The sequence below is a fragment of the Haliotis rubra genome, unplaced genomic scaffold (assembly GCF_003918875.1).
Source record: "Haliotis rubra isolate DU_JTF1 unplaced genomic scaffold, ASM391887v1 Scf33, whole genome shotgun sequence".
Lineage (NCBI taxonomy): Eukaryota > Metazoa > Mollusca > Gastropoda > Lepetellida > Haliotidae > Haliotis > Haliotis rubra.
Window position 1 is genome coordinate 1,192,846 of NW_025767002.1, and position 288,358 is coordinate 1,481,203.

The following is a 288,358-nucleotide window of genomic DNA, read 5'->3' on the forward strand; positions in this document are numbered from 1 at the left end:
CTAAAAACAGTTATAAACAGTTCGCATAATTTTTACAAGTCATATCCAGAGTTGACTGAACATGAAAATAAACACGTTTTCCACAAGCTTACCACTTGCCAAAGAGCTCATGACAGCATACTGCATTATCAAAGGAAAAACAGACAAATATTGATGAACAAACCACAAATCCACCTTACATAACAATAGTTAAAGACAAAAATCTACAGCAGTTCACCAAAACCATAACTATTCTTTCAAATTTTAAAAGTTGCTTTAATTTCAAGTTGGTATAATCTGTGTAAAAGAATGCAGGCATCCCATCTAACTCCAGTATATGTAAGTTAACTTGGCAATATATTTTAAAATGTAAAATAAAAACATATGCAGTTCAGTGACAAAAAGGTTTACATTCAAAAGATTCAAAATCAACACATTTCAAAAGAAAATGAAATAAATTAAATTGTCTGTCAAACTAATTCTCATGCAAAAATCCCAAAAATATTTCTTTTCTGAACAAGTACAATTGATAGAACAAAACTATCAAAACAGTACATATTCCTTGCAAAACAAAGTGAGAAATTAAGTGACATTTCTTGAAATTTTCAGCCAGAATACATCGATGGCGGGACCCAAACTTTTTCATTACAACAAACACATCTTGCCCTGGAATTGGGATATTAACAGGCCAGTACAGTGAAATCCTATGATTTTGTCATATCTTATTAACTCTGCTGATAAAATGTTTTAATAAAAATGTACAGGAATTTTGAAATGCTTGTTTTTTCTCAGGGGTGATTAAACGTGGCTGAGCTGACAGTGAGAAGCCTTGCCTTGTCTGATACAGTATGAAAGACTATGGTGAGTTTAGCAACTGAGGAGCAGACACAACGTAACAGAAACTGGCAGTGGGCGGTGAGCATATTCACCTGGTGTTGCCTGATGTTCAACAGTAGATCATGGATTAAACAGGGTTAAACACTGAAGAGTACATATCACACTAAATGCCTGCTCATTAGCCCTCCAACAGGGAGCAACCTTTCACAAAAATGCAGTTAAGTGCCATGTTTTAAAATCTGACTCAAACTTGAGTACAAAATTTCAAGAGCATGCCACACAATCAACATTTTGCCTTTTCTTTTCTGCATCATCTAGGTCAAAACAGATCCTGACATTGTACTGTTTCTGTTCATGGTCTGCAACATGCATGTTTGAGACGTGAGTTGTCTCCCTTGGTACAGCACTCTTAACCTCGAGTTCATATAAACCTGGCCCATGCTCGAGTACACATGGACCTGTATGAATGCTTATATTCATGGTAACTATTCCTCAAGCCACAACTAATCAATACCTTTGTACTGACCCAGGAAAGAAGAGGAAAAGTGGGGAAAGACAACCAGAAGCATGATCTGAATGCTGTGTTCAGGTATGCAAAAAACAAGGTCACAGTTCAAGAAATTGAGTTTGGTTACATTTCCATGGATCATCTACCCAGGCAGGCTAGCCATGAGAATCATGTTGATTTGAACTTTGAGACCAATATATTCATGTATATATGGAACCAGAAAGGACTCCATGGGACTTCACAGAAACTTAATGTCCAGAAGTACTTGATCGTCTTCAAAACAAACCTGTTACATATACTTTCAAATCAAAATAAGAAGTTTAAGATTTGATTGGTTGTGGCCATTCTCTCAAATTACAAAAGTCCTTTATAATGATGATTATTTTACAGAAAATATAATCATAGTTATCATACAAATCTATTAATGTCATTTTCGCTGATCTTTCAGATCCTTTCATTCTGTTTATAATACAAAACGTGCTGCCAAAACAAATATTGTCTGAGAATCTCAGTAATGCCATAAGCTGCATAGCCAGACAGAATCTCCAAAACAAAAGACAACATTCACAAGAACTGAACTGGATGATTCAAGACAAACATCACCTGTCTGTGCAAAAACTAGTTTTATGTGGTGCTGAAAGATCGGAACGTAGTGAAAGGACTATACAATATTCCTGGTTAACATAACACCTACGATACCAACCAAACATACAGTCATAAATAAATAGAGAAGCACTATTTCTACATGCTGTAGTCTGAAAATGGTAATTCTTATTCCACATTTAGCCCCTTCGTTCAGCCAGATAGTGTTACGGATGGATAGCCGAGAAAAAAGTCCTGAGATGAGCGAAATACAAGGACTAGATGTTTCCTCTCACGGGACAGTCCAACCCAGAGACTCTCCTGAAATGACTATGCAGCTGTTCATTTGAATTACACATCAACTCCTAGTGTAATAACCATCACACAGTTTATGAATACACATATAGACGAAACTGAATAAATAGCATGCTCAACATCTGCAAGAAGATGAAGAAGATAAGGCCTCTGTCTTGTGCAATAACAGCCAACGTGTTTGGACAACAGCTCCATGCAATTACTCGACACAAGACATAATGCCAGGCAAGCTGTCAATATTGCTTCATGCAACATCAGGGAATCCCAGCCATTCAAGCAGAACCAGGATCAATACTGACTTAACACATATTGCTGTCAATCCATGCTTACATATCATACTCAAGCACATAAGCATACTGACCTGTACTAGTTAAATTTTGTAGCATGTTACCAATATATTTGGTCAAAACTTAATTCGAACATAAGATGCAGTTCTTGTGTATTTGAAATCGCTTCTGATTATATTTACCCCTTATACTTAGACATATTTTCAACGCGCCTTCTCGTGTGTAAATTGGATGACAATTATTAAATGCAACTACAAAAATAATCATGGTAATCTTACGAAACAACTGTTACATCCCTTTGGCTAATACATATTGATTGTACGCACCACAGCGATGCTGTTCTTATAGATTATCTGCAGCAAATTGTATCAGTACCACCTACAAAAATATTCTTATAGAACATCCAGCTCTTACTCTACCACATAGGCGAAAGCTAGGCATTCCCTTGAAAGACCGTATTGTTACATAGTTGTACAATACACATACACCTTGCCTTGGTATTTGTGACCAAATCAAACTTGGTTTCCATCAGTAACCTGATTCATTCATTCACTCACTCACCCACTCACTCATTCTTCACTCATCCCAGTACAATGAAAGCTGTCAGGTATATCAAACAAATCTGTTCTCTTCATTCACTGATAGACATTGAGTAACACTCCTGTATTTTTTCTAATACCCCGGTACTAATTTTGATATGAAATATCTACATATTGTAGACGATGCATCAAACATGGTCATGGTTATAGGGTTCCTTGAATGCAGACTGTAACAAATATATAGAACATTAGTGATTATCGCATGCTTGATAGAACAACCGATTCTGTTCTTATGCTATTATTAACGTAAATAGTATTGCCATAACACAGGTGTATGGTGTAAGCAATAACTTCGACAAGCATTTCCTCTTACAAAATATTCAAATGAAAATTATATATAGCAAGTCTGAAAAGACAAACTGTGCACAACTTAATGAAGTGAAATTTGCATACACAATATACATAAATATCAAAAGAGCGGTCAGTATGGGGGATTAAGAACAATGAAGGGATTATTGTTGATTTTATGATGTATTTTTTACACTTAAACTGCAGAGTTGTTTTCACACAAAAGCAAACTGCCTGTAGAAACAAGGGCGACGAATGAAGCTGAGGGTCAAACTAACTAGTACAGAATACAGTCAATGCTATCCTAATATCACTGGTATAAATTATAGACGAAGAAATTGGAGGGGTGAAGTTTTTCCTGTGTATTGTTTCGAGATCTTCATGCAGCAAGTCTGCTAGGTCTACCCAACACAGGCATATCTCCCCGGTTATATTGATAAATGTTAGACACTGATCAGACACAGGGGTCACACCTTATATACCTTAAAACATAAATGTACAATTTTTTGTTCAAGAAATATACATTCAGATCTGCCGAGCTCCAGACCTCTTGAATACTGGAGCAACACGTAACTTTGATATCTTAGCCTCCCATCCGCTGAGAGTGGACCGTTCCTCATAAGAAGGGGTTGTAACTTTGTTGTTGTGGCTGCATGGGCTGGTGGGCTGTGTTCACTGGAATGAGAGGGGAGGGCAGGAGTCCAGAATTAACAGGCTGTGTGAAACCAGGTGCCGTGTTCTGTAGTTGGTTCATGGGTACTCGTGTGACGGGCTGTTCAAATGGGTTACTGGCTGATGGTGCAGCAAATGGGTTATTACCTGTAAGGGAAAGCAAGGGAGTTTCGTCATCACACCGTCTTTACATCATCCACTCAGTTCTTCAAACTTCAAAGTTAACCCATGTATTTTCAAACCAAAATAATTACGTATGTAAAATAGTAAGAAAAGAACAAAATGTTTTTACAGAAACAAATTAATCTCACAAGGAACCATCTTATTTTTATGAATTCATGTTTTCATCCAATAAATACTGAATTCCTCTATAGGTATTCCTTATCATTTAATTATTGATTGTGAATTTGTCAATCTTGTCATATTATACAAATCAAATGTAAACTGAGATAGTTAATACAGACTGGAAGTGGATCTCCGCACTGTGAATGATAAAAGACATTAACCTTTGGGTGCAGGCTTCGATACAAGTTCATCTAAATTAACTAGCCCAGTATGCTGGCCAAGAAAATCATGAGCAGATTTTTTCTTTTCTTGTGGTAGATTCTGGTTAAGGATTCCCATGTTCCATGCACCATCGCTTGCACTGGAGTCCACTGTGAGCAAGAGAAACATGACCAGCATGTAGCAAACATACCCTCACTAAGGCTGTAACGATTCACTCGCATATTCGGTGAATCGAACCGTAGCCCTTCATGAATTCAATTCGTTATTCGTGGTCACCATACCGAATATTCATAAATATTTACAATTTTTAAGGGTGTGTGTTTCACTTGAACCCATATGTCCTTTTTCAAAATGAAATATGCAAGAATGCATTATGTACTAGCCTTGTAGTAGCGCAAGTCATGTTAGTTTGTCAAGGCCACGCATGGTACTGTCAACTTAACTATTACATACCGAATTTGAGTGTCATGAGATGACTGGTTATTGCTGTGACAAATTAACACTGTCAACATGGGCATTCAATATTGTGCATCAGTCACTTAACTGCAATATTGTATTCGTGAATAATTATTCGTATTCGTTACCAAATATTCGTGATACGTATCATATTCGCAACATAGTGTATTCGTTACAGCCCTAATCCTCACACACTTCCACACGTGGGATTGCAGTGATACATTGGCAGTGAAAGAGAGGTAGGAAGAGGAGGGAGAGTGCACAAAACATTTGACAAATGCATACAACTGAACATTCATATTGCAGATCATATACATACTGTACAGTTTTTGCTAAGAGACTTCCTAACATCCAATCACATGGAACTTTACATATAATGTAAGGTGGTACTGGCTTTCTATGTCTCACTTTCCCTATCATAAATTGAGTGAGTGAGTGAGTGAGTGAGTGAGTTGGGTTTTATGCCGCTTTTAGCAATATTCCAGCAATATCATGGCAGGGGACACCAGAAATGGGCTTCACACATTGTACCCATGTGGGGAATCGAACCCGGGTCTTCGACGAGACGAGCGAACGTCTTAGCCACTAGGCTACCCCACCGCCCCATCATAAATTGAGTAGTATATGCCTAACATCATTGTCTAAGGATCAGACCAACCAGTGGTTCACTGAAATCCAAGAAGCTGACAATGACAGATTTCAGGCACTGTGACATGCTATCAACACAGTCACAGTCTCTTTCGTCAGCTCTGATGACAATCATACACCATGGACATGGAAGGCCAAGAACACCATAGGTTGATAAGCATCTATACATGCCAATGTAGTACTACAATAATCCACAAAGCCATTCAATAAAATCTTCAACTATCCCATCTACTCTTTCCCCCTCTCCTGTCTTTCTCTCCCTACTTCCATACTTTCACTTCTAGCACTTATCCTATATTTGCCCTAATTTTTCAATATAGTATGTAAAGCAAATGCTGTACATTTCCGAGGATGTTACTTTCACATCCGTGGATAATATCTTCATCTCTATGTGAAATGGATATATTTGTATTCACATAGTAGCAGTGTAACATCTTGCTATATATATGTACTTATGCATCGGATATGTAACATCTGTCCCTATGCTAATCAAAAAAAAAAAAAAAAAAAAAAAAAAAAATAAAAATATTCAACTTGGTAATTATGACTAGCATTGGCTATGTGGCGCCAGTTCTGTCTTGGAATCCACTTGTGAAAAAAGTTGTGGAGGAATAACATTTAAGTCATCATTGCTACTGCATGTACCCATTTCTGTCCATCCCTTTTTGACTCTATCCCTTATTTTTTTTACTCTGTCCCTTATCAAATAAGGAGTCAATTGTACATAAGTGTGGTAGACAACTGATCTCATCCATCACAGCTCACAGCTCATTCTAAAAAGAGAGGTATATCTAAGATAATTGGTGAAATACAACTGTGGATATTCACTTGTCTCAAACTAACAGCCTCGTGGTCTAACCCTGCAATGTTACAAAGATCACCAACCTAATGGGTCAAAGGCCTGAGCTGCAGAAGAACCAGCTGATTTGGCCGGTGATCCTTCGGTGCTCCGAGAGCTCAGCAGGTCAAATGCTTCATCGATATTGTTGGTGCCATTAGTGGTGGTTATTGGTGCTGCTGGAGACCCAAAGGGATCCATACTAGCGGTTTGCTGGGGTGGGGCTGGGGACCCCCAGGGCGAGCTCTGTGGGCCAGGGCTTACTCCCCAGGCATCTGGTTGAGATCCTGAAATCAAGGATTCACATTTCACTAAAGAAATCACTTGCAACAGTCCTGTCTTAATCTGCAAGAATCAGCAATTATGACAATCCATTTCCGTAGTTAGCATGGTTAGTACAAAAGATCTATTTTGTTCCTTTTGATCTTTGTGCCTGTAATAGCATACTCTAGAAATACTGCTGCAATGTTTTTAACTGATAATATCCAAATATTGCTTATATTTGATGTTTTGCTTCCACCTTCCAACCATAGACCTACAATAGGACCATCTACAGTGCTTGAAATTAAACAGGAAGGCAGTGTTAATGCAAGTTGACAAAAATACATGTAATGCGGACCTTTTGTGACCACTAGAAAAGCCACAAACTACTGAGTATAATTTAAACAGTGGTAAATAAAGCACATTGAAGAATAAAAATTTCATAAGATGTTTGAAATTCCCATGAATAAGGTAAGGTGCCATATTCTAAAATCAACACACATGAAGGTAACTGGTTCCTTGGCATAGCCCTACTCACAACTCCTCATTGATTATGTCACTAAAAGAACAGATGCAGTGCCATATCCAACTCAGGGTTCCTTGAAATCAATAACATTCTGAACAATGTTGAATTTGACAAACACTTTGACTCAAAACAATGAAATATCAACCAGACTTCATATGTCCACAATGTCATCTTATAGCTAACTGATAATCATTCCTGTACTTGAAGGCTACTTCAATAAAAGCAGTCTACAATTGTCTTGTGAAGCCCGTTTATGGAATATTGCTAAAAGCGGTGTAAATCCAGACTAAGTAAGGAAGTAACTAACTAAGCAAGCAACTAAGTAACTAAGTTACTCACTCACTCACTCACTCACTCGGAATAAATACCTTAATCTAAACTCAGCAATAAATACCTTAATCTAAACAATCCAGCAACCCAGAATATAAATACCTTAATCTAAACAATCCATCTAAACAATCCACCCAGAATATAAATACCTTAATCTAAACAATCCAGCAACCCAGAATATAAATACCTTAATCTAAACAATCCAGCAACCCAGAATATAAATACCTTAATCTAAACAATCCAGCAACCCAGAATATAAATACCTTAATCTAAACAATCCAGCAACCCAGAATATAAATACCTTAATCTAAACAATCCAGCTACCCAGAATATAAATACCTTTAATCTACCCAAACAATCCTTAATCTAAAACAATCCAGCTACCCAGAATATAAATCTAAACAATCCAGCTACCCAGAATATAAATACCTTAATCTAAACAATCCAGCTACCCAGAATATAAATACCTTAATCTAAACAATCCAGCAACCCAGAATATAAATACCTTAATCTAAACAATCCAGCAACCCAGAATATAAATACCTTAATCTAAACAATCCAGCAACCCAGAATATAAATACAACCCTTAATCTAAACAATCCAGCAACCCAGAATATAAATACCTTAATCTAAACAATCCAGCAACCCAGAATATAAATACCAATTAATCTAAACAATCCAGCAACCCAGAATATAAATACCTTAATCTAAACAATCCAGCAACCCAGAATATAAATACCTTAATCTAAACAATCCAGCAACCCAGAATATAAATACCTTAATCTAAACAATCCAGCAACCCAGAATATAAATACCTTAATCTAAACAATCCAGCATCCACCCAGAATATAAATACCTTAATCTAAACAATCCAGCTACCCAGAATATAAATACCTTAATCTAAACAATCCAGCAACCCAGAATATAAATACCTTAATCTAAACAATCCAGCAACCCAGAATATAAATACCTTAATCTAAACAATCCAGCAACCCAGAATATAAATACCTTAATCTAAACAATCCAGCAACCCAGAATATAATCTAAACAAATACCTATAATCTAAACAATCCAGCAACCCAGAATATAAATACCTTAATCTAAACAATCCAGCTACCCAGAATATAAATACCTTAATCTAAACAATCCAGCAACCCAGAATATAAATACCTTAATCTAAACAATCCAGCTACCCAGAATATAAATACCTTAATCTAAACAATCCAGCTACCCAGAATATAAATACCTTAATCTAAACAATCCAGCTACCCAGAATATAAATACCTTAATCTAAACAATCCAGCAACCCAGAATATAAATACCTTAATCTAAACAATCCAGCTACCCAGAATATAAATACCTTAATCTAAACAATCCAGCAACCCAGAATATAAATACCTTAATCTAAACAATCCAGCAACCCAGAATATAAATACCTTAATCTAAACAATCCAGCAACCCAGATATAAATACCTTAATCTAAACAATCCAGCTACCCAGAGTATAAATACCTTAATCTAAACAATCCAGCAACCCAGAATATAAATCACACACAATACCTAAGACTGCAACGACAGGCAGGTTACACATGGCATACACAGTGAACGGAAGGGTGACATTGTCCTCATCCAGATCCTCCTCTGGTTCCTCCTCAAACGCCAACAGGCATGACTTCTCACCATACAAACTCAACATCGTCCTCCTCACAATACAACTACACAACTGTGTACAAACACACTTCAGAAATAATCAAGAAAATTTTCAAAAATAATTATGACCATCAATATGTATTCCTCTGAAAGTACTTATCAGGATGACAAGGAAATATCCAGACTGCTGAGTCATCAGTAAGCAGAATCTCAGTCTCCAAACTGTCAGCAGGCCTGCTGTCCTATAGTCAATACAGATGGATTAACCAGTGGGTGTTCCCATCTGGATTAGCTCAGTGATGATACCTAATGTTATTAGTGCAGCAATAAAGACAGGAATAGTCTGAGTGAGTGAGTGAGTGAGTGAGTGAGTGAGTGAGTGAGTGAGTGAGTGAGTGAGTGAGTGAGTGAGTGAGTGAGTGAGTGAGTGAGTGAGTGAGTGAGTTTAGTTTTACGCTTCACTCAGCAATATTCCAGCTTTATGGCGGCAATCTGTAAATAATTGAGTCTGGACCAGACAATCCAGTGATCAACAGCATGAGCATCAATCTGCGTAATTGGGAACCGATGACATGTGTCAACCAAGTCAGCGAGCCTGACCACCTGATCCCGTTAGTCGCCTCTCACGACAAGCATGGGTTACTGAAGGCTCATTCTAACCAGGACCTTCATGGGTTGTATAGTCTGTGAAGTAGCTGAGATCTGATCCCAATAAATGATTTCAATATTGACTTGTTGCTGCACAGAGCTATGGTCTGTTCAGGAAATTGTAATGAAATTGTCAATCGTAATAGTTGCAATCTAATATATTCAATATTAAATAGGAACAAAAAGACTTGGAATCTACAGTTTGCCTGTTCTACACAGCGAGCAATCTTGCTCTGATCAAACAGTGGAACAAGAGTTAGTGAGTGGGTTTAGTTTTATGCCACTTTTAGCAATATTCCAGCAATTTCACGGAAATGGGCCACATAAGAAATGGGACAGTGGAACACAACCTGGTATTGGTTAAGTAACAGTTGATGGGGATTAAAATTTTCAGCAAGAGTGACCAACAGGTCTATACAAGGTCAGCCTTATGTGAAAGTGAAAAGGAGGCAGGTCGTGGGTATTTAATGACTTGATGTGAACATTATCTGAAGAATAATGGTGTTGGCAGGCAAGGAATCTGTTGTTGCTATGATACCACTGGAACCATTTGCATTGTAAATCAGCCCTGTCTGTTCATGAGAGATGGAAGAAAGTGGTGTAGTACTGACAAAGGTATGACTAAACAAGCAGTTACATTGAGTGAGTGAGTTGGGTTTTACGTTGCTTTTAGCAATATTCATGCAATGGCATAGCAAAGGACACCAGAAATAGGCTTCACACTATGTACCCGGTACCCATGTGGAGAATCAAATCCAGGACTTCGGTATGATGAGCAAACACTTCAACCACTATGCTACCCCAACGTCACCACTATGCTACCCCAACGTCACCACAAGCAGTAACAGTGTTCACGAATAGCGCCTGACCCTCTGACAAATCCGGCAGATTCGCCGGTGGTCCGGTGGAAGTCTACCACCAGCCGGCCCCAGTGTCCGACTGTATATTTCACAATGACTTTGACTGAAGTTGTCGTATGTGATACATCACACTTGTTTGTTGTTTACAAATTTTACGTTTGTTAATAATTTCAATGCCACTTATAAGAAGTGTTAAATCTGAAATGTGTGTTCAATTTTTATTCTATGGGTCCTGTGAATTTTCAGTGGGTCAGACAGACCTCTGAAACTTACAGGACGCAATGTCCTGTTACTTTGAAACACCATTTGAACACTGCAGTAAGAGTAGTTTCAGCCAAGGTGATGCCTGTGCTAATGTTGTGTATGCTGCTGCCAATAATCCTAACCACACACACTTCCACCTACCAGGAGTGGACCCTGACTGAGGTGTAGATCTGGCTGGGCTCACGGTTGGTGCTCCCCAGGGGTCAATATTGTGAATGGGAGGAGTCGGTTGAGATGGCCGGGACCCTGCAGGTGATGCCCATTGGTCAGCTGGTACGGGTGAGGCAGCGTGTATTTTGGGTGCCCCTGGGCCAGGCAGTGGGCCTCCCCAGGGATCCGTTGGCTCCTGTTTCTGATGTAGAGGCACCCCCCAGGGATCGGCTGTTGCTTTCCGCCCCCCATCCGATAAGTTCAGCAAGCCTGGGTTGTGAGTCTGGAAAACAGAAACAGCAAGTTTAAGTGTCATCCAAAACGAAAACAGGTGCTAGTATGAGATGAAGTGCTGGGTTAATTCGGGCTAAAGAATGCAATCACTTTGCTTGCTTAGTGGCATTTCTACAGAGGTTCAGCCATGAAATATTAAAACACAACTACATGACAGAAGTGTTTGAATGAAACCCCACTTTATAGTAAAGTAGCCTTCACGTAAGCACCCCTTTCCAAACATGTGTGTTTCCAGTTTCCTACCAACCATTATTCCAGCACCCACAATCTAAACTTTTCTCTCATTTTCCTTGAGTTGCTCCTGAACATTTATCACATTATAACATTGTGCATACTTTATGCCATTAATATATTTATGTTGCATTTCACTGTTGATGAGAGTAGCAGTTGGATGGTCTGAAATAGAACCCACACACATTTTTCAGGGGGTGAGAAGATAAATAAACCTGAGTTGACATTACTTCTTATGTTGCCTTCAGAAATACCATCTGCACATTCAGTTACATGACAAGGCAACTGAGCCAATATTACTGCAGATGAATTTAAACTTACAAAAATGATATTCATGTTCTATAAGCTCTAATGCAGAAGCGGAGAAAATGGTATGCAACTGTCAGGTCTACCAAGGATTATTGCTATGCCGGGTCTGTACGATCAGATCATGTGAGTAAGCAATGACTGTATTGAAATATTTGTACTAATCTCATGCATAAGCTTAAAATATGTATTTTCAGGTGGCAAGAAACACTATGTTAAGTTTCAAAGGCAAGTATTTGAGAAATTTTATCATTCTCAATGATCTTGTGTACAAATCCATTCTATTATGGTAAAGTATGCTAAAACCATTCACCACCATAGCTCCTTTTGGACCAAATTCAAATGACACAGTGTTAAATCAGTTAAAATATTGCTCAATATTTTTGATTTAGTTAAAAAGTTTTAAGTTGGTGATAAGCTGGAGCGAGATGGTGATGTCAAATTCAAAACAACTGCAACCGATGGTCCAGGGCCTAGATTTTCGAAGCTCTCGTAGCTCTAAGATAGTAGTAAGTCCCATACATTAACATTAACTTACAACTGTCTTAGGGCTAAGAGAGCTTTGAAAATCTAGGCCCAGGATATTTACCAAAATAGAATTCGGGATATGTAACGCTAGATCATTGAGAATGAAACTTAAGAGCCAAATATAAATACAATACATGAACAAACCAAATTTAAGAAAAATGGGATCTGAACAGAGCTTAATTTAACAACCCAAAAAGAAAAGAAAACAGAATACAAATTCAAAAAAGAAACATAGATCTGATGGGTCTCATTCGAATTATTATTTAAAAAGAATACAATACAAAATATAAAAAACAGTAACAGAAACACCAGCTTCCTTCTTAAATGAACGGGATCAACTGTTTTTGATATCACACAATCTCTACAAGAATATTAAAACTACAAATGACTGGGAAGAGGTGTGTTAGTTGCAGTTAGGTGTGTTCATAGTTCATGGAACAAATCATCTACCTTCTTTCCTCCAGCAGGTGGTTTAATGATTACCTATGTTTGAATGAAAGGAAAAAACAACATCGTCATTTTCAAAGAAAACTCTTTGTGCTCGTTAGACTGTACATGTTCACAAAAAAATGACATTGCTCGAAAGTATCAAACAGAAAATGAAAAATCAAAATTAAAAACATGAGCAAATATTAGACATTACCCAAATCAGTCAACGGCCCTACATCAGCAAATATTAGACATTACCCAAATCAGTCAACGGCCCTACATCAGCAAATATTAGACATTACCCAAATCAGTCAACGGCCCTACATCAGCAAATATTAGACATTACCCAAATCAGTCAACGGCCCTGCATAACAGACTTATATTCCTGAGTCGGAAATCTTCATAGAAACACTTTTTCACATTCCAGGAAAGAACATATGCAAATGGCATGCATACATTCTTAAAAAGCCACTGTAAATAATTAAATTTGATTTGATTTCAGGGAGGTCACACGCAAAGCAGTTGAAGTGAAGACTGATGATATTCACTTGAAATACTATAATAACATTTATAAGGCCACTTCTAAGGTGCTAAACCCAGGCCTTCTCTAATGAAACAGCTGGGAGTTTTGTTACAGATATCCAGGAAAGCACCTCATTTCATTGTGGAGAGTTATTACAAGGCCACTTATATGGTGCTGAACTCCACGCCACACGGGCATGTGTGTGTGTGTGTGTGTGTGTGTGTGTGTGTGTGTGTGTGTGTGTGTGTGTGTGTGTGTGTGTGTGTGTGTGTGTGTGTGTGAGTGAGTGAGTGAGTGAGTGAGTGAGTGAGTGAGTGAGTGAGTGAGTGAGTGTGAGTGAGTTTAGTTTGATGCCGCTTTTAGCAATATTCCAGCAATATCACGGCGCGGGACACCAGAAATGGGCTTCACACAATGTGCCCATGTGGGGAATCGAACCTGGGTCTTTGGGGTGATGAGCGAACACCTTAACCACTCGACTACCCCACGCCCCATGTGTATGTGAGATAATGTTGGGGTCAAAGATGCTTTCAACAGTATTTCAGTTAACACAAATGTCACAGAGCGTCAGCTTAATGTGGGAAGTGTGGGATTCATATTTAGGATCGGTGGATCCTGGTGTGACAAAGGGATGCAACTCCGCAGAGCACAATCTCTGCCTAAATCCACATGGCTACCCTGTCCAAACATTCAGCCTTACGCCAAAGAACAACTGTAGATAACGTACATGCTGAGTCTAAATATTGAAGTTGTTCACATTCATTCAGGCAAAGCTTCACTCTGTAATGACAAGATCTCATTTCTATTAATGTTACAGTGGTGTTAACTGGTTAGCAAGAAACCATCATGAAATGTTCTCATGTGCTAACTACTTTTAACACAACCATGCATCTTGTTTGGAAGGTGAAGTATAAAACGTTCAAAACTGTCATTTCCAAGAGACCTTGGTCAAGATCCTTCTGCTCTTAATTAACCATTCAAAGATTATGGCTTTTCAACTGGTCTGAGGTCTTTTGAAACAGACCTGTGACTTTTTATCCATTTTACATTTCCCTTGCAAGAGCAGGCCTTGCTGTAGCATAACTTGTCTTACGATACTGTCATTAGGTCGTGTCATTGTAATGTTTTGCCTTTTTGCTTTACAAAGAATATATAAATGATTAAGCCTGAGCAATTACATGACATGTTTGATATATAATTCCTTGATAGCATACAGACAATTTTCATGAATAATATTATAAATTGTTCACTCGTAGCTCGGGGCCCATGGGTTGATGTACCCTCTATGTTCAGGGCTCCAGATAATTTTTCAACATCAGGAGTACGTACTCCTTATTTGTTCAATATAGGAGTATTGGAAAACCTTATGTATACATTTAGAGTACTGAATGGAAATTAATGGAATATCAGTAATCTTGTGTTTCGTTTCATATATGCACCACAATAATGCTACTCTTGTGTAAACAGGTCAATAAACAATAAAACAATACTTTTTTCAGATAAATACGCCTGTAAATGATTCTAAGACCGTACACCATTGATGTGGTACGTATCTGCTACGCTCTCTAAATTATTTCCTACCGTATCGTGCATATGTTTTATCCGTACATACGTCCTTTATCTGGAGCCCTGATGTTTGTTTACGATCCCTTCGCCTGAAGCATCCTATTTATCTTACCGAACACCCTAATGTTAATTTTGAACTGTTTGAAGCACGGGCATCGGATCATAATACGGAGTACCAGAGTTAGGCAATTAGCCATACCAGACGACAAGAAAAACAATTTAGAGTTACCTCCCTTCCACTGATTTGCATTTGCAAAACATCAGTAATTTCTGTACATCGTACATGACTCAATCATTTGAGATAAAGAATTACTAACACGAAGAACCAAATGAATTCCCACAGTTCGGCATTCCCAGCGGGTAACATAGAAAATGTTACTCGCTTGTAAGCGGGGTACATTGAAAATAATAGAAGAGTGCTCAGCCAATCAGAAAACGACATTCATGTGTGAGGTAAGATAATAATAATTGTTCCCATAAACTCATGAAACATCCCATTTGCCTCATAGTAGATTTGTCACAATCTTAATGTTCATCTCACTAATAAGGTTTTGTTTTGTGGGCACACCTGGATGGTAATGGTTTAGTCTAGACGAGAGTGGGCATGGCATGGGGTAGAAAGTGGGCATGGCATGGGGTAGAAAGTGGGCATGGCATGGGGTAGAAAGTGGGCATGGCATGGGGTAGAAAGTGGGCATGGCATGGGGTAGAAAGTGGGTGTGGTCTGAGAGGAGAGTGGGTGTGGTCTAGAGGAGAGTGGGTGTGATCTGAGAGGAGAGTGGGTGTGGTCTAGAGGAGAGTAGGTGTGGTCTGTGAGGAGAGTGGGTGTGGTCTAGAGGAGAGTGGCTGTGGCTCAGAGGAGAATGGGTGTGATTTAGAGGAGAGGGTGTGATCTGGAAGGAGAGTGGGTGTGGTCTAGAGGAGAGGGTGTGATCTGGAAGGAGAGTGGGTGTGGTCTAGAGGGTGGGTCTAGAGGAGAGGGTGTGATCTGGAAGGAGAGTAGGGTGTGGTCTAGAGGAGAGGGTGTGGTCTGGAAGGGAGTAGGGTGTGGTCTAGGAGGAGAGTGGGTGTGGTCTAGAGGAGAGGGTGTGATCTGGAAGGAGAGTGGGTGGTCTAGAGAGGAGAGAGGGTGTGATCTGGAGGAGAGTGGGTGTGATCTGGGAGGAGAGTGGGTGTGGTCTAGAGGAGAGAGGGTGTGATCTGGAAGGAGAGTGGGTGTGATCTGGGAGGAGAGTGGGTGTGATCTAGAGGAGAGTGGGTGTGATCTAGAGGAGAGTGGGTGTGGATCTGGGAGGAGAGTGGGTGAGGTCTAGAGGAGAGTGGGTGGCTGGAAGAGAATGGGTGTGATTTACAGGAGAGGGTGTGATCTGGAAGGAGAGTGGGTGTGGTCTAGAGGAGAGTGGGTGATCTGGAAGGAGAGTGGGTGTGGTCTAGAGGAGAGGGTGTGATCTGGAAGGAGAGTAGGTGTGGTCTAGAGGAGAGTGGGTGTGGTCTAGAGGAGAGGGTGTGATCTGGAAGGAGAGTGGGTGTGGTCTAGAGGAGAGCGGGAGTGGTCTAGAGGAGAGTGGGTGTGGTCTAGAGGAGAGCGGGAGTGGTCTAGAGGAGAGTGGGTGTGGTCTAGAGGAGAGGGTGTGATCTGGAAGGAGAGTAGGTGTGGTCTAGAGGAGAGTTGGTGTGATCTAGAGGAGAGTGGGTGTGATCTGGAAGGAGAGTGGGCATGGTCTAGAGGAGAGGGTGTGATCTGGAAGGAGAGTGGGTGTGATCTGGGAGGAGAGTGGGTGTGATCTAGAGGAGACTGGGTGTGATCTAGAGGAGAGTGGGTGTTATCTGGGAGGAGAGTGGGTGTGATCTGGGAGGAGAGTGGGTGTGGTCTAGAGGAGAGTGGGAGTGATCTGGGAGGAGAGTGGGAGTGATCTGGGAGGAGAGTGAGTGTGGTCTAGAGGAGAGTGGGTGTGATATGGGAGGAGAGTGGGTGATACTGATGTCAGGACTGCACCGTCATACACATACACCAGCCCTGTTTATGTCGTGCATTCAGTGAAGGACAGATGTCAGGACATGGATGCCACGGCACACACCATGCTTAAGTAACAAACCTGAGTTAGAGAGGTTTCAGACCATTGTATTAGTAACGTCAGATCTTGACACATCATCAATAGAATCAAAGTCATGCTGTCAGAATTGTGAAACATTCATAATCTATTATCCTGTTCTTCTCAACTACATTATTAAGTCAAACAGTGGAACACTTCAGTAAAACTTGAAATGAAGTCACTGGAATTGTAGAACCTACATTTGAAGCTAATGCAATGGAGAACTTAAACCTCTGATGTCAGTTTGCTTTGTTTACATGTCATTTGACTTTGGACCAGAAAATCCACTGACTGACCTCATGAGTGCTGATCTCAGCAGTAGGGATACAATGACTTGCATCAACCAAGTCGGTGAGTTTAACAAGATGCTGTTAGGTACCTCTTCTGATAAGCATTGGACGCTGCAGATCAATCGTAAAATAGATGTTCTGTGGTACTTTGTAACAGGGATTATATTGTCCATCCAACCTTATTGAAATAACTAACAGCTTACATTACCTATAAGTTTTGGAGTTCCATAAAGGGACTCATCTTGTAGTCCTATGTAAGTACCCTTGGCAGGTATATCAGAAAAGAATTCAAATTTGTTCAGATTTGGTATTTAAAAAAAGTTCTTACTTTCTCAAACTAAAAAAAATCAAAAAATTCATAAAACATTCAAACCTGATGCAATATTCATAAATATTTCCATAATATTACAGGAATATTAAGGAAATATTCATAAACAGTCTCCAACAAAAGCCAATGTCCGAAAAACAAAATATTCAATTCAGGTCAATTTGCAAAAACGAAATATCCCCCAGATGCAAACTTTAACTTAACAATTAATCAAGACTAAATGATCTTATTCAGTTTTAATGACATAATAGTGAAACTTCTGAAAAATAAACCAATGCTCTCCCCCCTCAAAACAACAGATTTTTTAAAAAAAGAGTAAGATTATAAATTATTAATAACATGTCAAATGTTTAATTCATTATGCATCTACTAAAGAGTTCACACATGACAAAGAAATGTGAAACTGAAACTGAAATTCAAATCTTTTCATCACTTCAATTACCATTGCAAACGTACATGAACAAAGACCTATCAATGTTGGTGTAGTCATGCCACAATCAAGGACAAACACACAACCTACTGAGGTAGTTAGTTAGCCTCAAACTGTCTCCATTAATAAAGATCATATACAAGTCAGCAATGCAGCATTCTGTAAACATTATCAACATACAGTCAACACGTGGAGGAGTGTATTAAGATGCCTTGTGTACAGAAATGCATTGAACAAAGGCACAGATTGTTACAGTTACAAAACGGATCGACAATGAGCATCAAGGGCAACAGCGTTTACCACATGCAAAGTGGAAACAAAACTAGGCTTACTCTATTGTTACTCTTCTTTTGTTCCTATAATCGTAACAAAATAAACAAAATGAATAAATAACTGCTTGTAAATCGGTCTTAAACTTTGAACAAAAAATGAAAATGATTTGAGTGGCATTACAGAAGTTGGTGGCATAGGGATGACAAGACTTTATGGATGATCAACTTCTTCATTTTGACAATGGCGACGTTTCGGTATAGATTCTTATATCGTCCATATGTTTGAAAACGGAATAAGAATCTATCCGAAACGTCGCCATTGTCAAAATAAAGAAGTTGATCATCCATAAAGTCTTGTCATCCCTAAGTTGAAAATGATATGTGCCAATAGTAATGTGAGGTAAGTGTTGACAAAATGTGTGCACAAGCATGTGTATGTATTCAATTTATGCCACTTGGCTTCTCTAGAGTGAAATGTTGAAACCCCTGTGAATTACAAAATATTCCAGTTTAGTCATTGTGGCCTTTAAATATTGAAAGCTGGGCTAGGATAGACACTGGTTGACTGCAGGAGCAATAATCCATGTAGTCAGGATACCGTTACAATCAGTCATGTAACACACTGTAACTAACAAAGGGGATTAGGGGCATTGCCTGTTCGAAATCCTTTGGGTGACTCTGTCAGATTATTCACCCTAAGTAATATTTTATGAACAAGTATGAACAGAACAGGCTTTTCTATAAATAATAAAAACAAAATAAAACAAATAAATAAATTAAACAATCAAAACAATGATCTTATGATCACATATTCATAAAGCAGATGGGTGCTGTTGTACAAAGCTATCTTAGTGCTAAGGTGACCGTAACTCCCATACCTTAACACAGACTTACGACGTAGTGCTAAGGTTGTTTTGTACAATGGCCCCGGGATTCCTAAAGAAATTGTCATCTCGACAGACCAGAGACTCATTCAACAAAGCAATCTTAATGCTAAGATGACGGTTATACCCAGGGATTTACCTTGAGTCCTGTATCTGAGGGTCCCTGGGACTCATACTCTTAATTTTCAGGGGTCCAGGGCCTAGATTCGAAGCTCTCTTAGCACAAAGATAGTCGTAAGAAACATACATTAACTAACGACTATCTTAGCGCTAATAGAGCTTCAAAAATCTAGGCCCTGGACTACAAAATGGGGGTCCCAGACACTTAAATATTATTATTAATACTGTTATTGTATTGGGTATCATGATCATCACAGTGTTACAGTAATTAAATTGCAAATGATACCAAACCCAGCTAGTAGCAAAAGCAGTGATAACTTATTGTTAGTTGATTGGAATGTTTCCAAAAAGTATTTGGACTTTTACTGGTCCCTGTGGATGCGCTAATAAACTTTGTTGTGTCCATTGTCAATTTTTATGCGGATACGACACAGGAATTCGCGTCCTGTAAATCCCTGATACCTATACTTTAACATTGACTAACGCTAGTTGTAGCACCTAGGTACCTTGGAGGGACAGGGCTTCAACTTCTGTAAGCCTATTTCTACGTATTTGGAGTTACGTTTGTCGCAGTAAAAAGATGCGCTTGTTGAATGGAGACCTGGTCAAGTGCATGGAAATTATGCAATGGGATGTCACACAAGGATTAAGCATGGGACACTAGTTCTGAACGAACTTCAGTTGCAAATGTAACGCAGTGGGTTGAATAATGTGGGTCATTACACATGAAATACCTGATAGTAATACGCCTGCATCAGGTAAAAGCCTGTACGAAGCTAAAAGAATTCTAGATGACAGCAAGTCCCAGATGACACAATGAATATCACTCACTGATGTAATACTGTGTTATAGAACAAAATAAATTCAAACTGATTCTTCCACAAGAAAACACACAATCTCACAGAAGAAAAAGTGGGGCATTATATAACTTAGAAAAAATGAAGACATGAGCAGTATGCTTGTAAAGACAGTAACTAATTGTAGACATGAGTTCACACAAAAGAAATATAGAATATCTATGGTTTTAGATATCGTCTGTATCTATGGTTTTAGATACTAACAGCAACCTATAGCAGGTGACACCTGGAATGCTCTAATCAGTAGGCAACCTAACCACCCAGATATAAGTTACTGAACTTCACACATTCACAGGATAACTGTTGACCATGTATACTGAGGCTGTGGAAATGCAAATGTTGTGGCTCATGTGACCAAACATTGAGGGATGGCTATCAATACAGATCATACATATTGGTAATCAATAACCTAAAATTATACAATTACCGATAAATATCAGAGTATCTTCAATGCCAAAAATAAATCAACTCATTTCACTGTAGCCATTCTTGTGAACCGCAGCCAGTAATTCGAACAGATATGGATACATCACCAGACTGAATACATAATACTTAAGTCACCATATTAGAATGACAATGTGTATAGCAACATTTTCTGTACAATGTTTGAAAAAGGGTATACTGTCCACCTGAATCTAGGGATCCTCTTACATACTAGTCTTCGTCTACTACCAAGAGCGTTTCTTTTTATATACTTTAAGAAGAGTTAACATTTCCAGTGTGAACTAATATTTCTTAAGCTGACAAGACCAACAAGTTTTTCAGACAAGTGGCTGAAGCACATCACTGTCACTACAATTAATTTTTACACTATTTTTTTTTAATGGAAATAAGAAATTATAAATAAGTTACAAAAATTACAAAACCATTTTTGAGCCTTGCATTTTCATGCTTCAGAATACACACTCAACCATAATCCTTTGTATCTACTGAACGTCAGAGATCAAAACAGACAATTTTCTCAGAATACAAACAGCTTTCACATACCTCATCAGCATGCTTGCGACTCTCATCAAGGGCCATTTGCAGTTTAATATCGTCCGACTTCTGCTTGCGTAGTTCCTCGTCGTGTTCCTCCTTGCTCATGGCGAGAGCCAGCTGCAGCTGGAGTTCCTCTTCCCCGACGGACGCTGGTCGAGCGTGGTCAAGCTCAACAGACATACGCCGGCTCCCACTCCCGCCACTGGTCGGCGACACTGAAACAGCTAAAAGGGACACGAGTAAATGGGTGCAATGTCGAAGTTCATGGGATGCATGCATCACTTAATCACTTAGAGGAATTTCTTTCTTCAGTAGTTGACTTTTTGTTACTAAAGCCCACTGTTACTCTTTGCACAATGCGACACATGGTGATGATCACCTGTGAATCTGACACCCTGTGAATGGATCAGCTAATGTAAAAGTTGGAATCAGGCTAAAGCAAAACCTGGCCCCAAAAGAAAACAACAGAGTCAAATAATTGATGAGAAACAAAAAAATCTCTTCTTAGCAAACATTAGCGTCAATTAGCTCTTAGCCTTATGACAAAACGACATCCCCCATGTTTCATGTTAGGGCTGGGACGATACACCATGTCATGATACATATCGCGATACATACACCTTGAAAGAATGACACAGTATTAAGATTTAAAATGATTTATTTCAAGGTATTTGTGTATAACAACAACACTATTGTAATAAACAAACAAGTAACACTATCATACTTGCGTATTTTTCGAAATATGTACTTGATCATGTTTAAGATAATACTGTTTTTTAAAAAAGTCGTGTATCGTTGTGTATCGAAACACCAGTCGACTATACAATAGCTGTATCAAATTTTAATGTATCGTGATGTATCAGTGCATTGGTGAATCGTCCCAGCCCTATTTCATGTCGGGGGAGTTCAAACATGACAAGAATATCAGGCGTACCATCATCATATCCTGAGCCTGTTGCACCACCATAAGGGTCAGCATAACCATGGAGGGTTGGACTGCCTGCTTCAAATCTAGTCTAAAATGAAAACAAGAAATGATCATAAAAATACACATCAATATGAATGTCTTAAATGAAGGGCATAACAGTAAAGATTGAAGATTCTTTTCTGTATGTACAATAAGTGAAACAAAAAATCACACACTTCTCTTATGTGTCCTGTCTGTGATACAGAAACTAGGGATGTCATGATACATAAGTGTCATGTATCGATACATATCACGATACCCATGTCATGATGCGATAAATATGATACCTATTTTTGCGGCATTATTGTGTAAATTTAGTTACATTTTGAACATTAATATTTCATATTTTATAATTGTCTATGAAAAGATCAATATTTTTCTATTCTCAGAGATTAAAAAGTTCTATCTTTCCATCTTTGTGCATGAAAAATAATCATTTATTACTCTCATAACAAAACATAATACAATTGCAAAACGTAAACGATACATAAACATATTTAAACTGATACTTTCAAAACTAAATATCAATACACTACAGTTTAGAATGTATCGATAATTGTATCGTCTTAGAAAAGTATTGATGCATCGATGTATCGATGTATAGCGGCATCCCTAACAGAAACCTCATCCAGTGTCACAAATGGAAGGATTCAATGTAAGATTTCCTTCATACACTCCAAGGATATCTTGAAAATGTCACTAAAATGTGTAATAGTGTATGTTCTCTAAGGGCTGTGTATTGTCTGGAAAAGTGTGTGTTGCAATATGTTGCTACACTTAGGAATGTATTTCGATATGTACTGCAATATACTGGCATTAACACACTGCTGTTCTCTTCCACTTACAAACAGCTGTTTATTTTTCGACTAAAATAGCACCTCAGCTGTTACTCTGTTGTTGGGAACAATCTCTTCAGTCAAATACTCAACAGAAACTTGTAGCCAAAGCAACACTTACAGAAACATATTTTTAATAGTTCATATTAGGATCCAAATAATACTTAAATATTGAATATCAGGGTGGTTCTTAACTTTTTTTATTGAGTACATGAGTGACACTGTGTCAAACAGCATTTCATAATTGGAAGAATATTCATTTGAACTGCTGTCGGATGATGATTTTAATTTATTTTATTATAAATACAACTATTTTATTATAAATACAAAGAAATGTGAAAGTATTTTCTCAATATACTGACCACATTTTATCATAGTTAAACAATGAACTAAAAATATTATGCAATATTATGGAGTAGTCTGTTATCGGGACAATTAATTTATGTAAATACAAATCTGCTTGTTGGGTGCATTTGACAGCATTTTGCAAAAACAAAGCAAAAACCTATCCGTAATCTAAGAACTTGTTATTCAAATTTTTTGGACAATTTAATTTCAAATTCTCTAAACATGCTAAAGGGTTTTATAATCAGTACAATCAGGAAAATGCCCAAATACCACAAAACCTAAATGCATTAATGTTGGTATTCCATGTTTTAAAAACATTTCAATTGCAAAAAGATAAATATCAACATGTGCACATTTAACTCTGAAACTGATGAAACTGATGACACTGCATGTTTCACATAATGGTCCTAACTTCGAACTCTTGGGCAAGGGTCACTGTATCGTTCAAGTTCGTTCTAAGTGGTTTATTCATTTGTCAGGAAGTGGAACTTATTTCAATGAGGATAAGGAAGGAAACCAGTTTCGTGTACAATGGTGTGCATTCTGAACATGAATCTCATTTTAGCAGAACTCTATATTACTGGAGGCAAACTTAAGTCTAAACATATGATGTTAGCACATCTGAAATGTCGCTACAACAGTTACAGTGAGCGGGTTTTGGCATAATGAGCGAACACTTTAACCACTAGGCTACCCCACCGCCCCTACAACAGTTTTAGAGGCATTGAGAATATATACCATCATGCCAAATCTCATCAATGTTACCAAGCTACTACTAAAAACTGCACCAATTCTTTCATACTCCAAAGTTAATGTGTCATGGCATGATGGGCTAGGTCACTTAGATATTTGAAAGAGCATATGTTTTCCTTTGAGTGTTATATTTTGCATGTTTAACAAGTTTACTTAGTGGTAGTATTTTATCCAATTATACAAATACACACCAGGAATATGTGAATGCAAGCTCCACTGAGGAGGGAGTTGGGTTCAACCTGTCTTTGAACAGAAGTTCAGTTTTATAATGGTGTGTGTGCTTATGGTGAATATGGTAGAACGCCCAGGTCTAAAAACTACAGACAAGCTAAATGTACTTATAAAGGCCCAATGATATAGCAAGACCCGATCAAAGGCTAACATGCAGTACAATCTGCCGCAAATTTCAGTAAAAATTTCCACTTTTAAACAAAAATTCAAATTTTGTCTGAACATATAATAACACGTATATAATCGAAATGTTTGATAATTACACTATATTTTCCCAATTTGTCAGCTGAAGGCACTTACTGTGAAACCCAAGATATATCATTGCAGATCTGTCCGATCCATGGTAAAGGGAAGCAACTCAGTAAGTGTGTCGGTACCACTGGGATAGTCATGCCCTTCATTATTTCTGATCCATAGATACTGCGAAACCAGCATCAACAAGAAATGCAAAGACACTTCATTTTTGTTTATATAAAACAATAATTCACATAAAACATAACACACTTATGAAATGACAATCATGGCAGGACTTACCTTGTCCCCTCCTGTACTTCCTACACCCATAGCACTTTGTGCAAAACGTTCTTTGGCTTTAAGAGCCTTTGCACGTTCATTTTTTAAACGTTCATCATCAGAGAGAAGTGCCACGAGCTGCTTTGCCTTTTCTCTCACATTCATCCCTTGGTCCTTGTTTCCAGCATCAATGTATTGAAAACTGGTCAAAGTTTTCACAGCGTGAAAATTTTCCTTGCATTGCTGTGCTACTTTCTCACTACCAGTTTTAATAATGTAGTCTAGTACCATCAATGATTTATACACATGTCGCCAGTTCTTGCCATCATCGTTTAAACGCTTCCACACCATCTGCATAATTTCCGTGAAAGCCACCACATTGTATGTCAAGTCTGCAATTTCTGACATGAGAGTACTTGACGGACCCCATGGGTCATTGGAGGTGGCCTCCCGGACCTTAACTTGAGCGTCAGAGTAATTCTTAACCACATTTTTTAGTGTTCGGCGTATAGTTGGCATCTTGTTTCAGTCAGTTTTATATTAAAACAACAAACACTCCTGTGAAGTACTTTATAAGCTAAAACTTCATAACTTTATGGGATAATCTGAAACAAATAAGATACCATGTATAAATAAATGGGATTAAAATATATACAATAGGATACATGCAGACAACATTATGCCTATAAGATGTCTTTTATTAAAATAAAGACAAATAGTACCTCAGTGTTTCAAAGGTCGTCAGTAAGAACAACCTTAGGCCCACTGTAATTATTAATATAGAACAAAATTTGTTTACCCCCAAAAAGAATTCAGTGGCATAGATTCTGGTGAAATTTCAAATTCATGTTCAGATGTATTTATTTAATGTATTTTATTGTAGTTATGTATCTGCCACATTATTGCTATGTCTAGTGCATATAACACTTGGTAAATAGGCTTATAAATTGAGGTGATGATATATTACAACTGACATAGGTCCCCCTTTGCTATAGAGACAGGTAGAAAAACAAGACCATTGAGTGAAAATTGCATACACATATGGACAATATAACATGACTTTAGGTCTGTACAAACATTTGGAAAAAAGAGTGCACACTTTGACTTGTGTTTCTGAATAAACATGTTATTGATGCACAGTAAATGCTGTTGAAGGCAGCAATCTTAAATACTATTATCAAAGCAATTTGTGTAAAATAATCCAATCAGGACAGACAAAGTCAGACGGTCCAATTGTTCACAGTTTCAGCATTAGTCATCAGTGTCATGGTACAATGATCCAAAGTCACTGTTTAGCTTGGTCAAACATCTATAAAGTTTTACATATTTAAATAAATTCAATGGCATATGCTTGGGCATCGGTGAGGTGTTCTCACCCCAAATAGCATTTGAGTAAATCGCAAGTTAAAAAGAGATATACATCAAATTTTCTAGGAATATCAGGAGTTTCTACATGTCATTTATAACCTTTTTATGATAAACGAATTTTGGGGAAAATATATTTGAAGTTCAACATGTTCAAGAATCTGAAACCATCATGCCATATTCCTACATGTTTCAAACACACGGATAGACATTGAATTTACCAAGAAATGAAACTGCCAGGATGACCTAAAATGGCTAAGCTTAGACTAAGCACTTGTTTTTTTATAATGTTAAAGGTATTCTCCGAATGCTATAGGGATAGGCTTATTTCACAAGTAGAAAGTACTGTTCAAGGATGGTCTGTACATGGTTGTGACAGTATCGAACTTTCACTTGTACAAATTCTCTCTTTTAAGTATTACTTTTTCATATTGAAATATGTGATTTGACATGAAATGATTAGTTCCACGATGAAAGTCACGCTGCCCTACATATACAGACGGAAGTAACCTATAGTGTGAAATGCAGATGTTTCAGATAACTTCCGACGTCTTGTTTTTCTGCCTGACATGAACAAACAACGGTTCAGGGAAGTTTGTGCTGCTGTCTATTCCTGAAAACAAAAATACTATCATGTAATAACTTGAAAACTATTATGTGATAACTGAATCTTACCTACTACACATAAACTACGTAATTACCCTCAAATCTCAAAAGTATTTGTCTGAAGACACCGACTTCGTCCTTCCTGGAGTAGAAAAATGGCGAAATACCACTTCCTGTGACTAATCCTGCGGGGAGGTAAAGATAACAGCCACTTTCAATCAAGTTGTGTACGCCTATCTTTCAACACATTTTGGGAAAAATAGCATAATGAGCCACACATGACAGTAGCACGCCATGAAATAAACTGACAGTTTTATCTATATATAATAGTAAACAAATACAAGTTTAATTTTAGTAACAGTAAATCTGTTTACCAGAACGGCAATTATACTACTGCTTACAAGCCATGAATTACCGTTACCGAAATATAATAAATCTGGATCGCGTGTGACGAAAACATTTGTCATATTTCATGTGAAATAATTTTATTTAATTTTGATAAATATTTCTTAACTAATGAAAATGTATTAACATAAAATATAATGTTGAACAAAGTTGTGATTTTGCTTTTATATGAAATTGTCGTCACCCCGATCTTATTTGTTATTCGCGAGAACCTGTCTGAAAGTTCCCACTTCTCCAAGTGTGGTAAGGGGCACGGAAGAACGTGACACAAGTCTATATCGCTACTATTCTACAAAACGCTCAGGTTTGATTTGTTTAAGGAGCTTTAGATACTCCTGTCTGTATTTTCAGAGCCCTCAGTCTATTTCGGTTTAGAAAGGAATGTTAAATGTTAGGGAGACTTAGATGTTGCCCGGCAATGTTTACAAACGTATTCTGCCCCCTGTACAGGAAAAGATGCAGCTAACACAGAAGATTAATTCTAATTCCGCCTAAATTCGAAAGCGTTCATGCACAGGTTTAGACAAGATGTATATTCACTGGAGAAATTGTCACTGTTATCCTATTTATTGTGGGGAGATGACCTGCTTGTGTTTACTGTTGTCGTGTTGAGTCCTCAGGTCCATCAATAATTGATCAAATCACATGTGATCAAAATAATGATAAATAATTGTGAGTTTTTAATAATGCATTTAAATTCACTTATTTCCAATATGCAAACTTATAACTGACTTTTATTTACCTGTTTTCCTAAATCCGCAATATATGTGATATACTTACAGTACATCTAATAATATCATCAAGTCACACAAGTTCGATCGACATGTAACTTCGATCGCCCATTTTGAATGGTAATTGTCGCGATATGTAGTGATAACTTATGATATCTGCAGCTTTGATCTTCTGGTGACACCGCTTTCATTCGTTTGGACCGGAAAATGTTTCGTGTCAAGTTACCAAACGTAAGTTATAGCTCATATTCAGCAAACAACAACTTTTTAACCCTAGATAATATATTATTATATAACTTTATCAGCTCAAATAAAATGTAAACAGTATTTATTTCACACGTTGTAAATTGACAGCACACCTGTCTTCTGCTTGTTTACGTTGCTGGTCTAAATGTCGCATGACCAGACACTTGGATATCCTTGTCAAAATTTAAAACTTTGGAAACAAATAAGGGCCATTTCTTATAGAAAAGTTAATGCTTTTTGAGAATTTCCATCAATTTGTACCTGATGAGGTTCGAGCTAGTGCCTCATTGATAAATACAACCTGGGCACAATGTACCCACCCTACATGTCAGCACAGAACACATTTACGTTTTCTGCAAGCCAGCTCGTGGTGTTTGTCAACATTCTGAGGTTTGGTGCCCGTCACAATGAGCCTGAAGAATAACTCCCTGCATAATACTTGTATATAAGCTGAATATTTTTGACTTTTCATCGTTTTTGGAATTATTGAAACATAAAATGAACGTTTCATAGACATAAATGCCATAAAATTACTTGGGACTGCTCTAACTCTGAATTTGACACAAGAGATTGTCCATACAAGTCATCCTGTTTACGCGACAAGCCAGCCAATCATATGATCGAAGTTGTGTGACATAGCTTTCTGGGTCAATTGTGTCGACATTGAGAGGGTGGCCATGCCGCGATTGAGAAAAGTAGTAAAAATACCTGGATTTCGGAAATGTTTGACATAAATAAACAAGTTTTGAGGTAAGAGATTTGAAAATAAGATTATATGAATATAACTTTGAAAGTTCAGCGACAGTTCTTAAGTGATCAAACTTACATGACACAAGGGTACATTGTGAATTTGGAGGCTAAAATGGCTCATTGATTTCATTGTGCCAAAATGGCACCTAAAATATACAATAAGGAACAATTTATGCAGTAGAATATTCACTTTATTCGTGGTTTATTCATTGGTTTGAATTCCCAATAGTTCACTTTCACTGTCATCATGTATCATGATCCAGTATTTCAATAGTATTTATTAGGGCTGCGCAACATAACCGGTTTACCGGTATTTACCGGTTCAGACATGAAAATGATACGTATTGCGATATGCTGATCGAAAACCGGTATTTTGACTTGCATTCGGAAAACTTCGTAACACTCGGAAATCTTCGGATATTTCCTTTTTTCATTAGTGCCAAATATTATTCACATTTTTATTTTTAATCATGAATAAAAGTTGTTATTAAAGCTTAATCAAGCATACTGATTTTGCTGTGTATTTGCTCTATAAATCAAGCATTACCTCGATTATAAGTAGTTTTTTGTTTAAAAATACTTCATGCAATATATTGCAATACATATCGCAATACATGCTTTCGCATCGCAATATATCGCAATATGAAAATTCTCTGCAATACCCACCCCTAGTATTTATGGGACAAGATTGGGTTGTGATGCATTCACTATAGACTTTTATCAGTGTAAGTAATTTTAGGGGCAAATAGTTTGAAGTACATTAAACACAGTCATCAAGCATAGTTGATCATCTCAGCATAACATTTGTGTCAGAATGTTGGTCTCATGTGTCCTGTATTCTGCTATTGGTTACTTCAGATTAAAAACAGACATGTTCATGTTGCCAATCACCTGTTGTTTAACATGCCCTATGCATCAAACCCATGAAGATCCGGGTTAGAATTGGTCTGCAGCAACCCATGCTTGTCATAAGAGGAGACTAACTTGATCGGCTGGTCAGGCTTGCTGACTTGGTTGACACAAGTCATCTTATCCCAATTGTGAAGATCGATGTTTATGCTGTTGATCACAGGATTGTCTGGTGCAGACTTGATTATTTACAGACGCCGCCATATAGCTGGAATATTGCTGAGTGCAGCATTAAACAACAAACAAATAAACAAGCCTAATCATCACAGGGTTGGAAATAACTATAAAATTGCTAGTGTACTCCGCAACGGAAGGGGAAGAGTGCTTCTTTCTGATATGTTTTCGAAATGTTAATGCCAAAAGTCGATCTTTGCCACAAATACGATGTGTCGACCGGTCATATTTGCACATAGTAGTTTTGGGAATCGGAAACCCAGGGATTTACAGGACGCTAATTCCTGCGTCCTATACCCATGAAAATTGACAATGGACGCAACAAAATATATTAGCGCGTCCACAGGGACTCAGAAAAAGTCTAAATACTTTTCGTAAAAATTCAAATAAAGTGACAATAAGTTATCACTGAGTTTGCTACTAGCTGGGTTATAGTATTATTTGCAATTTAATTACTGTAACAATGTGATGATCATGATACACAATACAATAACAGTTTTAATGATAATATTTAAGAGTCTGGGACCCCCATTCTGTTGTCCAAGACCCTGAAAATTAAGAATATGAGTCCCAGGGACACTCAAATACAGGACTCCATGTAAATCCCTGGAAACCAAATCCGCTATCGATTATCGGAGGATTGTGGTGAAGGGTTATCGATTATAATCGATATATGTACATTTTTTTTAATGTAATCACCAATTTTAAGGGGTTTTCCCCAGTTATTTGCTAATTAATGTTATTTTTTTAACTAATGCTGTCATGCAATGAAATGCACGCATGCAAGAAAGACACTGGAATTGTAATTAATCAATGAAAGTGGTTAAAATTTTACAATGTGCATACCTTTACGCTGTTGAGCACATGTTTGTTCGTGAATATTCGTCAAATTTGATGGCTAGTTTACTTCATTCAAGGGTGTTATGCAAAAACAACAAAATTCTGATTAATCGAAAATATGTTTTTTACAATCGATAATCATTTTTAATCCTTTCGATCGATTTTCGATTATTTTCAATCATCAGAACATCACTAGCACATAGCATATTGATTCTTTCTGCCTGTTTTCATACAACCCATTGATGTGACTTTGAATTTACTTACCGGGTAGATTCCATTTTACCTATAATCAATCTGGTGTACAATACTCAACTGACAATAGTACTGTTAGATGCATGTCAAAATGACCCAGTGCCCTGTTAGATGCATGTCAAAATGACCCAGTGCCAACACAGTTAATCACCAGAACATGGCATTTAGTTCCTTGAAAATCTCAAGTAAATAATTAATCAAGTATGTATTGAACATTTCTCTGTAAATTGTACTGTAGTCTGAAATGTTCATTTTTGTTTATGACAGTATTACCAAATACTTGAACAGGTAAAAGCGTTATGATTTTTGATAACTAGGTCATGTATCAAAAACCTTTATTAGAATTGAATAGATATGAGAGAAAGATTAATTGTTTTTTCATGAAAATGCTACTATGTAAAACGCGTTGTGAAAGATTTAATATTTGGCTACGGGAAATGGGAATCTGGAATATGTACTGGAGTAAACAGTTGCAAGATTTGTTAAAGGTCACATGCAACCAAAAAATCAAACATAATTAAAACACAATTATCACTTCTTCATGACATATAATATGCATTGCTGATTATGAAAAAACAAATAAACAAAATTATAAGCGTATAATCGCAAATCAAAAGTGCAATATTTTGTACTTGGGTTAACCTCCCTCGAAACAAAGCAGCCGGGATACCGAACCCAGTCAGAGTGGGTGGGTGTGCACTCAAGTGTAGCGGCTGGTTCATTAGTAGATGCCGCCTTCACGGCTCATTGTGTGTGTATATATAGAGATGTTGGGTTTTGTAAATACATGCTCATTTTTTGTGTATAACATTTAGCAATCAACAGACATCATAACATGTCATGTGTTCAAGTATCACACCTGCCTGTCTGTGTAATTACATAATGTGACAGAGACCGAACTTGGGCCATAAATCAATGCGTTTTGTTTATGGTGTATAGCCTGATTGGTGTTAAGTTCAAATTGCATGTGGTCAGTGATCGCAGTTGTGTATTGAATATTGTCATTAGCAGACACACAGGTGTCAATAAAACAAGGCATTGAGTTTTGTCTGTGACAGAGACATATCTATATCACAGTTAGAAATTCTGTCAACGCTAAATAATGACATTGCTTTTAAGTATCGAACTGAGAAAGTTACTCGGTAAGAAGAACGTGTGGTGAAATAGACAAATGAAATTATATAAACAGTTTATTTACTGTCATATCATATAAAAAGCTCGCGCCTGTGAGATATCAACAAAACATTATGAAAATAGCTCACACCAAAGCCTTCACCGAGTATTCACCAGACAGCCCGCTTCCAAGTTGCGCGAACCTATTTCACTGCGCACGTGCTATGAGCGCAGCCCAGCTGTTGAAACCCGTATTCCCCAGAAAAGTCTGGGGAAAATTAGTGAAACGTTTGAACTCCGATTTCGCGTGGTTTTTTTCATCGCGTTATTTTTCAACTTTATAAGTTGAATTAGCATTTTTGACGCTTTGTTTCGGTAAGTCCATACCGAAAGGTATCAGAATCTGCAAAGTTATGTTTTACGTTGCATGTGACATTTAAGCATTAGAGAAAAAATTCAAATATGATATGTAAATTATGATGATCTTAATATTTGAAGCATGAAAGATCTAACCTGTGAATGATTCCTTCCATTTAGTTCCCAGATCACACTGTGCAGCATTCTGTACATTGTGTATATCGATGTACAGGATGTGTGTGTATAGTATTATGTACATGGGGCCTGATTCCAGCTCTGTTTGTGTGTTTGAGGGAACTAAAAGAAATGTCTGCAGATCACAGTATTACATATCACTGTTGTCATGGAGATCTCTAGTGAGTGAGTGTCAAGTCATGGCTACAAAAATGCGCAAAATGAAATGAATATGGTAATATTGTCCACTAAGCTTGGCAACTGATGAACAATCAGAATATATCACTGATGTATTTAGATGTAACAGAGAATGTGTATGTGTTTCGCTATTGAATTGGAATTGATTGTGGGGCTGACATTATTCTTAGTTTGCAGGATTTTTTGTGAAACATAGCCTGATTTGCATCTTTGTAGTTAGGTTTCGAAAATATATTCAAAAAGACCTTTTTTTACTGAATGTATTTTTCTGTGTATCATTGTCAAGCTGAACTTGTTTCTCCCGTACATATGCAGAGATGCCAACCCTTACGCTTTAGGCGTAATTATTACGATTTGGACCAGTAAATTACGCCATTACACTTAATCTGTGAAAATTACACTTTTCTACTCGTTTTTACGAAAATCAATAAAGTGGGTAAAATTTCACAGGGAAGTGTTTTGTAACACACAGGTGCAGGGGTGCAGAAATGGCCTTACATCGATAGGAATCGCTTACTCTTAGCATCGCACTCATTCCAATAAACTTGAAAGGAATTAAAGTATTTTGAGTCACATGACCAACAATTTTCAATGTATGGAGCTTCATAATGATCGGTCACATGTGTTTCTGTCTAGAATCTTCCTTTCGTGAAAACGTGTACCATGTTGAAGTGATCGGCAGACAAGTATAAAAACTTTTTATGTCCAAATTACACTTTTTTGACCTCTATTATTACACTTAGGCCCAAAATAGTGTTGGCATCTCTGCATATGCTCATTGTGTTTACAGTTTCATTTAGGTCAATAGACTCAATACATAAAGGTGTATAGGCATGTTTGATGGAATATTGAAAGTTAAGTGATTTTCAGATTTAATTTTTTCCACATCAGATGAGATATTTTTTTATCATCAGATAACATGAACTAAAAAAGAACCTGAACCTGAAAGAAGCACCTTAATTGCTTTGCTTGTTAGGTGTGGTCATGGCAGATATAAACATGTTTTGAAAAGAATTGGGTGTTCTTGACTTACTTTGACTAGTATACATGGTTTCATTATATCGCTATCATTTGATATCGTATTCGTCTCTTGAACTGAGGGTACAACTGTTATCGAGGTGAGGTGAAATTGGGTTTAACCTCTTGCTTGAGAATATTTCGCTCATATGACGACGTGCATGCGTGTGTATGTGTATTGCGGCTGCATGTACTAGGCCAGACTGAAGCTGGTTTTATAGTGCTAGCCCACTGAGATACCATGCCGCAGTGAAGCATGAATACCCCACTCAGACACATTATACTGACTCCGAGTCGACAAGTCCTTGTACCCATTAATGCCGAGCGCCAGGCAGGGACCAACAAACTGTTATTGAACTCATGTAAGTAAACAAAGATCAACAATAATCAAAGGGAGATAATTCACAATGGAATGCACCTTAATCTGTATCATTTACATGCCTGAAATATGATAACACAACAAGTATGATATTACATTCCCTAACCTTCAAAAGTCTGAGCAAAGTTTATACTGTTGATATTGTGCTTAGTTTATGAGAATACACACATGCTAATCATGTCTTTCGATGTTTTATCTTAAATTTTAAATATTTATTGACCAGTTTGTTGATATGTGTTCATTCATACCTGAGTTTGCTAAAGTGACATGACTAGAGGTGTGACGATGCTGAAATTTCACGATACGATACGTATCGTGATATCTTGGAACAATACGATTCAATTCGATACATATTACGATATGCTATCTTAAGTTATTTTCTTTGCAAAAGTGTATTTTGATAGCAAGTAACAGTGTAAATTTTACATAACCATTAATTTCTAGTGAAAATTAACAATTTTAAGGTCATCAATACATATCATGATATGAAAAAAAGAATCGACATTATACAATTATAGACTCTTGTAGAGGTCGATATCGGTTTTATTGACCTGAGTAAAACAATATCGACCGAGCTTTGCGAGGTCGATATTGTTTTTCTCAGGTCAATAAAACCGATATCGAATTCTACAAGAGTCTATAATTGTTTTATTATATAATGCAAGAGAAACAGGTTTTAACATAAACTTTTAATGCTCATATTGTGCCATCTATCCGAGTGATCTGATTGGCTGAAAAGCGGGGGAAGCCCCTTCCTACGGGATTCCTTGTCTATTTTTAGTAACCCAAGTCAATATCGTAATTTATCAGAAAACTCAAGTCAATATAGTGTTTTGTAGTCAATCATGTGACGGTATTTTGACCAATCATGGTACAGGAAAAATACTACCTATATAATAAATATTTATCATCAGATAGAGTATCATGATTGTCGATACTACGATATATGGTCACAGCTCTAGACATGAAACATAACTGGAAATTACTTTTTCCCAAATGCTGACCCTTCCAGAAGGGTGTGTGCACTATGCTTATATGTGTGCTGTACTGGAGAAAATATGACAAAGTGACAAGCGGGTACAAATGTGACAACAAGGGAGATAATCAACAATCAAGCACAAGATACCTTTGTTACACTCCTATTATCATTCTTTTCCCAAATTGCAAGAAGCCATAAGAATCATAAAATTTTCTGTTAAACCCCAACTGAAGTGTCATGTATATTTTTGTGTTTGTCTCTGGGAATGCCATTGAAGTTATTTAGGAAAAAGTTTATGTTTAATATTTCCAAGATTAAGTTCAGTTTGTTTTATTGTATTTATAGGAAAAACAACAAACTTTCCTTTACACTGTCCCAGTACCAATTACTCTGAAATGAAATGGAAGAGTAAATTCACCTTGGGAATATCATGCTTTCTTTCCCAATGGCAGTATGATGAGGAATAGAATGAAACATTCAACTTTATGGATGACAACTTCTTGTTTATTGCATAGAGGCGTTTTAGCTTGATAATGATGTAAGAATCTACATCGAAACGTTGCTCTATGCAATAAAGAAGAAGTTGTCATCCATAAAATTGAATGTTTCGTTCTTGACTCACCAAGTTCTAGAATGCCGATTAAACAATGATGATGAATGTATATTTTCCCCAGAGATGCTGAGCTGATGGGTTTGTTGTGAGCGAAGATGAAGAGTCACATAGCCTCGGTGGTGATAGTCAGCATCTTCAGTGTATCGGCCTCTCAAGTTGTTTCAGCTGCTGTCATTGGTATGTACTATGTACACCAGTACTAAACTTAAACCCGTGAAGATCCAAGTTAGATTGGTCTTCACAGGGTTTTATGCGATGTGCAAATGTGAGTCCAGTATGCAAAAATGAAGAGAATGGATGCAGAAAAAAATTCACTGCATCCAAAGGGATGCACAATATTATTCATTGTACCCGCAACACATCTATGACTTACCTAAGTGTTTAGTTGTTTCTTTCAGAGCAGTTACATGCATCATTTCATCCCTCAGTCCACATGATCAGATGATTCATTCCAGGCTCTAAAGAAATTATCAAAACATACAGTTACCGTATATGACCGACTATAAGTCGGATCTGACTATAAGTCGGGCCCCTTTCTCAACCCTCTAAATTCTTGCCAAAACCATGTAACTCAAATATAAGTCGTCCCCTTTCGCCGTATGTATCGGTATTGGGTAGATCAACGTTGTGACTGTTCAACACTGTAACATGACGAACGTAAACACGTTGGAATTCAATGGTAAGTGTTGAAGTTGTAAACAAATGTTTGTTTTGTTTTGATATTTACTGTTTCATACTAACGGAACACTTTGTATATGGCATAATAAAACATCCAATATTTCTTCACCAAACTTGGCACATAGATAGATCTGGTGGTCTACTGGTGCCTTTTGGTAGTTTGGATTTCTGAATAAAATATTTTTGGCGTTTCCATGGCAACAAGTTTCAGGTTGACTGAAATGGGTGGTAGTGCTCTTTTCCGGAACAGAACTTAAAAACTGTTCACTGTTTCAGCACCAAATTTCATACATAGGTGGTCTAGTGGTGAACTGGTGCCTTTTGCTAGTTTTGGATTGCTGAATAAAATGTTTTTTTTTGTGTTTCCATGTTAACAATTTTGGTTTCAACTGAAGTTGGTGGTAGTGCTCCTTTCTGGAGCAGAACTTTGAAACCCTTCAGTACTCTCCTTCCACTTAGCTATATACACACCAAAACATTTGACATAATCATAACTCGTAGACATATTCATGAAGAATATTTTGCCATTGCTGGGGATATTGATGACTTTGTCTTCTTGTTGAGACAGTAGAGATTGAATTGATGTATGGGGATTAATAACACTTCAGGTGAGTCCTCATTTATTTATGTGGGCGGCGGGGTAGCCTCGTGGTTAAAGCGTCCGCCTGTCACTCTGAAGACCCAGGTTCAATTCCCCACATGGGTACAATGTGTGAAGCCCTTTTCTGGTGTCCCCCGTTGTAATATTGCTGGATTATTGCTAAAAGTGGCTTTAAAACCATACTCACCCTGTCATTTATTTATGTGTTGGATTGTGGTACTCGGTTTATATATTTGTTTTATCACCATCAGTAACTGTATCTATTATTATATAAGACAATTTGTGTTGGTACATTCACAACAACTTCACGTTTTCAATGTTTATTGATCACATGACATAGCTGTCATCCGCCAAACTGCATTTTCATAGACTTAAATCTCCTTCACAGACCATCACAGATGATTTATTAAGGGGAGACAATCAAATAATCAGTTAATGCAAGCTGCCAACCAGAAAACCATTAGAAAGTTATTGTTACAAATTGTGGCATGGAAATCCGTTTTGACCATTCCAATGAATTTTGATTTGCCAGGAAAGAACTGCACGAAGGTTGCTGACTGTGGCTGGAAGGCTTTCTGTAACACAACCACCTCCCAGTGCTACTGTCCCAGCGGTTATGTCCTGCACAGCAATGGCAAAGATTGCTTGAATGGTGAGTAAAGGTTGTTGCCAGGCTCACTGAAGTCAGATGTTTCACTTCGAAGATTCCTCTTTGTGACAAAGGGCGATGGGGTAGTCTAGTGGTTAAAGCATTCACTCCTCACACCGAAGACCCGGGTTCAATTCCCCACATGGGTACAATGTGTGAAGCCCATTTGTGGTGTCCCCTGCCGTGATGTTGCTGGAATATTGCTGAAAGTGACGTAACACCATACTCAATCACTCATTCACTCAGGTGAGGTGAGGTGAGGTGAGGTGAGGTGAAATTGGGTTTAACGTCGTGCTTGAAAATATTTCGCTCATATGTCGACGTGCATGCATGTGTATGTGCGGCTGCTTGTTCTAGCCCAGACTGAAGCTGGTTTTATAGTGCTAGCCTACTGAGATGCCATGCTGCAGTGAAGCATGAATACCCCACTCAGACACATTATACTGACTCCGAGCCGACCAGTCCTTGTTGTACCCATTAATGCCGAGCGCGAGGCAGGGACCAACAAGTACCATATTTTAACGTCTTTTGGTATGACGTGGTCGGGGATCGAACCCGCGACCTTCCGCTCTCCGGACGGACGCTCTAACAACTACACCACAGAGGCGGTCTTCATTCACTCAGTCTCAGTGAGGATCTGACAGATCAGTTAGTCATCAGTTTCAAGGCTTCTTACTTTTCTGAGCTGCCAAAGCATTCCGAGTTACTAAAAGTTGAAGTTATCTTAAACCTTTGAGGAATACTGTGCAAGTATATTGTGTCTCTTTTTGTTTGCTAAAATTTACATTGTTTAATCAAGATGGGAAAGAAAATAAAGCTGACTTAAATATTTAGGGTGCTACACCAAACTCTCTCACTCATGGACTTGTAAATCTGACTGTATATTTGTTGTGTTCTTTGTTTCAGAAAGCTGCTCTGGTGCGAAAGACTGTCTGGAGTGCTTGTCAGCTGATGTCTGTATGAGGTAATAAGTTTACTCAGTGTTTATAATGAATATTCATCAATTTTTACAGTTTTGTAGATTGTTGCACCTATTAATAAACCTTAATCCAATATACCACAAGATCATTTGATGTAAACTCTTTGTTGATTCATTCCTTCTAAATTGTCTTGATGATGTCTTTGAAGTCCTCTTTCTGCATCCTTGCAGGGGTTCAAAAACCCCATCGCCCAATGCCCAGGGACAAGTCAGTTTTCATTTCGGGCAATCAAATAATGGTATCTTACTTGTCCGTGGGCTACTAGATAATTTCCACTTATGGTTTTAAACTGCAAATAAACTTGCATTTAACTTCATATCTGCTCAAAATGTAGCTATTATATTTTGCAATGATAATAAAGTAGAGTTATCTTTCTTTGCTATTTATCACTTTTCAATAAATAGTCCAGTAAACATTAACATCAAATACTATGTTGATTTATTCTTTCATAATTATATCATCATGATTATGTCATAAAATCGGGGCAAGTGGAAAATTAGTCAGGACAAGTTAATGTTAATGTTATCTTAGGTACTTAAACAGATCACAATGTCACAGGTACTGAATATTTTTCAGATGTGTGAGCTTCATCTTGAAGGATACTAGGCTCTGTGTGTCTGTGTGTAAAGGCAAGGCAGAAATTACAGAAGAGGGGCCTTTCCGTGGCAATGTCTGCACAGGTCAGTCGCATGGTGTTTGTCAGTGAAGTTCAGAAATATTGGAAAACAGTAACCATTGTATACAATAGGAAGCTAAATATTGATTTGGCTTATCAGTTGGTCATGATTTTAATAATGATTGACAAATAATGCCTCAGATATTGCCCAGTGGCAAAGTTCAGTATGAGATTGTTACATGGTGTTTTTAATCTAAAGCTAAATTATCTGCAGATGTGACAATGCTAAATTGAATGTGAATCAAATTGAGTAGCAGCAGCAATACTGTATTTCTTAACCTCTGATTTTATAAAACATTATTTCAAATTGTCTGTTAACAATCATTGAGAAAGAGGCATGTTTTATGTCTCGCAACAACTGTCAATATACTTTTGTGGTTGAATCTTTTCGTACTCAGTATAGTCAATGCTGACAATTCATGCTGTGAATGTATGAGCTGTAACAGTTTGATTGGCTTGTGCAGAAGGAAACATCCTGTTACAGGGTTTGTTGGTTTGTTGTTTTACGCCGCACTCATCAATATTCCATCTATATGGCGGCGGTCTGTAGATAATCAAGTCTGGACCAGACAATCTAGTGATCAACAGCATGAGCATCGTTCTACACAATTGGGATACGATGTCATGTGTCAACCAAGTCAGCAAACCTGATCAGCCAATCCTGTTAGTCGCCTCTTACGACAAGCATAGGTTGCTGAAGATCGATTCTGACCCGGATTTTCTCATGTTACAGAGACTAATGACAACACAGATATCATCCCCATCATTGCGGGGGTGGCGGCTGCTGTGTTGCTGTGTTTTATCATCACCTTGGCTGTGTGCTGCTACATGAGGAAGACCAGGTAAGTTCTGCTGGATGTCAGTGAGACTATGTCTAGTTTGGGAATTGGGCAGAGTCATTGTGATATGTTAACCCCAATTCTACCAGAGGAAAACTGGTTGTATTGAAAAAATTGTGGGGATACATTGTGTCAGGAGATTGTGTTCTGAGATACATTGTGTCAGAGGGGATTATTTGTGCTGGAATACATTGTCAGGAGATTATGTTCTGGGATACATTGTGTCAGAGGAGATTATTTGTGCTGGAATACATTTGTCAGGAGATTATGTTCTGGAGATACATTGTGTCAGAGGAGATTATTTGTGCTGAGATACATTGTTTCAGGAGATTATGTTCTGGGATACATTGTGTCTGGAGATTATGTTCTGAGATACATTGTGTATGAGGAGATTATTTGTGCTGGGATACATTGTCAGGAGATTATGTTCTGGGATACATTGTGTCAGAGGAGATTATTTGTGCTGGGATACATTGTTTCAGGAGATTATATTCTGGGATACATTGTGTCAGGAGATTATGTTCTGAGATACATTGTGTCAGGAGATTCTGTGTGCTTTGATACACTGTGTCAGGAGATTATGTTCTGGAATACATTGTGTCTGGAGATTATTTGTGCTGGGATACATTGTGTCAGGAGATTGTGTGTGCTGGGATACATTGTGTCAGGAGATTGTGTTCTGGGATACATTGTGTCAGTAGATTATTTGTGCTGTGATACATTGTGTCAAGAGATTATGTGTGCTTGGAAGGATAGCGTCAGAGAAGATTGTGTGTGCTGAGTTAGATTGTGTCTTAGGACAATATGTATTTTGGGATAAATTGTGTCATGACTTGGCAAGTGAGTAGCTCAGATGCACACATATGCAAAGAAGTAAAGAACTATTGGTTATCCAATTTGAGAGGACATTGACATTCCCTTAATTCTGTTTTCAGGAAGAATGTCAATCTTCAAGAAAAGAATTATGAATCCAGAGAACTTGAAATGGGCAAAGTGAAACAGGTGAGTGCATCATTAACAAAGCTGCGTGTGTATGGTTTTTCACCGTTTTAGGAATATTCCAGTAATATCAAGGTAGAGGACACCAGAAATGGTCTTCACACATTTTACTTATGTGTGGAATTGAACCCAGGGACCCATTTCACAAAGCTCTTGCAAGCCTTAGATCTTGTCACTTTCCTTGTAGCATTCCTACCTCCTATACTGTAACATTGACTTTCGATAGTCGTAGCGCTACGAGAGCTTTGTGAAACGGGCCCTTGTAAGCCTAAGATCTCGTAACTTTTCTCGAGGCAATCCTACCTCCTACACTGTAACATTGACTTACGATAGTCGTAGCACTACGAGAGCTTTGTGAAACAGGGCCCTGGTCTTTGGCATGACAAGTGAACATGTTAACCACTAGGCTACCCCCAACAAGGGTGGCATTGGTGATGAAGATGATGATGTAAAGGATGGTGATTATAATGCATTGTGTACACACCAGGACAGGTGCTCTGTTGTCCTTTGTGGTTATGTCTGGGAACTCACCTCAGTGACAAGGATCTCATTTTTGTAAAACATTGTCCATATTTTGAGTGAGTGAGTTTAGTTTTACGCCTCACTCAGCAATGTTCCAGCTATATGGCGGCGGTCTGTAAATAGTCCAGTCTGGACCAGACAATCCAGTGATCAACATCATGAGCATCATTCTACTCATTTGGGATACTATGACATGTGTCAACCAAGTCAGCCAGCCTGACCACCCGATCCAGTTAGTCGCCTCTTACAACAAGCATGGGTTACTGAAGACCAATTCTAACCCTGATCTTCACGATTATCCCCAATTTTTGAAGGTGATCTAATCTTCAATGCTGTCACAAGGTTCGGGACAACAGCATGTATTGTGTATTTTTGTGACAATGTGTCATTATTTGGCGATGTCATTTGCTGTTTATATGACAAAATGTCTAATCAGTGACATGCTGACATTGAGTTGGCATGGAAAATACCTCCAGGAAGTTGACTTCATAAGCTGCAGTAATACTTTGTGAAGCAAGTTTGTTGACTCACCCATTGTTGGCTGTCACCTGATTAAATCTGTTCTCACATCCTGATGGCTGACACCATTGTGTCACCATACACGTGATGCATCACATGTAAATCATGAATGTTGAAATACCAATATTTATTTTGGGGTAATTGTTATGCATAATGTTATAGCTGAATGTTTTAATTTTGTCAGCCTTGTGAAAACTATTTGTGCGGAGTTTGCTTTTGATATTTGTTTAAAAAAGAAATCATAAACACATTAAACAATGCGACTTTTCTCTATACAAATAACTTTCATGAACATGCATGCTTTTCCTTTTTCAGTTTCCTGTTTATGACAACAAAGGATTTGGTAAGAAATTCTGAAATGTCTTTTAGAGGATAAATTTTTTAATCACTTGAGGTCCTATCAAACTGTTCAAACATATAGATTTTAGATGCGGCAGACAGAAAGATTGCTAATATTGTATACACATGAAGAATGCTTGATTCCCTGGTGTGGTGGTGGTGAAATTGGGTTTAACGTCGTGCTTGAGAATATTTCGCTCATATGACGACGTGCATGCATGTGTATGTGTATGTGCGGCTGCTTGTATTAGCCCAGACTTAAGCTGGTTTTATAATGCTAGCCCACTGAGATATCATGCCGCAGTGAAGCATGAATACCCCACTCAGACACATTATACTGATTCCGAGCCGACCAGTCCTTGTTGTACCCATTAATGCCGAGCGCCAGGCAGGGACCAACAAGTACCATATTTTAACGTCTTTTTGGTATGACGCGGTCAGGGATTGAACCCGCGACCTTCCGCTCTCCGGGCTGACGCTCTAACCACTACACCACAGAGGCGGTCTGATTCCCTGGTGTAAAACATTAGCCAGTACTGAAATCGGGTTGTCCGCTACAGCTGATGATTTCTTCCTGGTATCTCAGTGGGCTAGCACTATAAAACCAGTTTAAGTCTGGGCTAGTACAAGCAGCCGCACATACACATACACACACATACATGTAGTCATATGAGCGAAATATTCTCAAGCACAACGTAAAACCCAATTTCACCTCACCTTACCTTATGCACATATGGAAATATGGTTGGTGAAGGGAGCTTGCTTGAATGGAATTTGGGTCTAAAAGTAGTAGAAATCTGAAATTACTAATGATCCAGGGCCTGCTTTCAGAAAGCACCAAGGTGATCATAAGTCACTTAGGTAACCTTAGTGCAATGTTACACAATGGGAGTTTAGGTTAACCTTAGTAAAGGTTGCTTCGTGAAAGGAGCCCCAGGTTCTTACTAGAGGAAACACAGTAAGTTTTGTTTATTCAAATTATCTAGAAAATACGATTATTTTATGTTTTTAGATGAGTTGCACTCAGAAACAACCACTGAAGCAGCAAATATATATGACTGTAGGAATTAATAGAGGAAATGTTTTATCTTTAGATTTAAAATGAGACCCAGTCGTCTAATTAGGGTGGAGACTTCCTGCACAGATAGGAATAGGAAACTGCTTTTAATGAAGGCAGGGTCTGACAGTAGAGGAAACCTGAAAATAATCAGCATACAGACTTATAGTTTCAGGGAAAACTGTCTATTAATTCATGTTTTGTATCATGTGACCTCTTGTTTATGTGAGAAATCAAGTTGGAGTTTATGTATAGAGGTAGAACCAATTGAGACGTGTTTGTGTTTTTGTACAGTGAGAGAGAAAACCGTATACATCGACTTTGTGTTTCTGCACTTAGAGAAAGAAAACCACCTTTGTTGTGTTTGTGCACAGAGAGAGAACCATTTAAGTCCTGGTATTTTATCTCCAGAGAGTGAGAGCCACCTGAGCCTGCGTCAGAATGTGATCAACTCTGACGTGTACCTACAGCAACTGGAGCAGTTGCGGCCACACACAGAAACGCTCATGATGGTGCTGAGTCAGATACGCCGCAAGCTGCGTGGCATGGATCAGTCGGACCCCAGAGTGCCGACATACAAGTAGGCTGGTTTATTGAGACTTGTTACAGTTCTCTTTTTGCCGTCATAAGTGACATGTAATTGTTGTGATTACTCTGCCTCTGTTACATCAGAGCAAAGAATTCATGTATTTTGGCTGTCATCCCTCTAAGTAATCTTCTGATTTTCAACAGAAGTCCTTCATTGTCAACTATCCATTATCAGTTGTGCTTATAATAGTATCAGAGCAAAAATTCCTGTATTTTGTAGGGGTGGGTATTGCAGAGAATTTTCATATTGCGATATATTGCGATGCGGAAGCATATGTTGCGATATGTATTGCAATATATTGGAAGAATTATTTTTTTAACAAAAACTATTTATAATTGAGTTAATGCTTGATTATAAAGCAAAAACACAACAAAAATACTATGATTGATTAACCTTTAATAAAAACTTTTGATCATGACAAGATAAAAATGTAAGTAACATTTGGCACTAATGAAACAGGGAAAAGAACAATTAAAATAACGGAAATATCCGAAGATTTCCGAGTGTTACGAAGTTTTCCGAATGCATGTCAAAATACCGGTTTTCGATCAGCGTATCGCAATACGTATCGTTTTCATGTCTGAACCGGTAAATACCAGTAAACTGGTTATATTGCGCAGCCCTAGTATTTTGGCTGTCGTCACTCAAAATAATCTTAGATTTTCAACAGAAGTCCTTCATTGTAAACTATCCAGTGGACTCTGTCAATACCGGCCTCTGTAAACACCGGCACTCTGTCTACATCGGCACAAAGTTTCAGTCCCGGCAGAAATGCACGTAATTATCATTTAGAAACATCTGTAAACATCGGCATCTGTCTATTCAGGATATCGGCATTGTTTTTCAGTCCCAACGAACAAGTTGTTATGAAAACGAATCTGTAAAAACCGGCACATGAAAGACGGCGTAACCCTTTGATGAGATTAGGTCCAAATGATGTAACAACACAATCCGCTGTGACTCCCGAGATTATTCAGAAACGGGAAGTGTTAATCAGCATCTAGTTAATCAGTGAGTGGTAATGAACACTTACCTAGAGTAATTAATACATGTAGTGGGCAGTGTGACTGTAAAAACAAGCAAGTGTTTACATTTTGTTGATTCGCGGGTATTGACTCCCGAGATTATTCAGAAACGGGAAGTGCCAATCAGTTTCTTGTTAATTAGTGAGTGGCACGTGTCACTTACATAGAGGCTAATCGCTTGATGGCGGTATCGCTCGAAAAGCTCCTGAACATCAACAATATCACTGTACTCTTGCCGAGTATTTTCACATTTGTAAGAAGCGATTTTATTGATAAAGATTGGTTTCTTCACGACGCGTTTCACTACAGTCTGCTTATAAGGGTCGTGATTGGTCAAAATCAGACACGTGACCTAAGCAGCCAATCATATTATGGAAATGGATACCGCCAACCAAAACTTTTAGGATCGAAGGTTTTGGGTAAAATAATTCTACATGTATTCTGAACATATTAAGCAAGACATCGCTACCTATCGTAAATTATAGAACTTATTGGGCATATCGTGCTAGGTTATGGCCTAAGACAAAAATGCTTCATGTATACATTTTGCATTAAGCATAGTGTCCGGGTCAAGACGGAGGCCGGCGAAAAGCCGAGATGTTACTAAGCTGCCGAAGCATAAACAAGAATCGTTGTTTTCAATAACATTGCGAAAAATAGTTTATAATATTAATTCTGGCCGATAATATATGATCAGTTGAAATTCATAGGCTTAACCTAGCTAAACCGGCACTCTGTCAAAACCGGCATTTTTATTTGGTCCCGACTGATGCCGGTATTGACAGAGTACACTGTATCCATCTTCAGTTGTGCTCGTAATAGTATCTTGATACCCACACCTAAACTACATGAGTCGTACATGTGTGTCAGGCTGCTTAGTATACATCAGTGTCACCCCAGAACCCCAGCACACAAGCGGAGTAGTTAAGAGAGTGATGTTTCAGTTTCCTGTTAGCAGTCATTAGGAGATGTGTTTCCATTGTTGGAAGTCAGGATTGAAATAGCCTGTATAATTTCATATCACATATTTGAACATTGCAATGATGCAGAATGAACAAGAGTTCATTTGACAAAATTAGGTTGCTTGTGAAAAGTCTGATTACATGAAGATGGTCCTTTCCCAGTTTCAAATTCTGTTCCTTTCTTTCCAGTGAGGATTCTAGGGTAGAACCTGTAGCATAAGAACCTGGGCCTAGATTTTCGAAGCTCTCTTAGCGCTAAGATAGTCGTAAGTGCCATACATTAACATTAACTTACGACTATCTTAGCGCTAAGAGAGCTTCGAAAATCTAGACCCAGGACCCCAATTCTCGAAACGTTCGTAGCCCTAAGAATTCTTAACTTTGATCATAGCCAATGTGCTAAGAATGGGCTTAAGAAGTTCGTAGGGCTACGAACGTTTCGAGAATAGCTAGCCTGTACTTTGTAAATTTTAGGTTGGGTAATTTGACTTGGATGAGTTATTAGTATACTTCAAGTCTGAATTTGCTCAATCCAGATTTGGTTATGTGCAGACTGTCTTCTACAGCTTATATATTACCAAATGCTGTTGAACTTCATTATATCACTTTTATTTTGTTTAAGAAATTTGAAAGGTGAAGATGGAAACCTCTTTCCGTCCATGAGGCATTGTTAACAGCATCATGATATTTCTTCTTTGTCAGGGGTGTGATTCATCAGCTGTGTCGGGTCCTGGTGTTGCTCCACAAGAAGGATCCTACTGTCAGTATTCCTTCAGACGCCCTTGGTCTCATAGAGTGGGCACAGCAGATGTTGGAGGACCACAGAGAGCAGGAGGATGTGAGTGGTAGCAGGGGCGGGCACGGGGTGGGGCATGAGGGTAGAGTGGGCACAGCAGATGTTGGGAGGACCACAGAGAGCAGGAGGATGTGAGTGGTGGCAGGAGGGGGCACGGGGTGGGGCATGAGTAGTGGGCACAGCAGATGTTGGAGGACCACAGAGAGCAGGAGGAGGAGGAGTGGTAGAGGGTGGTGGCAGGGGTGGGGCATGAGGGTAGAGTGGGCACAGCAGATGCTGGAGGACCACAGAGAGCAGGAGGATGTGAGTGGTGAGCAGGGGTGGGGCACGGGGTTAGTGTGGGCACAGCAGATGTTGGAGGACCACAGAGAGCAGGAGGATGGATGTTAGCAAGGGTGGGGGCATGGGGTGGGGCATGAGGGTAGAGTGGGCACAGCAGATGCTGGAGGACCACAGAGAGCAGGAGGGATGTGTGTGGTGGGGCATGAGGGTAGATTCACAGATGCTGGAGGACCACAGAGAACAGGAGCATGTGTGGTAAGAGTGGGGCATGCAGGTGCTAGGGCACAGGATGCCAGGACCACAGAGAACAGGAGGATGTGTGTGTAAGCAGGGGTGGGGCATGAGGGTAGAGTGGGCACAGCAGATGCTGGAGGACCACAGAGAACAGGAGGATGTGTGTGTAAGCAGGGGGTGGGGCATGAGGGTAGAGTGGGCACAGCAGATGCTGGAGGACCACAGAGAGCAGGAGGATATGATTGGTGGCAGGGGTGGGGCACGGGGTGGGGCATGAGGGGCAGACACAGCAGATGTTGGAGGACCACAGAGAGCAGGAGGATGTGTGTGGTAAGCGGGGGGTGTGGGGCATGAGGGTAGAGTGGGCACAACAGATGCTGGAAGACCACAGAGAGCAGGAGGATGTCAGTGGTGAAAGGGGGGGGGGTGGGGTGCGGGGGTCGGGTGTGGGCACGGGTAGATAGGGCACAACAGATGCTGGAAGACCACAGAGAACAGGCGGATGTGAATGATGTCAGGGGTAAAGAGGGCACAACAGATGAGGTGGTGGGGGAGACAGAGTGATTAGGATGAATAGGGGAAATTAGATGGAGAGACTATGCTTAAGAAATATTAGATGTAAGTAGTTGATTTTAGTCAAGTAACCAATATAGATAGATTAAGAAAGGTCATATGCATTTTTCATTGTAACATGTTCAAAATTTAGAACCATTAAATGTATGTACAAGTAGTGTGTCAACCTTCATTTCACTTCACAGGAAGAGCAGAACATATCAGAGGGTCCCATCAGTAGAATCTCGTACATCGATGTGGACTTGGAGCACAGGAACTCCCCCGTCTATGCTACCCCTGTGGGCAAGGGGCAGCCAGGCCATCCCCTTGGCTCCAGCAACACGTCCGGCTACTACAGCAGTGTCCCAGTGCCCTTGCCGGAGATGAACAATATGGGATACGCCACCATCAACCGAACACCCACCAATCCTACCTTATATAGCTCAAATAAGAATGTTCTTTCCAAGCCTGGATCTGTGCAGAAAGTGAACAATGTGAAATCTCGGTCCCGTGTTGTTACCAATGCTGGGTACTTTGCCAATGGTCGATACTATGACCCCAGCCCCCAGCCCGTTGTCTATGCCCCAGCAAGCTCCTATAGTGACAGAAGCGCTGGCCCTCTCTCAACATTCACTGGGGACCTGCACAGATCAAGATCATTTTCAGGAAGTGATAACTCTAATTCTGTGTAAGTACTTTTTGCATTCTAGACGGTCTCCGTAGTCTGTAAAATAAAGTATCTGTCCAGAAAACTGAAGGTCAGTGGTTTTAATCTCAGCTATGTCTTGGCAAAAGACTTTAAAAGATGGTAATTGTAAGGTGGCCCAGATGCTAGGTGCAACATGTTTCTGTACAGAGTTGTGTCCCTTTATGTCTGAAATCAGTACAGTGGAAGCTGTCTAAACAAGCACTCGTCTGGACTGAAGGAATAATCCGGTTTAGATGTGACGTGAAATTGGGTTTAACGTCGTGCTTGAGAATATTTCGCTCATATGACGACGTGCATGCGTGTATATGTGTGTGTGCGGCTGCTTGTACTAGCCCAGACTGAAGCTGGTTTTATAGTGCTAGCCCACTGAGATACCATGCTGCATTGAAGCAATGGAATACCCCACTCAGACACATTATACTGACTCCGAGCCGACCAGTCCTTGTTGTACCCATTAATGCCGAGCGCCAGGCAGGGACCAACAAGTACCATATTTTAACGTCGTTTTGGTATGACGCGGTTGGGGATTGAATCCGCGACCTTCCGCTCTCCGGGCGGAGGCTCTAACCACTACACCACGGAGCCGGTTTAGACAGTGTGCCAGATCGTAGAGCTAACACGTTTACCTATGACTAGGACTGAAACAGTTTTGTCACTCTCATATACAATGTACATTGTTGTATCACGTGGTTCTCTCAGCTACTGCACACATTGACAATAATAGCCAAAGATTTGAGCTCATATTCACTTTTATTCACTTAATAACATAAACATGATAAATCTACACATTTGATAAAAAATCAGACATTTTGGTTTGTTTATGCTCAATTGACGATTTGAGAGTGATTTTCTAATTTGTGACAATAAGATCCGGAATTGACAGCTGCCAGATTGCAGAGCTTTTAAATGATGATAAATGTACTAGCCACAGACGTGACTGAGATTTTATGCCGGTGTTGACAACTTGGTTGTGGTCATGGAAAGTGGTTCATCCTGATTTAGTGTCTTGGTTTCTCAGCACCTTATATGTGCTCATTGATTCCTAAAAGTGTTAAACATTTAAAACATGAACAACTTTGCTATATTCCCACATCAAGCTGACAGACCGTGATATGATTGAAATTCTGTTCGAAGACGCTTTTTACCCATTTCACTTTTTCAGTATATCAAATTTTCAATTCCAGCAGAGACAATGAAGATGATGATAAATTAAGTGAACTTGACCCCTTCCCATTTGACCCTCGAGATGCTACAGACCCTGTAGAAGTCTAACAAGGAGTTATCCCCCTGCTGAATATCTTGCTTGTGGATGGCTGACTGAAGATGACTACTGGCTCCAATGTGGAAATGGCAATACATACATTGTAGCACAATGCTGACTCGATAGTGTGATACAAAATGCTGACCATGCAAATTTTTCATTCAGTGGGATACAAAATGCTGATTGTACAAATTGTTCATTAAGTGACATACAAAACGCTGACTTTGCAAATGGCTCAGTGAGGTACCCAATGCTGATTGTTACAAATAATGCATGGTTTATGCAGTACAAGAGAATTATTTCAGTTCCTGTCCTTAGATTATCATGCATGGGTTCATTCCTCATATTTACATCGGAAACTTCAGCACATTCTACTCCTATGTTTACCAACATGTGTCTTTCTGTTATGTCCATATTATCATGTTCAGTGGCAGTGTTTAGCTGTTGTGATGAAGCCTCTGTGAATATGTTGTTCATCACACTCCAGGCTTAGGCTTGTCATGCTTTCTCATGTTGAGAAGATTTACTCAGCGCTAGGAATCTGTCTCCAAGTTCACATGTAGAACCAGTGCATCTAAAACCAGGGCATTTGACATGTTTAGATCCTTGTGAAGTCGAGAAGGATCTCTGCTTCTCCGGTCCTGATGTTGAGCTAAAACAGTCTACATGAAATTTAAAAAAGAAAATTTAATTTATGTAGCATACGTTTTTACCCTTTACACGGAAAATCACAAAGCTCACTATGGGTTTAAAACAATCACTGTCTTAAAATATGTAAATCCATATGTTGATATTTTTAATCCTTTTATGTACACTACAGTCAGATGGTGTTTGAATGTTAGATTGTAGTATTCTTGAGTATTTTACTTTTCTGTCGGACTTTTAGGGTCTGGCAAAGCTCACTGTTACATTTCAACTGAAACTACATTCCAAATTAACATTGTTTGATGCTCAGAATATTTTTATCATTAAGTTTTATATGCTAAAAGTGTACAAGTTCTAAATCGCTGTAAGATGAAGATGGCCAGGTAGATGGAACTGCAACTTGTTTCATGTGTCCTAACTCTTACTCCTGGAAGATTTTATGATCTATTTTATTTGCTGAGACTCAACTGCTATATTTCTGTGAAGTGCTATTGATAGGAAACAGTTTGCATTACTACACATCCTTAGATATCCAGGGTATAGGTGTTTTCCCATTTTGTACATATTTAGTTGAGTTTTGGGTTCTTTTTGCAATGGGGGCGCTGGGGTAGCCTAGTGGTTACAGCGTTCGCTCGTCACGCCGAAGACCCGGGTCCGTGTCCCCACATGGGTACAATGTGTGAAGCCCATTTCTGCTGTCCCCTGCTGTGATGTTGCTGGAATATTGCTAAAAGCGGCATAAAACCATACTCACTCACTCACTCTTTTTGGAATGGACTTGTGTTATTGCTTGAGATGTACAACTTAAAATTCAGAAAAAATGTTACACAATTACCTGGAAAGGCATCAAGTGAGTCTGATTACATAAAAGAAAGTCATTTTTCAGTTTCAAGCCACTTTAATATTATTAATGTTATTCTGTAATATTGTACACCATGACGTTACTGTTTTTAGTGGCAGTGGAGGCAGATTTTCATCTGGCAGGTTTATAAGTTTACCATTTTGTTTAGCCAAAATATTTGCCGTCTTCCCTCCAAATTAATAAGATTTGTCCTTCAAGGTTCTTAAGAAATTAAATCCTTCATGTGGATTTATTTTTACAAAATCTGCACGTTTATTTTTCCATACATAAGACCATAAACCCAGAGACATTTTGCAGACATTTCTTATGACTAAATACATCATCCATAACATTAAGGACAGCTATTTAGTCCTTAACATTCAAAATACAATGGACAAACATACAGAATCAGTGACATCGTTGAGCACAATAATGCACCACAAGCCAGCTCATCTGTTATCAGGAAGCACTAGTTTGTAAGTGGGCATGGCCTTTCTTTCAGTTTATGGAAGGATATGAAAAAAAATTTACTTCATTCGCAATAAAATGCCTCAGAAAGACTTGCAATTATTTATTTAACATTATACCCTGGATAAAGGTGTTTAAAATGAACTGCTGAATAATTAAACTCTATTGATTAACCAGTCTAGTGTTTTAGCTCCGTGAGCTTCTACTTTTGAATTGGTTTGTAACACTATGATGTTCACGTGTATTACCATTATAATGTGTTCACAGTGTAAGCAAAGTTTAGTTTTAGTTGTTTATTTTATCAGTAGTTAAGTATTATCTTGTTTTAGCCTTGTTATGAGTATCAGTATGTAACCTTATGTATTACCTGTCTGTCTGGTATTTAGTTGTAGAACAGGTACGTCAAGTATTTGTCACAAGAATATTAGCTGCCTTTCATTGTACACCGACACTTGAGAACTTTTATTTTGCCTTTTGATGTATGCATTCCGTTAATTCATTCGTATATATTTTTTACTAAAGTTGGCATCACATATCATGTATAATGACACATTCCGGATTATATGTACATAGTACTACATGCCAGTGTGCTGTTGTTCAAAACAACCTTGGCGCTAGGACTACCTTAAGTCTGTGTCAAGGTATGGGAGTTACGGTCACCTTAGAGCTAAGATAGCTTTGTACAGCAGCATATACCTGCATTCATTCCTCTTTCTGCTCAATCAGTGAAGGTGTCCTCCATGGCAGTGACAGTTCTCATAATAGATAATATCTACAGTAAAACCCCATCAGTTTGAACCCCTTGAACCGGATACATATCATTTAGAGGTCATCATGGAGCAGTACCCAAAGACTGGAAGACCTAAAATATCACGTGACCTAATAAGACATATCTCTGCCTCTAATTTATTGAGGGTACGATTGATCGGTCTCCGACTCCATCAGTTTTCATTTTTAGAACCAACCCACCACAATATTATGTAATATTTTCTTCATGCCACAAACCTTCTTTGGATGTGTCAGTATTTTGTTTTCATTACTGAGTTACTGTGGTTTTACTGAAAATACATCCTCGATAATCTCCAGGGTATACGTTCCGATAAATCTCCACTATACCCTGAATGCATCTACGGCTCAAGCCGATGATTTTATTACCTCCCTTGGTTGGCTTTTTATCCAGTCAGGTGTCTACGCTGGGAAGTTGAGCGTACAAATCACAACTCACTTATCTAACCGTTTAAACTTGGCAACACAATAATATATTGTTGCAGAGGTACTCTGAAAGAGATAGAAAGAGTTCTTGCATAGAATTTTTTAAGATTTCAGATCTGTCAATCTGTCTGTATGTTTTTCCCCAAAATCTGAGTCGCACTGCGAACAAACTTTCGCGGCTGCGACCGCTATCCTTGTTGACACTGGCAAGCTTATCTGATTGACTACTGCTAGAATGCGAAGCCAGCAAAGGGAGGTAATAAAATCATTGGCTCGAGTCGTAGATGCATCCAGGGTATTGTGGAGATTTATCGGAACGTATAGCCTGGAGATTATCGAGGATGCTGAAAATATTAACTCAGCAAGAAGTTGTAAATGACTCTTACCGACCTATCGTTGCTGAGTTTTGACTAAAGTCCCAGATTATACTCAGCCAATTAAGTTGTGATACAGGTACAGGAAAACCTATTATGTGATGCTGTTCAATGGTTGTGTGTAATTTATTGTCTGAGGCAATAACAGGCCTACTACCTGTGCTTTGTACACTGCTGCCAAATGGACATGCTTTGTCTTCCATGCATATGATTGTGTGATGTTGTAAATTAGGCAATGAAATGAGGGTTCCTGACTATATATTTAACATTATACATGCTTGCAATAGTGTGAGAGCTTGCAGTAGTATTTAAAAAGTGTGCCTAGCTGCTTAATGTGTGTTAAATATTGTAGTAATGTCTTACTGTTTTTGGATCTAGTCAAAATTGGTTGAATCAAATACACTTTTAAAGTTATTTTCTGCCTCAGTGGGTTTATACGGCCCAGATCCAAGCTGTACATGATGGCTACAAAGGGTATTGGTTGCCGCTTGACTAACGCTGTCAGTGTAATAATTAGCAATATTTTGTGAGACTAAAATCAAAATGTTCAAGTAAAGTAGAACAATTGTGCTTGTACAACTTGCTGTTTCTCCAGAATTTTTTAGTTTTGGCTGAGAACTAGTGAAGTAATCCAATATATGTCCGTCATTTTGTTTAGATACTATATGTATAACAACTGTCTATTTCTGAAATGTGTATGGTGTAGGTATTGGAGACGAAATTTTTCATTAATATTTTTCATTAATATGAAATATGGTTTATGCACAAAAAGCTTTGTGAATCTCACCAGAATATTTATTTCCAGTTTGTTGGGAAACACACAAAAGTGTTTTTTGTATTTTTCAGATAGAAGTGACAGATACCAGTCTATTCAACACTAAATTTGTAGCTTATCAGACTTGATTATATCAAATCAATTCTTTGAATCATGGTGTTGAGGTTGTTTCACAGTCTGCTTCTCTTTGTGCCTATTCAATGTTTCCAAACAAAGCACTTGTAAAAAACAATATTGGCTGCTATTGTTCAACTGATATTTTTTATGAAATGATAAGATTTCATTGTTTTATTGTGAAAATTGGGAATATATATATCTCATGCATTGTTTGCATATTAAAACTGAATTGTATTACAAAAGTTCAACATTTGAAAGGTTTTCGACAAATCATTCAATGGACGGATAATCTCAAAATATGACCAGACTAAATATGTTCTCATTTTATATGTGACTCTAATCTATTTTTCAAACAGTAGTGTTCAGATTAGAATTCTGTGTTTGAGTTTAAATTTATTTTCGACATGTTTCTGTTGATAACGGTAATTTTGGTTATATTTAAAGAACTTATCATCATATCAGTCCTAAAAACGTTCATGTTTTCCTCTTACTTCCTAGCTTACTGACCATGACAATCTGACACATTAAGTGGCAGTGGGGTAGCCTAGTGGTTAAAGTGTTCGCTCGTCATGTCGAAGTTTGATTCCCCATGTGGGTACAATATGTGAAGCCCATTTCTGGTGTCACCTGTCGTGATATTGCTGGAATATTGCTAAAAGGGCGTAAAAATCATACTCGCACTCCAACAAATAAAAGTTATTTTGTCAGTTTTTCTCAGTATCTTCTTTCCAATCTATTGTTGTGCAGTTATGTAATTCATGAGCTCCATTGAAAAATTGGGGCTGCTTTCATTAGTCTTTGTCAGTACATCAATAATTCAAAATGTTTTTCTGGATCACTCTGAAAACAGATTATTCTCAGATATTGTGTTGATGTCTTCTAACATTTTCTTTCAGTCAGAGATATACAGGAATAGTATCAACCTTGGACTTCTGACATTAGTTTAGGTTTAGACGTCGAGTTAATATTGTCTTGTCAGTTGTGTGGGAAGTAGTATGTGAACAATATAGTCCATGTTGCAGTCTGAGATCTCCTGTGATTTGCACTGATGCTAGTTTAGAGACAGGACACGTTCTGTGAGATCTCCTCCTCCCACCTCTACCCTTGCCCATTTCTAACTATTGTAGTTTAGTAACAGGACATGTTGTCAGTGAGATCTCCCCCATTTCTAACTGTTGCTAATCATATGACACAGGACATGATATAGTTTGAGAGATCTCAGAGGGTTTCTTACTTATCTCATGACACAGGAGACTAAACTGGACAAGATACATTGTAACCTGTCTGCGTGCTGCTTGTCTATATACAGATGGTAACTGGACGGGATTTTGACTTATTAAACTAGCCATTTTATCTCAATAATTATGTATTTTTGCAGAATGGTTAGTGGACTTGATTGTAAACAGAAGAGAAAAGGTCCCAACTGAATTATATTTGTGAAACTTAATGGTGTTGTACAGGCTGTGTCTGAACAGTGTTTTACAAGCTGCTTTGACACTTTACACGAGCGATTTGTAGCAAAGTTAGGGTCCAATGTTTTGAAAAGGTACTTTGATTCATTCAAATGTTTGTGGTAATTTTATTTGTAATTAACACAGGTGCCCAGAATGTTTTGAAGCATGTAGAAACAGGTGTTTTTGGGGAAGTGTTTTGTTTTTGTAGACCATAACATCCACGAGATGGACGTTTTGCCGACTTGCACAAAGTGATCTCACAACACATTCTGTTGTAAGTTCATAACATATACATCACAGTTGTAGTGCTGCGATCACTTGTACAAGTGGCTTCTTGGTATCCAGGAATGGAAATGGGTCTAAACTACTTTTGTTGAGATTAAACAAAAAATTATGTCAGAGAGGTTCACTCAAGATTCTTTTTTTGCCTTTGTGACTAATTCTGATAAGCCTATTGCTACCTCAAGCAGTAATGATATGTGATAAACCAGTGTTTATTTACATCTGACAACCCTACAACATAAAGGTAATGCTACATTTTAAGTATCGGTGAAATGTTACAACTCTTGTCCAACTTTCACGAAGTGCCTGAATGGAAGTGCCCCTCTCCATGATGCCTTGGTAATGTACGCTGTGTTAACATTGTGGTGAGGCAGTTTTCACCCTGTGATAGCTCTGCAAAGTCTACTTCTTTCCTATTTAATCTATATATGGTGTGTCATGCTGGTTGTTCATTCATGTGCCTTGGGGATCAAACCGTTTTGGTTACTATTTGTTTAACTTGTCGAATGTTAATGGACCCTCATGAAGTAGTTGTGTCTTGTGGATAACTTCCCTTTGAACCCAGTTTCTTGAATCCTACACTCACTAAATTAACATGATTCAAATCTGGGATTATCATTTTATTTAATCTGGTATGAAGGATAGGGCATCTGTGCTATTGCCCTAATCATTCCTTCAAAGACAAAACCTCCAACCCACCATTGCCATTAATCCTGTATTTATATAATATCTTCAGATTTTCAACGGGGCGGTGGGGTAGCCTAGTGGTTAAAGCGTTCGCTCGTCACGCCAAAGACCCGGGTTCGATTCCCCACATGGGTACAATGTGTGAAGCCCATTTCTTGTGCCCTGCCGTGATGTTGCTGGAATATTGCTAAAGCGGCGTAAAACTAAACTCACTCACTCACTCACTCATATTTTCAACAAATGTCCTTTTCATTGTCAACTATTTGTGACCCAGTGTGCAAGTTATGGTGTCTTGCTGCATGAGCCTCTTGTGTAAGGGCAAGGTAAGAAACATCAACCCTTCCCAACATCAACTATCCAGATACAGATAATTGGGGAGGTGGATGGGATTTCCCCTGATGTAATGGAGGTAGTATTCTTAGAATTATTAACAAATATGAGTATTGTTTGATTTGAAATTTAAATTTTTTTTTAAAAACCCCTTAATTCAATTATTACAGGAGCTATCCTCAAGGATCCCACAAAATTTTGAAAAAAATTCATGGAAACTTTTGTTGGTGACATGACATGAGTATTGCTTAAAGTTTTGTAAACCCAGTCCATCGCTTCATTCAAGTATAGTATCCACTGATGCTCCTGGAAACTGAGTAAACTTACGGTCATTCACTTTATATTAGTGGTTTGGTGAGATAGCCTTGTAGAGCAAGTGTTCATTCATCATGCCTGAGGTCAGGGTTTGATTCCCCCTGTATAATGTGTCAAGCCCTATTCTGGTGTCTCCTGCTGTAATGGGGGCGGTGGGGTAACCTAGTGGTTAAAAAGTTGGCTCGTCACGCCGAAGACCCGGGTTCGAATCCCCAAATGTGAAGCCCATTTCTGGTGTCCCCCGCCGTGATGTTGCTGGAATATTGCTAAAAGCAGCGTAAAACTAAACTCAGTCAGTCAGTCCTGCTGTAATATTGCTGTAAGCAATGCTATTTGCTCAATCACTTCATTGTGAATGGTCAGGCTCAAAACTTGAGAATTTATGATGCAAGAACTTTAATAGCCCTGATGTGGATTAGGCCTTATATTTGTATGAAGTTAGATCAATTCCATGTGCAAGAGAAGTAATAATGCCTCCACCTAATGTTGTGATCTGTTAGTTAATTCGATATGGCTGATAAATCTTGAATGCTCTGGACAAGCGTATAACTTACATTTTCTGTTGACATTAACTACGTTTATGTTGATGTTGAAAGTACAACTTACAAAACTTACAAGTTGAACTTACAAGTAAGTATTACCGATAAGGGTTAAAACATTGAAGCGTAATTGCGATATTTGCATATGTGCATCTTCTGTTTGTTTTGTTTTATTCATGGAACACATAGCAGTATTTCAGCTATACTATATCAGCTTGTATATAATCCACTCTGGACCAGACAATCCAGTGATTGATAATGTTACCATAACCCACACTGTCTGGGAACGAGGACATGCTGTCAACCACGTCAGAGAGTTGGACCACCCAATCCATTTGGTCGCCTCTTAGGACCAGCATACAGATTGCTTGGGAATTATTCTACACCACAATCCCCTACAGGGTCCCTTTTTGTGATTCTCAGTCCTGATTGGTCATTAAAAAGGACCAATTATGTGGTTTTCAAGACAGCAGTGCTAGAAGACTTTGTTCATCATGACTTAGTTTTAGTGCTCTCTTTTTTTTCAGAACAGTAGATTTGACATTTTGTAAGTTATCTTTCATTTATTTTCTTAGATATTAAAAAATGATGCATTAAGTAATCTTCAGAAAAATCTATCCCCTGTATTATAAATGAACTTTGGCGCCAAAGTCTTAATCATGAATTCATTCTGGAGAATGATTTTCTCTAAAAGCTGAGTTGTTGCCAAATGTTAAAAGTGTGTGTGAATAATTAGTCAAACTCTTTCTTTTATTTTTCACAAAAACAGAAACTAGCATTCTCCAGAAAGTAGTTTTTGGAGATGTTTTGTTTCTTAATTATTTAATTATAATGGAATTTGAAAGGGTTTATAAAAAAAATTAAGACTTTATTGTAAATCAAGAAAAATAAAAACTACAGGAAAACAATATGAGAAAGTCCCATAAATATAAATCCTTAATCTGTCTCTGATAATTTTCAACAGAGACAATGTCAAGGTGACATTAATTGTATGAGAGTGATTGACAGCCTTCATGTATGTTCATCTATGTATACAATAGTTCCTTGAGTGGCATCTTGAGTTGGGAAGTACTATATTGACGAACTTCATGGATAACAACTTCATTGATTTCGTGAGCGCGATGTTTTGATACAGATTCTCGTACCATTCCTGCTTGAGAATGATACAAGAATCTGTACTGTCGCACCCATGAAATCAATGAAGTTATTCTAGGATACAAGCATGGACAAATTTAGCATGGTTAAAAGCAAAGACTTGTTCAGGTGTGAACAGATATGTCCAGGTATTGAAGTTCATGCTTCAGGCCTAGAAGTTAACCTGTGTTCCTATATTTGTCAAGAAAACTAAAATACAAACAAGTGTTTGTCTGGAAATGCCGTCATTTATATTGTTATGCTATTGATATGATTTGTATGTTGTGAATCCTGTTTGATTTGAGGGAATTGTACCTAATTGACCATTTCCCTAACTGTTTCCTGTTGATGAAGATTTTACTGTGCTTATAAATATATTGTATCATCCTTGTGAAGTCAAAGTGTGTTAATATGTTAAATAGAGTGTGACCCAAATTTAACACAATTCTGTTAATTTTTTAATTCATTGAACATCAGTTTAACAAAAATCTCTTTGTTGTCAAGTTGTTGGTATGGGTGATAATATTCATGGAAGTTTTACATTGAGACATGTGATATATGTATTTTCAAACATGGTTGTGTGTAGTTGTCATATTAAAATTGTGTATTGATCCACTTCACCCTGATCTTCATCCTAAGTACAGACCGTCCTGACTGCTGAAACTGAAAGTAGTTGAACTTAGCAGCTGTTGTTAATTTTCTATGATGTCAGTCTATTTGAAACAGCAGCTTGAACATTCGTCCAATATTAGGAAACAAACGTGTGCAGTTCTGTTGCGATCGAATAGAATTCAAGGATTCTTGTATGAGGAATATGAGCTGTGTGCGGAATGATGTCATGTGATACTTTTTACCAATACTCTGCATGATTCATAGGACCTCGCAGTAGTCTTATATTTTTAATGAAAAAAACTTGGATCCAATTTTATTCAATATCTGTCCATCTGTGTGCGTGAATGGTTGTGAAAGCAGAAATATCGTGCCTATACAGAAGACTTTTGTCTTTCATGGTTTTGAAACATGTTTTATGGTTCTTTTTGTAAATATGTTGTATGAAATGGCACATTTACAACTGTGCGAAGCTATCTGTTTTAATGTGAGATATACATATATATCTATATTGTGAAGATTCTCTCCTGGAAGTTTTGATATACAAGTGCTTTTGTAACGTATGATGCCAAAAAACATCAGCTTTGCCTTACTTGTGGCATGAGGAACACCCTTCATCTGTAACAACCTCAGTCACATTAGACATACTCATATTAAAAATATATTGGTTAAAATACTCAATAAATGAAATTTAATGAGAAATATATTAATGAACTGGCCCAGCCCACAAAGCGATCTTAGCGTACTATGATCGTAATGCTATATTAACATATTGGAGTTTTGATTACCTTAGCGTACTATGATCGTAATGCTATATTAACTCATTGGAGTTTTGATTACCTTAGAGCTAAGGTCGCTTTGTGGGTCACATAAAATGAGGAAATTGTGCAGGCGTTGTTGCAGCTGTACAGCTTCAGATGGCAAAGGTTTGAGACAGGCTGAAGGGAGAGATTGTCATCATTACAATCAGGGTGTGGGGCTATATATTTGTGTTATATACATATACATACATATATACATAGTACAAGCTTGGTACATATATCATTACCAAAGTGTTCCATGTACAGCTACTTAAATCCTGATCGAATAAATGTCATGATGCTGTGTGATCGGCTTTGTTCTGTATATTGAGGTAGAAATCATCAGCAAGAACTCCTCATCAGCTTGAATGACTTGAGCTGAGGACTTTGTTGTGTAAAGCTGCCCTCAGACAAGCTACAAGGTGAATGTAGGCTGTTTATTATGGAGTTAGAGCCCAGATTAAATTGTGATTGATATTACATTTTGTTTGTTGCTTTTAGCCACATTCAACAATATTTCAGCTACATACTGGTGGTCTGTAAATATTCAGGGCCTAGATTTTCGAAGCTCTCTTAGCACTAAGATAGTCGTAAGTGCCATACATTAACATTAAGACTATCTTAGTGCTAAGAGAGCTTCGAAAATCTAGGCCCAGGTCTGGAGAAGGCGGTCCAATGATTGATGTCATGAACATCAGTCTGCACTTCTGGGTTACCAAATCTGATATCTGGGTTACGATGACATACGTCTGCCAAGTTAAGGTACCTGATCATATGATCTCCTTACTTGCCTCTTATGCCTCTTGCATGGGTTGCTGAGGACCAGTGCTAACCTGGATCTGACAGGTACACATTGTATACAATGTCCTCTCACTTCATGGAGTTAGGGAATTGCTGGACATCCAACTGGGATATAACTTGGAGTGAGTGAGTGGGAGGAGTGATTGAGTGAGTAGCCTAGGTGGAATGAAAAGAAGTTAGTTCGTCATTTCTGCGCCGAGGATTTCTCACCATAATTTTTGCAGGCTGAAATGTATTTTTTTACAGTGAAATTTTATTCCGAATAAAGTGGCCCACATGGGCACATTGAAGGTGTAAAGCCCATTTCTGGTGTCCACTATAGCCATTTATATTGATGATATTGCTGGAATATTGCTACGAAAGCGGCGTAAAACCATACTCACTCACTATTGCAAGCATCAAGTGTCAAGATGGCATGTCATTGGCGGTTATTGAAAGCATCGTTAAAACGTCACGTCACTTGGGAAGCCCATTCTGGTAAAACCATACTCCTCAATTTGAGGGCACTTTTCACTTTTCAGAGGTCAAGCTTCATTTATGAAACCAGATGATGTGTTATGAACTCTGCATTGCGAACCAGATGTTATACGCAGATAGAAAAACATACCAGGCAATAAATGGAAAATGTAAATAGTTGTTTTCAACTTGAGAGTCGTGAAATGTTAGGGGCTTCGATTCGTCATAATTCTAAAGTCTCTTCACTTACTGACGGGGGTCTCCATTCACCATCAATGCAAAGTTTCATTCTTTCTGTCAAGCCCTCCAAGTCACCATCAACCCATAGTTTTCAACATCTTGGCAGTGCCCACAGTCACCATCAGTGTAACGTTTCCTACTTCCTGTCAAGGCCTTCTAGTCACCACCTTCACGTCTTTTTGCGGCGGTGGGGTAGCCTAGTGGTTAAAGCGTTCTCTCGTCACGCCGAAGACCCGGGTTCGATTTCCCACATGAGTACAATGTATGAAACCCATTTCTGGTGTCCCCCGCAGTGATATGGCTGGGGCATTGCTAAAAGCAGCGTAAAACCCAACTCGCTCACTCACCATTATTTTCACTTCCAGGTAGGCCCTCCAGTGGTCATCAATTTCCAGTCTGTTCGCTTCCCGTCAGAAGCCTGCCTTCACGATCATTCTGAGATCTTGTCACTTCCTGTCAGGGACGCTCCAGTGACAGTCAAGATGAAGAAACATAATATACTAATATCTCCAAATACCCATTATTAACTTTTAATCTTTTTGCTTAAAGAGCTCTGGGAATCCAATGGCAATCAAGATGTTATCTCTGCATTCATTTGCAACGTTTTGTTTCATCTCACTGACTATAGGCTGTTCTCAGAGTTTCCTTGAAACAGCCTTTGAATGAACCTCTCTTTTTCATCTCACCTCATGACAGAAAACTCAGGTTATCAGGTTATCTATTCACCTACCAGCAGGTGCAATCTGGTTTCAATCACGTTGGCCTTCTCTTCATTGAACTGGCCTCTGGTGGCTGTCAAATTTGGTCTCTTTTCCGTTCTGTTTAGTACCCATGAAGTTGTTCAAGGCCATCCAACAGCTATCAGGTGATTATCCCTTTCACCCCTCTCATGGGACTAATCTGATAATCCAGTTGCCTCTTCACGTAACTTCATGGGCAACCCGACGCCTCATGTGCTGATATCCAGTTGTCATCCAGTTGTTCCTTTGCTTCCTGCCATGGGCATCCCGACGCCTCATGTCCTGTTATCCAGTTGTCATTCAGTTGTTCCTTTGCTTCCTGCCATGGGCATCCCGACACCTCATGTCCAGACTTCCAGTTGGCATCAAGTTGTCCCTTCGCTTCCTGCCATGGGCAACCCGACGCCTCATGTCCTGTTATCCAGTTGTCATCCAGTTGTTCCTTTGCTTCCTGCCATGGGCATCCCGACACCTCATGTCCAGACATCCAGTTGTCATCAAGTTGTCCCTTCGCTTCCTGCCATGGGCATCCTGACATCCAGTTGTCCTCGCTTCCTGTCATGGGCATCCTGATGTCCTGACATCCAGTTCCTTTGTCATCATCCCGAGTTGTTCCTTCGCTTCCTGTCATGGGCTTCCTTCCCTTCGCTTCCTGTCATGGGCATCCGACACCTCATGTCCTGACATCCAGTTTTCATCAAGGTGTTCCTTTGCTTCCTGCCATGGGCATCCTGACGCCTCATGTCCTGACATCCAGTTGTCATCAAGTTGTCCCTTCGCTTCCTGTCATGGGCTTCCAGTTGTGTCATGGGCATCCCGACACCTCATGTCCTGACATCCAGTTTTCATCAAGTTGTTCCTTTGCTTCCTGTCATGGGCATCCTGTTATTCATCAAGTTGGGCATCCAGTTGTCCCTTCGCTTCCTGTCATGGGCAACCCGACACCTCATGTCCCGACATCCAGTTTTCATTAAGGTGTTCCTTCGCTTCCTGTCATGGGCATCCCGACGCCTCATGTCCTGATATCCAGTTGTCATCAAGTTATCCCTCCGCCTCATCTCATGGACATCCAGTTGTCCCTTCGCTTCCTGTCATGGTTATCCCGACACCTCATGTCCTGACATCCAGTTTTCATGGACATCCAGTTGTCCTTTTCGCTTCCTGCCATGGGCAACCCGACGCCTCATGTCCTGATATCCAGTTGTCATCAAGTTATCCCTCCGCCTCATCTCATGGACATCCAGTTGTCCCTTCGCTTCCTGCCATGGGCAACCCGACGTCTCATGTCATGGATATCCAGTTGTCATCAGGTTATCCCTCCGCTTCATGGACATCTGTCATGGGTTTCCAATGAGCATCAAGATGTCTCTTCACACCCAGTTGAAAGCCTGAGGTGGAAATCAAATTCTTAGCGCTTCACTTTCTATATGCTGATTTCCAGAGGTTATCAATCTTTTTACTTGTCTCTAACCATAAACATTTAGACTTTTTCTATTCATTTGAAAAGAAACTTATTAGTACTCTTTAACCGTCATTATTATAAACGTACAAGTGTATATCATTCAGTTGTACCTACCACTGCGTGTGTAACTCGACGAAGACATTTAAACTCTGTGTTGTTGGTACTTATTGCTTACTTCCTGTCATGGGCACTATGATGATCTCCAGGACTGAGGTTGTCTTTTCACTTTCTCACCCTCTTGTGGCCAATCAATAAGTCATCACGTCTCGTCTGGCAGATGTGCGATGTGTCAGTGAGTGAATTTCGTTTTACGCAATATTCCAGCTATACGGCGGCGATCTGTAAATAATCAAGTCTGGACTAGACAATCCAGTGATCAACAGCATGAGCTTCGAGATCTAAGCAGTTACGATACGAGGACATGTGTCAACCGAGTCAGCGAGCCTGACCACCGATCCCGTTAGTCTCCTCTTACGACAAGCAAGGGTTACTGAAGATCAATTCTAATCCAGATCTTCACGGTCGCGATGTGCCAACCTACACAGTTGTGGAATACGGATGATTAGGAACATCCTCATTGATCTTTCAATCCCCCATGGCCCCAGGTATTAACTTAATACAGCTCGGTTCTCTTCTACTACTGACCCTGCTGGCTTGGCCCGCACAAGACTCTTGATCCCTTCATCCAGTAAATGATGACACTACAATCAGTCAACATTTCTTCCTGCCCAGGTGTTATCTGTCTCAGCCCACGCATATTTCAGTAAAATCATCTTATGGGGATACTCTGATGCCAGTCGGACCTTCCAGGTATTTATCACGGTTACATTAAATCTGAGATAAAGTTCTGTATGGTCTGTGATGGAGAGGGGGCGGTGGGGTAGCCTAATGGTTAAAGCGTTGGCTCGTCACGCCGAAGACCCGGGTTCGAATCCCCACATGGGCACAATGTGTGAAGCCCATTTCTGGTGTCCCCCGCCGTGATGTTGCTGGAATATTGCTAAAAGCGGCGTAAAACCAAAACTCAGTCAGTCAGTGTGATAGAGAGCCAATGCAACGTGGCCGTGCGTTGAGAAAATTATCAAATCGGTGTTTGTTTTCTTCACTCATGACAGCCGAAGTTTTATTCTAAGTAATTCCAATTACTAGGCCAGCTAACAGTCGGAACTACAATTAATCGATTTTCCTTGCGAGTCAGACTACACTTCCTAGTATGATTTACATGTTAGTCTTGGGGTCCATGCATCTAGTTGAGGTCAGTCGAAATGGTGTTTGGGACTATTTCACGGTCTTTGCTTTACTAGGCCTGACCAGCCGGCTACATAGCGCTATTTTATTAAAGCCAGGGGGCCATGCATGTACATGTAATTAATAGTTTTTACCATACGAATATTAGTTGCATCGCCCAATGCTGAGACACACTCAACATTAATTGATTTACAAATTCATACCCCTCTCGGACACATTCTAGAGACTGAGCTACTCCTTGTATGTCGAGCACCAGGTAAGGAAACAACAAGTACCATTTTAAAACCTTGTTCAATGAGTACTCGGGATGATACGTAGCATGGCGATCGAACCATGTAAATTCATGTTTTCAGACTAGTAGACTCCCCCAAAACGTAGATTGTGATCTTTCGATTATACAATAAAAGCTACTCTTTGAAAAAACGAGGTCCTTCTCAATATTAAACATACGCGAGGTTGCTGCATGATTAACAAAATATCGATAAGTAAGACAATGTGACATAGGTGTGGCCGACCACGCCCCCCTTTCATCCTTTTAAATGATAAACTATCCTGTAGGTGCCCGTTCAGTGATGGTCTACACAATTTTGTCATTGAGCACTTAATTCTGGTTCAACGGAATTTTATATATGCATATAATTGGATACCTTCTGGTAAATGTACGGAACGAGACTTTTGTCGAATTTGGCGAAAATACTTGCGTCGGCTGCTACTGACAAGATCTTTTTAGAAAATGTGATTTTACGACGCATCCCGTAAATTCATATTACTTTCCACACAACTTACACCAATATCGACTACATGTTTTGTCACATTCATATTTCTAGATACATACGACAATGGATTGTAACATTTATAAAAAAAATGCAAAGATTTATAAATTGTCTGATAAAACACATTGTTAAAGACACAAATATGGTAATTTGGTAACATATATTCTTACCTTATTTAGTTAGTTTTTAGGTAAGCAGTTTCAATTAATGTGACGTGGAGTGAAACCAATGGCGAGTGTTGTGGCAGTTCATTCGGATCTTACTGCCCCGACAAATGTAGTTCGAAGAGTGATGGCTAAACACCCGGAGTTGTTTCTGATTGTAATTGGATTGTCTCTAACCATCATTTCACGATATGGGAGCAGGTAGATTTTACACACGATCAATTTCCACTATGCCTGTCACGCATGATAAACTCACGTGTTTAATGTTTTGAAAGTTTATTCGAACTGAGTTCAGTTCTAAAATGTCGAGTGATTTTACACGTGTAGCATGAAGTATAAACCCTTGACAGCTGTTCAACATTATTCACATAATGCCACAGGTTTGCGATTTCCAGTTACACAAGATCTGAGATTAGAATTCATTAGGGGTGTTTTCAGCCATTTAGAGAGTGTAAACATTATATTTATTGAACTTAATATGACTGTTAGCATACTTTGACCTTACATTTAGGTCAGATAACATATAAGATTTTAAAGCTGTTTGTTTTTAGGCATTACAAACATGAAAACAGTTTAAAAATTCTTAGACTTTGAATGCTTCAACAGAAGACTTTGATATTTTTTTTAGGTTATTTATATATGTTGGATACAAACTTGCACTGGTAGATGTTCAGGCCTGAACAGGTGATTTTATCACAGTCTGTTATATGTGAGCCTTTGCCAGGTTATTGGTAAAGCTACCGCTGAGACATGGTTGTCCAATTACTGCGAAAGGCGATGTTGTTTGTCCTCCAAACAATCTCACGATTAGCAAAAATATTCACAAAAAAACACAATCAAAATGACATTGTTTTCGTTTTCAGTCTTGCAGATGAACTTGCAGATGATTTAAAATCTGAATGGTGTGGTCATCCGTCCTTTTTGTTTGACTATTCAATGCGTAATTGATATATGATATTATCAGATTCCATGTACGCATTATGCAGACCCAGATAGACTGGGATCTGATGTGAGCAGTTCATTTTTTTTCAGTTTGAAGCCAAAGCCGATTACTGTACCACCAAAACCACCAAAGAAATTTTTTCCAAACAACTCGCCAGTGTATGATTTTTTTAATGGAGAACTCGATCCGGTTGTCCGTCTTCTTGCCCAGGAGGAGCTTATATTCCTCATGTACTATGCTCCATGGTGTTCTCGGTCCATGGCCATTCGCTCTGAGTTCCACAAGGCAGCAAGACACCTGCAAGGACGGGTGAGTACCTTCTCCACTTCAGTCACGTCTCGTCACGCTGAAGACCCGGGTTCGATTCCCCACATGGGTACAATGTGTGAAGCCCATTTCTGGTGTCCCCCGCCATGATATTGCTGGAATATTGCTAAAAAGCGGCGTAAAACCTATCTCACTCACTCAGTCACGTCTTTCCCTTCGTTCTTTACTGGTGGGATGGGTAACCTAGTAGTTAAAGCGTTCGCTTGTCACACCAAATACCCAGGTTCGATTCCCCACATGGGTAGAATGTGTGAAGCCCATTTCTGGTATCCCCCCAGCCGTGATATTGCTGGAATATTGCTATCACTCGTTCAGATATACTATATATTATATGCTTCCAGTTTTGTTTAATTGAATATAACATTATTTAACAGAGAAAGGATTATCGAAATTTAAATCATTCCAACTGTAAACTAAAGACTGTTCACTTCATTGTTCAGGCTATCACTCGTTCAGATATACTATGTATTATATGCTTCCAGTTTTGTTTAATTGAATATAACATTATTTAACAGAGAAAGGATTATCGAAATTTAAATCATTCCAACTGTAAACTAAAGACTGTTCACTTCATTGTTCAGGCTATCACTCGTTCAGATATACTATATATTATATGCTTCCAGTTTTGTTTAATTGAATATAACATTATTTAACAGAGAAAGGATTATCGAAATTTAAATCATTCCAACTGTAAACTAAAGACTGTTCACTTCATTGTTCAGGCACACAAATAAGACAATATTTCGGTATTCAAAAACAAAATAAGCATTTAGACAATCCAATTGCTATTTATTACTTATTATCATTGTTGATAATATTACTATTTATTATTTATTATCATTGTTGAATAAGATCAGCACTTATAATAAAATCCATCAGACAATCCTTTTGGCCTTGTGTCATCGTCAAAACTCGGCGCTGCTGCATGAATACATAAGAATAACCAAAACAATATGGCGGCGAAACGAAAGAGCACTATTGAGAGAAAAAAAAATCAACTGTTTGTTGAGCCATAATATAGTTCCTGCAAAGTAAAACTTTCACTACAGTGAATATATCAAATTTCTGTCACAGCAGTGAAAATGTGACTTTTCTCAAACTTGGAAATCTCTGTCTTTCACACTTCAGTGTATAATAATGTCATTTCTTATTGAAAATAGAGAGAAAGGAAACTGTTTAAGATCTGATGCAATGTCAGATGTAATGTCAACATTTTTCATGGCAGGATGAAAAGGTTCATCAATTTTGTACAATCTGCATGCAATACATGCTTTTCTTCATGTACAAGGAGGTAAGAACCAGGGCATCAGAATCCTGAAAAACATGTATTTGTACATAAACAAATGTTTAAAATTATGCTTAGTCAATTTTATGGGAAGGGGGTGTCATTGATTTGTACATAAACAAATGTTTAAAATTATGCTTAGACATGAGGGGGGGTCACTTACTTATTTTGTACATAAATTTTAGGGGGGGGGGCATTCACATTGTACATGCTTCTCTATAAAAATCATTATCACCCCCCTTAGCCATAAATTATGAACGGTCCCTTAAAGTAAATCAGAGCAATACTAAAAAGCTCTGATCCAGTAGTTTTCCATTTGGGTCATGTGTAGAACAATTATATCCCAGTAATGTACTGCAACTTCAAAATTTATGTGTCAGTATCACTGTAACACATGTCATGTCATCTTATCCCAATTGCGTAAAGGACCGCCTCCATGGTGTAGTGGTTAGAGCATCTGCCCGGAGAGCAGAAGGTCGTGGGCTCGATCCCTGACCGCGTCATACCAAAGGACGTTAAAATATGGTACTTGTTGGTCCCTGCCTGGCTCGGCATTAATGGGTACAACAAGGACTGGTCGGCTCGGAGTCAGTATAATGTGTCTGAGTGGGGTATTCATGCTTCACTGCGGCATGGTATCTCAGTGGGCTAGTACTATAAAAGCAGCTTAAGTCTAGGCTAGTACAAGCTGCCTCACATACACATACACACGCATGTACGCCGTCATTTGAGCGAAATATTCTCAAGCAAGACGTTAAAACCAATTTCACCTCACCTCACCTATTGCGTAGATCGATGTTCATAATGTTGATCACTGGTCCAGACTCAATTATTTACTGACTACCGCCATATAGCTGGAATATTGCTGAATGAGGCATTAAATAATAAACAAGCAAGCAAACAAACAAACAGCATGTCCATCAAGACGTACATAGATGTCAGGGACGTAGGATCATGGGCCTTGAGTGTAAAGTGTTGTTTAAACAAGCTCTTCACTATATTTTGTATTTAGGTGGAAAATTTCCAAAAGCAATCATAGTTCTATGTATGATTGTTGTAATTTATTGATAAACATTACGCTAATCAAGGACTGCTTTATAGCTTTTGTACCCACGTGTCGTGGAAGTTCGATCACTTAAGAACTGTCTCTGAATTTTCAAAGTAATATTCATATAATCTTATTTTCAAATCTCTTACCTCTAAACTTGTTTATTTATGTCAAACATTTCCGAAATCCAGGTATTTTTACTGCTTTTCAATCGCGGCATGACCGCCTTCTCACTGTAAACACAAGTGACCCAGAAAGCTACTTCACACAACTTCGATCATATGATTGGCTTGCTTGTCGCGTAAACAGGATGACTTGTATGAACGATGTCTTGTGTCAAATTCAGAGTTAGAGCGGTCCCAAGTAATTTTATGGTAATTATGTCCATGAAACGTTCATTTTATGTTTTAATACTTCCAAAAATGATGAAAAGTCACAATTATTCAGCTTATATACAAGTATTATGCAGGGGAGTTATTCTTCAGGCTCATCGTGACAGGGGCACCAAACCTCAGAATGTCAACAAACACCACGGACTGGCTTGCAGAAACGTAAATGTGTTCTGTGCTGACATTTAGGGTGGGTACATTGTGCCCAGGTTGTATTTATCAATGAGGCACTAGCTCGAACCTCATCAGGTACAAATTGATGGAAATTCTCAAAAGCATTAAGATTTCTATAAGAAATGGCCCTTATTTGTTTCCAAAGTTTTAAATTTTGACAAGGATATCGTGTCTGGTCATTTGACATTTAGACCAGCAACGTAAACAAGCAGAAGACAGGTGTGCTGTCAATTTACAACGTGTGAAATAAATACTGTTTACATTTTATTTGAGCTAATAAAGTTACATTATTGATCTAGGGTTAAAAAGTAGTTGTTTGCTGAATATGAGCTATAACTTACGTTTGGTAACTTGACACGAAACATTTTCCGGTCCAAACGAATGAAAGCGGTGTCACCAGAAGATCAAAGCTGCAGATATCGGTAGTTATTGCTACGTCACACGACAATTGCCATTCAAAATGGGCAATCGAAGTTACATGTCGATCGAACTTGTGTGACTTGACGATATATGAGCATGATATATAAATTAATGCCACATTTTGTAAATCTTATTTATCAGGACCTTTTGGGAATTTGTATTGATTCTGGTATTTCCTCTTAGCCACAAATTGATTAGAGTATTAATCTTTCATTGTTTGAATAAACTTTTGGTGCACAGGTGTGACATTGTCATCTGGTACATGGTACACCTCATGGGAAGCAAGTCAGGTGAAGTTTTGGAGGAGAGGGGTGGATGGTGACAAGGTACAAGAACCCCTCACTGAAACCTGTCATTTGTGTTTTGTTTAGGCAAGAGAGTTTGTAATAGAGCTCAGTTCACTCAGTAGTAAATGGGTACCCGGTAGCCTGAGATGGAAAAGTGATTGTTATCCTTGTGTTGCTTTATGGGTGACTTGGGCTGGTTACTCCCAAGGGAGCTGAGAATAACATGTTAGAGCACAGTGATCCATTGGCTAAGGTAATATGAAGCATAGCAGCAGGCGTGGATTTTGGTACTATGTATATCTCAGTATTTCTGAAGTTCCCCTCCATGGTATTGCTGGAATATTGTTAAAAGCGGCGTATATTCATTCTCACTCTCATGCAACAGGACATATCATCAATCGTGTTGATCGTAGTATTAATCGGAGCCTCTTTCATTTGCGTAATGTTATGATTGTGTAATGTTATTGCCCACAGTCATGAGTGTTGTGGGGTTTACGATTACAATAGATTATTGATCGATTACTCAGCTCTGATTATCGATCTACAAATTGTGAGTGAGTGAGTGAGTTAATATTTAACGTCACATCGGCAATATTTCAGCCATATTGTGACGAGAACATTTTACATTGTAATGGAATATGTATATATTATAAAACCTGTCATCGAAGGACAGTAAAGCAACTAGAGTATCACAGATATATATATGTAAAACTAGTAATTGAATCTAAAACATTTTAACCATAGGGGACAACACAATCTAAAAATGGGCTATAGATCGCTAACAACTGAAGGTAGATCACCATACTAGGGACCATGGGGACTTACTGTACATTTGCTTCCTGCATGGGCCCTAGCTGGATTTATATCATCCCCTCAGCCGTTAGCAATTAAGACATATCTAGCCATACATTAAAATTACAAATATTCTACGATTAAAAAACGGAAAGTTGAAATTGACTTTGAATGTTTTGGGACTTACGTACCCTACAAATTGTGAACAATAACCAGCACTACTTATGCCCTCAACACGCAGACATCAAATGGGACTTTTTTTATACTTATAATATCAATAACAACAATATGACATTCCACGAAGCCTTGTTTCTACGACAATACTACAAGTGCTTGTGTTGGTCTGGGACAACTTGACAGCCCAAGCAATGACTGCTTCATAGAATGGGGTTCTCATGATTGATTCTCTTATCTGTTCTTGGAGTACCATGAATAACCTATCACTGAATGAATTATTTGTTATATCCATTTTGGTCGGATGTTATTTATACGGACATGAACAGCTTTCATTGATTTATTGACATGGAAGTATCAAGGTTATTAGAAGAGGTTTCAGTTTAACATCCATTATTCACCCCAATGTTACACCTGCATGTTTGATACAGTTGAGTTACGAACTTGCACCAGTGGTGACAAATCGTTTAGCTTGTTATAATTGTTATACTAACATTTGTATAGCACAATATAGTGTTTTAAATAACATAGAGACATATCTGCTGACATAAACAGTATTCATGGCAGAGCTAGACATTAATAAGATTCAGTGTGAGCGAGTTTGGTTTTACGTTGGTGTTAGCAATATTCGAGTAATATCATGGCAGGGAACACCAGAAATGGCCATCACACATTTTACCCATGTGGGGAATCGAACCCACGTCTTCGGCGTGATGAGCGAAAGCTTTAACCACTAGGCTTCCCCATCGCCCTAATAAGATTTAGGACAGGAATAAGAAAGAGGTGCAACTGACACATCTGCCAACCCGAGTTGTGATCATGGTTTTAGTATGTTTAAGGACACTCGCTAAAGCCAAAAGAGTGACATTTTTTATCGTTAACGTAATTTGACATCATAAGGGACTGTTCATAATTTATGGCTGTTTCTCCATAAAAATCATCATCTCCCCCCTAGCCAAAAATTATGAACTGTTCCTTAGACAAAATGACTTGGTCGGCATGCTGGTGCTGAATGGGAAATTACTGGTGCTGCCATGGAACACATGAAATAGGTTATGGCACACCTGAAGTTTTTGTGCAGGGACTTGTGGGCTCTGTGTTGTCATCAGAGCAGTTACGTCAATTCTTATTTTGTTCATGTCTCATGTTTGTGTCTTTCCGTATTTCAATGCAATTTCTCGAATGTTAAGTACCGGGTAGAACTTGTGTTTCAAACAGAACTTCGACAGTTGTGGAAAACCCAGCAGACGATTGCTTTCTGTCAAAATGGCATGGCCTGAATAGAAAAAAAACCACGGCAACTTTTTATTTGTTCAAGCCTACTGCTTCTAATAAAGTTACTGCAGACAAGTAGCAAGGAACTCAGCCTATTTTGACAAGTTCGAGTGCTAGTGATTATATTGAAATTGAAAAAAATCTCTCGAGATGCAAAAAATGAATGCAGACATGAGTGACCCCAGTGAAAGTCGATCTACAGCTGGCCCGGTGCCAAAATTATTTAGAGATAAATCAATGTTAGATGTTTGAAATAACTGGCCTTTTTCAAAATACTGGTACTTTCGTGGTATATATGTGGTACAGACAAAAAAAATGAATATTTTACAAAATTCACAAAGGATGTAGTATACCAGTTGCAAAGATGGAAACAGTACTTTTTTCTTCAGTTGTTCAAGGTGTTTTAGAACTTGAAACACATTTACAATCCAGTGATCATTTTGGTGCATATTAGGTTGGGTGAGTGAGTTTATTTTTACGCTGCACTCAGCAGTGTTACAGCCATATGTCGGTGGTGTGTAAATAATCAAGTCAAAAAATCGAGACCAGACAATCAAGTGAGCAACAGCATGAGCATCGATCTACACAGTTGGGATATGATGATACGTGTCAACCAAGTCAGCGAGCCTGACCACCCGATCGTGTTAGTCGCCTCTTACGACAAGCATGGTGTATTAGGTGTTCAATATGCAGGTTTGACAATACCCTTTTCCAACTGTGCCATGAAAGGATGATCATGTGACTTTTCAGTAATAACAGCATCGGCCATCATTATAGTGTCATTGTTGTCATAATCTGTTCATCTGTATTTATCATGAACATGATAAAATAACTTACCATACTAGTGATCACATGATAATCATCGTATAACAATTGAGTAGATCCATGCTCATGGTGTCGACCCGTGAAGATCCAGGTAAGAATTGATCTTCAGTAACCCATGCTTGTCGTAAAGGGCAACTAACACAATTGGGTGGTCAGACTCGCTGACTTGGTTGACATGTCATTGTATCCCAATTGCGTAGCTCGATGCTCATGCTGTTGGTCACTGGATTGTCTGGTCCAGACTCGATTATTTACAGACCGCCGCCATGTAGCTTGAATATTGCTGAGTGCAGCCTAAAACAACAAACAAACAAACCAAAACTGTCTTAAAATACGTTCATCTTGCATTCAAGAGATACAATACAGAATATGTGAAGGGACCATGATTGATTCTTTCACAGTCAGTGAGTGAGTATGGTTTTGTGTTAATTGTAACAATGTTCCAGAAATGTGGGTGTGGGTTGGTGGGTTGTGGGGACACAATGGGCTCTACACATTGTACAAATGTGGTTAATATTGAACCTTGTCGTGATGAGCCAGTGATTTAACCATAAGGCTACCTCACTGCTTCATAGTGATGTGAAGGAAACATAAGGTTCGCAACTTCTCTTAGGTCTATTACAAAATCTGTTCTTCAACTATGATGACCTCTTAGGACAGGGGGCGGTGGGGTAGCCTAGTGGCTAAGGCGTTCGCTCGTCACGCCGAAGACCTGGGTTCGATTCCCCACATGGGTACAATGTGTGAAGCCCATTTCGGGTGTCCCCTGCCGTAATATTGCTGGAATATTGCCAATAGCACTCACTCACTCTTAGGACAGCCCTCTTTGTTATCCCCCGCAACACCGTTCAATATTTCTTCACCAAACTTGGCACATAGATAGGTCTGGTGGTGTACTGTTGCCTTTTGGTAGTTTTGGATTTCTGAATAAAATATCTTTGCATTTCCATACCAACAAGTTTGACTTAGACTGAAACTGGTGGTAGTGCTCCTTTCTTTTAAAACCTTTCAATACTCTCCTTCCACTTTTCTATATACACACCAAAACATTTGACATAATCATAACTCGTAGACATATTCATGAAGAGTATTTTGCCATTGCGGGGGATATTGATGACTTTGTCTTCTTGTTATTATTATTATTATGCTAACATTTGTATTGAGCCAATATCCAGCTCAGCTGCTCAAAGGCGCTTTGTTTTTCCCTCGATCACTGGATGTCAATTATGTCGTATTATCAATCTCAACTCCCTGTGGATCATACAACTCTTGTATCCACTAGGCGCACCGAGTTAGTGTGGCTCTCCCATCCTTATGAGGTACCCATTCACAGCTGTGTGGACTGGGACACATAGTCACAGTGCTTTGTCCAAGTTCACTGCACGTTGCTGTACCCGCAACTAGGTGTTTGCACGTATTCATGTGGCCACCATCTGGTCATATACCAACAGATTCATGGGTTCTTTTAAGTGCACAGGGTTGTGTACTGTACACTAGGGGTTGTGACAACACTGAAAGAGTCTACACACAAAGTTGACTCCACGGTTTTTACACCCGGTCACAGGTGGGCTCGACCCCGTCACCTCAACCTCACTGGATCACGTGCCTGGCGCCTTAGCCAGCTCGCCCACTATACTCCATACTACTTGTTTGGGAAGTTGTAGTACTTCTGCTAATATTGTGTTGGTCTTTTTACAGGTGAAGTTTGTGGCTGTGAATTGCTGGTGGCCAGATGGGCAGTGTCGGAAACGTTACAAGTTCCTGATGTTCCCTGTGCTGTTTGTGTATCACACACATCTTGATGGCTTCAGATACCTAGGTTTGAAAACATACTGTTTTTGTGTAGTTGTTCCGACACATATAAATATCTTCCTGTTGCCTAAAGGCACACTTACTAGCAACAATAGTATTTTCTTAACCCAAACATTTGTTACATGAAGTCAGCAAAATATGTTCCCTCATGTAAAATTCACCAAATAGGTGTTGAGAAAATATGGTTTTAATCAACTGACTAACTTCAAAATGTTACCAGCCCAAAATGGATTTAACCAGACCAAAATGGTGACTTTACTCAGATGTATGGAACATCTAAAATTTTTACCAGACCATCAGGCTGGCTAGCTGTAAATTTAGACCGTCCATCAGAAATCTAGACCATCTTGGGCGGTCGGACGGGCCTGATTTCATACACTGGTATAAGTGTAACTGCATTCTTATGAGGAAGATAAACACTGCTCATTAGAAACCTGAACTTACTTAAAGTCTTGTATTAATAATAGGAATATGTCTTGTTTGATTTGCTTTTGTTTATGATGTCTATTTCTCTGTTTCAGGCGAGATGGCTGCCGAGCACATGGTGACGTTTGTGGAAGACATCACCTATCCTATTACAGCTTTCTACTCTCATGACCAGGTCAAGGACTTTGTGGCCAAGCATGATGTAAGTTAAATAACATGACATGATGTTCCAACCTTTGACTCATAAAATTGATCAGAACCAATTGGGCTTGGTGATTCTGGAATAGTTCTCTTGGAACCGATGCAAGATATTGCGTGATGTGATTTCATTTATGAAATGGTCAGCCACATTGACTGCATGTCACCATACCCTAATGATACAGCATTGTTCATTATGATAATGGGCAGTGGGGTAGCCAAGTGGTTAAAGGGTTCGATTCCCCACATGGGTACAATGTGTGTAGCGAATTTCTGGTCTACCCTACTGTCATATTGTTAAAAGCGGCGTAAAACTCACTCACTAATTGCATCTGGACCTCAGAGATAGGTCACTGACACTAGTGACAGCAAAAGCAGTGCAGTCAAGTCACTATGATACATCATTATCAAGGTCAGAGATCCTTACCAGCAGATGCATATATTGAGATACATGATTGGAAAGGTTTGAGGTATTGGGAACTTGTATCAGAGCCAGAATCTCCAGAATGTTGAGAAGCATGATGTTGTGAGGGTTTATTCTGGCCCTGTATTCCCACCTGGTGACCAGCATTGGACCCATTCTGAGCTGAATTCTGAAGTAGTTACTCTCTTCATATGAAAATCCACTTTATTGAAATTTGGTCATCAGTTTTATGTTTTATCTAACAATTTGTCACAAATACTGACTTGTTTCTTGTTTCAGGGTGCTGTGGTGGGCTACTTTGACCTCAACGCGTCCCCACAACCCCCGGGCTACCAACAGTTCTATTTTGCTTCCATGAGGATGCTGGAACAGGGTGGGCCTTCCTAGTGGCTGGAGTTGAAAATACACAATGATTTAATCAGTGATTTACTGACTGATAGCCTTGGCCTTCTTTGAGGCTCATAGTACACGTGTTTTACTTGCCGATAGCCTCATAGTACACAGTGTTTTACTGGCCGATAGCCTTGACCTTCTTTGAGGCTCATAGTACACAGTGTTTTACTGGCCGATAGCCTCATAGTACACAGTGTTTTACTGGCTGATAGCCTTGACCTTCCTTGAGGCTCATAGTACACAGTGCTTTACTGACTGATAGCCTTTGCCTTCTTTGAGGCGCATAGTACACAGTGTTTTACTGGCCGATAGCCTCATAGTACTCAGTGTTTTACTAGCCGATAACCTTGACCTTCCTTGAGAATCATAGTACACAGTGTTTTACTGGCCGATAGCCTCATAGTACACAGTGTTTTACTGGCTGATAGCCTTGACCTTCCTAGAGGCTCATAGTACACAGTGTTTTACTGGCTGATAGCCTCATAGTACACAGTGTTTTACTTGCCGATAGCCTCATAGTACACAGTGTTTTTCTGGCCGATAGCCTTGACCTTCCTTGAGGCTCATAGTACACAGTGTTTTACTGGCTGATAGCCTCATAGTACACAGTGTTTTACTGGCCGATAGCCTCATAGTACACAGTGTTTTACTGGCCGATAGCCTCATAGTACACAGTGTTTTACTGGCCGATAGCCTTGACCTTCCTTGAGGCTCATAGTACACAGTGTTTTACTGGCCGATAGCCTCATAGTACACAGTGTTTTACTGACTGATAGCCTTTGCCTTCTTTGAGGCTCATAGTACACAGTGCTTTACTGACTGATAGCCTCATAGTACACAGTGTTTTACTGGCTGATAGCCTCATAGTACACAGTGTTTTACTGGCCGATAGCCTTGACCTTCCTTGAGGCTCATAGTACACAGTGTTTTACTGGCCGATAGCCTCATAGTACACAGTGTTTTACTAGCTGAAGCCTTGACCTTCCTTGAGGCTCATAGTACACAGTGTTTTACTGGCCGATAGCCTCATAGTACACAGTGTTTTACTGGCTGATAGCCTTTGCCTTCTTTGAGGCTCATAGTACACAGTGCTTTACTGACTGATAGTCTCATAGTACACAGTGTTTTACTGGCTGATAGCCTCATAGTACACAGTGTTTTACTGACTGATAGCCTCATAGTACACAGTGTTTTACTGGCTGATAGCCTCATAGTACACAGTGTTTTACTGGCTGATAGCCTCATAGTACACAGTGTTTTACTGGCTGATAGCCTCATAGTACACAGTGTTTTTCTGGCCGATAGCCTTGACCTTCCTTGAGGCTCATAGTACACAGTGTTTTACTGGCTGATAGCCTCATAGTACACAGTGTTTTACTGGCTGATAGCCTTTGCCTTCTTTGAGGCTCATAGTACACAGTGTTTTACTGGCCGATAGCCTCATAGTACACAGTGTTTTACTGGCTGATAGCCTTTGCCTTCTTTGAGGCTCATAGTACACAGTGTTTTACTGGCTGATAGCCTCATAGTACACAGTGTTTTACTGGCTGATAGCCTTTGCCTTCTTTGAGGCTCATACTACACAGTGTTTTACTGGCTGATAGCCTCATAGTACACAGTGTTTTACTGACTGATAGCCTCATAGTACACAGCTTTTTCTGGCCGATAGCCTTGACCTTCCTTGAGGCTCCTAGTACACAGTGTTTTACTGGCTGATAGCCTCATAGTACACAGTGTTTTTCTGGCCGATAGCCTTGACCTTCCTTGAGGCTCATAGTACACAGTGTTTTACTGGCTGATAGCCTCATAGTACACAGTGTTTTACTGCCTGATAGCCTTTGCCTTCTTTGAGGCTCATAGTACACAGTGTTTTACTGGCTGATAGCCTCATAGTACACAGTGTTTTTCTGGCCGATAGCCTTGACCTTCCTTGAGGCTCATAGTACACCGTGTTTTACTGGCTGATAGCCTCATAGTACACAGTGTTTTACTGGCTGATAGCCTTTGCCTTCTTTGAGGCTCATAGTACACAGTGTTTTACTGGCCGATAGCCTCATAGTACACAGTGTTTTACTGGCTGATAGCCTTTGCCTTCTTTGAGGCTCATAGTACACAGTGTTTTACTGGCTGATAGCCTCATAGTACAGAGTGTTTTACTGGCTGATAGCCTTTGCCTTCTTTGAGGCTCATAGTACACAGTGTTTTACTGGCCGATAGCCTCATAGTACACAGTGTTTTACTGGCTGATAGCCTCATAGTACACAGTGTTTTTCTGGCCGATAGCCTTGACCTTCCTTGAGGCTCATAGTACACAGTGTTTTACTGGCTGATAGCCTCATAGTACACAGTGTTTTTCTGGCCGATAGCCTTGACCTTCCTTGAGGCTCATAGTACACAGTGTTTTACTGGCTGATAGCCTCATAGTACACAGTGTTTTACTGGCTGATAGCCTTTGCCTTCTTTGAGGCTCATAGTACACAGTGTTTTACTGGCTGATAGCCTCATAGTACACAGTGTTTTACTGGCTGATAGCCTTTGCCTTCTTTGAGGCTCATAGTACACAGTGTTTTACTGGCCAATATCCTCATAGTACACAGTGTTTTACTGGCTGATAGCCTTTGCCTTCTTTGAGGCTCATAGTACACAGTGTTTTACTGGCTGATAGCCTCATAGTACACAGTGTTTTACTGGCTGATAGCCTTTGCCTTCTTTGAGGCTCATAGTACACAGTGTTTTACTGGCTGATAGCCTCATAGTACACAGTGTTTTACTGGCTGATAGCCTCATAGTACACAGTGTTTTTCTGGCCGATAGCCTTGACCTTCCTTGAGGCTCATAGTACACAGTGTTTTACTGGCTGATAGCCTCATAGTACTCAGTGTTTTACTGGCTGATAGCCTTTGCCTTCTTTGAGGCTCATAGTACACAGTGTTTTACTGGCCGATAGCCTCATAGTACACAGTGTTTTACTGACTGATAGCCTTTGCCTTCTTTGAGGCTCATAGTACACAGTGTTTTACTGGCTGATAGCCTCATAGTACACAGTGTTTTACTGGCTGATAGCCTTTGCCTTCTTTGAGGCTCATAGTACACAGTGTTTTACTGGCTGATAGCCTCATAGTACACAGTGTTTTACTGGCTGATAGCCTCATAGTACACAGTGTTTTTCTGGCCGATAGCCTTGACCTTCCTTGAGGCTCATAGTACACAGTGTTTTACTGGCTGATAGCCTCATAGTACTCAGTGTTTTACTGGCTGATAGCCTTTGCCTTCTTTGAGGCTCATAGTACACAGTGTTTTACTGGCTGATAGCCTCATAGTACACAGTGTTTTACTGGCTGATAGCCTCATAGTACACAGTGTTTTCTGGCCGATAGGCTTGACCTTCCATGAGCCTCATAGTACACAGTGTTTGTTTGATAGCCTCATAGTACACAGTGTTTTACTGGCTGATAGCCTTTGCCTTCTTTGAGGCTCATAGTACACAGTGTTTTACTGGCTGATAGCTTTTGCCTCTTGGCTCATAGTACACAGTGTTTTACTGGCTGATAGCCTCATAGTACACAGTGTTTTACTGGCTGATAGCCTCATAGTACACAGTGTTTTACTGGCCGATAGCCTTGACCTTCCTTTGAGGCTCATAGATAGCCTCATAGTACACAGTGTTTTACTGGCTGATAGCCTTTGCCTTCTTTGAGGCTCATAGTACTCAGTGTTTTACTGACTGATATTTTTACTCTTCCAGGACTGGTAGCCACCTCTAACAATTTTGAACTGACTTCTAAATTTTGAACCGAGTCTGACAGAAAGTTTAGTTGCTGAGAGCTTGTGGGCAGACGTCCATTTTACACACTGCAACTATGGCAGGGGTGGAAATAACTTTAAAATTGCTAGTGTACTCTGGTACAGTGGCACATGTAAAATCACTTGCCCTGATCATTTTTCCGCTATACCGGCCGTTTTCTTGTTGATTTTTTAAATAAACAACATAATTAACATTGGAATATCAACTTGACACCGGTACAGTGTGATATACAAATTTGCTTGCCCGACAGAATAAAACACTGGACTCAGGCATCGGGCAATGGGTTATTTCCACCCCTGTATGGCATGGTGACAAGTTCAGTGATGCTGGCCACACACTCTCCAATGATCAATGATATGGTATAACCTCACTCTGGCTGTAACAATGCCTTTGTGTTCAGGACTGTATATTTCTGTTGTTAGATCCGTACAACCAGGTCAAGTTCTGCATCTTTCCGAGGAAGTCTCTGGCGGAGTCGTACAACTTGACACAAAGTAACGATGTTGCATTGCTGCGTGTAGCCAACTCCACCCTGGTGAGAACTGCTACATGCATGATATCTGACACGAACAAGTCAGTATCATATATACAACTCAAAACAACTTAAATAACACTCTGTTCTTTCTCACTTGTGTTAGAACCATGAAGATCCATGTTAGAATTGATCTTCAGTAACCCATGCTTGTCGTAAGAGGCAACTAATAGTATCAGGTGGTCAGGCTCTCTGTCTTAGCTGGCACATGTCACTGCATCCCAATTGGGTAGATCGATGCTCATGCTGTTGATCACTGGATTGCCTGATGCACACAAAACAATTTATACAGAAATATTTCATTTTCAGAAATATCCTCGAGACTTTAACTTGACCAGCTCTCAGCTTGTGACCTGGAGTCTTCAACATCGACAAAAAGTATGTTCCTGCAAACTCCTTATGACGGTTTGATCCCATTGTGTTGAATTTTAGATTATCATCCAATGTAACCTGTGAGCAAGGAGATGATATTTCTATTACTAATTTTAGGAAAGATAGGATGATGGAGATTGTGTATTTTTTCTATGCATGTAGAAGCCATGAGTATGTGCAAGAATTATATTCAATGTTCAGTTAGTATAAGTTTCTAGGACTTCAGTCCTGCCCCACAATGAAGCACATGTGATACACATGGTTTCACCTTAGGCAAGTGAGTTTGTTAAAAATTGCCTCTGTTAACCCAGCAGAAAATGGGTACACGGTGGGATAAGTCATGTGACTATTAACGTTCTAGCGCCTCACAGGCAGCTTGGGTTATCCGGGGTAATAATAATCAGATTATGTTTGTGTGCTTTGAGCAGGAGCTACTTCAAATGTAGACTAGTTTTACTTCTATAGTGAAGACAAAGACCCACTGTGATATTGCTGGAATGTTGCAAATTATTTTTATGTTAAATATATTAATTGTAACATCTATGTATGGATTCTGGGTGGAATGCCAGGAAACTGTGATTCTCCTTACAAGGTGGGTTGTGGGTCTGTGTGAGTTGGTTGAGTGTCCTTGTACCGCCTCCGTGGTGTAGTGGTTAGAGCGTCATACCAAAAGACGTTAAAATATGGTTCTTGTTGGTCCCTGCCTGGCGCTCGGCATTAATGGGTACAACAAGGACTGGTCGGCTCGGAGTCAGTATAATGTTTCTGAGTGGGGTATTCATGCTTCACTGCGGCATGGTATCTCAGTGGGCTAGCACTAAAACCAGCTTCAGTCTGGGCTAATACAAGCAGCTGCACATACACATACACACGCATGCACGTCGTCATATGAGCGAAATATTCTCAAGCACGACATTAAACCCAATTTCACCTCACCTCAGAAGGCTGCTGGGATAGAATTTCTCTCTAGAAAGCTGTACTTGTCATACAAGGCAGCACAACGGATCAAGTGGTCTGCTTGGTATCTTGGTTGATTGCAGTCTTTGTGACGATGCGGATCGTTGCTCAAAATATTGATTGCTGGATTGTCTGGTCCTGATTATTTACAAGCCTCTTTCATGTAACTAAGGTATACAAATAGACAAACCTGACATATCCTGACATGGGAATAATAACAAAACAAATATATAATTGATTTGTTTTCAGCCTATGGTAAGGGTCTATAGCACCTTTGGGAGTGAAGAGTTTGATATTGTCGAGGGAGATGGCTCAGGGACCAGCTGTCATTGCCTTCTATGCCCTCAACCCGTTGTTTGACACCAACCAACCATATCATGTGGTAAGTAAATTAGTAATGTTGATACTGTTGTGATTCCTTTGTAAACTTGTGCTGGTTGTGGGACAGCTGGGTAGCCTTGTGGTTGAATTGTTTATAATGCCAAAGACCTCGTTTTGATTACCCTGATGGATGCAATGTGTGAAACTGATTTCTGGTGTCCTGTGCCATTTTATTACTTTAATGTTGGGAAAAACAGGATAAAACCTTACTCACTCACTATTGAGGTTATTGTGTGTTTTGTGCCAGGCATGTAAAGAAAACAAGAAAGGTTCAAGTGAGTGGTGTTAATGTTCATACATTTCTATATTTCTCTTTTCTGGTACCAATGAAGATCCGGGTTAGAATTGGTCATGCTTGTTGTGAGAAGTGACTAACCGATTGGGTGATCAGGCTCGCTGACTTGGTTGACACATGTCATTGTATCCCAATGCGTAGATTGATGATCTTGCTGTTGATCACTGGATTGTCTGGTCCTGACTTGATTATTTACATACCGCCACCATATAGCTGGGAATATTGCTGAGGCAGCTTTAAACATCAATCAATCAATCAATCAATCAATCAATCAATCATTCATTCATTCATTCATTCATTCATTCATTCATTCATTCATTCATTCATTCATTCATTCATTCATTCATTCATTCATTCATTCATTCATTCATTCATTCAATCATTCAATCAATATTTTCTGACGATCATTTAATGTGCAAGTGGTAAATAGTGAGTGAGAGTGAGTGAGTTTAGTTTTATGACGCTTTTAGTAATATGCCAACAATATCACGGCAGGGGACACCAGAAATGACTTCACACATTGTGCCCATGTGGGGAATCAAAATGGGTCTTCAACATGACAAGCAAACTCTTTAACCACTAGGCAAGCCCACCACTCCTCAGTGGTAAATAAGCATACATGTAAATCTATGGGAAAGAGCTTTGTTAGTTGTGATAACTGTGCCCAACCCTTTTCACCATGAGAATATAATTGTTTGAAATTAAGGATACATAGATAAGCATATTGTTTTCACCAGAGTGCGTTACTTTGGGCATTCCTGTTCCACCTAGCCAACATGTTTTAATTGGAAGCAGCATCAACCACAGCTCACTTGGAATGATACACAACTTGTATAATAACTCAGATGATACCGAGAGAATGGCTGATTGCACTTACCGGCCATACATAACCCTGAAGCAACAGGTACATAGGTTGTGGACAGACATTGGTTGAAATACAGTAGAAATGCTGTGTATTATGTGGACAATATTTGGCTCTCTGGTTTTGCATAATTCATGAACAGAGCTATATGGTCTAGAACTTTAGAAATATGAAACTTGTCTGTTAGTTTGAATGACATCAAAACTTTGTTCATCTGACTACTAGCATGATTTGGTGCTATAAAAAACTTTGAAGTAAAATATCGTTTCAGCTACATACATGTATCCAAATTGCCCAGATCGATGCTAATGTGAATCACTGGATTGTCTGGTCCAGACTCTGTTATTTGTGACAGACAGATGGACGGATGGGTGGACAGACAGACAGACAATTAAGATACTGACCCAAGTAATGAGAGTTGTGTGTAACTAGTTGTGAGGAAACATGTATCTGTGGATTTGGTTCCAGATGAAGGACCTGGCCCTGCAGTACCACAACTGTGAGGAGATCCACAACCTGGAGGACGCCATCTCACACTGGAGAAGTCAGGTCAGGTCAGCCCAGGTCGAGTACCACCAGGTCGTCGAGTTCTGTGCAAACTACCGCAAACAACGCAACGTAGGACTCTACGACTTCAAATGCTGTGTTTCCCTTGCTTCCAAAACCCTAGCGGAGACGCCCAACCAGGCCCAGAATGTCTGCGAGTACTGCATCCACAGGCCGACACAGATGGGACCGGGGTGTTCCAGCATAGATATTGACCCTCAGTTAGAGGAGTGGACTATGGCGCAGACCAACTTCTGTAGGAACTCTATAGACAACTATAATGTTAATGAATACCATAGTCTGTGTTGTCAGTGGTGTCAAGATGCTGCTGCTTCCATAGTGCCTGTCTCCCAGTCAGACTTTTTACCCATGTCTTTCAGATTGGGGAAGCGAAGAGTGACTGATAGGTATATGTGGCAAGAAATTGAAGATAAACCAAAACGGTTGTGTAAAAAGTTGACTTTGCAGAAACTACAGGGCCACGTGCCTTATGAAAATAGTTATAATTTTGAAGAATCCCTTCCAGTGAATTTTACGGGTTTGGGTTGTCGTAGTAACCGGACAGTCAACTTCTATGCAATGGATGCTGTGCGGCATTCTGTGTTTGCTGAGAGGCTCGGTGTGGATGTGTCGACGTTGCCGCAGAATCCAGCTGTGGTTATTTTTGATAAGGAAGTAAGTATGAAACTGAGAATATTTTGTGCTGGACAAGTCGTGAGAATCTGTTAACTTTGGTGTTAGAATCAACAAGCCCTATCTACTTCCAGAATCATCAGATTGACGTTATTTCTCTGACTTGAACCGTGTTAATGTTATAGTTTCTCAGTGATTTTGCATAATGGCCTGTGTTTGCATAAAGTTTACTGCACAAATGTATGTTAAGCATGCCGGTGAATTCCTGGTTCCGAATCAACTGCAACAATAATGTGACATGATAACAATGCTTTAGCAAATGAGGATTTTCAACAGAAATAAGAATTTGGCAAAAATCCCAATATTGAGGAAAATAACCCTTTTCTTCAAAATTGCCTGATGAAGGTTCTCAGTTCTGAATCTTAGATAATCCATGTGTAGAATATGATGCAATTTTTTTTGGAGTTTTTCATCAGATAATCAGTCCAGTCAATTGGTCAGTTGTGGAGTCTGTATCTAAGGATATTTTACAGTTTTCTGCATCTTGGCCATTACTGCTAAGGCGTTCTAATCAGTTTCCAGGTTGTAATGGCGTAAAGGCAAATGTTCAGAAGTTAAGATGCATAAATTTGATTGAAAGTGAGCAAGGAAAAAAAACATTTCAGCAAATATAATGATTTTATTTAAGTGCAATTATATAGAGAATAGAATGTGAAATGTGTTTGAAGCAATGTTTGTCAATGTTTTACTTGTAGAATGAAGAACAGTACTTGCTCAAAGAAAATTTTACAGCCAAAAATGTTGGTGAGTTGTTGTCAAATACATTCTTCTCAGTCATGTTATTTTATAAAGTTAACAGAGCCTTGTCGTGAAGTGTCATCATGAGTTACTTCCCTTCAACCATAGCCTGAAAGTAAGCTCTAAGGAATTGAGCTTTGTCAGACTTTTGACAGGAGTTATTTCCCTTCAAGCCAAGCCTGCCCAGTTGAAGTGTGTTTTTTGAGGCTATGATCTGGGACAGTTTATTATTTGATATCAAGACAATATTTGGCCTTTTTATTTCTTAATTTCAATAAATGACTGCACAAAATGGATTACCAAAATGGAAATAATAATAAATGGTATGCAGGGACCTATTGTCACTGCTCTAAATCCAAGAGAGTTTTGACCAATGTATGATTTTGTAAGTTATATCTCCATAACAGTATGCATCATTCCTTCTAGCTCTGATCATACAACAGTGTACAACAACGTTGGACATTCACTCACTCACACTGTCCGACCACCTCCCAGGTCCTGCCAGCATGCTCCAATACCACTGATAATTTTTTTCATTGTTCCTGGATTGTCTGGTCCAGACTCAATTATTTACAGGCCACTCTCATATAGCTGGAATATTGCTGAGTGCGACGTATAACTAAACTCAATCACTTTCATAGTTGCATGTATTGGAAGGATGTCAGTGAGTGAGTAAGTTTAGTTTTACGCTGCACTCAGCAATATTCCAGTTGTGTGGCAGCGATCTGTAAATAATTAAGTTTGGACCAGACAATCCAGTGATCAACAGCATGAGCATCGATCTACGCAATTGGGATATGATGACATGTGTCAACCAAGTCAGCGAGTCTGACTACCCGATCCCATTAGTCGCCTCTTATGACAATCATGGGTTACTGAAGATCAATTCTAACCCGGATCTTCACGGGTCTGGACAGATGTAATTGTGCATGACTAACAATTTGGAATTGGACTTTATCTTTAGGGTTTGCTAATCTGTATTATTCCGTTTGGTAACATGTATTTATAGTCAGTAACCATATGTTTTAAGTAAATATGTATTGTGAATGTTTAAAATATTTTCTACGCTTTTATTGTAAACAAAGTAAGAATGAATATTGCATACTATGGTGGAAGAATAATTTTATTAAAAAGGGTTATTCTCTGATTCTCTATTTATTGGACATTTAAGGATGTCAAAGAATTAGATTTGCCCCGAGTATTTTCCCAAAGGTTATAGGAAATGTTTTATACCAGTTTATTTGATGAATTTCAAATTATATCTTAACTAGAATCACCTGTGAAGTTATTGACCTATTGATGAAAATAATTGTTTCATTAAAGTTCTTAAATATGAGAAAGTCCCCTCCATTAATGTTCATATATTAGCCATAACAAAACTGTTTTACAAGCTTTTCATAATCCCCATTGTGTGCAATTTTCATGTTATGAGACCCATGCTTGCTATAAAAGGTGGCCCATTGGATCGGGTTGTCAGGCTGAGTGACTTGGTTGATGAATATCATAGTATCCTAGTTATGTAGGTCAATGCTCATGATATCAATCACTGGATTGTCCAGACTCTATTATTTAAGGGATAAAGTCATATATGTGGAATATTGCTAAGTGTGGCACTATATAACAAACAAAGTATGATCACATCTTTGAACTTGACTTTCTCATTTTATGGTTAAGCATAGGTGCCTCAGCAAGGTAGTAGCATAGCATAAGGATATGTGCCACGTAATGGAATACAGGCCTTTCTCATGTTGACAATTTGATATTTTTATACCCCTGCTACGAAGTAACGGGGGTATATATTGTGCTTAGGTTTGAGTGCCCAAAGAATGTTCACTGAACATGCAGGGTGTTCAGAACACAATGTGTGTGGAATCAAAATGAAATTGTTTGGCCATAAATGGGTTGAAACAAAGACTAAGCCCCCCCCACCCCCATCCTTGGTAAAGTCCTTGGTATGATGTCTATTACATCATACAATGGTCAATAAATGACAGACAAGTTTATGTGGTTCAGCTGCTGTTTAATTTCTGTGCCATGTGGGGTTGATACAAAAGTTAGGAATTTAAAATTACGAAAGTGGACTTTAGGTGAAATAAAAATGAAGTGGAAACAGATTGTTAATTTTAAAATTATATTAGGTAGGTGATAAGGGCGATGACATGGAAGCCAGCACTGATAATTAAATCAGTAAGTTCCAAGTGCTAGGTAGGTATATTATCTAAAATGTTTGCCTTTATGTGTAGCACGTCTAATTGCCAATCAATGTGTTTGTGTTGCAGCCTCCTTTATCCTGAATTTCACCCGTGGTCATGCTAGCCGGAGTCTCCGGTCACTGACCTACGCCCCCTCCACCTGTGATAAAACTGAGACCAGTGTGTGCGTTGTCGAAGTCTCGTCTAATACATTCCACTCTGTTGTTATGGATCCTCATAAGGTGAGAAAAGAACATCTGTTGTATGATCCAGGTGTTGTATGATCCAGATGCCACTTGCACGAAGCAACGTTAGTGCTATAGCAATCATTACCCCTATACTTAAAACATTGACTTGCTTATAATAGTAAGTTCTAAGATGGTTTTATGCAAGTGGACCCTCGGCACTTGTTTCATCCAAGGCCTACACATACATTTTCAAAACTTTAAATTCCAGGGTTAGTGGTGTTCTGATGATCGAAAATAATCGAAAATCAGTCGAAATAATGATTAAGGATAATTATCGATTGTAAAACATATTTTCTGATTAATCGGAATTTTGTTTTAGTATAACACACTTGAATGAAGGAAACTAAGCATTAAATTTGATGAATATTCAGGATAATTGAATGATGGTATATATATTTAATGATATAGAATAGAATAATCAAGTAATGAGAAGATGACAGTAAGCATTGTAAAATTTAAACACTTTTATTGTTTAATCACTATTCCAGTGTCTTTCACTGCATTACAGTATTAGTTATAAAAACATTAATTGGAAAAAACTGGGGAAAACCCCTTAAAATTGGTGATTACATTAAAAATGTATATATTTCGATTTTAATCGATAATCGTTCACCACAAGTTCTCCGATAATCAATAGTGGATTTGGTTTCCGATTCCCAACACTATCCAGGATCAAACTGGCCACAGATGACATGTTGCTTAGAATTTAAGAATGTAACAGATGGCCTGGTTACATGTCTTGTTCTGTCAACTGAAGTTCTTTTGATATCACGGCAGCCTGAGACTAGAGTCTTCCAATCATGCATTAGTGACTGACATCATGACCAATTGTCTGGTTGTCGGCAAGATCACATACTGTCCACCATATCAACATTTTGACACTGGCTTGCCGAGGGAAGTGATGGGATCTGACAGTCAAGTCATGACAAAACGTTGCATCCGAGAACATGCAGAGTTCTAGTTATAGCATGCCTGTGTTATAATAGGGAAAGAGTATTTTAATATCCACTGTTCAGTCCACAACATGTTTTTTAAATCTCCAGAAAAATATGGGGTGGAGTGAGTTTAGTTTTACCCCACGCTCAGCAATATTCCAGCTATATGGCGGCGGTCTGTAAATAATCGAGTCTGGACCCGACAATCCAGTGATCAACAACATGAGCATCGATCTGCGCTATTGGGAACTGATGACATGTGTCAACCAAGTCAGCAAGCCTGACCACCCGATCCCGTTAGTCACCTCTTACAACAAGCATGGGTTACTGAAGATCAATATTCTAACCCGGACCTTCACAGGGCAGAAAAATATGGACTATAATAGGCCATCATAATATGGATAGGATTTATGAAGTTTTCAGCCATGATGTAGTGTCATGTCTTGACTGTGTGACCCAATCACAAACCTCGACCACATGCTTGAGCCCTGTTCTGCCCCTAATCCCCACCAAGGTCAAATGGTGTCAGGTGTAATGTGTGCCTACACAGTGGTCATAAAAGGTGATAAAAGTCTCGCGAAGAAATTCTAACCATGGACCTTCTGATCTGACCACATGAACAAACTTGTTAACCCCTTCAATAAGCTGACAAGGCTTCACCTACATTACAGTGTACAGTTTATGTGTTTTTCTGAGCAGATATTACCGTAGATAAGCTGAACTTTGAAGACCAAAAAAAGCAGCCTGTAGATAGGTGTCAGCTTGTCTACTGGTAACACTTTCATCAAACTATATTTGTTGTGACCAGTAAGAAAACAACATTGAACGAACAAGAGAAAACGACTTTGTCAGTGAAGATGTCAAATTTGCAGTTAAACATCACTAGACAAGATTATTTACCTTTTCAGTTCTAATTTGTTTTTGCTAGGCATTGTATTATATGCAGGAATTAAGATTACCATGTGTATTTGTCTCGTATACAGAGCTGGAAATAGCAATCAGCTGTGCACATGTTTCCTGACGATCTACCAGTGAAAACATGTTAAAACATACCCAATAATATAACTGGATGAATTCTGACGCAGTGATCGGTATAATATAATATCTAGTAAAACTATTATTTTACCAAGAGAAATATGTTCTAGCACTGTGTAATTGTAATTACAGATTTTGCTCCATGAATGTAAAATATGTATAATCATCACTAAGGCAATGCAGCAGCACTTTGGTGTAGTGCAGGATAGTTTCTGTGAATGGAACTATTTGACCAGTCACTGATGTGGTTTTGCACGATCTCGCTATTTCCACCGGGAAAACAGTGTGTTGACATGTGATCATCCAGTGTTTAAAACTCCCAAAATTCCAAGCCAGACAACCGGACTGGTAACTTTAAAAAATTACCAGTCCGGATACAAACTTGCCTGCCCGGTTTTCAACAATAAAAAACTGTGACTACCATTTCCAACTGTGACAAGCTCCATTCACTGTTTGTAGGCATCGCACTACAACTACATAGCACTAACAGGCAATGCTCCGTGTTTAGGTAAACTGAAAGTACATGTGATTGGTTATCGTAACATGAACTGTCTGATCGTAAATAGTTTAACATAATTTTCATAATACCTTAAACACCTCAAACTGACGACAAGAGAACCTGTCTGATATTATGAAATATTTACTCTTAGGGGTAAAAATATCTACCAGACCACCGGACAGGCTACTTTTGAAATTTGACCGTCCAAGATGAAAATAGACCATTCCGGACAGTCCGGCAGGAGGGAATTTTAAACGCTGGATCATCCATCTACAATAAATAGGACTTTTAGCGAAACAAAATATATACGTATCCATTTTCTGCCAACTACACTTCATTTTGAGGCATGAGTAGAAGCAATATGATTGTGATTGCTGTGAATAATTATCGGTAACTGCCAGTTGTCTTGTGGTCTGAGTTTGCCGCGATAAGGACCCATCAGGGGTATCGGCTTATGTACAAAACATACCATTTTGATACTGATTTTAAGGGTCAAATTAGGGGGTCTGCTTATCAATGATGAATGGCTTATTTACAGTAATATACGGTATGCTACTCAAAACAAGTAAAAGAATACTCACGATTTCAAGGCTGTCTGTTTCAGTACCCATCATGATAGATTAACTAATGATAGAAAGAGAGATCTATAACTCGTGCAGATCCAGGTTAGAATTGGTCTTCAGCAACCCATGCTTGTCGTTAGATTGTGGGTGGTCAGGCTAACTGACTTGGTTGAAACAAGTCATCATTTCCTACTTGTGTATGATGCTCATACTGTTGATTGTCTGGTCCAGATTTGATTATTTACTGCCACCATATAGCTGAAATACTGATGAGTGCGACGTTAAGCAACAAACAAAAAGTGATCTTTATATTCTTTTGAGCAGTATATAAGTATGACAATTTGGAAGTTTCATTCTCAATACAATATTTATCATTAAACTAAATAACAGTTTTATTTGAGAACTGGCATTGGAGATTTGGATCAGATTTGAATTGATATTTTGAACCAAGAAAAAAAATCAAGATAATAAATTTAGGTGATAAATATGAACTGGTGCGATTGTAGAGTGTGAGTGCAGGTATCACGGACAAACAAACGACTTGTGGTTGACGTGGGAGGATTGCTTTTCTAAAAGCTACTCACTCACTTTAAGTACATCTTCTTAAGGCCATTTGTTTGAAGTTTATTGATTACGGCATTGTCTCTCTTGAAGAAAAATTATGGACTTCAAATAGCAAAAACTTTGTGATCAGAAGTTGTGATTAAACAGTGTGAAATTGAATATTCCTTGCGATATATGACAGTAATGTTCTTATCAAAGGCTCAGCGTGATGGCATTAAGCAGGCATTAATTGCTATGTGATACTTCAAAATGAATTTAACTAAACACTTCTTTGGGAACATTCACTGTCAAAAGCAACTTCAAGTTCGGTTAGGATGCATTGAAATCATTTTATTACATTTGAAAAATAAAGTCAGAAGTGGAGATCATGATGTTATTGAGAGGTCCATTAGAGTGAGATTGTCCATGCAAGGGGTTTGTCTGACAATAAAAGAATGGCTCGGTGATGAATGGCAGGTTTATGGTTTGTTTATAGTTATCTCCCTTTGATTGGCTGTGGCGATTCCAGTTAGCGTCTTTATCCAAATGGATCTTATTCCACCTGACTTAAAGTGGAGTGAGTGAGTGGGTGGGTGGTTGAGTGGGTTGACTGGGACGGTGAGTGAGTGGGTGGGTGGATGGGAAGGGGTTGAGTGGGTGAGTCTGTGGGTGGATGTATTGGTTGAGGGATAAGTGAATGAGTGAGTGGATGGGTTGATGAGTGAGTGAGAGGGTTGGTTGAATGAATGAGTGAGTGGGTCTTGTGGGTTGGTTGGGTGAGTGGATGGGTTGATGGGTAAGTGATTGGGTGAGTGAGTGAGTGGTTGAGTTAGTGTGTGTGTTGATATGTAAATGAGTGGGCAAATAGTTAAGTGAGTGGACTAATGGGTAAGTGAGTGGGCTAATGGGTAAGTAAGTGGGAAAATGGGTGAGTGGGCTAATAGGTAAGTGAGTGGGCTAATGGGTAAGTGAGTGAGAAGATCGGTAAGTGAGTGGGACTAATGGGTAAGTGAGAGGGCAATGTGGACAAATGGGTAAGTGGGTTGGCTAATGGGTCAGTAAGTGGACAAATGGGTAAGTGAGTGGGCTAATGGGTAAGTTGAGTGGGAAGTGAATGGGCAAATGGGTAAGTGAGTGGGCAAATGGGTAAGTGAGTGGGCTAATGGGTAAGTGAGTGGGCTAGTGAGTGGGCTAATGGGTAAGTGAGTGGGCTATGTGGGAAAATGGGTATGTGAGTGGGCTAATGGGTAAGTGGGCTAATAGGTAAGTGAGTGGGCTAATGGGTAAGTGAGTGGGAAAATGGGTAAGTGGGCTAATGGGTGAGTGGGCTATGTGGACAAATGGGTAAGTGAATGGGCTAATGGGTAAGTGAGTGGGCTAATGGGTAAGTGAGTGGGCTAATGGGTAAGTGAGTGGGCTATGTGGGCAAATGGGTAAGTGAGTGGGCTAATGGGTAAGTGAGTCAGCCAAAGGGTAAGTGATTGGGCTAATGGGTAAGTGAGTAAGAGTTAATGAGTGGGTTTACAGGGTTAGTGTGAGTGTTAGGCTGGGTATGTGTGAAGTGAAGTGAGGAAAATGGGTGGCTGAATGGGCGGCAGGACGGGCGTGTTGGCGGTCTGCCGAGCAAGTGAATATGATATTTATCCTCTTCAGCAATATTCCCAAAATATTGCAGCAAGGATATCAGTATATACTTCATAAGCGACAAGTGAGAGTATATCACAGACTTCTTGTCAGCATTTTCTTTTCCTCGTCTCCAGTGAAATTCCTGACCCAATAAAGCTGACATTTCACGTGGTTGTTTCCACCAATCAGTCCACCTGAATTTGTTTAGTAGGTGTAAATATGTTTTTATATATAGCTTCCTTCTCACATTTTATTCAAATCTATAAAATTCAGACTGTTGCCTGTACGTCATGGATAAGCCAGAGTGGTCTAGTGCAGTTTTTCAGTTTGCATGCAACTTTGTTAGCTCATATTTTCCAAAATTTTTTTCTTTTGAACAGCAGCATCATTTAAAAACATATTTAAGTTTCATAATAATTTGAGTTGTAATTTTGTTTACATGTTTCTGAATCAACCTTATTAAATGCATCAACATTTCAAAATTAGATATGGAAGCCAAAATTGAATCAAAATTGTCTGAAATCTCTGTGCTAAAATACCCTGGAGTGATTGGATCTTAAATGGTCCATAATTCCTTTCATTTGGGACCTGTGAAGATCAGGGTTAGAATTGGTCTTCAACAACCCACGCTTGTCGAAAAAGGCGACTACCATGATTGGGTGCTCAGACTTGCTGACTTGGTTGACACATGTCATAATATTCCAGTTGTGTAGATCGATGTTGATCCTGTTCATCACTGGATTGTCTGGTCCAGACTTGATTATTTACAGACTGATGCCATATAGCTGGAATATTGCTGAGTGCACTCACTCACTCACTCACTCACTCACTCACTCACTCACTCACTCACTCACTCACTCACTCACTCACTCACTCACTCACTCACTCTCACTCACTCACTCACTCACTCACTCACTCACTCACTCACTCACTCACTCACTCACTCACTCACTCACTCACTCACTCCATAGGAATCTAACTGGATCAGGGCTTCAACTATTTAATGATGTTATCAGCTGACTTTACCTGTGTGTGGATTCCTTTGAAAATTTGTAAATATAAAGTACAGTTGTCACCTGTTTGGCAGGAATTCAGATGATTATGTTTGATCAACAGTTTTGAAATAGCTTTTGTATTTCAACTGTCAGTATTTGAATAGAAATTCATGTCAATGAAGTCGGCTGTCATTTGAATTTCACATTAGTGTTCTTCATGAAACCGGATGCATATTTGGAATGGTTAATATGTAGCAGACATGAGATTAATACCAAAGATCAAATGAGACATTTTATTATTTATCTAGAATGTTCCATAAATGACAATGAAAGGTCAGTTTCTGTTTTAAAGTAACATAAACAAAAATGTTAAAAAGAGGGACATGTATGGCATAGAACTGACTATGCCATATGTTACATTACCAAGTGTTGTTATATTCAGAGGCCCAGATAAGCTGCGTATCCGGGTAAAATACGCATAGAAAATTTACAATTACGCTTTGAAAAATAATTGTTGCGTACCAGTTACGCATTTAAAAGGTTAGATACGCCAAAAGTTTAAAACAAATGCGTACGGAATATATTTATAAAAATCGCTTGCGTAATGAAAAAGACATCGATTGCTATCAAGTTTTAATGTTAGTATAAGACAAGTGTTGTACTGTCAGTATAGGATGAGTGATTTTTTATGAAATCATTTCCGTTATATTTAAGTAGGTTTTGATTAGGTATGACATAAGGCAGAACATACCTGCTTAGAAAACCTACTCAATGACATAATACTTAGGTGAGTAAAATGACTGGAATACGCACATATTTGAAAGCAGTGGGTAACGGAAAATGAAATACCCACTCAACATTCATAATACCCACTCCAACAAAATACAGTGGGTACAGTACCCACATGAGCTAATTCTTATCTGGGGCTCTGTGTTATATTACCAAGTGTGTTATATTACCTTGTTTTCGTTTAGTTTCAGCAATAAACATAAGGATACTTTCCAGTAATTTGCAAAATCGATTGAAGTTCAGTTCTTGTGGAATAAGTTTCCATCGGAAACATTCCAAATGGCGGGAGGCAAATGGAAAAAGGGTTGTTGGAGTTGACTTTAGAAAAAAACATTTGAGCCAAAATATGTATAGAAACATATGCTTTGGAACTTCTTCTTTTGTTGTAGACCTGACTGTCAAGTTAGCTTATACTGTGGTCTCTTTGTCCAGGGTCCATCTTGCTTCATCTGTTGTCATAGCAATGAACCATTGAAGCTGAAATCATGAGATTAGAACTTAACATCTCTGCTTCTCTTTATGATGAGGGGCGTTGGGGTAGCCTAGTGGGAAAAGCGTTCGCTCGTCACGTCGAAGACCCGGGTTCGATTCCCCACATGGGTTCAATATGTAAAGCCCATTTCTGGTGTGCCCCGGTGATATTGCTGGAATATTGCTAAAAGCGGCGTAAAACCATACTCACTCACTCACTTCAAGATGAGGGACGGTGGGGTAGCCTAGTGGGAAAAGCGTTCGCTCGTCACGCTGAAGACCCGGGCTCGATTACCCACATGGGTTCAATGTGTGAAGCCCATTTCTGGTGTGCCCCGGTGATATTGCTGGAATATTGCTAAAATCAGCGTAAAACTAAACACACTCACTCACCTGATCAGGGTAGCCTAGTGGTTAAAGCACTTGTCATGCTGAAGACAGTACATGAAACCCATTTCTGATGTACTAAATCGTGAAATTGCTTGAATATTGTTAAAAACAGTGTAAAACCATACTCAATCAACTTATGATGGTTATTGCACACTATTTTGTACAGGTTTGTTAGTTTACCAATCAATATTGAATTTAAAATTTGAATAAACTTAATAAAAATGATTTAAGACATCAGTCAGGATATAATATGAGCACTTCTGGTCACAAGACAAGTTAATTACATGATAAAATTGGATATTCAGTTTAAGATTTTTTGGTTTAGTATTTCCGCTGCTACGTGCTAATGGTAATGGGGGGCGGTTGGGTAGCCTAATGGTTAAAGCGTTGGCTCGTCACGCCGAAGACCCGGGTTCGAATCCCCACATGGGCACAATGTGTGAAGCCCATTTCTGGTGTCCCCCGCCGTGATGTTGCTGGAATATTGCTAAAAGCGGCGTAAAACCAAACTCAGTCAGTCAGTCAGTAATGGTAATGGGGGTGTAAACATTAGAATGTACAAGATGTGTATAATATGCCCCCCCTCTATGCAGATGTATTTTACTGGAAAAAAGTGCAGACTATGCACAAACAAATATGGAAGTAATTGTGCAAGAAATATTTGAGCATCATCTTTTGTTTCATGTCTGGCCTTGTTGAGAACTTAAACCTCTGCCGACATATATAAGTGAACTATAGTGCTGTGGCTCTATTTGTGTTCAAGGTTTTGTGAAGTTAGATGAGGTGAAATTTGGTTTAACGTCGTGCTTGAGAATATTTCGCTCGTATGATGACGTGCATGCGTGTGTATGCGTATGTGCAGCTGCTTGTACTAGCCCAGACTGAAGCTGGTTTTATAGTGCTAGCCCACCATGCCGCAGTAAAGCATGAATACCCCACTCAGACACATTATACTGACTCCGAGCCGACCAGTCCTTGTTGTACCCATTAATGCCGAGCGCCAGGCAGGGACCAACAAGTACCATATTTCAACGTCTTTTGGTGTGACGCGGTCGGGGATCGAACCTACGACCTTCATCTCTCCGGGCGGATGCTCTAAAAACTACACCACAAAGGTGTTGTGGGGTGCTGGGGTAGCCCAGTGGTTAAAGTGTTGGCTTTGTCACACTGAAGACCTGGGTTTGATTCCCCACATGGTTACAATGAGGTGTAAAAACCATACTCACTCACTTACTCGCACACTCGTGTCACTCACTCTTGGTTTTCAAATGCTGTTTTTGCCAGAACATTTAAGTGGCTTATGGCAGGTTTCTTACTTGCATAATTATCAATGGAGCAAATGGTGCAATATAAAGACTTATCTTAAATAAGCTTAGTAGACAGGAAGACAGTTTATCAGATTTGGTCTTTGAACTAGTGACTGTAGAAATAGCTAATTGGTGCTTTTTAATATTGTTTTATGAATGGGCACACATTATTCATGATCTAGAAGGTGGAACGCATGATTACTTCCCATTAGTTTGACATTAAGACGAATGGAAACTGTCTAAAGGACAAGTTTCAAAAGAATAGAGTCCATATAAACACGATAAAACCGCCCTGTGTTCAGCCTTGAATTTAAGGTAGGTTATTTTGGGTGACGTCCCTCATTGCCAGGCATTCTTGCAGCAAGATGGATGTTCAGTTTTGAAATGAAAGCTGTCTTTGCAAGTTCTAAAGGAAAACTCATTTGATGTTGCTCGGAAAGTTGACGGCAAAAGTGTTATTTATTTAATTTGTTTTCTTCCTTGAATGTGCAGACTCCGAGTCTCTGTGTTTTTTTTAGTTTAATGCTGCAGATCTATGGTTAACAATTAAAAGAGAGGGACCCCTTATATGTCTAGGCGCCAGAAAAATGGTCTTCCTTCCACAATGACTTTTGAAAATGAACAGGGAGCATATGGGGTCCCACAATTTGTTGAGTTTAAAAGCAGAATTAATTATGTGATCATTTGATGTGTTATATAATTAAATACAGCAATGGAACAATAGAAGTAAGTCAACAAAGTTTAATGATTTCACTCTCTGTGTTTCTTTATGGTTTTCTGTTGAGAGTAGGTGTAAGGTAGTGATGTTATGTTGGTTTGTGTGGATGGGAGGTAGTGATGTTATGATGGTTTGTGTGGATGGGAGGTAGTGATGTTATGATGGTTTGAGTGGATGGGAGGTAGCAATGTTATGTTGGTTTGAGTGGATAGGAGGTAGCAATGTTATGTTGGTTTGAGTGGATGGGAGGTAGCAATGTTATGTTGGTTTGAGTGGATGGGGGGTAGCAATGTTATGTTGGTTTGACTGGATGGGGGGTAGCAATGTTATGTTGGTTTGAGTGGATAGGAGGTAGCAATGTTATGTTGGTTTGAGTGGATGGTTAGGTAGCAATGTTATGTTGGTTTGAGTGGATGGGAGGTAGCAATGTTATGTTGGTTTGAGTGGATGGGGGTAGCAATGTTATGTTGGTTTGAGTGGATGGGAGGTAGCAATGTTATGTGTGTTTGAGTGGATGGGAGGTAGCAATGTTATGTTGGTTTGAGTGGATGGGGGGTAGCAATGTTATGTTGGTTTGAGTGGATGGGAGGTAGCAATGTTATGTTGGTTTGAGTGGATGGGAGGTAGCAATGTTATGATGGTTTGAGTGGATGGGAGGTAGCAATGTTATGATGGTTTGAGTGGATGCGGGGTAGCAATGTTATGATGGTTTGAGTGGATGGGAGGTAGCAATGTTATGTTGGTTTGAGTGGATGGGAGGTAGCAATGTTATGTTGGTTTGAGTGGATGGGAGGTAGCAATGTTAAGTTGGTTTGAGTGGATGGGAGGTAGCAATGTTATGTTGGTTTGAGTGGATGGGAGGTAGCAATGTTATGTTGGTTTGAGTAGATGGTGGGTAGCAATGTTATGATGGTTTGAGTGGATGGGAGGTAGCAATGTTAAGTTGGTTTGAATGGATGGGAGGTAGCAATGTTAAGTTGGTTTGAGTGGATGGGAGGTAGCAATGTTATGTTGGTTTGAGTGGATGGGAGGTAGCAATGTTATGTTGGTTTGAGTGGATGGGAGGTAGCAATGTTATGATGGTTTGAGTGGATGGGGGTAGCAATGTTATGTTGGTTTGAGTGGATGGGAGGTAGCAATGTTATGTTGGTTTGAGTGGATGGGAGGTAGCGATGTTATGATGGTTTTTGAGTGGATGGGAGGTAGCTAGTGATGTTATGATGGTTTGAGTGGATGGGAGGATGGTAGGCAATGTTATGTTGGTTTGAGTGGATGGGAGGTAGCAATGTTATGATGGTTTGAGTGGATGTGGTGACTGGTTTGAGGAGGTAGGGGTGGTGCAATGTTATGATGGTTTGAGTGGATGGGAGGTAGCAATGTTATGTTGGTTTGAGTGGATGGGGGAGGTAGCAATGTTATGTTGGTCTTAGTTGATGGGGTAGGAGTGGATGGCTCTGAGGGGGTAGCAATATTATGATGGTGTAGCGGACTCCATGATGGTTTGAGTGGATGGGAGGTATCAATGTTATGTTGGTTTGAGAGTGGAGGGTGGTGTAGCAATTCATGATGTTTTGGTTTGAGGAGGTAGGATAGTGTGTGGGTGACTTCCATGATGGTTTTGAGGAGGTAGGATGTGGTGACTTCATGATGGTTTGAGGAGGTAGTAGGGTGTGGTGACTTCATGATGGTTTGAGGAGGTAGGATGTGGTGACTTCATGATGGTTTGATGGAGGAGGAGGTGTGGTGACTTCATGATGGTTTTTGAGGATGGTTTAGCAGATGTGGTGACTTCATGATGGTTTGAGGAGGTAGGGTGTGGTGACTTCATGATGGTTTGAGGAGGTAGGGTGGTGTGACTTCATGATGGTTTGAGGAGGTAGGATGTGGTGACTTCATGATGGTTTGAGGAGGTAGGATGTGGTGACTTCATGATGGTTTGAGGAGGTAGGATGTGGTGACTTCATGATGGTTTGAGGAGGTAGGAGTGTGGTGACTTCATGATGGTTTGAGGAGGTAGGGTGTGGTGACTTCATGATGGTTTGAGGAGGTAGGGTGTGGTGACTTCATGATGGTTTGTAGGATGTGGTGACTTCATGATGGTTTGAGAGGAGAGTAGGATGTGGGTGACTTCATGATGGTTTGAGGAGGTAAGGTGGTGGTGACTTCATGATGGTTTGAGGAGGTAGGATGTGGTGACTTCATGATGGTTTGAGGAGGTAAGGTGGTGTGACTTCATGATGGTTTGAGGAGGTAGGTGGTGTGACTTCATGATGATGGTTTGAGGAGGTAGGAGGAGGTAGGGTGTGACTTCATGATGGTTTGAGGAGGTAGGATGTGGTGACTTCATGATGGTTTGAGGAGGTAGGATGGTTTGTGGTGACTTCATGATGGTTTGAGGAGGTAGGGTGTGTGTGACTTCATGATGGTTTGAGGAGGTAGGATGTGTGTGACTTCATGATGGTTTGAGGAGGTAGGATGTGGTGACTTCATGATGGTTTGAGGAGGTAGGGTGTGGTGACTTCATGATGGTTTGATAAAGTAGGATGTGGTGACTTCATGATGGTTTGAGGAGGTAGATGTGGTGACTTCATGATGGTTTGAGGAGGTAGGAGGAGGTGTGGTGACTTCATGATGGTTTGAGGAGGTAGGGTGTGGTGACTTCATGATGGTTTGAGGAGGTAGAGTGGTGTGACTTCATGATGGTTTGAGGAGGTAGGATGTGGTGACTTCATGATGGTTTGAGGAGGTAGGATGTGGTGACTTCATGATGGTTTGAGGAGGTAGGGTGGTGTGACTTCATGATGGTTTGATGAGGTAGGATGTGGTGACTTCATGATGGTTTGAGGAGGTAGAGTGTGGTGACGTCATGATGGTTTGAGGAGGTTGGGTGTGGTGACTTCATGTTGGTTTGAGGAGGTAGGATGTGGTGACTTCATGATGGTTTGAGGAGGCAGAAAGTAGGGACTTCATGCTGGTTTGGTGGGAGGTAGGGTGTGGTGACTTCAAGCTGGTTTGGCGGGAGGTAGTTGTATCATGCTGGTTTGAGGGGGTTGTGAGATAGAGATGGTAATGTGTTGTGCAGGAGTGTGCTGAGCGAAAAGCCTTGACATATAACCTTCATCCATAGTTGTTGTTGAAGTTTGCAGTCTGGCGATGAAATTATTGATTTTGTTTTGTCCATATTTTATTTCGCTGACTGTAAATATCTCTCTCAGTTTCCGTCAAGACTATAATGTGTGATTTTCATAAAATCAATACATAATGTTTCAGTTATTTGAACATTTGACAGTGTATTAAGAAAATTTAAAAAATGCAAAATCTTTTTCAGCTTAGCTCCTTGAATCTGATCATCAAACATAGTAACAACAATCCTGATGCCTCCGATTTTGCATTGTGACAATTCAAGGAACAATTATGCAGGAATACAACGCATCTTACTGTACACGAAAAATTTAAAATACCTCCAAGACCATCTGTGAAGTGTCAAGTTGACAATAATGACAGATTCCTCTCAAAACAACGGAAGAAACCCGTCTTAGATATTGGTGTGAGCCTTTGGCAAATTTTACCGAAAAACAGCGCCAGAAAAAGCACCAATGTAATCTCAGTATTGATTAGTTTACAGTAAAGTTATTGCACAATTTTCTCACTAAATTAAATAGGAAGACATTTTCAATTATTGCTCAAGTTTCTTAATTACAATGCGGCTCCTGGAGCTGTTTGAGGACAGCTTCTCCACCATAAGGGTATAATTGTAATATTGTTCATTTATGAGATTTCCGCTAAAAAGTTATAATTTGCTGCATAAAACGTTTAGCTTAACACAGAGCTTAAGGCCCAGTTGCTCGTGTTACAACATAACTACCAGTCTCACGCTGAGGCAGTGATGGGTCTCTCTCTGTAATCAATAGTGTTGATTGTGTGGTGGTAGAATCTGTCAGCCATGAGAAGAACTGACTGAAGAGGTGACCAACTTGTGTCTTTCACTTTGGCTTTTTGTTTGTTGTTTTACACAAGAGTCAGCAATATCTTAGCTCTCAGGGTTCCTGAAAATTCTTTCAGCAGTTGAATATTTCCTTACATATATCTTTCATATTGGGTATTGGCTTATTTGATCGTCAATATATTTTTACTCCCATGTGTGCTGTCTGTTAGGTATTTTCACACCTTTGATTAGAGATTGAAATGTTTAAAAGGCATTTCTTAGAAGATAACAGCTAACAAGTAGATAGTGTCTGGATAACAACTTCATTAAACTGTTAAGGAATAAGTTTGGTGTATTTGTGGTATATCCTTATTCTGCTTCACAACACTAAAAGGTTTCTTTCCAAAATATTGCTTTGATAGTGTAGTCATGGAGCTGTTATCTATAAATTGTGTCTTAATTGATTAGATATTGTTTTTCAAATAGTTCTGCTTAAAATGCTTTTCAAGTCACTTTTAATTTGCTTGCCTGACAGTGCAACATGTTGCATAAAGTCACAGCAGAGATATATACCATTAAAAAAAAGTAGGGGATATTGGATTTACAAGATTGATAAAATACAAATGATGAAGCCAAGGAGGAAACAGATGATGAAGAGAAATGAAGGGAAAATGTGACAATTTATTGCATTCCTTTGGAAATGTTTCATCTGTATGGATATGTATTACTTTTTCTCATATGCATTGGCATTGGCTAGTGGTATGCTTGAGAAATGGAATATCCCCTACTTTTTTATATGTCTAACTATGAATAGTGTTGGGGGTAGTCTAGTGGTTACAGCATTCGTCAGCCACCCCAGAGACACAGACTTGACTCCCCACATGGGTACAATGTGTGCAATGCCCTCTAAATCTGCCCTCGATCCTGTATGTACTAAAATGCTTTTAATAAATTTGCATGCTAATCTGACAGGTGTTGAGAGTATGTAATACAGCTCTTCGTCCTTAATGGTACTGCAGACATTCCTTGAATAACGCAACAAGATATTTCATAATCTTCAGGACTTTCTGACCATGACTGAGAAACAAGTGCTCCTGTAGTAGTGAACAACACACCTTCAGCAACTTTACAGACTCCTGATGTCATGCGGTTGTTAAGTTCATTTGTTTCTATCAGAAGTTGTTATTGTCATTTGAAACCTGACCAGTCAGAATTGAAGATTTCCCAAACTCATGGTAGAATGTTGTTTAGTGTGCAATACTTTACCCCTGATAATCTGGAACCTGTGGATTGGAATGTTAACCTGTGAAAGATATGTGACTGGCCCCTTAGTCCCAAACTTGTTAATATCCAGAGAGACTGGTTGTTTTCGGCACATTATTCGGTTCTTGTAGTTTCATCACAAGTCTGAAATGAGCATCGGAATAGTTAGATTTGATCAATGGTGTCTACTCCTATTAATGATGAGAAGCTACGTGCAGAGACATCAAACTGCTTTCCCTCACCAGACAATTGTATCAAGAATGTGTCCGCCAGATGAATGGTCCATCCAGTCAAAGGTCTGTTCTCTGTTTATTGGGGATTCATTTTCTGACCCTTGTCAGAACATCAGTTGTCATTAATTAATGACACTGCTTGATGGTTGGGGCAATTATTTTCATAGTTGTGATGTTAAAGATGACGTGGTCTGCAGTTCATCACAAATCTCATTTGTAAAACCTTTTCGGGGATGAATTCAGTAAAGATTGAATGGATATTCAAGAAGTGAGTGAGTGAGTATGGTTTTACTGCTGCTGTTAGCAATATTCCACTATATAATTCCAGCAACATCATGGTGGGGGACATCAGAAATGGGCGTTACAAAATTGTACCTGTGGGGAGGAATTGAACGTGTGATGAGCGAACACTTTAACCACTGGACTAACTCACTGCCCCTCATTGTATGTACATGATAGGTTTCGAAACCTGCTGCATCAGCTAGTTATGGCATCATATTTAATTGCCTTTTGATTTACCATTACAATGTTGTCTTTTATTTTAGCTTAGCTCTTAATATAATGTACCTAGCCCTACCCTGTCCAGTATTTGTTCAGGTAGTGGGGTCACCTTTAAATTTCAAATCATTCAGAAACCAGGTGAGACTGAAAGAGCTTTGAGTGATTGAACTATGGTCTTGTGGCTGAAGTCTGTGTAATCCAGGAGACATATGTTTCTACCTTGTCAGTATTGCAGATACCACCTAGTAACATGAGGTACTTGTTTTCATTGTGATTCCAGGTCATGTTCATGATAACAGGTTCTCCTTCCCTTGGTGAGTGAGTGAGTTTAGTTTTACGCCGCACTCAGTAATATTCCAGCTATATGCCGGCGGTCTGTAAATAATCGAGTCTGGACCAGACAATCCAGGGATCAACAGCATGAACATCGATCTACGCAATTGGGAACCGATGACATGGGTCAACCCAGTCAGCCCGATCACCCGATCCCGTTAGTCGCCTCTTACGACAAGCATGGGTTACTGAAGATCAATTCTAACAGGGACCCTTACGGGTCTCCTTTCTTTGGTTTGTCTTCCTTTTGGGATTCTGGGTCTGGATAACCCACCAGCACTCAAAAATTGTCTTCCTGTTGATATTCTGGGTCTGAATAACCTACTTGTACTCAAAGCTTGTCTACTTGTGGAGGTTCAGGGTGAGAACACCCCACCAGCACCCAAAGGTTGCTGTGTTGGGATTCAAGGTCACAATCACCCACTAGCACCCAAAGGTTGCTGTGTTGGGATTCAAGGTCACAATCACCCACTAGCACCCAAAGGTGCTGTGTTGGGATTCAAGGTCACAATCACCCACCAGCACCCAAAGGTTGCTGTGTTGGGATTCAAGGTCACAATCACCCACCAGAACCCAAAGATTGTTTGTGTTGGGATTCAAGGTCACAATCACCCACTAGAGCCCAAAGCTTGTCCACCCATTATGACCTGGCCAGTGCCCAAAACGTGTTGCAAGAACTAACAAACTTGAGACTGGGTGAAACATCCTGACCTGACTGATTGTATGTCATTATATAACAGTGGAGTGGATCCTCACTCTTGTTCTGGAACACTTGTTCCCTGACCTGCACATTTGTTCTCATGCTGATTGCTGATAGTGGAAGCACTGAACCAGGGTGCCAGTTATATTCTACCTGCATCACGCTGCCATAAATCGCTGAAATGTTTCTCTCCTGGAGTATCAGGTTCACAAACATCAAGAGTTTGTAAAACCCCTCAGGCCCGTTTCACCATTAGCTTCCTTGGATCAGTGGGTAGACTTTCATTTCTGCTCTGATAAGGGGGAAAAAGGTTTATAACTCTCTAGGTTTATGGCCTGGTGTTGGTTGCACCATTTTTCTGTGCGGTAAATCTCAGGTTTCTAGCAAAAATGAAAAAAAAACCCAACTCCCTGAGGCTGACTGAGTGATATATTGTACACAGTTGCAAAACATCTCCTTCTAATATTCCTCACATGCATCAACTGGGTTTAGATATGACTGAGGGGATGTGATTTTTGTAATTCTGGATTTCTTTTGTCTATAATTTTCTCAGTGGAGCATGTTTGTTTCAACACCGATATGATAAGAATATCACTTTTGATGAAGCCAAATACACGCAAGCTTGACTGAATGTTAGTTTATAGTGATGAAATTAATTTGGTTGGGAATGATTTTGTTGGTGATATGACCCACGCTAGTTTTTGTCAGAATCCCACTTTGGATGCTGGTCAGTGTTGCATGACTGTTATCAACAGTCCAGTGTCTCATGCTTCAGAGTCTATGTGGGAATGTTTCATTTTTACTGCCATCATAAAACTTGATGAAAACAAAAACCTTATTATTGCTTCTTCTTGTCATTGCAATGAAACTATTTATGGCCATTGCAAATGCTATGTTTCATTGTTTTGTTCCATTAAACGTTTAAAAAAAGGTGTTAGTTTCAACTTGGCATGTTCATGTTCCAAAAATTTGTTTTAGTTTTTTTGTGTGTGTGTGAGGTGAGGTGAGGTGAGGTGAGGTGAGGTGGGGTGGGGTGGGATTAATGTTGTGCTGAAGATTATTGTACATGCATGTGTGTGTTTTACCATTCGTAGTTATAATGCAACCAGCATTTTGAGATACCAGCCTTCTGAGATACCATGCTGCAGTTTAACATTGATACCCCTCTCAGACATACTTTATTCACTCTGAATTGACCAGGTACGGGTGAAACATTGTCTTCAACAACTCATGCTTGTAGTAGTGTAAATATATTTTATTCAAAATATATTGAACTAGGATTGGTAAACAAGCCGTAATGGCTTATTTGAATACCTCTCCATTTCATTGATACATGAATAAAACAAACATCAAATAATATGCAGCATGATAGGAAAGCAAGCAACCTGCTATTGAACATCATTAATCATTTATCAAACCTATGCGAATTTATTATAAAAGTATGGACAGATTTTAGTATAAAAGAATTTGTGAGTTTATTTTTGTTTGGATTGCCATTTAGGACAGAATTTAAATTATATCCATGTTCGTAAAAAATACATGTGATATCTGATGTTGGAATAATTAGGACAAGTAAAGAAGTAATGTAAAGTATCCTCATAGGGGCGACCACAGGAGCAGAATGGATCAACTGTAGTAAGAGACAACTAATGGGATTGGATGGTCAAGCTCTCTTGACGCAAGTCATCATTTATCATCAAAAACTGTGTTCCCCAGGAGATATTGCTTGTGTGAGATCAAACGATATCTCCTAGGAGGAGATATCGTTTTGACAATAGATTTTCTGCAATGCCCTGACAGTGCTATGACATCATGAACTTGATGATGTCACAATGCTATGACATCGCTGCACTGCAAGTATAATGACAGTACCGTGTTGGGAGATGTACATGTTTCATTGAAAATGAACGAAGAGTGATTTTTGTTGATAGATATAATCTCACCCTTGTGTCTCCTGATATCAAATATATCAAGACTCGACAAGCCTCGAATATATGTAACTTTATCATATGATAATTTATATCAAAAGACACTTGGGTGAGATTCTCTACATCCCTGTTGCACTGATCAATGCTCTGATGTCAATCACTGGATTGTCTGGTCACGATTATTAGAGGCTGTTGTCATATGAATAGAACATTGCTGAGTGTGACGTTATCTTATATCAAAAGACACTTGGGTGAGATTCTCTATATCCCTGTTGCGCTTATCAATGCTCTGATGTCAATCACTGGATTGTCTGGTCACGATTATTAGAGGCTGCTGTCATATGAATAGAAAATTGCTGAGTGCGACGTTAAACAAACAAACAAACAAACCATGCTTTTGTCTTATCCCCAACTGTTGAGCACAGGGCAAGGTAACAACAAGTACTGTATTTTATCGTCTTTGGTATGGGATTTTCTGCCCTCAGATTCTTTCTCCACTACACCATAGAGTTGGTCTTTGTTTCGAAGACAAGGCCTTTGCAGCATACAATAGTATACATTGCGGTGTTTAATGAAAAGGGTTATCTATATTTGTGTACATTCTTCTGTGTTGCTTACAGAATTCAGTTGTACCCATAGTCAAATTCTTTGCACATGTTCATTGTTTAATGCTGAACAGTGAAAGATATAACATGATCAAGATAGAGAGATGGACAATCCTTGGATGAACAGAGCTTAGTGGATACATTCCTACCTTGAACTGGAAAATGCTTGATTCACAGACATTTTTTCAGAGTAGGTGTATTGACATATCTGACATTGTTAAACTTTATGAATGAGGATGGGAATCTCAAGGCAAATCACGTTCATTTACTGTTAAAGTATCATGTGACTACTTTGTAGATGGACCGCCTCCGTTGTGTAGTGGTTAGAGCGTCCGCCCGGAGTGCGGAAGGTCGCGGGTTCGATCCCCGACCGCGTCATACCAAAAGACGTTAAAATATAGTACTTGTTGGTCCCTGCCTGGCGCTCTTCGGTATTAATGGGTACAACAAGGACTGGTTGGCTCGGAGTCAGTATACTGTGTCTGAGTGGGGTATTCATGCTTCACTGCGGCATGGTATCTCAGTGAGCTAGCACTATAAAACCAGCTTAAGTCTGGGCTAGTACAAGCAGCCGCACATACACATACACACGCATGCACGCCGCCATATGAGCGAAATATTCTCCAGTACGACGTTAAACCCAATTTCACCTCACCTCACTTTGTAGATGTTTGGTTCATGGTGTTGTTGAAGAAATATCCCATGTGTCAGAAAAGTCTTTCCAGAAAATGGGATATATATGGTGTGTTCAATATTCTTTCAAGGAATATACAATGTTATTTTATGGGTATTAGGAAGCTGCTGTTTAAATGTCAAGGCAGTTCAAAGTATCAGAATCCTGTTTGTGATAGTGTTGATGATTCAAAAGTTACCACTTCCGCTGATATGGTGATGATTAAGTGGTGTTCTTAATTTTCTGTCAGTTATTATGCAGAAATATATTACAGTGAACTAAGAATTGAATGCACCCTTCCCGATATTTGATGTATGTTTTGTCTGTTTGCAGGATGTGCTGCTGTTTGTGTATGCCTCATGGTGTGGCTTCTGTGCCAACCTCAACCATGTCTACCTCTCATTAGCCAAGTACTTCCAGTCAGCACAGAACATTGTATTTGCCAGGTGAGTTAATTACTGCCAGGTAGTGAAGAGGGTTGTGTTTGTCAGGTGAGTTAATTACTGCCAGATAGTGAAGAGCATTGTAATGTCCATGTGATTTGGTTGCTGCTGGATAGCTGAGAGCATTGTATTTGTCAGGTGAGTTAATTACTGCCAAATAACTAAGAGCATTGTATTGTCCAGGTGATTTAGTTGCTGCTGGATAGTGAAGAGCATTGTGTTTGTCAGGTGAGTTAATAACTGTCAGATAGCTAAGAGCATTGTATTGTCCAGGTGATTTAGTTGCTGCTGGATAGTGAAGAGCATTGTATTTGTCAGGTGAGTTAATTACTGCCAGATAGCTAAGAGCATTGTATTGTCCAGGTGATTTAGTTGCTGCTGGATAGTGAAGAGCATTGTGTTTGTCAGGTGAGTTAATAACTGTCAGATAGCTAAGAGCATTGTAATGTCCAGGGGAGGCTGTTATTGCAGATAGTGAATAGCATTGATTGTCCAGGCAGTTGATTACTGCTGGATTGTCCATTGTATTGTCCGAGGTAAGTTGATTGCTGACAGATGGTTTATGACCATTATGTTGGCTCGGTGATACAGAGCATTGTGTTATGTGGTTGGAGTTCTTGGTAGCTGAGTACAGAGCATGTGTGTTTATGTAGCTGATTGAGTTGAGTGGATAACTGCCAGCTGATACAGAGCATTGTGTTGTGTGGTTGAGTGGATAACTGGTAGCTGATACAGAGCATTGTGTTATACTTTGGTAGTGGTTGTTAAGTGGATGTGTTGTGTGGATAGCTGATACAGAGCATTGTGTTGTGTGGTTGAGTGGATAACTGGTAGCTGATACAGAGCATTGTGTTGTGTGGTTGAGTGGATAACTGGTAGCTGATACAGAGCATTGTGTTATGTGGTTGAGTGGATAACTGGTAGCTGATACAGAGCATTGTGTTATGTGGTTGAGTGGATAACTGGTAGCTGATACAGAGCATTGTGTTGTGTGGTTGAGTGGATAACTGGTAGCTGATAAGAGCATTGTGTTGTATGTGGTTGCTGATACAGAGCATTGTGTTGTGTGGTTGAGTGGATAACTGGTAGCTGATACAGAGCATTGTGTTATGTGGTTGAGTGGATAACTGGTAGCTGATACAGAGCATTGTGTTGTGTGGTTGAGTGGATAACTGGTAGCTGATACAGAGCATTGTGTTATGTGGTTGAGTGGATAACTGCCAGCTGATACAGAGCATTGTGTTGTGTGGTTGGTGGATAACTGGTAGATACAGAGCTGGTTAGTGGATAACTGGTAGTGATAAGAGCATTATGTTATCTGGTTAAGTAGATAACTGGTAGCTAGTGAAGAGCATTTCATGCTTGCCAAGTATCTCGATTCCTTCTAGATGATTTGGTTGTTATACTTGTAGTTGAAAACAGTTTCAGAGCAGGGCATTGTTATATGCACGGGCAGTTAATTTATTCCAGTGATTGCAAAGCTTTGTAAGCACCAGATTAGTTAAATAGTGCAGAACTAAACGGAGCTAAATACTTCATTTGGTGCCTAACATTGTATTTTTCTGATACTGGGCTAAATACTGCTTACAATCCAGAACATTGCATTTGCTTTGTGATTTGATTCCAATCAATGCAGATAATTGTGTTGGAGAGATGTTAAGCACTGCTATCAACTTTGACTTCAGTATTGGCTGAACACTGAACATTGACTGGTAATTGTGTTCATGTGGTGTTGTGTATACAGGAATTTAAGTCAAAGGATGTCGGCCTGACTGATTTTGTGCTGACCATGCAACTCTAGCTGTATATATCAGTGGTGCCTGACAGTATGGTTCAGGTCAGGTGCTGATTTGATGCAGTGCAGCTGAAAGTCATCGATTAGGATTCAAGTCATCAAATGTGCCTGTATCGTGTCAGGACAACCCTGTGGGGAGCAGGGTTCACCAGCACTCTTTCTGTTATTGTAAGGCAGTGGGGGAACACTGTTAATCTGGAAGGTAGAGTTCCTTGTTTAGTATTTGTCCAGATTATCTGTTCTTGGTTATGTATTATCAAAGATTTGTCTCAGAGTAAGAACTAGGTTCCTTTGGGTGGCAAAATAGCATGATATTGTCCGAAATTGGATTTTTTTTAATGTTCTCATTTTCATAAATAGTTCAAATTATAATTCAAATCTGAATTTTTTACTGCCATCTGCTGTTGGTGCTGACTTGGGACTGGTCGACATATGTACTGAAGTATTTACAAATATTTGCATGTACTCAAATGAGTATATGCAAATTAGATTTGATAGTTGACATATTTGATCTCACCATTTTGAACTACTTCCTTCTGGACGCTGCTGTCGATTACCTTCCCTCAAAACAGAGCGCTCGACAAAGTCTTTCATACCATCAAGTATTAGTAGTGAATGCAACAAATATTTTAAATCACCATCAGGTGATTACAACTAGGAATTATTCAGCCTCTTTACCTATGTGGTTAATTGAATTATATCCTGTCAGTTTTATTGTGTAAATAGCATCTGTTTTGAGCGTGTAATTATTGTGTATATTTTGTGAACTGTGTACATATTCATATTGAGACAGTTGGATGTATAAGAATTTCCTCCGGGATAATAAAATTATATCTTTCTTAATATTAGACGTTAACGTCAGCTCATGCTTAGCACATGGCAGGCAGTCTGTCAACGCCAATTAAAATATCTCCTTTCGAAGTCCTACTTGTTGGTCCCTGCCCTCGGCTTCGAAGCACGTTTAATATGGTACTTGTTGGTCCCTGCCTGGTTGGCATTAATGGGTACAACAAGGACTGAATTGGCTTCGAGTCAGTATACTGTGTCTGAGTGGGGTATTCATGCTTCACTGCGGCATGGTATCTCAGTGAGCTAGCACTATAAAACCAGCTTAAGTCTGGGCTAGTACAAGCAAGCAATACACATACACCGCATGCGTTGCGCCGCCATATGGCCGAAATATTCTCCAGTACGACGTTAAACCCAATTTCACCTCACCTCACTTTGTAGATGTTTGGTTCATGGTGTTGTTGAAGAAATATCCCATGTGTCAGAAAAGTCTTTCCAGAAAATGGGATATATATGGTGTGTTCAATATTCTTTCAAGGAATATACAATGTTATTTTATGGGTATTAGGAAGCTGCTGTTTTAAATGTCAAGGCAGTTGAAGTATCAGAATCCTGTTTGTGATAGTGTTGATGATTCAAAAGGTACCACTTCGCTGATATGGTGATGATTAAGTGGTGTTCTTAATTTTCTGTCAGTTATTATGCAGAAATATATTACAGTGAACTAAGAATTGGAATGCACCCTTCCGATATTTGATGTATGTTTTGTCTGTTTGCAGGATGTGCTGCTGTTTGTGTATGCCTCATGGTGTGGCTTCTGTGCCAACCTCAACCATGTCTACCTCTCATTAGCCAAGTACTTCCAGTCAGCACAGAACATTGTATTTGCCAGGTGAGTTAATTACTGCCAGGTAGTGAAGAGGGTTGTGTTTGTCAGGTGAGTTCATTACTGCCAGATAGTGAAGAGCATTGTAATGTTCATGTGATTTGGTTGCTGCTGGATAGCTGAGAGCATTGTATTTGTCAGGTGAGTTAATTACTGCCAGATAGTGAAGAGCATTGTATTGTCCAGGTGATTTAGTTGCTGCTGGATAGTGAAGAGCATTGTATTTGTCAGGTGAGTTAATTACTGCCAGATAGTGAAGAGCATTGTATTGTCCAGGTGATTTAGTTGCTGCTGGATAGTGGAGTGAAGAACATTGTGTTTGTCAGGTGAGTTAATAACTGTCAGATAACTAAGAGCATTGTAATGTCCAGGGGAGGTTGTTATTGCTGGATAGTGAAGAGCATTGTATTGTCCAGGTAAGTTGATTGCTGACAGATGGTTATGACCATTATGTTGGCTCGGTAAGTTTATTTCTTGTAGCTAGTACAGAGCATTGTGTTATGTGGTTGAGTTGATAACTGCCAGCTGATACAGAGCATTGTGTTGTGTGGTTGAGTGGATAATTGGTAGCTGATACAGAGCATTGTGTTATGTGGTTGAGTGGTTGAGTGGATAACTGGTAGCTGATACAGAGCATTGTGTTGTGTGGTTGAGTGGATAACTGGTAGCTGATACAGAGCATTGTGTTGTGTGGTTGAGTGGATAACTGGTAGCTGATACAGAGCATTGTGTTGTGTGGTTGAGTGGATAACTGGTAGCTGATACAGAGCATTGTGTTGTGTGGTTGAGTGGATAACTGCCAGCTGATACAGAGCATTGTGTTGTGTGGTTGAGTGGATAACTGGTAGCTGATACAGAGCATTGTGTTATGTGGTTGAGTGGATAATTGGTAGCTGATACAGAGCATTGTGTTGTGTGGTTGAGTGGATAACTGGTAGCTGATGCAGAGCATTGTGTTATGTGGTTGAGTGGATAACTGGTAGCTGATACAGAGCATTGTGTTATCTGGTTAAGTAGATAACTGGTAGCTAGTGAAGAGCATTGCGCTTGCCAAGTATCTCGATTCCTTCTAGATGGTTTAGGTTGTTATACTTGTAGTTGAAAACAGTTTCAGAGCAGGGCATTGTTATATGCACGGGGCAGTTAATTTATTCCAGTGATTGCAAAGCTTTGTAAGCACCAGATTAGTTAAATAGTGCAGAACTAAACGTGAGCTAAATACTTCATTTGGTGCCGAACATTGTATTTTTCTGATACTGGGCTAAATACTGCTTACAATCCAGAACATTGCATTTGCTTTGTGATTTGATTCCAATCAATGCAGATAATTGTGTTGGAGAGATGTTAAGCACTGCTATCAACTTTGACTTCAGTATTGACTGAACACTGAACATTGACTGGTAATTGTGTTCATGTGGTGTTGTGTATACAGGAATTTAAGTCAAAGGATGTCGGCCTGAACGATTTTGTGCTGACCATGCAACTCTAGCTGTATATATCAGTGGTGCCTGACAGTATGGTTCAGGTCAGGTGCTGATTTGATGCAGTGCAGCTGAAAGTCATCGATTAGGATTCAAGTCATCAAATGTGCCTGCATCGTGTCAGGACAACCCTGTGGGGAGCAGGGTTCACCAGCACTCTTTCTGTCATTGTAAGGCAGTGGGGGAACACTGTTAATCTGGAAGGTAGCGTTCCTTGTTTAGTATTTGTCCAGATTATCTGTTCTTGGTTATGTATAATCAGAGATTTGTCTCAGAGTAAGAACTAGGTTCCTTTGGGTGGCAAAATAGCATGATATTGTCCGAAATTGGATTTTTTTTAATGTTCTCATTTTCATAAATAGTTCAAATTATAATTCAAATCTGAATTTTTTACTGCCATCTGCTGTTTGTGCTGACTTGGGACTGGTCAACATAAGTACTGAAGTATTTACAAATATTTGCATGTACTCAAATGAGTATATGCAGCCAAACTCTTAAACTTTTCAAAATTTCTTCATAAAACCTTGTGTAAGCATCAGGCCGGTGCTATTCCTTTGAAATCTTTGATTTTTGTCGTTTCCTAGGTAATGAGAAGTTGGACAAACGTTCGAATTAGGGTTTCATTTTGTGGAGTACAATTGACAACCGTTTTTTGTCAATGAAAGTTTGTGAGCATGGTAGATATTATGCATCTTGCAAGTGGTTAAAATAGGTTCCCACGGCTTGTGGTTGTGCTGGGAAGACACTGAAATGATTAGATGGACATGGTGGAGGTCTTTGTCTGGTGGTACCCTGATTTAGGATGAACATTGTTGAGTGCCTGCTTGATTCGTCTGTTCTGCATTTTGTCAGACTTGAAGATATTTCTAAAAGTGTTTTTTTTTGTACTTTTGACACAGACAAGCAGACATCCTGAATATGTTTCTCCTAGTTACTTCTGTGAAAAACCCCACCTATTTTTAAGCCCATTGGATTTGTTCGCTATCTTTTTATTTAAAAAAACACTTTTTATTTGTTCGCTAGTTCTGCACATTGCCTAAATTGATATCTGTTCTGTCATAGAATGGTTTCAGTTGTTTTTTACAACTCTTAAACAGTATAAAAAGTCAGACACCTTTCTTTAACCTTTTTTAAAAATATAAGTTACAAAAAATATTAGTTTCTTTTTGTTCAAATTGTAATGTTGCAATACTTGAACCAGAAAAGATGTACAAATGTATGGATTAAGAAAAAGGATTGCCATGTGTCACAATGTGTGTATGTATGTTCCCGTCAAAACAGGTTGTGTAAACACATTATGACCCTGTTATTTTGTCATCAGTGTCTGTGAGTGTGGCATCTTTCCTGTGCTGACCATATCATGTGTCTGACAATATCATGTGCAATAGTACCTATATATGTTTAGGAAGCAGTCTGTGAGGCAAAGAAAAGTTAATAACAGGTCTTGTACTTCATCGTAATATTAAACTGATTCAGATCGTGGATAATTCAGGCGTTATGGTTTGCAGACAGCAGCCAAACAAGGTATAAATCTGAACCGTGTGTGGTTATTTTCTTAACTGAGACTGAGAAAAAGGTGCAGACAATTTTACATCTCGGTAACCACAAACATTTGTTTTGGACAATAAAAAAACTGCTGACTATGTTTTCATATTTTTGTGAAATCGATTTTAATTTGCAACCAAATTCTCTTAGTTCACTATTGCTTTCATTTGATAACTAGACTGACTGAATGGTGTGTTTAGATTGGTTGGTTGTTTTGTTGTTTAACACCGCACTCAGCAATATTCCAGCTATATGGCGGCATTCTGTAAATAATCGAGTCTGAACCATACAATCCAGTGATCAGCAGCATGAACATCGATCTACGGAACTGGGATACGATTACACATGTCAACCAGGTCAGCGAGCTGGACCACCCGATCCCATTAGTGGACACTTAAGACAAGCATTGGTTGCTGAAGACCAATTCTAACCGGGATCTTCACGGGTCCTGTTTTGGGGGTTGTCTTATCACTGCCATGAGAAAATGATCACTGTTTGTGTTCTCGTTATTTTGACAGGAATGATGTTCTGATACTATATATTGCCTCCTTTGGGGGAGAATGTGGGCCATCAACGACCTGTTCTTGGATTGAGTGGTCATGCTCAGTGTCTTTGTTGATAGTATGTCATTGTATGGAGGGGCGGTGGGGTAGTCTAGTGGTTAAAGCGTTGGCTCGTCACGCCAAAGACCAAGGTTCGAATCCCCACATGGGTACAACGAGTGAAGCCCATTTCTGGTGTCCCCCGCCGTGATATTGTTGGAATATTGCTAAAAGCGGCGTAAAACCAAACTCAGTCAGTCAGTCAGTCATTGTATGGAAGTTGAGTGGATCTATGTTCATGATTTCAGTCACTGGGTTATTGCACCAAACTTGACAATACAGTCGAGCACCGTTGTCTCCATATTCATGGGACCAAGAAAAAATATCGAGTTATCCGAACTTTGAGACATCCAACCAGGGCATATCGTCACATATCACTATGCAAGAAAACAAAACCCTTATCAGTATGTTTTGATTCGAAACTATAATCCGTTATCAGTCGTGTTTAGTCGTAACAGTGAGTATTTCCTAATTATTTCCTTCTTAATTCATATTAATTACATAACATTCAAGTGACAGCTTCAACTCAATTAGCCCTAATTAGTTTACACTACCGCATCCCTTTGATTCATGCCGCACCGTGTGTAAATGTGTGGAAACAACCTCAGTTCAGAGGGATACTTGCCGATGAAAGGTAGGTGAATATCGAGTTAAAAGGGTAATTTTGCTTGTTGGGTCCATGAAATTATATCGAGATATCCGAAATATTGAGACAACCGTATCGAGTTAAAAGATCTTGAATAATGATAAATTATGAAGGATTTTGCTGGGACCGAGATGTTATATCGAGACAACCGAGATATCGAGTTATCAGAGTTCGACACAACGGTGCTCGACTGTATATATCATTGCTGAGTGTGATTTTACAGACAAGTTTTTGTTGTTGCAGCTATCTAAATTTTGTCAGGTGTGTTATCTTTCTTGCACTTCCTAGATCCAGGCAATTGTGCCTTACCTCTGTCAAATGAGAATGAAATGTAAGTTTGTTCTTAAGCTTGAGTCCCCCTGCCATGATATTGCTGGAATATTGCTATAAGCGGATTAAAATCATACTTGCTCACTCTTAAGCTTGAGGTCAGATTATAATTTTTCATAGCCTTATATTTGTGATGTAGCTTTTGCCCAAGTATAAGTTCTGTGGATGTACAGCTTAATAATCGTGTTGCAGAAAATCTCAACACTCAGCATGTTTACAGTGAACACATATTGGCTTGACAAGCTCATCAATACACATCATTTGTAGATAATTTCCAAGTCAGATAAGTGTTAATGGCTATGTGGTCATGTCAGGATATTGTCAGGATTGGGACGATTCTCTGGAGGAATAGTAGACAACAGTTTACAATGTGTGACAAGAGAGGCTAAACAGAGGACATTGGCATCTGTGTTTGGGCTTCATAATTATGTATGTCATGTGGGAGCCTGCTGCACTGTGCAGACCTTGTACTTTCCAGATAGTTGTGTCCGTTATGAGGGTGCATAATTTACCTGGTCTAATGTGCAGATCGGGGGGTTCCCTGGTCTAATGTGCAGATCAGGGGGTTCCAGAGTGTCGTGTCTGTTTAGAGGGCGCACAAGTGACCTGGTATAACGTGCAGATCGGGGGGTTCCAGACTGTCGTGTCCGTTATGTGGGTGCATAATTTACCTGGTCTAATGTGCAGATCGGGGTTCCAGAGTGTCGTGTCTGTTTAGAGGACGCACAAGTGACCTGGTATAACGTGCAGATCGGGGGGTTCCAGACTGTCGTGTCTGTTATGAGGGTGCATAATTTACCTGGTCTAATGTGCAGATCGGGGGGTTCCAGAGTGTCGTGTCTGTTTAGAGGCGCACAAGTGACCTGGTATAACGTGCAGATCGGGGGGTTCCAGACTGTCGTGTCTGTTATGAGGGTGCATAATTTACCTGGTCTAACGTGCATATCGGGGGGTTCCAGAGTGTCGTGTCTGTTTAGAGGACGCACAAGTGACCTGGTATAACGTGCAGATCGGGGGGTTCCAGACTGTCGTGTCCGTTATGAGGGTGCATAATTTACCTGGTCTAACGTGCAGATCGAGGGGTCCAGAGTATAACATTGCAGATGTTCCAGACTGTCACGGTCTGTTATGAGGGTGCATAATTTACCTGGTCTAACGATGCATATCGGGGGTTCCAGAGTGAGTCTGTTTAGAGGACGTGTGACCTGGTATGCAGAGGGTGCATAATTTACCTGGTCTAACGTGCATATCGGGGGGTTTCAGACAGTTGTATCTGTTATGAGGGTGCACAAGTGACCCTGTCTAAGTGTCTGAGGCACCATAGCTCTCTGTGCAGATCTGCGGGTTCCAGACTGTCATGTCTGTTATGAGGACACACAAGTGACCTGGTAGAACATGCAGATCGGGGGGTTCCAGAGTGTCGTGTCTGGTATGAGGACGCACAAGTGACCTGGTCTAATGTGTCTGAGGCACCATAGTTCACTGTGCAGATCTCGTAATTTCCAGACTGTCGTGTCTGTTATGAAGACGCACAAGTGACCCACTCTAACGTGTCTGAGGCAACACAGCTCACTGTGCAGATCTGGAGGTTCCGGGCAGTTTTGTTTGTTATGAGGCTACATAGTTCACTATGTAGAGATTTTGCAGTCATGAAAGGGCAAACAGGTAACCCAATCTAACATGTCTAAAGGCTTCCAGATAGTTGTAAAGGTTTGGAATATTGTTTGAGTGTTATTCAGTATATCCTGCCGTCATATCAGCAGACATTTCGTTGACCTCTGTAGGTTAATCTGGCATCACATAGTGTATATTAGCACTGACTTTAGATGTATGTAATGCACAGAGCCTAAACATATTGTTGTCTGCAGCTCATGTGGAAATATGGTGACAAATACACTTAAATACTTTTAGATGTGGTATATGATCAACATCGTGGTTAGATACTAAAGCTTTTCAGACTTGTCCCCCAGGGGAATATGATTGGATGAAACCCATGCAGAGAGCTCATGGTACAGTGCAACAGAGAGGGTATATCATATCGTATTCCCTGATGTGTAAGCCGTATCCTGTCATTGGTGCACCAGAGAACATTTCTCTCAGTTTTTCACTCACATCATTCTTAATGTCAGCCCTCTGGAGCTAAGGTCAAGTTCATGAATTGGTATTGACTGACACTGATTTTGTGCCTTGTCTGTTTCAGGTTGAATGGTGACACCAATGATCTTCCATGGGAGTTTACAGTAGAGTCTTTTCCCTCCCTCATCTTCTTTCCAGCCAACAGGTAAGAGCTGCATCAGTAGTAGGGTGTGGATGTGGGAGGGAGTGAGTGGAGCCTGAGAGAGAGAGACTATTGGGAGAGATGATCAAGAGTGTGAGATAGTGGATCAGGAGAGTGAGAGACTGGATCAGGAGGGTGAGAGACTGGATCAGGAGGGTGAGAGACTGGATCAGGAGGGTGAGAGACTGGATCAGGAGGGTGAGAGACTGGATCAGGAGGGTGAGAGACTGGATCAGGAGGGTGAGAGACTGGATCAGGAGGGTGAGAGACTGGATCAGGAGAGACTGGATCAGGAGGGTGAGAGACTGGATCAGGAGGTGAGAGAGACTGGATCAGGAGAGGTGAGAGACTGGATCAGGAGGGTGAGAGACTGGATCAGAGAGTGAGAGACTGAGACTGGATCAGGAGAGTGAGAGACTGGAACAGGAGAGGGTGTGAGAGAGACTGGATCAGGAGAGGGTGAGAGACTGGATCAGGAGGGGTGAGACTGGATCAGGAGAAAGAGTTTGAGAGGACTGAGGACTGGATCAGGATAGTGAGAGACTGGATCAGGATCAGTGAGAGTGAGAGACTGGATCAGGAGGGTGAGAGACTGGATCAGGAGGGTGAGAGACTGGATCAGGAGGGTGAGAGACTGGATCAGGAGAGTGAGAGACTGGATCAGGAGAGTGAGAGACTGGATCAGGAGGGTGAGAGACTGGATCAGGAGGGTGAGAGACTGGATCAGGAGGGTGAGAGACTGGATCAGGAGGGTGAGAGACTGGATCAGGAGAGTGAGAGACTGGATCAGGAGGGTGAGAGACTGGATCAGGAGAGTGAGATAGTGGAGCCTGAGAGTGAATGAGTGGATAGGGAACAATAAAGAAGTTGACATCCATAAAATTCTCTTCCTTACACTTCTAAATGCATTCGGGGCGGTGGGGTAGCCTAGTGGTTAAAGCATTGGCTCGTCACGCCGAAGACCCGGGTTCGAATCCCCACATGGGTACAATGTGTGAAGCCCATTTCTGGTGCTCCCCGCCGTGATGTTGCTGGAATATTGCTAAAAGCGGCGTAGTCAGTCAGTCAGTCAGTCTAAATGCATTCAAAGATATGACTTTTCCACTCTCCTTTTCCACTCACTCACTCTCCTGATACACTATGTCACTCTCCCGATCCCCTATTTCACTCTCTTGTTGACCATGTTGTTTCATTTCACTGCTGAGATACTTATGTTGCAGGAACACTTCTCCTGCTAGCATAAAGTCTCACTTATCATACTTTATTTATAGGGCATTCTACAAAATAGCACTTGCCCCAGTGATTATGATTATTTATTAATCATAATCAGATAACATGGTTTTAGTTAGAAAAATCGCCTGTATTTGTTGATTCTGAAAGTTGGATCAATGCGTTTTCCAATACTTCACCATATTTGGACAAGATGCATGGAAGTATACGTGTTAAAGGTCACTGGTTGTGAGGCTCAGGACTTCCAGGGACATTCCATGTGATTTGTGTGATGATCATATTGTTTTTTTCTGAAAATGTAGACTGTGTTGTTTGTAACAACTTCTTGTAGCTGAATTAAAACAAAAAGATCATCTATTGTAATCAGTGTTCTCAATGACACTCAGTCCTCGAGGTTTGAGCTCAGAGTATCTGTGTATTGTTTGTATTTTCTAAGAATTGACTTGAATAACTGATTGCATTTGTTGAGGTGTAAATGTGAAATTGTTTGCATACTATATCTGTGGATTACATTGATATATTTTGAACATCAACAATGACAACTTTTCAGATTGCTTATTTAACAATAAACTTGCAAAAACAGAAGACAGCATAATGCAATCTCTGACATTGGTCAGTATAAGAGTGCAACACAAGTTGTGCTCACGCTATTGTCATCCAGTAGATAAACAGTTATCTGTTACAGGTGTTTTGGGGGGTTAGATAAAAGATAAACCTTAAAACATTTGTTTGGTTAGGCAGTCAAATTCCCTTAAATCTCGGGTTCGATCCCCGACCGTGTCATACCAAAAGACGTTAAACTATGGTACTTGTTGGTCCCTGCCTGGCGCTCGGCATTAATGGGTACAAGGACTGGTCGGCTCGGAGTCAGTATAATGTGTCTGAGTGGGGTATTCATGCTTCACTGCGGCATGGTATCTCAGTGGGCTAGCACTATAAAACCAGCTTCAGTCTGGGCTAGTACAAGCAGCCGCGCATATACATACAGATGCATGCACGTCGTCATATGAGAGAAATATTCTCAATTACGACGTTAAACCCAATTTCACCTCACCTCACCTCCCTTAAATCTCTTCAGCTAAGGACCACATGAATCCATGCTTAATTCAGCCCTATGAAGATTCGGAGTAGAATTCATCTTTAGTGACCCAAATTCCAGTGAGGCGATTAACGGGACCAGATGGCCAGGCTCCTTGACTTAATAGTCATAATATCAATCACAGGATAGCCTGGTCCATACTCAATTATTTACAGGTCATCATCATTCAGCTGAATATCGCTGAGTGCAGCATTAAACATCAACTTGACAAACAAAATCCTACCTATTTTCAAACCTTGTGCATAATGGATGAAAGATATTCAGTTCTGGATTCCAGAAGGTGGGAGGGTATGAGGGCATTGTCCCCTCTCTTTCTGTCATTGTCAAATCAGTGAGTGAGTGAGTGAGTGAGTGAGTATGGTTTTACAAAGACTTTTAAAAACGGGAGTCAAGGTGACTCACAATATTTATTTTTGGGAGTCATTTTCAATATTTGGGAGTCATTAAAATTTTAATATTTCTTTGTGTTAATCATTCTCAGTATGTAATTGTGTATGTCACACAACCAAATGAAACTACAGCATTGTTCAATTCAAACAGCCAGGATTGCTGTCTCCTCTGAGTTCTCTGGAATAATCTGACAGCTCTGTAAAAGTCAGACTATCATCGAACAATATCATATTTTGCTTATCAAATCGATGTTATTGAACTGAATTGTGAGGGCCACCCATAAAACTTGCGTCAAGTTTGACTCATATGAAAATAGTTCGAGAGTCGTTTACAAAATTGTTCGTCAAATGCGCAGGAATCAAGCGTCATGTAAAACCCTGGAGTGAGTATGGTTTTATGCCACTTTTAATAATATTCCAGCAACATCACGCCAGGGGACACCAGAAATGGCTTTATACATTGTACCCATGTGGGGTATCGAACCCGGGTCTTCAGTGTGATGAGCGAACGCTTTAACTACAAGGCTACCCCACTGCCCAAATCATTTAGTGATGTTAGTTCAAAAATGGTAACATGACTATCAAACTGCAAATCATTTCATCAATTATGTGCATTTATCAAGAATGTTTTATGCTTTTGGCGAGGATGGAAGGATAATAATGCAAACATATTCTTCTTTTCATTTGATTTTTGTCTTGAAGACGCTTTTCAAGATGGCTTTTTATATCTTTCTTGTACTGTTTTACATTTTCAGGATTTGATTGAACATTTCAAATGCAAGTCTTATCTATTTTTAAGATTGTCACTCCCCAAGGCGTGTAGTCAGTTGGTGGGGTCAGTGGCATCGAGGTGTCTGTGTATGTTCTCATCTGTCATTTAGTATATGCAGCGCAGAAAGAAAAAAGAGAATTTATCTTTTAGAAAATGGCTGGGAGATTAATCCTGGAGCCACAAGTACGCTTGAGGAAAGATAAAAGGAGCTTTTTGCTGGGCAAGCTGGCAAGTTCATCAAATTAATGAACTATTACAATGGTCTCTGGAGAATTGAGTTCCACCTTTATGACATTCTTAAGCTGACCTGTGGTTTGAAAGAAAAATGGAAATGGTCATAAATTTGTAGTTTCTTTTTATCATAAGTATTTGATAGTAGCGACTTCTGTTCTGGATACTGGTCAAAGCATCTTTCTTAGGCCACACCAACTTTTAGTTTGTTTCAAATATTTTTTGTAAAATGGAAAAATGTTTTACAGATTGATTTCAAAATAATTTCCTGGGAAAGATTCTCTAAATGTAAATATTTTTTAAAACCACAAAGAATTTTTTATATGTTTTCATATCATGAGTGACCAGTTTGGAGTGTTTAGGAATAATAGGGGTCACAGATGGCCAATTCTGTGTGAAACGCTTGCACATGGTCATTGTATGATTTATAGATTTGGCCTGATTATGTTACTAGATTTGTCAGCATATACCTGTCTTCATGGGACAGTGGGGTAGTCGAGTGGTTAAGGTGTTCGCTCGTCACACCAAAGACCCTTGTTCGATTCCCCAAATAAGCACAATGTATGAAGCCCATTCCTGATGTCCCCGGCCATGGTATTGCTGGAATATTGCTAAAAGCGACGTAAAACTCACTCACTCACTCATTATAGGTTTAACCATAATGGTAAACATCTCAACATGCTTTCTCCCTTCCTCCCTCCTTCACTCACTCTCAGCAAAGTCTTTATTTATGTAAACACACAATGGTAACAGAGATGCCAACATCTACGATTTTATCGTAGTCGCTACGAATTTTAGCCCCAAACTACGCCAATACGATTGCACTAGAAATTCTATGAAATTTGAAGAAAATTCATTAAAATTTGGTTATGGACAAAAAGATATATTTTCGTTGATTAAATACATTTTCGTCAAAAAGAGACCAGAAGAAGAAATATAATGCTGATAATTTGAAATCTGCTGTTGGATGTGTGGGAAATTAATATTAAAGCTTCACTCTTGATTAGTGTCATATTATCTATCTCATGATTATCATCATTTTAAGTATTTAGTTGACTACTAATTTTATGGTCGAACTACTAATTTTGATCCTTGAAACTATTTGCAACAGTTTGGGGTTGGCATCTCTGTGGTAGAAATCAAATTCGAGACAAAAGCAAACATCACCTCAGGCAGTATCACGATATCATGAAATGTGATTGAAGGGTTCTCTTCAGGATGTACCAGCACACATTACTACAAGATTCACAGACCCATTCTCTCCCAGTGTGTAACTACTGTGATGGTGCCTGTTGTCATCTTGATCAATACCATAGAGCATACATGGTTCCAATTTAGAATTGGCAATATGTTGCTCCTTGTCCCTTCCTTTGTAAGCATTTAGATTGTGAAGCCGATAGCATTTGCTTTCTGACAGATGAGCTGATGTTGAGAAGCAGCATCCACACTGACTTTACCTTTTGATCTCTGATGGCGCTGATGCTGTGATGACCGGTACAGTGTACTAGAATCTTGGTCAAAGGTTATCTCACTCAGATAACACTGTCTCCCAGTTCCTGCTTTCCCCTGACACAGTTCTGTCTTCTATCACCACAGTGTTTGTAGGTTGTAATAAACACAAATGTGGTTATAATAAAGGAGTATTGATCTGTGTAAGAATCTGATATGCAATAAATCACCACCTCTCCTTTAACACTACAATGTTGATATTGCTCGTATCGTCTTTGACTGTTGACTCTGATTGGACTTCCAACCGTCTGATTACAACTGTTATCCCTTTAGAGTGGCTTAGCTGCAAGATTGTCAACATTAAGCAAACATTGCTTCATTGCAATGATGGGCGGCGCTAATCTCCTGGAATCTATGAGAATCCACTTAATCTCAGCTTAAACGAGCGCAGTTGTCCTCTTTATTTGCTTCTGATTAGACAGAGTATTGTGCTGGACAAGCTGCAATTACAGCTCTTAATTACTCTTGGTGTTTGCTGGGAGGATGGAGGTCTTTATGGGTAAGCGAGGGGAAGAAATGTGCCATGGGTTATCTCCCATCAATCGCCAGTACTGTCCTGGAACGTGACTAAATCTCTGCTCAACATCAAAGTAGAAGTAAATGACCTTAGTGTGAGCTCCTTGCAATAAATGACAGTACCGTTTTATGTTCCTGATAAGAAACTCACCCAAATTTCAAGCTTGGGTGTTTTACATCCTGTTTGAAGTTGATGTGTTTTTGTCATGTTTTTGAATGAGTCATTCAGTGAGGGACTGCGATGGGAATTGTCTGCCGACCTAAGGGAGCATGTTGAGTTGTTAACGAAAAGATCACAGTCCCATAGCGTTTCTGTGTGCACGACAATTGTATAATTGAGTGTTGCATGTTTTCCAGTGTGTTTAGTGTAAAGGGTCTCTTCTTCTTAGAAATGCTTGTGATCTTTCTGTTTTCTCATTTCCATTTCTGAATCTATTGTTAACACTGGTTGAAACAAAGACTTTGTTTCATGACTGCGATTACATTCATGTCAGTATAATTCTACCCCATTTTTAGAATCAGTTCCCCTCAACATATGGTCAATAATGGATTTGGTGATCAATGACTTGGTTGATTGAATCTCCATGTACTCTGATGGCATGGATCTTTGCTCAGAAGAACATTTGATTATTTACGTCATTACGCCAGAATAAGCATATAGCAAAAACTGTTAAAATATATTAAATCATGCAAAACAGTGCCATATTCCATCATGTTTTTTTTTGTTGGTTTTGTTGTTTAATGCCGCACTCAGCAATATTCCAGCTATATGGCGGCGGTCTGTAAATAATCAAGTCTGGACCAGACAATACAGTGATCAACAGCATGACCATCGATCTGCACAATTGGGATACAATGACATGTGTCAACCAAGTCAGCGAGCCTGACCACCCGATCCCGTTAGTCGCCTCTTATGACCATGTTCTTTCCCTCATGAAGGGGCAGTTAGGTAGCATGGTGGTTAAAGCGTTCGCTTGTCACACCGAAGACCTGGGTTTGGGTTTAATTTCCCACATGGGTACAATATGTTTCGGTGCCCTATTTCGGGTGTCCCCCACTGTGATGTTGCTGGAATATTGCTAAAAGTGGTGGAAAACAAAGGAACATAAACCTGCTGGAGTGAGAACAACATATCACTCTAAACACTTTGACCACTTCAGACTCATCTTCCTGAATTTGTGTGTGCATCTGCATGTGTGTGCTTATGTACATGCATGTTCCGGATGGTGGTGTGGTTGGTGACCAGAGTGATGTATGGACAGAGAGCCAGGAAGACACATTGAGTTAAGCCCCTTGATAGAACGACATGACTTTAATGGCTCGGATCCATCTGTCGTGTATGAACATATCCATCTTCGTGAGTGGTTTCAAGGATACCATGCAACTTCAATCAACTTCGAAACCTCAGGCCCAGACACAGCTTAGACCCCTACACGCTTTTCAACTGATTTGTGACGGCTTACTTGAGACCTCTGAACTGTCACACAGGAAGAAAGGATACTTTAGTTTTAGTGTCTTTTGTCTCTGAGTCATTGTCTCCAGTCCTTACATCATCAACAAGCTGGACAGAAATAACTAAAACTGCTTTTTCAATCTTAAAAAAGTAAAGAGGTATTTTATTAAGAGTCACTTGAATCTGCTGAAGCATCGTTAACTATAATACAACTGTCGGGTTGTTATTCTGTCTGTGAGTGATTATTTGGGGTTGGATGGGCGACCTTCATTGATATATCTGAATGAAGAATAATTTTGTTGTAACTGAAGAAAGTGTCTCTCAATGCAGGCTTCTTTCATCACATATTGATAATGAGCTCCTACCATGGAGAAGATTATAGAGTGCCTCAATGCAAATGAGTTGCGGCAAAGACTGTATTATATCCAGAATGAAAGATGTGAGCAATTTTTCCTTAAAATATTCAAAGCTTTCTCAATGTTGCCTAAAAGAAGATTAATATGTGAGTAATTTCAGATAATGTTACACAGCTTTGGATTTTGAGCATTTTGCAGTAAAAATTTCTTATCACTTTATTTGTGTTTTAGAAACGGTGATTTTTTTATGGAAACTGATGGAGCCTGATAAGTGAGATGTATACCAGAGTGAGTGAGAGTGTGTGAGCTTGAGTGAGTGAGTGAATCTCCGAATGTTTCTCTCTTTGTTATTTAATGCTACACTCAGCAATTTCCAGCTGTGTTTGGGCGTTCTGTAAATGATCTACTCTGCACCAGACAATCCAGTGATTGCCATCATGAGCATCGATCTGTGCAATTGGAATGAGATGATATGTCAACCAAGTCAGCTTTCTAGTTAATGTAATGGAGCCAGGGGTATGTTTAAGTCATTATATGTATTTGAACCAACAGGAAGTAATATTGATCAATCTGAAGTGCATAGCATTTTTTTATGTAAGTACTTATTTGAAAAGAGCTCTTTGTTTCAAAATGGGCATTTTTTCTCAAAACCGAAATGATGTCATTGAATAGCTTAGGGACAAAATTCTGAAAATTCAGGGTACATTTGAAAAGGTTTCAATTGGACTGCTTCTGTTTGCGTGCACTGCAAACATTATTCCATCTGCTCATGCTATCAACCTACAGTTGGTTGTTCCTAAGCTGACTTGGGCGGTCGGGTAGCCTAGTAGTTAAGCGTTTGCTCATCACGCTGAATACTCGGGTTCGATTCCCCACATGAGTATAATGTGTGAAGCCCAAATCTGGTCTCCCCCGCCATGATATAGCTGTAATATTGCTAAAAGCGGAGTAAAACTAAACTCACTCACTCACTCATAGGCTGACATGAAGTAGCTTGAATATTGCTGAACAGTGCATAAAAAGACATCTACTTGTCACATCAAATGGATTACCTTGACAGAAAAACACATGGACATTTTGTCTTTTGCCTTTCTGCCAGAAGGGCTATCCAACCTACAGGGCACATGCCATCTGGTCCATCCTTCAAGTTGGTGACCTTTGTCTTTCTGCAAGTGGATTTGCAGACATAACACAACAGTTATAACATGAGGAGACATATTTCGGTCTATGGCTACCCTTGAGGCTGTGTAAATCAGATTGCAGTTGCGTGCCGAGGACGATAACCAGCTTCACAGCGTCATTATTGTGTTCTGTAACAATTTTCCCTCTTTGATGCATTGCATGCTTTGTGGAAAGGCAAGCGCGTTAAACTGCTCGGTTTTATAGAAATCCTGAAATGTTGCATGTAATTATTTGACCTCAAGTGTAAAGGTAACACATCCTACGTTAATCTACAAAACTGTGTAACTTGAAATACATGGCGAATTCAATAATCACAAATTAATATTGTTGGAGAAAAGACGTGGATACATATGAGGACATTGATGCTTTGTGTAAAGATAATGATTCAATTGAGGCGTCTTTTTGTCAGATCCTACACTGGTGCAATCCCCTTCCTGCAAATTTTGCTGCTGTCCATTTGATTCAAACCACGAGAGTTGCATGTGTTTTCACAAGGATTGCATCAAAAGCTGAACACATTGGCACGTTATTGAATAATTGGAACTGTAGTAAGAAATTACACTGTTTGAGTTGTGATGTGAAATAAGCTATTGTTTTCAAGCAGCTCACAGGTGTCGGAATGCTCATCTTTCGTGTCATGTTCTGTGTCAATGTAATACAGTAAACTTGTGTTATAACGAACTCGAAGGGTCCATGAATTTTTTTTCCATTATAACCATAGTTCATTGTACACATTTTGACAGAAATATACATAGAGTGACTGGGACAAAACATTCAGTTTGTTTTATTCATCAGTTTGTTGATAATAAACAAAATTTCATTTAATGCAAAAAATGCAAATGAAGAACTCTAGATTTTTTTCAGGTGTGCCTAGTGGTTAAAACATTTGCTTGTCTCCCTGAAGGCCCGGGTTCGATTCCCCAAATGGGTACAAAGTGTGAAGCCCATTTCTGGTGTCCCCCGCTGTGATATTGCTGGAATATTGCTGAAGTGGCGTAAAGCTCAGTTCACTCACTCACTCAATAAAAATGGAGTTATTTCTATCAAAATGATATATTTTCAGAGACTAAGCATGAGTCTGTTGCATTATGTAATACTGTCTGAATAAAACCACCAAGGTCATGTCGACATAGCCCAACGTTTTAATCAACATCTATCAACCCAAATCCTCAGGATTAATTACAAAGTAAATTGCTAATAACCAACCCCTAAACATTCTACACACACCAAGCAGTAACTGGTGAATCTGTGAACACCGCTCTGCTTTTCCCAGACCTAACATACTTAGTTAAACAATTAGCTGACACTGATGCAAAACCAACGTCAGTCTCCCACCTATTCAGTAGGTAATGGCTCTCCTAACTGGGATAGATTTTCAAATCACGACCACATTTACCACCAGTTGTCGTCCATTTGAGTTCACTGATGCTGAAAACTGGCTGGTGTGGCTCCATTGACTCAATGCAATATCCTAGCAGACTGACTAGAGCGGGCCTGGTTGTGAATAAACCCCACCAAAATAAGGGACACGTACTGTGCTGAAACCTTTTCTTTAATGTGTAATGGCTGTAATTTCAGAGTGGATGTACTTGTGTCTCCGATCTTATCACCACTCTTCTCATAATAATAAAAAGAAAAACAGAATTTAATTTGACATCAAAGGTTGATGATATGCACAAAATGTTCAAATTCTATCAATGTCCTGACATGGAAATAATTATCATTCAATGTCTAATGGCTGATGTGGTTTTGGTGAAAGTCTAAGAAGTTTGGAGATGATGGATGTGTAAGCGTGAAGAATCTCCCCGAGAATCACACCGACTGCTACGGTATATTCCATGGCCAGCTCATCTGATACTGTTCTGTTGGCTGCATCATCTGTTTCGAGGCTTATTTCCCCAGGGATCATCAAAAGTCAGTTAACCGATCAGTCCGCAACAGAACCTCCCCTCCAGGACTGCTAAAGCCAGCTCCTCCTCTAAACAAAGCCAACATGGGGCACAAACTGCTTTCTAACAACAATAAATATTTTCTTTGACACCGAAAACCTAATCATCCTGTAGCAGGAGAAAAATGGAAAAATTATTTCATGCTCTTAGATCAATCTGTTATGTGATATCTGCTCCCATTTGGGCTGTTATTCAGCAGTTGTTGTTTTTTGACTGTTGATTAAATTATATGGGATTTGGATGGAGAAGAGGACAGAAAACATTTGCATTTGTGAGCTTTTTGAATTCACATTGTGTTACATGGAAAGATAATTTCAGATCTATATGCTGTAGAGAAATTCCAGTGGTGACACAATTAGCAGTGTTGAAGATTCTTCATATGGTAATATGCTAACGATTTGTGCCAAAAGTCAGCATCCTCATCAGTTTAGTGATTGCATTGTGAGAAAAAGTGGAGGCGAATTGACAGGATTAATGGGAAGATTGACAGCAATTTTTCATTTTGTCTTTCATCTTTTTAGACTGTCTATCTATAATGTCTGTAACCGGCAAAAGGAATATTGACAATGTTAAATGATTATTTCTGCTTGTACAAGGCAGTATTAAACTGTTTGAGAGGCATTCTAGAAGTTGTAAGCAATAGGAATCCCAAGTCTTAATGGATGTTCATAAAGACTTGTCCCAAGGCAGTATTGTTTCAATATTAGACGATTCTTTCAGAATGTTTTATTGAGAAGGTGTCACTGATTTTGTCATGGAGAATATATACAGTATGTCTATGATAGTAAGTTTGGATGATAGTGGGTACCTCAAGAGTAGTGTGATGAGATGCTCGTGTTCAGTGCCTTCCATTTCTGGATTGTTCATTGTACACAGATAGCCCAGTTGTCTGAGGCAAAGCTGTGTACAGTCCGTTTGAGACAAAGTGATACTGATGAATTGCAATCCAACACAAAAACAAATAGACATGATTAAGAATCAAACCAACGTCAGTGCAATAAAAACAACAGACCAACTCTAGAAAAACATTATATATACATTTTTTGACACAAAAATAAAAAGTTGTTTCAGAAAGAAAACAATAGCACTTCCTTGACTTTTATTTGATGTGATGGTTTTCAAGTTTGTTACCAGATTGGTGGCATAAATGTCTTATACAATAATTAAGATGCAAATGCATTTTATTTCTAGTGTTGGTCTGTTGTTTTTATTGCACTCTGCGTTGGTTTGATTCTTTAATGTCTATTTGTTTTGTGTTAGATTGCAATTGATCGGTATCATTTTGTCTCAAACGGACTGTAGTACCTTAGAAATATTTCCACACTGGACACCAGAAATGGGCTTCACACCTTGTCGAATCGAACCCAGCATGATGAGCTTTAACCACTAGGCTACTCCACCGCCCGGCACTGAGAAGATTCGGTTCTTTAGCTACCCATGCTCGTCATCAGAGGCGACAAATAGGAGTGGCTCACTGACTTGGTTGATTATCCTTGCTGTCAGGGCATGATGACATGCTTTCATCAAGTCACGGAATCTGACCACCCAATCCATTTAGTTGCCAAAGCAGGTTCAGGCTGAGGGAGGCCATTTGTAGCCAGGAAATCTAGCCTTCATGGCACAGATACAAAATGCTAAGTTCTTGTGACATTTCCTTGTTGACTTCAACTTCAGCTATCTGGAATAAAGTTTTCTCTGTAGCAAATCATGTGACAAGTGAAAGTATAAACTAATTTTCTAACTATGGTTGTAATTATATTTTATGGAAATCTGAAACATCTTCATTGCTTCTTTGTGAAAAAATGGTGTTTTTTTGAAGAACTTAGAGTATTATTGTAACAGTAAATACAGTAAAGGAGTGAATACCTAAGAGAAGTATTCAAGCTTGGCACATTTCATTAGGTTTTACTTGTATTTGAGGACAGAAAAGACATAAAACTATCCTAATGGGGTTATGGAATGCTTACTGTCAGATATGGACTATTCACACCCTTGACAGCTGTGTGATAAAAATGATGTATTTGACCAGAGTGACTGATTCACCGAGTAGGTCGGGAGTTTCATTAAGAGCGGGAAATGATGATATACAAAGAGCTGTTCATTAGATGTAATCAGTCGTTGGGCCAATAGCATGGAAATTCAGGCCATAGAGGGGCACTGATAGAGAAATGGAGGGCCAAATGGCAGTGTTCATTTGGAATATCTGACATGGAATTGATGGAGAATGACGTATGACCAAGACCTAGTCTGTGTCATGCTGTTTGAAGTGTTTATTACCGTTTGAGGCTGTCATTGGTGATTGGTGGTGTTTTGGTAATGAAGAAGTTGGGTGATTGATAGATGGGCTAGCTAATTTTGTTTTGTGATTGAGAGTATAGGATCAGGTCATGTGCTATATCTTCCCATCTTTCAAGTGGTGGGACGCAGAAGGATATCTGTTATCTTGAGGTTGTAATGAACAGATGTTATTCTTGTAGGTGTTTTGTCCTTTTTAATGCAGTTTGACCAGATTCTTCAATTTTCACTCAGGTAGCTCCTGTATTTGAAAAGTGACCAAAATGTAAAAAGATTTGAGGTGACCATGTAAGATTTAGTGAACTGACAGTAATAAATGTTTGTCTTGATCCTCTTTGATATTTTAGAGGTTTGGCAAGAGTGATATTGATGGCATACAGTTTGACAACATCAATATGTGTTTTGTGAAAATGTCAGTGTGGTGGCTTTCACTCTGTCAGTGGATACAGAGATTGTGAAGTCAGTTGAATCATTGAATGAAATCCTGTAATCCAGATCCAGATCATAGTCATCATGTTGATTTTAAAAACATTTCATCTGATAATAACAAAAATCATGTAAAAATGATCAAAGATGAACGCTGGGCAAATTAATTTTAGTGTCTTCAAGAGGTATCATAGTCTTTCAGAAAACTCTAGTCATATCATGGTTTGAAATACGGATCTAAATGTCAGATAGATAATGAAAGGATATTTGTTTGATATACAAGAGAATCATATCAAGACAAGACATTATACATACATCATGAGAGGAATCGTAGTGATAAGTGCTTTGATATTCTGATATGTATGATAATATTACAAAAATATTATAGGGAGGATATTACTGATATAGCATGACAGCATTAATGAGAGAGGTCACATGACACATGACATATTATTGACATGTTGTTTTTGTTGTACATTGCAGGAAAGCTAACAGCGTTGTCTTCCCCGACACCATTGCTGTGACGATGCCCAACCTAATCCGCTTTGTGCTGCAGCACTCTACACAGAGTCTCCGAGTGGAGACAGCACTTGGCGTCTGCTCCAAAGCATGTATACAGAAAAACAGGGAATATGCTGTCAATGCTCGATATAGTCTACAGAAGAAACAGACACGCCTTCGACGGCGACTGAGCATGATAAATGCTGAATGGGAACATTTGAGCACGACTGCAAGGATGTTTCGAGAAATTTCCCAAAAGCATATCCACAGCGTTCTACAGCAGACGCGGAGGAACCTTCTGGTGGTTGATCAGCTTCAGCAATTCCTTCAGTCCAGCAATGGAGTTTACATTGAACATTCCAAACTGCGCCAGTTTATGTCCGATCATAAACTTCTTCAGGATATGGACCTCAAAGCTAGTTCATGATTAATCTTTGATATTTATATAACCTTTTATGTCAATTATCTGGTCGATGATAACATTGTTATTTACACTCCTGGCAAATATTCAGGGTTTTTAAAGTGATGACATCAGGTGTCTTTTACAATTGGAAATGTACACAGTGCATGGGGGTAATGTTGTTTTCTACTGTTGAACATTTTCAAAGTTGATTGATTGCACTAGGGGTAATGTTGTTTTCTACTGTTCAACATTTTCATAGTTGATTGATTGCCTGCCATAAGCATTTTAGAAAATAGGATACATTGTCAAAACTATTTTAGCGTCAGTAGACGTAGCACTATGCAGCAAAACAGCATTAGAAGTCACTTTATTTGGTTTGTGGAAGGTGAGTCAATATTTTTCCACATGGGATGTCTCATTTACAGTATGTCAGAGGCCGTTGTTATTCCTGTTTATAAAGTGATATCTGTTCTTTGTACAAGTGCAGGAGATAATGGATGTGTGCATGACTACCTGATGTGATCAGCCTGGAGTGTTTGTGCACTGTTTTGCTTCCAACTGATTTCATCACTAAATATTGTGGCTTGTGTTGTGTGATTTCAATATAATGTTTAACATTTTCAAGCAAAACTGAAACTCAGTTTTCCATAAAACTCCACATATTAATATTTTTCTAAAAAAAAACATAAAAAAATTATTTTCACTTTATTACAACTTTAAGTTTTGAAATATGTAATCAGCCTTGATTATCATGAATACCAGATACCATTGATTGTTAAAGCCAAGCAAATAATGTGCCTGGATCATTGAAGATTAGTTGTGCCACCAGTATCTTTTCAAACTGGGTAAGCATGTTCTACTCTGCTGTCCCACTGCCACCATGAGTGTGGATCAATAGAGGAGAAAAATTGATGACGCAGTTCAAAAGGAAGCTGTCCAAAATGAGACTGAAAGTCAGAGGTTCTTTTCATTGTTCAGTGTTGAAAATGTGATCAATTTGAAATACTGCATCAGAAAACCTGAAGGATGCAGGACCATATAATTTCTAATACTGCAATTAATGCTTTGTTATTGAAAACAAAGATGTGATTGAGTAAACAAATAAACTGTATTGATTGTGGTGTGTATTTTCCTGCAGTGACTTGGTGTATTCATCAGTGCAGGAGCCGCACAGTGTTTATATCTCCATCCATCGAATGGTAGCCATCGGGGCTTGCCACAGTCACTCTTAGCAAAGCTTCTGTATCCCGTGTTATAGGCAAATATTAAAATAGGCCACGATCCATCACTCCTCCTTGCTTTGGAATGAAATAGATTATGTGGTAATGACTGATTTTTTGTATTGTAAATCATACCATTTTGTCAGGTATTCGTACAGACCTTTTCATGTGTGTTTACAGAGCTACATCCAGGCCATCTAAGATTTTGTTGTTATTAAAGGTGGCCACTATTGTATGACATAAAACTGTCAGTGATAAGCGTTGCTGATGTGTTTACTGAATCCCAGGGTAAGCCTGATGGGCTGTTCATCACGGTAGGGGATGTCTCGACCACAGCACTCTGTCAGGCCTATTAGTTTATTACATCACATGTGAAGACTGATTTATGTTGTATATATCTGACCTGCATTCATCTTCCTGGTGCTCGGCTTGGGAGAAGCAGGATGGCTAACTTGATGAAGCTGTGATTTGAACAGTTTGGTATCACCCAGTGCATGAGTGAGTGAGTTAGTGCATGAGTGAGTGAGTGAGTGTCAGTGAGTAGTGATAGAGTGTGAGTTAATGATTGTGTGTTAGTGAGTGAACAAGATTGACTCCATGCTTCTTTAAGCAGTATTTCAGTTGATGTCATGGTAACCAAGTAATCCCAACTTAGTGCTGCTTGTATATTTAAACCATTTTCCCCAAACCGAAAACCCTGGATATGCTTTTAAAACCAAAATGTATTTAAATGAAGTTTGTTATAGCCAATCTAGAATTAAAACCTGAGGGTATGAGCGTCAACTAATTGTTGGCGATTGGTTTCAGCAGAGCAAGAGCAAACGCATCCGATTTAAGGCTAGAAAATGTTGGTGTAGTATTTCATAAGTGAGAATTGTGTTTGTACTTCTTTTGTTTCTTTGTGTGAATATGGTTGTATAAAGAAACTGTGCATATTGATATTAAAGGGAAATGTTGGCTAATGGTGTAATTGGTTTTATGGAGCTTGTTTTGTTGTCTTAGATTTGTGAACTGGCAGGTACATGGGATGAAAATTGGGATGAGGAAAGGGTTAATGCCATCATTGTTTGTTACTATACACTAATAATTTTACACACATTTGGTATACATTTTCTGTAAATTAAGTGAATTTTCTCCTGTAGTATTATTGTTGAGTATATAATGATTGCATATTTGTAAACAACAGAGATTGCTGATAAAAACCAGGAATGGAAACAAATAATTCAGGTAGATAACTAATCTAATGATAAAATGCAACCTGAATCGAAATGAATACATCAGGTTGACTAATTTATTGATATTGTCCCGATTTATAGTTTAATTATGTGAAATGGAATGCTTTGATTTAATATAATGTTAATGTTGCATTTTTGTGGGGAATCGATGTAAAGTTATACAGAATCAAAACATAAATGCCAGAGAAATATCAGTCTTACTTATCTGACAAACACAAATTTCTTGGGCAAGATGTGGTCAAAATCATATGAATAAATCACTGAAAATCAGTTGTGACACCAGGTGTTACCAAATGCATGAGCATATGTATCATGTTTCATGTATTATGTATCATGCATCATGTATCACCTATCATGTATCAGTGCCAGAGAAATATCATATCCTGAGAGCCTTTCAGTTATTGAAGTTGTGAAACATTGCGAGAGAATTATTATTATGATTAAAAATAGATGTAAGAAAATGCTCAGCAGTACCCACTTTGATGGACATTATGGTAAATAAAGATATTTAAGTTGCACCTATCTGCATTTGGAAATCTAATGTTCTTAAGCATATGTTCATAAATGTTTCTGCAACTTATATGGACAACTGACTTTGTACAATTCATGGCTACTTATTTAAAATTATGATTATTTGCCACTCAGGTATACAGTATCTATGTGTTTTCAGTATTTACAAATGCCGATTTCCAATTTCACAGAATGATTGTTAAACCTCACCAATGTCCATACTTCCATGTTTCAGTTGCCTAAATGACGTCATGATCATATCAACTTACCAGAGAGTGTTAGAAATCCTCCATATCGGATCTTACAATGTTTAACTTATATGTTATTGTGTTTGTGCTCTTTATTAATAGGTACATATGTTTACAGTGTTTCATGAATAAGTACACCTGTAATCTCCTCAATCTATCATGATGTATATAGAAAGGTGTTTGTTTGGCATGAAGAACCTGCAAGTCCTACAGTAGCTTCCTGTTATTGGAATGACACTGTTGACTCAAGTGTAGTGTGAATATACAAGTACATCTGTATTGTATCAGACGTAGTCTGGAGTTTTATTGGATGGATTGGCTCCGAAGGTGATGAGTATGATGGTTCTGGTAGATGAGTTATTATTATCATTGTTGTCCATTTTACCTCAGACGAAGGTGTCCATCTAGGTAACTGATGTCAAGACAGGAAGTAACATGGTTTCCATTATGGCGATTGTTCATAGCCTGTTTTACACATTTCATCTGACTTTAGTTCAACCGGAAGCAGAAGGACACGACTAGAAGTCATTTTGTTTTTATAACTGGTTCTTCTTGTAATTGAGTGGGATTGTGCTATGTAACTGCTTGTAAGATGAAAAAATATGTAATATATGGATGTATCCTGTTGAAGTATGTGTGTATGAAATTTCCAGCCAAATGTTTGAGAACCTGGTACACATATGTTATTACTTTTGACTTTTTGATCAGTTGTATATAGATTTGTAAATACTTGTGTGTATTTATGGACTTTGTGCTAATGAAAACAAAACCCATGTATAACTGAGTCTGATGAGTGTTTCCAAGTGCACTTGAGAATTTGAATTTTCAATTCGATTGTATTTTCGCAAAGTGCAACTCACGTGGCACTTAACACTTACTTCAGTGAAACCAAACTACCATGTCAATGAAACATGGCCAACCAAGTGGTGTATTGTAACAGGTTGTTGACTTTGAACCATTGCTTCATCAAAATGGTGTCCATTTTCTGGAGTTCACCGTCGTCACTGTTGATGCCTCTTGCATTAGTCAGACATACATTTGCACCACTTTACTCAGCACCTTTATTCTACAGTATGTTTAGTGCAGGACTGATACTCCAAGATACTTGACACTCCAGATTTGTCAGTATCTGGTACTACACGTAGCAGGTCTACACTTTCTGACTAAGATGTCTGTGACTTCCTTGACTGGCATTCTAGAAGTTGTGTAGATGAAGAATGAGGACTATTTTTATGGATATACAACTTCTTTATTCTGTGTAGAGGACGTTCCGACACAGATTCTAATGTCGTTGCTTTCTTGACAATGACATTAGATACTATGTCGTAACGTTGCCTATACAGAAAAAAGAAGTTGTATACCCATAAGATGTCCGTGGAAAGAATACTATTTTTCCATTCAGAATGTCAGATTGCACTTTTATAACCAGATTTATGTTTACTGCATTTGAAATAAGTTTTGTATTTTGCACATGGCATGCATACGTGATTTGTTATCACATGGTATTGTATTTTCATCATACATCTGAATTCCCTTATTCCTGGTAATTGCAGTCATACTATGTACATGATATTTTTGGAAGGAATGATGAAAATCAAAATGACAATATATATTCAGTGCGGCGAACTGGAGGAGGAATAAAACAGCTTTGCTAGTACAGGGTACATCAAGGAAGAAGCAAATACTAGTTTGTGTAACTACGTTTTACTTTGTAATTACAACAAACTTATCAAACAAATTACTCTGGTTCATGCACCAGATATGGTGATGTCACTCTGTGAATGAAAAAGTAGAAATGGGTTCAAGGTTCCTATTGTAATACAGTGGAGATATAATGAGTGAGTAAATGCTGCTTTAAGTTTCATCAGCAATTTTGCAGCTATTCGTGGCTAGGAGATATAATGCAGTGGGTATTAGAAGTATTGCTGCTTGAAGGAGGAGGAGGAACAGAGACAATTCTCTCTGTTAAGGAATGCTTTTTCTCCTTCAAGTCTTACCTCTCGATCGATTCAATATTTCTTGCTTCAGGTTTCACTGATGCAGTAAATTCTTCATGTGAAGCATATCTTTGTGCCCGAACAGAAAAAGGTCAGAAAAACTGCCATGTCATTAATTACTAATTACTCTTTAACTGATTGGTGTGGATGGGTTGCCTTTCTGGCACACCATTGCCAAGCAGTGCATCAAATATCAGCCATATGTGTTGAGGATGTGATGAATATATGGAAATGTTTCTTGGGGAAGAAAGTCATGAATAATTTACAATGTAAATTAATAAATTCTGCATTCTTATTTTCAAGCCAGTGTCTTGTTTATTTTTGGTGTTTTTAGGGTGTTTGAGTTGCCTGTAAACAGGCTGACACGAGCAGTGGAATATTTGAAGTGGAGCAAAACACAAATGCCTTGCCTGTATTGATCAGACTCTTTCTTCAAGTATATCAAGGATCATCACTGGATCACTGGATTGTGTGGTCCAGATTCGATTATTAACAGACCGCAGCCATATAGGTGGAATATTGTTGAGTGCGGCGTAAAACTAAACTCACTCACTCAGAGCTAGATCATAGACAATACGTTAATACTAGGTCAAGACAGAAGCACTGTGACCTGAAATGCACAGGTCAGACATAAGTATATATAGATATATCTTTGGTTAGTTGTCGGCTCGTGTCATCTGAAACTGTGCTGTGAACTCAAGTGCAATTATATTTAATGGTTTGAACAACTCTCACCCATGGTTCCATCTGAGATGACAGAGCTGTGTTAAGGAATCAATAAGACGGTTTGATTTTAATCACACTCAAACAACATTTACACTGTATAAACTACTTTTCTTCTAGATATAAATTAAAAAGAGTGTATGATTTGATTGGGTTGATGTTGACGCAAGTTGGTATTTTGTTTGATAATATAGTTGTTACTAAATGTAAACGAGGTGTTTCAACACTAACAGGTTCTGAAGTTTGTTTTGGTCGCTGCGGCCCACTTGTCGACCCTGTAATGGAATACACATTATAATAAAGTTCCTGCTGTTCTCATTGATTTTCACTGCGATTTAAGACGAGGGAAAACCCGATCCTTCCATGCTTAACGCTAACAGGCGTCAAACGGGGAAGTAAGTCTCAACTGTCTCTCGTTACAGTTCATCATGCTTAGCATTGAATCCCAAGCTACAGGATAGCATTTTCAGTATCACACTGATGAACCAGCTCTGATAGTTCACCGAACTTGACATGACACTCATTTCATGGCTGGCATTAAACAAAAGGTATATTGGACAAGTTTTTCATTTGTATACATGAGGTGCTATTTGTTTGAAGAAAAGTCGGGATTAGGAGGTGATACACCAAGCCCCTTTCCAAGCCTTAAAGGGGCGTTGGGGTAGCCTAGTGGTTAAGACATTCGCTCGTCACGCTGAAGACCCAGGTTCGATTCCCCACATAAGCACAATGCGTGAAGCCATTTCTGGGATCCCCCGCTGTGATATTGCTGGAATATTGCTAAAAGCAGCGTAATACTAAACTCACACACTCGTTGTGAGCAAACCAAGCCCCTTTCCAAGTCCCACACGGACAAACAAATGTGTGAGAGTCTAAATGTGTGAGAAGGCCTCCTTACGTGCATGCATGTGCATGGTGGTGGTGCGGTTGGTGACCAGAGTGATGTATTTACAGAGAGCCAGGGAGACACACTGAGTTAAGCCCCTTGACAGAACGACATGACTTTAATGGCTCGTATCCATCTTCGTGAGTGGTATCAAGGATTAATGAAGGCTTACTTGAGAACTCTGAACTGTCACACAGGAAGAAAGGATACTTTAGTTTTAGTGTCTTTTGTCTCTGAGTCATTGTCTCCAGTCCTTACATCATCGACAAGCTGGACAGAAATAACTAAAACTGCTTTTTCATCTTAAAAACGTAAAGAGGTATTTCATTAAGAGTCACTTGAATCTGCTGCAGCATCGTTAACTATAATAAAACTGTCGGGTTGTTATTGTGGCTGTGAGTGATTATTTGGGGTTGGATGGGCGACCTTCATTGATATATCTGAATGAAGAATAATTTTGTTGTAACTGAAGAAAGTGTCTCTCAATGCAGGCTTCTTTCATCACATATTGATAATGAGCACCTACCATGGAGAAGATTATAGATAGCCTCAATGCAAATGAGTTGCGGCAAAGACTGTATTATATCCAGAATGAAAGATGTGAGCAATTTTTCCCTGAAATATTCAAACCTTTCCCAATGTTGCCTTAAAGAAGAATAATATGTGAGTAATTTCAGTTAATGTTACACAGCTTCAGATTTTAAGCATTTTGCAGTAACTATTTCTTTTTCAGTTTATTTGTGTTTTAGAAACGGTGATGTTTTATGGAAACTATCAGAGCCTGATAAGTGAGATGTATACCAGTGTGAGTGAGTATGGGTGAGTGAGTATGAGTGAGTGAGTCAGCAATATTGTAACTTTATCATGGTGATATCTAAAAAGTCTAGACCGGACCAATGAAATTTGCTTGTGGTTGAAATACTGAGCACGTCCTACATGTGAAAATGTCACAGGGATAAATGACTTGCTGAGATTACTTCCAGCTTTATTTATGTGAATATCAGAACGTTTGTCTCTTTGTTGTTTAATGCCACACTCAGCAATTTCCAGCTGTGTTTGGGCGTTCTGTAAATAATCTACTCTGCACCAGACAATCCAGTGATTGACATCATGAGCAACGATCTGTGCAATGGAAATGAGATGATATGCCAACCAAGTTAGCTTTCTAGTATTTTAATGGAGCAAGGGGCATGTTTAAGTTATTGTATGTATTTCCCAACAGGAAGTAATGTCGATCAATCTGAAGTGCATAGCATTTTCTTATGTAAGCACTTATTTGCAAAGGACTTTTTGTTTCCAAAGTGGACATCTTTTCTCAAACCCAAATGATGTCATTGAGCAGGAAGTGATTAATACTTTGTTGTTATGACAGCGAGGGGCAAAATCCTGAAAATTCAGGGTAAATTTGAAAAGGTATCTATTGGACTGCTTGTTTTTGCGGGTAATGCAAATATTATTACAGCTGCACATGCTATCAGCTCACAGTTGGTTGTTCATAGTCTGACTTTTGCGGTGAGGTAGCCTAGTGGTTAAAGCGTTCACGCTGAAGACCCAGATTTGATTCCCCACATGGGTACAATGTATGAAGCCAATTTCTGGTGTCTCCCGCCGTGATATTGTTGGAATATTGCTAAAAGCGGCGTAAAACTAAACTCACTCACTCACTCATAGGCTGACATGAAGTAGCTTGAATATTGCTGAACGGTGCATAAAAAGACATTTACTTGTCACATCAAATGGATTACCTTGACAGAAAAACACATGGACATTTTGTCTTTTGCCTTTCTGCCAGAAGTGTTATCCAACCTACAGGGCACAAGCTATCTTGTCCATCCTTCTAGTTGGTGACCTTTGTCTTTCTGCAAGTGGATTTGCAGACATAACACAACAGTTATAACATGAGGAGACATATTTCGGTCTATGGCTACCCTTGAGGCTGTGTAAATCAGATTGCAGTTGCGTGCCGAGGACGATAACCAGCTTCACAGCCTCATTATTGTGTTCTGTAACAATTTTCCCTCTTTGATGCATTGCATGCTTTGTGGAAAGGCTAGCGCTAAACTGCTCGGTTTTATAGAAATCCTGAAATGTTGCATGTAATTATTTGACCTCAAGTGTAAAGGTAGCACATCCTACGTTAATCTACAAAACTGTGTAACTTGAAATACATGGCGAATTCAGTAATCACAAATTAATATTGTTGGAGAAAAGACGTCGATACATATGACGACATTGATGCTTTGTGTAAAGAAAATGATTAATCGAGGTGGCTTTTTGTCAAATCCAACACTGGTGCAATCCCTTTCCTGCAAATTTCGCTGCTGTCCATTTGACTCAAACTATGAGAAGTGCATGTGTTTTCGCAGGTTATGCCATTTTCCTGTAGGATTGCACCAAAAGCTGAAAAAAAATGACACATTATTGAATTAATTGGAACTGTAGTAAGAAATCAGCTGCTTTGGTTGTGATGTGAAATAAGCTATTGTTTTCAAGCAGCTCACAGGTCTCGGAATGCCCATCTTTCATGTCATGTTCAGTGTCAATGTAATACAGTAAACTTCGGTTGTAACGAACTCGAAGGGTCCATGAATTTTTTTCATTATAACCATAGTTCGTTTTACAGTTTGACAGAAATATACACCAAGTAGTTGGTACAAAACAGTCAGTTTGTTTAGTCCATCAGTTCGTTATAGGTTTGTTCATAATAAACGAAATTTCATTTAATGCAAAAAATGCAAATAAAGAACTCTAGATTTTCTTCAGGTGTGCCTATGGTTAAAACATTTGCTTGTCACGCTGAAGGCCCGGGTTTGATTCCCCACATGGGTACAGTGTGTTAAACCCATTTCTGGTGTCCCCCGCCGTGATATTGCTGGAATATTGCTAATGGTGGCGTAAAGCTCAACTCACTCACTCACTCAATAAAAATGGAGTTATTTCTATAACAATTATATATTTTCAGAGACTAAGCATGAGTCTGTTGCTTTATGTGATACTGTCTGAATAAAACAACCAAGGTCAAGTCGACATAGCCCAACGTTTTAATCAACATCTATCAACCCAAATCCTCAGGATTAATTACAAAGTAAATTGCTAATAACCAACCCCTAAACATTCTACACACACCAAGCAGTAACTGGTGAATCTGTGGGCACCGCTCTGCTTTCTCCAGACCTAACATACTTAGTTAAACAATTAGCTGACAGTGATGCAAAACCAACGTCCGTCTCCCACCTATTCAGTAGGTAATGGCTCTCCTAACTGGGATAGATTTTCAAATCACGACCACATTTACCACCAGTTGTCGTCCATTTGAGTTCACTGATGCTGAAAACTGGCTGGTGTGGCTCCATTGACTCAATGCAATATCCTAGCAGACTGACTAGAGCGGGCCTGGTTGTGAATAAACCCCACCGAAATAAGGGACACGTACTGTGCTGAAACCTTTTCTTTAATGTGTAATGGCTGTAATTTCAGAGTGGATGTACTTGTGTCTCCGATCTTATCACCACTCTTCTCATAATGATAAAAAGAAAACAGAATTTAATTTGACATCAAAGGTTGATGATATGCACAAAATGTTCACATTCTATCAATGTTCTGACATGGAAATAATTAATATTTAATGTGTAACGGCTGATGTGGTTTTGGTGACAGTCTAAGAAGTTTGGAGATGATGGATGTGTAAGCGTGAAGAATCTCCCCGAGAATCACACCGACTGCTACGGTATATTCCATGGCCAGCTCATCTGATACTGTTCTGTTGGCTGCATCATCTGTTTCCGAGGCTTATTTCCCCAGGGATCATCAAAAGTCAGTTAACCGATCAGTCCGCAACAGAACCTCCCCTCCAGGACTGCTAAAGCCAGCTCCTCCTCTAAACAAAGCCAACATGGGGGGCAAACTGCTTTCTAACAACAATAAATATTTTCTTTGACACCGAAAACCTAATCATCCTGTAGCAGGAGAAATATGGAAAAATTATTTCATGCATTTAGATCAATCTGTTATGTGATATGTGCTCCCATTTGGGCTGTTATTCAGCAGTTGTTGTTTTTTGACTGTTGATTAAATTATATGGGAATTGGATGGAGAAGAGGACAGAAACATTTGCATTTGTGAGCTTTTTGAATTCACATTGTGTTACATGGAAAGATCATTCAGATCTATATGCTTTAGAGAAATTCCAGTGGTGACACAATTAGCAGTGTTGAAGATTCTTCATATGGTAATATGCTAACTATTTGTGCCAAAAGTCAGCATCCTCATCAGTTTACTGATTGCATTGTGAGAAAAAGTGGAGGCGAATTGACAGGATTAATGGGAAGATTGACAGCAATTTTTCATTTTGTCTTTCATCTTTTTAGACTGTCTATCTATAATGTCTGTAGTCGGCAAAAGGAATATTGACAATGTTAAATGATTATTTCTGCTTGTACAAGGCAGTATTAAACTGTTTGAGAGGCATTCTAGAAGTTGTAAGCAATAGGAATCCCAAGTCTTAATGGATGTTCATAAAGACTTGTCCCAAGGCAGTATTGTTTCAATATTAGACGATTCTTTCAGAATGTTTTATTGAGAAGGTGTCACTGATCTTGTCATGGAGAATATATACAGTATGTCTATGATAGTAAGTTTGGATGATAGTGGGTACCTCAAGAGTAGTGTGATGAGATGCTCGTGTTCAGTGCCTTCCATTTCTGGATTGTTCATTGTACACAGATAGCCCAGTTGTCTGAGGTCTGGCAAAGCTATGTAGTACTGTCGACGCATGGTACATGTTGTTATGCGTCGACTGGGGAATTAGCTCATGATTAAGATGAACTGTGATGAAGACTCGTTCTCTATTGTTTTAATCTACATGTAGATGTGAGCATATGTATATATACAGTTTTTGACAACAATGGACAGGTGACAACTCAACAATGGACAGACAGAAAAACAATAGCACTTCCTTGACCAGTTGATGTGATGGCAGACACGGCCAAGGGGGATTACCAATTAAGGTTATAAATGTCTTATACAATAATTAATGGGCTGACAGGTCAATGTACAATGCGGTAGTGATAAGGATGTACAGTAGTGATTAAGAATACAGGTTAGCGTCATATATATATTACAATAAAGTCTCACATGTCTTGAGTATATAGTTTTGGACTTTTTAAATATTTGGACGATGGCTGTCCTGAGTTAGTCACTATAACAGTACCTTCCATCACAGACCTTTTAGCAATATTTCAGCAGTGGACACCAGAAATGGGCTTCACACCTTGTCGAATCGAACCCAGCATGATGAGCTTTAACCACTAGGCTACTCCACCGCCCGGCACTGAGAAGATTCCGTTCTTTAGCTACCCATGCTCGTCATCAGAGGCGACAAATAGGAGTGGCTCACTGACTTGGTTGATTATCCTTGCTGTCAGGGCATGATGACACGCTTTCATCAAGTCACGGAATCTGACCACCCAATCCATTTAGTTGCCAAAGCAGGTTCAGACTGAGGGAGGCCATTTGTAGCCAGGAAATCTAGCCTTTATGGCACGGATACAAAATGCTCAGTTCTTGTGACATTTCCTTGTTGATTTCAACTTCAGCTATCTGGAATAAAGTTTTCTCTGTAGTAAAACATGTGGCAAGTGAAAGTATAAACTAATTTTCTATCTGTGGTCGTAATTATATATTTTTATGGAAATCTTAAACATCTTCATTGCTTCTTTGTGAAAAAATGGTTTGTTTTTTTAAGAACTTAGAGTATTTATTGTAACAGTAAATACAGTAAAGGAGTGAATACCTAAGAGAAGTATTCAAGCTTGGCACATTTAATTAGGTTTTACTTGTATTTGAGGACAGAAAAGACATAAAACTGTCCTAATGGGGGTATGGAATGCTTACTGTCAGATATGAACTATTCACACCCTTGACAGCTGTGTGATAAAAATGATGTATTTGACCAGAGTGACCGATTCACCGAGTAGGTTGGGAGTTTCATTAAGAGCGGGAAATGATGATATACAAAGAGCTGTTCATTAGATGTAATCAGTCGTTGGTGCAATAGTATGGAAATTCAAGCCATAGAGGAGCACTGATAGTAAAATGGAGGGCCAAATGGCAGCGTTCATTTGGAATATCTGACATGGAATTGATGGAGAATGACGTATGACCAAGACCTAGTCTGTGTCATGCTGTTTGAAGTGTTTATTACCGTTTGAGGCTGTCATTGGTGATTGGTGGTGTTTTGGTAATGAAGAAGTTGGGTGATTGATAGATGGGCTAGCTAATTTTGTTTTGTGATTGAGAGTATAGGATCAGGTCATGTGCTATATCTTCCCATCTTTCAAGTGGTAGGACGCAGAAGGATATCTGTTATCTTGAGGTTGTAATGAACAGATGTTATTCTTGTAGGTGTTTTGTCCTTTCTTTTGAAGTTTGACCAGATTCTTAAATTTTCACTCAGGTAGTTCCTGTATTTTAAAAGTGACCAAAATGAAAACAAGATTTGAAGTGACCATGTAAGATTTAGTGAACTGACAATAATAAATGTTTGTGTTGATCCTCTTTGATATTTTAGAGGTTTGGCAAGAGTGACATTGATGGCATACAGTTTGACAACATCAAATTTTTTTGTGTGTACAAATGTCACTGTGGTGGATCTGACTCTGTCAGTGGATACAGAAATAGTGAAGTCAGTTGAATCATTGAATGGACTTTTACACTGAAATTCTGTAATCCGGACCCCGTCTGTCTGGACAGCAATTTTTTGGATGATGAGATTGATGAAGGTCGATCTCTGCAAAGAGGCATCACTGAGTATCCATGATTTGTTTATGCATTTTAAACCTCTATTTTATGCCAGATTTGACATATTTTGTCCAATAATCAAGTGACAATAATCTGTGGCACTGACATCTTATCTGAATGATTTCACACCATCTTGACAAACTGGGAAAGGATGAAAGGATATTTGTTTGATATACAAGAGAATCATATCAAGACAAGACATGGTACATGAGAGGAATCATACTGATATGTGCTTTGATATTCTGATATGTATGATAATATTACAAAAATATTATAGGGAGGATATTACTGATATAGCATGACACCATTAATGAGAGAGGTCACATGACACATTACATATTACTGACATGTTGTTTTTGTTGTACATTGCAGGAAAGCTAACAACGTTGTCTTCCCCGACACCATTGCTGTGACGATGCCCAACCTGATCCGCTTTGTGCTGCAGCACTCTACGCAGAGTTTCCGAGTGGAGACAGCACTTGGCGTCTGCTCCAAAGCATGTATACAGAAAAACAGGGAATATGCTGTCAATGCGCGATATAGTCTTAAAAAACCCCAGACACGCCTTCGACGGCGACTGAGCATGATAAATGCTGAATGGGAACATTTGAGCACGACTGCAAGAATGTTCAGAGACATTTCCCAAAAGCACATCCACAGACGTAGCACTATGCAGCAAAACAGCATTAGAAGTCAGAGACCGTTGTTATTTCTGTTTATAAAGTGATATCTGTTCTTTGTACAAGTGCAGGAGATAATGGATGTGTGCATGACTGCCTGGTGTGATCAGCCTGGAGTGTTTTTGCACTGTTTTCCTTCCAACTGATGTCATTACTAAATATTGTGGCTTGTATTGTGTGATTTCAATATAATGTTAATATTTTCAAACAAAATTAAAACTCAGTTTTCCATAAAATTCCAGATGTTTATCTTTTCTCAAAAAATATATAAAGTGATCTTCACTGTAGTAAAACTTTGTAAGTTTTGAAATAATAATCAGTCTCGATTATCATGTAAACCAGATACCATTGGTTGTTAAAGCCAAACAGTGAAATCATTTGACTGGATAATTGAAGATTAGTAGTGCCACAAGTTGCTTTAAAAAAGGGGACGCGCGTTCTACTCTACTTTCCTACTGACACCATGAGTGTGGATGAATAGACGAGAAAAAATGATGACTAGGTTCAAAAGGAAACAGTGTTTATAAACAGAGTGAAAGTCAGAGAGTCTTTTCATTGATCAGTGTTGAAATTGTAATCAATTTGAACTACTGTATCAGAAAACCTCAAGGATGCAGGGCTCTATAATTTCTAACACTGCAAATAATGCTTTGTTATTAAAAATAAAGATGTGATTCAGTAAACAAATAAACTGAATTGATTGTGGTGCGTATTTTCCTGCAGTGACTTGGTGTATTTATCAGTGCAGGAGCCGCACAGTGTTTAAATCTCCATCCATCGAATGGTAGCCATCGGGGCTTGCCACAGTCAATCTTAGCAAAGCTTCTGTATCCCGTGTTATAGGCAAATATTAAAATAGGCCACGATCCATCACTCCTCCTTGCTTTGGAATGAAATAGATTATGTGGTAATGACTGATTTTTTTGTATTGTAAATCATGCCATTTTGTCAGGTATTCATACAGACCTTTTCATGTGTGTTTACAGAGCTACATCCAGGCCATCTAAGATTTTGGTGTTATTAAAGGTGGCCACTATTGTATGACATAAAACTGTCAGTGTTAAGCGTTGATGATGTGTTTACTGAATCCCAGGGTAAGCCTGATGGGCTGTTCATCACAGTCGGGGATGTCTCGACCACAGCACTCTGTCAGGCCCATTAGTTTATTACATCACATGTGAAGACTGATTTATGTTGTATATATCTGACCTGCATTCATCTTCCTGGTGCTCGGCTTGGGAGAAGCAGGATTGCTAACTTGATGAAGCTGTGATTGAACAGTTAGGCACCACAGAGTGCATGCATGCATGCATTCGTGAGTGAGTGAGTCGTGATAGTGCGTGAGATAATGATTGTGTTAATGAGTGAGTAAGAATGATTCCATGCTTCTTCAAGCAGTATTTCAGTTATTTCTTGGTAATCGTATCACAAAGTTACCCCGTAGTAGTGCTGCTTGTATATTTCAACCATGTTTACAAAACCGAAAACCATGGATATGGTTTATAAAACCAACATTTATAATAAAAATGAATTTTGTTATAGTCTAGCATTGAAACCTGAGGGTATGGGAATCAAACCTCTGCAGCAAATTATGGCTGCTTTGACCACTGGGCCATCAGTTCCTTTCTTAAGATTGCTCAGACCTTTTCCATGCGTATATATTCATGCAGAGCAGTTGTACGACAATGGCTTGTATATATTTACAGTCAGTCCGTCAATCTGTTCAGTATTAGCTGATTAAAATGGACGAATTGAAAGACAAACGGACATCGTTGAAACAAATGTGATTATGCGCTCAAAATGGTTGAAATTGAAATAAATTTATTCAGTAAACAAGAAGACATTTATTTTTTATTTGTAATTCTGAATAAATGTTTGATACATCTGAAATGACACATAGTGTTAGCGATTGGTTACGGGAGACAGCAGAGCACATGCCTCACTGTTGATGCCTCTTGCATTAGTCAGACATACATTTGCACCACTTTACTCAGCACCTTTATTGTACAGTATGTTTAGTGCAGGAATGATAATCCAAGGTACTTGCGATACTCCAAATTTGTCATTACCTCTTACTACACGTAGCAGGTCTACACTTTCTGACTAAGATGTCTGTGACTTCCTGGACTGGCATTCTGGAAGTTGTGTAGATGAAAAATGTGGACTATTTTTATGGATATACAACTTTTTTTATTATGTATAGGCGACGTTTCGACAAAGATTCAAACGTCGTTGCTTGCTTGGCAATGACATTAGAATCTATGTCGAAACATCGCCTATACAGAATAAAGAAGTTGTACATCCATAAAAAAAGTCTTCATTCTTTAAGATGTCCGTGGAAACAATACTATGTTTCCATTCAGAATGTCAAATTGCACTTTTATAACCAGATTTATGTTTACTGCATTTGAAATAAGTTTTGTATTTTGCACATGGCCTGCATACGTGATTTGTTATCACATGGTATTGTATTTTCATCATACATCTGAATTCCCTTATTCCTGGTAATTGCAGGCATACTATGTACATGGTATTTTTGGTAGGAATGATTAAAATCAAAATGACTATATATATTCAGTGCGGCGAACTGGAGAAGTAGTAGAACAGCTTTGCTAGTACAGGGTACATCAAGGAAGAAGCAAATACTGGTTTGTGTAACTACGTTTTACTTTGTAATTACAACAAACTTATCAAACAAATTACTCTGGTTAATGCACCAGAGATGATGATGTCACTCTGTGAATGAAAAAGTAGAAATGGGTTCAAGATTCATATTGTAATACAGTGGAGATATAATGAGTGAGTAAATGCTGTTTAAGTTGCATCAACAATTTTGCAGCTATTCGCGGCTAGGAGATAAAATGCCGTGGGTATTAGAAGTATTGCTGCTTGAAGGAGGAGGAGGAACAGAGACAATTCTCACTGTTAAGGAATGTGTTGTTTTCCTTCAAGTCTTACCTCTCGATCGATTCAATATTTCTTGCTTCAGGTGCCACTGATGCAGTAAATTCTTCATATGAAGTATTTCTTTGTGCCCGAACAGAAAAAGTTCAGAAAAACTGCCATGTCATTAATTACTAATTACACTTTTACTGATAGGTGTCGATGGGTTGCCTTTCTGGCACACCATTGCCAAGCAGTGCATCAAATATCAGCCATATGTGTTGAGGATGTGATGAATATGTGGAAATGTTTCTTGGGGAAACATTCATGAATAATTTACAATGTAAATGAATAAATTCTGCATTCTTATTTTCAACCCAACGTCTTGTTTTTTAATGTGTCATAGGTCGTTTGTCTGATTTGCCTGTAAACCAGCTGACAGTAGCAGTGGAATATTTGAAGTAGCGCAAAACACAAATACCTTGCCTGTATTGATCAGACTCTTTCTTCAAGTTTATCAAGGAAGATTAAACGACAAGTTGCAAGGCAATGGTCAACCTTTTGAAATGTCACGTGGAGGACATTTGCTGAAGACAAATTGAAACAGGATCTTCGTTGCAGGTCCAAACAATCATTTAATCTCATAACCTCTACGGGGCTTTTTCCTTCTGCTACATCCTTTTAAAGAGATTCTAGATTGAACTAAAGGTATCGGAAAAGGCGATAGAATGAATTAGATGGTCAGGCTCAGTGATCGGCCTTGCGATCGTATCAATCGCTGTCTGATTTACTGCCGTGGAGTATAGCTGACTACGGAAAACAAACAAAGCAATCATGTAAACGTCAAGGAAGTTGCTATTCGTTGTATGATTACAATGAGTTATATGTATATATTTTGCATGCACGATGTCCAATTTGTTTGAGGAAAAGTCGGGATTAGGAGGTGATAGAACCTCCATGTTTAGTGATTCATTGATACCTTACTCGGATGACTGCAATATGTGAACCGGTGATGGTAAGGGTTTTGCTCATGCAGTCATCAACTGGTTTGAAGTTCCCTACCTGTTTGTGTGCAACATTCACTTTATTGGTTGACACATACCATCGTATCCCAATTGTGTAGATCGATGCTCATACTGTTTATCAGTGGATTGTCTGGTCCAGACTCGATTATATACAGACCACAGTAATGCTGAATGCGTTGTAAAACTAAACTCACTTACTCATTATTGCCAAGTATGCTTTCGAGACGAGTTATAACGACAGACACGAATCCTGCAGGGATTGTTTCGCAGTTGTGGTGACATAGTTGCAGAATATGCAGTAATGTGTATAGTTGCATCCCTCAGCCGTATAACTGCTCGCCGAATATGGCTTTGACTGACAGCACCACGCCTGTGGGTTTCACAAAATGGGGTGAATATTTACGGCACAAACTCTTTCCCCACAAACGACTTTCCCCTAATGTTAAATGTGGTTGACAGTCAAAATCGCCCACACTCATTTGGAGTTAAAAACTATTGAATATGTAAGCACATACCTCTTACATTATGTCAAAGAGGTCAAGGAGCATACACTGCTTCAAAATGCAGATTTCTGGGGCAATTGACTACATAGTATGTACTCAATTGCGCCAGAAATCTGCATTTTGAAACAGAGTGTAGTATCGAAATAAACACTGTTCGCAACTCAAAACAACAGAGACTAAACAGCTCAGTCATTGCTATGCATGGAATATAGACGATTTCATTTCAGTTCATGAAGAAGACTGCCACTTGTTCATGCCATTTTAAGCAACACTGGAAGGTCAAGCAGACATGTTTTTTCTCAGAAGTGCCACTTTAGGTCTGCCTAGGCAGGCATTAATGTCATACTGACAGCGTCTCCAAAGCCATTAATGTTGAGGTTTTTTCTAGGTATGAAGTTTTCTGGAAGTGAGAGGATGGTTACAATCACATGTGCAGTAATAAATATAGGGTTTTCTATCGATAAACAGATAAGCTTGAGTTGTGATCCTATATTTATTGGACTGCGTTTGAAAATGCCGAAATGTATTTAACGTCATTGTTCTGACATTATATCATTCTATATCAGTGTTAGCATGACAGAGATATTCAAAACATGTTTTCGTATATGTTGAATGGTGTTCAAATAACCCCTTTTTAATGTTATGTTCACGAAGTGTTGTCATATTGAAGAATGGTTATCATGTTGAATTGTCATGCTGAATAAGTGTCATATGTAAAGAAATATTGTCATATTGAAGAAGGACTGTCATGATGAAAAAGTATTGTCATGTTGTCATCTTGTTGAAGTAGGGCCATGCAATAGTGTCTGAATCTACCTCCTGAGTCATGTCGACATAGTCCAGGGTTTTATGTGTCATCTGTAATGCTAATTACAATGATCAATTACCGAGTAACTTGCTAATAGCTAATCCCATTCTTAACATTCTACATATCCCAAAACTGTAGCTGTTCAAACCCTGAACTTAAAATCACTTCAATTTCCCAGACCTAGCATACTTAGTTAAACAATTAGCTCAGACCGATGCAACACTAACCCATCATCTCACCTTTTCAGTACTCAATGGATCAGTTAAGTGAGATTGATTTGCAAATCACGACTACATTTACCAGCAGTTGTAGTCTATTTGGACCCACTGAAGCTGAAAAATAGCTGATGCAGCTACATTAGCTCCATGCAACATCTAGGTAAACTGACAAGAGCGGGCCTGGTCGTGAATAACGCCACAGATATAAGGGACTATTGCTTGTGCCAACAGCTTGTCTGTAATGTCCAATTGCAGTAGATGGATCGGCACATTTTCATTATAAAAGAATGCAAAATACAATTTAATTCAACATCAAAGGTTGATGACACGCAGAAAACGTTCAAATACAATTTTTTCTGTTCTGGTGTGGCAGTAGTTATGATTCATTGTGTCTAATGGCTGATGTGGTATTGTCTGAAAGTTTTTGAAGTTTATGTTGGGAGATGTTGGACGCATAAGTGTGACGCATGATGAATCGCCCTGACTATTAGTCGGACTGCAGCATGTAGCATGGCCTGTTCACCTGATACTGTTCTGCAGGCTTCTTCATCTGTTTCGGCGGCATATTTCCGAATCATCAATAGTAAGTGAAACGATCAGTCGTTTATAGATCCTCTTCAAGGACCGCTCCAGCCAGCTCTATCTCGATGACAAGCCAAACCGTGACAATAACTGCTCCCCAACGACAATAAATATTTCCTTTTGCACCTAAAACCTAATCGTCCTGTGGTTGGAAAGAAATATTTCACGCATTTAAATCGATTTATTACATGAAATATGCTTGAATTTGGCTTGTCATCCTCCAGTTGAATGTTGTTGATTAAATTTTATGGCATTTGAAAAGGACACAAAATATTTTTGCTTCAAACTCTGAATAAACAGTGTACTACATGAAAACATAATGTACATCTGTATGCAGTGGTGAAATTCCAATGATGACACTTTGAACAATGTTGAAGATGCTTCATATGGTAATATCATTAAAGTATTCATTCCAAATGACAGCATCCTCGTCAGTATAGTGATCTCATTGTAAGAAAAGGTGGAGACGAACCGACAGGAAAAATGCGAAGATGGGCAGCGATTTTATATTGTGTCTCATGTTTACAGGCGATCTATCATATCTTTAGTTGTTGAAAGGAAAACCAATGGATCATTTAGACTTTGCAAAGTAGTATAGGTTCAATATCAGACAGTGTTTTTCAGAGAGTTTTAGCAAGCGAAAGGAGTACTGATATTGTCAGGAAGGATGTAAAGGGCGTCTCTATGATGGTAAGTGTGTATGACAGTAAGCAGCTGAAGAAGAATGTGATGATTACCGTTTCGGGTACGTGTGCTACCGTATATCAATACACAGCTTGCGGTCCACAGGAAGTCAGTTGCCAAAGGTGCTGCAATGCTTTGTTAACCCTATTTCCTGTATTCCTGGGCTTGGTCATTTGAAACCCAGTGACATAGTATCATGACTCTTGATGGTTTACTCTGTGCTGTAGGGTGTTTCCAGTTTTTAAATGTATTTGTTTGGCCGCAGACAGCAATATTCCAGTCATGTGACGCTGGCCTGGAAATAGGTATGTGGAGCAGACAAACCAGTGATTTTCTTTGCCAGTAGTTTCCGATGACACGCTATCATTATGTAAGTGTCCCAGTCGGACCACCTGATCCGGTCAATTCAATTTTCTTGCCCAGGATCACAATTGGGCGGTAAATGTCTGACATCTGCATGCATTGTGAGTTGTGAGGTGAGGTGAGGTGAGGTGAGGTGAGGTGAGGTGAGGTGAGGTGAGGTGAGGTGAGGTGAGGTGAGGTGAGGTGAGGTGAGGTGAGGTGAGGTGAGGTGAGGTGAGGTGAGGTGAGGTGAGGTGAGGTGAGGTGAGGTGAGGTGAGGTGAGGTGAGGGTGAGGTGAGGTGAGGTGAGGTGAGGTGAGGTGAGGTGAGGTGATGTGAGGTGATGTGAGGTGAGGTGATGTGATGTGAGGTGAGGTGATGTGAGGTGAGGTGATGTGAGGTGAGGTGAGGTGAGGTGAGGTGAGGTGAGGTGAGGTTTAACGTCGTGCTTGAGAATATTTCGCTCATATGACGACGTGCATGCGTCTCTATGTGTATGTGCCGCTGCTTGTACTAGCCCAGACTGAAGCTGGTTTTATAGTGCTAACCCACTGAGATACCATTGCGGTTGTGTATCCAAATATGATATAATCTACAACAAAAGTGGGCACATCTTTGACGGCGCCTGAGCATGATAAATATTGAACGGAAGCATTTGAGCACAACTGCAAGGATGTTTCGAGATATTTCCCCAAAACACATTCTCAGCGTTCTGGTGGTTGATCAGCTTCAGCAATTCCTTTAGTCCAGCAATGGAGTTTACATTGAACATTCCAAACTGCGCCAGTTTATGTCCGATCATAAACTTCTTCAGGAAATGAAACTAAGTGCTAGTTCTTAATTAATCCTTAATAATCCTTTATGTCAAGTATGTGACTGTTGTAAACATTGCTATTTCCACCGAACGCAAATAAGCATGCTTTTAAAAAAAATATATGGTGACATGAGTTGTCGGTCACCATTTGGAATGTAAACAGTGCCCGAAGGGTTAAGTTGCTTTGCAACGTTCAGCATTTTCAAAGATGATGGATTGCCTGTCAAAAGCATTTTAGAAAATAAGATACATTGTCAAAACTATTAGAGTCGGTAGATGTAGCACTATGCAGCAAAACAGAATTAGAAGTCACTTTATTTGGTTTATTGAAACTGAGACAATATTTTTCCATGCGGGATGCCTCAATTACAAAATGTCACTCGCCGTTGTTTTTCCTGGTTATAAAGTGATATCCGTTTTGGTATTAGGACATAATGGATGTGTGCATGACTGCCTGGACAGATTTGATAAGCTTGGAATTTTTGCATTCAGTTGCATCCAATAGACCTTTTTGCTAAATATTGTGACAAATTGTGTGTGAGTTGCATATGATATTCAGTTACTCAAGCAAAGGAAAACGTCAGTATTTTATCAAATGCACATTTTTTCACAAAACAACAAATATTGAATTCCACTGAATTAAGAAAAACGCTTCATCAAATTTTTGAAATATATAACTTCGAGGTTGAAATATAATCTTTGACGATGACGGATACCAAGGAGAGATAGTGCTGAACATTTATGAATGGATAAGACACCAACTGTTGCTGGGAGGGTAAGCATTTCCCGCCTTGTCGGTAGCACATGCCACGCACGCCATGAGTGTGGAATCCAGAGACAAGGGGGAAACTGACGAATGAGTTCACAAGATAGTCAAGGAGCTTATGGGATTCCGTGAAAGTTTTTTGATGAAAGCAAATCATATATTCTTTTGTGTTTATATGTTAAAGGAGTTTAAAAAATGTTTGGTTCCAATTTGAATATTGATGCGAAAGCTAATTTTAGCTCAAAATCCAAGATGGCCACCAAAATTTAACCGGGAACTGAAAAAGTTGCAAAAACTCGGAACAAATCAATGGTTTTAATATCAAATACCATGCATATTTGGTTACGGAATATATTTCTCTTATGCTGTAAGTCACCTGATGTTTTAGTTTGATTTTAGTCATAAATTTACATAATACGAGCTATTGTTAGCTCTAAAAGTTATAATGATGAATAAAACCCCCATTTCTCCACAAGGCATATATTTTGTATAGAACTAGTACAATATGAGAAAGGAATATACTTTTTACCCTGTTTATCAACTATAGAAGAGGTCTTTACATGAAACTGCGACCCAGAAATATACTCTTCAAAAAAAGAAACGCACAAGCAATTTTTAGAAGAATTTCTTGCATTAGTTTAAGAGCAATTATTTCATGTAATCCCAATGGTAAAAAGGTGAAAATTCAAATATCTATAGACAAAGCCTTTACTGTTGTGTTTCTGTTTACTTGAGTCCACAAGATGGCGTCAAAGTCAGTTCTTTGTTTGGCCACCATTGGCAGCAATTACTGCTCGGCACCATCTCGGCACAGACTGGATAAGTTGACGAAGAAGCTCTTATCATTGTAGGCGACTTCAATTTCCATTTTGACAAGGATAACCATGACACTAAACAAATACTTAATCTTCTTGAAGTCCACAACTGTGTACAACTTGCGTCAGAGGCAAGCCACATAGGTGGACACACATAGGTTTGTCAGTTGTGTATCTGTATAGGATCTACAACTCTCTGATCATTTCCATATCTTTGTGAGCTTGGACCTCTCAATACCCAGTCCAAATGTGAAGATTACTCGTTGTGAGAACATGCGCTCCCTGGATACTTTTAAAGACAATTTGCTAAACTCAGACCTTATACTTGAGCCACCATCTGATGCTGAGAGTCTCGTTCTGCTATACAATAGAGTTCTATCTGAGCTGCTATATAGACAAACATACACCAGTGAAGTCATACCAGTCACTAAAACATCTGCTTGGGACTTCACAGCTGAAGTTCGACAAGCAAAAAAGGACAAGACGAAAGCAGAACGCAGATGGAAAACAATCTTTCCTGGAGATTCATCGCCAAATGTATATTTCAGCCAAAAATCACTCAACAACGGTCATCAGACAAATTAACATTTCAATTCTAAGATTGAAGCCAACGAGTCAAGTCCAAAGTTGCTGTTCAAACTTTTCTTTAGTATCTTGAGTAAACAATTTGAATCGACACTTCCGACATCTGATGACAATGAAGTAATAGCACAGACTTTTTCGGATTATTTCTACAAAAGGATCCAAGAACGTTTATGACAAGATTTCGTCTTCTGCGGCTTTGGGTGAAGCTGATATTCCTCCAAAATGTTTGATGGCACGCCCCTTACTCATATAGATAGTTTCACTGATATTTACCAACATTAGTGCTGATTATTAACTCTTCTACTTCTTCTGGTTATGTCCCAAGTGTACTTAAGTCAGCTCTAGTTAGGCCACATCTGAAGAAATCAAGCCTTGATTAGGAGGATCCAAAAAACTACAGGCCTGTTTCAAACTTAGCATTTATATCCAAGCTCATTGAACGTGCAGTCTCCAGTCGTCTCATGGGCCACCTTTCCTGGCATAACCTCTACGAGGTATTCCTATCAGCCTGCAGAGCACACCACAGCACATAGACGGCTCTGATGAAGATCCTGAATGACCAACGATGTGGTATGGACACGGGACAAGTGGCCCTGCTCACATTACTTGGCCTTAGCAGTGCCTTTGACACGATTGATTACCAGAGACTCCTCAAAAAACTTGATACAGAACTTGGATTCAGCTTTATCCTAGCTGGCATCTTATCTACAGGACAGGACTCAAACCGTTGTTGTTGGTGAGTCTGTGTCAACCGCATCTAGGCTTGAGTGCGGAGTCCCTCAAGGATCCGTGCCTGGTCCGATCCTCTTCACCCTCTACACTGTTCCACTTGGCAAACCTTAATCTTGACCACTTCTACGCAGATGACACTCAGCTGTGGAAGTTATTTCTCTCTATCAGACATCAGACTGCCAGAAGATGTCATCAAATGCCTTGAAATTAAATTAAGAGAAAACAGAGTCCATTCTTCTGGGACAGGCTGGAAAACACAAGCAGTGTGACATTACCAGTGTGGTGTCTGTGGAGCAACCATTCCTCTTTCTTCCACTGTCAACGATCTGGATGTTTGTGACTGTTGTAAACATTGCTATTTCCACCGAACGCAAATAAGCATGCTTTTAAAAAAATATATGGTGACATGAGTTGTCGGTCACCATTTGGAATGTATACAGTGCCCGAAGGGTTAAGTTGCTTTGCAACGTTCAGCATTTTCAAAGATGATGGATTGCCTGTCAAAAGCATTTTTAGAAAATAAGATACATTGTCAAAACTATTAGAGTCGGTAGATGTAGCACTATGCAGCAAAACAGAATTAGAAGTCACTTTATTTGGTTTATTGAAACTGAGACAATATTTTTCCATGCGGGATGCCTCAATTACAAAATGTCACTCGCCGTTGTTTTTCCTGGTTATAAAGTGATATCCGTTTTGGTATTAGGACATAATGGATGTGTGCATGACTGCCTGGACAGATTTGATAAGCTTGGAATTTTTGCATTCAGTTGCATCCAATAGACCTTTTTGCTAAATATTGTGACAAATTGTGTGTGAGTTGCATATGATATTCAGTTACTCAAGCAAAGGAAAACGTCAGTATTTTATCAAATGCACATTTCTTCACAAAACAACAAATATTGAATTCCACTGAATTAAGAAAAACGCTTCATCAATTTTTTGAAATATATAACTTCGAGGTTGAAATATAATCTTTGACGATGACGGATACCAAGGAGAGATAGTGCTGAACATTTATGAATGGATCAGACACCAACTGTTGCTGGGAGGGTAAGCATTTCCCGCCTTGTCGGTAGCACATGCCACTCACGCCATGAGTGTGGAATCCAGAGACAAGGGGGAAACTGACGAATGAGTTCACAAGAAGCATTGTTCAAAATTAGAATTTGTTAATTCCTCTACGTGAACGTATAGGGTTAAAAGTAGTCTTACAATACTGCATCAGCGATGGAGCTATAGATCACCATCCAATGGATGCTAAGCATTAGGACTTGCAACGGTCACTCTAAGCGAAGCTTGTGGAAAGTATTGAAACAGGCAAAGATCAATCACACCTTCCTTTGGAATGAAATAGAACTATTTCGAAGTGACTGCATTTTTACGGACCTTTTCTTGTGTGTTTACACAGATACATCCAGGTCATCTAAGATTTTGTTATTAAAAATGGCGACTATTGTATGACGTAAGACTGTCAGTGTTAAGCGTTGCTGATGTGTTTACTGAATCCCAGGGTAAGTCTGATGGGCTGTTCATCACAGTCGGGGATGTCTTGACCACAGAACTCTGTCAGGCCCATTAGTTTATTACATCACTTGTGAGGACTGATTTTTGCTGTATATATCTGACCTGCATTCATCTTCCTGGTGCTCGGCTTGGGAGAAGCAGGATGGCTAACTGGATGAAGCTCTGACTTGAACAGTTAGGTACCACAGAGTGCATGAGTGAGTGAGTTAGTGATAACGATAGTGGATGGTAATGTGTAAGTGTAAGGGACAGTACTGACTGACTGACTGACTGGCTCAGTTTGGTTTTACGCCGCTTTTAGCAATATTCCAGCAACATCACGGCGGGAGACACCAGAAATGGGCTTCACACATTGTACCCATGTGGGGATTCGAACCCGAGTCTTCGACGTGACGAGTAAGGGACAGTAACTATTATATAGTGAACAAGCATGATTTCACGCTTCTAAGTAGTATTTGAGCTATACTACTCCTATGAACTGAAAGTGGTGAAGGCTATAGATTTGAATCAATTTGAAGAAAAACAGAATACCATGGGCACCAAGTACCATAACTGAAAATATTCTCCTTTTCAAATTTGAGGGCAAGGTAAATCTCATAAGAAATATTCCAGCACCTTATACCATGGGTTACATTTCCCTAAAAAGGATTGTTGTAGATTTTCTAAGTGGTTACAGTATATATTGAGTGAGTGAGTTTAGTTTTACGTCGCACTCAGCAATATTCCAGCTATATGGCGGCGGTCTGTAAATAATCGAGTATGGACCAAACAATCCAGTGATCAACATCATGAGCATCGATCTACGCAATTGGGAACCGATGACATGTGTCAACCAAGTCAGCAAGCGTGACCATCTGATCCCGTTAGTCGCCTCTTACGACAAGCATGGGTTACTGAAGATCAATATTCTAACCCGGACCTTCACAGGTGTATTGTCAGAGAGCAGTATGAGGACTATGTTTATTGTCAGTGACTGATGCCGTTCAGATTTGGATCATTCACAGAATGAAATGTGAAGACAGAACATGAACTTTTTTTAGTTCAAACTAGCTTAACGGTTAAAGCTACTACTACTACTGGGGGCGGTATGATAGCCTAATGGTTAAAGCGTTCGCTCGTCACGCTGAAGACCCGGGATCGAGTTCCCACATGGGTACAATGTGTGAAGCCCATTTCTGCTGTCCCCGTGATATTGCTGGAATATTGCTAAAAGCGACGTAACACCATACTCACTCACTCACATAATATTTCGAATTGAGAAATCTAAGGGACACATATATTAATGAATAAATGTTTGATACCTTTTAAATGTCTTTCTTGAGGTTGACAGGTCATTGTGCACAGAAGAGCAAAGTTGGGAGACAATTTGAAAGCAAATGCTTCCGTTTTAGAACATCTGATGAAAGGTTTATTGTTTCGAATTGATGATCACGTTTTCATTATATACCGATTTAATCTTATGCTAGCAATGCAGCCGTGCAATACGGTGAGTTTAAGCGAATTCTGTATTGCAGGGTGGCCATATATACTTTTTCTAACATTCGGCAGCACTCGGATCCTTCCGTAAACATCTAAACTGAGACATTATTTAGGTAATTGGTATTCCAATTTTAACGAAATCTATAATTTAGAACTTTGTGTCAAATATCATTCTGTCTTGTTACTATAGCACTCGAAGATGGTAGGAGAGAAACTGCACACTTGTTCAATATATAAATTCCCAATTGTACCAGTATGACTTTCTCTTATGTATTTGTGTGAATCTGTAAACTGTAAACTGATGTATGACGTACTTGGAATGAACGTTTGAAGATTGGTGCCATGGCTGTTTATTGTAATCGCACAGTATTTTATACAAAATGTGTTCTTGCAATTTATGTTATAATTATGTGATATGGAATTTTGTGTTTGAATACGTTTAGGTATGATGTGAAAAGTTTGATAGGTTTCTTGAGGACCTGTTTTTGTTACAGAAGGATTATTTTGGATCTTTGCTGCAATGTGATCATTATCATCAAAGAGAAGTTGGAAAGCAATGTTTTATAGCTATGATTAAGCCCATTACACTTTATAAATATGACGTCCATTACCAGATGTTTATCAAAGGAACAATGTTGAAAGGTAAATTCGTTCTTGAAGTTTCATTATTAAACGAGCACTATATTGAACATCAAAAATAACTTCTGTCTGTTTTGATCAGTAATTCCACCGAGATCACTTTTTGAAATTGGGCTTTGGAAACATTCCCCATAGTTTATTGTAATAGGAATAATGGCTAATGTTCTCTTCGGATGATTATCCTGGAGTTTTTCTGCCCCATAGCATCATTTTAGGGGTGATTTAGAATATATACGACAAGTGAAATAGCCATCCAACCAAATCAGACTCGTGAGACAGAAATTCTGCACTGACGAAAGATGACATAACTCCATAAATGAAGATACAGACACGAGTCCAGGGGCATAATATAAAAGATATGCAATACAACGAATATTCCACGATGCCTGGCTGTTTGAAGAATGTGTGTTTAGTGTAAATGGAATAGTTGTTCCAGTCATGGACTCGTCTGAAAGAGCACAATGCCCCAAAATATATCCAACTTGTTCCCATTTATCCAAGGTGTAATGGGCTAGTTTGGTCCAAAGGTCCAGTTCGCTTTAGCTAATGAGTGAGTGAGTGAGTTTAGTTTGACGCCGCACTCATCAATTTTCCCGCTATATGGCGGCGGTCTGTAAATAATCGAGTCTGGACCAGACAATCCAGTGATCAACAGCATGAACATCGATCTGCGCAATTGGGAACCGAAGACATGTGTCAACGAAGACATCGAGCCTGACCGCCCAATTACAATGAGAAGTTTATATACTCAGCAATTTTCAGCAATATGACGGCGGTCTGCAAATATTCGAATCTGGACCAGACAATCCAACAATTGACGTCATGATCATCGATCTACGCAACTGGGATACCATGACATGTGTCAACCAAGTCAGCGAGCCTGAGCACCCGATCCCGTTAGTCGCCTCTTACGACAAGCATGGGTTACTGAAGATCAATATTCTCACCCGGACCTTCACGGGTCGCTTTAACTAATGGACTACATTATTCAAACATTGCTATGATCTATTTCATATGCACTTTGACATGGATATCTGTCACAGAAAAGCACAAACCAAACCAAACTGCAGAGAGAGATTGTTCGAGGTTAAATGAATCTTTTAAGTTGATGATACAATTCACACAGACAGGGGCTGTGTTCTCCACTGCTAATACTTCTTGCTGATGTCATTCTGAGAATCAAATCAACAAACAGCAGATCCTGTTACAGCAGTATAAACAAACCCACTGTTCAGCGACTTGTGAAACTTTTCCGGCTTGAGAAGAGTCGAAATGTGACACATATGCCAAAATTAATTACCTATTTCCGTTTCAGTACTATTTTAGAGCTCGCTCATATTTCACGTCCTAATACTCGGTCTCGAAAGAAGCACTGCGAATAGACATGTGCAGATCAGAAAGAAGTATAACTTTGCATTTTAGCATCAGTTATGTTTCGTAAATGGTAAGCGGTTTCGTCTTAATCTAATAAAATGACGTAATCTCAAATAGAATCATACTTAACGGTTTCAAAAACTGTCTCACACATCGTTCCATCCGACATGACGGATCTCTTGAGGAATCAATATGACGGTGGTTGGTTTTAATCATGCTCAAACAGTACCAATGCTGTGCGAACCATTTTCTTGCTAGAAAGTAGATTTTTCATAGGGTTGATCTTCACGGAAGTTTGCGTTGCATTTTTATATGTAAAAATAGTTGTTACCAAATGTAGAAGTTTTTAACTCTGAAGTTGATCTTCTTGTTCCCTGCGGCCCACGTGTCAACTCTGTAATGGAATACTCATTACTATAAAGTTCCCGCTGTTCTCATTGATTTTTCACAACGATTTAAGACGAGGGAAAAACCTGATCCTCCCATGCTAAACGCTAACAAGCGTCAAACGGGGAAGTAAGTCTCAACTGTCTATTATGCCTCATCATTCTTACGATCGGAGCTCCACATTGCGGGATGGTAGTTTAAGTGTCACATTAATGAACCTTCTATGATAGTTCAGTTAACTTAACGTGACACTCGTTACATCGTTAACATTTAACAAATGTTTCAATTGGTGCTTTTGGGCAAGTATACGATTCAGATGCATGAAGTGCAATTTGTTGGTGGACACATCAGGATTAGGAGGTGATATGATCAGCTCGTTTTTGTGAACTCCTTTGTTTAGTACGTCATTGATCCCAACCTCTGCCATGTCCTTTTAGGCCCGATTGCCAAATGGAATGTTGTAGACCGTCTAGAATATATCTGTCTTCATTAGATGACCATATTCATGCAAAAAGGTACATCGATGATTACTGTTCCCGTAAATATATGGTTCCGTTGGCGAGCGTTCATAAGTTACATTGATTATTTCTTTAAGCTTCGGGGTCAGAATTTCTGCTTTCAGGTGCAAATCAGCTTAAGATACATTGATACCCATGATCTGATATCGTTCAATAATGGTCAAATAGTCATTTTAAGGATTAACCTGCGTGAACTAGAAATATTTCGTTCTATTCATAAATGCATACCATTTCTGTTGTGTTTGTTGGTTAACTGTCAACACGGAACAGTGTCTAAATGTCCTTTAAATTGATGATGCTCTTTCTTCGAAGAATGAGTAAGTTGGGTTTTACGCCGCTTTTAGCAATAATCCAGCAATATCACGGTGGGCTGACACAAGGCATGGGCTTCACGAAATTCCAACCATTAACCATTGATAAGGTACCTTCAATATAAATTAACGCGACATTAGTCGACAGAGCTTATTCAATATTTACCAAATACGAAATATAATACAAAAACTCATTATTTTACTCGAGTAAAGGGTACCAGCAACTTCATCTGAATACTGAATACACGACGCCATATAGTCTTATGCGATGCATTATGCTGTTTCATCGCATCGTATCTTAAATGCATCTGCTAAAGATGGCATAATATGTGGGCAATCCAAAAACATCTTTTGCTAAAAACAGTGTACTTTTTTGACGGAAATCACTCATTATTTATTTAGAATCGAGAGGAGATATGTCTCATCGAGGGCTGAGTCAACAGAAATCGGCTTCAGGGAATGGACAAAGTGACACTTATCGCTGTTAAAGATCACTGTCTCGATCTGTCAAACGCCAAGCACCCACTTATATAATTACCGTGTTGTTGTAAGATCCGATAAAGCTGAACTTGTATTGGACATCAAGGTTATTTCTTTGATGTTCCTGAAGATCGGATTCTCAGATTTTATCTTTTTTGTCTGGGTTCCCAATCAGTATTCAATTACGTCTACACAGTTTTACGTTATGATAGATAACTCATGCTCAGTAATTCCATGTATAATGGTGTCGCAGCGCAATGGGTGCTGGAACCCAGTCTGTGTCAATGCTATTATGCAGACAATTCCAGTTTGTTATTTGCCCAAGTTATACATACTGCTGATCATATGCAGACCAACTCGGAACATGTTTGGCCATGGTATCAAGATGGTCAGACAAAAGTATTGACATTCTTTCGTTTAAATGTATTCATACAAGATGTTGTAAAGAACAATGATAAAGAGCTAGTCATAATGTTAGTCAATGTAAGTTTAGATTTACGCCACATTCAGCAATATTCCAGCTATATGGCAGCGGTCTGTAAATAATCCAGTGATCAACAGCATGAGCATCGATCTACGCAAATTGGATACAATGACATGTGTCAACCACGTCAGCGAGCCTGACCACCCGATCCCGTTAGTTGCCTCTTACGACAAGCATGGGTTACTGAAGATCAATTCTAACCCGGATCTTCACGGGTTAGCTTTATTTGGAAGAAAATTCGAAGTGTTGCAGGTCTTAGGTCTCTTTTTAGCGAAACTCACGAGCATGTTATAGTGCTGACCGACATATCGGGATTCGAACCCACAATCCTAGGTTTCTAAAATGACGAAGGGACGCAACTTTGCAGAGTGAATTATGGCGTGTTGGGCGACTGTGCCCCTCGTGCTTCAGATGACCTCTGCGTGCTGTGCTCCTGACAACAATTAACAGATTGAGCTTTTCTCTTCTCCGTTATTCATTTAACCACTCTCTCCACAGATTTCGTTCGATATGTCTTCAGATAAAGCATATTTCGTTGGAAGTGTCATCTTGTGTTGTGGCCAGTGCCACATACAGAGACAATCTATTTACGCTAACTGGAGATATCTGGTAAGAACTTGACATTCGCGTTCATGTGACGTTTGTGAAACTTTGAATTACAATATGGCATCAAGTAATTAACATGGGAATACAACGAGCTGTGCTTCTCTTTACACCATCGACAACAAAACCTTTGCTTCCATCAAATTACAGTTATCTCTGTTCTGTTTGTTCCATGTTAATGATATTTGTAGCATTTCATGTCTGTGTTTTCTGTTTTTTGTGAAGAAGAACAGGAAGCAAACACTCGAAGCTTACGCCCGCCAACACAATTTTTGATTACATATGACTGTTTGGATAAACATTCAAGAATCGCAGACCGCCTCCGTGGTATAGTGGTTAGAGCGTCCGCCCGGAGAGCGGAAGGTCTCGGATTCGATCCCCGGTCGCGTCATACCAAAAGACGTTAAAATATGGTACTTGTTGGTCTCTGTCTGGCGCTCTGCATTAATGGGTACAACGAGGACTGGTCGGCTCGGAGTCAGTATAATGTGTCTGAGTGGGGTATTCATGCTTCACTGTGGCATGGTATCTCAGTGGGCTAGCACTATAAAACCAGCTTAAGTCTGGGCTAGTACAAGCAGCCTCACATACACATACACACGCATGCACGTCGCCATATGAGCGAAATATTCTCAAGCACGACGTTAAACCCAATTTCACCTCACCTTCAAGAATCGCGACATTCGCTGTGAACTTTAGTGACGCATGTACTCATTCCCCCGAATAGACAACGGAGGCGTTTCTTTGTTTATTGTTGCATACAATTTGTTACCCTCCCCGAGAAGGTAGATGGTGAAAATGTATATCCATTCACTGATATATATTACTCAAATTAAATCAAGGAATGTTGTTAATCTTCAAGCCATGACAGAATAACATCATGGGATACCCAATACACGACTACGTTAATCTTTCAAGCCATGACAGAAAAACGATATCAAGGCATACACTATACACGATATTAAAAATCTTTCAAGCCATGCTAGAAGAACAATATCGAGGAATACCCAATACTCGACTACGTTAATCTTTCAAGTCATGACAGAAGAACAATAGTTCCATAAAAGAATCATGTGTTCTTTGAGTAGTATATTTCCTTGTTTGAAGGGAGGCGTTTGCCTGTGTTGAAACTGCACGCCAGAAATCCCGTGGCACCAATTATTCATGTACGTTTGTGGTTGGTGCCAGACAACCGTTCATCGCGTGACTTTGGAGTATCAGTGAGGCTGTATGGATGGTTTAGGATTGGTTTCTGTAATAAATTGACCCAAAAGTGGATTTTATCAGTGTTCTACTGTGCTTAAGACAGAATCTGCCATAATGCTGTTCGCGTCTTTAGATGTTTCCGTCACACATTTGTGCCATAATAATAAATATAATACTTAGAATGAAGGGTAGCTTGAGAAGGAGCCATTAAGGGCTACAACCCTGTATTTATCACAGGTTTACCAATGTACGTTCAGACAACATGCTATTGGTGACTTTCATGTCGTGTTTCGCGACTGCACAACTATAAACACATCAGACTTTTGGATAATATTCCAAATATTTATTACCTGAGTGGGGAATATAATGGGAATATAAATATAATATAATAATATAATAATAATGATATTCGAGTATTGTATTTTTAGATTTGTATTTGTTTGCTACTGAGTACTTGTTTTACCTTTGTGTGACTTACAGTATGTTTCTTTGTTGTTTAACGCCACACTTAGCAAATTGTTTGATCGGCATTTTAGAAGTTGGTGACTAAAAAATAAAGCATACAACTTTATGGATGACAACTTCTTGTTCATTGCGAAGAGCGACGTTTCGATGTGGAATTCTTACACCGTTATCAAGCTAAAACTGACTACAACCAAGTGATGAGAAGTTTATATACTCAGCAATTTTTCAGCAATATGACGGCAGTCTGCAAATAATCGAATCTGGGCCAGACAATCCAACGATTGACGTCATGATCATCAATCTACGCAATTGGGATACGATGACTTGTGTCAACCAAGTCAACTCGCCTGACCACCCGATCCCGTTAGTCGCCTCTTACTACAAGCATTGGTTGCTGAAGATCAATTCTAACCCGGATCTTCTAGGGTGGACAGTATGTGATATGACATTGTATTACCCACATGGCTAGCAGCAACGGAGTTCTTATCACGTCAAGCGCATCATCGTACGGACTACGTCAACCGAAATGGATTTTTCATGGCATTGCAGTTTTATTGTGACGTAAGTTTTGAATGACGTCACACTACAAATGACGTCATAACAGAATACCTCTGACGTCATTTTTATGTAGTTTTCTTAGACGGCCGTCTTGATCAATTCAGTATTTTAGGACAATTTCAACATGAGAATGGCCACTTCTTGTTTATGTTTTCCACGTGTCCTGTATCACATATTCACATGTTTTTCTCATTCAACTTTAGATGGCATTTGTTTTCATTTTCCACAAACTGTCTGGAATCTTGGAGGGTGTAAACATATCTGTATCACGGCTTCTAACATTTGCCGCATAGATCAAGAAATATAATTTCCCCTTTCAACTTATCGTGTGAGATAATGGCTTAAAAAATAATAAACACTGAACGAGTTGTGGCGCCTAAGGTGGATCCCGACCATTTAAGTATTTTAGCTTCATCTGTTCCCGTTTCTGTAATGTTCAGCTATGTTACGTCTTCGTTCAAAAGTATCAATACTAGAGGACGAAAGAAGTATTGAGACACGACTTGCACTGTTCAGACAGAAGAATGCGTCTTCATTGAAAGCATCTGTTATGTCAGCAGATCGTGACCCGTGTCGTCTGTGGTTATCTATATCTGACAAAACGGTGTGAACACAAGAGCAATAGGTAATGCAACCAGTGACTCTCTCACGCATGGCTCATCTGACAGGACACAGCACTGTTTGGGAATCAATATGGAGGTGGGTGATTTTAATCACGCTCAAACATGCCCTAAGCTGTTCAAACTATTTTTCTTGCTGGAAACGAATCAAAAAGTGTTTTTGGTTTCTTTGGTTTGATCTTCATGGAAGTTTGGGTTGCTCTTTTTATGTTCTGAAAACGTTTCCTTCACGTAACAGTTATTATCAAATTAAACGGTGTTTTTCCACCGAAATTGGTTCTGAAGTTGGTCCTCTTGCTCCCCGCGGCCCACGTGTCATCCCTGTAATGGAATACACATTACCATAACGTTCTAGCTGTTCTCATTGATTTTCACTGCGATTTAAGTGAAGAAAACCTTGATTCTTCCATGCTTAGCGCTGAGCCGAATCAAACGGGAAAGAGAGTCTCAATTGTCCCTCTATTACGGATCATCATGATTGGTATTGAGTCCCGTAGTACTGCACATCAGTCTGACATTACATTACATTGATCAGCTTCTGTGTACAATTCATTTGACTTGACATGACACTCCTTACATTACTAGCTTTAAAGAAATGTTACTGTATTCATATTACTGGATTACTGGATTCATCATGTACAATTTGATGGTGGCAGAAATTGGTATCGAAGATTAGGCAATGACTTAGATGTGTTTTTCAGTGCTTCATTGCTCTGTCAAGCTCTAACAGTCATCATGATTAGTATTGAGTCCCATAGTACCGCAGTCTACCATTACATTACATTACATTGATCAAGCTTCTGTGTAAAGTTCAGTTAACTTAGCATGACACTCAAAGCTTTAATGCTTTAAAGAAATGGTACTGGATTCATAATGTGCAATTTGTTGGCGGGAGAAATTGGTATAAGAATATTAGGCAATGACCTAGATTTGTTTTTCGGTACTTCATGATCATTAATCCCAAGCTCCAACAGTCTACTTCGAACCGATTGGTAATATCGTAGACCACCTGGTATAATCTGACTTTAATGTTTATTCATATACCCGCCTTACGTAGGAGGCACGTCTTGGATTACCTTTTCCAGATGAAATAGATTTGGCAAGGAAAAGTATCACTATTCATTGGTTTTAGTACCCTCCTTTAGTACCACTCAATATATGATCACCTGAATATCACTTTAAGATATGACAGTCTTACAAAAACAAAGGCACTTACGCCAAACGTTTGTTCCCTGAAAACTTGCATATTTAAGACATCGTTTACACTGGATGTTGTCATATGTTGTTCTCAACAACCCAACTGTTGACGTCGGCTTTGAGAATGGATACTGCACGTGTTGATCCATCTACCTTTATGGATATTAGCCATTTCATAAACTCATAACATAACAGTCTTATGTCACGTGGTCACTACTGGGTAATCTATTAGAAAACACCAACCCTGAAACATTGGAGATAACTCTGTGGCGAGAAAAACGTCATGTTTCAAACATAGGAAAATTATTGTGCAGGAATTATCTGTTTTACAGTTGGACATTATCCGAATCACAAACCTACAAAAGATTCCTCCAAAGAAAATGACCACCCAAATATTGGACCCGTTACAATCCGGGTAGAATTGGTCTTCAGCAACCCATGCTTTCGTAGGGGCGACTAACGGGGGCGGGTAGCCATGCTCGCTGACTAGGTTGACCCAATTCATCGTATCCCAACTGCGTAGATCGATGCTCATGCTATTGATCACTGGGTTGTGTGGCCCAGAATCGATTATTTACAGACCGCCGCCATATAGCTGGAGTGTTCCTGAGTGCGGCGGTATACAAGAAACAAACACACCAATCAAGTTAATATTGTCCTCTGTCGACTAAACAATGGCCCCTTTGCATACCAGTATTTTTCATTAGTTTTCCTCTTGCACACAATGGAATTGAGATTGAACGTTTTTTGTCATGTTTTATATTGTAATAAGGCATGACAACTCTGACACTCAAGGGCTTTGTAAAAGTTTCCAAACGAATATTGACATTGCAGAGAATATTTCTGGTGTTTTTTTCTGTTGAAACCGCTATTTTCATTATTTTGTCACGAGAGCCCACGATGGGACAAGATACACTAACCTTTTCTCGAACACCATGTATCGTCATTATTTGAAAGTGATTCATAAACACAGAACTAACGACATAATTGGAATCACACCATGCACTGTGTTATTAGCAGAGATTTGTTATGACAATGGAAATGTCAATGCTGTTATTATTAACTGGAACATTACACGATCGCTTCTCAGATATTTGTTCAGGGCATAACCTTCAAATTACTATTTATTACTGATTTTTGAGTATTCATAATTTACCAAAGATTGCTCTCTTAAAAAATGTAGCGACAAGGTTCTTCGAGTACCAAAAGTGCTGCATTTAAAGTCACATCGGCATTTTTTCGGCCATACAGCGACTATTATTCGGTGACATCATAGCAATACATAACATGTTATAACATGTTATAACGTACCGATCTACACGCGCCAGTAGGAAACCTACATTACTAGTTTATCAATCTACACAAATCCATGTGTCCATGCAGGTGTTAAGTGGATGGGGTTTCTGCCCGCGAAACCTCGATGTTCGATCCCATGCCGCGTTGAACCAAAGATGGTACTTGTTGCTACCGTGATGGTGTTCGGGGACTAAACAAGGAGCCAGCGCCATGTTCTTGGGTGGAGTGCGATCTGTGTGGATTATCACAATAATACCGGCGTTTGTCCGGACTTGAACAAAAGGACACACACAAAGAAACACGCTCGCACCTGTGCATGTCTACAATGCAATGCAATATTTCAGCACTATCACGGCGGGGGACACCAGAAATTGGCTTCAAAATTTGTGACCATGTGTGGAATCAAACCCGGGTTCTCGACGTGACGAGCCAACGCCTTAACCGCTAGGCTACCCCGCCACCCAAGTGTATAATATGTAAGTCATGAATACTCAGAAATCAGTAATAAATAGACGTTTGAAGGTTAGGCCCTGAACAGACATCTGAGAAACGAGTCGTGTCATGTTCCTGTCAATAATATAAGCACTGACATTTCCGTTGTCATAACAAAGCTCTGTCGTTAGTTCTATGTTTATTTATCACTTTCAAAGTCTGACGATACTTGGCGTTCGCGGAGAGGTTACCTTAACCCATTGTAGGCACCCTTCACAAAGAAATGAAAATAAAGCGGTTTTGACAGAAAACAAACCCACCGGAAACATCCTCTGCATGTCAACATTCTTTCGGAAACTTTTACAAAGCCTTTGAGTGTCAGAACCCTGGAATCGTTGTGAAGTACTCAATGATGGATTGAAATTGTCATGGACAAACTTCCGCACTGATATATAATGTCCTATTCATTACAATAGAAAGCATATCAAAGAACATTCAGTCTCAATTCCATTGTGCATAAGAGGAAAACCAGTGAAAAATACTAGTATGTGGTGAGTTTATGAACTGCAGTAATATCCATAAAAGCAGATGGATCAACACTTGCAGCATCATTTGTCAAAATGCACGTCTGACAGTTGCGTTGTTGAGAACAACATATAACGACATCCAGTGTAAACGATGTCTTAAACATACAATTGTATAAGAGGAAAACACGCTTGACGTAAGTACATCTGTTTTTTGTAGGCTGTCATATCTTGAAGTGTTCTTCAGGTGGTCATATACTCAACAAAATAAGTTAAGGACAACCCAGATTTTCAATATTAAAGTATTTAATAGTTCATATTATGATCCATAGAATACTTATATATTAAATATAGGGGTGGTAATTATTTTGTTGTTAAGTATATATTGAGTGGTACTAAATGAGTGAGCGAGTGAGTTTAGTTTTACGCCGCACTCAGCACCATTCCTGCTATATGGCGGCGGTCTGTAAATAATCGAGTCTGGACCAGACAATTCAGTGATCAACAGCATGAACATCGACCTGCACAATTGGGAACCGATGACATGTGTCAACCAAGCCAGCAAGTCTAACCACCCGATCCCGTTAGTCGCCTCTTACGACAAGCATGGGTTACTGAAGATTCATTCTAACCCGGACCTTCACGTGTCGGTACTAAATGAGGGTACTAAAGCCAGTCATAAATAGCGATACTTTTCCTTGCCAAATGTATTTCATCTGGGAAAGATCATCCAAGACGTGCCTCATACACAAGTCGGGTATATAAATAAACATGAAAGTCAGATTATACCAGGCGGTCTACGATGTTACTAATCGGATCGAGGTAGACTGTTAGAGCTTGAGAGAGCAATGAAGCACTGAAAAACACATCTAAGTAATTGCCTAATCTTCGATAACAATTTCTGCCACCATCAAATTGCACATGATGAATCCAGTAATCCAGTAATATGAATCCAGTACCATTTCCTTAAAGCTAGTAAAGCAAGGAGTGTCATGTCAAGTCAAATAAACTGTACACAGAAGCTTGATCAATGTAATGTAATGTTAGACTGCTGTTCGGTACTATGGGTCTCAATACCAATCATGATGATCCGTAATAGAGGAACAATTGAGACTCCCTTTCTCGTTTGATTCGGCTCAGCGCTAAGCATGGAAGAATCAGGTTTTTCTCCACTTAAATCGCAGTGAAAATCAATGAGAACAGCCAGAACGTTATGGTAATGTGCATTCCATTACAGGGGTGACACGTGGGCCGCGGGGAGCAAGAGGACCAACTTCAGAACCAATTTCGGTGGAAAAACATCGTTTAATTTGGTAATAACTGTTACGTGAAGGAAACGCTTTCAGGACATAAAAAGAGCAACGCAAACTTCCATGAAGATCAAACCCATGAAATCATAACACTTTTTGATTCATTATCAGCAGGAAAAAATAGTTTGAACAGCTTAGGGCTTGCTTGAGCGTGATTAAAATCACCCACCTCAATATTGATTCCCAAACAGAGCTGTGTCCTGTCAGATGAGCCATGTGTGAGCGAGTCACTGGTTGCATTACCTATTGCTCTTGTGTTCACATCGTTTTGTCAGATATAGATAACCACAGACGACACGGGTCACGATCTGCTGACATAACAGATGCTTTCAATGAAGACGCATTCTTCTGTCTGAACAGTGCGAGTCATGTCGCAAATACTTCTTTCGTCCTCTAGTATTGATACTTTTGAACGTAGACGTAACGTAGCTGAAATATTACAGAGACGGAAACATGCGAGGTTAAAATACGTCACTGCTCGGGTTCCACATCAAGCGCCACAAATAATTCATCAGTGTTTATTGCCGTTTATACCATTATGTCGCGAAAACAAGTTGAAAGGGGAAACTTCATTGCTTGATCTATTTGGTAATTGTCACACACTTGATGAGATTAAATTCTTCAAGATTCGACACAGTTTGTCGAAAATGAAAACAAACGCCATCTTATGTTGAATGAGCAAACCAGGTGAACACGTGAAGCAGTACCTGTAGGACACACAGAAGTGACCACTCCCAAGGTAAAACTGTCCTAAAATAGTGAACTGATCAAGAAGGCCGTCTTCAACTTTCTTCACAATAAACCTATAATGGCGTGACGAATGCACTCCGGGTGACGTAGTCAACACGATTTCATGACGTAATAAAAACTCGGATGTTGTTAACCATATGGGAAAATAAATGTGATACTATCGACCCTTGAAGATCCGGGAGAAAGGGGTCTTCAGCAACCCATGTCGTAAAAGGCAACTAACGGGATCGGCTGGTCAGACTCGCTGACGTGGTTGACCCATGACATCTTATCCCAATTGCACAGATCGATGCTCATGATGTTGGTCCATTTACAGACTGCCGCCATATAGCTGGAATATTGCAAGTGCGGCGTTAAACAACAAACAATGGGAGGCACCAAGGTATCGTTTAACACGTTTGTAAAGCATCGAACGCGGTCATGAAGAGCACTCGCATGCCCTCTTTGCTTAAGTAGGCCTTGAACATCTCAATCATTGCATGCTAAGATCGCTGATGGCATCAATGGACCTCTTCAGCATTAATGCATGGCAACTGTAACTGACTTCGCAAATACAATGGCTTGACATCTCATTTGATTTATGTAGGTATAGATTAATTGGTACTCGTTCATATCTGCAATATCCCTCACTATGTATATAATGTTCAGCAAATATGGGTCAACCGATAACCAGCTGATTGATACAAATGGAATGGACCGACCGATGTGTGAGGGTCGTGTACTTGGTGCTGTCCATAGATAACTGACCGATCTCGTGCACCCTCCAATACTCATACAAACACACTGGAATTTCAGTGTCAGCAGCAGCTGTTTTCTCTGAAAGCACCCTATCTGGAAATGCCAGTGCATTTCTCTCAACAATACTAACTATCAACACTCAGGGAAGCTACCATATAATTTATGATTTAAACACACACACACACACACACACACACACACACACACACACACACACACACACACACACACACACACACACACACACACACACACACACACACACACACACACACACACACACACACACACACACACACACACACACACACACACACACACACACACACACACCACGTATTTAGATTACAATACTAAATTAAAGAGTTCGAATAGATTAATGCAACAATGCATTAATTCGACTCTCGCGCCCTCTACCAGCCGAAGATTATTTCAAGTTAACGACTTAGAGTTATGTCCCTTGTCCTTCGCACAACTTGTGACTGAAACCAGTTCAGTAAACACCGACAACACCGCGTGCGACAGTTTTCGATGTCAGGTGTTTTTTGTTTGGAAGCTGTTCGCCTCGAAGTTTCAATTATCAATTTCAGGCATTTCGTAAGGGATAATAAGTCTTTTATAGGAAGCTAAAGTGAGTGCATATGCCCCAATAAATATAATATAGGCCAAAATATTGTCGAGATTATGTGATATTTTGCCTTTAAAGATGTTACTTGGAATTGTAAACCAAAAGTCACTGTGTTCTTTAATCTGATTGGTTGAAAAACGTGATCAAATGGTATTCGATTCCCGGAAATTCGCTGCGTATTAATACATAGAAACATCGCTCACACCATTGTATGGTTACGCCGTCAGCTGAGATGACGTCATTCAAATCATATTGTGACGTAAAGTCCGAATGACGTCACAAATGAGCAGTTCTAGATGCTACCATGGGAGACAGCCGAAACGGCCGGCTGATGACATTGCACTGCTGTACCCGTACTCTATGTCAATGAGTGCAGACACAAAAACATGTGTGGACATTTTGGTTTACTTTTGTGTTTACAATGTCGAATATTGTAATGGAATATTCCATTTGAAACCTCCGGCTGACGCCGTCGGTTCCAAATGAATTCCCGTGCTTCAAATACTCAATAACACCGGAAATTGGCCAACACATGATGTTTATCTCCTAATAGTAGATTTCATTAACCAAACACATATGAGGCTGAAATATTATGTGAGGTTGCGTTACTTTTATTTTACAGTTTCCTTTCATCATCTTAAAGTCGATTAATATCAAAAATGTTTTTCGGCTCAAGATTCTACGGGTGCATGTTTAACCAATCAACGCTAGGGGCCTGTCAATGTTTATCAGGACAACGATTTCGCCCGTGCGGAGTTTGTGATCTGCTGTCTGGTGAAGGAAGATCAACGTTTGTTATTTTCCAAATTTCTGGCAACTAAAGTCAAGGCCAATACTATACATACTATATTTGGCTTTGTCAATACACTTTCTTTATTTTCCTTGGCAAAGTGCCAGCGTAAGAAACGCACATGTTTTGTTTTCCTTGATACGTGGACGAACGAAAAATAAATGATGCATACATCATGTTTTCCGAACCAAGTACGTTGCTAAAATGGTTTTCATCAAAAGAACGTGTGGGTTATAATCAAAATTGGTTTAAGAAATGACGCTTTTTACACACTGGAATGCAAAAATAGCATGCCATTTACTCGCCACGTCACCGAGTCAGTTTGATATAATGACATTACACCCAGTCTGATCAACCAATTGCTTTTTATATGACGAGAGACATTCCCAGTTCCACTGCACCAAAGGATGGGGTCACAAGCATTTGTCATGATCATCGTGTTGGCGTCTAAAATATATTGTATTCTGGGGACGTCTGGGACTAGCACCAGGCTGTTCGATAACGTTCTTTGGCCACGTTCTGTCTTCTTGGATTGCCAGGAATTATACATCAGAATAAACATTCATCGACGATGCGACGATTTCGACAAAGTAGTGCTAGAAACCATCATTATTGAGGTATTCATCATTATGTTCACAGTTTCCTTACTACTTTTTAGTATTGGTACAACTCTAACGGGACTAATATTTTACAGAATGGCACCATGGAGGTATTTCAGTCTTTAGGCAAAATTGAAAGATGTTCTTGCTTCGGAAAAGTTTCAAGTAAGGAAACTTGGACCAACTTGTTACAAGAAGATCAATTAATATATCATATATTCTAATATGGAATCATCTCAGTGCGGACGTTAGCGTCCCAGTTAAATCACCAGATTAACGGCAATTCGGATGCGCAAATCCTTAAGCAACGCCGTCCCGTTTCCCCGACTTGAATCCGAACTAACACATTTAGGATGAGCTGGAAACACAAGTGCGACAGTGGCCCAGACCTGGCAAAAGCTTGTGTAAGCACTTCTGGCTCCCCTCGGGGAGTCACAAGTAGTAGGGTCACCAAGGTGAGCGTGGAAGCTCCACCGCGAGCCTGAGTGGAGCCGCCTCGGCTGCCGATCTTGGTGGTAATAGCAAATATTCACTTGGCGACGACTTCCGGTTAGAATGTTCCAACATTTTCTCCTGTCCATGCGGAGACGTTGTTACCGTCATGGCCGCCCAAGGAGGCATCACTCTTCTTATGGTCCAACTGTTTGATCGGTGTGAAATTATGGAATGCCATGCATTACTGCTCCAATAAATATATGCCACAATCCAAGTTTCGTCTGTATTGTTACCTGGAGGACACATCTATTTTCATAACAATACACTCACTACTTCCATTGTGGTATTCAATTCTATTCTTAACCAGGGTCAAGGATGTAATTTGGTTGAATATAGGCGTAAACTTCACATAAATGATAATTTAATGACAAAACAATATGATACATTCCGTTCATAACATAGATATCGCATAAAACGTTATCAAATCTTGTTCTCAAAAAGATTATTTCGCTTCTCAGAAACCTATTGATATATTGATACCTACCACAGAGCGTTGACCCAGTGTGTTAAAATTTAAAGAATTGTTTAACTGTAAACAAATAAAAGTTTAAAAAAAACTATGTACATTCGGTAATAACATCATTATAACTGTACAATCTTCCATGTAAACCCTCCTGACATCATGTGTTCTTAACTGTATATTTTGTACCTCCTATGTCGAGTATTCTGGCTTGAGTGTAACAAAAGTTCTGTTCTGTTCTGACACCGAAAGAACCATACCAGCTGTCTGAATCGTCTCTTGCTCTGAGGAAATATTTTGACCCCGGGCAATAACAATGTTCGGAAAACCATGACAGGGCCATATCAATCAATATCCTTGTTACCAAACGTGTATTTATGTCATGTCAGATATGATCAAGATCTGTATCATTGTTGCTGATCTTTATGAAATACTTCTACCAATTTTAAACACATGTCCATTAATTGTTGTATGTGCAGTTATTCACCTGAAAAATACACATATTGTATTTCATAGAACATCATTTTGTAGACGTGCAACAAATCTGTAATTTCCTCCACGTGTCTATCTTCCAATATTGTATAGCTTCAGAAAATGCTCTAATGACATAACTTTGATCAACCTCTGAGCAGTCATCGTATTACGCTCTTTGACATCTTCATAGAAACAGCATGCTCGAGTGTACATCCCAATTTCTGAAATATTGCCACTGTCGAATATTATAGCGTCTGGAAAATTCCCCCACATGAAGGGAAGTTGACAGTTGCAAAGTTGAACTCACCCGTTATGTAATTCAGTCTCGTGGGTGTTTTAGTCACTCTGAATCCTTTTACATCTTGACAGATACGTTTGGCAAGTTTTGTGTATTCTTGTATTTCTTGACGGTTATATGTAGCCACTTACTTTAGTCAACTGTTCTAAACTAGATTTTGCAAAAATATTCCATATTGTTTAAAGGTACTGTTAACACATGAACTGATGTATTGTAAAACAAATTCGTAACGTTGAAAAGATTATTGCCATGAGTCCAATAAAATATGAAAATTGGGGAATTTTACACCAACACGCAGCTGTTCAAATGCACGATATTTGCAGATGCTTTTCAGCAATTTGATGCATGATCCTCATGCAATTCACCTGCATACGGTTTGCAGTTGGTTCCCCCAAGTTAGGGGAGAAATTCATCTTCGATGTAACCACCTATATATACGTAACATATAGTAAATGCTTTAAGTGAGTCTAAACTGTTGATGAGTAGTATATTATAAACAATAGTCGCCATGATACTTTTATAATAATAATAATAATAATAATAATAATGTGTCCATTTATATAGCGCCAAACTCCCCACTAGGTATGCTCATAGCGCTAACAATCAAGGCACAGCACATTATTACCCCGGATAACCCAAGCTGCCTGTTAGGCGCTAGAAGGTTATAGTCATATGACTTTTTCCACCGGGTACCCATTTTCCTGCTGGGTGAACAGAGACAATTTTGAACAAACTCACTTGCCTAAGGTGAGACCACATGTGTCACATGTTCTTCGTTGTGGGGCAGGACTCAAGTCCTAGAAACTCTCAGGAGTCAAGCTGCCAAACACGGTCACCCATCCAAGGACTCTCCGAGCTCGACGCCGCTTAACTTCACCAATTTGTGACCTGAGCTTTGAGCACAGGACCACGCGCCACCACTTCTATCAATCAAACAGACTATAAACCTCATCATGATTCATGATTCAGGACCAATATATATGGCCATGAGCTAAGTGCTTCAGATTCCCAAATGCAAATAGAGGAATGTGTCATATACATGTAGACCATTTCTATTCAGAATTGTTAAGACAGAACAGTTTTATGTTTCGTGAATCTTTTGCATTTGTTATGACAAGTTTAATATGTTGGCTACAATCGCATCAAGCTGACGTTGAACGTGACATCCTTAAATTCCTTCCGTTCGCAATTTCCTGGAAGAAACAGGGTTTGTTCAAGTAGAATATTTGACATAATATCATCAATGAACACACAGCCGCTCATTTTTAGATTCATCTATAAACTATTTTGGGGAAGTCATTGTTTAAAGAGCAGTGTTTTGGGATGAAGTAAATAGGATTTCTTATTGTCAACCAAAGCAAATACTCTCAAACAGTTTTACAATAATACTTGCACAACAGATCTGTAAAGGGACAGCTTAGAATCAGTTTTAAGAATCTGCGGTCGTCGAAAGATGTAATTAACGGTTTTGGTGATCAGGTTCGCTGACTTTGTTGATTCATGTCATCGTATATCATCGTAATTACGTAGATCGAAGCTCATAATGTCAATCACTGTCTTGCCTGGTCCACACGTATTTACAGACCGCCAACACATAGCTAGGATACTGTGTGCTGCTTTAAACAATAGACAAACGTTACACAAATGTTGAAATGTTTTTTGTTCTGTTTAACCTGAAGATCTAGTAAAAACATGTTACATGTTAAGAGTCATCACTGTATCGTTTCAGCTTAATCTCCATAAAGGTTTCACAATCACAGCAAAAAAACATTTTGTCCAACCCTGGTTTAATGTCCCGGTATACATCTTACATACAAAAAAAAAGCCACACTTAGCACTACCGGCGGCTATAATAGTTGGCAGAGCAACACTCCATTTACTGATAGATTAGGTTGTCAGAGATTTCATTGCCTGCATAAGGAAAGGTCACCGTTTCTAGACGCTCATGACTGATGAACAGATTTTTGTTTCCTTTATATCTGGATTGATAGGCGAGAGAATGGTGCCACCAAGACGCCAGTTCTATACATTATACAGCGAGCAATATCCATGAAACTATCTCACAAAACCACGATTGAGTACAGGACAACTATATATACATGTATATCATTCATGACCGGGTCATTTGCAACAGCATTGGAGATGCAGTCCAATGGTAACGTCATCCAGGTTTATAGGTATGTCTTTTTTGGTGTACGAACGCCACGCTCGGCAAAGATCCAGGTATATGCAGGTGGCCTTTTAGTAAACGAATGTATCCTGGGATTTAATTAAGTGTTACTCTTACAAATATGATAAAGTCAACGGAAAAACAACAGTATATATTTCCTGCTTTCATATCCTGGATTAGTTGAAACGTTTCCTACAAACCAACCACCATCACTGGACCTGTGCCTACATATCAAACAACAGTTGGAACTGTGCCTTCACATCCACCATCATTATAAATGTTCCTAACAGCCAGCACCTTTCTGATCGTTGGCCAAACATCAAGCACATGCATTTAAATCTATAGAGATTATGCCTTCGCATCTGGCAATTTCAGGTTATACCCATACCATAAGCTTCAATTGAATTATGCCCGCACAACCAGCAGAAAATGACACAACCATATTTATATGGGTCATGCCCGCTTTAGCTTGGGTTTATGTTTAACGACGTAGCAGAAGTTGAGATGGTGGAAAGGTCTTCCAATGAGAAATCTGGCCATCACTCTGTCTGCGACCAGGAGTGAAAACGCGAGTCACCATGCTGAGTTGATGGATTAGTTCAGTGAAAACCCTGATCTTTGTGGTATCGAGCTGATGGATGTTGTACTGGACATGACTCTTCTGTTCACATCCCTGTTGTTTAATTGGTTCCTAATATGATGATGTAATTAAACTAACTTAATCTTGTGCATTTTGTAAACAAAATACAAAGCCCCAAACATCGACTAATTAAGAAGTTAATTCCCTTCATGAGTACGTGTTGTTTCTTCCATTGCATTTATATAGTTGCAGAGCAATTGAATTAACCGCTTCTAAAATTATAGCTATTGAAACTTTATTGAATGTCTACATTTCATGTTACATGTGTCTTAATTCTGCAAGCTATAATGCCATTGTACCGAGTGACTCACATCATTTTTGTGTTTCCTCCTTCTCAGACTGATCGATAACAATTACTTTTTCAGTAGCTCTATATTGTAATAACTGTCGTTCATCCATCTATTTTATGCAATCATGGCTGTAGGCTGTTACTTAAATTTAGCAATAATTACTCTGGTGATGTGACAAATGTGCCTTAAGCATTCTCTGTGATGAGATGTCAAATGGTACTAATATTCTGGAAGAGAAAGAAACACTTTCTCCATGTAAGGCGTCACCATGATTTCCATTCACACTATGAAATGTTCGCCTACTTATAATGACATTACATAAGGTTGTACAGTACAACCAGAAATTATTGAGAATTTAAATATTGTAATTTTATATATTATTTTCACTCATTACTCACGTATTAAATGTGAATATTAGCAGAACATAACTCCAGATTCAAAGACAGGTGAACAGTTAGTATTTTGTCAAGTCACCATGGGCAGCAATGCAGTCTTCAATGCGGCAGGGCATACTACTGATCAAAGAAGTTAGAAAGTCGTGGTCCATGCTGTCCCAATATCGGACCACCTCTTCTTTCATTTCAGCAATATTTGTCCGATTTTTCTTATTGACACTTTCCTTTATAAGTCCCCAAACATTTTATAGCTTGGCCAATCTAATAATGTCATATTTTGGATCCGAAACCAGGCCTGTGAATGCTTTGAACGATGTTTTGGGTCGTTGTCCTGATGGAAAATCCAAAAATGTCCATAGAACACGTGAGCAGATGGAAGTAAATGTCCCTCGAGAATATCTGTGTACCGCTCACTGTTCATATTTCCTTCAAATACACAGAGGGGCGTTGCCCCTAACACAGACATGCCACCACACACGTTAAATTTCGGACTGTACTTTGGGCGCTGATACAAAGGTTTTTTCAGTTTGTTTGGTCCAGAATTTCGTGTATTAGGAAACAGCCACAAAGAACTTTCATCTGAGAAAATCACATTGTCCCAGTTTAAATTTCTATGCTGTAAGCACCAGTTCAACCTTCGCTCCTTTTGTTCAGGTTTCATGATCGGTGATGGAATTCCTCGACTTTTCTGCCAACCCATTGCATGCAGCTCAGTTCTAATTGTCTCCGTACAGACAGCCACAGTTCCTCAATCAATCATATCCAGCCTTAACTCCTCCGTTTGTTTTTAGAAACAAGAATACCAAGCCGCCTCCTGTCACCGACAGTCAATTTTCTGGGCCTACCTGGCCTCCCTGGTGCTCAATGCCATATCCATTTGCAATACTTTTCAAAACACGATAAACAGTGGACAAAGAGATGCCTGTTCTACTTGAAATCACTTTAGCTGATCTGATGTCCTTGTTATAATACTCTAAAATAAACTTCCTCTTCTCTAAATCATCCATACTGAGGATAAATGTCGTCTGCTAGCACGTAAACAAAGGGGATAACTCTTCACAAACTAATGAAATAGGATTAACGGAGTTGTCTCTCTTGAATGAAACCAAGCACGTGATAGCTGGTCAAGGTTGTTTATACTAGAAATCCAATTAAACATATTCCTAAAATTCTCAATAATTTCTGGTCGTACTATATCAGTATTAGTTAAGAAATGGGGATCTTTCATTATCATGTTAATAACCACTTCTTTTAGATTTGCATTTACATTTTGCTTATTACTATTTCTGTATGTTTAAATGTCAACAACGCATCTTTGTGTCGTGGGAGAAAATAGTTTCTGTTCTGTAAGGAGTGAAACTGTCCTCTGACTGCGAAGTGATAGATATTTCTCAGGCAGTAACTGTTGTTTTCAGCAGAAGAAGACTGCAGTTTTACCTACGAGATGAAAGCATTGGACTCATTGGAACATTAATTTTGTCAAGGAGAGTTTGTCTTAAGTCGGTCATTGTGCCGATGTCAAGGAGACGTCAAGAAGTGGCACATATCTCGCGTTCCCTTCGCTTATAACTGCTGACACGTTTCAGATTTGAGTCTGTTCCGTGGTTAGGAGTGTTGGCAGAATTATACTCCTGTACGAGATTGTGCTCGTGTCCAGTCGCCTGGTGATAATAGTGCTTTCGAGAATCTTTGACAGGGCCATCATTCTTTACGTTTCCAGAGGCTTTGCAACAGCAACCTTTCATCATTTTAGATCCTTTCGAAAGATTAGAGTCAATGATAGATGTATCAGTTTGAGAAGCAATTTGATTGGTAGGAGATTGAGAGAAACTATGCCAGTTTGTAATGCCTGCATCATGGTTTCAATTTATTTTACAATGAATGATTGGAATTCAATCATTTCGTTGCCAATGAAATTTAAGGAGTCATGAATTTGGAATGATCCTTAAAGTGATTGTGGAATTTTTTAAACTTGTAGATAGAAGAAATAACTGGAATCCCCATCATCAATTGTTGCAGTCAAGATGGCATTGTGAGGAGAGCGGTTGATTTGTAACTGAGCCCAAAGACCTGAATCTGTTTCATTATCTATTTGACTTCTCGTTTATCTGCAATGACAAATTGATCACTGAATTCACCATTTGGGACTCCGAACAAACAGAATTACTCCAGAACACAAACATGCGAGAAATAATGTCATTAATTCAGTGTAGGCACTAATGAACGACTTTCCTACACAATGCCAATTCAACATATTTTTAAGGACCTCCCAGGAAACAACAAGTATGATTAAATATACTAAGACTTGAAATTTTATTTCAAGGAAGGAAGTAGTATCCATCACCATATCTAATTTGTCACATAGTTGTAGAATCTAAGATATCACGAGTGATTACCGTTAACAGTATTTAACCTGAAACGAAGCATCAAATGAATGAAGGATTTGTTGCTATTTGATTCAGTGAATGACAAGATTTACGATTGAGATGAAACATTCCATTGATATTATTTCACTCATTTATACATCATATCCCAAACGATAGCAGATATTCATCAATGCATATACATTGTTATTCCTAATTCGAATGGGTCTCTCTCTCTCTCTCTGACAGAGAATGACAGACACATAAAGAGAAAAAGGATTTGTAACTGACACATAACGCTTAATACCTATCTGAATAGGGTATCAAACATGAATAGATGCCAACAAGCGTCAGTAGGTTTGAGATCATTATTCATGAGTGAATATCATTATAAAAGTGGAAAAATGAACGACAATCATAAACAAAACAACCAAAACCCCCAAAACCCCAACAACAACAACAACACCCCAACACCGTGCAATGTCAAAGGCGATGGAAAAAGCTATCTTTGCACGCCTGAACGTAACCATCCAATCAAATCATGCACATACAGCACGTGACAACAGTGAATGTGGGTAGAATAGGGTTCCTAGCGGTTGCAAATGAACTGAAGTTGCAAATAAAACGTTCACGGCGAACATTGATCTCTCAGTGACTTCGTGAGCTGCAATAATGACGCTGAGTATATAAAGACATGCGGATATATTAACACAGGTAGTAAATGTCCAACACATCTGGGCGATGCCTATCTTGCATTGAGAAACAGTGACAGAGTGTATTAAGACAATATTAAGAGAGTTGCAATTCACACTTCTCTGAAACTGTTTCAACTACGTTGTTGTATGGTAGATATGTGTGATGGAAACAGCAGTTCATGAACCCAGACAAGTACTACGAATCAACATGCAGGATGAACACGCATCTTGAAATCGTAAAGGTTTACCGCATTGGTGAAACCCAAGAACTGGAAGTCATAATTATAACACGATGAAACACGCAGGCGGAACCTGCATTTCGAAGTTACCACTTTGGTGAAATCCATAGGCACAGGTATTGTAACTGAAAGCAAGGTGAAGCAATGTGTGGACACGTACCTCTTCCTACAACTATCCCAAACACTGAGTCGCCTTTTTCTGCCATGACCTCCAAGGAAGTTAGGGTTTTCCCCATATAGCTGCCAGGAGTCATGAATTGAGATGTGATACGGGAGGGCTTTGATGTGCTACTGCTTTTAGGAATCCCAGGAATCTTCATTGCACTGATGTGCTGATAATAACACCACATGGCAGTTGGAAGAAGGTCCTTCCGGCTTCAATGGGCATCCCGATACAGTCAATAAATAGACTGATGGCAGAAGATGAGGAAATGGCTCCTCGTTTCAGGTTCTTGTCTGATATGCACACTCAGTAAAACATCAGACAGGTCCCTAATCAATATACCTAATTGTATAGGTTTGAGAATACATACAAAATGCACCTCTAAATCTATGTATCCTTTGAGTTCCCGGGCAGTATAGGTAACCAGCACTTCATGCCTGTTACAAGAGCTGACTTAATTTCTGAGCAGGGTTTTTTCCATGTGTGTGACTTGACTCCTAATGTAGGATAGACGGGAACGGGATAGGTTCATCCCGCAAGGTATTAAAGTGCACATTGACAGGATATTTTTAAACGCCACTAAACACTGAATTCTGATTAAAGTGCTCTATGCACAGCTAGGTGGTTGCTTAATGTGTGTAAAGCCCATTTCTGGTGTCCCCCGTTAAACCATACTCACCTTTTAATTACTAGCTTAGTAATCAGATTCGAAAGTGCTAGTAGAATTTAACACTGGTGTAAATATCATTTTTCCCTAAACACACCGAAAGTGTCATTGTTACAGTCGTGCAAAGATGAGTTTGACGTTTGACCGTTCATCATAGTTCCTTTGTTCTTGTTACCTGAAAGAACCCACAGCTCCAATGAAATAAAAGACAAACCCCTTTCTTTCTGAATCAATGTCAAATATCAAATATATGATGCCTCATATTCGGTGAGCTCATCCTTCCCCACCAGTCGTACCCGTTGAAAACACAAGGCAAGTCATTTTTTCACCTGGACTTTGTCTTTCATATCTGTGCCCTTAACCCAAACATGAAAGAGATTGACATTGAATTGTTCATCGTCAGACCCTGTCCTTCTAACCATTTCTGAAGACACGCCGAAACGAATCTGCAGGGACCATGGTTTCATGTACTGCAGAAAAGACATTGGTAATTACATGAAAGAATATCAGGAGCATCACACGCCACGTTCAGTTGGGGTTCAGGTTTAATAAATGAGACCTGACAGGTGGTCGGATATGGGAGACGTCTCTACTTGATCCTTGAAAAAGATAATTAACATTTCTTTTACATGGAAGACCATGAACAAGGGATTTCAAGAGCAGTGTGATATATGCATCAGCGCTGGACTTTCCTAGATTCACGAGTACACCAGTTTGTTGATAAAAGAATGCAAGCGTCTGACATGCATGATTTGTTATCGATATGATGAAAATGGCATGAACGGTGTGCTACAGTATCAACATACCACGGGATGTAGTCATACTGGTTTACTCCAGGTATTTAGAAGTCCTTTCGGCTAAGGCACTGAAATAGTCCCTATCTTGTCAGCACTAACACATTGCTCATTGATTTCACCAATGGGGTAAATATTGATGATATCCTACATTCAAGCTTTTCTCCCACATCTAGCTCACACACTGTTGCCATAACTGAAATACTGTCCATACCAGTCCGGTATTCTTTCTTCCTCAACAAAAGTTTCATTAATACAGGACACGTTTTATGGATAACAACTTCTTTATTCTTTACACGACGTTTCAGAGCTGATTATTGCACCTTTATCAGGTGAATGCTGAGTCAGTACAAAGAGTGAATTTATATAGATAAAACATGTTTACACAATGCAAGGAGGGGGAATGTACAAAGATAACAATATATTTACGAAGTTCAAACTTCAAACTTCCTCTGTCAAAATCTACCAATAGCGCCGGTATTCGTTCTTCCTCAACAAATGTTTCATTTTGAAATGTTCACCTTCGCATTTCACTGTGATGACCCGTGTTTTCAAACGTTTTTTTTTCGGTATATCCATTTCAAATTAAACTCTGTCTTCGGCAACAAAAAAACTTACTCAGTTGTTGGTCACGACCATCTCGAGGAACATTGACGGCGAAGCGGGTAGCCCGCATTATGTCTCAAGATTACTTAACCCAAAGGTCATCCATGTCGCGGCGTCATACTCCACGTCGGTTGTGAACCAAGGACAAAATATACCATAGTTTCTCAATTGGATCCGAAACCGTGAAAATCCGGGTTAGATTTGGTCTTCAGTAAGATGCGATTAACGGGATCGTTTGGTCAGGATCGCTGACTTGGTTGAAACATGTCATCGTAACCCAAGGATCAAGATCGATGCTCATGATGTTGACCACTGGATTGTCTGGTCCATGCTAGGGTATTTGCAGACCGCTGACATATAACTGGAATATTGCTGAGTTAGCGCTGAACAGCAAACAAACGAACAGTTAAGAAATTCGAATGACGCCATATCTTGCATGAAATTTCGTCTTTTGATGGTGTCTCAGTTTGATATTACGCCGTCTTGATTGTACGTGTCACACTTACCATTTTGTCGCAGCCTGCAGTTTCTACATTGCTCTTTATTTTATACACTGACATTTCAAGTTCAATAATTTAAGTCGATTTACCGGTGTACATAGTTTCTTTTTATGTTCAGTATATGACATCAATCTATCTTTGAATAGCCTGAAATTACCCCAAAATATATGATTGCGTACATGTCTTATATAAATCAGATACGACTGCAATATATAACGAATATACCAGTCAGTGACAAGATGTAACTGATACAGATCAAGCAGTACCGAAGTCAGTGTCCAATTTCTATGTTTCAGAAACAAGAGGCTTCTCGTCAAGAACTGACTCGAAAGGAAATAATGTGGAACAGAAATGCCATTCAGCTATTTGAATTAATCTTGTCGCTGTATGTATGTGAGAGACCCCTGCACACTTCGCATGTGTTAATGATCTCTGACGGATAATTTAATTGTACACACACTGCCATCTGCCATTCATATATAACAAATATCTATCCGATTTGGTGTTTCAGATACTGTTGAATATTTTGTCCTTAGTTCGATATTCAGCATCTTCCCAGAGGTTGAACGCTTATCGAGTAGAGATTTATCCACTTCCCTTCCGCTGTCGAGTCTCATTATCTACCGATGATCCCCAGCTGACCGTGGCGTGCTATGCTTCTGACATTCTCTTATGTAATAAACAGTGTCTTTTCTGCAGTAATTGAGCCTGTGCTCCCTGAAGATTGGTTTCGCCATGTCTTCAGTAATAGTTAGAGGAAAAAGCCCAGACGGAGGATGTTTCAAAGCTTTGTGCCCACTCATGGTTGGGCTCTGGTTGGTTGGTAAGTAAGTTTTAACGCCGCGCTATATGGCGGCGGTCTGTGAATAATTGAGTCTGGACCAGGCAATCCAGTGATCAACATCATGAGCATCGATCTACTTAATTCGGATACAATGACATGTGTCAACCAAGTCAGCGAGTTTTACCACCGGATCCAGTTAGTTGCCCCTTACGACAAACATGGGTTACTGAAGATCAATTCTAACCCGGATCTTCACTGGACTGTGGTCGTCAATAAATAAATTGAAAAGGATTTGAAGTGTGCAGAAATGTGAAATTTTTAATGCTATTGACATCAATAAATTAAGTTTTTGTATTTCAGTTTCATCTTTCAGAATTATAGCATTGTTGATGTTAGAGCTGTCCGATTCTATCAAGTTCATGTTGTTTGATCAGGTTATAAGATGCGGCATCAAATGGATGGAATATGAAGTATTTTGCTTTTTTGTGAAGTTTTAAAGAGTAAATAGCATATTGTGTTTCAGTGAAACAGTTGGTAAAGTTGGTGAGAGTAAAGACTGGAACTGGATCGGCTATGTCTTTGAATATCACCATTCTTTTCAATTCAGGAAAAATGATAAAAAGAATTCAGATGTTCTTTTTAATGAATTCAAGTTGGCTTCTGTGAGTTTATTCCCATTAATATTTCTTTGTGTCTGAAAGTGTTGTGGTGCCTTTCCCCACTCCGTGTGAAGAAAAATGAACAGGAATTTTAAAAAAATGAAATTCTAGAGAAGAACATGAAGAATTAAAGCTTTGATCCTTTTCAGAAAGAAAAGTGAGACCAATGGTCCTTAATTCTATTACTGGAAGACTTCTGGAAACTGAACATATTACTCCAATCCTGCACCAACCCCCAGACATGCACATACCACCCCAGCCAAACCCCTACCCCGATCCCCGATCATTGCACACACTACCCCACCCAGACCCCATCCAACCCCGATCCCCAGACATGCGCATACCACCCCAAATCAGACCCCATCCCAAGACATTGCACACAAAACATAAGCCACACCCCTTCAAAACACAAAACATCAGCCACACCCCTTCATTTCCTGACCCCAAGACATTGCACACAAAACATCAGCCACACCCCTTCCTTTCCTGACCCAAAGACACCGCGCACACAACATCAACCACACCCCTTCCTTTCCTGACCCCGAGATATTGCACACAAAACATCAGCCACACCCCTTCATTTCCTGACCCCAAGACATTGCACCCAAAACATCAACCACACCCCTTCCTTTCCTGACCCCAAGACATTGCACACAAAACATCAACCACAACCCTTCATTTCCTGACCCCAAGACATCGCACACAAAACATAAACCACACCCCTTCCTTTCCTGACCCCAAGATATTGCACACAAAACATCAACCACAACCCTTCCTTTCCTGACCCCAAGACATTGTGCACAAAACATCAGCCACACCCTTCCTTCCCTGACCCCAAGATATTGCGCACCCCATTCCTTCATCCCTTTTGTATAATACAAACTGTTATTGAAAGCGCAACAATGCATCAAATGGCAAAGATGTCACGTCGCCGCATTGTCGTACGCCTGTTATTTTGACACATATTGCTTGCTTATTTAAGGACGGCAATGCGACAATGTCCGTTATAGGATTCCACAGAAAAACGTCCTCCCCCGGGAGGCGTGTGTATGTGGACCAACTTCAGGCCATTTACCTCTGGGACCTCTTATTGATGTACATGTATGGGAGTTGTGAGATGGTCGTACATCGCGTGACTTTGGAGTATTAATAAGGCGACCGTATGAATATTTAGAAACGCTTTATTTAATACATCTACGTGTATGTGGGTTTTATCACAGATTGTGTTTTCATCCAAGACAACAAATGTTCGTATGTCATATAACTGCCATACTATGATTAGCGTCTTTTGATGTTTCGGTCATACATTACAGACTTAAATAATTTCAATAATACATATGAAACACGTATCGCGTGTGAAGTCGTCATTGAATTTCGAACTCAATGTCATTGGTTTCTAGGTGCGTTGAGAAAAATAGAGGTGACTTCCCTGTAATCATTTAGCTCCGCACAACTAGAAACGTTGTGAAAAGTAGGGAGAAATATATAAATGTATCGATCTAACTTTCTTTTTGTTGCAGGTCAATAACGTACGAACAGGGATTATACTTGAATGAATGGGTACCAGTATCTTACATTTTGTCTTTTTATATAAGAATGTGATTTTATGTCACAAACAAGGCGACACTCTTGTGTAATTTGATGCATATCGTTATTGGATAACATGCTTGTATGGTACAGTGTAAATAAGCGTTAGAGAAGGCCATTAGATGTATCTCTCAGCTGTTTAATTCTCACGACAGTAAATGTAATTATTACACAATATTACAACCAGCACATGTAACATAGTTTACCTATTGTTGTTAATATGGCTACGGCACAGGTAACGAGGTTCAACAGCTGTTTTGCAATTCTGAATCCAGCGGACGCTTTAACCACTAGGCTACCCAACCGCCCCCACGTTGAGGTGTAAACATTATATAAACATCATGTTTCATCATACTAGAATTTGTTGATTAAGATTTTGTTGAAGACTGTTGGCACAGGAGCATTTTATAATTTTTGTTACTGCATGTATCAAAACACCTACACAGTAAGTTTTAACCCTGATAGATTCTGAAGTTGATCTTCTTGCTCTCCGCGGCCCACGTGTCGACCCTGTAATGGAATACACATTACCATAAAGTTTCTGCTGTTCTCATTGATTTTCACTACGATTTAAGACGAGGGAAAACCCCGATCCTTCCATGCTTAACGCTAACAGGCGTCAAACGGGGAAGTAAGTGTCATCAGTATTAGGTCTCATGCTTGAGGTCGGGGTCTCATTAATGAAGCTTCCGTATCAGGTCAGTACATATTCCAACACGGCAGTTTGTCTGGCTCGGAAACATTTTTTGAATAAATGTAGACGAATCAAGATCAAGATGACCTGGCGTTTTATTGCTGCAGGTCTAGGAGTATATATTTTTATCACGTCAGGGCATAAATGTCCACATCGGCGGCGATTATTGAGATAAGAAAACTTTTTTATTATTTCACGTCTGAAGGAGAAAATCCAGGGCGGACGGGAATGGCAAACAGAGAATAATACTGACAAGCCTCATAGATGTTATAAAGCCTCATAGATGTTATAAAGCCTCATAAATGTTATAAACATTTGTGGCAGTTGAAGACGGAGCGCCCGTATGATTTGAATCATGTTGGAGTCTATCTCACCCCGTCTTGGACTTCGCTACCCACCTTTACATTGGCAGAATAAGGAGTATCACACCCACCACTCACACCATGTCCACGTGGATGGCTTAGCCTTTTCAGATGGGGAGACTTGATGGCGAATTTGGACCAGTTTCAGAGCGAATACCTATTTTGATACCGCCAGATATATGCTGCCTGTTGTTGTTTTGGGTTCGAATGCAGCACATTGTGCAAATATTGACAAAATGACCACATTGTAAAATAAGGAACACCTGAGTGACACATGGAACTGAGATCGGACCAAGCTGATCTTGACTGCTTTTTGTTGACATAAATTATTGTTACACATTTTCATTGATCCTCTTCAGGGTTTTGTTTGTTTGTTTATTTATTGTTTAACGCAGCACTCAGCAATATTCCAGCTATATGACGGCGGTCTGTAAATAATTGCCGCATGAGCGATGACATGCACGATGACTTGCAATACGATAACATGCACCAACCGAGTCAGCAACCCTGTGTTCTAAAGACCAAATCTGATCCGGATCTTCGCGGGTACTTTTAAGGATTGTACATCGACTGCTTGTAGTGACCTATTTTTGTAAAATTCCTAAATGTCTTAATTCTGTCCTGCTTTAGAGCTAGCGAGGCAGAATAGAAAAAACCCCACTGTCTTCGTTTGATTGATGGTAGTCTGAATAGTCCATACAAAAAGAGGTTTGTTTGACAAACCATTCAAGCGTTAAGATTATTACATTTAAGTTTTTACTTTTACCTAAGTGTATTTCTTTGTTAGATTGTAATGAAAAGATCTTTTTAAGAATTGTTTCCATCTTTTTTTCAATAAATAATGAAATTGCTCTAGGAATGACCTAGTTGACGTTTTGTGAGATTGTGCCACGACTGACCTCGAGTATTATTTCAATTCTGTAACAGGTGCGCCGCCACATTGATGACCTTTGGGTAAAGTAATCTCGAGACATATTGTGTAAGCTGCCCTCTTCGCCGTCGATGTCCCTTGAGATGGTCGTGACTATCAAATACGTAAAAGGTTTTTTGTTGCTTGAGGACCTAGTGTAATTCGGTTAGAATATACGAATAGAATACACGGGTCCTCACATGTAGAACATTGAAATGCGAAGATGAAGATTAACAAATGAAACATTTAGTTTTTCTGGAAAAAGAAAAACTTCAAGAAAGTATCGAGATCCAGAGAAAGAAGCCAGCCATTAACCGAGTTTAAGGCATTTACCTTCACAGTGTATACTTTATTGTCCTATAATCGTCGGCTTTGTCTTTGTCATTACTGCACGGTTCATCCTTACATTGTTATCTTTGTGGGGCGGTGGGGTAGCCTAATGGTTAAAGCGTTGGCTCGTCACGACGAAGACCCGGGGTCGAATCCCCACATGGGCACAATGTGTGAAGCCCATTTCTGGTGTCCCCCGCCGTGATGTTGCTGGAATATTGCTAAAAGCGGCGTAAAACCAAACTCAGTCAGTCAGTGTTATCTTTGTACATTAATCCTATATAATTGGCTTAATATTATGTTGCTATTTTTGTACATCAACACACCCAATCCCCACTCTTGGCTTTGTCATTACAATACCTTGTTTTCTTTGTGCATTAATCCAATCTAATTCACTTAGTAATTATTGTGTTATCTTTGTACATTCTCCCTCCTTGCATTTTGTAAACATGTTTAATCTATATATTCACTGTTTGTACTGACTCAGCTTTCACCTGATAAAGGTGCAAGAATTAGCTCTGAAACGTCGTGTAAAGAAGTTGTTATCCATAAAACGTGTCCTGTATTAATGAAACTTTTGTTGAGGAAGAAAGAATACCGGACTGGTATGGACAGTATTTCAGTTATGGCAACATCGTGTGAGCTAGATGTGGGGGAAAAGCTTGAAATGTAGGATATCATTGATATTTACCCCATTGGTGAAACCAACGAGCAATGGGTTGGTGCTGACAAGATAGGGACTATTTCAGTGCCATAGATAAGTGGACTTCTAAATACCTTGGGTAAAACAATACGACCATAACACACCATTCACATCCTGTTTGTCATATCGATAACAAATCAGGCCAGACGCTTGCATTCCTTCATCGACGAACTGGTGTATTCGTGAATCTAGGAGAGTCCAGTACTGCTGCATATATCACACTGCTCTTGAAATCCTTTGTTCATGGTCTTCCATGTAAAAGAAATCTTAATTATCTTTTTCAAGGATCAAGTAGAGACGTCTCCCATATCCGACCACCTGTCAGGTCTCATTTATTAAACCTGAACCCCAACTGAACGTGGCGTGTGATGCTCCTGACATTCTTTCATGTAATTACAATGTCTTTTCTGAAGTACATGAAACCATGATCCCTGCAGATTCGTTTCGGCGTGTCTTCAGAAATGGTTAGAAGAACAGGGTCTGACGATGAACAATTCAATGTCAGTCTCTTTCATGTTTGGGTTAAGGACACAGATATGAAAGGCAAAGACCAGGTGAAAAATTGACTTGCATTGTGTTTTTCACGGGTACGACTGGTGGAGCAGGATGAGCTCACCGAACTTGAGGCATCATATATTTGATATTTGATATTGATTCACAAATTGATACTTGGATATGGCTGGAGACGTACAATTGACAGCTTTCATCATAGATTGCATATAATTATAGAAACGTGTTTGTCTTTTATTTTATAACCGTCATGGGTTCTTTCAGGTAAGAAGAGTACAGGAACCATGATGATGGGTTAAAAGTCGTTGAACTCTTCTTTTGCACGATTGTAACAGTATCATTTTGCGGTGGATTGCATTTATTACTGGTTTGCAATCTGTCACGGTCTTACCTTTTTGAATGGGTTTTAACATTATTTTCGTTGTTAATATGTTCACACAGACAAGGTATTCGAGGCAAGTCAGTTTTGGTGCTCTGGTGTCAACAGAGACTACTGATCATGGTATGCACTGCTGACACTCATAGTGTATCATTGCGTGATAACGTGATAGTTTGTTGCTGACACAATTGTTGATTTAAACCAATGTTATTCATTATTAGTAATGAAAAGGATTGACAAACAAGCCAAAGGCTTATCTTAATGCCGCTCCAATATAACAGCATTGATTATGTACATATGTATGACATTTCAACAGAAAATAATTTTGTGAATTTGATCAATGAAATAATCACATTTACAGTATGTTTACACTTATGTATCACATTGTGTTTCAGTACATTTCTTCTTAAAACTTAAATCGACAATATTTTTCAATAAAACGATTTAACAATTTAACAATTTGCAAATTTGCAATTTCTGATGCTTGAATATTTTCATATAGGATCGATTTGAGATTGTATCCATTTCTATAAAAATGCATATCATTTCTTAAATTATCATCATTTGGACACAGAAAGAAATAGTGTAAATTATCTTTAGAAAATGCACCACAAGAACAAAATGGGTCATTAGATATAAAACGATTAACTTTGTGCGAGTTTAGATCACTACATCCTAATCGAAGCCTACAGTGCATAATTTGACAGAATCTGCTTCCAAACTGTGGATCGTAGGCAAATTTAATACCTGGGTTGTGTGAGATTCTGTCTGTGAAAGATTTAGGAGATTGTATTTATTTAATATCATCTGGTAAAAGGTTCCAAAGTTCTACAGTGCTTGGTAAGAAAGAGTTACTGTAGAAGGTTGTTCTTGAAGGAAAGTTTTGTAAATTTGTTGAATTTCACAGGAAATATTCGCAGATACGGTTTTTTGGAACCATATTACATAAATAGCTAGGTGCTTTATAGGGTATCATTTTATGAAAAATGTTTAACTTTTGTATACGTCTTCTTTCAGCTAGAGGTAGGAGAGTTTCTTCATACAATTTATTATGGCTTGTACCGCGTGTTGCCCCACATATAGTTCTCAAAGCATCAAGTTCTAATTTTTCTAACTTGTTTTTATGATTCGTTGTACAGTTACCCCATATGTGGCTGCAGTAATCAAACAAGGGTAATATGAAAGGTTTATACATGATTCTAAGAGTGTTACTTGATGAACGATATTTTAAACTTCTCAAGCAGTTTGTCATCGGTGAAACCCTGTCTATAATGCTATTTATTTGTGAGGTCCAATTTCCATCTGAGTGAAGGACACAATTGTTTTTCCTTTTCGGATAGAAGTAAACACATAATTGCAAGTGATCCCATTGCAATTGATTAGTTAACCTTTTGTTTCAGCGATTATGTTCATATAAATAATAAAAAAAATCGGCCACGTCCACTGACGGACTATTGTTTTCTGATTGACTTGTGGCTGAACTAGTGAGCCTTAAGTTGCGTTATTACATTGTTCGAAGCCACTAGTTTAATATCTTTGTCTACATTTTTATGTTAGTCCATTAATAAGCTTTGAAGGTATTATTGCTGTCATTTGTACTAACAGAGATTGCTTTTGGTATTATTTAAAGTTCACGTGGGTATTAACATTCGTAATTGACACAATATGCACACCGGTTTTAAGGTTTATACCCCCATAGACGCTAAAGGGAGAGCCTTTGATATAATATTACAAAGTCAACATATATCTTCTTTTTAAAGATTTCTTTGGGTCACAGTAGGTATTTCAATCATACATGGGTGGAATTTTTTGCGCAACTGATCGAATTTACTTCAAAAGTTGAAACTGACGAAAGACTCGTTTTGATGCTTGTATTTGCAGAAGCCACGTTTATTTGTCTACTGCTGCGATTCGTAGTCTGGACTTTAGACATATATGTAACACTCATAGAATCTCTGGTTGTCATGTAGCTGTGCCCGTACCTACGTGGAAATTCACTTTACAATTAACCCTGTATATCAATTTCAATTACTGAAACGAAAATATAAGGGTAGCGGAGTGGGCTAGAAGGCTGACTTCGCTGGCGAGTAGGTGCCTGACTCCGAATCTCGGATCGGACTCAACCCAACAAATGTCCTAGGATATGTATTTAGCTGAGAAAGTGTAATCCCAAATATAGCAGGCGTTACAACTGGCCACTTTCTGAATGTCATTGGGTATTCATAAAATGAAAATATTGCGGATGCCGGAGACTACATATACAGAGGCTCAAAGTGAAGTCTCTTTTGGGGTCCCTTCACCCCACAAACACCAAGTTTGAAATCAGGTTATTGGCATTCAAACTTTTACCTGTAGATTTAAGTACGAATGTGATGATTTTCTTTCTCTTGGGTAATGATTAAATGTATTTAGGTGACTGACCGAGTTTAGTTTTACGCCGCTTTTAGCAATATTGCAATAAATGAAAGTCGCAACCATATTTTATTCTACTGGCCCACTTGAATATATTTAGGTGAAAATGAAAGTCGCAACCATATTTTATTCTACTGGCACGAACATATCGAATTGCGTAAGCTAGTAATTAAAAGGTGAGTATGGTTTAACGCCGCTTTTTCAGCAATATTCCAGAAATGTCACGACAGGGAACACCAGAATGGGCTTTGCACACATTAATCAACCGTCTAGCTGTGCATATAACACTTTTCATCAGAAATCAGTGTTTAGTGGCGTTTAAAAATATCCTGTCATTGTGCACTTTAATACCTTGCGGGATGAACCTATCCCGTTCCCGCCAATCCTACATTAGGAGTCAAGTCACACACATGGAAAAAACCACTCCGTAATTTAGTCAGCTCTTGCAACAAGCATGAGGTGCTGGTGACCTATTATGCCCGGGAACTCAAAGGATACATAGATTTCGAGGTGCATTTTGTATGTATTTTCAAACCTATACAATTAGGTATATTGATTAGGGACCTGTCTGATGTTTTACTGAGTGTGCATATCAGACAAGAACCTGAAACGAGGAGCCATTTCCTCATCTTCTGCCACCAGTCTATTTATTGACTGTATCGGTATGCCCATTGAAGCCGGAAGGACCTTCTTCCAACTGCCATGTGGCGTTATTATCAGCACATCAGTGCAATGAAGATTCCTGGGATTCCTAAAAGCAGTAGCACATCAAAGCCCTCCCGTGTCAGATCTCGATTCATGACTCCTGGCAGCTATATGGGCAAAACTAAAACTTTATTGAGGGTCATGGCAGAAAAACGCAACTCAATGTTATAAGTGTAGGCGTAGGAAGAGGTACGTGTCCATACATGCTTGGCTTTGGAACGCCTCCAATCATAATACCTGTGCCCATGGGTTTCACCTAAGTAGTACACGTTTACGACATCCTGCATGTTGCGTCGTGGTACTTGTCTGAGTTCATGGGTTGGTTTTTCCATCACACAAATCTGCCATACAGCAACGTAATTGAAACAGTGTAAGCAGTGTGAGTTACAACTCTCTCTATGCACGAAAGGCATCGATGTTTCTATAGGACATTCACTACCTTTGTTAATATATCCACATATCTTTATATACTCAGCGCCATGACTGCTGGTCACGAAATCGCTGACAGATAAACGTATTCCGTGAACTTCAATTTATTTGCACCTGGAAGGAGCCCTTTTCCACCCACATTCACTGCTTCATGTGTTGCAGGTGCATGGTTTGATCGGGTGGTTATGTTCAGGCGTATAACCTCTGTATTACATTAAATTCTGTTACGACCTATATATTCTACAACCCTGTGAAAAAAATATACGATTATGGAAGATTAAATAAATTTTAATTTCAGTTTATTTAAACCCTGTGACTGGGAAATTATTTTGTTGAATTGTCATTATGGAGGTCGTTTTCCTTCCTGCAAATACAATGACATTAAATCTCTCATGTTTGTGCACCGGAGTAAACTGTTCAATCTCCTACCAATCAAATTGCTTCTCAAACTGATACATCTATCATTGACTCTAATCTTTCGAAAGGATCTAAAATGATGAAAGGTTGCTGTTGCAAAGCTTGTGGAAACTTAAATTTAAAGAATTGAATTCCAATCATTCATTGCCCTGTCAAAGATTCTCGCTTCTCAAAAACACTATTATCACCAGGCGAAACTTAAAGAATGAAAAGGGCAATGAGCACAATCTCGTACAGGAGTATATTTCTGCCAACACTCCTAACCACGAAATAGACTCAAATCTGAAACGTGTCAGCAGTTATAAGCGAAGGGTCTGGAACGCGAGATATGTGTCACTCTCTGAATTCTCCTTGACATCGGCACAATGACCACCTTAAGACAAACTCTCCTTGACATAGTTCAATGCTTTCATACCGTAAGCCAGACTACATTCGTCTGAACAACCGAAGACAACAGAAGGGACGTATCCATTCATACCATTACTTTGCAGTTAGAGGATACTTTCACAGAACAGAAACGATTTATTGTTGACGTGTACGCACAGATAGATAGTAATAAGCAAAACCATAACTTCAAAGCTAGAAGAAATGATTATTAACATGATTATGACAGATTCCAACTTTTAAACTAAAACTGGAGATAATGCCACCCAATCTCTTTATGAGTAGGTGAATAGTTCATAGTGTGTATGGAAATCATGGTGACGCCTTGCATGGAGAAATGTTTCTTTCCCCTTCCTGAATATTAGTACCGTTTGACATCTCATCACAGAGGATGCTTAAGGCACATTTGTCACATCACCAGAGTAATTATTGCTAAATTTAAGTAACAGCCTACAGCCATGCTTGAATAAAATAGATGGATGAACGACAGTTATTACAATATAGAGTTACTGAAAAAGTAATTGTTATCGATCAGTCTGAGAAGGAGGAAATAAAAAGTGCTGTGAGTCACTCGGTACAATGGCATTTTAGCTTGCAGAATTCAGACATATGTACCATGAAATGTAGACATTCAATAAAATTTCAATAGCTATAATTCTAGAAGTGGTGAATTCAATTGCTCTGCCACTATATACAATCCAAATAAAAAAGACGTATTCATGCAGCAAATTAAAAGGCTTCTTCATAATCGATATTTGGCGCATTCTCTTTTGCTCACAAAATGCACACGGTAAATTTAATTTGATTACATCATCATATTAAGAACCAATTAAACAACAGGTTTGTGAACAGAAGAGTCATATCTAGTGCAACATACATCTTGAATAGTCGTATTTCAATAACCATTTCAACTCGATACCACAATGATCAAGGTTTTACTGAAATAATCCATCAAGTCAGCATGGTGACTCGCGTACTCGCACCCCCATTGAAATCTCTGACACAATAATGTATCAGTGTTGGAGTGTTGCTCTGCCAACCATTATAGTCGCCGTAAGTACTAACAGTGGCTTTATTTTGTATGTAAGATGTATACCGGGACATTAAACCAGGGTTGTACGAAATGTTTCTTGCTGTGATTGTGAAAGCTTTATGGAGATGAAGATGAAACGAGACAGTGATGACTCTTAACATGTAACATGTTTTAACTAGATTTTCAGGTTAAACAGAACAAAAAACATTTCAACATTTTTGTGACGTCTCTCTGTTGTTTAAAGCAGCACACAGCATTCAGGCTATATGTTGACGGTTTGTAAATAAGTGTGGACCAGAAAAGACAGTGATTAACATTATAAGCCTCGATCTACGTAATTACGATGACATACGATGACATGAATCAAGAATTTCAGTGAACCTGATTGCCCAAACCCATTAATCACACCTGTCGCCGAACACAGGTTCTTAAAACTGATTCTAACATGGACCTTTACAGATCTGTTGTGCAAGTGATCTTGTAAAACCTGTTTTCGAGTATTTGCTTTGGTTGACAATAAGAAATTATTTTAATATTTACTTGATCCCAAACTACTCCTTTTTAAATATTGATTTCCCCAAAATACTGTAGAGGTGAATTTAAAACTGAGCGGCAATGTGTTCATTAATGATACATAAGGACATCATGTTCAACATTAACGTGAAGCTATCGTAGACGACAACATATTTAACTTATTTAGAGAAAAGATAATTGTTTCCACAAATGCAATAAGATTCACGAAACATAAAACCAAGGGCTGTTCTGTCTTAACAATTCTGAGTAGAAAGGGTCTCCATGAAACATTCCTCTAGTTGCAACTGGAAAACAGAAGAACTCAGTTCATTGTCATATTTATTGGTCCGGTATCATGAATCATTATGAGGTTTATAGTCTATTTGATTGATAATAGTATCATAACACCCATTGTTTAGATTATATCCGTTATCATCAAGAAATGCACGAATACACAAAACTTGCCATATGTATCTGTCAAGATGTAACATGATGAGTGACGAAAACAATCTCCACGACTGTATTATATGAAGGATGTCTTCAACCTGCAAGTCTCAACTTACCCTTCATGTCGAGGAATTTTCCAGACGCTATAATATTCCACAGCGTCTACATTTCAGAACTTCAGATGTACACACGAGCATGCTGTTTCTATGAAGATGTCAAAGAGCGTAATACGATTACTGCTAAAAGGTTGATCAAAGTTATGTTACTTGAGCCTTTTCTGAAGCTATACAAAATTGTAAGATAGACACGTGGAGGAAATTACAGATTTGTTTCACGTCTACAAAATGATGTTCGATGAAATATAACATGTGTCTGTTTTAGGTGAATAACTGCACATACAAAACTTAATGCACATGTGTTTAAAATTGGTAGAAGCATGGCATTACATAAATGGCATTTCATAAAGATCAGCAACAATAATACAGATCTTGATCATATCTGACATGACATAAACGCATGTGTGGTCACAAGGATATTGGACGATACCTGTCACGGGTTTTGTAATAGTTCCCTAGAGCAAGATCAAGATGACTGGCATGGTTGTTTCGTGTTAGAACAGAACTTTTATCACACTTAAGCCGGGAATTTCGACATCCCAGAACGTAATATAGAGTTATGAATACATAATTATAATGCCGAGATGGTTTACATGGAAGATTGTACAGTTTTCAGGATGTTATGAATGTTGTTACATGTTACAGAATGTACATAGTTTTTTAAAAACACTTATTTGTTTACAGCTAAACAATTCTTTAATTTTCAACACACTGGATCAACGCTCTGTGGTAGGTGTGTTGTGTGTGTGTCAGTGATCCTTATATCAATAGGCTTCTGAGAAGCGAAATAAACAAGATTTGATAAAGTGACAAGTGTTTTATTTCATATCTATGAACTATGAACGAAAGGTACCATCTTGTTAAGTCAGCATAAGCATTCGGGCAAATATCATTTATGTGAAATTTACTCCTTCATTCAACCAAATTAAATCCTTGACCCTGGCTAAAATTGAATACCACATTGGATGTAGCGTATGTATTATTATGAAAATAGATGTGTATCAAACTACTGTCCTCTAGGTAACAATACAGACGATGGAACTTGGATTGTGGCATATATTTATTGAGCAATAATGCATGACGTTCCACAACTTCAATGGAACAGTTAGACCACAAGAAGAGAATACAGAGTGAGACCTCCTTGGGCAGCCGTGACGGTAACCGTCTCCTGGTCTAGATTTTAAGCTCACTTAACTAAGAAAGTCGTAAGTTAATGTTAATGTATCCTCCTAAGAGAGCTTCGAAAATCTAGGCCCTGGACAGGAGAACCTGTTGAAACATTCTAACCGGAAGTCGTCGCCAAGTAAATACATGTATCTGTTATAACCACCAAGATCGACACTTAGGCTCGTGCCCGAGCTTCCACGCTCACCCTGGTGACCCTACTACCTGTGACTCCCCCGAGGGGAGCCGGAAGTGCTTACACAAGCTTTTGCAAGATCTGGGCTGGGGTTGATTCAACTGCTGTCGCACTTGTCTTTCCAGCTCATCCTATATGTGTTAGTTCGGATTCAAGTCGGGGAAGCGGGACGGTGTTGCGTAGGAATGTGCGCATCCGAACTGCCGTTCGAACTGTGAGTCCAGGACCATGTCGTGGCATGAATGGCTGAAGGACTAAGGTCAACAGTAGGTCCAGATACTGCATAGCAATAAATTGAGATCGAGCCTTGATACTTAACTCTCCCCAAACCATTACGCTGTCCTCTCCAAGTCAGTCATCCTCACGAACACAACACTGTGCGTGCATTTTCCCCCTCACAACTATTACCAATTATGTGGGTGTCAAGTTCCTAATTTTGTTGAGCATATGATATGACCCATGTACTCCGAATTCGTTAGTCTGGTGATTTAACTGGGAAGCTAACGTCCGCATTGAGATGATTCCATATTAGAATATACGATATAAATTTATGTCTTTGTAACAAGTTGGTCCAAAATGTAAGAGGATCTTTCAATTTTGCCTAAAGACTGAAATACCTCGTTAGTGACATTCTGTAAAATTAAAGTCCTACTAAAGTTGTATTAGTACTAAAAACTAGCAAGGAAACTGTGAAGATAATGATGAATAAATCAGTAATCAGTTTCTTTGTCGAAATCTGCGCATACATTTTCGATGAATGTCGTTTTTTTATTCTGATGTATAATTCCTGGCAACCCAAGAAGATAGAACGTGGCCAAAGAACGTTATCGAACAGCTAGTGCTAGTCCCAGACGTCCCCAGAATACAATCTTTTAGACGCCAACACGATGATCATGACAAATGTTTGTGACCCCATTTTTTGGTGCAGTGGAGCTAGGAATGTCTCTTGTCATATTAAAAGTAATTGGTTGATCAGACTAGGTGTTTTGTCAATACATCAAACTGACTCGGTGACTTGGCGAGTATATAGCATGCTGTTTATGCATTCCAGGGTGTAAACATCGTCATTTTTCAAACTCATTTTGATTATAACAGATACGTTCTTTTGATGAACATACGTTTGATGAAAACCATTTTAGCGACGTACTTGGTTCGGAAAATGCCGATTGTGGTAACTTTATGTTTGTACCATTTTGACATTCGTGCGTCGACGTATCAAGGTAAACGACGCATGTACGTTTCTTATGTTCGAACTGTATAAAGAAAGTGAATTGATAAAGTCAAATGGAGTAACTATATGGGCATTGACGTTCGTCGCCTGGAACTTGAAAAATAAATAACAAACTGGTCACAAATTCCGCACGGAAATCGTTGCCCTGACATATATTGACAGGCCTCTAGTGTTGATTGGTTAAACATGCACCAGCAGAATCTTGAGCCGAAATATTTTTTGATAGTAATGAACTTTAGGATAATAAAAGAAAACAATAAGAAAGAGTTTTACAACCTCACTTAATATTTCACCGTCACATGTGTTTGGTTAATAATGAAATCTGTTATTCCAAGTGACAACTTTAAGGAAAATGTCCCATCAGCTCTTGTTTTTAATTTGCGTAATTGTTTTGAGAATGCAGTCTTAACTATGAGAACAGTGCTCAAAAAGTGTATGTGTTATACATCGACAGGAACAAAGTGACATTTCCAAAAAAGGTGCTTTCAGAGAAAACAGCTGCTGTTGACGTAGAAATTCCATTGTATGAGTATTGCGGGCTGCACGAAATCGCTATAGAACATGAGTTATTTATGGACAGCATCAGGTACACGACCCTCACACATCGGTCGGTCCATTCCATTTGCATCAATCAGCTGGTTATCGGTTGACCCATATTTGCTTAACTCTGTATACATAGGGAGGAATATTGAAGATATGAACGAGTACCAATTAATCCATACCTGCATAAATCAATATCAAGCCATTGTATTTGCAAAGTCAGTTACAGTCGCCATATATTAATGCTGTAGAGGTCGACTGATGCCATCAGCGATCTTAGCATGAAAGACTGTGATGTTCAAGGCCCACTGAAGCGAAGATGGCATGCCAGTGTTCTTCATGGCCGAGATCAATGCTTAACATTCGTGAAAAACCATACCTTGGTGCCTCCCATTGATTATTTGTTTGTTGTTTAATGCCGCACGCTGCATTATTCCAGCTATATGGCGACAGCCTGTAAATAACACAGATCACGTGAATAATGATACTCCAGACACTATCTTTGTTTATAAATCTGGTCTGATTCTGGTCAAAAGAGAACAACATCATGGAGTACTGGAGTACCACTGCCATGCACTCCAGTGATCAACACCATGAGCATCGACCTACGCAATTGGAATACGATGACATGTGCAAACCAAGTCAACGAGCCTGACCACGCGTCTCATTAGACGCCTCTTACGACAAAGATAGGTTGCTGAAGACCTGTTCTAACCAGGATCTTCACGGATGCTCCCAATGCAATGTGGCTGGATGATATGTTTGCTAAATAGCTCACAGACACTTTCTGTAATCAGAGGGCCCTATTCTGAATGCATCATAAGCGTGTGTTTATGAATTACTTTCAAATAACGATACTACCAAGAGAGAGGTGACATTCGCACCAATCATATGAAAAGGCCACAAGGAAAGCAGAACGAACTGACTGTCATGCAACAACACGTTTACGATGGAATTGATTGACACTGCAGAGTGCTTCAGGAAAGCATTTCGCTCATTCTAATGGCGTTTGTAATAGAAACATCGCAGACAGCAGAACAAATGAAACTGTTGGTGATATCCAGAATATGATTATGTTTTTGGTTTTACGCCGCCGTTATCAGCAGTATCCCAGCCATGCATCACTGGCCTGCATATAATGGAGTCTGGGTCAGACAAACCATTGTTTGATAGTATGCGTGATGACCTACGTTGTCGAGCTATGATGACATGTGACCAGACAAGTCGACGAACATGACAACCTTTATCCAATCTGACGGCTCCGACAAACATTAACGTAATACGTACTGAATCAGGGCCCCGTTCCTCAAAGCGATCGTAGCGCTACGACAGTTGTAAGGAAGGGGGCCCTGAACGTTATGGACATTAAGTTTCTCGTAATCAGTTTCACTAAAATCGGTAAACGCACTTCCTTTTCACTCCATCAGTTGTGGATTCGTTTTAAAGGTCACAAAGGCCATGTTTGCACAAAGCTTTATTAACTCATAATATAGCTACATGTTTTTTTATAAAAAACTCGAGATAAGCTAGGTATCAAAAGTGTCTGCGGACAAGCAAAAGTAACTTTGTGTGTGTTTGTCTGGTCAAGTTCTGTGGGGAAACCCGGCATTGATTTTCAATAAACCTGGAGTTAAACAGCATTTTTTCATTAAAATATTTTTGGGGAGAAACAATCAGTAATCGCGTTGAATTTAAAGGTACATTTATTACTTTAAAAGCGTCATCAAGACACACATTTGCACATTGCTGTCGATGCTACAAAAACAGATATCAGATACTGCTCTACAAAAAGCAGTGCCACTTTAAAGAACCCGATCGTTTGGATTTCAAGGAATAATAAGTACAAATGATAATGTCCTTTTAATTTCTCTTCAAGTAGAGCACGTAACATAGTCACAGCCACACGGGATGACCAGCTCACAAACACTTTAACATTCAGGATGAACTCACTCGGTATGTACCAACCTCGACACCACCTGGTATTATCGCTCATTTTCAGTGATCCTTTCATATAATTTTCACTTACTCTCTATATAACATTGACTTTCCGCTTTTATTCTTTACTTCTCGCATACTCTAAGGTATTTGCTGGCTACAACTCTGTCTTGTGTTGTTGCTTTTTCGGAAAATATCTCCCCGAACGTGAAAAAAGTTAAACACAATTTCCATGTCACAATCATTTTTTTCACTAGGGCTTTCACCCCATGACACATTGTTTTTATTGAGTTGTTTTTCCATGCTGAATTTTACCATGGCAATTTTCTTGACTGTCGCCACATCACAAAACTTTATTTTGATCAAGGACTGCTTGTTGAATGCCGCGGGTGTCACGTTTTCTACTCGGGGAACGTCAACAGTTCTTGACGGACCAATCACTCAAAAGGTTGCTTTTTGTTTAAACTGTAATCCTGCTTTTTACTTAAAAGAACGGGGGACATTTATGAACCTGAGAGTTTCCGATCATCATGTCGTTGATTGAAATACCGAAAGACAATGCCCCAGCTTATTTTCGACAAAAGCTTGGAGTGACACGAACAGGATTTTTATCGAACAAACCGCCATCAGTACAGCACGTACTGTTACACATCTTAGCTCAACTCACTGATCAACTCTATGATGCCAGACCGAAATTCAGGGGTAGATCTGGTAACCAGTGTCCGCTGGGTGAGTTGAAGTGGCGGTTAACGTCAACATCATTCCATCTGTATAGCGACGTTGATGCGTGTGTGTGGCTTCTTCAACTCGTCCGTGATTTAAATCCTAAATTGAAGATGATGCACATCAATGCTTGAAAACGGTGTAAGTATCGGTACAGAAATGTCGCTAATGTACAAAAAAGATGTTGATCATCCATAAAGACTTGTCATTCCTAAGGTACAAGAGCTGTTGCAGTTGTTTTTAGGTATGCAGTTTTATTGAATCTAATCTAAAAAAATGAGACTGGCCACTGTCTATCGTTGACGTTATATTTAGGTAAGAGTGGACTATCAAATCGTTTAGCATGCTATATATGTAATATGTATTGTGCACTTGAAGGTATTATACGAACACATTTTAATGTTACAAAACGTAACGTCATTGACTTCAATATCTAATTTGGCGACTTTTATTAAAAGGAGAAATTTAAATTCACTCATGTTTTCAACACTACTTTAAAAATGAATACTCAGAGCTTTGCTGCAAACTTCTATCATTTAAATTTATTTACGATGTCCTCTTTCTTCTGTATTATAATATTGTACCTTAATCAATTTATGGCATGCTTTTGTACCACCACTTTGTATACACGTAAAGTTGTATCCATACCATAGTTGAGCCTATGGCCTTTATACCGAAATATATTTATCTCTTTGTTCTTAGGTTACTAGGTCTCTGGTGTAGTCAGCTTAGAATAAGTCTCTGATCGAGAAGAACCAGACATGTTTTTGTCAATCATTTCAACACTAAGGCCTTTGATGCTCAAAAAGACGCGAAGCTCATTAAAGCTGGCTTATTGTGTGGGTTGTAGGGGAGTCGAGTGACTCCAACCCTGGCAGCGTTTAGTTGAGTCTTGTTTCGTGTGTTTGCATTTATACTGGTCCATCGTATGAAGACAATATCCCACACTTACTAAACGGTGTTTAAGTAAAGCCCATCTGTATAACGATAAAGCCATCTGGGAGTTCTTCCCTCGTGGCCAGCTGCACATGGCGACTTTAGTCGACCAAAGTGGTTACGGAACTCGGAGCATAAAATTCGTGAAGTTAGTGGCATTCTTTGTTGTCTTCAGTTTCCTTTTCCCACCTCATCCCCACCCATCACGTACCCGCTGAGTGATTTTCTTCATCTGATCCATTGCGGATACACTGCCTAAAACCATACCCGGTGATTTCGGAGTTTCAAAGCCGTTATGTAAGCAAGTGTTTCTTTAAATGTATGAGTTGAGCAAGGCGTACCTGAGATAACAATAATTCAAAACTCATGTTTAGTTTTCAATGTTTATTTACAAATAATCATTCTTTATTCCACTTAGACGTTTTACCATATTCGGGCTCTTGAACCTTCTTGATCCAACACGCGGTCATGGAATCTCTCTTCAAGAATGAGATAATTTATCTCTTAATGTGCTCTCATGCTCGAGTGAGACGGACACTTGTTTGCATCTTTATTACCTATTTTGAGGTGGTCGGCCCGAAATATACCTCTCCGTGACAAGCCTGTTGCTTTGTTCCAAACAGACACGCTATGTCAAGTTATTTCTTTTCAACAAGAAACGTTATCACATTCACCATAGTTTGCTTTCTTTTACATGGCTCACTTAATTAATTTCACTAAAAGGCACATTATCCATTGGTAATTGTGTCATGGACGAAGATGACAGTTTCTTTGGACCTCATCGTTCTCCAAGAGATCATTTCTGTTTTTTTTAAGGTATTGCTTCAGAATGTTGTTTCCCGATTGTCATCAGATTGTCATCTGATATGACCCATTCGCAGTACGTCGAGGTTAGTCAATCTGCTGTCAAACGGCTTCTTCCATTCGTCTTGTTATTAGGAAGCTGTTTCTTTCATGTTGCCGGTTTACTTGGATGTCAGTTGTGACCTTGAACATGTCAATATCCGCATGTACGACCGCATCTGTGACCTTGAATCCGCTGACACCCTAAGCTTTTGCATAATCAAATAACCGATGACCTATTCACTAAGACAGCCAGGATTACTTACCAGTTTGTGATGGATTGTCGAGAACCGAAACCAAGTTGAAGGACGTTCTGATTGAAAACCGGCGCGCTTGCGCAGTAACATTAACTGCATTAAGGTTACTGAATTTTGACGGATATCTTCCGATTGTAATTGTGTTCTATTACATATTTGACAAATTGGTATCTGATATCATTTCTATGGTTGCATACATACCAATGTCAAAATTTATTATTGTTTGTTTGTGTTTTAGGGCCACACTCAGCTACACTCCAAGTGTTGTGACATCGATTTGTAAATATTCCAGGGGTTGACATCATGAGCACCAGTCTACGTAATTAGGATAGGAAGACATGCATGAACTCAGTTTGCGGACCTCACCACCCGATCCCGTTAGTCGCCTCTTACAAGCACTGGTTGCTGAAGACTAATTCTAACGGGTCGTTTAGAACTGACATTTGTTGTAGAGTGAGTGAGTGAGTTTAGTTTTACGCCGCACTCAGCAATATTCCAGCTTTATGGCGGTGGTCTGTAAATAATCGAATCTGGACCAGACACTCCAGTGATCAACAGCATGAGCATCGATCTGCGCAATTGGGAACCGATGACATGTGTCAACCAAGTCAGCGAGCGTGACCACCCGATCCCGTTAGTCGCCTCTTACGACAAGCATAGTCGCCTTTTGTGGCAAGGATGGGTTGCTGAAGACCTATTCTACCCCGGATCTTCACGGGCCCATTTGTTGTAGATGCCATGGTATTTTGTAGTAAGTATCTAAGCAAGAAATGCTTTCTATTACATGTTTCTGTGCGGCACGAAATCATAAAGATGTATCTAATGAAACACGCTATAAAACCGATAAATGCGTGAAACAGCGTTACGTCTACGCTTGGCACATTGTGTTATAATATTTTTGTAAATGGTCTAAATTCTGCACATAAAAGTGTCTAACGTATCTGATGGTAAAACCTCGGAGATATTATTGCTAGCCAACGATGTTTTGCTTGAAACCTGGACGAAACGGTCATTATGCAAGAAAAGAAAATATAAGATTCTTGAGAGGCATTTAGAAATTTAGAAAAATATAGTGTTGAATAATGTAGAGACTTATCTAATGATTCAGTCGTTATAGGAAACATTGGCCAAGAGGGTAGAGCTCAGATCGGCAGCAGCAGCAATAATGTCTGAAACTGAAAGAAATATTGGATTATACGATTCAAAACAAATTATATTTACCGCAAATATATGTACCATTGTATTCTGCACTGGACAGCACAATTGAGTAATTTATCGTTCAGTTGAAACAGAATCTAACTCTGTAATTGATAAACTAAGTTGAGTTTTAATGTGCTTTAAAAATTATTTCAGTGGTTAAGTTACCTTTACCACCTAACCATTAAATATAAGGAGAGCCAAGACATTTAGCAGGCAAGCTGTTGACACATCAAACCCCACAATGTGCGCGTTTCTAAAAGTTTGGATTCTACAAAATCGAGGGACACAATCCACCACAGCGATTTATAACTAAGGCCACTCACTTTGATCGGCATCAACATAAAATATTCCTTCACATAACACAGACCTGACATTACGAAAGCCCATTTGCGTCACAGGACTTTATTCATACATGTATGATCAAAGTCATATTTGACAAACAAGAGCGATGTCCCACATAACAGATACATAATTGTTCACGTTTATTTAATAATTACAGTGGATTTGTAAAAATATTTCAAATTGACACTGTTAATTAAGACGGTTCGACTAATACAGTTTATCCAGTCAATAGCCAAGCCTGAGATGACCAAGTGTAATCCGAATAACCTCCTTGGGTTTTGTGTGGTATTTCATGGTTGTGATCGATGGGAAATTATTAAATCATTTGCCTAGGAAAAACGTTGTTTCAACAGGATAAATATTGACAATGATATCATTCGCAATATTATTAGTTTACATGGAATGGAGATCATCGAGGTCAAGTATAGTAGGAGGGATACGAACACCCCGAGGCTCTGAGGTTCCAATCATACGACCCTAAAACGGTTATGAAAACTTTAGTTTGAGTTTAAATGCATCCATTCTGCCTTTGTAAGACGCGGTGCACATTGCAAAGTGTTTTAAATTAAATTGTAGGTTCCAGTAGGTCAACTATTCTGGAACAAACTGAATGCAAATGAGAGTACAAATGAAGGTTGAGGTGCTAAAAGGGTTTTATATATAGTCATGATTGTGTTATATTTTATTTAGTTCACATATAAGACTAAATGGTCTTCCAAATATCTGTTCCAGAAACGATTTTGTACCTTTCGCACAGCTAGCTTACACGAAAGGTAATATTTTACACATCTTTGCATTTTCCGAAAATGATCAGATCTGATCGAATGGCTGACCACAAAACTTGTTCATTTCCAATACCTTCTTTTGGAATCTTTAGGTTTTGGTCTTCTGACAGAAACTAATACAAAAAAATATGTATGTCTGGCAAACATATATTTACCGTTCGTTTTGCTCCGAATGCATGTCCATCTTCAAAGAAAATACGATTAAATGAAATACTTACTAATGTACAAAAACATTATTATTCAAACCTGTGAAACCATTCTGATACTGATTTTGACCTTACCTGTAAAGTTAGTGTTGAACGAAAAGGACGTTGCAACAAAAGTAAACCAAACAAACAAACAAACAAACATGCAATTGTTGCAAGATATTTAATAGCAATTAAAATAATAATAATGTGCAGAATCCTAGGGCCCAAAAAGCACTTATATTCAGTCCTTTGAAATTTCAGATTTTAACACGCAAATGGGCCAGGCCTCTTTAGTTAATTTTGTTTCAAGTCCCAAACCTGCAATTTAGAACCTATCATTCGATACTTGTGATAACTATTGTGTTTAAAGTTATTCCACATGAGTTTTAATTGACCCCAAAACAGTGCTTATCACACATTGTTGCTTAAAGAAAGTAGATTAGTTAATAGCATTTGCAGTTGAAATTACCTCTTTAATCATGGATTGAATGCTGGGAGTGTCCCTTACTTGAACATAGGACAGGAATAAGCGCGGGGTTTAAATTGGGTTCTGGCGTGTTTGAAAATTTTATAGTCCTTTTGGAAATTTATATTACCTCGTTGAGCTTGAGTCGAGCATTTAAGTGAAGAAGGAGTGATTCATCTACGCTCTCAAAGAGACATCTGAGTCCGGAACAGAGGTGAGTATCATCATGCAACTGATTTGACCAGCATCATGCTATGTTAACGATCATTATGTTTTAATAGATTAAAATATAGTGCAGCAGGAGAGGATGAGAGAGGATGATAATCCTGGTACAGCCAGGCTCATCATTAGCTCAGGTACCATGCTCCCTCTACACGCAGCACAGGCAACGAATAGTCGAACCCACATGGAACTTTCTGCAAATATAGAGACGTCCCAACACTGCAGCCAGAGGGTCAGATCGCTGTGCTTCCGCTGGAAGAGCTCGGGTATTCCTGGTGCAGATCAGGAGGTACCAACCAGAGGGCACCAAACCAATGGGGAATCTGAGACAGTGTACTTAGAATGCAAGCGAGACATTTCAAAAGCGAAGTCCGCATATGTATCATGCTTTTCCTGCATCTTCCCAATCACATTGCTGTCAAAAGGGAAATAAAGTCCAAAAACACAAATTCATTCATTGGCTTTATCAAATAGGACAAGATCAGGTTTTTGGCAGGAAATTGTCTTAGGCTGTCTATGAACATATTCCAAAGCTTAAAAGCACATTTTCCCATGACGCCTTGGACCTGGACAGGGTCGTACCATGAATAGAACTCAGGGTCAAAGTCTTAGGCATGGTAAGACTGTTACAGCAATTAGCGATAACATGTCATTAAGTCGCTTAAGATATGCTGTTTATGCCCAGGAACTGCATCACGCAAAGCCTCTCGAGTTGACTGGCATAATATACGATTAAGAGAGGAACCCGTATTCTTAAGCAGTTGCCAAAACGGACCACCTCGATATTAGCGATGAATAGATCCAGTAGGTCGACAACCAATACGATTCCATTGGAATCCTATCAGATCCCTGAAACCATTACCTTGCCAGCTTATGGGACAAACTCTGACTTTTTCTGCTTCCACTGTTGTTTAGTCTATGGCGGATGGTGGTCACCCATCCAAGGATTACCAAATAAACCCTCAACAAACTCAGCTGGGATTGCTTCAAAACGGTTCATGTGTCACGAAATTATTTTCCTGGACCATTTTTGATATGGAGACATAGACCTTGGGCAGGGGCGTGGTGAAACCTTTGTGTGGACAATTTCATTCTTAATGTGCTTTTCACTTTATTGGTTATGTGACGTGTGATGAATTGGCGATCATCCAAAATCATGTCATGTATGATGTATATTTTAGATATTTTATTCAATTCAAAAAAAGGAAAGAAATCGACAGGTTTCCTGATTTCGGAAAGTGATTTGATTCATATTCCAGCAATATCACGGCAGTTGACACCAGAAATGAGCTTCACACATTGTACCCATAAGGGGAATCGAACCCGGGTCTTCAACGTGACTAACGAACGTTTTAACCACAAGGCTGACCCACCGCCCCGCTTCTTAAAATGGTAGAATGCTTTCTAAAAGGTCTCCTAATCTGCCCATATTATGCAATTTATTTTTTCATTATTTTCACAAATTTCAGCTGCTCTGTCGCCCCCACACCCCACATATGTAGCCTCATCGACGCGAGACTGGCAATAAAAGAACCGTACTGTCGAAGACATTGTTATTGGTACAATTGTGAAAAACGTTAATCCAACACTTTTTTCTTCATTGATGTTCTGTTGTCTTTAACAACCAATAATGCTCACAAAAATCTTTTACCTTCAACCGCCTGTCTGGCTGGACATATTTGTAGCAATGTACATAAAAAGAATCAGCTCATTTGTGAAAACCAGTCGAGGTTCCTGGAAGGAAAAAAGGTCCCCAGCAACGTACGCCTGTCGAAAGAGGCAACCAAATGGATCGGTGGTCAGGCTTGCAATTGCTGACTTAGTTAATGTCATCGTCTGCCAGTTGCTTGAAAACATGCACTAGATATCCTTGCCCAGATTCGATTATATACATATAGTCATATTACAGATGGAATATTGCTGTGTTCAGAAATATGCCTTGACATTAATATCCCCAGCAATCTACTGTTTCTCATAAGAGAATACTTTGTCTGGCCACGAGTTGATTATCTAGGACCATCATGATATATACACATATAAAACCGATAATCACCAACGCTTATTTATTGTCATATTGTCGGACTCCCATGTATCTTTTGGAAATATCCACATGTGACATTGATCTCAGTTTGACAAATGTCCAAGATTTCTGTATACATGACTTAATATGGGCGCAATTACTGGATTAGATCATATGGCAGAGCAGTAGAGTAGAGTTCAAGTAGCAATGCCGTGGAATACTTACAAACATGTCATTAGATGATCGATTTCTGTTCACATATTTCAATATGAGAATGTAACTTTACAAAGAACATTAATTATGTTAATAAAAAATTCATACAATATAAAGGAAGTTGTATATGGAACTATATATTGATATGTAAGTGGTGGTCATAACGCTTTCCTGATGTAAAGATGGAATATTGATTAATGTGGTGGAAAAAAACTGAAATTTATCGCCGACAGATGACAAGGTCTTGCCCAAAAGGGTAGGTCAACGCCGTCTTGGAAACATTATGTCATTTATGGGACACTTTGGCTTGAGGCTGCCACATTGCTCCCTTGTATTTCCAAAGTAATTTGAGGATGGCAGCAGTCAGAAAGCTTGTCACGAGATACATTCTGAACCTGAAAAAGAGACTTAAAGATAATGTTTATTATTTATTTTATAAATTTGATGCTCTTGCTAATGATGTTTCCCTTGTTGTATTCCAATTTTGTAGAAGCCCGTCTCTTGTTTGTTTACAATGTTCTCCACAGCTGCTATGGTGCCATCGTTGTGGCCGAAAATGGTTCCGGTTTAAGCTTTCCTCGTGTGTGAGAAAAGTCTGGCTTGAGCCATATGGCTTGAATACGTTTTGTGCTGAATGTGGCGACGACTGATTAGTGTGCTGGAACCTTCGTCAGTTTTCAACCTCTTGTAATTTCCATAATTACCAAAAGCACAGTAAAACACAGGTATGTTTTGTTCATTGTCATGTCCTTTGAAAGAAAGACAACCATGGTTTCATCCTCGGCCCCCAAAACAAGTACACTAGAACGTTTCAGCTGATAACCTAGTGGTTAAAGCGTTCGCTCGTCACGAAGACCCGGGTTCGATTTTCCACATGGGTACAATGTGTAAAGCCAATGTCTGGTGTCCCCTGCTGTGATGTAGCTGGAATATTGCTAAAAGCTGCGTAAAACTAAACTTACTCACTCACTCATATGGCGACATAAATGAGTGCTGCTGCTTGTACCGGTTACACGGTGCCATTTCACTGAGGCAGCAAGCAACAGTTTGATATGCATACCCTCTCAAACGCGCTCCAAGCCTACAAATAAGGTAAGAACTAAACCTCTTTTAATGTTTTTAGGAATGGCGCTTTACTGGCGATGGGACCATCGACTTTCCATTCTCCTCTCAGTTACGCCATCCTCCAGACCACGTAGGCGGTCTTCTATGGTTTTGAACGAGAAATCAACAAACGTAAAACGACGATATTATATAACTGTGGCCTATTTCGGTTTATAATGTTTCGGGATTTAGCGTCTTCTTACTAACATAATGTTGCTTGTAGGATATCGGAGACAAGGTACAGCATAAGTATTGATGCCTGTATGAAGCACTGACCTTAACAGCATTAGGCTATGGCCTTTCAATAATCTGAAGGAACGGTATCTCAGTCCCTGTGGGGCCTCCTCTAAGTATCTCTAAAGGCAAATTCGACTTTCTGTCATAAAAATACTCCGGATAGATATTGTTTTATATTGATTTCCCCATCAAATGTGACAATGCTAAGAGTTGTGTCTTTTTGAACAACGTTTTTCAAGTATCTTAATGCTGCATCTCATGAATAAAGTTCTTTGTTTACCACAGCTTGCAAATCCTTGGGACTTTGTCATTGATTGGACAGGACGAGGGGGATGAAGAACACTGGAATGTATGTCATGTTCGTGACTAAAATAAAGAACACCTCGGACAAAGTAGACGATGGCCCCTTCCTTCTGTGTTTAATAAAGACAAGAAGTTACCTATTTCACAGATGGACATATACGGCGTCATCTGTACATGTACAATTTAATACATAGTTCATATAACTTACTCAGATAGAGGTCGACCTCGTTATATAACAATACATTGGTGTTAGTGCTATAGTATATTACATCACATGCACTTGGGACCAACAAGTCATTTAACCGATCTGCCAGATAATCCACATCGGATATACTAATAAAATAATTACGTTTTTTCACAAAACTTTAGAGATGAATTTAGAGATTCTCTCCCTCCCCGTCTCTCTCTCTCTTTCTTCTCTCTCTTTCTTCTCTCTCTTTCCACACACAGACGCGCACGCACGCGACATTCATATCAACACACAGAGACTGCATTCAAATCAAAACAATAATTAATTAAATATATAAATACTCGAACTTTGCAAATACTTGATATTTTTTGCAATATATACTCGAAAAAACCCACTTGTAATTATATAGTAAAATACAGACAGAATACAAACTCTGACATTGTGTTGTAGTAATGCAAACATTGGTCATTATAACGTCTCCGATTATAATTAATATGTCTGACACCTTAACCTTGAACTTCGTGTTTACACTGGTCCATTGGACGGTCGCTAGATGTGGTCCTCGTGACCACTGATACAACACCGTGTCGTGTGTGTGTGTGCGTATGCACGTGCGCGCATATTTGGCCTTGGCAAAGCTCGTGGCATGTTCAATATATCGTCAAACAATCAGCTGCGAATGTTTGTTTTCATACGCATCATGTGCTCAGTTTAATTCAATAATAGCTATATTGCTACACGTAACCCAGTTTGATAGTGTTTGTATTATGCACAACACATAATATAATGATAATATCTGTGCGAATTTCAAAATGAACACGTCATTTATAGTTTCAACAAATGAGTATATTCGCTCATCGATCACCTGAGGGTCACGTTTGGTTACAGGTCGAAATCATTGTGGCAGCAGCACTGCTTCGCGACGTCAGACAACAGAAACCTTTCTTTTTACATGAGTGATATGCTGTGCCATCATCAGGTGTCATTTCTAATTTCCAGTGGTCCATTCGTAATATGTTTCCGTTTTTTGCCCATCCTCAAGCTGCATCTGTCGAGATTGGAAACCTATATTTTCTTTGCCGCTGACGTTTCAATTAACAATCCACAACGTAGACGTTCTGAAATTCAAGATTTATGATAAAAACGGCATCGAAAAGGAACTCATTTCTCTGAGAAAAGAAAACACAATCTTCGTATATGTATTATCATTTGTTCGATCCCATATTTGCCAGAATATGATCTATACTGTTTTGTGTTTAAAAATGTGGTATATTATAGGCAAATGCTTGCTACCTGTATCACTGTAATATTACGTTGGTAACGGTCGAAACGTTATTAATTCCCTATTTTGCATGTTGCAATATTGGTGAAATATTACCGACATAACTTTAAATATCCACTCACTGTTTTTAGCTAGTCGTTTATACCCTCTCCATAGATATTGGCATCAGGAATGCTGCTATCCTACGAATCCCCTATTCGCCGTCGATATAATTCTTGGTTTTCGGTAGAACCGTGCTCGAGGTTTCACCAAAGTACACGACTTCAACCTGCACCAATGATATCTCCTTCCACGTTGAACTGAATATCGTCACGTGTGAAGTACGATGTTAAACCATGAAGAAACAAGCCAGCTTCATGTAAGAAAGTCGAAACAGACAGAGGTGAGCAGCTCATAACAACGGTTCACAGTCAAGTGGTCGGGTTTGTAACTCAAGAATGTGGAGGTAACGGTGATGAACGATTTGCTGAGCTACTCGATTACTCCAATTCGACAAATGGCACAATCATAAAATGCTTCATGACACAGAGGAAAACTCATTAGTGCCATAGAACGATTCTATTCATATGCCAAAACTCACATTTGGCTTTAAGGCGATATCTCATGGAACAGTTAAACACAATTTTATTTCAAAATCATATTACCAGAGTTTTTTTTTTAAGGCGCCTTACTTGATACAGTTTATCCACGATACACGTCAATAACCAAAGCTCAGGTGACATAGGTGGACTCGTACGTCAATCAGTGGGATTTGGTTTGCAAACAGTTCAATCAGTTTCTTGTGGAAAAACATATTAAAAACCCCCAAAATATTGATGATGTTCTCCTTTAAAACGTTAATATACTGAATATACTGAAAACGCACCACTTATAAAAGTTCAGATTATTAAAAGCACTTGTAAGGAATTGATATATTTTGAGTGGATGATAACAGATGGACGACACAGAAAAGACGCTCATTCATTGTATTGTTCCACAGTCAGAAAGGATCAAACACACGTGGGGTCAAATCGAAAAGTCAATATCGCGTGTGACCGCCATTTGCATTGACACATGCAGTTCAACCTCTCTTCATTGAGTCAATAAGCGTCCGAATAGAGTTCTTGAGGATGGCATTCCACTTCTGCAGTAGTGCAGCCTCAAGTTCCCGGATGTTTCGCATCTGTTGTCGCCGCGAAAGACTTTGACCAATTTCGTCCAATAAATAACCTGGATGTGTTGCTGGGCCAGATACTGCATGGAAAGTCTTGTTGTGTGCCCGTGCGTTGTCCTGTTGAAAAGTATGGACATCTTAGTGGTGATTGAAGACAGATACGATGTGATTCTGAAGAATCTGCTCACGGTAATAAAGGGCATTAACTCTCCCTTGACAGACAGTCCTGTGATTGTAATTTATTCCACTCCAGACCATGACACTCCCACCACCCAAAGGTCTGTCTGAACCACACACTCATCAGCATAACGTTCACCACGTCTACGCCAAACACGTAATCGGCCGTCAGCATTACGTAGATGAAGACGTGACTCGTCTACCAGACCATGCCATTGTTGTAACCTTTACTGAAAATGTCTGCTAGCCCATTGTATACGCTGATTACGGTGTCTGTCAGTCAGAATTGGTCCAACGTAAGTACGTCGAGCATGGAGCCCTGTAGCGTGTAGACGGCGTCGCATGGAGTCAGCGTTGATGCCCCCCACGTCAACCTTGAACTAGTGCAGCAGTCCTGGCAGTCGACAGTGTTCAGTCACTGATATGTACAAAGTCAATATGGCGATCCTGATGGAGCGTCGTAACACGTTGTTGCCAAGGTCATTGAAGGTCACGGGTGCTGCCTGTCTACTGATGTCGTTTATGAAGCCTAACGATGGTGGAGTGGCCATGTCTAAGTAGTCGAGCAATATCCCTGCTGCTGGTGCCAACCTGAATCATGCCTAGTGCACGTTCTCTTTCGTGAGGTGTTAACCTCGGCATCTCTGTCCTCGTTTCACAATCGTTAGTGAAGCAATGAGAATCGGTTCTCATACACCTGCTTTTAATGTCACAGTCAGTATGATTTCAGAATGAAATTCGCGTTTTATTCATTGCGTGGCTGCATGTTGATGCAGTTTGGAATTAAGAGTCATACTGTGGACAGGAATTTGTTTCTAAAGCATCTTTTCAACTGTACATGCCCTTCGACTTCATGTTAGTTAAAATTCATTGATCATTGTCATGCTGAAATCCATCTTGATGAAGTATGGACAATTTTACACTGATGCTTTTTTAATGATTTTCAATAGTTGATATCAAATAGACATCATCAATGTATGGTAACATGGATACGGTGAAACATCCTCAATTCTTCCATGACTTTAGTAAATACTGGATTGTGATTGGTTAATTAAAGTCATTTAGAGGTACATAATAACGTTATATACCTCTTATCTTGTCTGATTATCAGTATGTATTTTTAGAAAAATCTTAATAACGTGGTTTTGTTAGAATGGAGATAAACATACTGTTTGGAAAATCAGGTATATAACGAAATTATAATAGCTCTAATCTTTCTGTCTATATACCCACTACACGGATCTAAGTATTGACATAAATTATGGCCGCGAGTTGACGAAACTCAAGTATTGTTCATGTACAATACGAATGTGTGTTTATTATTGGGTGCGGTTGAGTAAACGTGTGTGTGTGCGTGCGTGCGTGCGTGCGTGGATAAGCTACTCAGACACAGTACACTGACTCCAACTGGTCCTTGTGTTGCTCCCTTTATGTCAAGCTCAGCTAGGTAATGACAATTGCCATCTGTTAACGTCTTTGGGTATGACGGCCTGGGATCGAACCACCGACCTCCAGATACTCGGGCAGACATTCTATCCACTACACCATAGAGATAGTGTATAACGGTATACCTAGAGTGACATTAGGATACAGCAGGAGACCAGATAAATAGCAGATCAGATCAGCTAATGCTACACCATGGCAAACATACAATGGATAGCTGCAAGGCGATATCTCATGAAACAGAGTTAAATATGCTCAAGGCATTCCTGAGTCAGTGTTAATTTTGTTCTGTTCTTAACTACCAAAAACAGATCAGTTGTTCCGGCTGCTTGTAGTACCTCTTGTTCTCAGGAATATTTATTTCACAGTTTAGAGGGTATAAATTTCTGTCTACGTAGGCGTGAATGCTCACTTACCAAATTGTTTGTAGTGAAATTCCTATCAAATTCAATTTACATAAACTTGTACTTGAGTGTATGTTGGCTTTTTGTATTGTTTTTTCCTTTCTTTTTCTTTTTTGGGGGTTGTTGTTTCTTTTAGTTTCAATTACCTTCCCTCAGACAGTGGCATAACTAAACTACAGTTCAAACAAATGTTTCATGTGAACAGTTGAGAAACCATTTTATCATCAACATCCTCTACAAGACCCATATTTCATTTGTCGTGAACATAATGATATTGTGACAAGAAAGGAGAGTTACTATTGCTGAATCCCCATTTTGGCGGTTTCTCTTAATTTGTTTGGCTGTGGAATATAATTTCACACACAAATATTATTTCCTATTTACCCAATACTTCCATTGTTATTTAATCGAGACGTTCAGCAAGGCAAACTTTATACAAGCTGTAACGTATACTGTATGATATCTGGGTTGATGTCTTTTTTGTTTGCTGTTAATATTTTGGAACAGATATGAGGTTTGTTCGCTGTAGTGATGATAACATGTTGTTTGCACTGTGCATTGTAATCGCATGGAAAATCAAGGAATGCGTTTCAGCAGAACATGTTTGGTGCATATCCCTTATTTTGATGATCGTCAGTTTCTCGAATGAATGGTTAGAACAAACAACATGATGAACGTTTTGTGCTCGTGGGAATTCTTAATAGATTTGTGAAATTGACAACACTCACTCGTTGTGACATTGTAGTAATGGGTACATAAACAAGATATGCCTTTCTGAACGTTCTTTCTACAAGGCCAGAAACTTATATATCATGCCACTCAGACCTGCGATGACTTCAGTTGAAACAAACATGCACCTTTATTGACCGACATATATAAAGACTTAAATAATTGTAATTAAGTAAGGTGGATTTTTGAGTAGTTGTGTATAACCAGAGATTTATTTTATATTTGATTGTGTATCATATAAAAGGAACATCTCGTTTTTAAACAACCCGTGAAGATCCGGGGTAGAATAGGTCTTCAGCAACCCATGCTTGCTACAAACGGCGACTATGCTTGTCGTAAGAGGCGACTAACGGGATCGGGTGGTCAGGCTCGCTGACTTGGTTGACACATGTCATCGGTTCCCAATTGCGCAGACCGATGCTCATGCTGTTGATCACTGGATTGTCTGGTCCAGACTCGATTATTTACAGACCGCCGCCATATAGCTGGAATATTGCTGAGTGCGGCGTCAAACTAAACTCACACTCACTCACTCTCGTTTTTAAACGAGACGTTTTATCAAATATATTTTCATTGTTAGCTAAAATTGGTTGTGTAAAGAGCAAACTGCAGTCGATGTTTATTACTTCTGTGAATCCAAACATCATGGGTATTAAAACTAAGACGTCCAACCATCAATCCATGAATTGGTCCTTTGTCGTTCTTTGCTGACTGGACGGGATATGTGCTTGCGCGCGCGCTTGTCTGGACAATTGGCGATTTTAACGCCCTAATCCACTGAGATGCCAAGCCGCAGATGTCACAAAGGCAATATATACTGACTCCGGGATGACAAGACCTCGATTTTCCCACGAATGTGAACAACAAGCACCTCTCTTAAAGATCTAACCTCCGACCTTTAGTTCTCTGAGCGACACTCCATCCACTTAACAAAGGAGGTTATCTTCTTTGAGTGTCATTTTAGAAGTTGGGAAGTACAATATAGAACAAACTTTATGTATAACAACTTCTTTTTATTCGTGAGTGCGACGTTTCGATACCGATTCTTGTACCGTTGTCAAGCAACATGTATGTCTACATGTCTGTTTGTTCTATAAAGGAGGTTATGTCTGCCCGTACGTCTGTCTGCATTTATGTCTGCATATATGTCTGCATGTGTCTGTATGTATGTCTGTCTGCATGTATGTCTGCATGTCTGTCTGCATGTATGTCTACATGTATGTCTGCATGTGTGTCTGCATGTATGTCTACATGTATGTCTACATGTATGTCTGCATGTATGTATGCATGTATGTCTGCATGTGTGTCTGCATGTATGTCTGCATGTATGTCTACATGTCTGTCTGTACGTCTGTCTGCATGTATGTCTACATGTATGTCTGTATGTCTGTCTACATGTATGTCTGCATGTATGTCTACATGTCTGTCTGTACGTCTGTCTGCATGTATGTCTGCATGTATCTCTGCATGTATGTCTGCATGTATGTATGCATGTATGTCTGTGTGTGTCTACATGTATGTGTATGTCTGTGTGTCATGTATGTCTGCATGTATGTCTACATGTATGTCTGCATGTATGTCTACATGTCTGCATGTCTGTACATGTCTGTCTGCATGTATGTCTAAATGCATGTCTGTCATGTATGTCTACATGTATGTCTGCATGTCTGTCTGTATGTCTGTCTGCATGTATGTCTGCATGTATGTATGTCTGCATGTATGTCTGCATGTATGTCTGCATGTATGTCTGCATGTATGTCTGCATGTATGTCTACATGTCTGTCTGTACGTCTGTCTGCATGTATGTCTACATGTATGTCTGCATGTATGTCTGCATGTATGTCTGCATGTATGTCTGCATGTATGTCTGCATGTATGTCTGCATGTATGTCTGCATGTATGTCTGTCTACATGTATGTCTGTACATGTATGTCTACATGTATGTCTACACATGTATGTCTGCATGTATGTCTCTGTCTACATGTATGTCTGCATGTATGTCTGCATGTGCATGTATGTCTGCATGTATGTCTACATGTGTATGTCTACATGTATGTCTACATGTATGTCTGCATGTATGTCTACATGTATGTCTGCATGTATGTATGTCTGCATGTCTGCATGTATGTCATGTATGTCTGCATGTGTCTACATGTATGTCTGCATGTCTGCATGTCTGCATGTATGTCTGCATGCATGTCTACATGTATGTCTACATGTATGTCTGCATGTATGTCTGCATGTATGTCTACATGTATGTCTGCATGTATGTCTGCATGTATGTCTGTCATGTATGTCTGCATGTATGTCTGCATGTATGTCTGCATGTATGTCTGCATGTATGTCTGCATGTATGTCTACATGTATGTCTGCATGTATGTGTATGTCTGCATGTATGTCTGCATGTCTGCATGTATGTCTACATGTATGTCTGCATGTATGTCTGCATGTATGTCTGCATGTATGTCTGCATGTATGTCTACATGTATGTCTGCATGTGTGTCTGCATGTATGTCTGCATGTATGTCTGCATGTATGTCTATGTGTATGTATGCATGTATGTATGCATGTATGTCTGCATGTATGTCTGCATGTATGTATGTGTATCAGTACATATTCCGTCCAACACACAGAACACACTAACATCACAGTTTCATTTGTTCTTGAACTTCAGTCTTGTGCGTTACTTTCACATCGCCAGCAAAGAAGCCTGCAATATCGAATAATCCATTCTTCTGGTGGTGTTAGCACTTTGTTTGCAGGTTCTATAACTAGTGAAACCCTGACGATTCATTCTTATTACACTCCTGTGCCGAACCTGGTCTAAAGATGTCGGATTTCCTTCCAAAGTGACAGTGATACAGTGGTACAAAAATATTCTGTCGTGTTTTCATCAATTTGCCCACGTACTATTCCGCATATGAGAGCGCAGCTTGACTAGAATAATGAATATTGTGAAATTATTTATGACAAGAAATAATATCAAATGTTACAGAATAAAAGGTTCTTCTTCTTCTTGTTTCCCTAAATACGGTTCCAATATTCCAAAATATGCCCTTCAATTATGAATTCTCAAATAATGTTTAATAACTTTATTCTCGGCGAATGTATTTTTGCTAAAAACGTTAATGGGTTACTTGATTTCTTGTTTGCACGGGAATAAATACATCAGTGCATAATTTAACATAAGATTCCCATCCATTGCAATGCCATTGTTTTTCAAGGGAGTACTTAATCTGAAGAGATAATTATAATTTATCACTCATGTTTCGTTTAATAGATATCAACGTCCTCCCGTTAATCGTTATTTGGTTCGCGAAAGACTAAATTGGTTATTTCGACCACTTGTGACAGTTACGTTCATACGTCGAGATTTTACATCATACCAAGACATGGGATTGCCTAAGTCATAATAACAGCCTCCTCAATCGCTATGGGACGTGATATAACACAGATCTTGTTGATAACATTATGTACATAATATCCAGGGTATCATAATGCTTAATTACATTAAGCCCACGGGGTATAAATTATCGTCTGGTGTCATTACCTGTCAATATACAACATGTAATGAATACTTGAACACCTTAACTTTAGCAATTTACTATATTACCTTGGTTGTCTGTGTATAATGTAACATGTTCACTGATAGGTTGGAATCGATTTGCATATTGTATATATATATGTAGCCATGGCAAGCTAGATAGGATATGACTAATTGTACATGAATTTATTTTTTCATCTGTCTATTTCGATCTATTTTCATAAAGTGGTTTATTCGTGTGAAGATAAGAGTACACAATTTAACTGTATATAACAATTATGATATAGGACTGAAGTTTAATTGATCTGTCGATTAACCACACTGCTTCATGCAAATTATGTATAATATAGTGCCACTGAACCGACATTCAGAGCTCTCTCTGTAATACTTAATGACAGACATTGTCATATATATCTTTGAATGTTCGCCGTTCTTCGCCCAAAACAGGATTAGTATATTCCTTCTCTCGACATGCGATCTACTGTACTTTGATAAGCAGACCGCCTCCGTGGTGTAGTGGTTACAGCGTCCGCCCGGAGAGCGGAAGGTCGCGGGTTCGATCCCCGACCGCGTCATACCAAAAGACGTTAAAATATGGTACTTGTTGGTCCCTGTCTGGCGCTCGGTATTAATGGGTACAACAAGGACTGGTCGGCTCGGAGTCAGTTTAATGTGTCTGAGTGTTGTATTCATGCTTCACTGCGGCATGGTATCTCAGTGGGCTAGCACTATAAAACCAGCTTAAGTCTGGGCTAGTACAAGCAGCCGCACATACACATACACACGCATGCACGTCGTCATATGAGCGAACTATTCTCAAGCACGACGTAAAACCCAATTTCACCTCACCTCACTTTGATAAGCAGCAATTTTAGGAGCATGCCCTTACAATGTATTGTAAGGGCATGCACCCGAAAATTATTATCTCCCAAAGGATTAATCAACAAACTACAGCGTGTAAACACAGCAGCAAGTATTGTAACCATGTACCCAAAACGAGAACACATAGCACCAATACTCGGATGCCTGCACTGGCTACCTATACAAGAGAGGATTATATACAAAACCTTGTGTATAACATTCCAGTGCATCCAGGGTACAGTGCCAGTCTATCTGCATGGGCTTCTCAAGACATATTTTCCATCTAGATCTGTGAGATCTCAGACAATGAACTTGCTGCAAGTTCCAAAAACAACGGTCTTTCTCTCACACAGCAGCAGTCCAATGGAACCAACTGCCAGAAAATCTGAAATCATGTGACAATTTCTCAACTTTTAAAACTCTACTCAAGACCTATCTCTTCCAGGTGGCATACCTCTAAAACTCTTTCCTACCTACTTCAAAGCTGTTTGAGCATCTCATTCAACGTGGATATTGCGCTATAGAACTTGACTTTATTATTATTTATTATTGTGCTTACGTTTATGTAATGTATGTCATTTAAGTTATTTGCATTTAAATTAAAGTAATTCTACTTTCTTCCAATTGTTTACGTGTCAAAAGGGTCAAGATATCACGTTGCATGACATTGGGGCTGTATCCGCCCCCCCCCCCATTTTATCCTTATTGTAATCAAAAATCCTGATCAACACCATTACACACTTCAAAATACATTAATATTGATGTCCAATCAACACGTTTAATTTCTTTGAAACCCTCACAATACTTAATAATAGACACATCTCTTCTACCGGTGTGATTGTCATCTTTTCTTGAACAACTGGCGTCTTCTCTGATTTACAGGATCCACAAAATGTTTACATGACGAAGTGTTGTGACACTGCAAAGCTCATATCCGTGTGTCCGTTATTTGATTGATCATGATCAGAGGGATCATTACAGGGCCCACTTTCACAAAGCGATCTTAGCACAACGGTTATGTTTACTCCCAAACTTAGGCTTAAAATAACCGTAGCGCTAAGACCGCTTTGTGGAAGTGGGCCCTGGTACAATGTGAATTTGTATCGGTTCAGTGTAAAGCACGTCCTGGCAGTTAGACGAAAATTTACAGAACGTTTTTTTCAAATAATATCTATATCTGAGACAAATTATCCTCAGATGGATAAAACAAAGATTACATTATCACAGGATATTGGTACTGCATAACAGATTAAATCTTGAAGACGTTTCTTGTCAGTGAAGATAATGGTTTCCTTTCTTTCTTCCATAGACAGGATTGTTGCAAATCTAGGTGAATTGCACACCATACCCCATGTGGATTTCGTTGTCTGCGGTTGTGACTCAAATGCCACATGAACATATGAACATACTTCAAAGGCGAAAGTGCTAATGAGGTGGTAATTTTCAAACATTTTCATGTCTGGAATACATTTTTTGTCCCATAAACATATGGATATAGATATGAAATGTAGAATTTATGAAATAATTATCTCTGTTACTTCTTCAAAATAATTAGTATTGATACCGAAGTCATGTTGATATTACTTCGAAACTTTATCAACAGCTTCTACCCTTCAATTACTAGTAACTGAATAACATACGTTGCTCAGTTTCGACTTACAAATAACTGTGAGTGATGATTTTAGGTGTTTGAGAAAAGATCAGCCTATCCTGTCCTACTTGTGGCACCTGTCACAAATACATGCAGACACAAGCCAATCATCCCACCAACAAACACGGGGACACGTGGTACATAAAGGAAAAGTCTGTGTCTTGAAGTCATCCTTCTTGTCATACATTCTTCATTCATGGTTCAACATCAAACAAAGGATTCAGTTTCTTTTGTGAATTATGTTTTAGTTCATTTTGGTAAATCAGTGAAAGGGAATTGGATATTTGAAGTCGCAGCTGTTCCGTGAAATAATAGGTGTATATCTAATCAGAATGGCTATGGAAGTAAACTTTAGCATTTCACAGTGATAAAGCGAGGGACCATTTACATGTTAATCATCTGCAGAATAGAATCCAAGGAGGAGAAATGTAAGGAACTTCACCAATGATATCCGCCATCCATTTATAGTTGAATATACTGTCAAATATAAATAGCCAATCGGTCAAAACAAATCAGAAAAAACGCAATTGGCTTTCGTGAAAAGAAGCGTTCACCTGAGCCATGGCTTCAACCTAACCGAAAGAAACGAATCGATTTTTTTATTGAGGAACAAAGTGTGGTCAGGGTCATAGAATCCCAGAATAAAAAACCGGCCAAGGAGAAAGGTTGACAGAAAAGGAGATTGAATGGTCCTGTATCCTGGTGATTAACAAAGTCTTGACAAGCGTCCACCGAGATTGAGTCATAATTGGTACCAACCGGAGACATTATAACGGGATGTAAGTGCTGGTGCGACAGTGTGGAGTCTTTGTTATCAGAACTGTATATTCAAACCAGGAAGACAATTGTTAAGAAATCCCAGCAGAGTAGGGGAATACAACGAGTGTTTACACTCCTGCAAGAAACCACAACCGTACAGACAATAGCTGTATATAGTGCCATGAAAGTATAACAGTGCCATGAAAGTATTATGGAGCCATGTGGGGTGTTTGTGTATGTTTTTACATCTATGTCGATGTTGAAATTGGAATTAAACATGTCTAGTATTGGCTTTAGTTATGCATGGGTAAGGTGCCTAGAGGGATAGATAAAAACCACAAAACTATTTCCATAGCAACAAGAAATGTCTGCCAAAAGCGCTGTCGAGTGTAAACATAATACTATTTCAGGAGCATGCGTTTATACATCACTGTTGAATAGTGATGATAACAGATGTTTGCGAATGGGTGACCGTTTTAGCACCACCGGTACAATACATCACAAACACATACACAGGCAAATCAATTGTTCCTCTGAAAAATAGTGAGCATAGGGGCAAAGCATTTTTATGCACACATGTATATGCACACAGCTATGTGCCAGTACAGTATATTAAATAGTCTATTTCAGACATAATCAGTTTCGTTTTTTTATAACAATCCACCATTTTCTTACTCCTGGGAATCGTGCGTGCTGTTGAACAACATTGAACTGTCCCAGTGGGTTCTTGATGGTATTTTGATCCGTCGATCTGAGGGATTTCCTGTTCTCTGAAATAAACACGTGTGACCACATACGTTTCTGTATCTTCTATTAACTGTTGCTGTGTGTGCTATTAACTCTTCCTGTAGCATCAGTTTCATTTCCGGGTTAAACAACATTGAACTGTCCCGGTGGGTTCTTGATGGTGTTTTTATCCGTCGATCTGAGGGATTTCCTGTTCTCTGAAATAAACACGACGTGTGACTACATACGTTTCTGTATCTTCTATTAACTCTTGCTGTGTGTGCTATTAACTCTTCCTGTAGCATCAGTTTCATTTCCGGGTGGATTCTCGGATGAACGAAGATGTCAAATGTCACGAAAACATGATAGCTACTATTATCACAGATTGCACACTGCTTCATCTAAGAAAATCTGCTATCATCACTGTTTTAGAGTGTTCACGGTCATCAATAGATTCCTTTGATAAAATCGTAATATCGTGCGATGACCAATGTATTTTATTGAAGAATGAAATGTTGTAGATGCCCTTATATTATTTCTTTAGAATAACGGTAAATTTACTGAAGGTCTTCAGTATTTATAACTGAGATATAGTACGATTATTAGCAACAATATCTTCAGGAATCGTCATTCGTGTTCTTTTATGGAAATGCATATTTACAGAACAAGGTAATACATTAGGAATGTAGAAAGGCTTTATATTTACAGATTTGGCAGGAATTAAATTACAGAATGGTAGACTGAATATACGTTGATAATGTCTGCAAAAGTGATACTTGCTGAAAAAAAGCATTAATTTGGTGGAAAAGTTAATACGTTATTAAAAAAGTAAATAATTTTGTTATTCTAAAACATATTTGTACACATTCATACCCTTGAATCAATGGTCAGTATGGCGGATGTTTTTTAATATATATTCTTACGGTGTCGTCTCATCTAAGAAAAATGCATTGAGCTCGAGAGGCCGGTCATTACAAAATGGTCATTGTCAGGAGCGGTCATGGGTTCGAATCCATGGTGATATTTCCAAATTTGCAGCATTACCAGAATGATGTTTAATATCTAAAAACGGATGTAAAATATCTACAGCATTACCAGAATGATGTTTAATATCTAAAAACGGATGTAAAATATCTACAACGGACTCGCCGTACTGTCACGGGAAGGGGTTTCCCTCTTTTATTTATAATGATGTCCGATGCAATTCCCTATTTTGACTTATACCATACGTTCACGAAATATTTCAGGTGAACAATTGACTAGACTTTGCATATGTTTATGACAGGTGCCACCTGTGGGGCAGGATACGCTCACCTTTTCGCTAACATCTGGTATCATCACTATTTGATAGTGATTCATAAATACATGCTCTGTCATCGTATCGCATGGTCACAATGGATTGTCTGGTTCAGACTCGTTTTGTTTACAAACAACATCATACAGCTGTAATACTGCTGAAACAATTATCTGCCCATGATATAGTCCCAATTGTACACTCGACTCTGCTTTTGGCAGAGATTTCATATGAATGTGAATAGGGTTTTGTCGCTTCTATTCAGGATGGAACATTGAACGGTTTCTGTGACAGAATAGACAAACCAATTAAGTTGTCGTTTCACAGTCTATTTTTATAGTCAGGCAATATCTATACCATTTGGGTCTGGGAGCCAGGGTATTTTCACAACTTTGTTTGACGAAGTGGAAAGTAATATAGATTAGTGCGACGTATAGCGAGAGATAATATTCTCGTTTTCCATTCCGTCTTCATTTGTTAAAATGACGCCGATTTGTCATACTGATTTACTAAAATGCGTGAATCACCGAATTAGTACGAGCAATCACTTTATAGGACCATTATACTGACACATTTTCCGTTTGACCCAACCCTTGCACGCAAGTTGATAAGTCCTTACATTAGGTTAAAGCAGTTCTAACCAATTCATCAATAAATTATCATCACAGAATTCTACTGGTGGATACATAGTTTTCAGACAAACACGATAAGCGGTTCATCTAGGTATAAGATACAACATTACTGTCAACTCAAAAACAAATACTAAACAGAAGGGAAAATGAGATTTTAAATATATAAATATGTATTATAAATATTTCTGATGCAGGAATAACATGGCTTCATGGTAAGATTTAGTACATATGATCAAAATCTTCATTAAAACTGTAGATTATTTGGCTGAAAATATTCAATAAACCTGAACATCCTGTTCAAGATATTTCGTCCACGATGAAGCGATACCTATTAAGAACACAGATCACGTCAATAATAATACTCTGGACACTATCTTTGTTTGTAAATCTGGTCTGATTCTGGTAAAAAGAGAATAATATCATGGAGTACCACTGTCATCTTATACCAGGCAATCCAGTGATCATCAGCATGAGCATCGATCTACGCAAAAGGGATACGATGACATGTATCAACCAAGTACGCGAGCCTGGCCCCTGATCCCGTTAGTCGCCCTTTACAACAAGCATGGTTTGCTGAAGACCAGTTCTAACCCTAATCTTGACGGATTCTTACACATACCAGTAAGTGAGTGAGTTATGTTTTACGCCGCTTTTAGCAATATTCCAGCAACATCACGGCGGTACACATACCAGGACTTGAGTATGTGTTCATCGATGTGTCATTGCTGACCACCCCAAATCAGGTAATCCATTCGTCACAACAACTGCACCAGGTGTCTGAGGTCTGTCTATATGAAATATGCATGATGTGTTATACTGAAAGGCACGATATATTTCAAATGGTCATCTGACTGGTGCTGATTGACAAGGCCTTGTTCAGGATTACTTACAAAAGAATACTGAGAGTAACAACTGATCAGAGCTGTTCTATACTGTATATGGTATATTCTACCAGTTAACAGGGTTTATGTTGTGCTGAAGGTTTAAAAGTGCTTAACGATTACCACTCTGTTTCGTTTTCGATGGAAGTTAACATTTCGTTTCCACAAGCACTGAAGAAATATAGCAGTTTTAACGGCAATATTTGAGGCTATGTTCTTGTAACAAGTAATACTGTTTGGTTAAAATGGTCAATTCATTATGTAAATAAAGTGTAGTTGCGTATTTAAATTATGAGTGAGTAAGTTATTATGATTTCATAAGAGTTATTTTAGGGCTCTTTTCTTGAGTTCTGAGGTACGACTTTCTCTGACAAGAGTGAAATAGCTGAGGTGCCTGTCGTTGAGACAACAGCATTTGAAGAGCCTTATATTGAATATAATACAATAATTCTCTGATTGAAAATAAAGAGTGAAACATTTTGACATTGGCTGAGCAGGTTATAGAATCGGTATGGAAATGCAAGGTGTTGGTTAACTACCCGTACGAAATTATTCGTTTTTCTTGCTGGATTTTTCAAAACAGTTTCGTGAAGGGTTGTCTTGTATTTTACTGATATGATATCAAATAGATGTGCAGGCCTTTTATGAACATTAACGACCTTTGGAAAAGCTCCGAAACAATTAAACATCTGTACATTCAGCTGCAGGAATACTTTTCAGATCTTTAAAAAATGTCATAAATCATGTTGGTGACAGAATACCTCCATTTGGGTACCGATTGCTGAAGGGATTGTTTACGATTTTGTCCATGAGAGTGTATAAATTGAATCTTTACCATATGACAAAGTCGAGATACAGCATTAGCATCGTACCATATACACATGTACCAACAGTTTTGAGGATGTACAACAAAGAGCGTTAGCAAGTGAAATAATCGCACCAGGATGACAAATGAAACAATATTTGGAAGCAGATGAATACGGACGCTACAAAAAAAATAGATAAAACTATATGAATAATGTATTAGGGATTTGGATTCCCTAGCCAGGACTGATAACTGGTTGTAATGTAATGATGACTCGATTGTAATTGTTAGCGTTCAAGTGGCACAATGAATGCTAAATAAAACCCTTCGAATATTCATCGGCATATGTCTAAATATCATTTACGGTATTTACGAAAAGGTGAGCGAATTCTGCCCACCGCTGGCACGTATAAGATATACATGCAAGAGAAAGTAAATGTTTCACCTGAGACAAAACACGGGAACATAATTTTTTTATCCTACAAGTTCAAAACACAAATTCATTAATTTGTCACTGATGTGACGATTTTGAAATGTTATCAACTGTCTACTATGGATTGCAGCCCATTGTCATAATATATTCCTAGATCTTTTGTAATGAAGCACTTTATATGTTAATTTTCAAAAAGCAATCCAAGATACCATGCAAAAAAGTAAAAGCGACAAAACATAATAATATGACATCATAATGAACGATTCCGACTACAATAGCGACAAGTGTTTATTCAATACATTCTACACGTGATGACACCAGGTGTTATCCGTCACAAATCCATGAACATGCGAGTCAAAATGGAGAACTAATTATAACTGACGAAGTCAGTTGGTCGCTGATGCGTCAAATTGGATGCAACCTCTACATGTCTAATATTTTCAGATCTTGCAATCTTTATCAAAATAGTACACGTGGTATGACATATGGCGGTTTTTTTCTGAAATCTTCGTAGAAAGTGCATGCCAAATTTTACCTCAACAGTTTTAGATATCAAAGGCCGGTGCTACAGGAATATTGTTTGCATGAATATTGTTGATATTTCGAAATTCAAAGTCATTTCTCTTTTGTTACACTCTTGTGGATGTTTTTTTGTCATTTTGAATCTCTATAGATCTCAATGTGTAACAGATGAGGCAATTTCATTCTGGTCTCCCATGTCTGACACATATTAGCAAAGTGGGAGACTAAGTGGTGTCTGTGGGGATGACTACTTCTTGCCGGACTGTCATATTCTCAAATATCACATGTAGTTTCTTTTAATATATTGCTGTTTCAAGATTCTTTTTGCAAAACAATGGATGATAATTCTACTGACATATATTCCAAATAAAACTAAAGTATTTGCACTTTCAGCGTAGATTCTAATAAATTTAACATTAAAAAACATTTCTCCAAAATGTTTCATTTGCATCACTGGGAACAATGTTGACAAAATGTAAGAGAACATATTCAGCGTTGCGTTTTGTTTATAATGTAAACTATATGGATAACACAATGCACTCGTTAAAAATGTTTGTAGGTTGATATAAAACTTGAGGTATTATTACATCTGTTGTCACTTGTATAAAGGTGTCTCTTCGAAGAGTATGTCCGGGTAGTAACATTTACAGGACCAGACATCTCCGCAGGATATACAATTCTAAATGGTACAACTAAGGTCAGACGTGAGTGTAGACTGAGGTCAAGACACGACAACAACAGCTACGATCTAAAATCGGGATTTCTATGTCCCTCAATGCTCTCTATTCTCCAGAGCTAATCTGCTGACGAGTCTTGTAGACTCGCACACCGCATCAAATCTCTCCATGTGGATTTGATTGGAACATGCCTGTCTAAGGTCGTGGCTTGAATTTTCCGTCTCCTATATCGCATAGAAGAAGGAAAAAGAATTTCCCAGAGGAGCAAACTATTACAGTGGTGAATTTACTCAGAGGCTAGAGACGACGGGGTCGCCGACAGTACCAGTGACTTACGTGGGTTTCAAGTAATTAACCATACACGAACATTGGTCTAGGACGCGTGGTTTACGACTGCTGTCTCGCGAAGAGAGGGGAGGACTGTGTTAGGACTGTCCCTTAGTATGTACAGGTTAACTACACTTGAACAGAGAAACGATTGCTGATGGATTGCGTCAACGAGGATTTAAGCCTTTCTCAGGGATTGTGTCAGACAAAAACAGTGCCACAAAAACATCAATGCGTTCAGTGTAGAATGATCACACTGGAATCGATCGAGTAATACATAATAAAATATGGTAAATATCCTGCAAGGCAGGAGAGATATCGAAGTGTTGGTTCTTTTGCTATATGTTTTTGCTGTATTTAGCAAACTTCTTTTTATACCGTTTGTGTGTTTGTTGTTCAACTCACCAATATTCCAGCTATATGGCGGGTGTGTGTAAATAATCTAGTCCAGGCAATCCATCTACAGCATGACCATCGATCTACGCAAGTAAGATGCTGACAAGTGTCAACTAAGCATGGGTTGCTGAAGATCAATTCTAACCAGGGGTAATGCCGTTGACCTGATTCTCAAATGGAAGGTTGGAACTGATGAAGTGTTGCACTTTCTGTTCCTTTGGGAATGTCCATAAAGCTTCTGAAATTGTCTGCAGTCACATTGTGCATTGAGAACACAAACAGACTGACTGAAGTTTGGTTTTACGCCGCTTTTAGCAATATTCCAGCAACATCACGGCGGGGGACACCAGAAATGGGCTTCACACTTTGTACCCATGTGGGGATTCGAACCCGGGTCTTCGGCGTGACGAGCCAACGCTTTAACCACTAGGCTACCCCACCGCCCCGAACACAAACAGACGTAATACCGATGAGTACATAGTGTTTCAATCCAATTGTCAAACCACAGATATTAGTGGCCTGAACATATCCACGTTGTGTATGTAGAATGATATGGGTGGCGGTATCCTCTATACCTTACTCTGCCAGAAGTTGGTGAAGTGATTACCCAGCCAGATAATACTCCTCAACAACCTTGTTTGATAACCAACTGTGGATGATTGTAAAACCATCCTGAAAATATAAGATGCTAATTTACACAGCAACAAAATCAATTGTCCTACTGGGAAATTAAATGCCTTTGTCTGCATTTGCCAGGGTGGCTTTTGCTATTCTGATTATTCATCACCTTAACATTTCACTGTGGGCCAAATTATCTTACTGGATTTTCCGGTCCATCGAGCAATTGATGGTCTGGTTTGTTCACAGGCAGGTGTACTACTGCGCAGCGACAGGCAAAAAAACAAACATTTTCAGGCACTTTTCGCGAACACCTGGAGTCATCAATCATGTTCAGAGATCCATTCATGTAGTTTTCATAGATTTTTTGTCCCTTTACAACTAAATGAGTTTGTTTCTGACAACAGTCAAGACTGGGTATTCTTTGGCACTGACTTCTATGTTGAAGTTCAATATCTGCTTAAACTGCAATTAACATTCCTTAACAGAACATTACTTAACACTTCCTCTTTTAATGATACCTTAGAGTAAACTCGAAATAATGAAAGTAACATTTTGGTAATCCCTTGGTCCGATAAGTGGATCGAAAGTTTATCGTTAGAGCGGTTTTCATTTTCTGAAACAGATGTTAAACATTGTACATTCGGAAATTAGATATGGATGTCATTTGTCCGTGTGTACATTCAGCTTTGCCCATCGACAATGCTCGGATATATTGTGTCTACTTCTCTTTATGCTGTTTGTCAGTTCCTCTTATGGATGGTTGGAACAGCACTTTCTGGTCTCTTGGGAATGTCCAGTAGACTTGTGAAATTGTCAGCAGACACGAGGTGTCACGTCGAAGCAATGAGAACATAAACACAGCACGCCTGCCTGGACATTGTTCCTGCGAGGCCCACAAAAAACATCTCATGTCACGTTGACCTGAATGTTTTCAGTTAACACTTATGTCACTTAGTTTTAATCTTCTAAGTGACATTCGTAATTATGCCAGTAACCTTGTTGCGTTTCACATAGGTTTAGACAATATTTCAATTATATCAGTGTCAGCAGAATGCTGGAGGAAATCCAACCATGTTGTACAGGCCATCTCTTTATAGACAAAGCACGAGCGTATTTCGAAGACATAAAACACACTGTTGTATTTACATATTTAGTAGTATATGGCCTGTTGTTAGCGAGGAATTGTAATGACACGGCGTGGCATTATTACTCGTGGGTGAACACAACACACCATTCTGCATGACGATATTGTACAACCAACAACACATTTTTGAAATGTTACCTCGAAAACCATTCTGAAAAGTTTGTAAAAGGTAAAACAACTCAGTTGTTATTGAGTTGTTTTATGTTAAGTAAATCATTTCAATAAGGCTTTGTAGTATGTCCTTGATTATTCGTGAAACAATTTACAAATAGCTGCATCGTTGGTCGGTGGCCGAATTCCAAAAATACATAAGTTCGAATAGTTGATCTGAAAGTATCTGAACGTGTTGACAAATAAATCACTGAATAAAATAACTGTATCCCCTTAAACAAGAAAACATTTCCTTCATGGTATTTTAAACGGGGCAGATATTTCCACCTTGTAAATTCTTCATTGGGAATTACACAATGGGAATGTTTCCATAAATTAATGGACTACGATTTTGTAGAATAAAAAATAACTGTACATTTAATATGTTTTATTAATTTGAGTATTCAAATTTCAGAGTGACAAATATGTTGCATGCATAATTAATTTTATTAGTGAGTTTGTTTAATCACCGCTTTCAAAGATGATTCACTTATTTATATCTCGGCGTTTGAGGAAAATCCCTAAGTAATACAAGTTTCGAACCATTGGCCATTGTGTCTATGGTCGTCAGCACTAAACCCGAGTTCGCTGTCTTCATCAACGTCGTGGACGCCGAAGACCAGTAGCACTTCAGGCTTTCTTCCTACGTCAAGCTGATGTCGCGATGTAGATGGAACATTGGTCTCTCGGTCACTTATCTCAGTCTCTTGTACGACCTTAGGACACAATTACCTCAGAAGTGACAATTGTATTTGGCTAAATATCACATGGACAAATTGCTACAGATGTTGGTGTAAGGATCTGTAACTGTTTCGAAATCGTCATTTCCCGAAGGACCTTTGTACTGAAATAACAGCAAGCGTTACCAAAGTTCTCTGCACATAACCTAGAGCGTGAGTGAAGAATTGGAATTATTGTATCAACAGGTTCATATTACTTTTTGTGCTATTTCCTCTCGTCCTATGGTTTTTCACTGACTGCTCATTTGCGAATGAGCACACGGTCGATTTCCTGCATCTACCCTACAAGATTGATCTATGACTGAAACAGATAGCTCACATTTTGGAAGATTTCCCTTGAGGTTAGATAGAGAAAATGTCAGCTATACACAATACTTTCTTAACTTTCTCATAAAAAACCTAACGTTACTGACACCGAGACAAATCCACGCGTTAATAAATCTAAGTTAACACCAGTGATACCCTGATGTGTTGCCGAGAAATGCATTTAGAGAGGTTTTTGAAAATTGCCTTCCTTTTCTTGAGAACTGTTGCACATCTAACTTAACACCATAATGAACGTGTGTAGGTTTTTAGACTATCACTTCCTTTGCTGCGACTATGAACTGATCATGAAACAAATCCAACTGAACACCATCGATGTGTTGCCTATAAGAGACGTTTGAAGGTTTTCAGATTATCACTTCATTTTCTGTGACAACCAACTGAAGCGAATGTAACCTAACGCATTGGAACACATATATTTTGTCTGTAAGTGACGTGAATGTAGTTTTCTGAGATTGTTCTTTTGTTTTGCGTTGAGCTCTGTTTCATGTCCAGCGACAACTGTTTTGTACTTTTAACTGAGGATCACAGCCGCCATGCTGGTACTTGTTTCAATACCAATGTACTTAATATTTGTCCTCTTGTCTTCGGTCGTGCATTAACTAGCTGAATGATTATTTAATGCCACATGACAATGACAGAACATGTTTTAGAGTGTAACATAATTGTAATTGTAACAGTTTCACGTAACACATGTGTTACAGGTTTTGAAATCTCCAAGCCGAACAGAAGTCTGAACGAATGCTGCCTGAATCCATGTCGACATGGAAGAAATCCTATGGAATTAATAATGAAATATTTATAGCATGAGGACAAATATTGAACATGTTTACGAACAATTTCTGATATAGTTGGTCCTCCGTTACCATTAATATTCTTACTGCATGTTTGTTCATAATTGGCGGATCAACATGGCGAAAGTATATTGCAAATGTCCGCCAGTCCAATATGAATCGTAAAAAGAGTAGACAAAGAGTGAGAGGCACATGGCAAGGAAATGCAGCGTTCACGCACAGTGTTCTCGCGGTTAAGCATGTAGTCATTCAATATCTTTCAAATGCAGTTATCTAAAACAATGTTGGGTCCAGAAAATGTCAGTCATGGTTTAAAATGCGGAGAGCGGGTAGAACAGCCAGGTGTGCGAGATGCAAGTGTGAAAATGAAATTTCAATACACACGCTTGTTGATTACCTGGCTGTTCTACCAGCAAGTGGTCCCCCTTCGTTAAAAAAAGCGGAAAGTGACAACAAAATAATGAGCGTTTGTTAAAGAACTTTTTTTATTCAGGTGTCCAAAAGTATGAGACAAATCATCAGAGTTGGTCTGTCAATTTCATGTGACTGTGCAAAATTTGGTTTTGTTGCAATTATTAGATTTTGTGTTAGTGAGCAATTCATCGGACAGTAATTGTATATTCATTCTGTATACTGATAATATTGTGAACTGTTTTAAGTGAGTAATGCAGTGTTAATTCTGTGTGAAATATGGAATTCGGTCAGATGAAGGTTGACTGCGATAAAATATGTAATTGTGTGAACGTATTGTTGAAATTTGAATGATATGTTGACTTAAATCCACCCTGAGGAAATTACCTTTGTGGTCAGTGAAGATATTGAATGAACCGACATGGGTTCAGTCCAATGTTTGTAGTAGGTTGTGTGACTGAACTAAACTCACTGACTCAATGTGACTTAATGCCACTGGATATGCAGTCTCTCGGACTTAATGCAAGAGTAAATACCTCAGAGACAGTGAGGCCAAGGTCACTATGATGATCCTATAAACAAACGTTAACTGTGTTGCTGTAGAGAAAAATACATCGTCGTCCTTCATATTTAGTTTTTGTTTCGTTTCCACTGACAGAGAATGACAGATCCGAATAGCAGTTTTGACAACCACATCCGAGAACAGTCTGTCGGGGATATGAGTATGGCCGGGGAGCCATAATTTGTATTTTTTCCTGAGGGTTTGGTGTAATTTATGTAAATTATATTTTTTCATTGCGAGCCAAAGTTTGTGCATGTTTTGCAAATTTTGTTTGAGATTGAGGAAACTGTGGCAATAACATGTTGTTTGTCTCCAGCCGGTTGTAATGCGATGTATTGATGTAAGAGTTCAATGGTGTATTTAGAGATAATGATAATATATATTTAGCCAAAACCGTAAACAATGTCAGTTTTACCAGTTTTAATGCATGGTTTTGCTTGTGGGACCAATGAAGTAAGATTGATGTTTTAGAGCTTCCAATTTCAAATTCTTGTTGATCATTTAGTTTTTGTTATGTTTTGTTTTCCGTGGAGGATAACAGTTGTTTGGATATATTAGCTGTGAGAAATGAGCTTGAATTGTAATGTGAGAACATTTTGATTATATATTTACGTTAACGATTGAGCTGATGTGGAGCAGTTATCCCTATTTTCCTTCTAATACATAACGACCCTTGAAGATCCGGGGTAGAATAGGTCTTCAGCAACCCATGCTTGCCACTGTCGTAAGAGGCGACTAACGGGATCGGGTGGTCAGGCTCGCTGACTTGGTGGACACATGTCATCGGTTCCCAATTGCGCAGATCGATGCTTATGCTGTTGCTCACTGGATTGTCTGGTCCAGACTCGATTATTTAGAGACCGCCGCCACATAGCTGGAATATTGCTGAGTGCGGCGTAAAACTAAACTCACTCACTCACTCTAATACATAACAAAATGCCTTCACGTATTCCTTGGTGAGACAATGAAGAAAGAGTTTAATCCATTTGATTGAAAAACTGATTTAGACAAAAACGATTCAGAATAGATAATATTATATTTCTGGAGCATAAAATTGGAAGCGTTCCAGTAAACTATAATTTTTATTATTCTGCATATTGTGCATTGGAGATACTTTCCATTTCTTTTGACAAATGTTATCAATCATGAAATAAAAAAAATTGTCCGGTGGCAGACTGTTTCTGTGCAATTTGTTTCGAGATTGTATGAAGCAAAGAAACACCCGTCTATTGATTTGTCCGGGGTTTTGTTTTTATCTTATCAATTCTTTTAACGAAATACAATATTTGCCACACAGCACGATGATAGTGTCTTATATATAGTAGACTCCCAGGATGGAAAGGAGGGACTCTCCGGCCCAACCCAAGCGTCCCAAGGAGGGACACCCAGGCACAGCCCATGCGCCCCAAGGAGAGACACTCCAACCCAGCCCCACGCGTCCCAAGGAGGGACACCCTTATCCGGCCCAAGCACCCCAAGGAGGGACACCCAGATGCAGCCCATGCGTCCCAAGGACGGACACCCAGATGCAGCACATGTGTCCCAAGGAGGGCCACTCCAACCATGCCCCATGCGTCCCAAGGAGGGACACCCTTATCCGTCCCAAGCGTCCCAAGGAGGGACACCCCACGCATCCCCAGGCGGGATAGGTCTGCCGAAATGCCAACAGGCGAAGGCGACCTCCAAAGCACCTAGCCGAAGAAGAAGAAGAAGAAGAAGAAGAAGAAGAAGAAGAAGAAGAAGAAGAAGATGGAATGTATGAAAAGTGAAATCATAGCATCAACAAAATACGTTTTGATGCCAAAACATCGTATGCTCTATGATACATCCAGTGTGAAGTTTAATAATAGGCGATGCCAAAACATCGTATGCTCTATGATACATCCAGTGTGAAGTTTAATAATAGGCGATTATTTATTTACCTTTGTTAGAAGTTGTAAAACTTTTTTTGCTGAAACGAACAATACTGAAGGGTCTAACCCTTTTAATCCTTACTCTCGAAACAAGAACAAATTCGTCCAAAATGCTCATTATATATCCAGATGTACATATTACACTCTTCAAAAATAAAAAAAAAGAAACGCACAGGCGTTTTCAGCAGTTCACTTCGATATATTTCGACACCACCGTTAGATCAGAGCTAGTGGTGGTTCAAGGCAATCAAGCAAATCGCTACATCGACCAGTTATAATTGCAACCTCCCACTTTTTAACCGCCAAGGGGACTGTTTTAACACGACAACGGTCGACCCTACACAGCTCGTGTATCAGGTGCCTATGTCGCCATTGCAAACGCCAGTGTCATTCTCTGGCCTTCCAAATCGTCTGATCTGAACCCGATCGTGCATCTATGGGACGAACTTGATCGACGCGTCCATAAACAGACACTTGCAGAACTTCCAAACGCGTTGCAGGAGGAATGGCAAAGATTTCCCCAAGCAAAACCCCGACGACTTGTGCCATCCTTTCCAAGGTGGTGTCGAGCAGTGACGGCTGCAAGGGTGGTGTCACAAAGTACTAACCTGAACGTCGTCTATACATATGTGCAGTGAGTGAACTGAATTAATGCTGACAATGACAACAATAGATATACTGAAGGAAACAAATAAGGGAACACCACTTTATGGCAGGTTTCCTTTATTCATTCTCAGATTTCCTCCCACAGCGCTGGTCAAAGCTGGTGATGAAAACTGGAAAATATTAAAGGAACGCTTGAATTTTTCTGTGTTCTTTTATTTCTTTCTCTCAGTACATGTTCATCCGTGTGTCGAATTTCCATCATCTTAAGTGCGCTAAAACAAAGGAACAAACATTCAAGTAAGAAGAAAATAATCATCATAAGTTCACATATATGAATAAATGATGTTATAAATGCATATGAATAGGTAAGCATGTCTTCGTGGCTTGGTAGAAATGTCAAATGTTAAAGCTTTTTTTCCCCGTACACTTATAGTTTTTCTCTTCTGACATGGTCTAATACATATGTATGACTAAAATGAATAAAAAAGGCCACAGTTTCGACAAGAAATAAACAATGACTACGTCTGTGGACCCAGACACTTCTAAGACTATTGAGAATGTAGGAGCTATTCCATGTTTGGATGATATTATTTGGTAATCAAGTCGTATGATTGTATCATATGTATTCAGAAAAAGATTATTCCATTCACATCGTTTTGTGAATTTCGCGCAAGCGTTTTTCATGCATATTTGAACACGGTTGTTGACAGATGTCGGGCTTGCGCACGGAACTATGGTCAAAGTGCCTCCAAAATTGAAGATGAGCCTCAAAGAGGTACAGGTGTCAGAGGGAGTGGACAGACGATTCGTGAACCGCTGCACAGATGGAACCTGCATTCCCGACGTACACGTGTTATCCCACAACTGACAGACATATACAGCATGTCTTCGTTGGTGTCAAGAGTTGGATCAATCGTCGTGGGCCAAACGTTATGTTTTCGGATGAATTAATTAAGGTTTACTTTGGACTTCTTTGAGAGGAGTATGGCGTAATTGGAATGCCGTTATCGTTTGATAGAACGATTGGGGTGGGTCAGTAGTGGCGAGGGGTGGGATCATTGTGACACAGAACACCTTTACATGTTATTCATGGTCGTAGTTTTGTGTTTTAGGATGACAATGCAAGAGCACAGAGTATTGTTACTGTGTACCTCCAACAGAACATAGCACACCTTACCATGGGCAGCACTCAGTCCAGACTTGTCACCCATCGTCTGGGATATCCGCGAACCTCACCGTCAACAACCACCGACCACTCCTAACGAACTTGGCTATGCCCTGCAGGAAGAATGGGATGGGAACATACCAAGGACTTTTGATAAGGCGTATGCCTCGTCGAATCCTATTTTGTCTTGGGGGTATAGCCTGATGAGTTTGACTGTTCATGGTAAATGACGTGAAGGCAGAAGGGCACCATAGCCAATCGTTCTAAAGATATGTATTGTCATCTGACGTTGTAGTAACACATTTTTATTGAATATCCCATCAATAAAGGGTTCAAATTTGAGTAAACATGGAAGGGCGAAAATGTACAAAGTCTCATTCGCATTCTATGAAACACAGTTTGCACAAAATTATAAAGCGTACAAAATTTTAAAGGACGTAGAACCATATGGATAAAAATTAACACTTCTAATGTGTGCCATTGACAATTTCACCCTTTACAGGCTTAAAGGTAATATTTGTGTTGTGCAAAACCTTCAGTTGCTAACCTGTTATTTGACACTTATGATAAGTGTTTAAAATTTTCCTGAATTAGGTCTATTTGCCCTCAAACAGTTCTTATCATGTATTGTCATTGCGAATTTGTCATAGCATGTCCTCTCTGAACTGATTTAAGGTTCTTGAAATTACCTCACTCTAAGTCAGGTAGGAGTGTAAGGGACTCCCCAGGGATAGGAGTGGGGTTCAATTTGGGCTCAGGCCAATTTTCGACGTGAAATGAAATCAAGAGGATGCCAGCATTTATGAACTCTCGAGCCGTGTTGGCATGGCTATGCAACAACATTCCATGGCTTTTTATGGAAGTAAATGTTTCCTGTCGAATAGGTAATCAATATTTCCTTATATAATACATTTTGTTTGTGGATATGTAATCATTACTGATTCCTTATCAAGTCAAACTTACCAAGAAACATTATAACATGCATCGAATATGTGTAACAATGCAGCATTTGAAGAACCAAGACACTGAATAAGCTCTTTAATCTCTGTTGTAAATGATATTTGGTTTCACCATAGCTGTGAATACAGACGTAAAACGCCATGCAATAAGTTTTTTTCCTGTCCAAAACCTATTCGCGACAAAGTTTCGACGGACAAAAGAACAAATGAACGATTGTTGATTGAATAAAGCCATCATGTGTAGTTTCTATGCAATTAAAACTAAAATAGTATGTTAATTAGTTAATAATTACAAGTGCGACATGTTGGTATTGATGTGGACATCAAATATATGTACTCTGCTCTTTCTCTCGCAAATACCAGGTTTATGTACCACCTATATTTGATGTTATCAATATTTTACTGTAACTGTTCCTATGTAGCTGTAGCGTCGATTGTTAGTGGCAGCAAATTGATTGAGGCGTTCGTACAATACCACGTTTTGGTGGTGACCTTGAGAGTTGGAGTTACTTTAGCTGGTTGCAATAGTCAAAACTCTGTCCCGCCACTTGATTTGTTTGTTTGTTGTTGAACGCCGCCCGCAGCCATATTCCAGCTATATGACGGTGGTCTGTAGATAATCGAATCTGGACCAGACAATCCAGCATGATCATCGATCTAAGCAATCGGGATGCGATGGCATGTGTCAACCAAGTCAGCGAGCCTGACAAACCGTTTTGTCTCTTACGACAAGCATGAGTTACCCCGCCACTTGACACGTTCGTCATCATACTGTTCACCTGTGAGGAGCTCGTTTATTGGCTTGTTTTGAGACGTTTCCAGAACGCTGGATGAACTTGTGTTGGGACGTATCTCCTTCTCGAGTGCAGACAGGGTACCTCTCTGAGAGCACCGGTATTGCCTGTATCCAACAATGTTTCCCGGATTGAAGACAAGAGCACGTGCTCATTCAAGTCATTTAATGTTGGACTTGTGTAATACCGCCTCTTAATCATTTTCGCTGCCACATATTTGACCATTTGCATTGCCTTTTATAATCGCAAAGCAAATCGTGCCTGTTTCAATATACTTTGTTAATCATTCATCGATCGTGTATAGTTATTTACTGATTTCACAATTTACTTCTGAACCTACCGACTTTTGGATTTGCTTTCGCGTTTTATCTTGGGAATCAACACGTAGCAGAGAAAATAACATTTCGACCTTTATTGAATTTGGCATTCGCGCTCAGATTTTCCAATAATGCTGTCTGAAGCTATGAGACGTAGCAAATTTCCAGGAATATAAGCAATAGGGCGGTTTGACTTTTGGTCAAACCTTTACCTTTTCTAAACTTGTTTGTAAGAGCACTTTTTCATTTTATCTAGAACTATTATATACTTGCAAAATACATGAAGTGCATTCCTTTTTTGCTTTAAAATGAATTCTTATGTATCACAATACATACTTTACCCGTGAAGGTCCGGGTTAGGGCATTGATCTTCAGTAACCGATGCGTGTCGAAAGAGGCGACTAACGGGATCGGGTGGTCAGGCTCGCTGACTTGGTTGACACATGTCATCGATGCTCATGCAGATCGATGCTCATGCTGTTGATCACTGGTATGTCTGGTCCAGACACGATTATTTACAGACCGGCGCCATATAGCTGGAATATTTCTGAGTGCGGCGTAAAACTAAACTCACTTACTCACAATACATACTTAAAACCGAAATACCGTTGATACTGACAATAGGCCTACGGGACATTTAAAGATGCTGTACTGTTTAATTTTAACGCTTTATTGCCCATATATTGAATAATACACTGTATTAACCTTGAGGGTGTGCTACGTTGGCAAGTCTTCTGGACAACTACCCGTGAAGATCCGGGTTAGAACTGGTCTTCAAAACCCATGCTTGTCGTAAGAGGTGACTAACGGGATCAGGTGGTCAGGCTCGCCGACTTGGTTGACATGTCATCGTATCCCAATTGCGTGGGTCAATGCTCATACTGTTGATCACTGGTATGTCTGGTCCAGACTCGATATTTACAGACCGCCGCCATATAGGTGGAATATTGCTGAGTGCGGCGTAAAACTAAACTCACTAACTCTGGTCAACTACTTTGTACGTGAACACACTCAACAGTCACTTGTCGCTTCTTGGGATCTGAGGGTTTCGTGTCGCCCACACATATCAGACTATCAATTTCAAAGACTTTCTGAATGATATGTTATCATTTTTCAATGACTATAACCTTTTATCATATTATGCGCTTTTGCAGAGAAGGATGATCTTGATGACTGACTGACTGACTGAGTTTGGTTTTCCGCCGCTTTAAGCAATATTCCAGCAACATCACGGTGGGGGACATCAGAACTGGGCTTCACACATTGTACCCATGTGGGGATTCGAACCCGGGTCTTCGGTGTGACGAGCCAACGCTTTATCCACTAGGCTACCCCAACCCCCTTATCTTGATGAACATACATTTATAATATATATGCTTGTGTATGTGGGTGTTTTTTTTAACGACATTGTGAATGCAGATTTTGTTTTCAATGCTAATTGCAAATTGTTTTTATAAAAAAAATCCAAAAGTAGTTTTCTGTCATTTAAATTATATTTCAAATATATTCTAACAAGTTCTAAAAACCAACAGGTAATTTCATTTGCCTTTTCATGTGATCAATTTTCATAAGAGCCTATCAGAAAGTCGAGAGAGGTGCTGGGGTATTGTTCGGTCATGTGACCCAAAAGCATGTGTAGTTCGTGCAATCCAGCCACAGGGCATTACAGCGGAAGGCCTCATGATGTACAGACATGTGTGAATGATGACAGGATTTTCTGAACCTCGCCATTTTATGAACGTTGGTCTAAAGGCTAATGGAAGAGACCAGCTTAAATGTTACCATAATTCATGGATTTGTGAAGTGCCGACAGTTTCTAACCGTCCCTTGACATGTGGACTTTAATGTCGTCAAGGTTATATTGCCAAATTGTCACCAGTACAACCAAATACCACAACGTTAATGATGGAAATATGGAATGAACATGACGAATATGCTCTATAGTGAATACACTTTATGTGAAATGGGGTGAGTTTTTCGAATTTGTAGTTCTTGCATCAACACTTAGTTCAGAAAATTTATAAAATCAAAGTTTGAACTTGTGTATCATATGGACATAAATGAAATACATTACATAGTGCTAGCTGTCAAGTGATGTACTGCAAATGTAACAAAATGTTCTGTAGATATTTTGACAGCTTTGTGCAAGTTACATTTGATCAACATCATGGCAGCAGGTGGCAATTTTGACAATATTGTGGCATCTGGTGACAATGCCGATGTTTAACTCGAGGATCCAGGTCAAGCCGCTGAAGAAGATCCAGGTCAAGCCGCTGAACAGGACCCAGGTCAAGCCGCTGAACAGGATCCAGGTCAAGCCGATGAAGATCCAGGTAAAGACACTGCTGTGGCTGCACAGAATACTAAGAGTGGTAATAATGGTGCTGATGAAATACCAGGACGTGGTGCCCGTAAAAGACACTGACTGAAAAGGGTAAAGAAGAAATGCTGCGTTTGATAGAGGGCTATTACAAAAAAGAGAAATGAACTTTTGAAACTTATGCAAAATGGTTCATGTGAGAGTTTGCATTTAGTCAAGTATAGTTATGTTGAGTATAATGACTTATGTTCTCAGTATGATGCTCAGCTTAGCACCAATTACAGCATGTTGACACCAGAGTTCGTGAGAGTGAGCGTCATGAGGACAGAAAGGCTGCATTGGGTGAATTTAGAGATAGCGTTGATAGTTGGATTGAGAGGAGTGAAAGATTGTTATGTGATCAGCTTGAGAGTGTATCCAGGGTGTCTTGGTCAAGACTTTCAAAGTCTTCCTCAACTAGATCAACTAGGTTATAAACAGACCCACTCATCAATATTCCAGATATATGGCTTCGGTCTATAAATAAATAATCTAGTCTGGACTAGACAATCCAGTGATTAACAGCATTATTGGTACAAAATCGCAAAGCATCAGTTGTACACATCAAATGGAATAATAATTATCGTTATTCGACATGTAACACAGGCCATGCCATACAGGAAAATGTGTTAAGGAATCTCATGACAAGCGACCGAGCTTACTTAGTTGAAACAAAAGGATCTATATATTCATTGCTGACTAGGAAGTTATTGTATTTATAAATCTAGAACAATCATCAAAATACCACTCACGCTAAATTCATAACATTAACGTAAGACGACAGTTGAGTTCCTTCTGACAGATTTATTGAACTTTTGGTAGGAAAGTAATGAGTATGTATACTCAACAGCATAAAAATAACACGTCAGTAAGAATTCAAAATATGATAGGCACTGTAATCAAATCATTACAGAAATGGACATAAAAGGCGGATCAAAAACATTTTTTGTGTACAATATCTTGACACATCAATGAATAAGACATTACGTCAACGTTTGCAGTCCATTCAGACTCTTGCCTTCAGTATCTAGTGTGACCATCACGAGCGGCAATAACTGCAGCACAGCGTCTATGCGTGGAGTGCCCCAATCGATTGATGAAGGCCACTGGCACCTGGAACCACACTCTGAGAAAGGCCTGGCGCAAGAAATCGTCTGTGTTCGGCCTTGGTATGACATTATTCAGTCTCCTCTGAATTTCATCCGAAAGATGTTCAGTTGGGTTTAAATCAGGACTAAGGGCTGGTCACTGCATAATGTTGACACCCTTCTGCTAGGAAGTCCCGTGTAGCTCTGGCAGGATGGGCCCGGGCGTTATCATGCTGGAAATTGTTGTTCCGGTGACGTGCGAAATGTGGTATGACGTGGGGTCTGAAAGCTTGGTCGATGTAGCGAACCGTTGTGATGCCGTCTCCTCTCCCTGGACCAAGGTTCTGGAACACCACAGAACCCACTCTCTGGTTCAGGCCTATTCCACCCCATACCATGATGCTTGCACCTCCTCATGAGTCTCTCTCCATAACACATTGGTCTGAGTAACGCTGGCCGCGTCGTCGCCATATTCTTGTCCTACCATCTGGAGTTGATACGCAGTACCGACTGTCATCTGTGAACAGAACAGTTCTCAATTGCCTGTATCGCCAGTTTTGGTGTTGTAGGGCAAACTGTAGACGTTCACGCCGATGACGAGGGGTGAGGATAGGTCCACGGTAAGGTCTACGGCAATGGAGGTTCCCGCTGTTAAGACGTCGGCGTACTGTATCAGTACTGGTTGGTCTTCCGTGTGTTCCCACTGTCTGGCGTGGTGTTTCGAATGCCTGCATGAAGGGATTCTGTACATGCTGTCGCACAACATGGCGACCTTGTCGTCTTGTGGTCACCCTTGGTCTGATCATTTGTGGTGTTGGTGGCCCGGAAACGTTCCTGCAGCCTTTAGATGGACCGAACGTTGACCAGGAAGTGATTGGCAACGGCTTGTGCAGTGTGGCCAGTTTCAAGTCTTCCTAGCGCCTGGTTCCTCTGAGCTGTCGTGAGTCGCGGCATCCTGCTGACGTTGTAATGTGAATGTTTCAACCAGGTTTTGGGGTGCATTTTATAGGGCTGGTCCTTGTGAACAGCACGTGCAGCATTAGTTGCATGAAAAACACGGAGAACACCTTACCATCTCCGAGATCAGGTTGCGTTTTTGAGACCATTTCCGGTGTTCCATTCTGAGTATGGGAAGAAATGTCTTTGCTCAGGTAAAGTTGGAAATGTTGTCAAAAATATACAATCAAAACATAAATGAGTTTACAGTTATCCGTTTCTGCGAAGGAAAATTCCAAACTGACGTTTTTTTTGCTGCTTAGTATATATAGTCCCAGCGTTGGTGGCAAATGCCCAATGGACAAGGGACGTTTTTCCTTACGTATTTTTATTACAAAGTAAAATTATTCCAAATGATAAATATAAATGCACTTAGTTGTAATCTGTGAGTGCAAAATTCATGGAAAGTTTGAAACTTTTTGAGGATATACGATATATTAATTTCACATGTATCAAATACATTCTGTGGATATAAAGTCGTGTCTCTGAAAGTGTGAAGGATTATTGTTACACTTTGTTACAATGACCTGGTGGACACAGCAATATGTCTCTTATTGTCAGGATGTTGATGGAGCTGTGGAATCCAGTACATGCGAGGAATGTTTGTTGGTTGTTTAACGCCGCACTCAGCAGTATTCCAGCTATAAGGCGGCGGTTTGTAAATACTCGAGTCAGGACAAGACAATCCAGTGATCAACAGTATGAGCATCTATTCACAACTGGGATAGACTGACGTGTGTCAACCACGCCAGAGAGCCTGACCACATGATCTCGTCAATCGACTTTTAGGACCATGATTTGCTGAAGACCAATTCTAACCCGGATCTTAACGGATACAAACGAGGAATAGACATGTTGTCGGATTTTAGAGTCAACTATAAAACTGATGGAACTATAAACCTTTTGGAGGATACTGACATTGCATAATTTGTCACTAATACCATATTCTTTGACGGACGATTGGTGGAGTGATGATTACTTATAATGGTTCTGTAACTTTAAGGCTTTGGGGACAAAAGCAAACTTTTGGGGGATTTTGGATTACACCAGTTCTTCTTCAGAGTGTACATTCCAATAAATGACAACACTCTTTAGTCATTGAGAAACATTCAACAAAATGAACCCCCTGACCTACCGATGGCAACTGAAAGTCACGGTTACCAAGGTAAAACTTTATGATCTGATACTGGCGAGCAGATGTTTCTCAAGTTAGTTGAACAAAGCAACAGTACATGCATGCTTACGTTGTACTTCTTGGAAATGCTAAAACACATCGTAGGTAAACATGGCGGTAGCAGCTGTCATAGTGAGAGTGGTAATAATAGTGGCATTCATTTGCCCATATAGCAAACGTAGCATATGGAACGACCTTTTATCATCCAAAACTGTGAGATATTGTCCACTGTCCACTGGAGTTATTGCTTGTGTGACATCCAACGATGTCTCGTAGGAGATATCGTTTTGACAGTAGACTTTGTACATACCCTGACAATGCTATGACGTCATAAACTTGATGACGTCACAATGCTATGACATCCCTGCACTGCAAGTCTAATGGCAGTACCATGTTCAGATATGCGCATTTTTCATTGAAAACTAATGAAGAGTGATTATTTAAGATAAATAAAATCTCACCCTTGTGTCTTCTCATATCAAATATACCAACACTCGTTGATGAAAGTAAACATATGTAAATGTGTAACTTTATCAAGTCATGTTTGTGACAGGATCCGCTGACGAAAACGTACAGAAGTTATCAAGACTTGAACAAATGTCAGCTAGATTTGTTTCTTGAAGGAGGAATTAATTGGAAAGCAGCTCATCATACTGTTTTGCTCTATATAGAAAGCCTTTCACATTCGTGTACTGCTATTTTGGAATTATATTATTAATTGTGCAAATAAAACCTGATACCCTATGAGTTTGGAAGAGAAATCCGCAAGTAAATGGTATTTAATCTACCTTATGATATCATGGCCTATTTCCGTAGATAATAGTTCCTCGTTACAAATATTACATTGCTTATAGGTAATCAGAAGACTATTATGGCATAGTTCTTGAGCACGGGTCTTAACAACAGTATTATAATATGGCATTTCGGTAATCTTTTGGAACGGTATATCCGTCCCTAAGGAGTGTTTTCTTACTAACTCCACACGCAAATTCGACTTTCTGTCATAAAAATACTTTGGATAGATATGGTTTGTATTGATTTTCTCATCAAATGTGACAAGGCTAAGAGTTGTGTTTTTCAAACAACGTTTTAAAGTCACTTTATGCTGCATCTCATGAACACAGTTATTTGTTTACCTCTGCTTGCAAAACCTTGTTATTGATTGAACAGGACGAAGGAGATGTAGACCACTGGATGGCCATGAACATGACTTAAAAATGAAGCATTTGACAAATTCGTCGATACTCAAACCTTTCCATTTTCTCTTGTAAAAGGAAAGCTACTACCTATTTACATGGTCGACAGACATCTTACCTTTACCCTTCATTGTACATATAGAATATTACCTTAAATATTATAAAACGGAAATGAGAATGCAGGCGCGTAGCCAGGAAAATGCAGAGTGAAATGATGAAAAGTTTGAAATCAGGGGGGTATACCATATCTAAAAGTAAAACATTCTTCTCAACACGTGATACAGTTCACACAAACATCAATAACATGGTAAAACATGCAAAACATAAAAAATAACTCCAAACTAGCGGATCCTGACCACGTAAATATTGCAAATAGTTAAGTACCAAAACAACTCGAAAACTCGATAAATGAAACACTTCAACTTGAAAGCATAAGGTGGATCTCATGACGACTGAGAGGATTATACAAACTGTCAGAGCAGCATTAGGTCATCACAGATGGTAGTCCAAGAGGAGTGACAGGCGAATGTCAATGACTTTGTCCATGTCGACCACGAAATCACGATGTACGTGAACCAGTCTTAATATTTGATTCTACCTTCTCAACAGAGACAGTAGATGGTTTCTGAGTGTCTGAATTTACCATTGGCGAGGAATCAGTACATGACTCAGATAATGCTATTGTATCAGAATGTGTTTGGGAACCCTGGGTACTATTGTCAGGTAAAACGGGCGTTTCAGTCAACCTGAGTTGTTAACAAAGTAACAAACAATTGTAGAAGAATGTTTTGCAGATTTGTACTCATTTCTGCACATAACAAAAGATACAATACTTAAGGGGTAAAACAAATCCAAAGAATAGATCAACGATGTCGCCTATACTGAACAAACGATTTCGACCTGTTTCCAGACATAATTTATTGCATTGTGTAGAGAAAACATGTTTGTCTATAAATGATCCGCGAGGCAAGTTGCGTTCGGGTACCACAATACTATACCAAAAACCATCCAGAAAACATGAAAACAATTTAAATGCTAACCTTTCTTTAGCATCTGAAATCACAACATTTTGTTTTCAATTTTAAAGTGTAAGCAGTGCTACGCTGTAGCTACGCCACTGGAATATATTGTTATTTATGCGTGAATTTCTGACGGTGCTCTCATTTACAGACAACGCCAACATCGTCTGACAGAATGACATTTTTATGTATGCCGCCAAGGTATATTTTGATTTTAATGTAAGCTTAAAGGGCAAACTTCCAATCACATAGACGCAACTTCCTTGCACTCAGGAACGTTATAACGACTGATTCCCCTAAACATGAATCTGGAAATGGAAAATAGCTTGACCAAACCTTCTCTTGCTCAAAGGTACATGTATGCAGAGTGAATTTATGGGATGGATTAATTGCAACAAAGCACAGTTTAGTTGAATCATAGTACCTTATTTCAAAAGAATGACATTTTAGTAAATGATAAGTTGTTAGTTAAGTATGGAATTGTTTATAACAGAATGTAGCTTTGCACTACCTTTATCGAAACAGCAAATCGCATGTAAAAGATTGACAAATAATTGAAATGTTAAAGCTTTCTGCAGTTGTTGCTCTGCATGTTTTTGTGAAGCAGTTTATTACGTTTACTGACTCTGGTTTATTTCCTGATACTGGACAAAAGCAGTCAGAGTTCTGATTCATAAGAAAGGGTCGTGACATAATCCTGATTTTTCGAGGGGCATGTTTAATTAGGAAAAAAGTCCTTTAAAAGTATACACAATTATTCTAAATAACCGATTTTCGACCTGGGCAAGGATACAGAAAACTATACTAGAGACTCAAACATTATAAGACAAAGCTATTCCGCTTTAGTTAATGCAATACAATAATCTGTTATCATACATTCGATATTTCTTATAATTATTCTCACACGGATATGGTTTGGTGTGGTTATCTCAATCTGTTGACAACAATATATCTTTCTTGTGATATTTACAAATGCACTAATATATATACGTAGAGAAATAAATAAAGGAACACAGGAAAATTCAAGTGTTCCTTTAATATGTTCTAGTTTACATCGCCAGCTTTGAACAGAGCTGTGGTGATGAAAACTTGAAAATAAAGTAACGCTTGAATTTTCCTGTGTGTGTTCCTTTATTTGTTTCTCTGTGTATATATATTAGTGTAACCGCTTGAATTTTCCTGTGACAGGGACCAACAAGTACCATATTTTAACGTCTTTTGGTATGACGCGGTCGGGGAATCGAACCTACGACCTTGCTCTTCCTTTATCAGATAAATGATATCAAAGGTTCAAATGTTAGTAACAGGTTCTGTACACATATGTCCTGTATACTTGGTAAAGAAGATGACTAAGTCTGTAACTATTCTGATGTCCCCAGTAAATGTGACATTCACGAAACCGTGAAAGATATGGAAAGTGTGAAACATTGCTAAAGAAGCTATGTAAAGTTGTATCGCAAAGATATGTTAAGAGAAATGGTTGTGAATAAAGGTTTACCATAATGTGTTAAGGATTTCTGTATATATTTCTGTGAATATTATTGATTTATATGAACCAGTGGTCTTCTTATGAAATATGAAATTCACGTAAATGCATCATATAACGATATATCACCACCAACAGTTTGATATTCGAGTATTTCGTCTAAGGATTGTGACAATGTTGGAATGATCCGGAAACTGGGTATACATAAGTGAGTTAAAGCTATTAGGCTCTATATTTCTCACAGGGATGAGGATATATACAGGAAATAGTTGATCTGCATTGTACTGTCATTTATCCTTGTAAACATATGACATATAAACTTCATTAAATTTTCTTTGTTAACACTGTTGTTTCAATTCAGTTATAATTAACACACGATTCCCCCATCATGTGTTTCACACACGTTTACGTATATATCTCGTGCGAGGTCATCTGTCATTCAGTCTATGGAAAAAGTGGTAAAACACTCTATAACGGACCGGGGTTAAGAGCGGGTTAGAAGTGGTCCTTGCTTGTTGCAAGAGGCGACTAACGGCATCGGGGACTTGATTGACACGTGTCATAGTAATTATTGTAGATCGATGCTCATGCTGTTGATCACTGGATTGTCTGGTCGAGACTGATTTACAAACCTCTGCAGAAAAGCTGGAAAAGTGCTGAGTGCGGAGTTAAACAACAAACAAACAAACAAACAAACAAACAATCAAACAAACAAACAAACAAACAAACAACTCTATGGCGGTGTTGTACATCCACAAAAGCGTTTACATCATGGGATGTCCAATGAGCCTCGTGGGGGACATTGGTTTATGTACACTCTTTGTTAGTCAGTGTTACCTGATCCCGAAACATAATTTAACCCGTGTCACTAGAAATAATGGAAGTCAACGGATTTATCTCACCGCACACCTAATTAAATTGCATTTGTTCCGAATCGGCGAAAATACCATAGCTAGTATTTACAGAACAAAACCTAGAGTTACTCCCCAATTTCATTCGGAAAATATCGAAATGTCAGGAGAATGGCGTTTATCGTAATTAACTCGTAATACAAAATTGCTGTTGAGAGGTTTCGAATGTACAACCAACAGTTCGGCGGTTCGAGCTGGAAGAAATATCATCGGGAAACATTCAGCCAGTCAGAATCCGACGTCCATGTTTAAAGTAAGAAGAAATAATGTGTACTGTGTGGCTCGTACATTTCTCAACTTGTCACCGCTATGGCCTATAATTTGTTTGTTTGTGGCAGAAATACGAATATGAATATACCTATGGCATTTGAAAATAAGGGCTGTGATAAAAACAAAAGGCCTAGACGGCGGACTGTAATGATAACAGATGTTAAAAAAGGTATCGACTGGCGACAGTTGATTGCCTGCTCTACATCCTCCGGTTACAGACATCCGCAAGAAACATCTGCCCGTAATTAATGTGGCTTAAAGTCGATCAGTGGGTGACAACAAGTAGAGACAGTCTACTGTCAGAAACATATTAACATAGTTTGTTTTCTCGTCTGTAATTGATAAACTTGAAGCGATACGTGATATCAAATTTCATGCAAAGTGCTTAGCTACTTGTTTATTTATTTCACAACTTTTCAAATAACTTAGTTTAAACATATTTTATTCACAATGTGAAAAGGATCGGGGACAAGTTCTTTCAACTTATAAAACCCCTCTCCAAAGATATTTACAATAACTAGTTACATCACAAACAATTATTAGAAACAGAGACAGAGAAAGATTGACAGTTCAGGGGAAATGTTATAATACAAAAGGTGTTCAGAGAGAAGACTACTGGAATCGTTTAGATCTGCATATATATTGATGTACATTTTTAATATAAATTCATTTTTATGATTTGTGAGATCTGCAATGCCGTTTAAAATAACATATAATGTAATCACAGAAATACTACAACATTCATCTTGAATAGCTTTAAGCATGATCTTTCTATGTTGATTGTATAAAGAACATTCTAAGAAATAGTGATGAGCATTTTCGCACGGGTTTCCACATGCACAGGATGGATAAGTGATTAGCCCTACTCTGTACAGATCGTAACTTAATCTACTAGCTTCATGACATAGTTGAGTATGTAATATGTTAAATTTCCTAATACCGTAAGAAAAGTACAGTGGAGCTGAGTTATATGATGTTATTATGCTGGATTTAAGTTCAAATAACTTTATGCCACATTAAGTTATTGACAGTTATTTTTTTCCGCTAGTATATAACGGCTTGATGATGATGATATGCTGTCAGGTTTTCTTGGAGCAGATTTGCTTGACGTTTCTGATGCTTTTGGTTCTAATATTATGACACCCACTATTGGCTGTAATATATGGGAATATGTAATGGTATCCTTCAGCTTCTTTATCTGGAAGATCCTCTCTGATGTACATCTCTCGATACAAATGTGTTATGCCAACCGTGACGAATGTTATGTTATCTACATCTTGAATACTTCGTGTACATAATGTATTTGTGTAATGTAAATGTTCTATGCTGTTTTTAGTATGATCTTCGGATATATGTCTTGAGAAAGAAACTTAATCCTTTCATTCACAGCTGAAGTAACACACTGTCAGCACTGAAAAGCAGTAATCATGATCTAGATATGACAGTCAATGTATGGGAAGGGTATTTTGAAGAGGACCGCTCAGTGCTTACAAATATAAGCTATTTTCGCAAAAAACAAAAATAGGTGGTGTAATATCGCTGTTTTCCACGTTTCCCTTTGTCAACAGCCAATTTTTGAAACAGAAACTACTGTTTTATCGTATTCGCTCCATATCTTCAGAGTTTCATCAACCATTGACCATACCCCAGATTTACCTTGTCAGTAATGACACTAATTTACTATTAATTATGTTGTATGTCCTTCTTCCTTCAAGATATCAAATAAGGATTGCAATATAACTTAGTCTACACAAAAGATACGTGTACGTTTCAATCGTCAACAAAAGAATATATTCAGTCGCAATTTTCAGCAGAAACAGAGTCCATTGGTTTTAAAAGGCAAACTGTTTATAAAAAGACAGAAACCTTATACTTTGGATGCGGATAATGGACCCCGAAATCAGACACGTTTCTATGTTAATGTTATTTCATCGGAAAATACCTGTAATATGACCTTTGCTGCGTATGAGAAACGCCGATGTCTGGAACAACGCAAATAACGGTGACTTCAAGAATATCATGTTGAGGATGAAATGTAAAACCATTATGGAAACCATATACTTACATCAAATGCTGTTAGCCTTTTGCAGTGTATCAGAACGGCTTTTAAGTATCTCTTATTCTCTGGAGACTAACTTGGACTTTCTCTTTCAGTGCTTCCCGTCGACAGTTTTGTATATACATTTAGAAAGAATACAGGAATGCTTTATCAAGCATATTTTAAAAGCGTAATGTGGTGTACGGTTCTCAGTTTTGGATTGAACTTTTGATTAATTTAACCGACAAATCAAATAACCTTCTTATCGTTTCTTTATTGAACACATACTGGGTAATGGATTTAATGCATTCGTCAAATATAGGACAATTTATTGAATCATTATCTAACTGTCACAGAACTCAGTCTCACATATGTGCAGACACGTTTTGATGATGACATGGGTTCTTAAAACCGTTCAACTATGAAAATTGTTTTGATTCGTATTGTAAACATTATTGCATTATCCTATATAGGCGTGCCACTGCAAGCATATGAATTTCACTGGAAAAATCAAAATATAAAAATGTGAATTTTTGAAATTATTATTAAACAAAATTCCTAACATTTCTCTTTGATATTTGGCATCCTTTGAAATAGAATCCTGTTATTCAGGAACACCAACAGTCCTTGGCAATAAACCATGAAATGGAACACCCAAGATGTAAATTGAATTTGAAACTAATGTTTATTGAAGGTCGTATCCAATTGTCGTTAAACAGTTTCTAATTGAAAATGATGTTTCTTCAATCCTGTTGTTTGTGTAAGCTCGGTTATATCAATTCAGCGTTAGGCAGATACTGTTTCCTCGTCACGACCAATATCAGAGGGTCACTGTCTACTCGCCATATGATGTTTTTTAATCTCAGTATCTATCGAAGCGGGGATTGTGGTTTGGTAAAAGGAAGGACTGCAAAATAATACCACATAACATTTGCTGTTCAAACAATCAGCTGATATTGGATAATGACATCAATGCTGAAGACCACTAGAGCCGTGTCCACAGGGTCAGAGTGATCATTGCGTTCGGGTTTTGTAAGTCTGCTTTAAGTTCTTGTGTTATTTGGCATTTGAAAGGCATTTCTGAAGCTTCATTAGGACTTGTTGACGAGGCTCGGTGAAGAATAATGATCTGAAGCTCACTTAAGTTTTGGTCGTGTTGATTATGGGGATGACATCTGAGGAACGACCTTTTGGGGGGAACGAGTGGAGTTCATGAAAACAAAATGTTTTCAGTCATACCTGTTCGAATTGGCAATGCTGGACGTAAGACAAGAAATAGTTTGTGCGTGCAATATGAAGAGAATATTAAATGTTTGTGTGTGCTTGCTTTTGTTTGTTTGTGTTTTCGATGACTTTCCGCTGCTTCTGAAGGAGATCAGTAAACACACCGATCTATTTTGAGTCTTTCTTTTATCTTGCTGTTTCCTGTAGTTTTTGGGAAGACGTTTTATTTTGAAATATAGAGATTAACCCGTCTGTATGGAAAGACATTCCATTTAGTGTAAAAAGCCAAATAGAGTGAGAATTTAATGTTATTCAGTGATGACACCAGGTGTTATCGAAATGTAACGTCAACAATAACAGTCACTAATATCGTTTACGCATCACTGAACATTATATTTACTATAATAATAATAATGTATGTTTTACAGTGGTTTCTACATTACGTTAAGAGTACTGACGTGCAGCGAGCGTTAATGTATAATTACACATAGTATAGCATCAATATTTACCGATTATATTAAGCATTGTTGATAACACACATGTAATGGTATTCAGTTCAAACACAGGCGTTTATCCATTGACCAACCAGAGGATTTTGATTATTACACCCTCAGGAACCAGTTCTCTATGAATCACCTGGTGTCTATTCTCAGGAGGCTAGACGCTATGTAAGATTAGTCGATTTTTGAAGTGCAATAATTATATCTTTCTTACACCTGCAATAGGATCAATTGATTTTAACATATCTTATTCATAAGAAAAAATGATTGGGCAGGCAAGCAACAGGTGTCAATCTCCCAGAATATATACATGGTGAGCGTTTATTAAAACACAATGAAGAGTTTACACGAAGACAAAATGTCAGCAAGAAAAGGGGTTTTACGATAATGACTGAAATTGTGGATGTGGTCAGTGTGGATGAAATACATGTCGTGTTTAAGTTTTGTGTTACGCGTTTCATCATTGCAGAGAAGGGGGAAATCATCGAACAAATCTTTTGTTTGAGATATATTGCGATGTTCCTCGTTTAACTTAATTAAGGAAGCACTGGCTGACATTGATGGTTTTCTTTGACACATGAAGTCTCGAACTGTGCTGGCATCTCCAACTGCAATCCATTTGTACCGAGTGGCTTTCATGTATGCTCAGTTTGTTCTCTGGAAGTTGGCATATCATATTAAAATTATCATCAATCGTTACTCTTTTGGCTATGCTGGTTTATTGGTTTTTTTCCCTCACTTGGTGGCTCAGCGTCACATAGAGGTGATTGTGCCATACAGATGTGACGTTGCTTAACAAACATAACTTGGGCATGGTAGGGTCACTATTTAGGATCTGTAAATCATATGTAATATATGTTGTATTTTAGTAGAGTTTTCAGATGAATGCAGGAAAGTGTATGGGTTAGATCATCTTCGTTTATTACAAAGCGTCTGCGTCTTTCATCATTATTAGTACAAAGAGGGTGATAAATTAATGGAATCTTATAACCTATATGTCACCGTTCAGATATATTACGCGGCCATACCTGATCACATCCTTCGTCACTAGGACGAGTTATATTATACCCTAGAGAGGGTGAGTATGATTTTAACGCTTTTAGTATTTATCGAGGAATATTACGGCGATGAACACATGAAAGGGTCCTTGACACATTGCATCATTGTGTGGAATTGAACCCGAACCTTCGGCGTGAAAGGCGACGTCATCTGGGCTACACATTGAGATAGATGCATTGCCAACCTGCCCGCAAAACATGCAAGAAGAGACTTGGTTTTCATTGTCTTAAATGGTGAGTGTGGAGAAAGTAAATTCATGAACTGACAGTTACATAACAAAGCTTTCCCGTGGCCCTTCTGTATCGTCTTGACAATTAGAAATATTCAACATATTACTCAAAGGTCCAGTATAGCAGAATATACCCTTGCCACATGTATTTTCATATTGATGTTATATTTGTACTTACCTTCTATCAGAGAAACCTTCTGGCTTGAACGATATAATTCTTTCGTTAAACTAATCAATGGTAAGCTAGTGCGGACAAACAAGTATATCATAATTAACACCAAATATATGTTTACAATACATGACATAGTCATATTACAGTAAGTCATTTATGTACGTACATGTATTTATATATTTATGTATTGTATGCATATCTTCCGATGTTCATGGATGACAAAATAGACCTCAACGTTCTCGATGGTAAGCTAGTGCGGACAAAAAGTTTATCATGATTAACACCAAATATATGTTTACAATACATGACATAGTCATATTACAGTAAGTCATTTATTTATATATTTATGTTTTGTATGCATATCGTCTGATGTTCATGGATGACAAAAAAAGACCTCAACGTCCTCGAGCCGTCATCTCCAAATTGCAGAAGAACGCCATCGTAACATTACTCTGGCCTGCAAGGAGTCCCGATAAGGACCCCATCGAACATCTTTTGATCTATCTTGGACGCCAAGTTCAAATTAAAATTCTCAAGTTCAAAACCTGCTGGAATTCACGCAGGCACACCATGAGGAATGGAAGAGGATTCCGCCGGCAATAATTCGACGTTTGATTGTCAGTAATCTTTAGACTGCTGACTGGCTATTTCTTACCATATATACATATCCGTACATACAATAATTTGGCTTGACAACATAGATTAGTACATAGCTGATACATTTAATACAGTCAGGATTGCAATAGAGAGAAATGTTTTAAGATCATGGAAATGATTGCATTTAAGTAGCTGTAAGCAGTCTTGAAGAAACAGAGCCATCAACTGGGAATTTGTAACGAAAAGCTATAGATTCAGGAAACAAACACAAGGCACGCTTGGTCAAGGCTGTTACCATGAACTCTGTAATTAACAAAATGCTTGATTCATTCTAAAATCAAACACACTCACGGTTATACGGCATACACTACTGCAGCCAACGAAACATCGGTAGAATAAAACTAAAAAAAACATAGAAGGAAATCGACACATTTGAAGCAACCTTTTCACCTTTTTTTGCATCCTTAGCATTTAGGTGTTTCAAGTCTTCTGTGGCGTCTCAACATATTCGATGTGTAATAAAATTCCCTTTCTTAATTGAATTACTGTTAAGGTATTTTTTATAAACGAAACTACTTCCTGAATGTACGACATTTATTGCCCAGTTCTTGAAAACAGGTAATTGTAGTTTGTGTGGTTTTATATCGCCATCAGTAAAATACGAACATGTTCTTTAAAGCCTTATGATAAGGTTTGGAAAATTGCCTTTGTGCTGTAATGTAAGTGTTTAAGAGGGCACCTTCTGCCTGCTCTTCTTGGGGCTCATATGTGTGAGTGAGGTATTCATATCTGGTTTGATTTTCAGTATTTCTGTTTTTGTTATGATAAGACTATAATTTTGTGTCAATAAGGCAAGTCCATTAACATTTGTAATCTCTATTTTGTCTTGTCACGTTCTTTTAAAGAACAAGAGGGCATTTAACACCGTTTGTGCTCTGTAAATTGTTAACAGTAACATTTGCTACATCTCGCATGAATAACAACTTTGACATTTATTCACATCAGTAGGAATGTTGAGTTTACAGAGTGGTAATGAACCCACAATGTAAATGCACTTAATGTGATCGGTTCAGTAGATCGTGTGCAATACATCGATGATGAAGCTTGTACTCAAGTGACGTCTGTTGTTCAGTTCTATGTGTATTCTATCACGAGGGGCGGTGGGGTAGCCTAGTGGTTAAAGCGTTGGCTCGTCACGCCGAAGACCCGGGTTCTAATCCCCACATGGGTACAATATTTGCAGCTCATTCCTGGTGTCCCCCGCCGTGATGTTGCTTGAATATTGCTAAAAGCGGCGTAAAACCAAACTCACTCACTCACATCACGAAGTCAGTCATAGTCAATTTCTTTATTGTATAACAAGAATTAAACCCTAAATCCCGATAGTTTGAACTATAACGGTGATGGAAACTATATTGCTCTCGTAGCAGGTTGGGATGGGGTACTGGGGGAGAAAAGAAGAACATTCTAACAATTATCAACGGCAAATATATTCAAGGTATGAGGATCACAATTCAATAACGAATCATTAAGATGGGTTGCATGCTCTGAAGAGAGTCAGTTCAGATTTTTAGTGCTGGCGGAGGGCTGGTTCTAGATTTGAGGAGAGATAATTTATCCACTATGATGTGAATTTTTTGCAAAGGCAGTGTGGGGGTGTGGTTTTGGTAGAAAAAGACGGCAGTTTATAAGAAACATCAGTGGTTTGATATAAGGCTTGGACAAAATGACACGACAAAATTGATCAATAGGTGGATATAGGATCTTATGAAGTCACAATCAAGTTTTATGTCTATCCTTATTTCTTTTTATCTCATTTTCATGTGTCTGTGAACTGAAAACGATATAGTGTCGAGAGTAAATTGACATCGTTTTGGATTTCTTATGACTTATACAACGTTAAGTGAACAATAAACAAACGGTTGCGCAGATTCACAAAAAAGGTTTAGGCGTTAATGTGATGCAAGAGTTGTATGGCATTCGTAGAAAGAGGAGAAAGCTGTGAAATGTCAAACAGTCAAATCACACTGTGTTTCGGTTTCGTCACTCACAACCTTTCTGTACTAATATGCACATGAACAAAATGAGGAAAAATCATAGGCTTGCATTTCTCGTTAATGTGGCTAGACACATGGAAGGGAATTGTTTTATTTTACTATTCTTGAATGATATCATTTCTACAATGTACTTGAATCTTGGAGAAACGTCTTGACCAAATTCAAATTTGATTTGCCAGTCCGAGCAAATCTAATCCATATGCATAGATAACCAGTTGGCAAGGTGGGATGCACAAATGATTCCCACAGGGATGCATACTTCTTTAAATGTTATTGCCCTATAGCTATTAAAACGTGTACCAAATTTTATAACATTTTGAACACAGATGGGTGAGTACCGGCTAAAAATGGTTGCCATATTGGAAATCGTACTAGAACCACATAAACAACTCGGGATGTCATCATTGGTTGGAAAAAATGAGAAGCTTCATATATATATATTGTTCAGTGGTCTATGGGTTGTTTACACAGACGAGGACATGTTCACTTGTATACACCTTTAACATTCAACTCATGTTTCATGTAACCAATGCTCGTTAAACTATGCCGTCTTCATTTATATTTCAGCCCGTTATTGTATCAAGGGAAAAGTAATAACCGATAGTTGTCGAGATTTATGAGCGACTGTTAGATCACTGAATCCCAAGGAGCCAGTAATCTTGAACGTTATTGGGAAGAAGACTGACAGCCTCAGCAAGTCTGGTAAATTCCACCATTGTTAAAGTTTGGGGACCAAACTACAAGAGTGCTCAGAAGCTGGATTTGATAACTGGTGTCTGTATATCATTGTGACCCTGCTTGAAGCTCGAAAAATCAAAAGGACATTCCTACACAACTAAAATGAATGTGTTCTCGAAAAGAGTCCATCAGGAGATTACATCACATTTGCTGTAATTTTTGAAGGTAATGCGCAGTTGTATGGAACTTCTGGAATCATGTTGACACAAAGGTTCAATGTAACATGTACAGTCGTGGTCAATATTTAGATATCAGTGTGTGTAATTTGACACCAGAAATGGGCTTCACACATTGTACCCATGTGGGGAATTGAACACGGGTCTTCGGCTTGCCGAGCCAAAGCTTTAACCACTTGGCTACCCCATCGCCCCGAATTGAATATTGACAAATGCCTTTACCATGCGCGATTTAGTAAATACGAATAATGATTTAACAGATAAACGTACTGTATTCATTTTGGTTTTTCGGACTGTTGAAATGTACTCTAAACAAATATATCCACATCGATATTACCGCAAGGACATAAACACTCACCTTTACGTCAGAAGATGGTTTCGACCTATGGAAAACTCTGATATTTGGAAACTGAAACTGAAACCAGCGTTGATTCAGCATCATACCTAATTTAGCCACTTCTAATTGAAAGTGTAATGTGGCCCCGTCCTTGTCTACCACATGCTGTTTTTGCAGCAGTCAGCCCAGCTTTAGGCATCTATTGTTTCCGTGTCGTGACAATGAACGAGCAACTTTTCTTCCTACTTTTCTAATTTGTACATCTTTGTATGTGGCGTTTAAGGCGTGGGTTGACGATGGGGGATACAGGTTAATGAGGTACAGCAGGTTTTACAAGCACTTTGTGTAGAATTTTGCCGATGCGAAAAGTGATAACATACTCACCGTCGCCTGCTACACAAGAAAGGAGACATTAAAATGAACGGTTGTTGTGTAATACATAGAAAGCGTGAAGAAAACAAACTAACAAACGGTTTTTAAAGAGCCACGTTTCAATATAAGAGGCAAAAGTAGCAATGGCCATGCTGCTCTGGCGTGTTGAATAGATGTGACATCCTGTGCCAGAGGTAGTACATTTACGATTTCCACCACTCACAATTACATCACAAGCATGCCTTTATGAATAGTTATCGAATATGAATGATACCATGTTGAACGATTCCTTCCCTACCAGTATGACCTTTCACAAACACATGGACAAGCACTGCAATGTTGGCAGTAGTATTCAAACATTAGCTAAACTGTAACATTCTGTAAGTTGTAAATATTCTAATATACGAATGACATAATCATTTTCACAAGGCCCCGATCTTTCTAAATTCGTAAAAATGAAAATGAAAATGTAAACGATACACCAACAGTTTTGTCTTCTGACGAATAACAGTGACCATCTTGATCTGTATAAATTACTTAAAGCAATATGTTCTTTTACGATAGCGACAACTGAAATATGTCCTTGTTCATATCAATACCTGGGTTAGTATGGTTTTCGTCGCTTTTAGCATTCAACATTCTCAAAACGATCAAAGTTGGCACTGGTATTCGCCAAGACGAGTGTTTTCTATCAATAGGTCATACTTGGTTCAGAATTTCGTCGTTTATTCGTTAGATAACAGGAGCTTGGTGATAGTTCAAATCAGAGGATTGACCCGACGATAATCCGCGGTGTACGTGCTCGTGGGTGATTCAGGTTAACGATCTGTGTTCTGCAATAAAAGAGAAAATGTCGGCACTGCAAGTGTTAGCCATTGACATTAACGTTCTGTTACAGTCATAAAGTACCAGAATAGGAGTTTCTTCCAGGAATCATTTAATTTAATCAAAAGTATTTGCAGTATATTACGACTATAGAGAATGTCAATTTGTATACTTCTAAGAGTATCACTGCTCTTGATATTAAGTCCGACCACAACAATCTTAATCAGCACCTGACCTTTAATTGTTTTCATAGTGGAATGACCGCAGTTATATGTCATAGAACACGGAAGTTTAAATAACGCCTATTTGTGTGAAACATTCTCTTACGTAAATTAAAGTCTTTATAAATATACTTCTGCTCTTGTTTCGAGTGTCGAGGCCAAAGTCTGCTATTACAAAACAAGAAGGGAGGACACAGATGTATATCAGTATGTTTGTCGGCGAATGTTATATGTTATGTACAAAGCATGCTAATTCTGTATGCGTTACGAATTATCCTAGTGGAGCATCATTAACAATATACCGTGTATCAAAACATTCATTGATAACAGTTTATAACCATGGGGGCAGGTGGGGTAGCCTAGCGGTTAAAGCGTTCGCCATTTACGCAAAAAGCCCGGGTTCGATTCCCCACATGGGTACAATTAAGCCCATTTCTGGTGTCCCATGGTATTGCTGGATTATTGCTGAAATCCCTCACTCACACACTAAAGAACGCTAAAGGTGGGTATCGATACATTTCATTTGAAATTTAAACTTTATCACAACCAGTTGCATTTAACTGCGTCAGGACCAATGAAATCAGTGGTTTACAACACTGGCAAAGTAATGTGGTGTTAGGAAACAATGGCACGCAATCAGTTATGCATTAATAGTGGCTGATGCCATCCATAAACACTTTCACTATCATGATCAGAGCTCACATTTGACGTTTTGGCCAATTGTCGTCACATTTGACCACACAGATGCTAAGAGCCATTTAAAAAAACCCAACTTTACAAATGTCTATCATACCAAAAAGTCTTACTGGTAAGTTGGCCTGCATGAACAATATAATGATGTTTGGCCCCTCAAGGAGGTACCACTGACCCCCCTCTGGCCCATGGATTACTAAGTCACAGGTTATGACAAACGACACTTACGAATAGATAGGATAATTCTACCAGAGAATTCCTCAGGGTATCCGCGTCAAGAGCCCTTTGTGTCATTTTTTTAACAATGTAATGTAATTGACAATGTTTACAAAGTGAAGTTTCCTTTGGAGTTGTCACTTTCATTTTGTTTTGTTTTTGTTTCACCCCGAGGCCTTGATGTGTTAATATGTGTACATAACGTTTGACAGTTCAGTTCTCAATCTCTCAAGGAAATGGCGACCCGGAGTCGTTAAATATGCACGTATGCCTTTTTACGAAGGCAGCTTCAGAATGTATCAAGTGCTTACACACACACACACACACACACACACACATACGCACGCACGTACACACGCACGCACACATACGCATGCATGCACACACACACTCACTCACATAAACTATGGTTGACTATCTGATGCTTATGTTTTCCTGAGGGCCAATCTTCCACATGCCAGTGTCACTTTGGAGCGACAACCACTTGCCATCTCTACGGAATCGATAACAAAAACCTCAAAAAAATTCTGGATTGAGACAAACTTAGAATCGTATGCAACAGTCTTAGGGAGCACAGCCCCGACGTCAAGCGATACACCGAATTTCGATTCGAGTACATTGCCATCAGGTGGGTCCAGCTTAGTGTTAACAGCATTTCGGTGCAAAAGACGAAATGAGAAGCGTCCTAGTCACAGGTGAGTCCATGCTATATCTGGACAACTCTGATGGTCGCGCAACGGTAGGCAGGCGTCCAGGAGAACGTTTTACTGACGCTTGCGATATCGTTAGTTTGAGAATGGCAGGGTAATGGAATGGGATAGCATCATGACTTAAAGGCAAACACAGTTAAGGGCACATTAAATATCACATGCTACAGGAATGAAGTCACTGTTCTACCCTTTCTGCAAATGCTGGTACACAAGGCCACGTTACAAAAGGATTATGCTCGACCACGTGCTGTGACATATCTTTTGAGAGAGCATAACATTACTGTACTGCCATAACCAGGTCCTTCCCCATAAGAACATGCCTGGCAAGAGAAGGAACGACGTCTACGACGGAACCAGAATTGGATTGATTAATCATTGGTTGGAATTTGGAACAACACGCCCTTGGCTGGGTTAAACCATCTGGTGTCGTCAGTGCACCACTGCCTCATCTAATCGGTGGTCAGTTCACCCACACAAATGTTAATTGAGTTGTTACACCACCCCCTGTCTCCTGGTACCAGATATTGTGTTATTTGGAATTGAATCGACTGTTAGTTCACTTTTAACACCCGAGTAACAATTTCTTTCTGGAAATGTTTCATTTATTTATTCATGGAAATACCGAACCATTATGCCACTTACATGTCACATGTTATCACGTGTTGTTCCAACTACCAGGCGGATGATTACTGAACTACAATATGGTGAGACGAATTGGTATTATTAATCCATATGTCACTGAGCAAGACCTGGCTTGCATGGGACTGTTGAAAAGGATCGATTGCAACGTCGTAAGACATTATTCTCGCTAGGTTTAACCTTTAGTTGAATCATAAAAACTGGAAAACATATTTGGTGGCAACCATCTGAGACTCTGAGCAGATTGACAGCCTGTGACAAGAGTGACAAGCAACACACAACCCTACTATCACCTATAGTGCGAAACGCTTTTGATGTTGGGGAAATTTGGACTTTGTATCTCTTATCTTGTGATGCATTTCAAAGGGGCATTTGTTTCAGTTGGATTAGTCTTTGAAAATATGAGCATGTTACCATCTGTTCTCTTGTCAGATGTTATCTTAAATAGTATCGACATTGTGTTATTTAGACTCCGGGTATGTCTGGTTACTATCACCCTACACTACCGCCCATAAGACATAACCTGACTGTTTTGTGAGAGTGAGAGTTTATTCAGCTTATAGTAATATTCCAGCAAAATCAGGAGAAGGCCCAAAAAGGAATTCACATTTTACCCATATGGGGAATCGAACCCGGACATTTGGCGTGACAAGCAAACGCTTGAACTAAGATGCTGTCCAACGTCCCTATTTTGGGATAACAAACCGGTACGATATGTGCCCCCCCAAACGCATCGCGGTCATTCTGCAAACGCAATTCCACAAGCAATCAACGGTAATTTCGGATATCATGCTGTGATAACTGAGCGGTAATTCTGATAAGGGTAGGCGTAATTCCGCAGTTATTTGTATATCTGTTTGTAAAATCGACATCCGACTAATCTCACCCATATAATTGTTTGTTTCTTTGTGTTAAGAAAGAAATTATAAATTGAAAGTCGTCTGTACGGTTGTTAAGGCAGTGTGCACGTCAAAAAGTAACTATTTGAAGTGAATACCCTCGACATGTTTACAACTGAATTCTTGTATTTCACAAGTCATAGCCATGACTATAGGAATTAAGGAATGGATCAAAGGACAGTTTGATGGCTTGAAACATAACACTTTACAGGCAAATATAGCCTGACGGATCAAAGTTGATACCAGCCGACCCATTATACCCGTAAATGCCAGTTTCTTGACTGTTGTCGTTCTGATTGAAATAAAAGAAAATGTATAAAAGTGAATCTAGCATCTATCATAAACAAAGTAATATGAAGCAGTAAAACATCCAGAAAGAGAAAAGTTACCGGAACTTTTCTCGGCTGTATTGTCTTTCATGCCAAATGTCGGAAGCTGTGTCGGAGAATAATCGAATCTCTGACATATTGGATATTATACTGCATGAATCAAGCATGAGAGCATTATGTTCAAAATAGACACACAAGAACACATATTAATCCCTTGTGTATGCGGTCCTATATCATAGTGCCTGTATGCATAAATTGTGTTGGTGCTATGAAGATCAATCGGACTCTCATATCTCGATGGGTAGTTGAATGTTCAACAGGTGCCATATCTAGCTTCATGTAAGGTCTTTGTTGTCATGGAAACAAACACAAACACATTACAAAAGTCATCATGGCAGCTTTCAAAAGGGTTGAAGGTAAACAAGAAGGGAATATTGCCAAACTTCAGTGACAGGACAATATCGCTTTTTTAACTTAAAAGATCTTCACAATGAATGTGAGTGAGTTCACGTGTATTCAGTGCTTTTTATCGACGAGATAATTACGGAGACTATCTTTATTTATAAAGAACTGTCAACAACAAACAAACAATTGATTACAATGGTCATCATGCCATCAGTGAGTGAGTGAGTGAGTGAGTTAAAATGTATAGTCACATCGGCAATATTTCAACCATATTGTGACTTAAAAAGTTATAAATTAACAATAAACATAATTACATTATAAGACACCTGTCGACGAAGGACAGTAAAACAACTACATTATCACAGGACTAGTAATTAAATCTAAAATATTGTACTTATAAATGACAATACAAATATAAAACCGGCTAAAGATTGCCAACAACTGAAGGTAGATCCCCATACTAGAGACCATGGGGACTTACAGTACATTTGCTTCCTGCTCATGCCATCAGAGGTTTGTTAATTAGACAACCACTAGAGTACGAACAACAACTGATGAATACAAACAATAAGATCGTCTTCAGGCCAGCCACAACCAAACTAGATCATCTAGCTTTGGTCTACACTGACCTACGGTTCTCATCACCAATGCAGTCACCTTGGTTACCTCGTCATTTTACCTTCTATCCGTCTTGTAATCTGTTTCGCTGAACAACCGAAACTAGCGATCACCTTTTATATTGACATTACGCTGTGTTCACAACTTATGGGGCGGTGGGGGTAGCTTAGTGGTTAAAGTGTTCGCTCGTCACGCCGAAGTCCCAGGTTCGATTCCCCACATGGGAACAATGTGAGAAGCCCATTCCTGTTGATGTTGCCGGAATATTGCTAAACGCGGCGTGAAACTAAACTCACTCACTCACCCACAACTCGTATTTATCTGCATTAGTTGGACATCACCTTAGTAATATATATCGGAGTTACATCAAGCCTGGTAAATCCGGGTTAGACCTGCTCCTCAGCAACCAATGCTTGTTGTAAGAGGCAGCTATCAGCATCGGGTGGTCAGGCTCGCTGACTCGGTTGACACATGTCATTGTATCCCTATTGCATAAATGCATGCTCATGGTGTTGATCACTGAATTGTCTAGTCGAGACTTGATTTCTTTACAGACCGCGGCCATATAGCTGGAATATTGCTGAACACTGCGTTAAACAAGGAACAAACAAGGCTGGGGAATGTCAACAGTACACACGTCACTTAGTTTCGAATACTCTAAGGGAATTAGAGTTCATAAATAGGGAAGGAACCCAATAAACAATACTTTAGAAAAATGTGATCATTTTGTAATATTTCGCAGCAAAACGACTTCTAAACTGTTGTCATCTATGTAATACTTATGCAATCGCGGAGACCTGGCATAGAACGTGTCCCGAGCGCCCCATGGTTAGTTGTAACAGGCGACCGAAACGAGAAGCATGTGAACTCTCAGTGTCTGCAGCAACCCATGATTGGCGTAAGAGGCGACTACCGGGATCGGGTGGTCGGGCTGGCTGAGTTACTTGGTGTATGTCACCGTTTCCCGATTTGCGTAGCTCCATTCTCATGACGTCAAGCACTGGATTGTGTGGTCCAGTCTACATTACTTACAGACCGCCGTCATATTTAATAGCTGGAATATTGAGTGTTGTGTTAAAGTACAAACAGACATACAATCGTTAAAAGGCCAATTAACCATCCCTTGTATTCGTTGTCTGTGAACAGCTTAGCACTGTGTACCATTGGGAGTCGGTATGTCAAGTTTGTCACCGTACATAATACACTCCCTCTGGACACTATAAAGTCAAGTTTGACAAATTGGTTGAAACAGAACAAACTCGCGTGGCATTAATCTGATTAGATCCTAGTTTTCGTAATTTCAAGGAATCTCGCTGTTAACAACGGGGTAGTTTCCTTAAAACGTAGGATGGAACAGGTCCAGTCTTAGCAGGTGTTCAAAACATTTGTACAATTAAGGCGACAATTTTCCATCATATTATGAATGCTTTAAGCCGTATCAGCAACTTCCCAGCTATCTGCTAAAAAATGCAGCACTTGCATTTAAAGGATAATCGCAAAAATCCACTAAGATCACGTTAGATATCTGTCATGTATCATAGCTGACATTTTAGCTAAAACATATCCTACCGTTAAGTTGGATCTGATTACAACGAACCTAAGTGAAAAGTGCTTTCAAAGTATTCACATGGATACACAAGGAGAAGCGTGGGTGAAATGTTGTACACTGAGTAGGCTTAAAACAACGTCATCTCTTCGGCAAGTGGCACTGATCTTGTTATGACTTATAATCGGTTATATAGCTTGTTAGTTTCCATAATAATATGCATTCTTCGATGTGCAATCTGTATTTAATACAGTGTTTGATAAACGCACTACATTTTTCTGTATGAAAGAAAATGTGAATATTCCTCAAAATTACACTCAAGAAAATGTTTATAAAACATGCGCATCAATGTCAGTATAGCTGTGCTTCATGAACGTATTCTATTAAGGGCATTGGTTTGTTTGTTGAACCCAAACTATATCAACACAACGGTCTACTTTCCACGAAAACTGGTAGTTGATTGATTATTTGCCAAGTAGTGTCGTCAACAAGAAACGATCACGTCAAAATATTCTGTGAGTTTCCGCCTTTTCGCCAACGGTGTCTGACCTCGACAATAGCGTTCTTGGTATCCAATTTTGCGTGAAACTAAAGTGTTTCCCACATCAACATTATTCATTTATAACATTACATTATTATGATATATTTTTGTATATATGTCCGTATACAATCAATAAACTTTATAATACAGCTGAAATATATTCTTTCGTTTTCTGCTGATATTTTGAATGGGATCATAAACATGTATTTATCACTATTGATGGTGATTTATGTACGCATGCTTATCAAATACAGTCAAACACCTTGTGTCCAACACTGATGTTGTCACTACAGTTGTCTCGAATTGAAAGCTAAGTTTCTTATCCTTCATTAGTCATGAATTTGCGTTTGTGTCAAAACTCGGAGTAAGTGAGTGAGTGAGTTTGGTTTTACGCCGCTTTTAGCAATATTCCAGCAACATCACGGCGGGGACACCAGAAATGGGCTTCACACATTGTACCCATATAGGGAATCGAACCCGGATCTTCGGCGTGACGAGCCAAGGCTTTAACCGCAAGACTACCCCACCGCGGAGTAAGAGGCGACTTATGGGGTCGTATCCCGATAGCGTAGATTTCTACTCATGCTGTTGACCATAAAGCTCGAATATTTTACGTTGGTCCCTTCAATTTCAACACGAACACGATGAACACTAGATTCTGTTTCTCAGTGAATGAACACTCAGTTCATTTCCCAGAGAACAGAATACTGGTTAATATCGGTGTTACTTTCAAAGTGGTAAATCTACGGCAAACTGGTTACAGCGGTAATGTCGTATGGCCGTGTAATATGCTTCATTAATTTTTTTAAATTTAAGATTCAGTAGTTCATAACATTGTGTTTTTTTACAATAATTAGTTTCAGATATGCATTACTTAATGTAATCAGTGATGTGGACGTTGATATATGTTGCTTTATGTCAAGTGTGCGTAATTTTCGAGGACACTGTAGACTTACCAGCACAGTATGGAACTTTATGGAAGGTATTTAGACTATAAAAGCGCGCACGCGTATGTCTCTCTCATCTCACATCAAAACCAACAGTCGTGTGAAAATAATGTTTAATCTGGATACCCAGGTGCTGCCTATTCTAGACGCTCAGTGAATGTCGTCACAGTGACTCTGAGGCTTTGACTATTGCTGATGTTTTATATGTGACCATTGTTACTGTGCTAGTTGGTTGGTTGGTTGGTTGTTTAACGCCACACTCAGCAATACTCCAGCTACATGCCAATCAAAGAAGTTATATTGCGGCGGTCTGTAAATTTTCAACCAGACAAGCCAGTTATCAACAGCATGAGCATCAATGTACGCAACTGGGATACGATGACGTTGACAAGTCAGCTAGCCTGACCACCCGATCCCGTTAGTCGCCTTTTACGACAAGCATGGGTTACTGAAGACCAATTCTAACCTTGATCCTTACGGGTGTACTGTACTACCAATCCGTGTTTTCACAATGACACTCTTTTGTATTGCCAGTATAATTATTTTCCAATAATTGGTATTCGTGAGGCTAGTGACTTTTATAAAACAATTATCATTTTATACCATTTTATGTGTCTGTTGCTTTAACAGTGAATTGTTTTGTGTTGTGATTTCTGGGTTAACTTATAGCTTGAACGTGGAAAGAGATTTGTTATAATTGGGAAACTTCACTGACAGGTCAACCTTACGTTCGGATGACGTAATATACAATAGTCGGCGTTATGTGGTATTATTTCCACACAATGAAGCAATATATATCCATGTCGTTTTAACTGACCAATCAATTTTTACAAAAAGTAAAACGAACGCTGTCTGTCGGTCATAGTTTCCACTTCAGTCAAAACGACAATCATGCATTGCAGCGATTGTATACTATTGACCATTTAGGGAATGCCTAGAGAACAGAAGCCGTCTATTTGACAGATGATTTGCCTTCTTCAAAGGATACGTTAGATTCTGGATCATTTTCGAGGCCATCTTATTCACTTGATCTCTCCTTCCCACATTTTAACAGTAACAATGGAAAGAGCATCATGGTCACATAAACATATCATACAGGTTTCTGTTTGTCATTTCTAACAATAACGACTATTTTTTACAACACACACATTCCTTGACTTTTACTCATGTCTTGAAGAACAATTATATCAAATCCTTGACTTTTAGTTTTGCCATATGTAAACGTAATTCAATGTAAACGAGAATCAGTACGAGCCTTGGGCAACACTGAACATTCGGCGTAATGACCATTTGATGATGTAATGATTTTTACGGAAATAGACACTAACCGTTCGCTGTTGAGTATGTTAGCCAGTTTAACGAGGTGAGTTCGTATATGTTCGTATAGAAGGAACAAACTAGACTCGATTGGTGTTGTCTGGCGAAAATGCTGCTTGAAGTTTACACTAATATCTCTTGTTTGATACCGTAGAATAGGAATACACGATGTTCAAGGAATATCCATCCTCCTCGACATTATCACCACCAAAACCATCACTATCATCATCATCATCATGCCATGTGGCACAGTCTTTTTTCTCACAGAACCTGAAGGACTTTGCCTTAATGTAGCTGTGTGCAGTGAAACAAACGTGGAAGACTGACTGACTGACTGAGTTTGGTTTTACGCCGGGCAGCAATGTCAGGTGGAAGTTTAATGTCGAACAATGTTGTTCCACACTGGATAACCAGCTCACTCAAACCTGGTCTTTTACTGAAACATCTTCCAGCTGAATATTATCGTCACTGACTTTAACTATTTGTCATTGTCTTACCAAAATTCTTGCACCGTACACTATTGGGTGGGGGGCAGTTGCAATCATTGAATGTTTGTACAGCTACTCTTATTGTCTCCAGCCATTGTGCAATCATTAAATTATGTACAGCTACTCTATTGGTATTTGTACTGATTTGTGAAACCAATTTGATTATATAGTACAATGCTAATTGTACAATATTTCCTTGCTGCCTGTTGGTTACAGACTAATTTGTTTGGCATAGACATTACTGTTAACGTATTGTTTCAATTAGGATGTCGCTACAAAACAATAAGAAGTGTGGAATTGCTCAGCGGGATATATTAGCCTTATAAGCGGTGAACATTGGAACAAACTGACTAGCGGTAATGAATCAGGTAACTTTATAAGATTTGGAAAAGCCGCTAAACCCTTTCCCTGGCCTGTTAGTAATTGCTTTCAACAAGTCTGACTTTGTCTTCTTGTTCAAAGGAGACGTTAGCATATGAAGTCTCTCCTCTTCACTCGATCTCTTCTGTCGACCTCTTTATGTTGATAAAGGCATGAGCCTTCTTGGAAGAAGCTGACTTGATGACTTCTCTGTGACTTCATTAACGGAGAATACCTAGTTACCTTGACCCTCACAAATGTTCATAACGTATCCTCTATTTGTTTTAAGAGGAGGCCTATAAGGAATGTTAACAGGCTGTGACATGGCTAAATATGTCGTCTCGTGTCCTGATGATCATGAAATAGTCCACGACTTAATTCCCTGGTATGATTGTCAGAATACAAAATCACCCCAATATCCTACCCCATCGCACGGCGTTGATTGTGGCTCATGATTTCGTAACAATTATCTGGTCCGCGTGACACAATTATGTACAAGACGCCTTGATGTAAACCCGATACTCACCACTACAGCGCAAAACAACATTTACACGCGGACTCATACAAGTTTCGTTCAAGTAAAAGCAATAAAGGAACTCAGTCGTGGTAATAACGACCCAGTATTTACCTAAAGATGAATTGCTAACTGGTGCCGTTACAAGACAAACAAGCTTGGTTTAATCAACTCAAATGAATAGTAGCACAAGCAGTTGAACATGCGTGTTATGTAGAAGCTGTTGATTATGGGCTTTCTGGTACGACATTAGAATTTCAATTCAATTTTGAAACTGTCTAACACGCGACGTGCTACAGGACTCAAATACCATTAGCCGTAATGGACGCAGGTTTTATATGATCCTTAGTTCGTAGTCTGGGAAAGTAGGACCCATTTGACTTGGCAGTTTTACACATCTAGGATTGTTTTAAAACAGTAAGTGGTAATTACACTTAGTGTTGTGTTTTAACTGTCACATTAAACGCTAGTTAAAATGTAGCTTTGGATTCACGAGAGACAAAATATTTGAAGAACTTGAGAAACTTGTGGAAAGTTAAGCTAAATTACATACCACGTGGAATTATGGATAAGTGCTCCATGGAAAGGCAACGTGCCCCATAGTAGATGAGAAGCACAGTTGTGCTGATGCTTAATATTTGTCATCACGAGAAGGGGTAGGATTGGAATGAAATGATAGGCATTTTGATGACGGTATTTGTATTGTTGTCCAAATGTTTTATTATGAACTTTCCGAGCCGTGATATACTGTGAGTAATCGACTCTGACGGTATTTACTATAAATGTATAAATATAAATGTAAATATCCCCAACACGGCCAGACTGGATGCAGTTAAACCGTTAAGGACAAAATATTGTCTTTATGTGACACAGTGGTATTTTTGTCAGTTATGATAAAAATTTAATCCCTTAATTTCATGCCATCCATATTCGTAACAACCTTTGCATATAGGTTGAAGGTATCCAAGTACCTCGTCAAAAGAGGTTCAACAAAGACCTTTTCTTACTTATAGCGGAAATGAAAATAGTCTTGCCACTGACTGGTAAGAACCACCCAACGTCTGCACACACATAGCAATCCCACAGTGCGAGTATATGCTTTGTAGTCTTATGAGTCCTTCGGGGGTTAATCTTACACTGCCAGCGTTACTTCTCTGCGTCGTTTCAAATCAAATATGGAAACATAAGCTCCTGTAAATCCCCAAGTGGATTTTTAATCCCATGAGATTCCTCTTGATCTGTATTTACTGTCTACGTTTTCAGTGTCATGGGTTTGATAACTAGTCGTAAAAAGTGACTTTTAATCCTTATCTTGTCTACTTTTTGGCCATTAGGTTGAAGGGACATTGAACTCGAAATATTTGTTTGAAATGGAAAAGAATTGCTATAGACACAAAAAATATGTCATCGGATTTGTCCCTCACAAGTGCATATTTGTTTGTGACGAGTTCCAAGAATCTCAGTTGGTAGGATACGCTACTGGAAATAGACTTCTAGTCTAATTCTCCACTCATACATATGCAGATACATGTATCATCATTATGAGCAATTTTTAGACACAATATAGATAAAAACAAAGGGCCGTCAGTATTTGAAAGTGAAAAACTTTAAAAACTACAATTAACATCATAAGGCTGAGTAGAACTTTCAGGAAAAGCGTTTTGTGGAAACGTATTGGACTTAACTTATGATGTGGACTTCATTTTAAAAACACGTTGTATCATAGACTTGTACATAGTTTGAGCTTCTGTCGTAGATCGATGAATTGACCTGTTACACTTCACTCATTCACTACTTTTGTATTTGATCTTTTAATAATACCAGAAATATCTATTGTCAGTCATTTAAACATCTATTTTCTTACCAATGTTTCAAGGGTTAACGTTACCTTAAATTTAACACTTGTGCCTCTGTGTCTCATTGTGTCAAATTTTGGTGCCGGCGACTACGTACCTCAAATCCCCAATATGACATTTTGTCAATTGTTTATGGAAAACAGGAAACATCAACACAAATATGACAAGGGACACGTCCTGGTATCCATGTACCACAGACAACGTTATCTTTCCAAGGAGCTCTCATCCATAATGTCACGTGGTATTAATTTAATAAGCTAACTTTCGAATGTCTTTCTAATATTTAGCATCTCCTGAATCCAGAGTTAGCATTTCATTCAGCGTTTAATGTGACAGTTAGAGCACAACACGGACTGTAATTACCACTTACTGTTATAAAACCATCCTACATGTATAAAACTGCCAAGTCAAATCGATCGTACTTTCCAAGGCTTATAACTAAGGGTATTGTAAAACCTGTTTCCAATACGGCTAATGGGATTTGAGCCCTGTAGAGCACGTCGCGTGTTAGACAGTTTCAAAACTGAATTGAAATTGTAATGCCGTACCTGTAAGCCTATAACCAACGGCTTCTACATAAGTTTTCATCTGAGTTAACGTAGAATGTTGTCGGTTCTATACGGCTAAAGTCAGCGATACGTCTTTAGCTATCCACAAGGTGGCTATTTCCTCAGTCGAGACAATGTCCTTGAATGTTTTGCAAGTTTGAATGTTTTTTATTGTTTTAACTTTAGCGAAACCTTTATAAGTCTGCGAGTCCGCGCCGTTATGGGGAATTTCACATTTTCAAGACGTCTTCTATGTAATCTCGTCGATAGAGCAGATACTATATAGGGGCAACGATAAAGAGACGGGGTGAATACCTGGGTGCCGACAACCTTTGTTTGAGACTATTGAAGTACGCAACCATATTCGGGAATGAAGTCAGGGACGGTTTCGCAATCATCTGAGGACGGTTGGCCATTGTTAGTCCACAGCTTGCTACCAATCCTGATGGGTCTCTCTGAAGACATACATGAGAAGATTAATAATGGTATTATGGAACAAAAGTGTTATGATGACAGTGTAAAGGGTTTGGCTACCAAATTTCGACAGCCATCTTCATTTTATCAAAGAATGGACTGATGTTCAGAAGGTTCTTGTTGGTCTGTCTCAAAACGTCAATAATTAGAATTTAGGGTTACAAATAGTATTGGTTCCTCACCAGCTGCCCGTACCGTAAGAGATGGGTAAGGTTAGTGACCAAGTTGGTGGTATTTTATCGTACAGTTCCTGGATCTACTCTTAAAATATAGAAATGAATTTTGAGTTCACAAACAAGCAAATCAAAATGCCAGAAGTAATACCATTTGCCAAGCAGTTGAATATATTTTTATACCGATGTATCAAGGATTAACATAACGTATAACTTAACGTTTCTCGTGTGCTTTTGTATATGAATAGGTTAGATCGCTGATTTGTGTGCTGGTGATTACGCGCCCCAAAGTCAAAATATAACATCAGCATTGGTTTACATTTGACCACTATTTAAAAGGCATTGTGCATTCACAGTCTTGGGCCGTGCGAACAGCGCTAATTACATGTATGCCAGAAACCAGTTGTATTTGGCTGAGAGGGTAAAATGCATGCTGGCAAATACACGCCTCACTCTGTAAATATGGGTTAATATCCGTTGTTCAACCCCAAACAGTACCAGAATTGTGAAAATATGATAACATTCCCAATTATTATTATCCTGATTAATTTGTTACGGCTGACTCGACATTACGGTGCATTCATCCATAATGCGCATGCAATTTAATATGCCGACCAATTTCAAATGCTTTTCAAACATTTTTCATCTTGTTAATTTAAAAGTTACATTTCACTGAACGTTTAATGTGCCAGTTAAAACACAACATGTACTGTAATTACCACTTACTGTAATAAAACGATCCTAAATGTATAAAACTGCAAAGAGAATTGGATCGTTCTTTTTTATCTAAATCCTGCGTTCATTACGGCTAATGATATCTGAGCCTTGTAGAGCACATCGGCAGTATCCAAATTGAATTCAAAGTGTAATTTCTTACCCGCAAGTCCATAATTAACAGTTTCTACATTAGGTGCATGTTCTACTTCCTGCGATTCTCACAGATTTATTTGAGTTGAGTTAACACTCCATGCTTGTCAGTTCAACATGGCTACTGCTAACAATGCTACTTCATCGAGGCCACTGGTTTTTTTTAATACTTCAATCGACCGAATTCCTTTTCATGCTTTGTTGGTTTTACTTCAACGTACTGTATGGTTCTGCGAGTAAACCTTTGTTTTGCGCCGTTGTGGGGATTATTACATTTATATCATGGCATCTTGTAAATAATCGGTAAATTATTGTTACGGCATCAGGGGCTACGATCAACGCCGTGAGAAAGTGCTGTTAACGTTTTTAAGCAATTAAGTCGGTACGGGTTCATAAGCATCGGCCACGGACAGAGCTTATTAGCAGAGTTACAGCTTTTTACCACTCGGTCCTGATTAGTCTGCTTTTGAGACAAAAGAGAACCGTAGTAGAGCAGAATGGATGGTCAGACTCTGTGAGTTGGTTGATGTCATTGCATATTGCGGAGTGATATGCTGATCAACAAAGAGTAATTGCCAGCATTTTACACACTCACTAGCATGTGCGCACGCACTGCCCCTTCCCACATATGCCTCACAATTGTGTACTTTCGATCTTCGTTTTGACATGTCGTTTACCCAATGTTTTTTCCCCGGAAAGACCAATAAAATACGTGAATAAATCAAATATGTGGCCTGAAAGGTATTTTGAAAAAACGTTTGAAAATCGCTATTTGTTTTTACAGATTTGCGTTCAGACAAGTCATCCTTGTATTCTTTGAGCACGCATGTCTTGGTATGTCGTTTAAAAAAACTTTGAACAAGACCTATGTCATACGTGATGAACAAGACCTATGTCATACGTGATGAACAAGACCTATGTCATACGTGATGAACAAGACCTATGTCATACGTGATGAACAAGACCTATGTCATACGTGATTAAAGCAAATATATGAGCTGATGGGTATCTGTGAACAAAACGTTTGAAAACCTAAGAATTAAGGATAGCTTCTGTCACATGGTTAGACCCAGCTCAAACAGGAAAGAAAAACACAACAATTCACTGAAAACACCAATATATGTGTCGTCAATGCACCTTGTCGGGGGCAGATGGTTAACTCCATGCCAACTTGATCACCTTTACGAGCTTAGCATTGGATAGCGTGCTATGAGGTTTTACTTTGGAAACATAAGAGACGTGAATATGTAAGCCCCTCGACGTTAATTTTGATTTTAGTTTAATGCTTACCAAAACAATCCTTGTAAACACTACATCCATCAACAAACATATGTTCAAAGCAAAGTGGTCAATTACTATTTTTGCACTTACGTATACCTAAATGTATAACGCATAAACTAACGGATATGTTAAGTTATCAAATCATTCACATTTTGTTCGTACTGTTTTGGGACGAACGTTAAACAACTTACTCTAACCTTATCACACAAGCAGTACCAAGGAACATCGCTCCAAGGGTCACAGAGATGTCGACTGACAAAGTACCTTGAAATTACATTCAATTACATTTTAAATCTTAATGCAGAATCTGCAGATTCCAGGGACGATTTGCCGAATCGCAAGGTAACATCCACATTGAACGCAGCACCTGAAATCACCGTAACATACGAACAAACTTTACACGGATTAGCATCAAGACCTAAAGAGACTTTACAAGACACATGACCCTGCAGGAAAATGATTCGAAAGGCAGTAAAAAAATATTGGTTAGCGTTAGGTGGTCTTGTTCTCTTATAATGATGTCTCTTCAACTGACTAATCCGCACTCACAATTGCTAAAACGCACATGTAAAAATATGTGATTATAGAATAATTTCAAATCACTATGAATGTTGACGTGTACAAAGTCTGAAACATTACTCAGTGTGAACGAGAATCAGCCTAAGCCATTGGGTAACATGGGAAATCGCAACAATGACCATTTGAGGACTTAATGGTCTTTTCTGAAAGCATAAATCGGCACCAGTCGTTCCCCGTTGGCTGCGTTAGCCAGTTTAACGAGATGAGGTTCTAGTTGGAAGCATAAAATATAATTGGTGAAAACTGATTGATGTTCCCTGGCGAAAATGCTTTGGGAAGTTTATGCTACGATGTCCTATTTGTCCCATCATCATCATCATCATCATCATCATCATCATCATCATCATGTCTTTGTTCGTAGGTTTCTCTAGAAATATCCAAGACATGCAGTGTCAGACGAATCAAAGACACAAACTCAAACATCATTGAGAACAATCAACTAATACTAATTACTATTTATGTGCTTCGCTGAGCATTTTTTTTGTACTTGTGCAGCAATATTTAATGAGCTAAATATTATATACTTCCAATCAAAAGTTTAGACTCACTAGTGTAAATATAGCCACTTACTTCAGGCAACTGTTCTGAACTAAATTTTGCAAAATAGTCCATATTGTTTAAAGGTACTGTTTACACATGAACTGATGAATTGTAAAACAAATTCGTAACGTTGAAAAGATTATTGTTATGAGTTCAATAAATGTTAAACATCAGTGAAAATTGGCGATTTATTAACAAAACTTTACACCAAAACGTAGCTGTTCACATGCACAATATTTCCACATACTTTTCAAGCAATTTAAACATACCCAATGACTGCTCTGTTCATATTCATAGAGAACATTTGCCTATAATATTTGATTCCCCAAAAACTGTGCCTTATTGTTGTGTGTTTGGATTCAGACACAGCATGTTAGTACGGTTAGCATAAAATTAAAATGGTGCTAAATGCACTCAGAGATCCCTAATGTTGGAATTTAAAAAACTCCAACTGAACTGAATTAAGACTTTTCTTTAATGATTCATGATATCGTACTTGAAAGTATACCTCAGATGAGACTGACTGTCCGAGGGGTCCTTACATCCAGATTTCATGTAATTAAGCTTTTTGGGGACATCAATTTATCTCTACCCTTTGTCTGGTTACCTATCCTCTAATGAAACCCTAATCAAGTAATAGATTCTCTTTATGTGATACAGAAGTATATATGTCAGTTATGATGAAAAACAATCCCTTAAAACCATACCATTCATATTTGTAACAGTCAGTGCATTAAGGTTGACGGTATCCAAGTACCTTGTCAAAAGACGTTTAACAAAGACCGTTGGGACATGTCTCACATATAGAAGACTGGTGGTAATGTCACCCGAGTCAACATTGGTTGACTTAAGTAAAGTAACAACGACCCAACGCCTACTTGGTTTATGCGGCTTTACACGCTAAAAATTCCTACAACGCGATTATATGTTATGTAGTCTTATGAGTCATTTGGGGGTTACCCTTACACTGTCAGCGTCACGGCTCTGCGTCGTTTCAAATCAAATATTGAAACATACACTGAAGAGGATTTATGAATCCCATGTGATTCCTCCTGATGTGTATTTACTGTATGTGACGTTTTCAGTGTCATGGCTTTGATTATAAATCATAAAAATGACTGTATCTCATCATTTAATCCTTATCGTGTCTACTTTTTGGTCATTGATAGAAGGGACGTTGAGCTCGATCCATTTGCTTGAAATGGAGAGGAAATATATTTCATAACACATGCTTATTAGGGCATATCTATTTGTAAAGAGTTCGAAGAATCTCTATGTTTTCATATCCTTATTATCACACCAGTGTTTCAAGGATTAACGTAACATCAACTTTAACACTTCTGGTGTGCCTCTGTGTCTGAGGGGTGTAAAATTGTTGATTTGGGGGCCTCAAATTCCAAATTGCTACACATGACCAACTTCTAAAAGGCATTGTGTATCCATGGCCTTCGGGAACCTGCCCATTACGACATGTCAGAGTGGTACACAAAGCACATGATTTAGAAATGTGTAATAAAAGCTTGCGACAAAGTGCAAATACATTATCAAAATGTCTCTCAATTCATTCCTATCCTACATTTCTCGTGATGAAAAGAGGAAACATCGACACAAACGTGACAAGGGACACGTGACGGAACCCATGTACCATAGACCACGTTAAGTTTCCATGGAGCCCTCATCCATACTGGCACATGGCATTAGTTTAATAAGCTAACTTTCATCAAGTGCTTTGTACAAGTCCAAGGTAACAGTTCAACCAGCTAATAATATGACAGTTAAAACACAACACCGAGTGTAATTACCACTTACTGTGATAAAAACTCCTTGATGTATAAAACTGCCAACTCAAATTGATCGTACTTTCCGAAGCTTCGAACTAAGGTAATATAAAATCTGTTTCCATTATGGCTAATGGTATTTGAGCCCTGTAGAGCACGTCGCGTGTTAGACAGTTTCAAAATTGAATTGGAATTGTAGTGTCGTACCCAAAAGCCCATAACCAACATCTTCTACATAAGGTGCATGTTCTACTTCTTGTGGTTTACACCTGAATTCATCTAAGTTGATTTAACCCAGCATATTTGAGTTCTACACAGCTACAGTCAGCAATATTTCGTTAACTATCCACTGACTCGCTATTACCTCCATGGAGAGAATGCAGGAGAATGTATTGTTAGTTTAACTTTAACGACATACAGTCGGCGAGTAACTGTTGTTTTATGTCATAATGAGGAGTTTGCATATTTATCAAAGCGTCTTCCTTGTAATAGAGACGGTTGAGCAGATAATTGATACGGCATCATGGGCAACGATCAACTTTGTGGGTCGGGAGCGGATACGACGAATAAGGAAATCCTGTGATTTAATCCTATTATATTTCACTGTAGAGTGTATCAGTTCTAGGGCAAGATCACTTCAGAGAGAAACTGAGGAGGAGTGATTTAATCCGGCCACACCGGTACCTGTTTCTTTAAAACTGTCGATGCAGTCAGCCTTATAAGGAATTACGTCGGTGATGGTTTCACCATCATTGGGACAAAGTTAGACATTAGCAGCCATGTCATAGCTTGTTACAACCCAATCCTAACAAGTCTGCGCCTATGACAAACATGGGATACTTTACGAGCAGTATGGTGGTACTGTTATGGAAATGCTGTTACAATGACAAATCTCTATTAGTCTGTACTTTCCGTGCCGTTCATTTAGGATTCAAGCATATTGGGAAGACGTTAAGGTACTAAATCAATTACGAATTGAAGTTTTAGAAGGTTCTTGTTGGTCAGATTAAAATGAGTCAACAATTATCATACCCCGTTGGAATTCTGGGTTAAACTGGGCCCCAAACTATCCATGTCGCTGTAGATTTAGTAGATTGGATCGTCATTTCACTGCAAACGTTTCTTAATAATATCCACATGGAATGTGTAATAAATAAGATGTGTAGGCATGGTGTTACGGTTTAGAAATTGCTGTGATAAAAGGCGTATGAGTCCCCTTTAAACCAGCAAAATAAAACACAGACAAGTCTATGATATGCAATAATATACTGAATAAAAAAACCAAACAAGATTACAATGAATGACAGTACAAATTTCCCATTCGATACAATTGAG

General features: G+C 39.0%; 3 protein-coding genes across 7 annotated transcripts; 2 read left to right on the forward strand and 1 right to left on the reverse strand.

Annotated features, from left to right (window-relative positions):
* Nucleotides 1–1,754: 1,754 nt before the first annotated feature.
* LOC124284153 (epsin-2-like) lies at nt 1,755–27,252 on the reverse strand. Of its 5 annotated transcripts, none has more exons than XM_046720214.1 (10): nt 27,051–27,252; nt 25,006–25,589; nt 22,271–22,352; nt 21,343–21,560; nt 18,555–18,578; nt 13,014–13,046; nt 11,196–11,487; nt 6,564–6,803; nt 4,574–4,723; nt 1,755–4,214 (listed from the first exon to the last, which is right to left on the reverse strand). In XM_046720214.1, the coding sequence occupies exons 2-10, from the start codon at nt 25,501–25,503 to the stop codon at nt 4,012–4,014; spliced, it is 1,740 nt and encodes a 579-aa protein (XP_046576170.1). In that variant the 5' UTR covers nt 25,504–25,589; nt 27,051–27,252; the 3' UTR covers nt 1,755–4,011. The 5 variants fall into 5 exon arrangements, with proteins under 5 accessions (XP_046576170.1, XP_046576169.1, XP_046576172.1 ...); XM_046720213.1 differs by having other exon boundaries at nt 27,025–27,252; XM_046720216.1 differs by lacking the exon at nt 13,014–13,046 and having other exon boundaries at nt 27,025–27,252.
* Nucleotides 27,253–27,551: 299 nt separating this feature from the next.
* LOC124284155 lies at nt 27,552–51,622 on the forward strand. Its single transcript, XM_046720219.1, has 12 exons — nt 27,552–27,664; nt 36,154–36,269; nt 37,904–38,023; nt 38,927–38,984; nt 39,577–39,680; nt 40,410–40,518; nt 41,451–41,517; nt 42,871–42,898; nt 44,363–44,531; nt 47,230–47,365; nt 48,598–49,079; nt 50,285–51,622. The coding sequence occupies exons 2-12, from the start codon at nt 36,188–36,190 to the stop codon at nt 50,370–50,372; spliced, it is 1,443 nt and encodes a 480-aa protein (XP_046576175.1). The 5' UTR covers nt 27,552–27,664; nt 36,154–36,187; the 3' UTR covers nt 50,373–51,622.
* A 15,260-nt stretch (nt 51,623–66,882) lies between these two features.
* Nucleotides 66,883–137,446, forward strand: LOC124284104 (thioredoxin domain-containing protein 11-like). The gene is made up of 15 exons (XM_046720162.1): nt 66,883–67,028; nt 67,860–68,079; nt 76,465–76,585; nt 77,100–77,206; nt 77,906–77,999; nt 82,247–82,359; nt 82,666–82,734; nt 82,789–82,801; nt 83,955–84,067; nt 85,692–86,444; nt 87,158–87,206; nt 89,480–89,634; nt 110,006–110,118; nt 120,390–120,470; nt 134,358–137,446. The coding sequence occupies exons 1-15, from the start codon at nt 66,892–66,894 to the stop codon at nt 134,800–134,802; spliced, it is 2,583 nt and encodes an 860-aa protein (XP_046576118.1). The 5' UTR covers nt 66,883–66,891; the 3' UTR covers nt 134,803–137,446.
* Nucleotides 137,447–288,358: the final 150,912 nt, after the last annotated feature.

Bases quoted from the DNA above. Each gene is read 5' to 3' on its own strand.
- LOC124284153 (XM_046720214.1), bottom strand. From the start codon at position 25,503: ATGCCAACTATACGCCGAACACTAAAAAATGTGGTTAAGAATTACTCT. The intron at 22,353-25,005 runs GTAAGTCCTGCC...TTTTCATTTTAG, and splicing joins GAAGTACAGGAGGGGACAAG to ACTAGATTTGAAGCAGGCAG. The intron at 13,047-18,554 runs GTAAGCCTAGTT...ATTCAAACATAG, and splicing joins AAAAGAAGAGTAACAATAGA to GTAATCATTAAACCACCTGC.
- LOC124284155 (XM_046720219.1), top strand. From the start codon at position 36,188: ATGAAGAGTCACATAGCCTCGGTGGTGATAGTCAGCATCTTCAGTGTA. The intron at 39,681-40,409 runs GTCAGTCGCATG...CTCATGTTACAG, and splicing joins CCGTGGCAATGTCTGCACAG to AGACTAATGACAACACAGAT. The intron at 47,366-48,597 runs GTGAGTGGTAGC...TTCACTTCACAG, and splicing joins ACCACAGAGAGCAGGAGGAT to GAAGAGCAGAACATATCAGA.
- LOC124284104 (XM_046720162.1), top strand. From the start codon at position 66,892: ATGGCGAGTGTTGTGGCAGTTCATTCGGATCTTACTGCCCCGACAAAT. The intron at 76,586-77,099 runs GTTTGAAAACAT...TCTCTGTTTCAG, and splicing joins TGATGGCTTCAGATACCTAG to GCGAGATGGCTGCCGAGCAC. The intron at 86,445-87,157 runs GTAAGTATGAAA...TTTTACTTGTAG, and splicing joins TGGTTATTTTTGATAAGGAA to AATGAAGAACAGTACTTGCT.